The sequence below is a fragment of the Rattus norvegicus genome, chromosome 18 (assembly GCF_036323735.1).
Source record: "Rattus norvegicus strain BN/NHsdMcwi chromosome 18, GRCr8, whole genome shotgun sequence".
NCBI lineage: Eukaryota > Metazoa > Chordata > Mammalia > Rodentia > Muridae > Rattus > Rattus norvegicus.
Genome location: NC_086036.1, coordinates 26569535 through 26852589, shown reverse-complemented (window position 1 = coordinate 26852589; position 283055 = coordinate 26569535). Strand labels below are relative to the sequence as shown.

Below are 283055 nucleotides of genomic sequence, written 5' to 3'. Positions count from 1 at the left end.
CATGATAGGCAAGCATTGAGCTCCAACTTCCTCTTCCTTCTACTTTAAAAAACATTCTTGTTTTATTTTCTGTGAATGTACATGTGCCTGAGTATAAGTTTATGCATCCAAGGAGGCCAGAAGAGGGCTAAACGTCTGAACTGGATACAGATAGCTGTGAGTCACTGTGTGGGATGCTGAGAACCAAACCTAGGTTCATTGTAAGAACCTAAGTGAGTGCTCTTAGCCACCAAGCCATCTCTCCGACCCCCCCCCCGTCCTTCTTCTTTTAAAGACAGTGTCTTTTTATGTGTCACAAATTGGTCTCAAATTCTTTATCCTTCTGTCTCAGTCTCTAGACTGCTAGGATTACAAATATGTGTCACTAGGCCCTGCTCTGCTGGGAGCTTTCTTGCTAGATTAGGCCATGCCATGCCAACACAGAAAGCAGTAGGGCAAAAGAAGACATACAAGGGTAAGAGACTGGATTTACAGCCTCAAGACTTCTCGTAATTTAATGCAGTTATAAGGCTTCTGACATCAAGGCCTCATGATTTCAACATCTTGGGCTCTACCTCCCAATGCTCTTGCCTGAGGATGAAGATTCCATCACACCCTTTTCACGTGGATACATTCAAACCATAGCACCCTCTTTGCCCTTCCTTGCCGGCTTAGATTTTTCAAAACCTACTTTAATAAGGGTTCTTAAACATTCAACCTCCCTTCTAGCCCACCTACCAGAGGGGCTGGTGTGGGATGATGTCACAGGTGAGGCAGGTACAAGATAGAAGGAGGCCTGTCATTGGATGAGAAGGAAGGATGGGCGGGAGAAAAGTTTGAAGGAAGAGGAGGAGACAGGAATGGAAAAGGGAGGAAGGGAGAAGCTGTGGTGGGATAATATGGACATTAAGATTCCACGCTGGGGCTGGGGATTTAGCTCAGTGGTAGAGCGCTTGCCTAGCAAGCGCAAGGCCCTGGGTTCGGTCCCCAGCTCCGAAAAAAAGAAAAGAAAAAAAGAAAAAAAAAGAAAAGATTCCATGCTGCACCTTTACAGGTTATTACAAATGTTCTTAAGGGATGGATGTGTATTGGGCATTGTATGTTTAGGTGGGCAATTATATCTTATCAATTGGATCAAAGGTTATTGTGTTGTGTGTTCTTTCATGTGCAGATTTAAGTGTAAGGGAGTGTGGGGCAACTAGTCTGGGTCACAATGGAATTGGAATGTGTGCTTCTGGCAAGATATCTACCAGATATCTTGGGACACTACAGTTCCAGACTTAGAGTGGGATAAAAGACAGCATTTTTATTTTTTTATATTTTTACAACAACAGGCTGGTCAATAGAAAATGGGTGATATGGACCTGTTTTGAATAGTTCTTTCGGAGTGATTCCAATCTTCATTGTCCAGCCCAAACACCAAACATGAATCAGTAGCAGTGGCTCAATCTAGAAGAAACCCCAAGCCCCCACCAAATCGTCCTTAGTTCCCAGAGGCAGCAAGAAGCAACTGGAATACCATGAGGCAGGTTTCTTTCTATGAAGGCATGACAAGTAAAGGTCAGTGAGGATGGGCAAAGCATTGCAAGGCGAACCAATGCAAGAGTGTCCTCCCACTCTCTGTGGGCTCTGTGCGGTTATGTTTATAATCTTTCTAAACATCAAATGCCCTCTCAAGTGTTCACTCCAGCAGAACATCACAAGTCCTTTCACAAGACAGCTTCCAGAATAATACCATGTGCCTGTCATCAGCAAACTGTCCTCGCATAAGACAAGTTTGCAGAAAAACACGTGACATAACTGGATCTTCAAAGAAAACAAATTTCCATTTCACTTTCTATAACAAAGCAGTCTCTGCTCTTCAAGATGTATCAACTAGTGGTTCCCTGACTGGGTAGCACCTTAACAGGTGTTTTTGGACTCCTATTGTATGAGTAAGAAACTCATGGGCTGGAGAGATGGCTCAGCAGTTAAGAGCACCCGACTGCTCTTCCAGAGGTCATGAGTTCAATTCCCAGCAACCACATGGTGGCTCACAACCATCTATAAAGAGATCTGGTGTATCTGAAGACAGCTACAGTGTACTCATATAAAATAAATAAAAAATAAATATATAAAGAAAGAAAGATGTCATTCTTTAAAAAAAAAAAAAAAAGAAACTCATGCCATGTCTGTGACTAAAGGGGACACCAATTCTCTATCTTATTTTATTTTCTCCTTATTTTCAATATACATGTGGCATTCTGGACTTTCCTTTGAATCCAATGGTATTTGTAGCATTAAAGACAGGCCTTTGGGGGTTGGGGATTTAGCTCAGTGGTAGAGCGCTTGCCTAGCAAGCACAAGGCCCTGGTTACGGTCCCCAGCTCCGAAAAAAAGAAAAAAAAAAAAAAAAGACAGGCCTTTGAATTTAGGAGACAGGATGAAGAAATGCAGGTAACTCCTCTCATCCACAGAGTACATTACCTCACATGATTTTGAATATAGTATTCTGAGAGACATATTTGGAGACGGGTTTTCAGTTTTAAACCCTAGCTGTCCTGGAACTCATTCTGTAGACCAGGCATCTTGAACTCACAGAGATCTGCCTGCCTCTGCCTCCTGAGTGCCACAATTAAAGGTGTGCACCAGCACACACACTTATTTCTATCAGTTTTGTTTCCATCATAGAGATTAAACAGCTTAAAACATTAAGAATTTAGCAATAGCTCACACAGGTATAGGGAGACACACATAGGAACCTCAACTCTGACCTTCTCACCTCTCAGTCAAGGGCCTGTCCCACACACCCTCTTCTGTGGTCACTCCCAAACCAAAACTTCAGACTTCACCTGACCAAGAGCTTGTATCTGAGTAGCCTACATTCAGCTTTGTGACTTTGTAGGTAGGCAGTACCCCCAAATAACTAGCTTAGGTTTTGAAAGTGAATTTGAGAGTAGGAAAGCTGGTAGATGCCTTCAGGTATGCTAGGAGCACAGTCTCGGATTAGAGCTTTCTTGCCTGCTTTGTCACATGTCTCTCTCGGGATATCCCCAGCAGCTGTGGTAGGGTAGGGTTCAATGCCCTACCTAATGTGGTTTGACAGCAGCTAAATGGCTGGAATGGGAGGATCCTAAGGCTGAAAATCCCTCAGCGGGGATGTGGTTACCATGGGCCAGGGAATGGCCAAGTCTCAGGCCCCACAATTATCTGATACTTTGAGTGTCGGGCATAAGCCATGGTAAGAGGGATCTCTTCCTTTCCTTGCCTTCAGAAGGGGTCTGATCCTAAGTATTCCTTGGCAGACAACGAGTCTGTTTTGTTTTCCTTTTTAGATCTGCCCAATCTCTCTCCTGCAACTCCTGCAACAGCGAGCAGTTTCTTCACACTCACGCCCCTGCTGCAGTCTTGGGACTCACTTCCCTTCTCCTTTGCCCTCTGCCTAACCACTATCATTACAGAATTCCTCTGAGAGGACTTCAAGGCACCCCCTCCTTTTTTGACACGCTGGGATTTGAACCCAGGATCTCACAGCTACTAGGGAAGTACACTGTCGCTGAGCTACACACCCAGCTACTCTCCAGTGTTCACATTATAGGATCAACAATTTCTTCATTGTAATGGAAAATGTTAAATTATCTCCCTAGCTTGTGGAGCTAAAAAGTGGGTGGTTTAAGCCCATCTTCCACACAATTCCATGCAAATTGTTACCCAACCCAGCTCTACCCCAGTTGCCAAAGCCAATGATGGCACAGAGCATAGGGGACCCATAAGATTTCCTCAGGAAACCAGGCAGTGGTAGCCCACACCTTTGATCCCAACACTTGAGAGACAGAGGCAGATGGATCTCTGAGTTTGAGTCAGCCTGATCTACAGAGCAAATTCCAGGACTGCTATGACTATATACAGAGACCTTGTCTCAAAAAAGAAAAAAAAAATCCTCAGGAAAAAAAAATAGCTAATTCTTTAGCTTTTCTTTTAGACCAGGCCAGCCTGGTCTAAAAAGTAAGTTTAAGGAAGACAGCCAGAACACAGAAACCCTGCCTTGAAAAACAACAAACAAAATAAAAACAAGGAAACAAAAACATGTAAAATAGAGACTTCAAGAAAATGTACAGAGAAGTTCCTATTTCTTTATGTTTGTGAGACAGAATCTAAAACAAAAAAAAAAGTCAGGTGGTAGCCCAGCACTCGGGAGGCAGAAGCAGGTGGTAGATCTCTGTGAACCGGAGCCTGGTCTGTAGGATGAGTTCTAGGACAGCCAGTGCTACACAGAAAACCCTGTTTCAAAACAAGAAAAAAGGAAGGAAGGAAGGAAGGAAGGAAGGAAGGAAGGAAGGGAGGGAGGGAGGGAGGGAGGGAGGGAGGGAGGGAGGGAGGAAGGAAGGAAACAAGACAAGGTCTCATGTAATCCAGCTTGCTTCAAGCATAACTGCTACTGGTCATCCTGCCTTCACCCCCAGAGTGCAGGGATTACGGGCATGTACCACCACGAGTGGGGAAGTGACCCATTTCAGTGTCCCCACCCACTTACCCACCCAGCCCTCTCAAGGGAGAAGCTAATTGAGTTGTCCAGAAAGAAGTTAATGGGGTTGGCAATTAAATGCAACAGCTGCCAGAGCACTGGGCCAACTGGACAGAGGGCCACAACCCATTTACTATGGACTGCAGCCCCATTATGTATTTCATGCTTTTATTTTCATTTCCATACTGTTACATCCAGATTACTGAAGGGCAACTCTGTGTCTAAGAATCCTTCCAGTTTGCTCTGATGATGGCTTATGTATAATCCACAAAGGCATGGGAAGGTGAGAGACAGGACAGTGGGAATGGCAAGACAGTAACCATCTCAAAGTCCACCCAAGCACAAGAAAGTGTTGCTCTTTTTAAAAATCTCTGGTTGGGGCTCTGGAGAGTTGGGTTAGCACCTAAGAGGTTTTGGTGTTCAGCGGAAAACCTAGATTAGTTCCTAGCACCACATATCAGTTTATAACCATCTGTAATTCTAGTTACAGGGGGCAGCCTAATGCCTTCTTTTGGCCTCTGCGAACTTCTGCACACATGTGATACACACACACACACACACACACACACACACACACACACACACACACATTTTAAAAAGCAGTCCTGAAATCCAGCACTCAGGAGGCTGCAGCAGGAGGAACTGCAGGTTGACATAGCAGGTGTTGTGCAGCATACCTTTAACCTGTATTTGGCAAGAGGAGAGACAAAGTTCAGAAGTGTGTGTGTGTGTGTGTGTGTGTGTGTGTGTGTGTGTGTGTGTGGTAGACAAAGAACACTTGAATGAAAGAATCAGCACTGAATGAATTGAGATGTAGCTGAAGACTTGGGTATTGTTTTCCTCGCCTGCGTGACGCCCCAGTTTAATACCCAGCGCTGGAAGACAAAAATAAAAGCCTGATTGTGAAGTCTTTCTTGATAACAATTATCCATAATTGTAAAAATTTACAGCGATGTCACAAAATCCAAAGATCACTCTCAGGAAGATTGGTGTTTCATATTGGTTTAGTTTCTGAGCTAGGGTCTCTCCATGTAAACCCGGCTGGCCTGACATTCTGCCTCAGTGTCCTGACTGCTGTAACAAGAGGCACACACAACCCCCCTGATCTAGCCCCAAAACTTAGCACTCAAAGACCAGTCACTTCCTGGTCCTGTCTTTCACAGTGGTTTATTAGTTCTATACTTTGCTACCTGGACCTGTTTAAAATGAAGACAACAGAACCACTTTATATTACAGTATAGGAAAATGCTAGCACTAAATCAGCTTTGCACAATCTAGCAAATTGTAGGAATATAGTTTGGTCAAAGCATAAATTCTGAGTTAGCACAGGAGTCTGCCTTCAATTTTTCCTTCTTCCTGCAGCTCCCAGGTTTTGTTTATGATTCTCTGAGATGACAACTACAAATACTGAGAGCCACTGTGTGCTAGATTGTTCTTCCTAGTACAACCTTCAGATTCATAGAAAAAAATGCCTCCTTGCATGTATGGTTTTCCAACACGTCTAGATAATTTTCTGAATACTATGACCATTAGGGTCCTCAAAATAGCTTGTCTGATTAATACTTTTTATACTGATTTACAGCCTTTTCTAAAAAATTTATTTACTCCCTTTATAGCCCTATATCAGCCCTTCCTCTCCTCCCAGTGCTGTCTTACAAGTCTTCCCCCATTCCCCATTTCCCTTCTCTTTTGAGAAGTCCTCTTCTGTGTGTCACCCCCCCCAACACACACACACACACACACACACACACACACACACACACACACACACACACACACATCAAGTTGCTGTGGGACTAGGCAAGTCCTCTTCACTGAAACCTGACAAGGCTGTCTGTCCATTTAGGGGCACTAATCCACAGGCAGGCAAACAGGCAACAGGCTCAGGGACAGCCCCTGTGCGAAGACGGAGCTGTTCATCTGCTGCATATGTGCAAGGGGCCTAGGTCCCTCTCTTTGGTTGGTGATTCAGTCTCTAGTAGCTCACAAGAGTCCAGGTGAGTTGACTCTTTTGGTCTTCCTGTAGAGTCCTTCTTTGGATCCCTCCATCTTTATCCCAACTCTTCCATAAGACTCTGTGAGCTCCATCTAATGTTTGGGTGTAAGACTCTGAATCTCTTTTCATTGGCTGCTTAATGGAGCCTCTTCAGAGGAGTTATTTGAGGTTCCTGTCTCTGCAGGCTGTCCCAGGCAGATGGATTGCAGGCAGATCCAGCTAGGATGGGTGGTTCAGCAGGGTTACAAACTGGCTAGTTTTGGGGCCCCTGAAGGTTTCCACAGAGAGGCAGAATGCTCTAGGGGTCCTGCAAGGTTTCCTCCTGACAGAGGAGCAAGGCCAGAGCTAGACAATGGTGCTCAGGATACCCTGATCTGAGTCTAGAAAGTACCATTCATAATTTACGTTAACTTACTGATACTTAATTCTCTCTGTAAAATATGCTGGGAGACATGTTATAGAAATGGTTAAGGGTAGTCCCAAATTCTCCTGTTACCTTTAGGTCTAAACATAAGATTCCAGATCTCTTAAGAACAAGAATCAGGCAAGGCATGGTGGGGCATACTTGGGACACTCTGGGAGTTCATGGCAGCCTGGTCTACAAAGTGAGAGCATGACAACCAGGGCCTGTTACACAGAGAAACCCTGTCTCAAAACACCAAAAGGAAAACAAAAACAAAAACAAAAATCCAACAACATCAACAAAAACCAAACCAACCAAACAACAACAACAAAAACAACAACAACAACAAAAAAAAACTCAACAAAACAACCCCCCCCCAAAAAAAGAAGAATCAGGACTCAGTGTCATTGGGAAAAATGTGAGTACACTGAAGTATGTGCTAGAAAGTAGGAATATGTGAGGTATGCCCTAAACCTTTAAGTAGCATGTTGACGAGCACCCACTGTCCTGTCACTATGAAAACAGGTCATGGCCTATTCCAAGTGGTGGGGGAAGAAAGAGTTCTTTGCTTCTTTAACTCACCCCATTCCCATTAAATCTCTACCCTCAGAGCTCAGGGAGCCCCTCAGAAGAGGAGGGAGGAGTGGGGGAAGACAGAGGATGGAGGACAGCAGGAGAACAAGATCCTCTACAATAACTGAACAAAGCTCATGTGAACCCACAGAGATTGGCAGCAATCACAGGCCTATACAAGTCTGTAGCAGGTCCTGTGCACATGCACTATAGCTTTCAGTTCAGTGCTTTCATGAGACTCCTGTGTACATAAACAAGTGGGTCTCTGCCCTCTCTTGGGGTCTTTTTTCTGTTGGTTTGGCTTGCCCAGCTTCAATATGACAGTTTGTTATATCTTACGATATTTTTACATTTTATCCCTTAGAAGCCTGCTCTTTTCTTCTTTTCTTTCTTTTCTTTTTTCTTTCTTTTTTTCCTTTTTTTTTTTTTTTTTTTTTGGAGCTGGTGGGGACTGAACCCAGGGCCTTGCGGTTGCTAGGCAAGTGCTCTACCACTGAGCTAAATCCCCAACCCCAGCCTGCTCTTTTCTAATGAGATAGAGAGGGAGTGTCTCCCTGTGGGAGAGGAGGTGGGGAGGAATTAGGAATAGAAGGAGGGTAAACTTTATTCAGACTACATGAGAAAAGAATCCATCTTTAATAAAAGATGTGTGTGTTGGGTGGGCTCACTCTTATCCCTCCCAGACAGAGCCAGACCCATATCTCACAGGGATTCATAACAGTGGAACAGAAATAAAGGGCTAGAAAGGGCAGAGTGGGGATGGTGGAAAGAGACAGTCTTAAATGTAATTCTGGCTGGCCTGGGACACATTATGTAGACTAGGATGGCCTTGAAAGCAAAGAGATGATCTTGCCTCTGCCTCCTAAGTGCTGGGATAAAAGGTCCTCACCAGGGGCTGGGGATTTAGCTCAGTGGTAGAGCGCTTACCTAGGAAGCGCAAGGCCCTGGGTTCGGTCCCCAGCTCCGAAAAAAAGAAACAAAAAAAAAAAAAAAATAGTGTCAGGGACTGATGCTTGCCCATGGGATGGGTCTCAAGTGGGGCAGTTATTCATTGGTCATTCCCTTGGTCTCTGCTACACCCCCGTCCCTGCATGTCTTAAAAGGTCCTCACCACAACACCTAGCAGGCTCTACTTCTTGATCCGGGAAAATCAGGATATGATGACTTGCAAGCTCATTCCTGATAACATACCCCGTAGGTGACAGCTGACATGACTAATGTTTGCTCCTACCCAGCTCAGATCTTGACACTAGGGAGCAGAACCATTAACATTCTTTCCTCTCACTCAGACAGTTCTCTTCAACCCTTGTTAGTTTCAGTTTCTTCCCTTCTGACTTTTTCATCAAGAGCAGCAGCAGCTTTCTTGTTCCCAGAACCTTCTCTTCTCTACAAAGAATTTAAGGAGGCCTGTAGCCAAGAGAATTGCCAGACAACTTTTGATTCTCAATGAGGAGACTGCACCACCTGCTTTGCAGGGACTCCAAGCACCCTTACTACACCTCCTACAGACAGTCTTCAGGATTGAGCCAGAGCCAGGCCAGATGCCTAAGAGGAGGCCTTCTGTCTGGGCTCCAGGACAAGCTGCAATGGCTAAGACTTGTTTATGAAAGGGCTCCTGTTGAGCCCCCCGATTTACCCCTATTTCTGAGTTTAAGCTGTTTCACTAAAACAAGTCAGATGAACTATAGGGTAAAAAGGGCCAGGGAAAGAACACCCTGGCCCTGACTTGATCCCAATTTGGGGACCAGGGCCAAGAGAAAGAAACCTACCAAACCTTGATCATGAAATTCCACCAATCCCTGGGATCGCTTCAAGCTCAGGACTTGAAATCTCAACAATCGCCTGGAAATCTCCACCCTGAAAGGCATCTTCCCACAGAACCCTATATAAACCCGCCTCCTGCTCTGTTCTTTGCTGCTTCGCACTGGAGCAGTGAGTTGCCTTGAGTTCCTCCCAATGTATCTCTTGTGAGGTTGTGCAGTGTAACTTTGTGGTGTTTCCTGGCTTCCGACTGCCAGAATACTTTCCCCCTTAGTGCCGTAACATTTTCATAGCAGAAGCCTGTCCCTTCAGAGCGCTAACACAGGGACAATCACAGGCTCTGGGCCAGACAGAACAGAAGCTTATTTACTGCTCCTCCTTCATTCTGACTGTGAAAAAAGAGAGAACTCTCTGAAGTGGGAATTTCTGGTTTCACTGGAGACTCAATTGTTTCATGTGATGTTTTTCTGGAAGCTGCCTTATGAGAGAACGTTTGGCTGAAACAGACACATGAAAGGATTTTTTGCTGAGAATAAACATGTGGTGTTTTTCTGGAAGCTGCGTGGTGAAAGGGCATGTGATGTTTTGCTGGAGCAGAGGCTCGAGAGAACAAGTGATGTTTGGAAAGAGTAGAAGTATAACCCAACAGTGGCTGACAGTCTTGCATTGGTTCACCTTGTAACTCTTTGCTGGTCTTCACTGACAATACTCTTGTACTGTCTTGCCTTGCTTTCTTTACTGATCTTCACTTGTGACTCCATAGGGGAGAAAGACAGCCAGGGCCTTCTGGCTGCTCCTTGCTGCTTCCAGGGACTGTGCTGTTCCCTTGGGGGGCCTCACAGTTCCTTCTGAATGGAGATGCCACTGCTGACTCATGTTTGGTGTTTTGGTAGTGGATTGAACTGCTGACATTGAAGATTAGAATCGCCCCAAAGAACTATTTGTAAAAAAAGGTCCAAAACCCCCATTTCCTATTAACCTTTCTTTTCTTTTCCTCTGGTGGGTGGTAGGCCTGAAGAGAGGTTGAAATATTAAAGAACTATAATTGAAGTAGGTTTTTTAAAAATCAAAGCCTTAAAACTCTCCATTTCACAAATGTCCTGAAGGTTGGAAAGGGCAGAGGTTTCAGTGAGAACACCATCCAAATCTCTAGTATTTATTATGAGCTGCCATCTGTTCAACTTTGTAGCAGGTACTTAAATTTTACTAGCCCCAAATCATTTCTATAGATTTTAATAAGAGAGTTCCAATGCCTGTAATTCAGGGAGGAACGACATCAGTAGATGAAAACTCAGCTTTGGTGTATAATAGTTTCCTCCAAGGTTAAACCTTTTGGCTTGGAGGGAAACTTCTGAAGATATACAATGCAAAAAGGAAATGAAACAACAGGATATCTTAGGACTGGGTGTTCACAAGGAGTAAAAAACAGAATATTTTAAGGGGAGGTGACACACTCCATCCTGCAGGATGGAAAACTGGTAAGACAAAACAGCCTAGGAAGTTCATGAAACAGACCAGATTCGTTAGGCCTCTCTGCCCCCCTTCCAAGAGTATAAAACCAAAAAGAGACGGCTGAGAGTCACTCTCAGACAAGCTAAACTGCTTAGAAGAGTCACAGACCAAACAGCTGTAAGAAGCTCAGACCAACTGAGGTACCTGGAAAGGACAGTCTCCAACCTGCTGAGCTCCTCAGGCTGTGTGCCTGAGGTTTCCTGCTTTTGTGAGCTGTCACCTATGGGTAAGAACACTCCTTGCTCTTGCGAAAGATCTGGGTTTGATTCCCAGCACCCATAATGGTGGCTCATAGGCATCCATAACCCCAATTTCAGGGCACCCAACAGGCATTCATGTGGTGCATATACATCTGTACCGGCAATTTTATTCATACGAACAAAGCAAAATAAACAGGACATAAAAACAATATTCGAACAAAACAAAACCTCAGTGGTTAGCCAAGTTGGATTTTGGTGGTATAGTACTTTATGTTCCTTTTCTGGTATGGATAGATACTTGTTCATATCTACCCAGGAATAGAGTGCCACACAATACCCTTTCCTACCAAAGGCCACTAGATTTATGCTTGGGTACTCTCAAGTTTCCCAGGTATAAAGGAATCAGGCTAAGTCCTCCGCTGCCCAGGCCTCAGCTCTGTCATTTCTCTTCTTTCCCCTCTCTTATGGCCTACAGTCACTTCAGGAGTACACCCACTCCTCACACTTGCTTCTGTAGTAATTCCAGAGAGGCACATGAAAACAGCCTGCCGGGAATCATATGCTAGCAAAGCTCTCTGCAGATAGGATAACAGTCAAGGTAATGTGGTGCGATCAGTTTTATTCATTGCCTTGTCCCCTCTGGCCAGAGCTGGACTTTACATCACCAACAGTACCAGCCCAGGTGGGCCTAAAGGCATACAAAGAGCTGCTACTCCACCTGCTGGCTTGACAGCAGCTCTCCGTGAAAGCCTTAGTTCCTTGTAAGGTGGCCTCTGGCTCTGAACCTGGAGACCAAGATGTCCTTTGAATGATGATAAAGATATGCATATCCAGCCATTTCATCAAAAGAGATGACACATACTCTTCTCATTGTAAACCTATAGACACAGACTCAAATACAACTGTATCTCTAACAGTTCCTGGGGAATGAATCACTCAGGCAAGGACTATAATACAGACTTGCCTAAATTCCATAGGCAATAGACACAGACTCTAACCATGATAAGGATGGGGACAGTTAAGAGTGACATTTAGAATGCTGACAAAATTAGCCTTTTCTTCTTTTCATCAAGCCTTTCATCTCTGTCACTTTTATGAAAAAGCCTCCTCTGCAGGTTATTTAATTATTGCCTAGGGTCTGTGGCCCATCCAGAGTTATCATAGTTCTTAAAACTTGCCATTTATCTGCTCTGACTGAGATGGGGTCCATGTTTAAGATAAAAGACAATTAAAAACTTTCTCAAGAGAAAGGAAAACAATGCTATTGCCTTTCCTTCTTACTCAAAATTACCTGTTTCCTGCAATCCTGGATACAGTAACTACTCTGCAATGTCGAGTTTCAGCAGAGATTTCAACTTAAGAGTGTTTATATCTAAAGTGAAGCCCCAGTAAAAAGGAACTTCGCTATTGCTGTTATTGTTTAGACAGGATCGTATGTGGTCAGCCAGCCTTACTCTTTTTTTTTTTTTCTTCTTTTTTTCGGAGCTGGGGACCGAACCCAGGGCCTTGCGCTTACTAGGCAAGCGCTCTACCACTGAGCTAAATCCCCAACCCCAGCCTTACTCTTTATATGTATGCTATGTAGACAAGAGTGACCTTGAACTCCTGATCCTCTAACTCCTGAGTATAATCTACTGCCTTCTCCTGGTCTCTGCAGGCATATGCAACCCTCACTCCATATATACATAATCTTTTAAAAGAAAATATTTTTAAGAAGGATTTGAGAGGATCAATAGGAAATTAGGGGACTATAAATACATATTTTTTACATTTTATGTTCAGTTGTATGAGGGGGTGTCAGATTCCCTGGAACTAGAGTTACAGTTTTAAGTTATCATGTGGGTGCTGGGAATTGAACCCAGGTCCTCTGGAAGAGCAATCAGTACTCTTAACCACTGAGCCATCTCTTCAGCCCCAGGGGATTATAAATATTAAAAACACAACTAAATCAATGAGATGGCTCATGAACTACTCTTTTAAGAGACCCAAGTTCAGGGTTGGGGATTTGGCTCAGTGGCAGAGCGCTTGCCTAGGGAGCGCAAGGCCCTGGGTTCGGTCCCCAGCACCGAAAAAAAGAACCAAAAAAAAAGAGACCCAAGTTCAATTTCCAGCATCCACATCAGGTTGTTCATACCACCTGCAACTCTAAATTCAGCTTGAGATGACCCAACACCTCTGGTGTCTGTGAGAATTCATACACACACAGAGAGATAATCAAAAATAAATGATGGGGCTGGAGAGGTGGCTCAGTGGTTAAGGACATTGTTTTGGCAGAGGACCCAAGTTCAATTCCCAGCACCCACTTCAAGCTTACAACTGTTTGTAGCTCTAGCTCCTTGGAATGCCCTAACCTCAGGTTCATGCATCTACACAGACATACACCCACATACACCCATATGTAAATAAATAGTAAAAACACTTTTAAAAATAAAAATAAGTCCTTTTTTAAAACTCCACACAGCAACCAGGGTCAAGGACTGCAACTCAATAGTACAACACATGCTTAGCATGTGCAGAGTCTGGGCCCAATAATTCCCAGCACCTCCCTCAAGAAAACAAAATGGACACACAAGTATATCATCTCCCCACCCAATGAGGCTGGTCTCCTCTGCCCATTCCCTATCACTGAATCAATACATATGGCTGGCAGGAAAGGTTGTTATGAAGTCAGAGGAAAATTATGTAGGAGAAGTAAAGTACCCATCAAAGCTTGATAGCTAAAGCAAGGGGGTTCTTCATTCCACTTCTCAGATACTGTTGTGTGAGCTAGAGTTGGTCTGGTCAGTGTGTCTGCATGAAGACAACTTACAACCTGTAAAGCTGCTAAGAGTGAATTCCATCGTGTTCATTAACCACAGATCACTGGAAGGATAATTACTCTGAACAGGTGGCAGGGAGGCTGATTTGTTCAAGAAGGCCTAGCTTATTTTCATTTGGAACAGAGAAGCCTATTGGTGAGGCTGAACAGGGCAGCATGCATAGAAGCCAAAGGACAGTAAAGGCAGAATGAACTACCCAGAGCAGCCCTGGCCATCTACCCTGACAAATGCAGCCTGAGCACCATTACTAGGGTACATTCCAGCATTGGCAGCAGCACTAGGAGGCTGCTCCTGTTGATGCAAACCAAGGAAACACAATTATTAAAGCAGTAATGAAACCCAGCCCCTTCTCTTCATTCCTTATCCTTATTGTACATCAGGCTGGTCTTATTACTAGATCACAGAGATCCACCTGCCTCTGCCTCCCAAGAACTAGAATTAAAGGCATACACACCACCACACCTGGCTTAAATAAATCTCAACAAACAAACAAACAAACAAACAAACAAACATAGGGACTAGAGAGATGGTTCAGTGGTTAAGAGCACGTAATGCTCTTCCAGACAATCCAGCTCAAACCCCTAGCCCCACATCAGGCAGCTCACAACTGCCTAGAAGTATGTGACAGCTCTGGCTTTTCCAAGCACCTGCAAACACATTACACAGACAAGCACACACTTAAAAATATTTTCCCGAGACAGGGTTTCTCAGTGTAGTCCTTACTTTGTAGACAAGGCTGGCCAGGAACTCAAGTTGTACATCACCGCACCTGGCTAAAAATAATTTTAAAATTAAAAAAATATTTATACTAGTCAGGTGGAATTAGAGCATATAATTAGAGTTTATCTTTATTTAAGAATATAGCACTGTACAATGGTGGCACATGCTTTTAATCACAGCACTTGGAGGTAGAGGCAGGCAGATATCAGAGTTCAACGCCAACCTGTCTACAGAGCAAGTTCAAGGACAGTCAGGGCTACATAGAAAAACCTTGTCTCAAAGACATAGAGAAAAATCTCCCTCCCAGGAATATACATAAATGCGGTACTTCCTGCACACATGAATTTATGAACTGAGTCAGACCTACCATAATTGCTATAGTTCAAGTGTGAAAAAGTAAGAATTTGGATAAATGTACTGAGAAAATAAGGACAGAAATTCTAGTGATATTATGCAGACGTGAAGATCAGGGCTCCATTTTATTCAGAATCTACAGAAAGATCCCAGAATTCCCTGAGGATTCAGGAAGTTTCTTCTTGCCTGTTGCTCTCTACACAGGCATGCCTACGAGGGATTCCAGCAAATGCAGTGAGTCAGTCTTAGCATCCATACATTATGATGAAATACAACTTTAAATAGTTTTGTCCTCTCCCAAGGCTATGTGCTAGTGCTCAGGTGGGCAGGCTCATATTAATAAACGAGATTTAATGACTATGTTTTTACTTATGTCATACATATAGGGTACTAGTAATAGCAAGATTACTAAAACTGTTCCTACCCTTCAGATAGCAACCATCTATCAAGAAGGAGCATACACTAACAGATAGTTAAATCCTATGTGGTATGTCATGACAAACCTGCATAAATGCTCTGGAAATGCCAAGACTCAAGTGACAAACTTTGTCTCAGCAAGCCAGATTAGGCTTTCCAGAGAAGGTGAGATTTAAGTTTTATGAGATGAGAAGAAGGTTGACATTTGGATAAGAAAGACAGCATTCTAGAGTATGGGGAAAGAATACATAAAGAATAGAAGCACAGGGGCTAGAGAGATGGCTCAGAGGTTAAGAGCGCTGACTGCTCTTCCAGAGGTCCTGAGTTCAAATCCCAGCAACCACATGGTGACTCACAACCATCTAGAATGAGATCTGATGCCCTCTTCTGGTGTGTCTGAAGAGAGTGACAGTGTACTCATATACATAAATAGTTCTTTAAAAAAGAAAAAGAGGGGCTGGAGAGATGGCTCAGTGGTTAAGAGCACTGACTGCTCTTCCAGAGGTCCTGAGTTCAATCCCAGCAACCACATGGTGGCTCACAACCATCTGTAATGGAATCCGATGCCCTCTTCTGGTGTGTCAGAAGACAGCTACAGTGTACTCATATACAAAATAAATAAATAAATCTTAAAAAAAAGAAAAAGAATAGAAGCACAAAGAAATGATATATTTTTATTTTTTTACTTGTGTGTATGTGTGAGTATGTGCTGCGTGTGTGCTGATGCCCAAGGAGGTTATCAGATCCCTCCGAAGTCAGTATCCCTTTGGCCCAATTATCTCCATTGAGGCTTACCCCTCAACAATACTACCACACTGAGGACCAAGCTTTCAGCATGTGAGTCTTTGGAAGGAGAAATCACATCTAAATCACAGCCCAAAGCCCAAGTGAGAACTTGATTGCACTCAGTGAGAACATAAGTGGTTCTGCTGAGAACTGGCCCAGGCACAGTCACCACAGAAGGGGTACTGAGGAAGACCAAAGGGAAGGAGTCATATGTCATGAGCTCTATAGCTGTGATGGCAACCATACCTTGGAAATTTTAATTATCTGTCAAAACCGTTTTTCAGTTTTCCCTACAATTTTCACTACGACCAAGTGCTTTTTTTTTTTTTAACCAAAAACAGTAGTAGTTTTCCATCTTAACAATAATCAAGCAGCTTTCTTCATTTACCAAATGAGGAGCCTTTAGAAGATGGCAAAAAACAAAACAAAAATCACCTTAGTTCTGGGACAGTCTGGAACTTAGAGGGGTATGTCCACTTTCGACTGCGCACTTTCGACCATGCTGTCCTGGAGATGACTTCTCTTTAAGCCTGCCTCTTTCCCCGCCTCACGGGATGGAAGAGGGCTATACTTACCTAAGTACAGTCTATTTTTAATTCATGGCAACTTCATGTAAAATATAGAAGAAAGTAGCCCCCTCAACTCCAGAGAGGTTTCCCCCTCTAAAAATAAGCAAGATTTATTAAAATCTCTAAGTCTCATTAGCACATTAAATCTCTTAACATTAAGAATCTGGATTACAAATGTTTGTGATACATTTTAGATAGAATTCAGGCATCAGGGAATAAAAGTCATTGTTATTGATAGATGTTCTGACAGTGAAAGGAGAGCCTAAGGAAACTAACCTTGGCTTTCAAAGATCATTTGGTCTTAATTTTCAAACAAAAATGTCACTTGAGTTTGAAAAACAATCATAGGGACTCACATCTTTGTGTTTAACAACCACCTTGAAATTGGCCAGCTTCAGACGACAGCATGCTTCTGGGCTACCTCAGCATGAGTGATTTATGATATTCATCAACTTGGCGACCACATCAGCTTTTCTAAACCTGGCACCTAACAGTACCTGCATGGCAATTGAGGATTTATGACTTATAAAACTCATCTCATTATGCAGAGGTACACGAATTGTCTTCTATGTATAGTCTATAACTCCCAAGACAGATAAGACAGCCATGCCACAGAATTTATAGCTCCTTTCTTCTGAAGCTGAAGTTTTAGAAAAAAAAATCTAAATAACTGGCCTTTTGGAGAAAAAATGGCTTTAACCAACCACTACCTTCAAATGATGAAATAACTATAACTCACTACCATATCTTACAAACAAAGAGGCCAACAGTAAAAGTCGCTTTAATCACAACCTTGAACTGTATGATCTCAACAACGCAGTAATAGACAAACCTAAGTGACTCCTTGGAGTCAGAGTCAGAAATAACTACTCTGTCAGGATAATTTTTCCTCAGTGCAGTATGAGGCTTCTTGCTGGGATTTCTCAAGTGGCCCAGCCAGATCCACAGACATTTGACTTGAGAGAAGACAGTTCAGTACCTTGTATTCTGTGGCTTCCTGTGTATACCCTCAAAATGAAGAAACTGAAATGTTGATGTCTTCAGAAATAGTTTAGAGATACAGCAGATCTTTCCCTATACCAATGTGGAAGGGGGAGGAGGAGGAAGAGGAAGAAGAAAGAAGGAAGAAGGAGGGAGGAGGGAGGAGGGAGGAGGGAGGAGGAAGAGGAGGAAGAGGAGGAGGTAGTAATCTAGGGACTCAGTGGAATAAAAACTATCTCAAGAAATAATATAACTATACAGATAACCATTAAAAACACAAGACCAGGATGACATACAGAAAACTTTAGATAATATCAAGAAGGAGAGGAGAACACAAAAGTGACAGGAAAAAAAAAAAGAAAGAAAAGGTTTGTGGCTTAGAAATTTGACACTAAAAAGAATGAACAGAAAAAAACTGAAATGCTAAGCAATTTTTTTTCATTTTCAAAGTTCTCCATCAATCAAGAAATAGAGACATAGACATAACTGCTGATGGTTCTGAATGCAGAAGTCCCTCCCTGCACTGTAAACATCTGTAAATAGTGATCTTCCCTTTTGTTTTTTAAGAGTGTATGGGCTAAGGCTTAGTGTTCTGACACATGCCTTCAATCCTAGCACTTGAGAACAGAGACAGGTGAATCTCTGTGAGTTCCAGAATAGCCAGGGCTACGTAGACAGTGTCTCAAAAATGAAACAAACAACAAAGAATATATAGAATGGAAAGATAGCTCAGTGGTTAAGAGCACCTGTTGCTCTTGCAGAATATCTTCCTGGGTTTGATTCTAAGTATCCACATAGTAACTCACAATCATCTGCAACTCCAGCGGATCTGACCCACTCTTTTGACCTACTCAGGTACCAAGCACCTATGTGGTGCACATACATACCTGTGGGCAAAACAGACACACACACACACACACACACACACACACACACACACACACACCCCTAAGAAAAGTAAAAGAAAATAATATAGAACCACTAGCACTCAAAAGGATATAGGGGGAAAAACTGAAAATTAAAAAGTCTTCAATTATGGGTAGGAAAATTACTTGAACAAGAGGAAGGTAATGATTAGGGGTATGACTCAATTTTTTTATTGTTATTGTTGTTATTTTGTTTGTTTGCTCAACATGTATGGGTTCTTAATTTCAGTTCCTACACTATACACACATGAATATGAACATAAACATATAATCAACCTTCAAATTTAATATAAAATCTTTTAGAAAGATTGTTCCATTGGTATTTATTTTATTACATATGTATTTACATAACCATAACCAGGGCAAATCAGACTTCTTTTTTGGAATTTATGCCAAGTTGCAATACATAGGCAGTGCAAAGCCATACCCAGTCTCTGGATTACCTGTGCACTTTAGCAACTCAGTTCAATAGATGAGCTCAGTAACAAATATAGCCTAGGAAGCCATCAGACTCATTATGTAGCCAAGATAGCTACACCTTGAAAATACTGGGATTACAAGTATGAACCACAATTCCTCATTAAGAGCAAATCTCTGGGGGTTGGGGATTTAGCTCAGTGGTAGAGCGCTTGCCTAGGAAGTGCAAGGCCCTGGGTTCGGTCCCCAGCTCCGAAAAAAAGAACCAAAAAAAAAAAAAAAAAAAAAGAGCAAATCTCTGCTTTTGTCATTCCTACCCATCCTACAAATAAGTCTTCTCACAGGTCTGTCACCTTATATGCAACTGTGTTCCATGTATGAAGGAAAATCCAGAGCAAGACTGATAACGTCAACCTCTAAGTATAACATTATTCCTGAAGATGTAGATGTCATAGCTAATCAAAGTGACATCTCTGGGGAGAGGGGGGGGTTGTACTTCAAGGCAGGGTTTCTTTGTGTAGTCTTGGCTGTCCTAGAACTTGCTCCATAGACCAGGTTAGCCTCAAACTCACAGAGATCCATCTGCCTCTGCCTTCCACGTTCTAGGATTAAAGGCATTTGTCACCACCATCCATCATGGCTTCTTATTTTGATGTATTGTAGTTCTTGTTTTCCCTTATCAGAAGGCAGCCAAGTTGGTGGGTCATCATTCCTGGGCACAGAGACATCACCTGATTTAATAGTTTTTCGAGAGGGACGCTCAGTAGAAAGCAAAGCTACACAATGCCCCCTCCCCAGTGCAGTGTAGCTAATACCAAAAGAAAAGCCTGAGAACTGACTCCTGAAATCTGTTTCAGGGACACGAAAAGTTGCAAGGAGAACCAAAGTGACAAATTCCTACAGTACCCCACAGTTCTATTTCCTGAATATGGAAGGTGCCACCACATGACATTTATCTTTGAGGGGATTGAAAAGATGTGTTCCAAGTGACCAATTTAAAAAGACATTGATTTAAAAACATAAAGGTAGTCATGTGCTGGAGCCAGCTGGTCAGTCAACAAGAGAACAAGGGAGTGAGGAGGATTGTCGGAAAGGCAGGAAGAAGACGCAAGATGGGAGGGCTGCGGCCAATACCATGCCAGAGAGAAGTGTATTTTCTGTGGCTTTTAAAAGCAAGCAACACAAGCACAACCACTTCCAGGAAGTGAAACACTAATGCTTACATGGTGATTTTATAGTACACAGTATCTATGTTCCACTAAGGCCATTTTCTTCAGGCTTGAACAGTCTCTCAAGGATGTATGCATAAGTGGAGGAACTTGGCAGGGTATAACATGTCTGTCAGATTCATTCATGATTAATCACAAGCAAGAAGTCAGCCAACGTTAACTCCAGAAGTGCTCCCCCCAGTCATGGATGGTGGTGAGCATCTGTAATTCAAGTACCTGGGAGGCTGAGTCAGGAAGATTTTAAGTTTAGGGTTAGTTTGGGTCACTTGACATGGCCCTGTTTCAAATTTTTTCAAAATAATATTTAGTTCTTACAGTCTACAAGTTATAGTATAAATCCTACGGATTATATCACAGATTAAATCTTCTCTCAACCTTTTTTGTATGTTCTGCAGGGTTGGGGACTAAGTTCAGACACCTTATTTTTCTCTTGGTAGGCACTCTACTGCTGAGTTACCTACATATACCCTGAATTTCTCTGTGGTTATCCTATAATAGACATTTTTTACTATTCTTTCTTTATTCTACCACCTAAAATTACTGCTATTATCAGTGGAATAAGTCAGTATTTCACTACTCACCTATATATATGTGGACACAAAAGTAAAGACATTTGGTTATGCTGTGAAGTGCAGGTTCTGAAGTTAGACAGACTGGCTTCAAATCCTGGTTTTATCATTCACATATACACACTCCGAACAGAGTCAACTCAATACCAGATAGTATAACTTAGACCATGTCTAAAAAAATAAAAATAAAAAAGCACCATGTGTGGTGGTGCACACCTCTAATAGCCAACACAACGGAGGTGGAGCCAGGCAGACCTGTTCTTTGAGGTCTATATAGCAAACGAGAGGTCAGACAGTGACTCGCAGCGAGACTGGGTCAAATAAGAAAGGGAACAAGTGTCATCTCTGTGTGTTATGCACAGGTATTGGACTATCCCTTCTCCTGTTCAGTAGACATTGGACCTCAGGCAAATTATGCATTAGTCCTTTCCCTTTCAGTGGATAACAAATGCCAACAGAGAAAGCAAACGTAATGCTGTACAGTAAACTGTATCACTGGGCAATGGATCTCGCTATCCATTTCAGTCACTTGAACCCTCCTTAGATTCAATTTATTTCCTTCAGGCTGTAGATGCTCATTTGCAAGCAGTCAGTTCAGAAGGCTCTCCTTCACGCTGGTAAGATTAAAGTATTGTCATGTATGAGCTTTGAACATTTACCTGCCACATCCTCCCCCTTGTGGTCATAAAGAATATTTTTGAATGGCCTGACAAAACCATAAGGAAAATCAATCACGTGTGTGTGTGTGTGTGTGTGTGTGCGCGTGCGTGCGTGCGTGCGTGCGTGCGTGTGTGTATCAATCATCTGGATTAAGCTCAGTAGAGGTTTTGCATATAACCTTAGGTTCCATGCTTCAAATAAATTTAGTGAATTTGAGGCAAGTCTGGGATATTAAACTAAATAAGATATATAACACTGGATTCCAGGGCTCTCACTCTGGCTTTTAAGTATGTGGAATAAGAAGAAAAGCAAATACTTACCTTTGTTGTTGTTGTTGCTTCAGGACTTTTAGACAAAGTCTTGCTATCTTAGAGACCCATTCATTCTGGAACTCACTATATAGTCATGGCTGGCCTCAAGCTTTTGGCTATGCTAGGCCAACTTAATCTTTTTAAAATAAGATCTTGCTGTGTAGCCCAGGCTGTCCTTGAACTCCTACTTCAGTCTCAGAGACAAATGGCACACCAGTTTACATGAATACACTGGCTTCAATTATCTTCACCTGCCTTCCTTACTTCTTGTTATAGTCAATGTAAGGTGCAACGGTTTCAACTTTTGTTTTAGTGTTTAGTATCTGTCATTCCTCTTGATGTTCTTTCTTCAAGAAACTGTGGCAGAATAACTGTTTTCAGGGGGTCAACAATCTAACTTTGGCCTTGGCAATGTAGTTTCTTAGGTAATTTCTTCAAGTGCTAGATCAGTAAGGATATAATGACAAGTGTAATTTGATGAAGAGAGGCGAGAGGTTCCTTTTTGATTTGAGACTCCTATGTAGCCTGTTACTGGTAATATAGCCCAGGCTGGTCTAGAACTTAAAATGTTCCTCCTGAAAGCTGGGATGAAGTTTGTGCCACTAAACCTGATTTAAGGGATGATGAGTATGGACTCATGGCCTAGTACCTTCTAGGCTAGCACACTTAACAACTCAGATACAATTCTAGTCCTTTTACTTTTTGAGACAGTCTTACTATGTAGCTATGTTAAAATCAGACCCTCCACATGTCTGATAGAACACAAGCATTTATCACACGAGGACATTTTTTTTTTTCGGAGCTGGGAACCGAACCCAGGGCCTTTAGCTCTACCACTGAGCTAAATCCCCAACCCCACACAAGGACATTTTTAAAAATGTATGTAATTGTAATGTCTGTCCTAACTTAATTTTATTAACCCTTTTTGAAACAGGTTCACCGTCTCTTAGTGTCATCAAGCTGCTTTCCAACTAATTATATCACCAAAGGTGACCTTGTATTTCTGATTCTACTTCCTCCCAAGTGCTGGAGGCTTACAGCACCATTCCCAGCTATCTTTCCTTCCCTTCTTTTCATAATGTAAACTGTATTTTATCTCCTAATTTCACCACTTTCTTCATTACTTGTTACAGTGATGACTACTTTCACTTCTTTTTCTTTGAGATAGTCTCATGTAGCCCATTGGCCTGGAACGAGTGATGAAATCAAAGATGGCCGCTGGAATCACAGAACTGTACAACCACTTCCTACCCAACTATTTTCTATTTATATCAAACTGCTTACCTCCAAAACCAAGTTCTATTTCACTGTCTTTGAATCACTGAACTGTTTTTACCACCATCGAGAAAAACTTGACACAACATTTGTTCAGGTTTTGTCCCTGAAAGTCTCTGGACAGACACACCTCACATCTGTAATCCAGGCATTCGAAAGGGTCAGCCTTGAGTTTGAGGACAACAAAAGCTACAAAACCACCACATAGCTAAGGCTAGTAAAACACTGGGGTTGGGTGGGGTGGTGCAGCCTTTAATTCCAGCACTCCGGGGATAGACTGGCGGGGGATCAAGGCCAGCCCGGTCTATATAGCTAGTTCTGTGACAGCCAGGGCCATATAGAGAGACTCTCCCCATGCCCAGCCATTTACACCCCGTCTGAAACCTTGTCTTAAAAAAAAAAAAAAAAGTCACAGTATAACTAACACCTGGCAAGTGCAAGGTTTGAAAAAGAGTCGCCTCTGGCCCAGCAAACCTTAAGAGCTCACGTAAGAGCCCTCATCCTTCTCAAGACAGTCTTTTTTTTTTTTAAGATTTATTTATTTTGTGCATGTGAGTACACTGTAGCTGTCTTCAGACATACCAGAAGAGGACATCAGATCCCATAAGACCGCGCATATACAGGTGTGCATACTTGAAGCTATGAATAAACGGTGAGAACAAAGGTCCCCTTATCAACGCCTGAGGACAAGATGGCGCCCGCTGCAAGTAGCGGCCTCGGGAAAAACTCCCACGCGCCTACCAGTGAGCGCGCGAGCTCGCGCCCCCGGTACTCTCCAGTAAATTCGCGTGCACTGGAGTATCCAATAAACGCTACAGTTAAGTCCTAACCCGTTTCCTCCACGCCCCTTACACATGCGCTACAGGGCTTCATCCGGAGCCGACGACGCAGGCGCAGGAGGCCCCTCCTTCTGCGCAACTGACGCAAGGAGACTGTAATCGGTTCGTAATTTATCCCGTGTGACCTTGAGTCTTTCCTGCCTCAAGGACCGGGGCTGTCTGAAGTAATGCCTGTACGTCTCTCTTCTCCCGCTCCCTTCTCACTGTTCCCACAGCCCCAGAAGCCGTGATGAAAGAACGGAAATTTTCAACGATCATTCTGAGGAGCGTGCTCGCGGCGTGCGCCGATTCCGGGAGCAGCAAACAGGAAGTTTCTGGTCAGGCACTACGCTAGGTGCCTCAGCAGAACAGCGGGCTTCATTGCTGCAGCGGCCAGCCCCCGCCCCCCCACCCCACGTGGTTGGAGGGTTCCAGAAGCGTAGCCACCGCCGTGCACGCAGCTCCGGGTCTGTGGGGTGTTTGTTCTTGCCCTCGTAGCCCTCTGTCCAGCCGCCATGATAAGCGCCAGCAGAGCCGCGGCCGCGCGTCTCGTGGGCACCACAGCGTCCCGGAGTCCCGCCGCCGCCCGTCACCAGGTGAGGAGCTGCCATGCCTTCCGGTAGGGGCTCCAGGCCCCGACTCGAGTAAGGCAGGCCTTGCCCTTCGGGGTCAGACTCTAGGAGAAATCCGGAGCGTAGGAAGGTAACGGACCTTCGATAGTCTTTGTTGGCCTTCTTTGAGGGCTTTAGCCTCGAGCTATGCTGAGTCACAATCCTTGGCGTTCTGAAGTCTTTACCCCAATAATTCACGACGTAGTGGCCCTCTAACCTGTAGCACATTGGATGTGCTTGGTCTTAGACAGTAGGTATAGTTTACTGGAAACGCAGAACTATGTACGCTAGACTGTTGAGGGTTGATGGACAGTTTCTCTGCTGTAAATATTCAAGAATGTCGCTGCTGTGAAGAAGTGGGGGGTATCCACATTAGGAACTGAAAATTAAATTCCAACATTCCAACTCCATTCTTTGACTTTTCACTTTATATTTTTGAGAAAGGGTTTCTTTGTAGACCTGTCTGCCCGGGAATTAACTTTGTGGGCTTCACAGAGACACCCCCACATCCCCGCGCCTGTCTCTTCCCCACGAGGGCTGAGATTGAAGGCGAGCACACCCAGCTCCAAAGATAGAGAGGTTTTTTTCCTTCGATTTACTTGTGATTTATAATAACAAGTAGAAAAAAGATTTTGATCTGAAATAAGAAAAAGTACGTCTTTGGAGATTGAGACCTGAAACTCTCCAAAATAATTGTTTGACCAGGCCAGTGGAAATGTATCTGAGAACTTTAAATCTCTACTTGCAGTGCACACGTTATTGAAGTGAGGTGTACAGGGTTGTGAGTTTATTTTGAGACAGGGTCTCACTGTGTAGCCCTAGCTGTTCTAGACCAGGCCTGTCTCTGGCTTTGAGGTTTTAGGAATAAAGGCATTTGCCATTAGGCCAGTCAACTGAATTTTGAAATTTTTGGTGTCTCCTTAATCAGGTGTTCAGCAAAAGTGGTTCTCGCACACAGTCTCAGTGTCTCTCTCCCTCCCTCCCCCCTCCCCCTCCCCCCTCCCCTCACGGGAGTTTGTGTTCGAGCAAGGCACTTCTGCCCACTTCCAGGTTGTCCTAAATTGAGTGACAATTTATGGGGGGCTTGTTGGTAAAGGCCAGAGTTGCTTCTAAGCATCACAGTTTGTCACAGCAGATACTGGTACAAGATAAATAATGTCAAAGTTGTACATCCATTGCAATGTAATTTTTTTTTTCTTTAGTGGTGGCAATTCAAGACAATTTTATGTACGCTTAATTTTACCAGACAAGTCTGGAAAACTTGTAGATATGTGATCTGTAATCTATGTATTTTACATACTAAGGACTAAAAGTTGCATGAGTTTTTTCAGAATAATTGGAAAAAAAACAAGAGTCTTTGTAGTTGGTGGCTGATGCAATATTTTTTCTCCCCAGGATGGCTGGAATGGCCTTAGTCATGAGGCTTTTAGATTTGTTTCAAGAAGGGATTATGCGTAAGTATAACCTCACTCTCTCTGAGAAAAACACACATTGAACCTCAGCTATGATGGGTGTATTTGTTAACATGGAACTATTCCTCTTTATCGCTAACTATTCGTTTGTATTTGTAGTTGATTTAGTGTGCCACTGTTAACACCAACATAAAACAGTTCTTCCTGACATTGGAGATCATTGTTAAGATGACCATGGTGTTTCATTTCTTACAGGTCAGAAGCAATCAAGGGTGCAGTTGTTGGAATTGATTTGGGTACTACTAACTCCTGTGTGGCTGTTATGGAGGGCAAACAAGCCAAGGTGAGAATAAATTGAAGCCCGGGGTCATTTAGATATCTAGTACATAGGAATGGCATTAAGTACACAGGAATGCTAAATCGGAGCCCAGCTTGATGGTGGACACCTTTAATCCCAGCAAAGTCAGAGGGATCTGTGAGTTCAGGATAACGAGGGCCACACAGAGAAACCCTGTCTTACAAACAAGCAATGATGTGTTTAGTTTGGTGCTGGTTTTTCCTCCTGAGATACTGTATCCTGGGCCAGCTTCAAGGGTACAGTATTAAGTGCTAAGATCACAGGCATTATTAACCACTCTAGGCTTCTAATTTGCATTTAAAGCCTGCTTTTGCCCCACTGCTCCCCTCTGCCCCAAGCTGAGGACTGAACCCAGGGCCCTGTGCTCTACCACTGTGCTAATCCCCAACCGCTTTTGCTTTTTTAAGACTTAGGAATTAACCTTTGGGTGTTCATAATTAAATGGATCTAACTTCCAAGAGTACAAGTGAAACATGGACTTTGGGGAACTGGTGGTGATGTCATTAGAGGACTTGAAATGGCTTGCTGTGTTAGGAGTCCAGCAAGACTGGAGGTCGGAAGCTTCTACTCACTAGAAACAAGGAGAGCTCCACATTTGTGTTATGTAAAGGTTGTTGAAGCCTCTTCAGCAGAATACACAAACTTTCTTTTGAGTTGTCAAGGCTTAGAGCTCCTGGGAATCTATAGTTGTCCTGCTTCTTTACCCATGCCTGCACTGGGTACCGGCTGAAACCCCACATGTTTGGTACTAACATAAGCCCTTCCGTTGTCCTCATTTATGCTGTTCTCTATTTTTTTGTCTGAAATTTTAGCTTCTGTATGTAATTAACAGTAGTCATAATAAAGGTGGTATGGCTATAGTCTTCTGCGTATATTTGAAATGGTATTTTTGTAGGATTCACAACAATAAAACATGCCAGTTTAGTGCATTATCCTTTCAGCATTTTTATTTTAAATACAGTTTAAGCTGTGGTTGTATCTCAAGTCTTGGCTACCAAGAGTCCAGTGGTGACTAGTACTTTAAACAGTGTCTTTGGGAATTTTAGGTCCTGGAGAACGCCGAAGGTGCCAGAACTACCCCTTCTGTGGTTGCCTTTACACCAGATGGGGAGCGACTTGTTGGTATGCCAGCAAAACGACAAGCTGTCACCAACCCAAACAATACTTTCTATGCTACAAAGCGTCTTATTGGACGACGATATGATGACCCTGAAGTACAGAAAGACACGTGAGTACTAGGAAGCACCAGTAACCCAGACTTGCTGGGGCTTTGATCCCAGTTCTGTGGGGGCCTTGATCCACTGTCTCATTATTGTTCTTGGGGAAAAGTCACATCCCACCAGATGAGTGCAGTTTTTAGTTTTTTGAGAGATGGTTTTGTGTGTACTCTCGTGGAATTCATTCTGTAGACCAGGCTTGCCTCAAACTCAAATCCTCTTATCTCTGCCTCCCTAGCGCTCAGACCAAAGCATGCACCACCACTGCCTGACTATTTTTTCCCCCCCAGAGCTGAGGACCGAACCCAGGGCCTTGCGCTTGCTAGGCAAGTGCTCTACCTCTGAGCTAAATCCCCAACCCTTTCTATTATATTTTTGTTTTGTTTGTGAGTATGGTCATCCTCTGTCACTCATCCTCTGTCATGTGACAGGAGGCCAGCGTATACCTTGCACAAAGTCCATTTTCTTTCACCATGTAGGTCCTGGCCATTGAAGATAGGTTATTAGACTTGGCAGTAAGAACCTTTATTTGCTAAGCTATCTCCTTGGTCCAATTTTGCACCCTTTTTCCTTTAAATTGAGATTAAAAGTGAAAAATAGGGGCCAGGTAGTAGTGGTAGTACATGCTTTGATCCCACACTTGGGAGGCAGAAAGGCAGGTAGATTTTTGAATTTCAAGACAGTCAAGGCTACACAAAGACATCCTGTTTTGAAAAACCAAAAGAAAAAGAAGAAAAGCTGGGGACTGCTCAGCTGTTGAGTGCTGACTTCCAGAGGATCTGGGTTTGATTCTTAACACCTACATGGTGCCTCACAAACCATTGGTAACTCTAGTTTCTGGGAATCTGACACCACCTGGCCAGGCAGACTAAACACCAATATATACGAAATCAGTAAAATTTAGAAAAACACCCCAAGTTTACTATTATCTATATTTTCTTAGGAAACTGCCTTTTTTTTTTTTTTTTCAAAGTAAGATTTATTTTATGTATGTGAGTACACTGTCACTGTCTTCAGACACACCAGAAGAGGGCATTGGATTGGATCCCATTACAGATGGTTATGAGCCACCATGTGGTTGCTGGGAACCTCTTAACTGCTAAACCATCTCTCCAGCAGGGCCCCCCTTGTTTTTTATTAAGTAAGTTTGAGGTGTGTGTTAAACATTTGAGACTCACTTGGATGGACTAGCTGGCTGGCTCAGAGGGTAAAGGCACTTCCTGCCAAGTCTGAAAATCTGAGTTTTACCCCAGGACTAGCATGGTGGAAAGACAGAAGCAGAAAACACCTGAAAAATGTCCTTTAAGGTCTGGGGGTGGAGTATGAATTTTCCACAAATGTTGGGTAGACCTGGTTAGCTTTAAGTTAGCCTAGGTCAGTGTTCATCCATCATCTTCCTTTGCATTCATACTTCAGTTTTGTGACTGGGTAGTATTTTATTGTAACATTTTCTTAGAGACTACCTGGTCATTGTACAATTTAAAATGGATGTGATATGTGATGTCCTTGCAGTAGTAAGTTTCACAGGATAGTTTTCTTACATGATTCTTTTTATCTTTAAGTAAGAATGTTCCCTTTAAAATTGTCCGTGCCTCCAATGGTGATGCCTGGGTGGAGGCTCATGGAAAACTCTATTCTCCGAGTCAGATTGGAGCGTTTGTGTTGATGAAGATGAAAGAGACTGCAGGTGAGGGTTACTTCACATCTAGGAAACAGGACGTGCTGTTCATGTCTCTGCTGTTTGTGTCTCTGTGGTAGTACTGACTAACCTCATGTTCTGTGCATGATGGGGTCTAAGCCTTTTGCATAGAAAAATTTAGAAAAGGCAAAACTTTGAGACTCTTCATACTTAATCTGCAAATTGCGTTTAACTTTCCTAATGATACCTGCTGGGAGTTGTTTTTCCCCCAGTAGGGTTGCATGGTAGTGTTTTGTGTCAGAAGCCAGAAAGCTACACGGTAAACTTAAGTTTAAAGGTCACTGGATATTGATAAGTCGAGCCTGAAATGCTAAAGGTGATTTGGACTTTCCACCAACATCTCTGCTGTTGAGCTGGACAAAAGCACTTCCCAGACCTTCAGACATTTTGGGAAGTCGGAATCAACACAGGGTGGGAATCCCAGGCTGGCTTCAGCTTCACATTCTACAGTTGTAGCCATCTACGTACTAAGGTAGTTAGAGTGATTTGTTTTTTGAGACTAAATTTCATACTGTAGTTATATGCTGTCTTGGAACTCACTTTGTATCCAAGACTGGCCTCAATAGTGATCTTTGTCTTTAGCTTTCTGAGTGCTAAGGTTATAGGCATGAGCTACTTTGTCTGCAGGTCTTGCTTTGTAACCCAGGACAGCTTTGAACTCATGTTTCTCCTGCTGCTTCCCAGATGCTAGATTACAAGCTACTAGATAACAGTACCCACTCTTTCTTTCTCCATGGTTTTTCTCCACGTTAAGTCACAAAGGAGTCTGTTGCTCCACAAGAGGATCAGATGTGGAATATTAGGCTTCATTAATAATTTCGTTGCTTTTTTTTCTCCTAACATAGTACCACAATTGCATTTTATTCTTTGTTTCCCAGAAAATTACTTGGGCCATACAGCAAAAAATGCTGTGATCACAGTCCCTGCTTATTTCAATGACTCACAGCGACAGGTAAAATTAATTAGATCTCTTGTTTGCTGGGAGTCGGGGTAGGGTTCCTGAGCTAAAGGATGGAAAGATAGATTTATTTCTACTTTCTCTAGGCCACTAAGGATGCTGGCCAGATATCTGGGCTAAATGTGCTCCGAGTGATCAACGAGCCTACAGCTGCAGCTCTGGCTTACGGTCTGGACAAATCCGAAGACAAAGTGTGAGTTGATACAGTAAAATCCTTACCTCGTTTATGGGGTGTGTGTGTGTGTGTGTGTGTGTGTGTGTGTGTGTGTGTGTGTGTGTGTGTGTGGGTCCATGTGTTGTCCATTTGTTCCATGGCATGGATATTGAGGTCAGAAGATAAACTGTGTGAAATGGTTCTTGCCTTTCCCTAAAATAGGTTATGGGTCTGTTTGTCCCGTGTGGTGGCAAGTGCCTTTACCTGGCTGGCCTTCTCTTTTGTTAATTAAAAATTAGTTTTACTTTCCATTATAATGTGTTTGTATATAGGTATATGCATCTTATTCCTGACAGAGATGGCAGATTCCCCTGGAGCTGAAATGACAGGTGGTTGTGAGCTGCCTGATGTAGGGACTTGAAATGAAACTGGTTTGCGCTCTTCGCTGTGGAACTCCAGCCCCCACACGTAGAGTGTATTATGTGTATGGTGGGGCATGTTCACAGCACAGTGCACATGTGGAGATCAGGGGACAGTTTAGAGGAATCGATTCTCTCCTTCCGTGTAGGTTTCTGGGATTGATCAGGCTTGGAACCAGACATCTCCAGAGAAGCCATCTATTCTGACAGCCCTGTGCTTGTAATTTGTTTTGCTTTGTTTTGAAGACCATTTCTTTATGTAACTCTGGCTGTCCTGAAACTTCCTCTGTAAACCAGGCAGTCTTCGAAAAGATTTGCCTGCCTCCCCCACCTCTGGGATAAAGGCGCACACTACCGCCACCTGACTTGTGCTGTGAACTAAATTATATCAGCTATAAGATTTTTCCCGGAGCATTAACCATTCGTGTAGGGAAGCATTATGCTTAGACAAAAAAATGTACTTTATTTTCTCCAAATCTGTTTGATCATTAATTCAAGACCATTGTACTGTTCATTTTAGACCCTTGATAATTTTTTGGTGACCTGTTGACAAATACTTTGGAAACTGTAGTTTGTGTGTGTTACTAATGTCACTCGTCTGCATTGCATGCTTATGATACCATATGTTAACAGGCATGTCACTTAGGTTGTTAACTACATTTTACAGTTAATTAAATGTTTCAGGAAAATAACATGGTTAATAATTAAACTTTGGTATAGTAATTCATTCTTTTGTAGTAGGTTTTGTTTCTTGGGATTTATTTATTTGTTTATTTATTTTTTAGCATTGCTGTATATGATTTAGGTGGAGGAACCTTTGACATTTCTATCCTGGAAATTCAGAAAGGAGTGTTTGAGGTGAAATCCACCAATGGGGACACTTTCTTAGGAGGTGAAGACTTTGACCAAGCTTTGTTACGGCACATTGTCAAGGAGTTCAAGAGGGAGGTTAGTTACTGCTGTGGTTAATGTGTAGGCCTTGAGTTGTTGAGAATATTTTTGTTTACATTGGTTTTTGCTTTGTTAATAGTTTTTCTACACTAAGGTAACTAATTGCATTTTCACATTAATGGGTAAAATAAACCATTTTAGTTGATTAGATTGGGAACAAAAGACCAAGTGACCTTGGTTACAGTATTGGAGAAGGAATTTTTAGGAACTCAGAAAAACAGATTGATGGGTGGTGTTCAGTCTGCTGACATAAATCAGATAACTTATTAATACTTGGTTATTTTCTACAGATCTTTAAAGGTGACTTTTTTTTAATAAAGGGTTGGCCCCTTAATAAGCAAACAAAAAATGTGTTCTACATTGCTACTACAGTTCTGTAATAATTGTCTCACTAATCCTACTTTGTAGACAGGGGTTGATTTGACCAAAGACAACATGGCACTTCAGAGGGTTCGGGAAGCTGCTGAGAAGGCTAAATGTGAGCTCTCCTCATCTGTACAGGTGAGGGATGGAAAATGCCCAGTGCTGAGCATATTTGAATAGTGTGTGTATCTTTTGCTTGCATGTGCATCTACTGCATTTGTGCTTGGTTTCTGTGGAGGCCAGAAGAGGGCATCAGAACTGCCATGTTACTGTTGGTGTTGAGTCTGAGTCTTCTGGATGAGGGCTTAACCACTGAGTCTGTCCATCCCTGAGCTAAAAGATTTTAATGAAAGATTATAAAGATATATTAGAGCCAAATAACAATCATGCTCCTATTTGAATGACATCAGTAATTTACTTTAAAGATGTGTTTTCATTTCCCTCTTTCTTCCTTCTCCCCCCACCCACTCCCCAGTGCTGGGATTAAAGTCCTATATCACCACAAACAGCAAGATGAGAATTTTAGATCAGGAGATGATAGCTCATTGGTACAGGACCTGGCTAGCATGTATATCCCTTTTATATCCCAGTATTACAAAAAGGAAACTCTGGTGAGATAGTTAAGGCTAGAGTATTATTACCAAAGCAAGTCTGTGTGCATACTGAGTTGCAGCCAACTTGTACTATGTAGCATGACTTGTCTCTAACAAAGAAAAACAGGCTTTATTTCTTTGGGGCTCGTAATTGAACCCAGGGTCTAAACACCTACTAGTGGTCTGTACCTGTTTGCCCCTGAGGCATTGTTTTTTTTGTTTTTTTTTTTTTTTTTTTAAGTTCATGGTGCATGACTGTAATCCCAGTACATGCGAAGTTGAGGCAAAAGGGTTCCATGATTTGAACTAGCTCGAGTGCACATAGATCTCAGCATCTCTTTAAAAAAGGCAAGGCATTAGTAAAAGTAATGTGAAGAGATGGAATTACTAACCTGGAAAAAATGTTTTAAATGTAATCTACTGCTTTGTGAGTTGCTGGTTCTCTGTCATTTAATAAATTGGATCACCATTCCAGAAAATGAGCTGTAAAACAGATTTGCTCCCTCCGAGTTCTGAGATTGTTGACAGTTCTGCCAGGTGAAGCTTCGTTGTCTTAGCAACCAAGCGTAAACTCATAAAGTAGACTTCCTTGTTAGATGTAGGTTGTGTACTGGCTAGGGTGGAATTCCCATGTCCAGTGCTGGGTTCTTGTGATCGCAGAGCTGTGACTGCTTCAGGTTGTTACTTTGTTTCCCAGTAGGAGGTTAGGGGACTGTTGGTTCCTTCGTTGTTGCTAATTAACTTTTGTTGAAACCTGAATGCTATATAGGAAACCTACCTACCTCTGAGCTCCCCTAGCTTCCAAATTTTCATTGTTTGAAAGTTGAACATACTCATTATTGGTATTGACATCATGTCATTTGTCCCTGTTATATGACAGTGTTTAGGGTTGTGGCTTAAGAGTATGCTGAACTGCCAGTAGATAGCTGATAAATCTCAGAACTTGATACTTGGAGAGGAAGAAGTTGGTTATTTTTATATAGTCTGTATCTTACTGAAGGATATTATTTTTCTAGTATTTAGTAAAGTATATTAAATCCTTGTACACCTGTGATTGTAAATCTGTAAAATGAATCCTTAGAAATATCTCAGTAGATTTACTAGTTTACTATGGAAAGATGGACATTAGAATATTTAATATCAAATGAAATTTTTGTTAGTTTTGGTTTTGCTTTTTGTTTGGGTTTTTTGAGACAGCGTTTCTCTGTATAGCTTGGCTGTCCTGGGAATCTGTAGACCAGGATGATCTCATTCACAGAGATCACCTGTTTCTGCTTCCCACATAACTGGGATTAATGGTTTGTTCTTAAACACTGGTGTCTCCAGTCCACTCCTAAGATTCTTAGCTCTGATTTTGAATGAATCATTTCACTTTTTCTTTTTAACCTACAACTGAGGCCAACAAATGGTAATTTTTCTTACAGTTGTGAGGTTTACCAGATGAATATATACTAGTAAATAGTAAGGACCATGCATTAAATAATAACTTAAAGGTAAAGGTGACAAGTTAGATCTGTAATCCTAGCACTGTGAAGCTGAAGCAGGAAGATGGTGTCAGTTTTACAGGAACCTGACAGCTGGGTGTGCTGGCTGGCGCGAAGATGAGTTTAAGGTCAGCCTTGCCTGATTAGTGAGACCCTTTGTGTGTGAGGGAGAACTCTGAGACTGAAAAAACATCAACTGGGGTACACAGCATGTTAAGGACAGGATAGTTTGAGGTGGCAGGGAAGAGATGACTTGTTGAGAGATGTTGCCATTGTCCCCTCCATTTGGTTCCCAGCACCTGCTTGTAACACCAGTTCAGAGGAGCCGACACTGTCTTGTTTCTGTAGATACCTGTGTTTATGTAGTATGTACACATCTACATACGTTTAGGTAGCACTTTTTAAGAGTTTTGGAGAAAATTGAGTGTGGCAGTATGTTTAAAGCTCATGGGTAAAGACTGGAGAAGGGTTGGAAAAACTGGGTGCAGATGGAGGAGATAGTAAACCTAGACATAGGTGTGGGTTGGTGTTCATCTCAAAATCATTAAGTACAGAACCTAGAATTACTAAACATGGTCAAATTATGATTTGTGAATTAATGAGAGTAAAGTGGTAGAGTTTAAAGTGAGGAAGGCAGGCAGGACTTTGTCCTAGAATGGCTTTATCTTAAAAGTTAGTTAGTAGTCCCATGCCAGATGTAATGACACTTGAGAGGCAGAGGCAGGTGGATCTCTTGAAGTCTGAGGTCATCCTGCTATACGTAGTTCTAGGACCTCCAGAACAACATAGTGGGGCCCCGCTTTAGACTTCAGACACACACACACACACACACACACACACACACACACACACACACACACACACACACACACACACACACACAGTAGTTAGTCCTAGAAAGTACTCAGTAATTAGATATGGCTAGTGATTGCCAATTTGAATGAGACTGTTTCTGTTGACAAAATGGCCAGACAACATTGATCTTATTTTCTGATTTGTCATTATTCTTTTCGAGCAATATAGATTACTCTTATTTATATGGAGAGTGTACTGACTATGACGTATTTAACTGTCTATGTCTAAGGTCGTTTGTCCTGAAGAAAAGTACTTATCTTCTCTCAGGTTGTATATTCTATTAGCCTTTGATAAAAGTGTAAAGCACCTTAGGGGGTTGAGGGGTCTGGATGTGTCCTCACTATTAATAGCAGTCTTTGAATTTCACTAGTTTAATTTTTAAACTGTTCTTCTAGTTACATACACATGAACATGTATTTATTTGCTATGAAATAGATTGAGTGCTGAGATTAGATAATGTGCTATATACGCTTCAGTATATATTACACATAATAGAGGATAAGTTTTAAGGTATTTTCATACAAATATGTATCACCATATCAACTCTAAAAATCCTTAATTGTACATTTTATGGCCCCAAGCTATGGGGTTTAGGATTAGGTATTGGCTTTTCCTTTTTAAATACAGTAACCAGTTCTCTGTGGGTATAGTGGCAGTACGAGTCTCTTGCAGATCAGACTGACCTTGAGTTCAGTATAGCTGAAGATGAAGAGGTTGATTGAGAACAGTTTTCTTTATACATGTGTGATTTCTTTCCCTTTTTTATGATTTTATTTTTATGTATGCAGAGGGAATGGAAGAAGGCAATTGAGGATGATTACCAGTAGAAGGTGGAAGAGAAATCAGAATCCTTGGAACTTTAGGCAGTCCTTAGCTAGGTGTTAGATATTGAACTCTGGTTCTCTCCAAGAATAACAAGTCCTCCTAACTACTGAGCTCTCTTTTTAGTCCAGACATGAGATAATTTTTAAACTTAATGTGAAAGACAACCCCACAATATGGTTCTTTTTGTTTTTGTTTGTTTTCTCTGTGGGCTGGTTTTTCTCTTGGCTAGCCTCAAACTCACCGCCTGTTTCTACCTCCTTAGTGCTAGAATTAAAGGCGTGTGCCACCACTGCTCAGTCATAATATAGTTCTTAAAGATCTTTTCTGCCATTCTATATTTGTCAAATGGTAATTATTTTTTAAGCTTGTCTACTTCAGTCTTCGTTGTTACTATGTGTAGACTCCATTAAAATAGAGTCTGTAGTGTGTATTTCTACTTTGGAATCATTGTGCTTGGTAGCTACTCATTTAGTAAGGCCTACCCTATGTGCCTTTCAAGTCCAAGGTTATGGTTTTAACTTTGAATGGGGGTATCAAAGTACCAATCGGGCTGGCTACCTACTGACATGTAGTTCCCGTGCAGACTGACATCAACTTGCCATACCTTACAATGGATGCTTCTGGACCAAAGCATTTGAATATGAAGTTGACTCGAGCTCAGTTTGAAGGCATTGTCACAGATCTAATCAAGAGAACTATTGCTCCGTGTCAGAAAGCTATGCAGGATGCAGAAGTCAGCAAGAGTGACATAGGAGAAGTGATCCTGGTTGGTGGCATGACGAGGATGCCCAAGGTATGGACTCATGGTATTCCTCATAGAGGAATGAATACATAATTACATTCCTGGGACAAATGGGATATGTTGTGTGTGGACAGGAATATGATCCATTCTACTAGTGTTCTTTAAAGGGTGGTAAGACCAGACTCACCAAAAAGTGCTTTTAGTTGCCTGTGAGGGCTCATGCCTGTGTAATCTTAGCACTTGAGGATAAAGCAGGAGGATGGCCTTGCATTCTAGGTAAGATGCAACTACATACAGAATTATATCTTGCATACAAATCCCTCAAAAAAAAAAAAGCTTATATAGTTTATTTGGAATAAAGGATGCAAGAAAAGGTAGCAGGGAGGATCCTAATCCTACTCTGGTAAAGATATTGTTAAACCTTGATAGTAGCCAGTCCCTGGAGGGGTGTTTTGGACACATCTTCCCAGTAGTACTTGGTGGTTGCAGGGGGTGTGGGGCTGCTTGAATTTCAACAAAGGTTTGTGCAATGATGCATTTTATTAATCAACACATCATTCTGAAAGCAGATGTGTAGAGAAGTAATAACTGAGCACAGACTTGTTGAAGGTGCAGTTGGGGTTTGGTAGCCAGATTGAATTATCTGAGGCCCAAGTTAGTGATGCATTTATTCTGGTAGTGGTTTGTTCTTTTTCTCTGTTTGAAACACCTGGATGTTGGAAAATGAGCTCAAAATAAGCTTAGACCTAGGATTCTGGTTTATGAGATATTAACCCATTCTCCTAAGGTGATGTTCACTTTTGTTAGCTCTAATACACAGGCTCAAAAACTACTCTTTTCAGCTGCAGAATTGACATTACTACTTCAAATTGGTCAATTGTGTAGAATATGAAAACTATATTTTATAACTCCTTGTTGTCATGTGCCTTCCGCTTCAAATGATGTCCTCTGGGAAGCTAGATTACTGAAATAAACTATTCTCTAAGTGGACAGTGAATGAGATGCTCTGAAGTCACACACAAACAAGAAGTCAGCCGTCTTGAACCTGGATCTCTCTGACTTGCTGTCTGGAAGGAATATTAGTGTTCCGTTCCACTCCAGCAGTTGCCCTGTGTGTTGACTAACAGGTTCTTTCTTCCGGATGCTTAGGTTCAGCAGACTGTGCAAGATCTTTTTGGCAGAGCCCCAAGTAAAGCTGTTAATCCTGATGAGGCTGTAGCCATTGGAGCTGCCATTCAAGGAGGTGTGTTGGCTGGTGATGTTACAGATGTGCTACTCTTGGATGTCACTCCCCTCTCTCTAGGTATTGAGACACTTGGAGGTGTCTTTACCAAGCTTATTAATAGGAACACCACTATTCCAACCAAAAAGAGCCAGGTAAGAGCCATTCTTTATTCTTAACCTCTTCTGCTTCCAGTGACTGTATGAACTTTTTCTTTAAAACTTTGTTTCTAAGTCTATACTAGCAGACTGGCTGTTTGTTTGCTTTTTGCAGTTCCTGGAAAAGTTGTTAGACCTCAACTAGCAGTTGCCTTTAAAAGGCTATTATCATTTGCTACCAAAATCCTTGTAGTCTTCTGTTATCAAAGGCAAAGAAAATCCTGGCTAGGGATATGGGAGGAGGTTTGATTTCTGGGAGAATGATGGGCACTACCAAGCAGGGATTTATGGGCATGACATGGTCTTAGATGAAGAATTACTTCTTGTGGCTCTTAAATCATGCCAGCACTTGGGGCCTTGAGGAGTGAAAATTTAGAGTTTGAGAACTGCCTACTCTGAGTAGTGTGAACATGTCTCCAATATTATATTTCTAGACTAATTTAGTTGTCAGTTTTCCTTGAGAACTCTAGTTCTGGTGTTTGTGCAGTGATGTATTTGTCAACACATCATTCTGAAGGAAAGTGTGGTGACGTCTTATTACTGAGCACATTGTCTCTGATCCTCTTTTCCTGGACTGGCAAACAAGTATTTAAAACCTTGTTTTGTTGCCTTAAACTTTAAGGCTTAAAGCCTCATCTTATACAACATAACTTGCTTAAATTAGCTGAAGCAATAGCTATTGTGTGTCCTTTTAAACTAACTCTTCTTCTGCCCTTCCTTTGTCCTGAGAGTTATAGACATTAGGAATTACGCAGTATCAGAATAAATTTCTCGTTAGCCTTTTCTCTATAATAGGTATAGTTAAATCAAGATTACCAGGTTTTCTTTTTCCCTAGGTATTTTCTACTGCTGCTGATGGACAAACTCAAGTAGAGATTAAAGTGTGTCAGGGGGAAAGAGAGATGGCCGGAGACAACAAACTTCTAGGACAGTTCACTTTGGTAAGTATTTTGATCCTGAATGTCATGATTTTGGTGTGCGAAGTTAACATTTTAATCTCCAAACTGCTGACATACAGGCATATTGTGTTGTTTTTGACAAGTTTTTGTAGGTGAATTATAAAACTCATGATTTTAGTTTTTACCTAAAAGTACTTTGTGTTTTCAGAAATTTAAAAATGTTAAAAGCCTGGTAAATGTTCAGACTCAGAAGCAATGCTAACTCAGAAGTTAAATTTTATCTTGATTACTCATTTCAAAATCACTTAATGGTCAGCATTGCTACAGTAAAGAAGTTTCCTCATTTGCTGTAATCTCTAGGTACATATAGCCATCATGGTCATTAACTCCTTGAAGCCCAGTTGCTTTCAAAAAGCACTAAAACTACTACCATCACTTTAAATGTCACGTTTTTGTACACTCAGTGAAGATACCACTTATTTTAGGAAGCAAGTGTTGGTTGGCCTGTTTCGAAATGAGAGTACATGGGCCTCTCAAAAGCGCTCACTCTGGATATTTATTTTAGATTGGAATTCCCCCAGCCCCTCGTGGAGTGCCTCAGATTGAAGTTACATTTGACATTGATGCCAATGGGATTGTGCACGTTTCTGCCAAAGATAAAGGGACAGGACGTGAGCAACAGAGTAAGTATTTAGACTGTGAATGACGTGTGAGCCTAAGGAGGTCTCCCAGTATAGAGAGCGCCTTCCTAGCATATGTGAGGCCCTAGGTTTGGTTAGCATCAAAGAAAAAGGGAAGGTGGCCATTATCAGGAAACAGCCTTTCTCCCCTAGGGAGGTTGTTAATGTACGTCGCCACTTTAGACTTATTTTTACATGGTGTATGGGTGTTTGCTTGCGTGTATTTCTTGCACCTCATGCATGTCTGTTGCCTTCAGAGGTTAGAACAGGATATCAGATCCCCTGGCAATGGACAGTTGTGAATCTTAAACCCAGCTTCTCTTCAAGAACAGTTGCTTTTGGGGTTGGGGATTTAGCTCAGTGGTCGAGCGCTTAAGGCCCTGGGTTCAGTCCCCAGCTCCGAAAAAAAGGGGGGGGGGGAACAGTTGCTTTTAAACCACTGAACCATGCCTCCAGCACAAAGCTTCCTCCCCCCCCTTTTTTTAAATTTTATTTATTTATTTATTTATTTATTTATTTATTTATTTATTTTATGGTTAGCTGCCTCTTAAACTTATAAAGAGTTATGTTTCCAGACACCCGGGTGTTTTTGTTTGGCTTTGAGACAGGATCTCACTTTGTTTCCCTGGATGCCCTAGAAGTTGCTAGGTAGACAAGACTAAAACTCTTGAGATCTGCTTGCCTCTTTCTTCCAAATCGTGGGACAGATGTCTGAGCTTCTATACGTATAACATGAAAGGGGGTATAAACAGAGGCAAGCCTGACCTTGTGGATTGCTGAAGTAGCAATTTGTTGGAGGCAGATCACTGGATCATTCTATACAATTTACTTACAAGGCTATAAGTATTCCTTATTATATAAATAGTGGTGGTCTGTGGCCATGGCTGGTCTTGAACTCTGATCTTCCTGCTTCTCAATGCTGCAATCAAAGGTGTGTGTGTGTGTGTGTGTGTGTGTGTGTGTGTGTGTGTGTGTGTGTGTGTGTGTACCACCATGCCGAGTGTAGTAATTTCTTAATGCATTAAAAGAAGGGAACTAAAGAGCTGCCTTTTTTTTTTTCCCTTTAAACTACAGTTGTAATCCAGTCTTCTGGTGGATTAAGCAAAGATGATATTGAAAACATGGTTAAAAATGCAGAGAAGTACGCTGAAGAAGACCGGAGGAAGAAGGTGATTGCTTTTGTTGAGCTCAAGTTTGGGCAGGTTACAGATACCCACCTTCTCTCACTTCTCATCTCCTAATGTCTTTGTTTAACGTGAGTTACACAGTGTAGTCAGGATGTCTGAGACAACCCCCACATTTGTCAACCTCCCTGATACCTGGGATCACGGGCACATACTGGGTTGGAATGTTCTCTTTAGTCATCCAATGTTAAAATTTCCATGTCACAAAAGCCAGCTCAATTCTTTGGCTCAAAGACATGCCAAGTACTTCAGCTAATAAACTGTGGCGAGTAACTTCTCACTTATTATAGAAGCTAATGAAACTTTGGTTAATTGAAAAGTTTATTATGTTGAACTAATAATTTTTCTAAGGAACGTGTTGAAGCAGTTAATATGGCTGAAGGAATTATTCATGACACAGAAACCAAGATGGAAGAATTCAAGGACCAGTTGCCTGCTGACGAGGTAACAATTCAAAAACATTTTCACTGGCTCATTGAATCTCATTTTCCTTTGGGTTTGATAGTGATTCAGTTTCTTAAAAATATGAATAAGGGTTGTAGGTGGGGAGGCAAAAACTATTTAGAAATATGAATAGTAAATTACATGTAATGAGACAAGAGACCTAGATAGAAAAGAGGATTTGTGTGTGTGATTGTCTTTTGCATTTTCCAGTGCAACAAGCTAAAGGAAGAGATTTCCAAAATGAGAGAACTCCTTGCTCGAAAGGACAGTGAAACAGGAGAAAACATTAGGCAGGCGGCATCTTCCCTTCAGCAGGCATCATTGAAACTCTTTGAAATGGCATATAAAAAGGTACAAGGGCTGGAGGGGTAATTGGGGCCTAATGACTGGGGCTCCCTGTATAACCATTTATAGAATTGAGGATACTGTGAGTAGAATGTCACAGAATAGTAGGGAATACCATTGCTGTACAAGAGGAGGGGAGTCAGTACAAGGCGAGGTCTGTATGATGAATGAAGCCTGTTGAACAGGGAGCAGACTTGTGGCTTCTTAGTGATTCTCAAGTATTTTTCTCAACAGATGGCATCTGAACGGGAAGGTTCTGGAAGTTCTAGCACTGGGGAACAGAAGGAAGATCAGAAGGAAGAGAAACAGTAATAGTGGCAGTGCATTGTGGAGCCAGGACGACATACTATGAAGCTTGGGAGTAAAGGAACTTCCTGAGCAGAAAAGGGGCAAACTTCAGTCTTTTTACTGTATTTTTGCAGTATTCTATATATAATTTCCTTAATATATAAATCCAGTGACAATAGCTATAACTCATTTAATGGTAATAAAGTCAGCAATAGCAGGTTCACACTTCTATAACTAGCCTGCTGTTTTCAGCTGCACGTAAAGGGGTGGGATGGGGCTGCGTACCAATCATTATTAGGTAAATCTGGTTTGTGCTGAAGTAGCTATGTTTTCAAGATGGAAGCCCATTTCACATGCAGTAGAGGTAATCTGTCATGGACCTTGAATTGAGGTCATATGCAGATGCTTGTTGACCAAGAGCACTGCTATAAATGACCTGTGTGTACATTTGCTCCTTCAACTGATGCCTTGCAAGACTAAGCTCTCTGTGTCATGGTCTATAGGTACAGAAGTTAGGTCAATGGATAACAGCTGTGTTAGCCATAGCTTAAAGTGATCTATCAAGAATTATACAAGCCTCTCATGGGCCTAAGGCATACTTCTCCAGCTACCCTCTTGGGTGGCCAATGTCTGACATCTATATTCTTGATGATTGTTCCTTTTTCATCCATTCTGGATTTTTTTTTTTTTTAATAAAATTCTGAAAGCCTCTTGATCTCCTTTGTGAATGGTAGTAGCTCAAGGACTATGACTGTACCATCAGGTTTGTGAGTAGAGGTAAAAAATCAACACTGGCTAAAAGGTTGAACAAATTAAACATGGTGAGGGACTAAATAACATGTTGGCATGTATGCTGGATGTGGAAGCCCACTCAGGAAGCAGTGTGAAGCCAGGCGGGGCTACACAATGAGACACCCCGTCTTAATAAAATACTGGCATAAACGAATCCAGTTGTTGTAGTCTTCTATCTAGAAAAAACTAAGTGCTGTTTTTACCTTGAACAAATTTTGAGCAGAGTTGATAAAGAATATAGTATTATCATTCAGAAGTCCTAATGTCTAATTCCAGTGACTCAGAACAATTACCCTTTTTGTGTGTGTGTGTGTGTGTGTGTTCTCTCCACTGTCCTGGAGAGAAAGACAACTTTGTATAGTCCTTTTTTATTTATTTTTTTGTCTATGGTTATGTGCACGGATCCCTGGAGCTGTAGCTATAGGCAGCTGTGAATCTGGTGGCACTTCATGGGCCATTATGTGCTGTTGATCTTCCTACATAAATCCCTTTTTATTATTTTTTTTGAAACAGTTTCACTATGTAGAATGCTAGGTTTAAAGGAATGTACTACCAAGCCCACCTGATTTCAAACATTTCAAAGCAGGTTAGGGTTTCCAAGATAGAAAAATAGGATATACAGCTATTATAAGTAATTAGTTTGGGCTGGAGAGGCTCAGTGGTTAAGAGCACTGACTGCTCTTCCAGAGGTCCTGAGTTCAAATCCCAGCAACCACATGGTGGCTCACAACCATCTGTAATGAGATCTGATGCCCTCCTCTGGTGTGTCTGCAGACAGCTACAGTGTACTCATTTATAATAAATAAATAAATCTTTTAAAATAAGTAATTAGTTCATGTGTAAACAAATCAAGGTTCTGACAACCAATGGTGCTTTGGTCCAAATTTCAAAGACTTGAAGCAGCAAATCTCAGTTTTCATGTTCTGCTTGACCCTTGAGCTTGTTGAACTATTTGTACCCATGTTGGAAAGCAAACTGTTGTAAGGATTTTCCCCTTCTGATTTTTTAAGTACTTGGTTTAGAACCCATTGAAGTCTTCCATCTACCTTTCTTCTCTTGGTCTAATGTATGGCAAAATACACCAAAACTTAGGGTTGTTCAAACCAAACCTTTTGTTTAAAAATGTTAGCAAAAGTACAAATAGATTCATGTACTTTACGATATCACTTGGTATTGTCCTAATTTTCAATTCCAGGGGATCAGGTACCCGCTGCCTAGTTACACGGCAAATGCATGTAGTATACTTAAATATGTGGGAGGCAAACCACCAATACTTCATTATAGACATCAAGCCATCTGTGGTAGTGGGTGCAACTTACCAAACCCAGAAACTTAGCAAGTTTTTTATAGGCTTAGTTTTTGACAGGCTGGCTGGCCTCAAATTTGAACAAACCTTTAACTTGAGTGGTAGGGTTATAAGCATGTATCACTACACCTGACTGCATTTACTTTTTTATCATTGGAGATAGAACCTAGAGCTTAAGCCCCTGGGAGCAATCCCCCAGCACACAATGCTGTTTTGTTTTGTTTGTGTGTTGCTGCTAAGGATCAAACTCAGAACCTTGTTTTAAACTAGCTCCATTGACAGCCCCCATACAAAAGGCTTTTGTTGGTATTTTTGTTTTGGGAACAGCTGTGCAGTGGAGTTTAAATCACCATGCTCAGAAATACAGAAATTCTTAATCATAAAGGAAAAAATTGGTAAAGCCCAAAGTATAAGTGATGCTTCCTGGGCAGCATAATTTGGCCAGAATAAGCAGCAATCCTGTCAGCTTGGTGCTGCACTGGTATGTCTGGTGGCTTGAAAGTCTTGACAACTATTTCACAAATGTAATGGCAGAGTAGGCAAGTGGTTGAGCTTGCAGCGTCAAGCTCTTTTATTAGCATCAATCCATTCAGACGGGTACAACCCTCACATCTATAAGCAACTTCCTGTAGGCCCTACCTCAAAGATTTATTAAAGCCACAGCTTTCTTACTTTCTAGGTTTCTCTATTATGCTATTTTCATGAGTGGATTAATATTCCTTCAACTTTAAAACCTTCAAATCTAAGTCTTAGAGAAGCTGGAACACAACAAAAACCGCATTAATAGTATAGTGAACACTTTACATACAGATTGAATTAACATTTACCTTCCACATTTCATATTCATGCTTAACCATTAAAGTATTTCAGCATGCATTGTATATGATCCCCATAATTATCAAAATCAGAAGATTTAACATTGATTCATTTTCATATATAATTCATATTAAGACTTCCATCAAGTATGTGGCTCACACCTGTAATCCCAACATCTAGGAGGCTGAGGGACTCCCTAAGTTTGGAGCCAGGTTGGAGTGCAGTTAGACCCTGTCTTGAAAACAGTAAAAGCAATCCCTTTGATCAGAGCACATGAGTCCTAAAATAATGTCTTAAATTCTTAAAGCAGAAATAACCAGGCACTGAATGTAAAACCAGATACTAATACTTTTTCTGGGTGTTGAGGAATGGCTTTACACACAATTAGCATACACACGGTCACTCAACTAGGGCCCCAGCCTTTTCATTGTTTGTCATTTTTAAACATAATGGTTTTAATTTTTTTATGTGTATGTGTCCGCCTGCATGTATATATGTGCACATGTGCCCTGGAACTGGAATAAAGCCATTATTTGGATGCTGGGATCAAACCCACATTCTTCTTGAGCAGCCAATATAAATATTCTTAGCTGCTGAACCATCTGTCAGATCACCCCACCCCGACCCTCGTGTCGTCCACAACACACACACACACACACAAACACACACACACGTTTCTCTGTATAGCCCTCTGTCCTAGTATCGCTAAAGCAGGCTGTCATTGAACTCAAGAGACCTGCCTGCCTCTGCCTCCAAAGTGCTGGAATTAAAGGTGTTCAACACCACAACCAGCCCCAATACCTCCAACCCCACTCCATTTTTAAAAATTATTCATTTGAGACAGGGTCACATAGCCTAGGCTGCCCTTAAATTTATTCAGTAGCTTGGACAGCCCTTGAACTCAAGATCCTCCTGCCTCGATTTTTTAAGAATAGGGATTTTAGGCCTTCCCCTGCTACCCAGGTCCAATTTATTTGTTTGAGATGGTAGTCTATGTTTCCTGAGCTTCTCTCCAATTCCTGAACTGAACTGACCATCTCAATCTCTGTAGAGTGGGTGTAAGTAGCTACAGACTACTCTAGGTGTAGCTAGAACTACAAGCAGGCACCACAGACAGGCTTTTCACTCCCAGTGATAGTAGAAATTCAGAGCTTTGTTACTATGCCAGGCGAATGTTCTACCACTATACAAAAATCTATTGTGGGACACTGGGGCAGAAAAACAACAGCGTGGCAACAACAATGTATCACTTAAAGACAACTTAGGAAAGGGTTGCAGATACAGAGCATTTAGGTGGTACAGTGTTTTCCAGCATCCTTAATACCCAGGAAAGACACTTTCCATTCTACTGTTTACATTCAACCTCTGTGGCCAAAGGCCTAAGTTTTTTCCATATTAAGCACCAGCTGGGTGTTCAGGTCAGTTCGAACACTACCTGGGGTTAACACTAGATCCCACAAGTAGAGGGCGGTCTCTAGTCTACCCCAGCTTTGGATGCCCATTAAGAGTTCCAGGTTAAGACCTATGCACCTGACAGGTCTGGCTGGGTTTGATATCTTGCTAGAGTGGCTCACAGAATTCAAGGCAACAATTTATCCTTTCCAAAGGCTATTACAAAAGATACAGAATAACAGCTTGATGATACATGGAATAAGGTCAAGGAGGGTTCTGGGCCCTGGACCTGTGTGTCCTCTGGTTCTTCCTGCTATGATGAATCCTGCAGATGAATCCACTGCCTTTCAAATGGTAGGCTTGGCCCCAATGTCTTCTTCCCCTGCTGTTGCAGCATTCTGCCTTTTTAGTATCTCCTCAAATATGTTAGACTCCCTCTGACAAAATTACTCATTCTCCATGCCTCATTTCAGAATTAGATTTCTTGTCATACACTCTCGGAGTTCCTAAAGTACTTAAATATTTCTGCAGTTATTTTTTCATATAAAATATGAAAAAGGGGTTGGGGATTTAGCTCAGTGGTAGAGCGCTTGCCTAGCAAGCGCAAGGCCCTAGGTTCGGTCCCCAGCTCCGAAAAAAAAAAAAAAAAGAACCAAAAAAAAAATATATGAAAAAATTATCTGGGCTTAGTGGTTCACACCTGTAATCCCATCATTCAGAAGACTGGGGCATGAGTATCGTCAGAGTTTAAAGTCAACATCAAGATCCTGTCTCAAACACACTAAAGTCTACTAAAGATTACGAGCGATTATAAACTCAACTAGACTGTGAACTCCATTAGGATTTCATTACTTACTCTGTTCACTTTTATTCCTAGAAAAACGAGATCTAGTAATTGCTTCGAGGTCAAATATTTGAATGCACCCAAGTTAAGCGAAAGGAGACAATTGGAAAGCTTAACTCATAAAGTAAAAGTTCTAATTCTCCCCACCTCCACGATCAACAGTTAAGAACAAAACACGCATGCTCTCAGATATCTTGGGTCTCCAATCTCAGGCAACCCCTGACTCCTTCAAGCCCCAAAAGTCCTAAATCCAAAGTGAACCCATATTAGTTAGCACTGAAACATTTCTTCACCCCTGAGCAGTCGATCGGCTCCAGGATCGGCGAAGTTTCTGATCTCGACCTATCGCCAGGATTCTGAACTTTTGTTCGCGAAGACACGATGCACAAACAGCCCGCCGCACTCGGTCAGCAAGCGATAAAGTTGAACCTCATTGAGACGTTTCCTCCACGCTTCTTTAACGCCGTTGACCTCACGTTCGTACGTACGTGTCCGAGAAACTAGATTTGCGTCGTAGAGCTTCAGATATCCATTCGGGTCAAGGGGGAAGAACGAAAGACGACAACTGTCCCTCTCTCTCTCTCCCTTTAAGAAGCACCCCCATTCTAGCCCATAGAAGCTGGGGAAATGCTCGCGAGAGCCACGGAATTCCGCCCGCTTCCTCCTCCTTGAGAGCCGGGCCGGAAGGAAGACGAGACCTCCCGCTCCCCGGCCGATACCTCACAAGGCAGCGAGGCCGCAGAGGCAGCCAATCAGATTGCCTCTTGTAAGCAAAGACGCGGAGAGCCAATGGGAAGTCGCGGCGCGCGCAGAGCCTCTCTTCATCGCACCGGCCCCCTCCCTTCCGCCCGCCGCCTTCCACTCCGCCCCTGGCGGAGGAAGTGAGATCAGAGGCCCCATGTGAGCGGATTGCAACACATGCAGCTGCCTGGAGAGAGGGAGCCGGTGTCCTACGTCAGAGCCGCCGCCGCCGCGGAGCCGCCGCCGGGGAGGAGCAGCCGCTACCGCCCAGGACTGGGCCCTTAGGTAAAGCGGGCGTAGGAAAGGCCGGCGCCCTATGCGGCGGGCCGTCGGGGCGGGGAGAGGAGGGCAGCTCGGGGGGTGGTGAAGAAGGGGGCCGCTCTGCCCCAGCGGCGGCGCTAACTCTGTGGTCTTGGTGTCTCCGGGCCCCGCCGGGCCGCTCTAGGGAGGAGGAGGCGAGAAGATGGCGGACGACCCCAGTGCTGCCGATAGGAACGTGGAGATCTGGAAGATCAAGAAGCTCATTAAGAGCTTGGAGGCGGCCCGCGGGTGAGCGCCGCGTCCGGCACCCCCGTGCCCTCTTGGATCCCGGACCCCTCAGGATGGCCGCCCCCGCGCCGCATGGCCGGATGAGGAGAACCCGGCACTAGCCAACTCCCGCCTTCTGGACCTCTGGGTAGTAGCCTCTGACTGGAGGGCGAGGGTCGGCGCGGCTGGCCAGAAAAGAAGTCCTTACTCCTCTTGGTGGTAATGAGCCTGGCTCCCACGGCTCAGATCACTCGGCCCTCTCTCCGGATAAAGCCACTGCTACTTTTGTACTCTTCTCGGGCCTTTAAATCCAGCTCCTCACTTTTAGGGCTCCTGGTGCTGCTACCCAACTTGGGTACTTGTTGGGGGAAAGTAACTTGGCGTTCCTTCCGAACGCCCTACCCTGATTTGCTCTCTTCCTCTCCCTTCACGTTTCTCAGCCAGGCCTCATTAAAATGGCCTCCCCCACTTAGACCTAAAGTCCCGTGTGGGTGAAGTTTTGATAGGGTGTAAAAGAGAGTCGGCCAAACGAGACCTTCCTTTTCTTAGCTCCCCTTTATTTCTCTGGGTCATAGACCTCTCTGAAGATGACTTCCCCTAAGTTTTCTAGTTACCCGGAGCTTCCTGGGTTTAGCTGTTCCAAGACCCGCCTATAAACCGAAAACGCCAGCGTGTGTGGGATGGAGTGGTGGTGGTTTTTGTTAACAAATCTGTTAGGTGCATATTCAAGAGAAATCCAAGTAATAGAGTCCCTGATGGCTTTTCTGTGAAACTTCTTGGGACAGTCACTCTCCAGTTGCCTGATGGAGTAACAGTGCTTGTGGAAATTCAAAAAAGTGAGCTTAAGTTTTTATAAGTGAGTCTCTTAAGTTTTTCTAAGAATTCGTAGGTGTGTCCCTGGGTGTGTGAATAAGGTTGAAAGTAGCCATATGTTTGTTTTGTGCGAAAGTGTGCCAGAGGTGTGTTTCTACCATGTGTTGCTATGTTTTGTTACTTTGCCAGTTAAGAAACTTTTTACTACTTAGGGTATCCTCACCCTAAAAGTGGAACATTGTATAATCCTGCACTCCAGAGCATTCTTATAACTGAGTGACTTTCTTCAGATGCCATGTAGAAAGTCACTTTTAGCACACAAACGATACATTCTGGTTTTCAGCCGGAGTTTGTCACTGGTGGATAGGTTGACATTGATACCATGACCACCTTAGCGCTGCGCTCATTAACTTTTTAAGTGGATTCTGGTTGATTCCTCTATGGTTTTGCTGTAGTGCTTCATTCTTAATAAGTGAGGAACACTTATTTCTGTTAAGGATTAGACTTCTGAAAGTTTGAACATATTTAGTGTGCTCATTCCTTTGATGAATTGTAAAAACTTGAAGGTAGTTTTTTTATTATTATTTCTTAGGGTATTTTTTTAAATTTACTTGAATATAAAGACTTTCTGATAGGAACTCGTAACGTGTGGTAGAATGGAGATAAAAATCCCAATGTAAAAATACTGTATTAGGAATGTTGATAGAGATCGTGGTTTGTTGTGATGCCTAGAATTAGCCAGGTACTTTTGTTTCAATAGGCTGTCTTCTGTTGTGTTACTTGAAGCTTTCTCTTGGGTATTGACATTTATGGATTACTTCTGTTAACATTGTTACAAATTGGAATTGAACCTGTAGGTTGTCCAGGCGCTTTCTTTTAGGCAGGTTCTTGGATTCGAATTTGGATACAATGCATTCTTTGAATTCCTTACTAATTTGTTTGTTTGAGTGAAGTAACATTGAAGATAACACTGTTCACTAAGCTACATTCATTTTTCTTAGATTTATTCGTTCCTAGCCTTAGTTCCTAACTACATGAAGTTTTAAAGCTCTCTTAAAAGCCTTTGGAAACTTTATTTTCTAGTTTAGAGAAGTTCAGTGGGGTTTGAAACACACTAAAGAATATTTTAGTCAGGATTACGCTGTCTAAAATAGCTAGGAATTCTAAACAATATGGTTTATCATTTTGTCCTACTTTGCTTAATTTATCAAGGATTTGGTTGCACCTTGAGCACATAGTAAATATTAAAGTTCTGTCTATTTCTGGTGTTAAGTCAGGGACTCAAAAGTTTATTGTATATGGCTCAGAACTTTTTTTCTTAGTACAGTGGCAAGATTTAGTTTTCATTCTGAGTTGTGTTAGGCTTTAGCTTTTCATAGTGTTTTGTACCCCAAAAAATAGTGTTTTTGTTTGTTTGTTTTGTTTTGTTTTTTTTAAGCCAGCTGGCCTCCAACTCATCGTGTGACTGACTGAAGTTAGCTTGCCCTCCTGATCTACTTTTGTGCCCCAGGTGCTGGTGTTACAGGCATGTGCTGCTATGCCTGGCTAATACTAAACTATTCACTTGTGGTGAGCTTGAAAGACAAATTGCATGGCGAATGGATCTGTATGCACCAGTACTGGGGGTCTTCCAGTTGGACTTCAGTAGTAAAAACTGAAGTGTGTTGTCAGCTGCAGTTAGCACAGGACAGAAAGTAGTGATGGATGCCTAGAATTGTCTGTGAAATGAAAAGGAACTTGTGGGCTAGATTAGGATGTAGGTCTAGGATGTGCCTCCCCTGTCCCATTAACTTTTGCTCTTCTCTTTGTATGTGCGTGGTCAACTTTGAAGAGATGGCTTTCCCCTACCTTAGGTCAAGTTCTGGGGCTAGGGGTTTTTTGTTTTGTTTTGTTTTTTGAGTCAGATTCTTGCTGTAGCCTTGGCTGGCCTGGAATTCAGTATATAGCCCAGGATGGCCTCCAGCTCATACAGATTTGCATGTCTTTGTTCATACCTGCTATCTATCACTGCACCCACCCTAAACACTAATTTTACAGTTTGTCAGAATAAGTAATTTTGAAGTTTACTCAGTCAATATGTGGTTATCTTTTGGTATATAACCAAATGTACTATAGTTTAAAAAGAACTACCCACAAAATGGACTCAATAGTTAAAACACATTGACAGGATGAGGTAACCACAAAATTATTGAGCATTTTGTCATAGACACTTTGGAGTAATACATGTCATTTATTATTCACAACAATAAATGTCACCATTTGATACCCACAGTAATAAGGCTGAGGTTTTAGATAACCTACTGTTCTGAATGTCATGGTATAAACTGTTAAACAAGATGGGCATAAGCTGCAGAGACCTATTTGACCTGTGATGGGCTATTCTAAGCTTTGGTTCCCACACGTGTAATTGTGTAGTAGTCCGAATATATGCAGATTCTAACTTGTGAACTAATGTGCTGTTTTTGTGTTCTTCAAAATTTCCAAGACTGGTCTTTTAGTTGTTCTTTTGCCTTTTGAGACAGTTTCTCTGTGTAGTCCTGCCTATCCTGGAACTCACTCTGTAGATCAGGCTGGCCTCACCTACCTCCTGAGCACTGGGATTAAAGGTGTGCACTGACACCGCCAGGCTACAGGACTAGTCTTAATATTTATTCTGAGCCCAGCAGGCCGAATTGTTTGTGAAATGGCCAAAGTACTAAAGGGAGAACTCGGAGTGACCCTGTTTCATAGCATCTGGTTGAAGTTGGTTCCACTGAACCTGCTTTGTTGTCCTTTGAGTGAGGTTGAGTATGGTGTGTGTATGGGGTGTACTTGAGGATAACCAGCTGGGGGTGTGTGTGTGTAAAAGATTCCCTTCCCAACTCTGTTTATGGTTACTCTTGAGATAGTCTCCAAAGTCCGCTCTAAGGAAAAATGTGTACATGGCCGAAACGGATCTAGGACCATGTGAGTTGAGCCACAGTTGATTTCAAGTAAGGAACTTAGAGCAGATGAACATTTCTAGGCCTTTTCATTTTTCTCTTTGAGATATGGTCTCCTGCGTTCTGGGCTAGGCTTGAACTCTTGGTCTTCCTGCCTCCATTTTCCAAGAGCAGAGATTACAGGCATGAGTCACCATGACCAGCCTCACTCTAACTGCTGAGAAAGGAATGGCCCCTAGTTCAAGGTCAGTTGGCTACAGGAGGCTGTTCTATACACATTTTTCTCCTATCTTGGGGTGGGGGGGTATTTTTTAAACTGGTGTTATTTTATTTCTCAATATTTTTTAAAATTCTTTTTTAAATGGGTTTTAAAGATACTTTAGTAAGGTTTAAGCGTGAGGGTTAAGAGAGAATGTGTTACTCAGAAGGATATAAGATACACTCAGAAAGTGGTGTGGGCTTTTCAGAACAAGGTGGCTGTGACTGGGCTAGGATCTAGTTTTGTGTATGGTTTTCAGCATTTCCTCCAAAAAGAAAGTCCGCAAAGTAATGACCTTACAGTCGTTCTTTCTTGTCATTCTTCTCTCCATCCCTCCCTCCTCCCTCCTCCCTCCTTTCCTGTTTTGTATACTCTGCATTTGCAAATGTGTATTGAGGAAGGATATTAGAGATTGAACTCAGTTTGGAACAAGGACTCCTACCACTGAGTGAACATTCCAAGCCATTTTAATGATACTGGTTCTGTTGCAAAGGATTGAACTCAAGACCTGTCCATTCTAAGCAAGCACCCTGTTTCTATGCCCCAAACCTCAGCCCTCAGAGACAAGAAAGAATCTCACTCACTTTGTACTCCTGGCTTATCTCATACTTTGACAGTTCTCCTCATAGGCGATCATATAGCTACCTAGAGTATTAAAGATCCAGCTTCTGAAAAGGGGCTTTTATTCATCTCTTATCTTGTGTGCTACACTGCTATCTTATTTTAAAAATTATTAGGGGCTAGGGATTTAGCTCAGTGGTAGAGCGCTTGCCTAGGAAGCGCAAGGCCCTGGGTTCGGTCCCCAGCTCCGAAAAAAAGAACCAAAAAAAAAAAATTATTAAGAGTCAATAATTAGAATATGATTTAGGAAGAAAAGAATATAAAACTGCAGTGGTCTGTTTGGACTATTTTAAGTTTTGATTTTTATGCATAGAAATCTCGGATTGTTAGTGATGATGTAATGAGGGTTAAAATGTCTAACACTGTATTTCTCATACAGTGAGCCTTACTAAGTAGCCTCCACTGACTATTCGTTGGGATTATAAGCATGTGCCATTATTCCCAACTACAAATGTTGGTGCTTTCCTGTTACATACATTGATCCTTTAGAAATATCTTAAAGGAACTAGATCTAAAGGCACAGGATTAATTTAGCTACCTGTGAGGCTGAGGCAGGAGGTTGTTGCATGTTCAAAGTTTGCCTGAGTAACTAAATGACATCCGGACTCAAAATAAAATATAAAAAGCAATCGTGCTGTCACTCTGGTATAGTGCTTGACGATCCTGGGTACAATCCTTTACCTAGTCCTACCAAAAAATAGAAATAACCTATTAGATCATTATATTAAGAGGTGAGAACAGAGAGATGGGGTTCACAATACAAGTTAGTCATAAAGCAGTTGCCTAGCATACACAAAGGCCCAAAGTTAATTCTGAGCACTGAAGAAAAAAATATTGGGGGACTAGTAAAACAGCTCAGTTAATAAAAGTACTTACAAACTTAGGCTCTCGCTCCCACATGAGAGCTGAGTGTGCTAGTTTGCCCCTGTGATCCTAGAACTGGGGGCATAGAAACAGGAAAGTATGGGCCAGCGAATCTTGCTGATTGCAGGTTCAGCAAGAGACGGTCTCAAAAAATTATGGTGGAGAACAATTGAGAAAAGCTGTTGTTCTCTGGCATCCGTGTGCATCAGCACACAGAAAGAAAGGGGCAAAGAGGGAAGGGGTTGAGGACAGCATCCATAATAAGATGTCTTCCTCGGATACCTTCCACACTCTCCTTCAGAACAGATCTAAACAGCTGTGGGATTCTGGACACATAGATCTAATGAACAAGCAAGCACTCTGAGTTTCAAGTCTTGACAGACTTCGCATTGTGGTAGGATATAGTTACTCTTCCATGGAAGGAAAACTCTTTAGACATATTCCTCAGTCAGCAAGAGTGCATTAGAGTACATATAAAGCGGAATGAAGTAAGCAGATAAGCCAATTGGATCCTTTAACAGGATGAATATTTTTCTTTGAACTTAAGGGTTGAGGGTGTTGCTGCATGCCAGTTATGATAAGATACTTGCTTAATTGTTAACTTTATAGCAGGGTTTTTAATGGTCTAGATTCTGCTTGAAGGTTGGGAAGAAAAGTTTTGCCTGCCAGTTACCAGGTCTGTCCAGTTGATCATTTCCAGCAGCAATTTCTACTCTCCAGGAATCTCAGAATAGAATCTTCTCCTAGGATACATTCTGTAGGTGTCTTCATTCTTTAGCATCCTGCTATCTTAAGAGGGAGTAAGGGGGTTGGAAAGTTTGAAGCTCTTTTCTATCAGGTTAGAACTTATGTGTGACTTCCCACTCAGGCGCCAAGAGCTCCGTGAATCTGCCTCTAATAACAGGCTTTATCTTTGCCATATGACATACTTTGGACCCTTAGCTACTCTCTTTATTCTGTGGCTGTTCCTATTATGTTCAGTGGGCGTGGCATTTTGCGGTTCCTGACAATTCTTTCTTGCCCTGCAGATAACTTGGAGTTATCGGCCTAGGTTTGGTGTTTAGAAACAGGGTTTTGCTTTGTTGTCCACACTAGTCTTGAGCTCTCTACAATCCTTTTATACAAGCCTCCCAAGTGCTAGCATTTTTATAGGTGTCTTCCTTGGTGCTATATCTTTTTCCCCCTAGTTTTGTTTTTGTTCTGTTTTGTCTTTCTGAGACAGGGTCTGTCTATGTAACTTTAGTTTTCCCAGAACTCACTCAGTCGACCAGGCAGATCCACCTGCCTCTGCCTCCCAAGAGCTGAGAAATTAAAGAGGTGCACCCCTACACCTGACTAGAAAATTTATTTGGAAGGAGAGGGAGTTAAGACAGAGTTTCTCTGTATCCCTGGCAGTTCTAGAACTCACTTTGTAGACTAGATTACTGAGATCAGCCTGCTTCTGCCTTCCAAGTACTAGGATTAAAGACTTGTGCCACCACCACAGGGCTAAAGGGTTTGGTTTGGTTTTTTTTTTTTTCTTAATGAGAACATGGTGTGCTAACCATCCCTGGAATGGTGACACAAACCATTTTCAGTCCCAGTAAGTACTGAGTAACATAGTAGTTTGAGGGGTTAGTGCAGACAAGAATTTTTGGGACAGGGTGTCATTAGCCTAGGCTAATCTAGAGCTCATAGGCATCCTGGTGTTTTAGCCTCCCAAATTCTGTGATTTCAGGCATGAGTAACCCAAGCCCAGTTTACAGTCTTGAATGAGGTATTGGAAACTATGTAACTAAATACTTAGATAAAAGTTAGAAAGTATCTTAGCAAGTCAGGTAGTTTGTTTTTAATGTTAGTGCCAAGGAGGGGGAAGGTGGCAGAGCAGTTAAGATCCTGTTTTTTTCTAAGGATTGTTACTTTGTAAGTCAAGTGAGAAGGAAACCTAACCATACTTGTAATCTCCAGAATCGAGGACGCTGGGCAGGTGGATCACCAGTTCAAAACCAATCTGAGCAATGAGACCTTTTCTCAGAAGAGAAGATTACTTTGTGCATGTTTAGCATGTTCAAGGCACTGCAGAAAAGTCGAATTGGGCATTCGTGCTGTATTATGTGGCTGATAGGTAATCTTTGGCATGGGAGAATAAAGCTGTGACTGCAGTTTAATAGCTGTCATTGCGGTATTTCATTGTTCTGACGTAAGATCTCTGAAACTGACAGTCCTGTCTCTACTTCCCTGTGGCCGGGGTGCTTCATTCTTTCTTGTTTTATCCTTGAGATTGATTGTTAGAAAAATTTTGTGGTATTGTAAATTGAACCCAAGATCTGTAATGCTAGACAAGTGCTCTTACACCGAGCTAAAGTCTTGGGCTCCCAAAATCTTTGATTTTTGTTGCTTTGATTTATTAATATATTCTAATTGTGTGTATGTGTGTGCGTGTGCACACACAGGTGCCCAAAGAGATGAGTCAGATGAGTTACAGGGAGTTGTGAGCGGCCTGATTTGGATATTCGGCATTGAACTCAGCCTCTGGAAGAGTAGTGCTTGATCTTAATGGCTGAGCCAGCTTTTCAGTCCCTAAAATTCATTCTTGTTTAAAAGCAAAGTCGCCTCAAATTGAGTGCAAAGGCTTAGTATTAGTTAATTGTTGGTACTGACCTCAGGATGCTGAAATAGTAGTGGAGGTTGTATATATGCCTGCCTAGTAAAGTTGGCACAATAGAATTTAATTAAGAATTGAGTGGGGCTGGAAAGGCGACGCAAGGTTAAGATCAGTGATTGTTACAGGCAGTTTCCTAGTTGCTGTGCTTGGACATGGAACTGGGTCTTGGTAAAGCCAAGCACAAACGAAAAGGTTATGTCCTGGCCCTGATTTTATTTTATGAATGCATGCCCAAAGTTTATGGGTGTGTGGCACATGTGTTTAGAGCCCTCAAAAGTCAAACAAAGGTATTGGGTTCCCAAGAATTGGAGTTACTGGCGTTTGTGAGCCATTGTGAGGATGCTGAGAACCAGACCTGAGACCTCTGCCAGAGCGGTAGGCATTCTGAACCTCTGAGCGCCTTTCCAGTCCCTGATGTTTTTAAGTAATTAAAACTACTTTTTCAAGCATAAGTAACTAGCATGCCTTTTAGCTCTATAACAAACCTCTTAATGAGACAAAAAGCTACTAATGGCGTTCCACGGATAAAACTAAAGTCTGGAGAATATTTAGTTGTCTAATGCCAGGCAGGTCTAGAGGTCTTCACAGTTTCTGTCCCCATCTTCTCATTTCAAATCTATGTTCTTGTTATGCACACTACCTTGGTTTTTGCTTATTTTCAGACAGAGTCTCACTCTAGCCGGAGCTTACTGTAGACCAGGCTGGCCTCAAACTCAAGAGTTTGCCTCTGAGTGCTGGGATAGAAGGTGTGTTCTGCCGGGCCCAGCCACCATGCTTGCTCTTTTAATTTTTAGTTTTAAGTTATAGAGGTTGTATCCTATGCACCATGAGTATGCTTACAGAGACCAAAGGAAGGCATCAGACCCTCCAACTAGAATCCAGACAGCTGTGAGCCGCCATGCAGGTGCTGGGATTTGAACCCTGGTCCTCTGGAAGAGCAGCCAGTGGTCTTTTTCCAGTTTTGTTTGTTTTTAATGAACATTTGGTGGTGATAGCAATCCTGAAAGTGTGGATTAAAAAGATAACTTATGGGAGATTTGTAACTTCTGCTTTGTTTCAGAGTATTTCCACACTGGTCACAAAAGAGGGGTTTTCATTCATAGCTCCGTGGCTAGAGCCTGACAGTGAGATGCTAAGACTGGCTGTGATCGCAGTCTCCTTCTATTGCATTATTTTGAGAAAATTAGAAAAGTATTCCAGCTTCTGCTGCTTCCTGATGGAATATTCCAGTAGGTAGTGTTGGGATGTTGACTGAGGTAGGGAAACTTCCCTGTCGACAGTTCTTTAATGAGGGAAGGGAAAGCTACTAGCTGTCTAAATCTTTCCTTTCTGGGTTGTGTTTGTTCTGTGTATTTACCCCGTTTACAAGGTTTTCCTCCCTGTGTCTCCCAGAAGTTAATCCTCTGGGTAAATCATTGAAGAGAATTCTTTGATAATGGAAATTACCCTCATGAGCTTGAGGACCTTGGGCTTGGGGGCTTTCTTTGTCTTCGGCGTTGATCTGTGTCTAGCTTGTTTCTTAGGTCTGCCTTGAAGTTGTTAAGACATATATGAGTCATTGCTACACAACATGATTCACTGGTGTTCTTTAAAAATTACATTCATTTCTTTTTGTGGTAAAGAGTGGGGTTGGGGGGGTCAAAACAATCTGTTCTCTCCTGGCATGTGGCTTCCAGGGGTTGCTACCTGATGAACCATCTCACTGGCTGAGACAGGGTCTTGGTTCCAAGCTAACCTGGAACTGAATGTAAATCAGGCTGGCCTCAAACTTAGGCCATCCTCCTGGAGCTCTGTCTTCTAAAGTCTGGGGTTATAGGCATGCACTACTAGCTGGAGCATGCCGTCTAAGGACTTCTTTGTCCTTTTCCTCTGTGTGTGGGGTACACGTGTAGGTCAGAGGACAGCAGCATCAGGTGTGACAGTTCCACCTTGTTAGAGAAGGGGTTTCTTTGTTGCTTGGCTTCCTGTTTACGTAGTTTGTGAGAAACCTCCAGTCTGCTTTTCCTTTCACCAGAGGAGGGAGGGCTGTTCTTTTTACATGGGTTCTGGAAATTCAAAACTCAGGTCCTCCAGCCCATAGGGTGAGTGTTTTCATCCCTGAGCCACCCCCCCACCCACTGGCTCTAGGGCTCTCCCTATCTCTGCCCGGTCTCAGTTCTGGGGTTTCGGGCCTGCATTGCCACACGTGAGTGCTGAGGACTCAGTGCAGATCACCATGCTTGCAGAGAGTGAGCTCTTTTCTCACTGAGTTACCTCCCCAACCTTGTGCTCGCTCTTTTCCTACTACTTTTTACGTATGTACTTACGTGTGTGTGTGTGTGTGTGTGTGTGTGTGTTGTGTTGTGTGTGTGTGTTATGTGTGTGTGTGTGTGTTTGGGTTTTGAGGCACAGTCTTGCCATGTGACCCAGATTGGCTTGAGCTGTTTTGTGCTACTCTACCGAATGCTGTTTGTTCATTTAGCTCTCCTTTAATTAATGTTTATTATTTAACTTACCTTATGTGTATAGGCGTTTAAGCATCATGCAAGTGCCTGGTGACCTCAGGGTCCAGAAAAGGCATCATATCCCTTGGAACTAGGCACTGTGTGAGCCACCATGTGGATAGTTGGAATCAAACCCCAGGTCTTCTTACTCTTAACTGCCAAGGCATCTCTCCAGTCCCCTCACTGGCTCTTACTTAAGGTTTTTTGATTTTGGAATGGGGATATAATGACAGCAGAGAAGATGAACAAAAGACTATTAGAATTAGAAACAGCAAGCAGACCCAGTAGTAGTACACACTCTTAATTCCAGCAGAGCTGCGTTGCGTGTGACCTGGTCTGCATGTGAGCTCCAGGCCAGCCAGTGTGCAGACCCAGACATCTCGATGGGAAGGTGGCAACCATGAGAATACTCTCTAGTTTGGCTTTTGCGGTTAGCTTCTCCAGTGAGAACATTTTCTTTTTTCCTAGTGTCTGATGATCTTAACTCGCACATGCGTGTATACTGTCCTTGTCTTCACACACACCAGAAGAGGGCATCAGCCCCCATTACAGATGGCTGTGAGCCACCATGTGGTTGCTGGGATTTGAACTCAGGACCTCTGGAAGAGTAGTCAGTGCTCTTAACCACTGAGCCATCTCTCCAGCCCCCTCTCATTCTCGTAATAGGTGCTTGTTGTACATGAACATGAGATATTTAACTTCCTTTAGATTTTACTGTGTTTACACAGACTGGTCTGACAAGTTTGGCTGCTTGTGGATTAAATGAGTGCATCTGCTCCAAAACTTTCCTGGCAGGGCCCTTTACTCTGCCAGTGTTAAAGCCAGCATAAAAGCATGAGGTAACTTTAATAGTCTCAACTATTACTTCCTAAGCCTTTGGAGTACATCAGGCACCACCATTCCCACATAAGGCATTGTTTTTAATAATCTGTATTTCAGCTCTAGTCAAATGTGTTACAAAGGTGGGTTCAGAAACTTAAGGTTTCCCCCTACAGAGTAGAGAGAGCTATACATGGAAACTAGTGAAAGGTAGTTTTGTTCCTAAGATTTGGTGGGTCTGAGAGGGATGGACACGTGCATCTTTGGGTGAAAAGACAGGGTCACAAGTGAGACTTAGAGCTAGGGTGGCAGCTCGAAAGTCCCGGAAGGCCTGTCTACATCTCACGGCCCCAGGGTTACAGACACATGTTTTTTTTTGTTTGTTTGTTTTTTTTTTTGGTTCTTTTTTTTCGGAGCTGGGGACCGAACCCAAGGCCTTGCGCTTCCTAGGTAAGCGCTCTACCACTGAGCTAAATCCCCAGCCCCACAGACACATGTTTTATGTAGGTTCTGGGATATGAATTCATGTCCTCATGAAAACACTCTTATCCATGGAGCCAGTTTTAAACTTTCAGGTAGTATGTTTCAGAGTTAGCAATCTTGGTAGAAATATATCAACCAAAAAATTTCTGGCAAACTACATATACATCTGAACCTGTGGTTTGTTCTTGAGACGGGCCAGGCTCTTTCAGTGTAGTCTTGGCTGGCCTTGAACTCAGATCTGTCTGTCTGTCTCCTGTGTGATGGGTTAGGGAGCGTACCGCGTGCCCTGAGCCCTACTTCTGAACCTTTTAAGCAATGGACTCCAGGAATGAGGTCTCGTCCTGTCACTACGTGTTTACTTGCTTGATCTTCTCTGGGATGTTAAGTGGGTGTGCATGTAGGCTGCCCTGCAGTTCTTACAGCAAAATTGCTTAATGACTGTTTATCATCTTAAGCCATCTTCATGGAAAGTAAATAGCAGTTTATCTCAAGGTCGTTTCTCTGCACAGCATCATCTGGCTGTGAGGCATTTTGGGTTCACTCGGTTTGCTCTGACTTTCTTTTCACGTAGCTTCAGGTCCTTTGGGTTTGGGTTTCTGTGCCATCATTCTCTGTTTTCAGAGCCCTTTTCATTCTACTTCTTAACATCACCTTCTGTCAGGTCCATCTCAGTGCTGGCTCAGACCAGAACCCTTTCAAGAGAAGGCCTGTGGTCCCTAAAGATTCTGAGCTTATGCTTCTTTGAGAATTGTTTATAAGGAAAAAAACACACAAAAAATGGTTTGTATTTAAATTTTCTCATCTGGATCCAGGGAGATGGCTCAATAGTTAAGAACACTGATAATTCTCAGAGAAAGCCTAGGTTCCAGAGGGATTCAATGCCCTCTTCTAGCCTCTGAGGCACCAGGCATTCAGTCATACATAGACAGGCTTGTGTACAAGGCAAGCACCATACACTTAAAAAAATAATTTTCTCTGCCAAAGTTCTTACCAACACAGACACACATGCACACACACACACAGTCTTTAAAACAAAAAAGCCCCTACTTAAGGCTTCTGTGAAAACCTATAGGCTTTCTATAGGTAGCAGGGGGTGGTTCACGTTTTTCTGAAAGTATCTTCATTCTCAGTTTATTTGACCCCACCTATTCTTGTGATACTAATAATTGTTTGCTTCTGTAGCCTTAAAGCTAGGGTGTGTATGTCCTTGCACCCCAAGCGTGCCTAGTGGCCTTGGATGCCCTATGAATGGCATTATAGATGGTTGCCAGCCACCATTTGTGTGCTGGAAATTGAGCTTCCTCTGGAAGCTTTCAACTGCAAGGCCATGTCTCAAGCCTCTGATCTTTAAGTACACGAGAATTATATAAATATAAAATGAGTTTTATCTGTTTTCATATATGTACATAAAGCATTATTAGTATCATATTTACACCCTACGTTTTAGTTACTTTTCTATTCTGATAAAGCACCACTGAAGCAGGAGTTTCTTTTTTTAATTTGAATATTTTCTTTACTTAAATTTAAATGTTATCCCCTTTCCCGATTTCCCCTCTGGAATCCCCCTATCAAAGCAGGAGTTTCTTTGGGTTTATTTATTATGGTTCTAAAAGGTTAAGACCATCATGGAGTGGAATTAGCTGAGAGCGTACATCTCCTACCGCAAGCAAGAAGCAGAATAAGCTGGGAGCAGCACCAGTCTTTGAAGCTTCCACGTTTCCAGGGACACATTTCTCCCAAACAGTGCCACCACGTAGGGCATTCAAATGCCTGGACCTAAGCCACCATGCCCCAGCACCTTTTCTTGTTTCTCTCCCCTAGTCTGCCTCCTTTTCCCAGCTAGTCCTCTTGTACATATGTACGTATGCTGGTCTGTCCATCCATCACATTCATTAGGGTTGTATGCATGAGCACATGCAGCAAGGATGGCCTTCAACTCCTGGTGCCCCTCCTCTGTTTCCCAGTGTTTATATTAGAGGAGTGCTGGAGATTGAGTCCAGGGTTTCATGCATACACAGCAAGCAGTCTTATCAGCTAAGCTATCCCCTAGCCCTAACTGATTTTGTTTTTTGAGACAAGATTTCTCTGTGTAGCCCTGGCTGTTCTAGAAATAATTTTATAGACCAGGCTGACCTCAAACTCAGAGAGATCCCACTTGCCTCTGCCTCCTGAGTGCTGAGATTAAAAGCGTGCACCTCCACCACGCTGATTTTTTTTATTGTTATTAAATATAATTTTCGTACTATAAAACATAACACCCTTTAAAAGATTCGACTTGTTGATTTTATTTATTTATTTATTTATTTATTTATTTATTTTAAGAGTTCTGTCCTGGTCATCTGTTGCGGTCTAAAACACTGACAAAAAGCAACTTAATCGTGTAGGCACATGCGTGCCACTCCATTCATACAGAGTTAAGAGGACAAGCTAAAGGTGTTGTCTCTTGCCTTACACACGTGAGACCCAGGAATCAAACTCAGGTCATCAGACTTGGCAGCAGGCACTTTTACCCACTGACCCATCCTACCAGTGTCCATCATTCCATTTTACACCTATAACAGTATTGAGTTTTTGTTTTTCTACATCCTGTATCTCCTGTCTTTTTTTAAAGGGGAAGGGTCACTTGTATATATGGAGATCAGAGGCCAACACTGTCTTATCACTCTTAAGAGAGTGTTTACCAGCATGTCTGTTAGTGCACTATGTGCTTGTAGTACCCACTGAAGCCAAAAACGGACATCAGGGGTCTCCATTTGGTAGAGTCACAGACAGTTGTAGGCTGCAGTGTGGATGCTGAGAACTGAACATTCTGGATCCTCTGGAAGAGCAAGGGTCATCTTTCCATCTCCTGTATAACTAAACTGTATGTGAAACAGTACACAGCTTTACCTTCCAGATAGGGAGCCACAGCAGACCCAAGAACCAACTTTCCTATAATCTTTACAAAATCGTCTATTCACAAACTCTTTGCCCAGTTTTATTTTGTTTTTGTATTGGAGATTGAACCTAGGCTTTGTGCTTGGTTGGCAAACACTACCACTGACCTATGTCCTTTGCTACCTTTTGTTGGTGTCCTTTATTTGTGTAGCCTTGGGCAGGCCTGGGAATCGCTGTTAGACCGGATGGTCTCATGCTCAGATCATCTGCTTGCACATGTGCCTGTGCCTGGTCTCTGTCAGTTTTTAGTTCAGATTGTGCTTTGTCTGAATGCTGAGACTTTACATGCTCTACATAATGAAATCATACCACGTGGTTTTCAGACATTTTCCCCCCATCTTATATGTTATCTTTGTGTGTGGTACTCTGGCCAGCTATTTTTCTTTATTACTCAACACCTCAAGTTGTGAGACTGTCTCCACTTGAACCTGTGAGCTCTGGGGAATCCTATTTTACCTTCCTAGTGCTAAGGCTACAGGATGGGCCAGGTGCCTTTACCTGCTGACACTCACTTTTGTGTATAGGGCATTAAAGGTGAGTATATTCACATTGTAAACTAGTCTTCAGAACGCTTTTCAACTTACAAAAACTGGTTTATATTGCTGCTGATACGTACTCTACCCTACTCCTTAATGTTAGAGTTTGAACCTGTGGCCTCATGCTTGCTAGGCAAAAACAACTAGAAATATTGAAGCCAGGTGTTTCTTTTTTTCTTTTTCTTTTTTTTTTTTTTCGGAGCTGGGGACTGAACCCAGGGCCTCTTTTACCACCGAGCTAAATCCCCAACCAAGCTAGGTGTTTCTTAACTGCAGCCAATAATACAGATCTTGGAAGTATAGGTTAAAGAGGTGGTATTCTCTGTGGGTCATATTTCAGTCTCATCTTTTGGTTCTAGATATTTGAACTAGTGTGGACACGTAACCAGGCTTTTGAATGTATAGCTCTTTTAGAAATTTGTGTTTGCACATGAGTTGCCTGATAGATTTTCTGGTCTGTCCCCTCCTTGGAGATGATGTTACTAGGCTTGTGCAGAACACCTGACTTGTTGTGAGTGTTCTGGGATCCCAACTCCAAACCTTTATGATAGTGAAACAAGTGCTTCTAACCCCTGTGTTCCTCTTTAAAAATTTAACTAAATCAATATAATCAAAACACATTCTCGATGGCATACCCCTTTATTTCAGTACATAGACAAGAAGATCTCTGTAGTCTAGAAATTGTTTAATAACTGCAATGTTTGTGAATTGCATTATTCTCCTATCAAGAAAGCAGTAGGTATGCTGAATTTGAGGATTTTCAGAAAGGGGTAGTAGCAACTGAAATATTTGTCTGGGCTTGGGACGATTTGTTTCATTGTCCACTGAAGAGCCACCGGGATCTCAGCCTCTACTGTTGGCAGGCTTCATTTGTTGCCAAATTCCAGCTTGTTGGTCCTCCAGCAACCTTCCTTTTTCATCCTTGAGAAGGAGATATTTCCTGGCTGTCCCTTTGATGGCCTTCATTACATGGCTAATCTCAGTGTTAAGTAATTGAGCAGCTACTGTCTGCTGAACTGTCGCTGGCCCTTGGTAGCTTTCTTTGGAAATGTGCAAGCAGGAGGTAGCTGCTGCCTCTCAGTCTGTTCAGATGACGTGTCTTAGGAATGTCTTACCTTAGTTTATCAATGGTAAGCATGAATTTAAACTTGTGTGCGTTTCTTTCTCCAGCAATGGCACGAGCATGATATCACTGATCATTCCTCCCAAAGACCAGATTTCACGAGTGGCAAAAATGTTAGCAGATGAGTTTGGAACTGCGTCTAACATTAAGTCACGAGTAAACCGCCTTTCAGTCCTGGGAGCCATCACATCTGTACAACAGAGACTCAAACTTTATAACAAAGGTAAGCATCTCTCTCTCTCTTTGCCACTCTGTCCTGCCTGGCTCTCTTGCTGTGACCAGCCAGCTGCCACCACTGCCCTTCAGCTACCTAGTTACTGATTGATTTATTTACTATACACTGAGTGCTAAATACTATTTGCTATACTTAAGGAATAAATCCTACTGAAACATCTCGGAAGAAGCTTTACAATGAGGATGAGTCTTAGGATGAGTTTCTGTTTTATTTAAATTATGGCTGTAGGAATAATTAGAGAAATTATTTTTGTTCTTTGCAGTACCTCCAAATGGTCTGGTTGTTTACTGTGGAACAATTGTAACAGAAGAAGGAAAGGAAAAGAAAGTTAACATTGACTTTGAACCTTTCAAACCAATTAACACATCATTGTATTTGTGCGACAACAAGTTTCATACAGAGGTAAGCTTGAGGGCCAGGGCCTCACCAGGGCCCAGGAGCAGCTGCTCTCCTTCTTTAGCTTCCCAGCTCCAGTCCACTACTAACCTACTTTCTATTAATAGATTGGCTTGTGCGTTCATAGAACGAGTCCTACGGTCTGCCCATTTTTAAGGCTGTGGTAGCAGATATCTGTACTGTTTGACCACTTTACCATTGAATACTCGGTGATCTTTGATAATCGACATCGTTTCTGTGTTTATTGGTTGGTACCTTTGGACTATTTCTAGTTTGGCCTCAGAATAATATCACTAAACATTCATGCACAGGGATGAATATGCTTGTAACCATTTCCTTTTATTTTTATAGATTATATTTGTAGAATATTTAATCTTTTAAGAAGTCAGTTTTCTAAGCCATTGACAGTTGTAACCTTTTACATTGGTATTTTTCTCTTACCGTGTGTGTGGTGTGTGTGTGTGTGACAACAACAGGGTCCATGTTTCCGAGGAGGCTAGCTTTGAATTCTTGATCCTTCTGCCTCTACCTGGGATTATGGGCATCCTCCATCACGACTACTTGGTTTGGATTTTGGTTTTCAAGATGATTTCTCTTTGTGGCCCTAGCAGTCTTGGAACTCACTCTGAAGACCAGACTGTCCTTGAATACATATCTGCCTGTCTTCTGCCCCCCGAGTGCTAGGATTGAAGATGTGTACCACCACCGCCTGGCCATCATGACTATTTTCAAAATGATGTGCGGACATTATACTACTCTTGATGTTTGAGGAAGGTGCTAAGTTGGATTTGGATAACTTGTTAGAGGCAGGTGGTTGACTGATTTTGATTGACTGTTTCTCTATTCCCATGACACTTGTCTCTAGTCTTTTGCACCTTTAGTACTAAGCTCACAAATCATTGGGAAATAAGCAAATAGAGTGCATTTAGTGACAGGTTTTCTCTTTCCTGTTCTTATGACCCCTGAGTGACAGAGCTAACGATAATGAACATTAATAGTGGAAAAGAAACCTCATTAGACTGACCTGAATCAGTCAACAGTAAGCAATCAGGAATTCACAGCTGGCTTCCACTTTAGTCTCTTGCCTTTCATCAACCCTGAGATAGACTTCTGCAGTGGGATTAGAGCTGACATTTGTCCACAGTTTACAGTGGGTGGTTTTGCTAACTTGACAGGAAGACCAATTCCAGTTGGGTAACTGTATTTTTTTCTGAGCCTCTGGTGTCCTGGCAGAGGCCTCTTCTGACTCTTAGCAATTCTGTTCGACACATTTGCTTATGTCAACTTTGTTTTTAAAAACAAATACAGATTTTGGGTCATTCTGTTTTTAAAAAGTACCCAGTGGCTGTACTGTCTGGCTTTATAGCTCAGCTGTTAAATTAGCATAAATACCTTTCTCCCAGTAATCATTAAAATGATTAGTAGGGCTAAGGGTGTAGACTCAGCTACACCCAGCACCCAGTATCCCCCATGCCCGATTTCTCACCTGGAAGGTCCTTAGGCATAACAAGCACCTTACCTACTAAGCCACTCCTCAGCCCCTATTAGAGTTTGTTTCGTTGAGACAGGTTGTTCTCAAAAGTATATAACCAAGGATGACCTTGGACTTTTGTTCCTTTGACTCCACCTGAGTGCTTGGAATTACAAGCAAATCCCACCATGCTTGACTTTCTTTTTTTTTTTTTTTTTTTTTTTTTTTTTTTTTGATTAAGCTAGAGTCTTGTGGTCTGGCCTACATTAGCATGTGAGGCTCAGTTCTCATGCCTCTGCTTCCCAAGTGCTGATATAGGCATGTTACCACACCTGATTTAGTTTCTTGTTTCTTGGTTAAAAAGGAAAAAGGAATGAGTAATTTCTTAGATCTAAAGAGACCAGAATGTGGCAAGCAGAATATTACAGTCCTTAGGTCTCAGGCCATCACAGGAAATATGTCTGTGAGTCCCAAGGCTGCTCTATGCCTCTCAGGAGAGGCAGAGATAGGAAAATAAATCTCTTTAAAACTCGTTGAGTGATGGTGGTGTATGCCTTAATCCCAGTGCTGGGAGGCAAAGGCAAGTGGATCTGAGTTGAAGACCAGCTTAGGCTACAGAGTGAGTTCCAGGATAGCCAGGGCTACACAGAGAAGCCAAACCCCATGTTAAAACAAAAACCCTCCTTTCCAGTTGAGAGCAGTGGGTTTTTCTTTTTAAGACACAACTATTTTCCTTTCATTGTTACTATAGAATTAGCTTGCAGATTACTTTACCTTGATAGTACCATCTAGTAATGCTGAAGGCCATGATAGTAGCAGAAAGTTAGGTTGACTGCAACTTGGCTTTTGTAGGACACTGGCTAAGAGTGTGAGAGTCCTGCCAGGTTCATTTCAGAGCACTATGCTAGGAAAACAAGAACCAAGATGTTAAATTTGATCTTTAATTTAGATGTTATACTCTACATCTAAGTTAAGTGATAAAAGTGAAAAGGGGGAGACTAGTGTTTTGCTGGCATTTTGTTTGGTTGGTTTATTTGTAGGTGGTTGATTGGCTTTGGAGACAGACTCTCACTGAGCAGTGCAGGCTAGCTTTGAACTTGAGATCCTCTCTGTGTGTCTTTAAGTACTTCAAATATTATCCTCTTTCCAGGTTTCCCGTCCATAACCCCCATCCCCGATCCCCCTTCTTGAATGATGGCGTTCCCCCACCTACCCCTTCCCACCTCCCCTCCCTGACATTCCCCTACACCTGGGGGAGGGGGTGGCGTCCAGCTTTGGCAGGACCATTTATTTATTTTACGAATGTGAGTACACTGTCACTGTCTTCAGACACACCAGAAGAGGGCATCAGATCCCATTACAGATGGTTGTGAGCCACCATGTGGTTGCTGGGATTTGAATTCAGGACCTCTGGAAGAGCAGTCAGTGCTCTTAACCACTGAGCTATCTCTCCAGCCCCTGAACTTGAAATCCTCTTATGTCTGCCTCCCAGGTGCTGGAGTTCTAGAATGACACTGTTTCCACTTCAGATTTTGTGGATTGTGTGTGTATCGGGTGAGGGAGAGGGTCAAGGGGGACAGATCCTGTGGCTTGCCTGTGGAGTTGATTCTGTCCTCCCTCATTGGTTCTGGGGACCAGATGTTGTCACAAGGCACCTTTAATTGCTAAGAAATCTTGCCTACCCAAGTATAGGTTTTGGGTTATTTAGTTTCTTCCAATTTTTATTGTGGCAAAATCCAGATAAGAATTTTAACTGTGGGGCTGGGAGATGGCTTAGTGGTTAAGAGCACTGACTGCTCTTCCAGAGGTCCTGAGTTCAATTCCCAGCAACCACATGGTGACCCACAACCATCTGTAATGGGATCTGATGCCCTCTTGTTTATGAAGACAGTGCATTCATGTACATAAAATAAATGAAAGATTAAAAACAACAGAACTGTAACTGCTTTTAGGCTTTTAGTTGTGCAGCACAGTGTGAACTATCACCATCTTATCTCTAGAGCTGACTCTGACTGTAAACAGTAAATCCGTCCCTTTCTCCTTCCCTGCAGAATGGAAGCCTCCGCTCTGCATGAGCATTACGTATGACGGCCGAGGCCTGTAAAGCAGTCTCGGGGAGGGTGATCCATGTTGAGTTAACTAAGCCTTGGACTTCATTGTGTAGTGCTTGTGTTTGTGTTTTAGGCTCTTACAGCGTTACTCTCAGATGACAGCAAGTTTGGTTTTATTGTAATAGACGGCAGTGGTGCTCTTTTTGGCACGCTCCAAGGAAACACCAGAGAAGTCCTGCACAAATTCACTGTGGATCTCCCAAAGAAACACGGTACATAGAGATGCCTTTTACTTGTCTGTTAAAAGTAGTAACACAGGGTTGGGGATTTAGCTCAGTGGTAGAGGCCCTGGGTTTGGTTCCCAGCTCCGAAAAATAGAAAAGAAAAAAAAAGTAGTAATACACTGTAAATAAGCGTGTTAGTGCTGAACAGTAACAGGTAGTGATTAGCTTGACTGGTTCTTTTGGTTTTGCTTCATAAGGCATATTGTACTTTCTTAATAGTTACCTTTTTCCCACCACTTTTGTGTCAAAGGCAGAGGAGGTCAATCAGCCTTGCGTTTTGCCCGTTTAAGAATGGAAAAGCGACATAACTATGTTCGGAAAGTAGCAGAGACTGCTGTGCAGCTGTTTATTTCTGGAGACAAAGTGAATGTGGCTGGTTTGGTTTTAGCCGGATCAGCTGACTTTAAAACTGAACTAAGTCAATCTGACATGTTTGACCAGGTAAGAGAAAAGGGACTGCTGTGGCAGGGGTCTGTGTGTGAAATACATTCCTTCTCAGTGCCCTACACATGTGGTGGCCTTCCTAGCCATTAAAAACATTGGGGGGGTGGGGGGGATTTAACTCAGTGGTAGAGCGCTTGCCTAGCAAGCGCAAGGCCCTGGGTTCGGTCCCCAGCTCCTAAAAAAAGAACAAAAAAAAAAAAAAATTGGCCGGAGAGTCGACACAGTGGTTAAAAGTAAATGGAGGGGCTGAAGAGATGGCTCGGTGTTCAAGAGTGGGATTTCAGCAAAGGTGTTTGAGATCCTAATGTCTTTGTTTCTATTTGTGTCAGAGGTTGCAATCTAAAGTTTTAAAATTAGTTGATATATCCTACGGTGGTGAAAATGGATTCAACCAAGCTATTGAATTGTCTACTGAAGTTCTCTCCAACGTGAAGTTCATTCAAGAGAAGAAATTAATAGGTATAGTGAAATGCTACTATTTTATTTTGTGAAATGTAAAAGAAAGGGCCAGGTATATAATTTCATACTTGTGATCCCCACAGTATAGTGTCGAGATGCAAACAAGAGGTCAAGGTCATTTTTAGCCTCAGTAGTTAGGCCATCCTGGGGTGTATGAGACTCTTGTCCTGGACAAAACTAAAAAAAGAGTAAACGAATGGAAAATTAAACATCTTTACTGGAAAATAACTATCAGCAGGACACAAACGCATGTGCCTCTATACCCCAGGGGCTAAGGTTTGCGTTGCTACGAGTCCAGCTGGCCCGATTTTGAGGATGAGGCTCTGGATTGGGAAAGTGGCTCAATTGATGCAGTGCTCGCCTGGCATTCACAAGGCCCTAGATTCAATCCACAAGACCAGTATTGTATACCCAAAAATAAGAACTTGTGTAGAATTTTTATTTTTCTCCCACACAGGATCCAAAGAGGCATACAGTCTCCTCCCTGGGTTTTATGAAGAGTTGCTTTACCCTTCTGTGTTAGCCTCTTAAGTACAGCACCACCTTTAAGGGGCACAGGAACGCGCAACTGGGGAGAACCGAGGCAGGTCAACAAAAGATGGTCCAAGAACCTTCAGTCTCCTTGGCCTTCCTCACCCAAGGCCAGGGTCTTGAGTGCCTGTTCATGGTCCCAAGGCAGCACAGAGCTAGGCATTAGGAACAGGCTCTGGTGCTGGTAAGCCTGGGACTAGAAGTGGTGGAATCCTCTTTAATATTTAGCAGTTAGGACTGGTGGAAATGATTTCAAATCTTGTGGATACCAAAATCTAAAACTGTGACGGGCTCTAACAGAAGTGGTGTAGTGTTTGTATATAACCTATGCACACCCTCCCATGTACTTTAAATTATCTCTTAATTATTTGTAACACCTAGCATGTCATAAATGTTATATTAATAATAGTCTGCTATCGTTTGCGTTATGAAGACAGGTAAAGGTCTATGTTCCCTGCAGATGCAGCCATCACAAGCCTAGCTCCATAGTACATGTTGGCATGTTGTGCTAGTTTTTCTCAATATATTTGATCCACAGTTGGTTAAGTTCGTGGAAACCAAGAGGCACCATATATTTTATTCTTATGTCTAATTCACAGGACGATACTTTGATGAAATTAGCCAGGACACGGGCAAGTACTGTTTTGGAGTTGAAGACACACTGAAGGCTTTGGAAATGGGAGCTGTAGAGATTCTAATAGTCTATGAAAATCTGGATATAATGAGATACGTGCTTCATTGCCAAGGCACAGAAGGTAAACAGAAGAGGAACATATTGTTGCTGTCTGTTGTATTTCTCTGTTCAGAATCCCGTGGTTTCAGGCACAGTTATAAAGGAACATAGAAGTGCATGGGGTCATGGGTGATATTGCCACCCCCAATACCCCACCCACCCTAGCATTTAATGCTTGTTCACAGCTAAATTAGCCAAGAATACGGGGCTGCATCTTGGATGTCTTTGTTTCCTTATAGGAGCGAAGTACTGGGTACCAGGTACTTGGTGTGCTGAGATGTTTCTGGGAAGGTTTGGTTGAGTTAGTCCAGGAGTCCTGTTCTTATCTGATCTACAGAGTTGATGTCTGTTAGTACTTTGCAAACCGGGTTAACGGTTTTTGTTTTTGTTTTTAACTTTTAATACTACAGAGGAGAAAATTCTCTATTTAACGCCAGAACAAGAGAAGGATAAATCTCACTTCACAGACAAAGAGGTATGTAAAGTTTTCTTTAGTGATAACATACAAAAAGCTAGAGTTTTAAAGCGTTGGTAACATACAGCATCAGCTCTGGAGACAAAGCTTTATTCTAGTGGGACTGCCATGGAAGGAGAACAATGTCTCACCGCCTCGCGCCGGCCTGAATTCAAGGAGGGCAGGATCATAGTGGTTATTTTTTTATTTTTTATTTTTTTAATTTATTTAAAGTAATAAGTTAAAAAATTAGAAAAACATTGTTATCCTTGAAGTAACAGAAATTTAATTTGAATAGCATTGTCCCAGCTCTGTGTTTGAGACCTTACTGCTGTATTAGCTTGGAAGAGGGGGCAGCTTTGAGACAGTTTCTCTCTGTGGCCCTGATTGTTCTGAAACTCACTCTGCAAGCAGGCTAACTTCAAACTCAGATATATGCCTGCTTCTGCCTTCGAGTACCACTCACCGCCAACGCCTGGCTTGCTTTGTTCTTTGAGCATTTTATCAGCTCCCCTTTGTGCTTAGCTAGGCTTAAATGCATCACCATAATTTTAAATGAATGCTGCCTTCCTAAACGAGACAGGTGTAAATGGCTGCTTTATATTCTGAATGGGGCTGATGAGATAGCCAAGCCTGAGACTTAAGCAAGTTGTCTTCTGACCATTACATGATGCCTTATGGCGTGCGTACTCCATACACACAACACTGGACTCTGAAAACAAGGCTGGTGGTGGGGCTGGAGAGGCGCTCAGCAGTTAAGAGCACTAGCTGTTCCTCGGGGGTCCTGATTGTGATTCTAATTCATGAGCACCAGGCACCTGTGTGCTGTACTCATTTATTTAGGCTGTCCTGTTGTGTGTGTCTCTTCTGGGTTAAGGAATGATGAGAAACTATTAACACCCTAGTTTCTGGAATCAGTCACAGGAATCAAGGTGACACCTAAGAATGGTTGCTAAGCCCACAGCCTAAGGGAAAATACTCAGATAGTTTATCTACCTTTTCATTTGTAACCAAGAACTGGTAGATATGCTTAGTTTTGTGCATTTGTAGGAGAACGGTGAGGGGGAGGGGGATGGTGGGCAGGGCACTGGGTGTGTGCTATGTGCTAGGCTGAGTGACTAATGCCATTGTTTGTGTGCCCTGTAGACTGGACAGGAACATGAGCTGATAGAGAGCATGCCCCTCTTGGAATGGTTTGCTAACAACTATAAAAAATTTGGAGCTACACTAGAAATTGTCACAGATAAGTCACAAGAAGGATCACAGTTTGTGAAAGGATTTGGTGGAATTGGAGGTGAGTAGCAAGCTCAAACAGGGTCCGAGCTGTCCTGAAATAGTTTATTATTAAGGACACCTCTACTGGAAGAGGTGTTTGGATCAACATGTGATGCTACATTCCTTACTTTTGGACCAATTTTTGGTTATTTTTAGTGTTTTCTATTAGCATTTTATTTTCTTTCTTTTTTTTTTTTTTTTTTTTGAGACCGTGTTTCTCTGGAACCCTGGCTGTCCTGGAACTCACTTTGTAGACCAGGCTTCCCTCAAACTCACAGAGATGCCCCTGCTTCCCCCTCCCAAGTGCTGAAGACAGGTGCCACTATCCTTTTTTTTTTTTCAGGCACGCACATGATGTATTTCAGTCATATTTAATCTCTGCAGTTTGGTGGTATTATTTTGTGTCTATTTGGGTGGGCACAAGAGTGCCTTGGCATGCATGTGGAGGTCAGAAGACCATTCTTCCTCCCTATGCGTCCTGAAGAGTCAGCTAGAGCAGCAAGTGCCTTTACCTACAGAACCATCTTGCTGGGCCCATGTTTTGTTTTGGGGAATGTGGTTTTGCGCCTGCAAACCTTCAGGTGTCACGAGATAACCAGGAGACTACTCCTATTCCTATGGCTTCCAGCAATGGAGCCTGCACTGGGGTTCACTGAGTTACCTCCCCTCCCCTTTGTGAGCCTCTCTAGAGAGTAGGGGCTAGCCTGGGATTCACTGTGCCACCCAAATGGCCTCCAAAACTGGCAGTCCTTGTGCCCTGCCTCCTAAGTACTAAGGCATGGTGAGCACCACGCCTGGAACTCACTGTTGATTACACTGTAATTCTGGACTTGGGTGGGCTTCTCCTGTAAGAGCAGCCCCTCTCTGCTCTAAGGACCCAGGCTACTGACTCTGCTTTGTCTCGCCAGGTATCTTGCGGTACCGAGTAGATTTCCAGGGAATGGAATACCAAGGAGGAGATGACGAATTTTTTGACCTTGATGACTACTAGGTAGTCGACATGGGTCCGGCAAAACGTGCCTCACCCTCCAGCATTCAACCCAAGGAGCATACCCGTGGTGGAGTCCAAACAGATCCCTGCCTTACAATTGGAACATTTCCAGAACTTAATCCGTGAGCATTGGATACTGAAAAGAAAAGCGAAACAAAACCAGACCCAACCCTACACTTTGGTTTGTCGTGGTGTCAGCGCAGCAGCCTACAACCAAGTCCCTAAATGCCACTTTGGACTAATTTAAAAGAATCCCAGTTTTTACTTTTACTTGATGGTAAAATTGGTTGCTCTTGTATTTTATGAAAAAAATGATTTTTTTAACCTTCATACATAGAAGCAAAATACTTTAACTGCTGTAAACCTTCAGAAGTCAGTAGACGTGAGATCATACTGGTTGGTTTCTCCCTCTGATCGGAGAGTAACTAAATTGCTGCGTTCGCTGCCTCCGCAGTGACCCATTTACATGGCGTTCTCGGCTTAGACTGCACAAGAAGAAATATATGTGGTGAAATGTTGGAACCGTTTCTCTCTTGGTCTCTGTTTAATGTTGAAAAGGGTGAGCTAATAGGCAATTTCAGTTTCACTCCCTCACACCCCCACTCCCAGACTGTCCGTTTCAAGGGTGAGGTTGTGTTGTAAACTCAGACTGAGTGCGGAAACACGGGGCCAGTGCACTGTTGGCTTCATCAGTGTGGGGGCAACGCTTGTGCCCGGCTCTTGGGAGACGGTGCTCTACTGAGGCTCCCTATAACCTCAGCCTACTAGAAACCAGTCTGGGATGGATATATGGGGCTTCTATGCTATGGCTGGGGTTGGGAGAAATAAAACATGCAATTTAAGTGGAACCAAAAAAAAAAATGTCAAAGATGATTTTGCTTGGATCTATTCTTGGTAAAGGGAGGTGGTGGTGTTTCCTTGTGTTGGATGGCATGAGATTATGTGAATGTTTTGATTTTTTTTTTTTTTTCAAATGAACTGCAAGATTTTTCACGGGAACGACAGACAAGACACGTATGACCGTGCATGTATATCTCAAACCCCTGGTGGGGCTGGAGCATCTGTTTCAAAAAGTGGGATCTACAAGCACCTCTGAAATGAGAAAGTATGGAGGCGGGTGGGGAGGGCAGGGGCGGGTGGGGTAGGACACAGCTGCTGGCACCGTGGACTGTAAAACCATGTTAGAGCCGAAAGAGCCTGGGAACCTGAAGCTCGGGCTTCACCGCTGGGCTGTGACGGATTTAAACCCAGTTGAAGTGCAGTCATGGTGTGCTCAAGGTGGTGACAGAGAACAGAGTGGGTGTGCCCAGCCGCAGCAGTGCGGAACAGTGTGCCCAGTGAGCTTTGAAGGATCACGGGTTTTACAGTCAGCTGGTATCGCGCACACACCAGGGTGGTAGGGTGCATTGGGTTTCAAATTGGGTACTTTTAACACTTTAGTGCCTGACTGCTGCTCTTCACTGACTTGACTCAGTCACTTGTAGCTTTATTGGTCTGAACCAGTTCCTTGTTCCCAGGTTACAGACCTGCCTATCGTTCCAATAATCAATCCTGTCTCACTTGAATGAAGGGAGCATGTCTCAAATGTAAAGCTCTGGTTCTCACACTGTACTCTGAGGTCCAAATGACTGTCTGTCCTGTAACCTGATGTCTCAACCCCAGTGAGAAGAGTCAATTCTTTAGTGTTCACCAACATGGGAGGCTTCACCAGAGCAGGCTTTTGCTTTGGGCTCTGCTGTTTGTTTGCAGAACACCCAAAAGCAAGCGAACACTCTTCCCAGCAGTACCTTAGGGTTTTGCCATTGTAAATGGGTCTGATGTGACTGACAAGACCAGAGAGATCGGATGTAAACTACATTTGCATATGCTTGTTGTCTCACATGATACATTTAGGGTATGCAGCTCTTTTTCTAGTTTTTATTTTTACTATTTAAGTTTGGAAATGATGCCAAATTTTTGTATTTCTTTAATCAATGTGTTCTCCTTGGTGATATATATTGCATTATATATTGATGTGTGTATCAATATATACCGATATGTGTTACACTTACGCATACAAACACACATAAGTGAGGGGTGAAACCGTAGCCTGCACTCCCTAGCCTCTGCAGAGAGACCCTAAGAGCAGAATCTCGGTGTTGTGATGTACAGAAATGGAGAAGAGTATTAAACCATATTTAAGAATATATTTTGTGTGCTTGAGATTTTTTAGGAATATTCCTAGAAAAGTCTGGACTACAAGGGACTAAATCTTCTGTTTGTTAGATCAGTCGTCCTAATAAATGCTCAGCCTTAGTTATTCTCACTCTAAGAAGGACAGCTGAGGTTGTGGTCCTGGGATGTGCTGTAGGGATATGCCATAGGGAGCTTCCACTTTCTACAGCCAAACTGATGTATAGCTTCCTCCACTGTACTTGTAAGTCAGAAGGCAATTTACGTATGCTTGGCTTTGATTTTTTTGTTTTTGTTTTAAGGTATTTCAAACCTCCCTGTATTCCATAAAGACAGGTGAAAATTTTATCCCAGTCTCAAGTTAATTTTAGTCCTCTTGCATTTGAGTCCTGTAAAAGGGGGTCATAGTCTATTGTGGTGGTACATGCACTGGAGGCAGAAGTAGAAAGATCACGTTTGAGGCTAGTTTTGGCTACATAGCAAGATCCTGTCTAAACAAAAGAATAGCTAGTCCAGGGGTGGGGGGATAGTTGTCTGAGCAGTTAAGGGCACTGACTGCAAGCCAGGCATAGTGGTGCATGCCTTGAATCCTAGCACTTGGGAGGCAGAGATCTCTGAATTCCAGGACAGCCAGGACTACACAGAAAAACTAAAAGAAAAGGGGAAGGTAGTGCATAGGTTCACCCACATGGTGCCACCCAGCAGATTGTAACCACAGTCCTCGTGGATCTGCCTTCTGACCGTCTTCCACTGGTCCCAGGCACACAGGAGATGCACGTACATGAAAGCAGGCAAAATACTCAGTTACAGTCCAAGTGGCAGGGCAGAAATTAGGTTTGGGAGCCTACAGGTTGTTCTGACAAAGAACAAATTATAGGTGGCTCACTGTCTCCAGTTGAGAAGAAAACTTGGCCACCAGCAGCTTGCTCTGTCGGCATGCTGGCTCGTCCACTCAGAAGGTATCCAGACCAGTCTTCCTCTGGAAACAGACAAGCAGGCTGCACAGTAAAGGTAGTTCTCCTACAGCATGCCTCGGTGGTATTCTCAAAGCCAACAAGCTGTTGGGAGAGCAGATATAGGGGCTGCACCCCTTACCTGTCTGGGCCAGCAGCCCTTGCTGTCATTTCTTCTCCAGCTCCCTTTCCCATACCACAACACTCCCAGACAGGTCCAGTCAATTGAGGGCCAAGTGCCAAGGTGGAATTTGAGATCCACTCCAGCTTCTCCCTCGTAGCCAACTTGAATGAGTGCCAATTGGAATTCCCATCCGCCAAAGTCCCACCCTGATGGGACTCAAGAGATGTAGGAGCTGACTAGCCAGGGGGAGTGGAAACACGGTGTTAGAGCTGTGAGGCAGGGGCATTATCTCCTTGTAGCAGTTTGGGTGCCACAGTGTGACACGGAGCCGAATGGAGATTAGAGGCAGACGTCCGTCTCTGGGGTTTCCCTGTGTCCTGGCCCATGAACTCAGGATCTCAGAACTTGGCAAGGTCATCCTTACCTAGTCATTACCTGTAATCCCTGCTGCTTGGGAGGCATGGCAAGTCAGCCATGACAAATTAGTGACACCCTTTCTCAGAGCAAAGGGCTAGGATGTAGTTAAGTGGCAGTATTTGTCCAGTATGTATGACAGCTTTGGGTTTGGCCCCAGTTGCCATGTCTCCCCCAACCCAGTTCCCCAGCACAAGAAGTCTTAAGTCCTGGCTCTGAGCTACATGTGATGACACACCTGTGACATCAGCACTCGGAGGGCAGGAGAACATGAGTTTTCCAAGCCAGCCTTTTACCTGCCAAGACCCTGTCTCACAGATTGGCTTAAGGGTTTCATAGGGATATGTGAATTGCATAGTTCCTGGCGCTTGGCTAGACCTAAGATGAGATTTGCTATCAAAATTCCGTGGCTGCTATCAATCTCTTCTGTGGAAGTGTCCAGAGTGACTTTATGCTGATGGGCACAAGGTGGCGCTGTGCTACCAGGATACTGTGTAGGCTTCATCGGAAAAGGCAGGCTTTCCGACCAAGCATCAGCACATTTCTGGGACCGCTTGCTTTGTTCTTAAAACCTGCAGAAACTATGGCAACCAACTGTAGGAAGGAGGGTTGGCTGCATAGAAGAACCAGGAGGCTTTTCACCTCTGCTCGGCTTTTGCCCTCTGAAATCTAGGTTTCAACTACCACCTATAAGATGACAAGAGTAAATTATATAATCCTTAGGAAAAACTCAGGTGTTTTTGTCAAGGTTCCCAAGCTATTACATAACACTCTAGGGCTCTGTTTGGTTCCAGAGCCATGAATTGCAGACCCTTCATTCTTTAAGAGGAAAAAAAGCCTGCCAGCAAGGTTTAAGTGGGCGAGCCTTACTGGCTTTCCAAGGTGCCCACCAGCTTGAATTGTGTCTGGAAGACACCATTAGAATTTCTTTCCCACAAATTTTTACTGGCTGCCCAGCCTGTCCCCCACCAGTGTTGGGAATAAATAAAAGGAGATCCCATGACTTGGAGAGGGCACCTAGAATTCCTCCAGCATCTTAGGTATAACCCTTGGGAAATGGAGATAAGTTCAAGGAATTGAAGGTCACCCTCAGCTACTATAGAGTACATTTAATGCCAGCCTGAGTTACATGAAACCCTGTTTCAGGGTGGGGGCGGGGGATAGTTTATCCAATGTCTTCATCAAAGAATAGGTGGAATTTTCAGGTTTTTGTTTTTGTGTTTTTGTTTGTTTTTGTTTTTGTTTTTTCGGAGCTGGGGACCGAACCCAGGGCCTTGCACTTGCTAGGCAAGCACTCTACCACTGAGCTAAATCCCCAACCCCTAGGTGGAATTTTCAAATGGTAGTGTTTGTCCTTGTAGTTAGTTTTGCTGTATGGGGTTGAGCCAGGCCCTCTATACTCTAAACAAGCATACACTCCACTAGGACACTGGGCTGCTGCCACCCACCTACCCCACCTCCTCTGAAAAGAAGGTCTTGCAACCCTGCCTTCGTTAGCCACCAACTCTTGGTCTCAAAAAATTTTTGTTGTTTGCTCTTTTTGTTTTTTGAGACAGGATCTCTACATAGCCCTGGCTATCCTGAATCTCACTATATAGACCAGGCTATCCTCAAACTCTGAGATCTGCTGCCTCCCAAATGCTGAGGTTAAAGGCACGGAACTTCACAGCTGCTCCAGGTGGTGCTTCCTGCTCAGCCTCAGCTGGAGCAACGGGCGTGTGCATTGTGCCAAATTTGCCCCCGTTTGTTTGTGTTTAGCTATATTTTTATTGACCTTTAGAGGTACATGCAACAGTACATGAGAAATTAGAGGACAGCCTGTAGGAGGTGGTTCTTCCCCCGCTGAGCCCTCTTGCCTGACTCCTGCCCCTGCTCTTCAAATTATATTGTTGATAGGACAGATAACACTCAGGTGGACTATCGACAAAACCCACTCTGGTTAAATAATTACCGTGGTTTTGTAAGAGAGTGTTCTTAAGTACATGTTGATGTATCGAGAGGTTTAAAGCAGATGGGGCTTATAGCCAAGAGTAGTGGTGCACCCTTATCCCAACACTGAGGAGGAGAGGAGGGTGGGTCTCTGTGAGCTCAAGGACACTGAGTTTCATGACAGCCAGAGCAACATAGTGAGACCCTGTGATCCCAGCACTCAGGAGACTGAAGCAGCAGCATTACCAGGGGTCCCAGAGTAGCCTTAGCCCTGTAGCCAGTCTCAAACCAAACCACAACAGCACCATGTAATGAGTTATTTAGGGGCAGTGTGACCATCCATCGTACAGCAGGGTAATGGAGTCCCAACTAGTTCAGGAGGTTCTTAAATTGGTTTGATTCTTTGTACACATTTGTTTTGACTCAAAGTTTTGGTTTGGTTCAAGTCAGTCCCACTAAGTCAGCTAGGGTCTCCAGCCTGGGAGTTGCCTGGGAAGGAGGCAGGGCCAGGAAAAGAGCTGCTGTCCTGTGCCCTGGAAATAGTTTCAGGCTTTGAACTGGGTGGTATGAAGCAGCATAAAGAACAGGCTGGTTAGGGACTAGGACGCAAAATGTTTTGGGGCAGGAGAGAACTAAGAGCACTGGCTGCCCTTCAGAGGACCTGACTGTGGGTGCTGCACACATGCACAGACATGGGCATGGAAAACACTTGTACACTTTAAAATGTGTATAAGTGTTTTGCCTTCATGTATGTGCACCAAGATGTACATAGTACCTACAGAGGTCGGAAGAGGACATCAGATCCCATGCAACTAGATGGTTGTGAACTGCCATGTGAGTGCTGGAAACTAAACCTGGGCCGTCTACAGGCCCAACAAATGCTCTTAATGGCTGAGCCATCTCTCTAGCCCCATAATAGTTTCATTTTTGAGACAGGGCTTGCTATGTAGCCCAGGCTGGCTCCATATCCAAGTGCTTGGATTACAGTCACATGTCACCATGCCTGACCCTGTCTTCTTTGAGAATCATAATTTTAGCAGATGAAAGGGCCTTGGATCTTATCCTGTAACCCTCACTGAAAAGACAGCTCAAGTCCAGAGAGCAACATCCTAGATAGCTTGCTGAGCTCTTAACAGCAAAGTAGTTGAGTTAACATGAGTGTCCCCATTATGACTCCAATGTCCTCAGCAAATAGATGACCTTGCCCTTCACCTAAATCCTGTTTTCTCCAATGCTGTGGATGAGAGAACATGATGGGATAAGTGAGTGGCCAGAAGCCAAAGATCTGGGAGGGCAAACGTGGCCAGCATCTAAGTAGTTATTAAAATGTTCTCGAGTCCCTTCCCTGTGAGTCAGGCTGGCTTGATCATATGACTCAGTTACTTTTCCTGCCCCAGGCTCCCAGCACTCTGCCATTCTGCTGAGATACCCAACATAGCTATGCCTGTTCTGCTGGGCTCTCCAATCCCACTCAACAGGAAAGCTAGAGGGCCTATTCCTACTGAGGCCAGGAAGAAAGAACGACTTCAGAGATAGGCTCCAAACAAGAAAGAGCAAGGATCTTGTGGTATAGAGGCAAAGGAGACACTGGTCTCTGAGTAGAGGAGGGCTGGAGAGGGAAAAGAAACCAGGACTTGATGGCCAGCCATCTGCCTATCACATGGCTGTCCAACCTGAACAAGTTCCCAGTCTGAATTTTGGAGAGGGATTATGTGAATGACAAGACCACTTGGAGGGACTCCTACAGAGCAGACTCTGTCAAAAGGTAGGATGACAGCCAGGGAGGAGATAAAGCTCCAACAGTTGTACTGGCTGGGATAGGCCAGTTGGACAGAGCATTGCCTTAGGGTGAAGCCAGCGTGGGGTTGGTGTCAGCCTTGGGGCTGCACTCCCGTCCTCAGGCCTGTGGATCCTCCCACGTCTAACTCCCAAGTTTGTAGCTCTGGTAGTCCCCACTCCAGATCTGATTTGGAGAACAATCAAGATGTTAATTCTAGTCTAGGAACCTGAACAAAGGGCTTCAGAACCACGGGGCTGGGGATTTAGCTCAGTGGTAGAGCGCTTGCCTAGCAAGCACAAGGCCCTGGGTTCGGTCCCCAGCTCCAAAAAAAAAAAAAAAAAAAAAAAAAAAAAAAAAAAAAAAAAGGAAAAAGGGCTTCAGAACCTCGGACTCCTCCATCCTGGCTACATGCATGCCTCACTGCCACCCCTGTGCTTAGACATGGGCTACTCTCACCCTGTCACTCAGCCAACGTTCGCAAGCACTTCCTACACACTGAGCCCCCGGCCCACGCTGAGGGACAGTGGTGAGTAAGGCAGGGCAGAAGGCACAGTCCTTACCCTTAGTGGTCACTGTCCAGCAGCAAAAGCAGCTTAGGAGGCACTAAGGATTGGAAGGTGGGAAACAGGAATAAGAACGTGGGCTGCCCCTCCACATTTGGAGTTCTAGGTCTACATAAGCGGAGGTCAGAGGTCAGCTGCACAGGTAACCGGCGAGTTTGTGAGTCCGTCCTGATTGGATCGGGAATTTTATTCAACTTTCAGGAAATTACTCAAATTTCAGAGTCCTGATATTTATACTCTACATTTCTCATTTATTAACTTTATTAAAGGTACAATTTACACAGAGTGAGACCACTGCTAATATAAGTGACTATAAAATTCACACTAATTTTATTTTTTGAGGCAGTTGTACTGTGTATCCCTGGCTGGCCAGGAACTCAGATCTTTTTGCCTCTACAGGGACCCCATAGTGTGTACCACAATGCCTACCTACTGTTTGTTTTTTCTTTTCTTCTTTTTTCTAAGGCATGGTCTTATGCCATATCCCAGAGTAGCCTGGAACTCACAACATAGACAAGGCTGACCTGGGATCTTCCCGTCCAAGCCTTCAGAGATTAAAGGCCTGTGTAGCACCACATCTGTCAGGGCTGAACCCTTCAACTATGGGGTCTTCACTTAACTTAGGCTGTCAAAACTCAGTTAAACTGTTGGGCACCCAATTCATGTCTGAAGAGACAGAGAAATGGTTGGTGTGGGAAGAGATCCCACATACTTGGTGTCGAAGTGTTGGGACTTAAAACCACAAGTAGTACACCCCACCACTGGGGATCACAATCATTGCTTCCCTGGTGAATCTGGGTCCTTCCTAGTTTTCAGCTGTGGTAAATAATATTGCTACTTGCATTCATTATGTCTTTGAGTTACTTTTGACGGTGTGGGGAGATGGCTCAATTGATAAAAATGCTTGCTTTGCATTTCTTTGTAGGAAGATCTGTGTTTGAACCCCAGAAGTCACACAGGGAGCTGGGCGTAGCATTGTAACTTGCAACCAAATACTGGGGAAGCAGAGTAGACCCCTGTGGCCTGTGACCAGCCAGTCTAGACTACTTGGTAAGCTCCAAGCCAGGGAGAAACCTCGTTTCAAAAAACAAAGTGTAGGGCTGAGGAGATGGCTCAGGAGTTAAGAGCACAGCCGCTCTTCTAGAGGACCTGGGTTCCATTTGAAGCATCCACACGACAGCTCACAACCACAACTGTACAACTGTAACAAAGAAACAAGAAGGCACTGGACAGGCTGGCACATGCCTTTAATCCTAGGCAGGTGATCTCTTGAGCTCGAGGCCAGCCTAGACTACAGAGTGCCTTCCAGGACAGCCAGGGCTACACACTGAGACAGTCTTAAAAAGACCACAAAGTAGACTAAGGAAGAGGGTTCCCAGATAAAGTACTTGCCATGCATGGGTGAAGAACTGAATTCTAGTCCTGAGAGTCCATGTAAAAGGTGGGTGAACATGCCTGCTAGTTGGATATGAACAACACAGGGAGTGCCCCCAAGCAAGCTGGCTAGCCAAGCTAGTCAAAATGGTGAGCTCCCAGCCCAGCAAGAGACCCTGTCTCAATATACAAGGGGGAGAGCATTCCAGGAAGACACTAGCTATGACAACCCTGGGCGTCCACAGGAAAGAACAAACACGCATGCACCTGTACCCACACACATGCAAAAAGGACAGCACCTGGGTGACCTCACAGGTGTGCATGTGCATATACACACTATTTTGGCTCCTTGGTGTTTTATTTACTTTTCTGGGGCTGTGACAAAATACCATGACCAAGGAAACTTGTAGAAGTAAGAGTTTATTTGGGGCTTACAGTTCCAGAGGGATAAGAGTCCATCCATCCTGTTGGGGAACATGGCAGCAAGCAAGCTGCCGTGATGTCAGAGCTGCAGCTGAGAGCTCCACTTGGAGGGGCTCCTACAGAGCCCCTTGATCCATGAACAGGAAATAGCATTCCAGGAATGGCATGAGTCTTTTTGAATCTAAGCTCACTCCCAGTACCACACCTCCTCCAGCTAGGTGCCACACCTCCTAATCCTTCTCAAACAGTTCCCCAACTAGAGCCAGCCATTCACACACATGAGCCTGTGGGAGCCATTCTCATTCAAGCCACCACAGTCAGGTTGTCATCTCAGAATATTATCACTGGGTTTTAAATAAATACATATATCATACATCCATCCATCCATACATACATACATACATACAATTCAATGGGTTACATGGTTTCATCATGGGTTTTGTTTGTTTGTCTTATTTTATTTTGTTCTTTTTTGGTGTTCTTGATTTTGGAACCAAAGTGTCAGGCCTTGAACCAGAATATCGGTCAAGGCCCAGGCTAGTTCTGTCTCAGCCTCCTGAATGCTTGGATTACAGGCATGCACCACTGTGCTGGAATGTTTAACACCCAAATAAGCCTCCAAAAACTTTTCCTCAGTTGACTCATTCAGCTGGGTCACACATACATCTTGGGTTCCCCCCACATTTCTTTTGTGGAAATCAGAGAGAAACGATCAGTGCTCTTCCGTTATGGGAGTCCCGAGGAACAAATGGGTTATCAGGCTTGGAGGCAAACACCTTTCCTCACTGAGCTAGCTTGCGTCTCATATTTTACTTCTTTCTTTCTTTCTTTCTTTCTTTTTTGGGGGGGGGGGGCGGCTCATACATGCTTGGCAGTCTGTCATTGAGCTACATCCACAGTTGGCCAAACTTTTTGAAGACTGGGTTGTAAGCCTTAGTCTTTACCACCTGAGCTATCTCTCTATCCATCTAGAAAGCTTTTAATAGATTTGTTCTCTTAAATGTCCTATGTGTATGTGTGTGCACACCTGCGTGTGGATGCCCACAGAGGCCAGGTGCTAGACCACCTGGAACTAGAATTCCAGGCAGCTGTGAACTACCCAACACCCAACCTGGTGCTGAAACCCCCTCTCTTGGTGTTTTGAGACTATCTCTCTATGTAGCCCTCCCAGGCTGTCCTAGAACTTGCTATTTAGACTGGACTGACCTCAAACTTACAGAAATCTGCCTGCCTCTACCCCCAATTGCTGGGGTTAAAGGCACACTCCATCATGCCAGCTCTAGGATCCTCTTGAACATCAGTAAGAGCTCTTAATCACTGAGCCATCTCTCTAGCTCCTCCTCAAAGCTTTTAAATTTGGATGGAGTCTAGCTTATTTGTCTCTTGTTGCCCTCTAAGAATTCTTTCTCAAACTCCAGACATGGTAGGTGTGGTGGTGGACACCTGTAATTACAGCACGTGTGGGGATGCCCAGTCAAGAGCACCGGATGTCCTTCCAGAGGACTCAGCTCTGATTCTCAGCGCCCACATTGTATTTCCTCTAGGCTCCGCCCAACAGTTACCTAGCAACAGCTGCGAGCCAGATGCAAGCCAGGAGCCACATTCATATTCATTCTCTCTCTCTCTCTCTCTCTCTCTCTCTCTCTCTCTCTCTCTCTCTCTCTCTCTCTCTCTCTCTTTCTCTTCCTTTCTTCTCTTCCTCCTCCTCCTCTTCTCCTCCCCTCCCTCTCCTCCTCTCCCTCTCCCTCTCTTCCCTGTCTGTCTGTGAATCTCCCCCTCTCTCTCCTCTCTCTCCCCCTCTCTCTCCCACGTGTCCCCAGACAGCCTCCTCCCTTCTTCCTCTCTTCCTCTCTCCTCTCTTTCTGTCCTTCTCTGTCTCCCTTCTCTGCCTTTTTACCCCCTTCTCCAGGTCCTAAATAACCCCCTTTTATACTAAGCCTGTGGTAAGGCTGACTCCTCAAGGGGATGCTCTGCTTGAGCCCGCTAAGGGATCCCGCACCTTTTTTATAAAAAACAACAACACGCATGGCAGCTTACAACTGTCACCCCAGCCCCAGGGGATGTAATGTCTTCCTCTGGACTCCCAGAGCACCGGGAACGCAGTGGTATATGCACATATATGCCGGCAAAACACTCATACACGTAGAAATGAAAATTAAAAAATAATTCAGGGCCAACCTGGCTCCATAGGAAGCCCACGTTGCCATGTTATTTTGATTTACACAGCTTTCCAGTAGGTTTTAAATCATGAAGTATGAGGCCCCCAAATGTTTTCTGTTTATTGGGATTTTCTCCTACTTAGGGGGTCTTAGAATTGCACGAGAATTTTGAGGATAGATTTTCTGCTTGCAGAAGTGGTTCTGAATTGTAAAAGGCTGTAGGTTCTTTTAAAGCAGCACTGGAGTATTAAAAAGGCAAGTCTTGAGTCCAGGTGTGGTGGTGCACACCTGTGATACCAGCACTCGAGAGGCAGAGGCAGGTAGATCTCTATAGGTTTGAGGCTAGCCTGGACTACAGAGTGACTACCAGGCTGGCCAAGGCTACCCAGTGAGACCCTGTCTTTAAAAAACAAAGAAGGCTGGAGAGATGGCTCAGCGGTTAAGAGCACGGACTGCTTTTCCAGAGGTTCTGAGTTCAAATCCCAGCAACCACATGGTGGCTCACAACCATCTGTAATGAGATCTGATGCCCTCTTTTGGTGTGTCTGAAGACAGTAACAGCATACTTATATATAATAAATAAACCTTAAAAAAAAAAAAAAACAGTAACAATGTCTTGCTATCTAAGAACACAGAAGACTTTCTACTTATTTAGATGTTCTTTCATTCAGCGATTATTTATAATTTCCTTTGTACAAATCTTTCTATCCTGAGTTAAACTTATTCCTGGGCATTTCTTTTGTGGTTGAAAATGGAATTGCTTTCTCAATTTCTTCTTCAAATTGCTGGCACCTCTGTGGTTTTGATTTGCATTTGTCTGAGGCGGGGAGGCATCCTTTCATAGCTTTCCGAAGGCCTTTAGTGAGCTTTCTTTTTTTTTTTTTTTTTTTTTTTTTTTAGTGAGCTTTCTATCTCAAGTGCATTCCGTGATTATCAAGCAGCCCCCACCCAGGCTTCCCTCCCTGATGCCTTTCCTCCCTTCTCTCTCTGCATTTACTTTTTTGAAAACTTTACAATTTTTTCTAAATAAAATCGGGTATTTCACTTACATTATGTCTGTGTACTATTTGTGCCTCTGTTGCTACAGAAGAAAAAAAAAAGCACTGTTTGCCCTGGAATATGGGTGTGGGGAATTGAACTTGAGTTTTCTGGAAGAGTGACCAATGCTCTTAACTGCTAAGCCATCACTCCAGTTCCTCCTCTGCTGCTTTACTTTCAAAATGTACTTAACAGATGTGGGTGAACATTGGAAGCAGCAGTCAGGTCAACACTGGTGCTCCACTTAACAGCTCTGTGGCTTTGAGCGTGTTACTTAGCTTTTCTTTCAAGATTAAACTGAAGTTGTATTAAATATACCAAGTTGTGTGTCCCATACTATAGAAAAGCAAAGGGCCAGCCTCTGGAATGAACAAGAGAGGCAACCCCTATCCAACTGGCTTCCGGACTAGCGGAATAGTTCTAACTGTCTGAAGGAGGCGCCATGTGGGGCAAGCTGACCAGAGAAAAAGGAGATCCCTAATCCAGAACGACTGATTGAGGAGGCGCATAGAATCTCTTGACCAATGGGGATTGTAAAACAGGAAATTGGAGACCAGAAAATAGAGCCTGGTGTGGTACACACCTGTCATCCCAGCACTTGGGAGCTCACAAAGAGGTCAGCAGTTCAAGGCCTGCTTCCGATACAGAGCAAATTTGAGAATGGGCTGAACTATGTGAGACTGTACTTGGTGGATGGGCACAAGCTCGGGAGCAGACCCAGATGAGCGTGAAAGGCGGGGCCCACGTCACAATTTAATCTGAAGAATATGAGACCAGACCACTGAGGTACCGTAAACAGGAAGGTAGCACACTCAAACCTCTTTTTTTCAAAAAGGTCCTTATGGGCACAGTGCAGTAGGGGAGAGAGCCTGCAGGGTTATCGGGAAGCCCTGAAGCTACTTCATATCCAAGGAGAGGAAACTTGTCTGTGAGTATGATATTGGATAAGATTCGGAACACATGGAAGGACTCAAGAGTGTGTGCTGCGTGTAATTACAGAGGAACATGGTTCATTTTCCCACACCCAAGCTTACAACTGCCTGCGACTCCAGTTCCAGGGACTCTGACGCCCTCTTCTGGGAGCACCTGCATGCATGTGCGCATGCCTAGCACATACGTATACACATAATTAAGAATACATCTTTTTTGGGTTGGGGATTAGCTCAGTGGTAGAGCGCTTGCCTAGCAAGCGCAAGGACCTGGGTTCGGTCCCCAGCTCCAAAAACAAAAACAAAAAAAAAAAATCTTTTTTTAAAGATATGGGAGCGGTGTAAATAAGGCTTTGTTGCAGAATGACTGCTAGCATGGAAAGACTGTGGCTTTCATTCCCTGGGGTTGGGAGAAGGAGGAAGAGGAGGAAAAATAAAAGCACTTGGGAGGCAGGGGCATGAGATGGCTCCAAGTTTAAAGCCAGCCTGGTCTGAACTGCAGAGCTCCCACTAGCCAGAGCTCTTCTGTTTCATTTAGTCCTGCCAGGACTGAACATGGTCTAAAGCCAGACATCAGATCTTATCACAGCTCTGGGGGAAAGGAACCTAACTGCCCAAGCTGCTTCCAAACCATAAAACACCATGATGGTGATGTATGGATTAAGTGTCATTTCACAAGTAGTATTGGCAACTATGGTTTCAATGTATTCATTTGACAATGGGACCATGGCAGTCCACTTGACAGACATGCCAATAAGAACACCTGGTCTAGAAGCAAAACCCAGACAAATGACAGGCGCAGGGCACCCAGACTTTCTTCCTGAGCACCCTTTCTCCTAACCCTAGTGATTAAAACTCTAAGAACTGGAGGGAGACTTAGCATCTAAGAGCACACATTGCTCTTGCAGAGGACCCAAGTTCAGATCCCAGCCCTCACATATATCTCCAGCTCCAGGGGCTCTGACACTCTCTTCCAGATGCTGCAGGCACCTGCACTCATGTATGTCACACACACACACACACACACACACACACACACGCACACACTCACACACACATACACACGCACACACACATACACACACTCTCACACACACTCACACACACTCACACACACTCACACACACATACACACACACTCTCACACACACATACACACTTTTTAAAAATAAAACTGTTCTTTTTTTTAAAGATTTATTCATTTTTTATATATAAGTACACTGTAGCTGTCTTCAGACACACCAGAAGAGGGCATCGGATTTCTTTACAGATGGTTGTGAGCCACCATGTGGTTGCTGGGAATTGAACTCAGGAAGAGCAGTCGGTGCTCTTAACCACTGAGCCATCTCTCCAGCCCAAAATTGTTCTTTTAAAATCTGTATTGGGAGCTGGAGCAATGGCTCAGCAGTTAAAAGCACTTACTGCTCTTAATTCAGTTTCCTGTCCCCCCCCGGGGGGTGGCTTATAACTGTCCCTAACTCCAGTTCCAGGGACCCCAACTCCCGCTTCTGATCTCCAATGACACACACATGGTGCATATACATACATGCAGGCAAACTCATACACATTTAAAAGTGTATATTAAAATTTCTGAACAAGGGCTGTTGAGATGGCTAAATAGATTAAAGGGAGAGAGAGAGAGAGAGAGAGAGAGAGAGAGAGAGAGAGAGATTAATCCAGATTTTCATGAGACCTAGGACCCTTGCCAATTCGTAGGGCTTTCTGGGTCTCAAAGCTCCCTAACGGAGAAAAAGGCCTGCCCAGCAGAAACATGGGGTTCCCGCGAATTCTCTCGCATCCTAGTAGAGTTCAACACCTCCAACGCTTCCTCCCTCTACCCCGCTCAGTTATAAATAGCTCTCTGGTTTCCAGCCCGGGATCTCCCAGCTTCATAAGGAGCAATCCACGCCTCCACACCCTGAACTGCCCGGGAGGAGGCATCGGCCAGCAGAGGGCGAAAGGTATCGGGGAGCCAGTGTGGAGTCACAGGAAGCCTGGACTTCCCGGACCACTTTACCCACAAAAGTCATAGCCACGTTAAGGCAAGAGGTTCCCAGGGCAGGAATGTGAGACCTGGACCTTTTGGGCCCTGACAGCCTCCCCACGCACCCTATTCACAGGCACTCAAGATGACCTGCGATGCCCGGGCACACGCAAAACTCAACTTCTCAAAGTGGTAGGCACAGCACATGTGTGTTTGGTAGCTGGTAGAGACTGGAAACCTGTAGGTCGATTTATTCTAGAGCAAAACCGGAAAAAGGAAGAAGGAAGGCAATCTGGAAAGAGGAAGAGAAAGGCCAAAGATGAGATGGTTCTGCAGAAGGTTACTGCAGAACACAAGGAATGACCTGAGGTTGAACTCTGGGACACTCATGGTAGATGAGACTCCTACTTACGGTCCTCTGGTCTCCACATACGTGCTGTGGCACACATGTACACACACACACACACACACACACACGAATGTAAATGAAAACAAACATAACAATCCGCAAGCTGCCTGGCATTAGAAACCCCAGCTCTGGTGCCAAGACGGTTACCTGGCAACATGGAGACTTGCTTGTCTCCACCCAGCATTATGTATGGACTTCACTGACTGGTGCCCGTCCTTCTGTAACCTTTTCTTAGGGCAGGTCACCTCAGGGTACCCAGGTTTAAGTCTTGCTCTAGCAGGGCATGTAGGGGCTTGCGGGTTCTCGCTGTGAAGAATTAAAAGCTGGTAGGCAAAGCAAGAGAGGCCTCTCTGTCCGTGGGGGCACCTCGTTGGTACTGTTGCTCGTTATAGCTGTTTTTCTGGCCTAGCTTTGCTACTCCCCCACCCCACCCTTACCATCCTCCCTCACCTCCTGCACCTCCATGCCCCAGAAACCATAAGAGGAATGCAGAGGCCTGCTAACAGGGTCCTTTCCTGATTTTTTTTTTTACTCAAAAATTGTTATCATTATCTGATGTGGGAGCTAGGAATGCAACAATGTGTAAGACTAAGGCAGTCTGCAGCTCAGATAAACCAAGGTGCACAGGGCTGCTAGGTGCATGGTCTGTGGACCTATGGGATGTGGGCCAGCCAACAGGCTAAACCATCTTAGGGAAAACTAGGAGCCGCTCCACCACAGGGGTGTGAGGAAGGCATTAGAAGAAAGGCGGGAGTAGCGAGAAGCAGCCAGATGTTCCTAAAAGACCAAATCGCTAAGTGAGAGGAAGTAGGGCTCTGGAGTCGCGAGCAACTAAAGGATGTCGAGCAAGGGGGTGCTGCGTGCGCGGGAGTGGGAGAAAATGGGGCAGATGAAATGGATGGCGATGATGGGCGCCTCTGACCTTGCAGGGGTGGATGGCGGCGCGGTCTCGAGGAGCCCGGGAGAACAGCCTGTCTGGCGTTCCTCTCCTCGGCAGGGTCACGGCGCCGCAGGCTGCTCTTGGAGGCGGTGCTCCAGCCCTCGGGCAGCCTGCCAGCCTCGCCGGGAAGGAAGCGCCATGTATGGGCCAGTGACAGGGAAGGAAACTCCATGTAGGGCTCGGGAAGGAAGCACCATACATGGTGCGGGGCGGGGCGGGGGCGGGGCGGGGCGGGGCGGGGGCGGGGCGGGGAGCGCGGAACCGAGGCGCTTCCGCCGCCCGGGGCCACCGAGCCCGCGCCGCGTCCCCGAGCCTGGGACGCGGGCCCCCGTGGGAGCTGTGTGCCCACTGTCCCGGGGCGCTTGGCTCCGGGGAGCCGCACGCACCTTGCTCCGAGATGCGTGGCCTGGCGGATGCTCCAGCCGGCTGGGAATCCCAGCTTGGTCGCGCGCATTCTGCAACCCAGAGCGATCAGCGCTCTCTGATGCGGGTGAAGCACGCCTGAGCGCGGGCACAGCCCTGGGTGGCCACCCCGTCGTTGTGAGCCTGGAGTCCCCTTAACCTCCTCCAGTTAAAGGATGGAACGGGGAGCTGCTGCGGAAGACAGGCCTTGAAGAAAATAAATAGATGTCCCTAAGGTGTGGGGTTTCCCCTTCCAGGGCTCAGAGGAAGTCTAATTCCCTCTTCTCCCCTTACCAGCTGGTTAATGTTGGAAAAGACACCTTCTCAGAGGCTCAAGGAACTAATAGTTCCTGCTTTGCAGGTTTGTGGTGATCAAATGAAATAGAGAATAAGTGTGGGGTTGGGGATTTAGCTCAGTGGTAGAGCGCTTGCCTAGAAAGCGCAAGGCCAGGGTTCGGTCCCCAGCTCCGGAAAAAAAAAAAAAAAAGAACCAAAAAAAAAAAAAAAAGAGAGAGAGAGAGAGAGAATAAGTGTGCGTGTGTGTCTGTGTTAGTGGTGCTGTGGTGTCTAACATAAGGTAGTCCCTGACTTGAGGGCTTGGGCATTCTTCTGGAAGGCCTGTCTCTATGAGGAGAGGATGCCCCACTGTAGCATCCCTCACAACATCCTTCAAATACTGAGGCTGGAACTCAAAGTTTGCGCATGCTAGGCAAAGGCTCTCCAACCGACACATCACCCCAGTCCTTTTTGGTTTGTTTGTTTGTTTGCCTTTTTCGTTTTCGAGGCAGAGTTTCTCTGTGTAGCCCTGGCTGTCCTGGAACTTAGTCTGCAGACCAGGTTGGCCTCAAACTCAGAGATCTCCTTTTCCTCTGGAGTGCTGGGATTAAAGGGGTGCACCACCCGGCTCCTTTTTGTATTTTTTTTATTTTGAAACTAAATTGCACATGATGGCCATGAACTCCTGTAGTGCAGGCAGACCTTGAATTTGCCATTCTCCTACCTCAGTATCTGAGTAGCTGGGACTGCTGCCCCTCATAAACGGCCCAATTAAGATGTTATCACCTGGGGCTGGGGATTTAGCTCAGTGGTAGAGCGCTCACCTAGGAGCGAGGCCCTGGGTTCGGTCCCCAGCTCGGGGGGGGGGGGGGGGGAGATGTTATCACCTTTACCCGGGGTGTGTGTGGCCCTGACTTGCCTTTATCACTTTGGCCATTGCTTCAGTGATGACCTGACCCTGCCCACTGCCCTCTCCTACTTCCCCCAGAAGGTAAGGGTGGCAGGGCCACAAAAGAACCCAGAGGAAGTTACGTTCCCATCATGGCCAGAACCTGGTATGTAGGACACCCTCCTCCCACACCTGCTGTCAGTACCACACCCACACATTTCACCAAGAGATAGGTATCACTCTCAGACGAGCATTTCCCAATCAGCCCTTGTCGGTCCAGCCTGTCCTGGAGTCCCACTGAAATCTAACCTGAATTTCCCTGCCCCGTCCTGCTGAGCGGCAGTTAGAGCTACTGATAGATTCCAGGCAAGTCTGTGAACACACAATGGCTGCCTGTCACACAGGGCCTGGCTTCCTTTCATCCCTGTTGGGCAAGGAGGCTATGGTTGGCATGGTAACCTTCCCTGTACAAGTTGCAGCTTTCAAGGATGTCTTTCGATTCCACCAGGGACACAGCTCCTTCTGTGGGCCACAGAGTGACATGTAGCTGTGTCATCCAGGTCTCCCTGGTAGCAGGAAGGAAGAACTGGTTCCCAGGGAGCCAGAGACTCGAGGGAGATGCAGATTGGATCTCCTTCCTATGTCAGGCCTCATCCACCCAGAGAAACCAGTTCTGAAGCCTTTTCGGGATGTCACTTGTGGCTGGTAAACATCTCACCACACAGCCCGGCACCTAGCAAACTGAGCCACACTTAACATCTTCCGTCACTGTAGAATAAAAGGGATAAAAGTCACAAAGCCTCCTGAATTCAGTGGTTTTTCTCCTCAAATATCTGTGGAATAAATATGAATATTAACTCTGTCCTACATTTTGATCTCCCATACACTGTTTCAACTAATTCCCCGCTTGGTTCCATGAGATCTTTGTATACTTGTTTTAGAAAAGGGGGGAGGGGTGTTAGAATTCGGGCAAACATCTTAAAAAGTGTGACCAAAAATCATACGGTTCTAGCACCTGCTTTAGGACTTTGGCCTTCAGAGCTGCTGCAGAAAGTCTTCCCTGGGAGGTTCTTTCTCATGCTCCATTCTGTCTGCTTTCGCTCCTCTATTATTTTTAATTTGTATTTGCTTCTGTGCTTGGAGCAAGCCAACCTTCCCCCAAAGCGTTATCTCTCAAGGGATTGCTCAAGAAAGAATGGCGGGCCCCAGCATCTCTCTCTGGCCTGAATGTTCCTGTGTGGCCCTTTTTGGCTCCAAAGCAGCCCCAGCAGCCTCAAGCCAGCTGTCTCGTCATGGAGTTTTCCCAGCAGAGGGCAAGCCGAGGGAAAGTGGTTCCCAGCTGCCAGCTCCATCTAGGCAAAATCACATTAGAGCCAGCCCGGCTTCCCTCGGTCCCTCCAGAGAGCAGTCAGCTCCCCCGCAAAAGGGAGGGGAAGATAGACGCAGAGAAATGAGGAAACTTCCACTTCTCTCGCTGGCTGGGGAGAATTTGGCGTCAAGTGCTACCACTGTATGTGGGAAGATTGATGTGGATCCTCACGGGATTTCACAAGTCTCTAAAATGAACCCTGGGCAGAGCTCGGCAGCAGGTCCTGGGTGGAAGGGTGGGGAGGCTGCTCTCAGGAAGCAGCCCCCCCCCCTTCTCCTCCTCCTTCCCTCTCCTGCCCTTTTCCTGATGTCATTCAACTGTCAGTATGTCTTCCTCCAAAAGTGACAAGCCTGCTCCTGTGCCTGAGAACCCGAGTTTGATCCCCAGAACTCTCCTGACAGAACTGGTTCCCATAAGTTGATCTGCCTATGTACACTGAGGTACACCTGCCCACACTAAATAAAATAAATAAATAAATGTAACTTTTCAAACTTTTTAAGATTAGGCTCAGGGGTGGGGGTGTTGCATGGTGTAAGAGAACTTAGTTTTCTGTGCAGGTCTCAGGGAATATGCCTGCCATCAACTAATCCAGAAGTGTCAGAGTAAAGGGTTAGAATTCAGATTTGCAACTCTGTATCTGCGTGTGACCACTCTGCCTTACTACCTCCTGATCTAATAAGGCTTCCCCACCTCCCCTTGAGGCACCTGCTTGGAAAGGCTGAGACCACAACAATCTGTTTATGGTGTTTATCACATCGATACATAGCTAGCCAGCAAACACTTGGCTTCACTCAGAAGGACCACCAGAATCCTTACTGAACACGTGAGCCTGAAGGGGAAAGGGAAGACCTTGGGTCTTAAGAGGTGCCTTCAGCTGGCCTCTCTTCTGCATCTAGTCACTGATTCCTGAGGCAGGAAGGAGGGTTCCATTACCTCGGCCACCCTTGAGAGTTCCCTGAGAGACAAGATGTCTAAACTGAACAGAGGTGTTTCTTGGGGGAGGATGGAAAGCCTGGTGGGTTTAGTCAGACAGACAAGCTACCATCCCTGCTAGTTAACACACCTTTCTCTCTGCCACAGGTCTCCAGTGGATTGGCTCCCAGAACTCTTTGCAGCAGCCTGTGGGGGTGGGAAACACTTGAAACTCTGAGTCAGAGGAAAGGTTCCACTCTTCTGAAACAGAGAGCCAAGGATGCTGAGTCTGTGGAGAGCCTGGAAAGAGAGGGGAGCACAGAACTTCCTTCCTGGCTGACTCTTGTTTAGTTTTTAAACACATTTTATTGCATTGTGGGTAACGCGTGTTCACTGCAGACAATGCAGGTATCGGAAATAAGTTTCATTAATGTTTCTCTATTAAAAAAACAAACAAGCAAACAAAAACAAAACATACCAAAAACTCTCAGGGCTGGAGAGATGGCTCAGCGGTTAAGAGCACTGACTGCTCTTCCAGAGATCCTGAGTTCAAATCCCAGCAACCACATGGTGGCCCATAACCATCTGTAATGAAATACAACACCCTCATATTCATATACATTAAACACACAAACACATAATTAATAAAAATGCTTTTAAAAATTCTCTCATTTATTCACAAAAGATGTCCAGCTTAGACTCCACGCCCACTCACCCACCTGAGTCCGGCTTTTGGGACCCCAGTCCTAGGTCTTTTCTAGTGCAGAATAAGGTGTTTAAGGTGTACTTGGAAAGAATGGTTGTGGAGCCTGAGAGGTTGGAAAGAAGGAGGCTTTAGCAGAGAAACAGAAGATGCAGAAGGATGGAGAAAAGAAAGGAGGACTTGTTCTTTCCTTTCTCTTTTAAGATTTTTTTTTTTTTTGGTTCTTTTTTTCGGAGCTGGGGACCGAACCCAGGGCCTTGCGCTTCCTAGGTAAGCGCTCTACCACTGAGCTAAATCCCCAGCCCCAAGATTTTATTTTTAATTAAGTGTGTGCATGTATGTGTTTAATTAAGTGTCTGTATGTATATGTGTGTATTCAAGGCCAGATGCCCACACATGGGCAGAGATGTGAGATCCTGCTATAGCTGGAGTTACAGTGGTTGTGAGCCACCTGATGTGGGTGCTGGGAACCAAATTCAGGTTCTCTGCAAAGGAGCTGTTGAGACATCTCAAGGAGGAGGAGTTTTTTGCTTCAGGTGTTAAGCAGCTACGCTTTCATTCCCCCATACTTTTTTTTTTTTTTTTTTTGAAAACAGGTTTAGCCCAGCATGGTGACACTTGCCTGCATTTGGAGGCAGAAGCAAGCAGATCTTTGTGAATTCAAGGCCAGTCTGGTCTACAGAGCAAGTCCCAGGACAGCCAGGACTACAGAAAAATGCTGTCTCAGAAAATCAAAATCAAAACAAAACAAAAAAAAAAAAAAAAACAGGTTTATGGAGTCCACTACAGGAGATGGTAAGCTGAGGAACAACCAGAATTCTACCAACAACAGCCCATAACTTTTTATTTCCCCATGAAGAGCCTTGACCATTTAAGCACCTAAAAGTTATCGCTATTTGATAAATTAAAAAAAAAAGTCAGATATTTGTCTTCCTGAGGATCATCCGGCTTGCTTGTAATCCAAACACTTGAGATGCTGAGGCAGGAGAATCAGGAATTCAAGGCTAACTTCGGCTAAACAAGTCCAAAGCCAGCCTGGGCTATAGGATACCCTGTCCTGTCTTTAAAAGAAGTAAGATGCAGAGGACCCCGGAGGAACTCAAAGGGGGTGCACATGATCAGATTCCACCGTGTGCAATTAACCCAATTCTCAAAGAACAAATGAAAATATACTCACACGCTAAGTATAAGAGAAAGTCAGGAATGTTTCAAAAGCATTCAGTTTACCTTTTTCTCACATCTATGATTCAGTCTAGAAAAATCTCGACCAATTAATGCAAATGAAGCGGTAGAATTACAAACATCATTGCAACACCTAATGAGATCATGGTTAGACAGGAATCGTCAATAATGCGAAGGCAGCAACTGCGCCTGGGCGACTGAGGTGGAGTATCACTGCAGTCCCGATGTTTAAGACCAGACGATGCAACACAGGAAGAGCCAACCTTCAAAACAAAACAGGCGCAGGGGCGGAGGGGAGGTTCCTATAACCGGAGAGCAGAAGGGCTCCTTATATCTCTATGGTATGGTGAGGCTTGAACCCAACAACTGTAACAGCAGGCAGCCAGCAAGGGAACTGGAAGCATGTGCTCGTGAGAAAGCGTGGACACGCTGTTCACAGTGCCAGCATTATTCAAGGCAGCCCGAGGCGCAACAAGGCAAATGCCCACCAACCGGCAACCGGATAAATCCACGCCGCAGGGTCATTTACCGGAGTGTTGTTACTCACGCACGCGAAGGAACTGAAGTACAGATGGATGCTACGACGTGAGTGTGCCTTAAACATCTCACGATAAGTAAACAAAGCCAGACACAAAAGATGACATGCTAGATGATTCCTCTTGTAGGAAATCCCCCCAGAGCGAGGAAATCTAGAGAGACCGAAAGCGAGGTTAGCCGTTGGCAGGTGCTGGCAGGCGATAAGCAATGAGTGACAGCTAACTGGTACAAGGCTTCATCCGGGAATTAGATAAGAGCAATGACTTTACAACACTGGGAATGTTCTGAAAACCATTAGAGTGGTGTTCTTTATTTACACAGTTTAGGCTTTTTTTTTTTTTTTTGAGACAGTCTCTTATAGCATAGACGGGCCTTGAACTCACTATTGAATATGTCCTTGAACTTCTCAGCCCATTCTACTCCCAAGGGCCAGGTTCTGACAGGTGTGCATGGCCACACATGGTTTATGCATCACTCAGACCAACTCAGGACTTCCTGTGCTCGCAAGCAGGCGCTCTGCCAAGTCCGCTCATCAGCAGCCTCCAATAGGACAATTCAAACTGAAACGTGCCTGCAAAGTTAATAGCTCTTGTTGCTCCTGCGGACAACGTGGGTTAAGTACTCAGCACCCAAACGATGGCTTACAACAACCTGTAACCCCAGGTCCAGGAGGTCTGATACTATCTACTGACATGAGCACCAAGCACACATGGTACATAGACATACAGACATACATACAGGTAAACACTCACACAGAAAGAAAATAAATAAACTCTTTACAAAAATGTTTTATGAATTATTTTGGATTTTTTGGGGGAATCTTTTTTATTTTAATACACATGACAATATTTTACACCAATAGTCAGTTATATAGTATAAATTTACAATCAGGAGAAATGTCAAAAAATTTTATTTTGTAATATTTAGGAATTATATCTAGGAAATTAAAGAGGGCTTGGTAAGAACGGAGAAGAAATGGAAAGTGTGTACCCCTTATGCTGCTCCACAAAGCATGTAGCATCACCTAGAAATTGAGTCCGACCCAGCCTTTGGTCTTGCAGCCAGTTCGTAGGGAAGTTATGAGATTAAAAGACAGATGAGGCAAAAATTAGGAACAAAGGCAGTCTGTCAAATTCTAAAAATGGGAAATTCTTTCACCATGTGTTAAAATATCAGTACTTCAAAACGTTGACAAAGGCGTCCACTGAGGCATTTACTGATTGGAATTATGTAATGTGTAGGATTTGCTTCAGTGGGGGTCTTGTGGATGAGGAGAGGGAAGGGGTGCTAGGAAACTGAGGCTGGCTGTGAACTGGCTTAAACCGCTTGATACACAGAGATGGATTTATTATGGTGTTCCCTCCTGCTCCTGGGAATATTTGGAAATTTCCATATTAAAAAGTAGGAAGTTTGGGCTGACGTGAAGCATTTGGTGTTTCTATCCCCAGCACTAAGGAGAACTGTGTGTGTGTGTGTGTGTGTGTCTGTCTGTCTGTCTGTCTATCTGTCTGTGTATGTGTCCATGTTTCTGTGTGTGTTATGAATCTTGACCTATCCATGAAATCAGAGTGATATCATATACATAGATATTCTTCTTGTTTTTGTTTTGTTTTATTTTTGTTTTTGTTTTTTTAAATAAATTCTACTTATTCTGCCTTCTACATATGTTTTTTTAAGATTTATTTATTTATTTCAAGTATATGAGTACACTGTAGCTGTCTTCAGACACACCAGAAGAGGGCATTGGATCCCATTACAGATGGTTGTGAGCCACCATGTGGTTGCTGGGAACTGAACTCAGGACCTCTGGAAGAGCAGTCAGTGCTCTTAACCGCTGAGCCATCTTTCCAGCCCCTATTTTTGTTTTGAGACAGGGTCTATATACCCTGGCTGTCCTGGAACTCATTCTGTAGACCAGGCTGACTTCTAACTCACAGAGATCCTCCTGCCTCTGCCTCCAGAGTGCTGGGATAAAAGGCATGTGCCTGACTTGTTAGATATACAATTGTTCTAACTTAGAGAAAATTAAGTTAAAGCTGAGTAACTCCGTCAAAGTGACACTTAATTCACTGAAACTTAATATTAAAAGGGCTGAAAAAGGCAGACCTGGGGACTGTCCTGGTTCGTTTTTTATCAACTGTATACAAGGCAGACCTATTTGCAAAAAGGAACTTCAATTGGGAAAATGGCTCCATCAGATTGACCTGAAGGGAAATCTACAGAGCATTTTCTTGATGAATGATTGACGTGGGAGGTCCCAGCACAGTGTGATGGTGTCACCCCTGGGCAGAGGTTCCTGAATGCCTTAAGACAGCTGGCCGAGCAAGTCAGAAGAAGCAAGCCAGTGAACTTCCATGGCCTCTGCTTCAGTTCTTGCCTCCAAGTTCCTGTCTTTAGCTACTGCCCTGACTTCTCTGGAAATGGACTACAGGCAGTAAGATGAAATAGTCCTCCCCTGTTGCTTTCCGTCATGGTGTTTTGTCATAGCGATAGAAAGCAAACTAAGGTCTGCGCCCATACCACCCTGAACGCGCCCGATCTCGTCTGATCTCGGAAGCTAAGCAGGGTTGGGCCTGGTTAGTACTTGGATGGGAGACCGCCTGGGAATACCGGGTGCTGGGTGCTGTAGGCTTTAAAAGAAAAGAAAAGAAAAAAAAGGGGGGGGGAGGGTTGGGGATTTAGCTCAGTGGTAGAGCGCTTACCTAGCAAGCGCAAGGCCCTGGGTTCGGTCCCCAACTCCGAAAAAAAAGAAAAGAAAAAAAAAAAAGAAAGAAAGAAAGAAAGAAAGCTAAAACAGTGGCTCCCACTGAAATCCGAGCACTTGAGACACTAAGGCGGGAGGACTCTTGTGTGTTTAGGACCAGTTGGCTGGCCTGGAACTCATAACATAAAAGGCATGCATGAAACCTGAAGTGATTAGCCTAAATTATTGTCATTACTGTAATAGTCGGGCCAAGGCGGGCACTTGAGCTCTTCTGAGAAGGCCAAAAGCACGCAGCCTTTCACACCAAGTGCCTGCTCCCAGTTGGCCATTAGGCCATCGCTGAAGGCTCCTCCAAATGTGGCCCCAACCTGCTTTTCCAGCCGCATTCCCTGCCCCTCCTCTTGTTTCTTGGCCACACTGCCATTCACTTACTGGTTTCCGAACACCACAGTCTAAGGCACCTCTGCTGTGTGCTTACTGTTCCCCCGGCCTGGAACCTTCTCCTGCAACTTGCCAGGCTTCCTTCTCCACCCTGTTTCTGCATCCCTCCTGAACAGGGTTAGTCACTCCTTGTCCTGTATACACCTTCTGTGTACATACCATCTGGTAATTATTTCTTACCAAATGTCCCCCCCACCCAAGTCTGCATCTTCTTCCCAGACCACTTGTTCCGTTTCTGTTTCTGTGCTCCAGGTTGGGCATGAAACTGGTATCTGCTACATGTTTGGGAATAGACTTTGATCGAAGAGCTAAAAGAGCCAACAGATTCTAGATGGCCCGGTACTCTCAGGATTGTCACATTTGGGATCTTTCTTTAACAACCACTAAACTAGGGTGTGCTGAAGCCATCAGTCTGACCTGTGAATCACTGAGACCACCAACTCAGAAAGTACAGAGAGGGCTTCTGACCTTCTGACCTGGTGTTACACCTGACATGGCTGGAAGTGAGGATGGAAACATGATTCAGCAGCTGGCAAGGCCTCACCAGTTTTCTAAGGACTAGGTGAAGAAGGACTAGTGACATTCAACAGGCACCCTTACCCACTGAGCCACCTTGCCAGTCCCTGAACAAGATTTGTAATAACTGCCCTGTAGACAACCATAGACAATAGCAATTTATTCCACCTGTCACCTGCTGGATTTTTATGTGCATTTTCCTCCACTACAAATAATACTATGACTAACGGCATTCCGGAAGAACTGCTAAGAGAAAGGGCATGAGCTTTAAGTATCCCTTTATGTATCCCTGGCTGTCCTAGAACTCACTCTGTAGGCCAAGCTGGCCTCGAACACAGAGATATGCCTGCCTCCAAATGCTGGGATTAAAGGTGTGTGCCACCTCTGCCCAGCTAAGGTTTCTTTCTTTCTTTCTTTCTTTCTTTCTTTCTTCCTTCCTTCCTTCCTTCCTTCCTTCCCTCCTTTTTCACTTTCACGTATGTGGAAAGGGTAGGATACTGTCATAGTAACTGTTCTATTGCTGTGAAAGACATCACAATCAAGGCAATTCATAAAGGAAGCATTACATTGGGGGCTTGGGCTTATAATTTCAGAGCTTAGCCCACCATCATCATAGCAGGGAGCATGGCGGGATGCAGGTATGGCACTGGAGCAATAGCTAAGAGCTAGATCTAACTGGTAAGCATGTGACAGAAAGAGCATGAGACTGAGCCTGACGTGAGCTTTTAAAACCTCAAAGCCAATGACATTCCTCCTCAGGCAAGGCCACACTGTGTGTCTGTGTCTGTGTCTGTGTCTGTGTCTGTGTCTGTGTCTGTGTCTGTGTGTGAGAGAGAGAGACAGAGACAGAGACAGAGAGACAGAGACATGGATAGAGAGACAGAGAAAGACAGAAAGAGAGACTATGCACTATGTCACCATGTAGCTGAGCCAACCCAGACCAGAGTTTTCTCTCTCTCTCTCTCTCTCTCTCTCTCTCTCTCTCTCTCTCTCTCTCTCTCTCTCTCTCTCTCTTCCCCCACCCACTTACCTCAGTCTTCTAAGTGCTAGGCTGGGATTATAGGCATGTACCACCAACCTCAGCCCTATTATATTTTATAATACAAAAAGTAATGTCTTGTTCTTTTTTTTTTTTTTTTTTCCGGAGCTGGGGACCGAACCCAGGGCCTTGCGCTTGCTAGGCAAGCGCTCTACCGCTGAGCTAAATCCCCAATCCCGTCTTGTTCTGTTTTTGCAATATTCTCACTCTATCCTGGGTTGACTCAGAACTCATTACAGAGTCCCACATGGCCTTGATTTTGAGTGCTGAGATTACAAGTATGAGACAGCATGCCCAGATGATGCTATCTTTTTAAGAAGAAAGTTAAATTATTTAACCCATTAAAGCAAGTGGGGAAATTGAAACCTATGGATGGATGTCACAGGATTTAATGTTTTGATCCAAAAAGGCTAACCGTGGGACCTGAGGTGGTTTTGAGCAGAACTAAGATACACCTGAGAAGAAAGTTCTAGAACCTTAACTATTGATTAGCAGAAAACAAAATGTGACTCTGAAGAGAGGGAAAGATGGCTCTGAGGAAACAATTTTAAAAACCATCTCAAATCTGAGGTGACGAAGCCTCTGAAGTATGCAGTGGGACCGGAAGCAGCCACCATCACTAATTATTCTTTTTTAATTTGATGTGTGTGTGTGTGTGTGTGTGTGTGTGTGTGTGTGTGTGTGTGTGTGTGATGCCACAGTCTGCATGTAGAACTCAGATTGGTTGATTGATTTGATTTGATGTGTATGGGGATTTGTTCTGTGTACTACATGAATACCTGGGGTCCACAGAGACCAAAACAGGGTCTCTGATGCCCTGGGATGGGAGCTATGGACACTTGTGGCCCCCCATGTGGGTGCTGGGAACGAAGCCTGAGACCCCTGCTAGTGCAGCCTGTTCTCTGAACCGCCGAGCACAGGTCGGCTGGCTGGATGCAGACCTTAGGTTGTATATACTCATCCTGGAATGGCACAGAAATGTGATAACTAGCTAGTGACTGGGAAAAGAATTCTAGAAAATGCACACAGTATAGAAGTGCCTCTCAAGTCCAGGCTCCTGGGCCACTTCCTGGGTCATCGTGCTGGTCTGAATGGTGTTACTCCACAGGCTCATACTTGAGTGTTGTGTCAGCAGCTGGTGGAAATGAGCATCTCTTTGGGAAGGATCAGTAGGTGTGGCCCTAGTAGAGGTTGTGTGTCACTGGAGTGAACTTTTAAAAGCCCAACAGAAGCCCAGAAGGTCAAGAGAATGAATGGGGGGCTGGGGATTTAGCTCAGTGGTAGAGCGCTTACCTAGGAAGCACAAGGCCCTGGGTTCGGTCCCCAGCTCCGAAAAAAAGAACCAAAAAAAAAAAAAAAAGAAAAGAAAGAAAGAAGAAAGAAGAAAAGAGAATGAATGGGAATATGCAGCTATGGGGGTTGGGGGAGGAGGACCTCTAGAAAGTCCCAGAGATCTGGGATGTGAGAGGCTCCCAGGATTCAATGTGGGTGACCTTAGTTGAAATACTCAACAGTGGGGAGAAGGAACCTGAAGAGACCACCTCCAGTAGACAGACAGGGTCTCCAGGAGAAAGATGGGGTCATCAACCCACCTTAAAATTTTTTGACCCAGTATTGCTCCTGTCTAAAAAAAAATGCAGGGATGAAATGAAGCAGAGATTGAAGGAAAGGCCATCCAGTGACGGGCCCAACTTGGGATCCATTCCACAGGCAGGCACCAAACCCTGACGCTATTACTGAGGCCATGTTGTGCATGCAGACAAGAGCCTAGCATGACTGTCCTCTGAGAGGCTCTACCAGCAGCTGACTGAGACAGATACAGATACTTATAGCCAAGCACTGGACCTCCATGGAAGGGTTAGGGGAAGGATTGAAGGAGCTGAAGGGGACTGCAACCACATAGGAAGAACAACTAACCCAGACCCCTGGGAGCACAGAGAAACTAAGTCACCAACCAAAGAGCATCCATGGGCTGGTGTGGGGCCCCTGGCACATCTGTAGCAGAGGACTGCCTTGTCTGCCTCAGTGGGAGAAGATGCACTCCTGTAGAGAATTGATGTCCCAGAAAAGGGGCGTGGGGGAGTGTGAAGTGGGGGTGGGTAGGTGGGTGGGGGAGCACCCTCACAGAGGCAAAGGGGATGGGGGATGAAGAACTCTTGGAGGGGGGGAATGGGAAGAGGGCAACATTTGGAGTGTAAATAAACAAAACAATTTATAAAAGAAAATAGAGGCAAAATTAATTAATTAAAAGTCCATCAGATGTGAGCTCAGCTACTGCTCCAGCACCATGCCTGACTGCCTGCTCCATGCTCCCCATAATGATGATCGGGGACTCACCCTCTGAAACTGTAAAGCCCCCAAATAAATGCTTTCTTTAATATGCTGCCTTGGTCATGGTGTCCTATCACAGCAATAGAAAATTAAATAAGACAATCATCTAATCCTTAGCTTTTTCCTCTTTAGAAATAGGAATGTTTCATGGATCTTTGGTCCACACTCTGCCGTGTAATTTTTCCTCCATGCAGAACATTTCCAAGGACTTCTGCGTACTTGCTGAACTGGCTAGATGATGACTATAAACCTTGCTTAGCCCAGACATCTCATTACCAGGAAGATATAAACCAATGGGAGTAAGTGTGGAATTCAGCAATAAAAATGAAGAGGTTGGTGCTGTCTACTCTAGGAAAGGTCAAAAGAAAAAATACTTTAGGAGGCCAAATCCTGACCCTGTGATCATAGGAAGGGATGGAAGGGAGGAGCTTGAGAGTTTGAGGGAGATTCTGGATTAAAAGGGACGCATCTCCCCAAGCATTTGTAGTCGAATGTACACTGGTTTCCTTCACTGTGGTTCCAAAGGAGCCAATCCAAATTCATCCTTAGACAAGAGGATAAACACACCGTGGTATAGTCATGTAGAAGAATACTACGCAGCAGGGAAAAGGAAGTCAGATTGGTACCTCCGACACGAATGACTCAAAATAATGATGCAGGTTCAGAAAGCAGCTCAGAAATTGCGTCCTGCGAGCATGAGGCCTTGAGCTCCCGCCTTAGCACCACAAAGTGAAACTTAAAAATAAATTAAATGATAATGCTAATATAAGAAGCATGTACTGAATAACTCTAGAAAATACCAACTGATTGACAGCAGCAGAAAGAGAACTACAGTGGTTGCCTGAGAAGCAAAGGTAGCCAAGGGTCATGAGGAACCTTTGGAAGGGGATGAACATGCTTATCACCTTGTGGTGACAGTCTTGCCCGTGTACATATATGTTGGCACTCATTAAACGCAGCACCTTGTGCATTGTGGTCAAGCACTCTATGGCTGAGCTACATCCTCCAGCTCTAAATTATAGCATATAGCCTTCCGAACAGCCCTATGGAGGCAGGCAGAAGTGGGACACACTTTTAACCCCAGCACTCTGGAGGCAGAGGCAGGTGGATATCTGACTTAGAGGTCAGCCTGGTCTACAGAACAAGTTCCCAGGAAGGCCAGGGCTACACAGAGAGACCCCGTCTCAAACAAAACAAAACAAACAAAAAGAAATCATATGGAAACCTACTACTTCTGTAGATGCTTTCTAAGTGTGTGTAAGGAATTTAAACAGTCACCATATATAGGGGAGACTATGCCCCTATTAAACATCTTAAGCCAAAGAAAGCCAAGAATGGGTGATATCTTGTTCAGTTGTTATCTCATTGACTACCTCCCCACAAAAAAAAAAAAAAAAAACCAAAAACAAAAACAAAACAAAAAACGAAAAACCGTATACTGTTCCCAAGGCTGTTGACTACTCTTCATAGCCTGTTGACAGGGCCTATTGTTGAAGACATCACTTACTTATGTCATCAAACATGGAGAAACTTCTGGTGCCCAGTTGGAAACTTCACCCCCTACTGACTAGTAGGTGCTAGACGGCACTCTTCATACTTACTACCAGGGAAGAAAAGTAATCATAAATTAACCCAGATACAAACTCCGCAATCTGCGACAGGGACCAGCCTGACAGACACGCTGGCGCAATATTGGCACAAAGGTCATGAGAAAAACCAACCACTTCTTGATCGGATTTACATTACAGTCCACTGTGTGAGGTGGAACCCACACCCGATGCTGCAAAAGTGGTCGAGAGCCTGAGCTAGGGGGAAACTTACTACTACTGTTCTGCTAAAGAATACGCATTTGTTCCTTTGACATAGCGCTAACCTTACAGATTGGTGCGTCACTCTGCCCTCCTCAGAGATGCTCCTCCTTGCGGTAGACGGAATTGACAGAGACCCACAACTAGACAATGACAAGAGACACTGGAACAGTCAGCCCTAAACGAGATGTCAAACCCTCCCGTCAAGGCTCAGGGGTCTGTGAAGGAGAGGAGGCCGAAAGATTAAAGGAGCCAGAGGTGGTGGCTGCCTCCAAGACAGGAGCGTCTTCCAGACACAACAGGGCTGATGCCCACGTGAACATGCAGAGACCGACAGCACACACAAGACCTGCACAGGCTCAAACCAGACAAAGCTTCGGCTCTGAGAGAGGGGAGAGGTGAACACAAAGTTCCACTCGTAACCGAGGGAGAAGCTATTTGCAAGTGGCAGCTGCAGGGAAAGGAAAATCAATATTTTCCAATGGAGACTCCCTGTGTTTATCATCCACACTCCAGGGCAGGGCACTTTTCCACCCCCACACATTTTGTTTTGGTTTGGTATTTTTAATTTATTGAATTTTTTTTAAGTTTATGTGTTTTGGTTTCGTATTTTGTTGGTCGTTATTTCCCCTGGTTTTTGTTTGTTGCTCTTGTTTGCTTTCAGAGACATTAGAAAGAGATAGAAAACATGAACTTTGGTGCGTACGATATGGGGAAAATTTGTGAGGAGTTGGTGGAAAGAGGACATTATATAAAACTTTTTAATCAAACATTAAAAATATACATTTAGGGGGTTGGGGATTTAGCTCAGTGGTAGAGCGCTTACCTAGGAAGCGCAAGGCCCTGGGTTCGGTCCCCAGCTCCGAAAAAAAGAACCAAAAAAAAAAAAAAACATTTATATATATATATATATATATCACTGTATAAATACATGTGCCATTTATTATTTATCAGCTATATTTCAATAAAGTTGTCATAAGTTTGTTGTTTTTTTTTTTCTTTTTTTTCAGAGCTGGGGACTGAACTCAGGGCCTTGCGCTTGCTAGGCAAGCGCTCTACCACTGAGCTAAATCCCCAACCCCTAAGTTTGTTGGTTTTTTGAGGCAGGGTCTGGCTATTTAGCCTTTGCTGGCCTGGTCACTATATAGACTGGGCTGGCTTCAAACTCAGAGATCTGTCTGCCTTTGCCTCCTAGGTGTTGAGATCCAAGTCCATGTACCTTCAAGCCTACTTGAATGGTTTCTAAAAACTCCTTGATGGGTTGGGGATTTAGCTCAGTGGTAGAGCGCTTGCCTAGCAAGTGCAAGGCCCTGGGTTCCGTCCTCAGCTCCGGAAAAAAAAAAAAATTGAAAAAAAAAAAAAGAAAGAAAAACTCCTTGATGACAGCCAGAGCTACAAACCTCATACAAAACAGAACAGAACAAGCTTTAGTACTAGCCAGATGTGGTTGCTCACATCTGTAACCTGGACACTTGGGAAGTGGGTTAAGAGGGTTGCCCTGAATGTATGGCCAGCATGGTCTGCATAGTAAAATCCAGGCTAGGCAGACCTTGTCTCAAAATAATTAATCAATTGAAACATACATGGGAAAACTAAGGCCACTGAGATGGCTCAATGGGTAAAAGTTTGCCGTTAAGCCTGACAGCCTGAGTCAGTCCCAGAACCCACAGTAAAAGAAAAAAGCCATCCTTTAAAAGCTGGCCTCTGGGGATTAGGGATTTAGCTCAGTGGTAGAGCGCTTGCCCAGGAAGCACAAGGCCCTGGGTTCGGTCCCCAGCTCCGGAAAAAAAAAAAAGAACCAAAAAAAAAAAAAAAAAACAAGCTGGCCTCTGACCACACATGCACACTCTCACGTACTCGTACATACACAATCACTGATAACAAATAAAATGTAGAAAAATGTATAAATTAACAAAATCAGACCTCTCTAGTACTGAGGAGACCGAGTCTAGTGGAGAGAGCCCACAACCAGAAAAAAACGAGATAGCCTCATCAGGCCCGCGCCATCTTCCGCAGTCACGTGATCATCTCACCAAAACTTAATCAGAAAGGGTTCCCCTGAGTCTCCTGACTGGGAAAGGGAGACTGGGGGAAGAAACCAGCTCAAACATGGGTCTGATTTGCTGTAAGCGTGAATTGTTTTATGGATCTGTTTTGTTTGCATGTGTGTCTGAGCACCGCATGCATGCCTGGACAAAAAACCTGTGTCTGGTTCCCTGGGATTAGAGCTGTGGTTGGCTGTGGTATGCGGTGTGGATGCTGAATCGTGCCGGGGTCCTCTGTGAGAACAAGTGCTCTTAACTGCAGAACCATCTCTCTAGTCCCTGAATGCAAAAAACCTTACTAGCGTTTGCTGCATGAACTTTTCTGGCAGTGACCTGAACACGTGGCTACTCGCCCACATAGGGCGCTGGCGACAGATCAAAGTAACGGTCCCACAAAGTCCAGCTTTGTGAGCCAATGAGTTCACTGGAGTTACTTGCAGGAATATGGGTAAGGGGTTACTTACAGGAACTTGAGTGGCTCAAAGCCTACCCCTGGCGTGGGTCAGGCTTCATGAGAACTGTGTCCCTGTATCTGCCGGCACAACGTGTAGGCAGCTGGCAGGTCAGACTGTCCTCTGAACTCTAGTATGATGGGAGCTGGCCTCCTCTTCCTAGCTTTTGTTTACGCGTCTATAACCTTAGGGCGGGGCCTTGTGAGGCTTGGGAGTTTGCTTCAGCATTCTCAAACCTGGGAAGCTTGTTGACTTTCCTGAATCTAGGACCTCCTTCCTCCCTCCAGGAAGGAATGTTTCAATTGGAGGAAATCACCACACCATGGTATCCAAAGGTTTCTGGATAAAATGTTGAAATCGAATGGTTTTGACATCTGATTCTTTGAGAATCAATCTCAATCACTTTCCTTAGGACACTGCGGTCTCCATTTGCAGGAGAGGTCTTGCCCCCGCTCTCAAACGGTACTCATGTTAGCATGTTAGCACGAAGCTAGGAGAACACTCAGGGTGGGGATGGGGACCTGGCAGAAAATACCCACCCTATGCTATTCTGACCTGATTCCATTTCTTTTGTGAGTCAGGAGAGGTAGAAGGAAGCTTACAGAGAAAAACTGAACATGACAGGGAGGCCAACTTCTTTCCTTCTGAGTGGAACCTTTCCAAATGCATGGGGCTGAACATTCCTGAAATTCAAGAGGAAAAGGTCTATTGAGAACTTCAAGGGAGCCAGGCCGTGGTGGTACACACCTTTAGACCCAGCACTAGCAGAGGCGGGAGGATTTCTTTGAGTTCGAGACCAGCCTGGACAGCTAGAGAAACCCTGCCTTGAAAAGGGCCCAGAGGACCCCTGGAAGGCCAGGGTGTTTCACCTCAGATCTACATGTTTCTCTCCCTTTACTTGTTTCTTTCATGCTGTGGTCATAGTCTTTCTCACATTTCTGAGAGGCTAAACAATATCCCCAGGTAGCATTCCATTGTTCAACACTCTTTCCCAATGTCAGCTTTTACTGGGGTCACAGCTTTTATCAGCACTGTCCTGAGTCTTTGGTTGCAGATGTCCCTCCTAGGAGAAAGCGATGACATTAATACTGCCATCATTCTGGCTGCTGCTTCTGGAACCCAGGTTTTGTGCATGTTGTGGAAGAGCCCTGTGGAGGAGCCCCATCTACAGACCCTGCCCACACACCTCTGTTCTTGGTCTATAAAACAGGGCAGTTTTTTGAGTGGTGCCCTATTTCAATCATACAAAAGAACTTGAGTTTGGAGTGTTAGAATTTAACAAAACCTTGGTGCCAAGACTGGTAAAAATTGGCTAGCAACCTTGGCAGAACTTCTCAGCCAGCCATCTGCCCAGGAATGGCCTTGTTATCAAGGACAGTACCAAAAGCCACCCCGGATGCAAGACAGCAATGGGACTCTCTGGGAAAGAAGGCCAGTTACTTCATCCTAGAGCTCGCAAGCTCCACTGTACAGGGACTGTCTTTGCTTCTTCCTTCCCACACAACTGGACTTCCGATGCACTTTGTTTCTTGGGAATTGGGGTGAGGAAGGCTAAGGAATGCATAGCAGGTACAGACCTGTGTTCCTGAGCACAGAGGGAGATGGAGGAGGGTGGGCGGGGCTAGGAAGAGGTCTGCCAACACAAATGTCCTATGGGGACTTGGCAGTTTTGCCAGGAGGTTGGCAGGGATGTGCCCTTGCCTAGAAAAGGTGCCTGGTTCCCCTGCTCGGGGCTGAGGAATCTGGAGTCATGAGAAAGGGCAGGGAAGGTCTAGAATGTAAAAGAACTAAGTGGATGCCTAGAGACTCCTGGAATTTCCCAAGACAGAGGCGGCAAGGGTTGAGAACCCGAACGGCCCTCAGAGGAAAGGGAGTGGGCGGAGGCGAGCTTACCCTAAGTCCAGTTAGTTTCTGATGCCCATACTAGGTAGAAGGAATAGCCTGGTGTCTGGGGTCAAAGGGTGACTGGGGAACCAAGGCTTGAGAATTACAACACACCAAATTCACTCTACCGTCTACCCAGAGGTAATTGGTATCTGATCAATTCACAGAAGACTTAAGGCACATTATGGTGGCAGGGAAGCACTTGTACAGTACTCCATTCTAGTGATAACTCCACACTATTGGCCGCCACCTTCCCTGTCTTGGCACATCACAGTTATTGAGGTCCACTCTTACTTAGGCATCAGTTTCACTTTCTCACCTTTTGTATGTCCCCAGCTGGATTGGGTGAGTGTCTGTGTGCTTCCCAAGAGGGCCGCATGCTTGCCTTTATTGTGCAACATACCATTATGCTGAGATTTTTGGCTCAACGTCTCCATCTCTCCAAACATCTGCAATCCTGGAGCAGGAACTGTTCTTGCTCTGTCATGGCCAGGTCAAAGGTTCTGAGGAGACAGATGCTCACATATCCGCAAGGATCAAGCAGGGAGTAGGCCCTTAGGCACCGGGGTCAAGAGAGCCTCGTACTGTGCATCTCCTGCCCAGTGGGAACACACTTTGCCACCTTCCTACCCACTCTGCCCTGTCTCCCAGGAAGCTGCCAAGAATGGCCGTTCCAACTGGCAAAGGGATGCGCTCCTTCCTGAAAGGATTCTTGGCTGGACAACTAGCCCTTGTTTCTAAGTTGCTGAGCACATTCGAGGAGGGAAAAGTTGAGTCAGCCTTAGCCTTGTAACTGTTTCCCAAACCTGTGTTGTCTACCTCTTATCTCCCACAAGCAAGTCTGGCAGGGAGCAGATTTCTCCAATCCTGGGTAGAGGTAAGGGGCTGGATCGGCTACTGCCTCTGGCCACATGGCCTTTGGCTCCAGCTCATCAACAAAGCTATAGTTCACCAGCCTGAAGCAGAACAAATGCAGGCCCAGGCCCGATATGAAGGGGAAGGCGTGCTTAACATGTGCACGGCCAGTTCCCAGAACCAACACTCATAAGTAAGGACCCAGTCTGAAAAACCCTTCAGCCCCCCTTTTAGGCAGGAACGGCTACTGCATAGTCGTCCCCACGCCCCACCAGCTTAGGAGAAACAGAACCAGTTAGTTTCTTTATTTTCCTTTTAATTTTTCTGAAGGATACACACCACATATCCCATGGGCAGTAAAGCGCATTCAATGTGTTTATAAGCCAAACAAGTCACTTTGTTTAAGCAAACACAAGTACGAAGTAAAATAAAACCACAAAATAATGAACTTCATGTTCATAGCATACAAAAGTCACCGCCTACTCAGTAGGTAACCGCAGCATTCCAACTCCCGAACATGGATAAATCTACATTTTCAGTTAAAAAAATAGACTTTTGAGAGTTCAGATTTTTGTTTTAAATTTTTTCTTCTTACATTCTGGAGAACCAAAGCTCAGCTCAGCCCTCTTCCTCATCGTGCTCTAAAGCCTCCCCTGAAACATCACTCCTACCCCCTTAAGGCTAGAGGTGAGCGTGTCCCCTCACGATTGCACATGTCCAGCCATCGGCAAGGTGTGTCACACAAAGGCACCAAGACGTGAAACTTTTGAAACCAAAGGGACGGGCAAAAAAAAAATTTTTTTTTCAAAAACAACAAAAAACCCAACCAAACAAACCGTATTTTGTCACATGTGAGAGTTACAGTCGAGCAGTATTTACAAAATTAACGGAACAACACTCTGACACATGCTCCAGTTAATACCTAGGACTGCTGCTTCAAAAAAAAAAAAAAGTTTCAAACCTAATGTCACAGCAGGATCATCACAAAATAGAGGATCACCATTGGTTTGCTTGGCTTTGCTCCCCCTCCCCCAAAGTGAGAATTTAACTCCAAATAGTACAATAGAGTATGCAAATTATCTTCACATCAAGAATACCCCAAGGAAAACAAAATCCATGGCACAGATGCTGTACAAAGATACAGGGCAGGGTTCTGAGGGCCCAGACCCATTTTTTTTTTTCAGCCAACTTGATGTTCTAGTGCTGAAGGGAGCAAGGGCCAGGCATGTGGTGGAGATGATGCTGAAATGGTTTATCCAATACCATGCAAATCAAGTCCTTTGGATAGAGGTGAAGAACTTGGACGTGGCTGTTTCAGGCAGCTGAAGTCAAAAGGACCGGGACTGGGGAGGGCAGGGACGCTAAGTGAAAGGGCTGGTGGCCAACGGGCCTTCTACTGACTAGAAGGACTTGGCTCTGAGATCTTCCATCTGACCTAAGAGGCAGCCCCTCTTGCGGGCCATTTCTTCCCTCCTGTCCTTTATTGTCTCTCGCGCTCCCCTCCCTTTGCTCTCTTTCATTCCCTTTAGCAAATTTCAATTGTCCTAGGAGAAAAGGTTGCTGTCATGTCTGAAAGACCCGTTGAGGTGCTGAAGGAGTTGCTGACCCCTGCAGACTGGAAGGTGCTGACCTGGGCAGGGAAAGCAGGTGGGACGGAGGCATAGGTGGTGGCCACCGAGGGCGATGGGAAGCCACTGTGTGCAGGAGACGGGTAGGTAGAGGAGCCCGGAGAGGAGTAAGAGGTGGGCACTGGGGATGGAAATGAGGTGGTGGCGGGGGATGGGTAGGAGGTAGCCACTGGGGATGGGTAGGAAGAGAGGGAAGAGGCAGCTGAGGAGGCCACGACACTTTTGTCTGCTTTCTTGTCCTTCTGTCTTAAGTGGATTTTGGTATGCCTCTTGCGTTCATCACTCCTGGCAAACTTTCTCCCACAAATGTCACAGGCAAAAGGCTTCTCGCCTGTGTGGGTGCGGATGTGGGTGGTAAGGTGGTCACTACGACTGAAATTACGCATGCAGATTCGACACTGGAAGGGCTTCTGGCCTGTATGGATGCGGATGTGGCGTGTAAGCTCATCCGAGCGAGAAAAGCGGCGATCGCAGGACTCAACAGGGCAAGCATACGGGCGTTCATGGGGGGGTGTCTTGCTGGGCCGGTTGGGGTACTTGCGCATGCGGCTGGGTTTGATGAGTTGGGACTGGTAGGTGTTATTAAGAGCCTTTAAGTCCTGGGAGCCCGACTGAGTGGCGAAGGCTTTGATAGTGGATAGTGGAGTGAGCGAAGGCTGCTGGGTACGGTTCTCCAGACCCTGGAAGGGCTTCTGGTCTGGGGTGCCCAGGCTCAGGTCTCCCTGTTGTTGTGGAAACAGATAGTCAGGGATCATGGGAACCTGGAAACCACCCTTGGTGGCAGGGTAGGCAGGAGGCGGGTACTGCAAGGCTGTGCCTGCAGAGCCAGGAAAGGCCTGGCTTTGGGGCTCAGGAAAAATGTCAGTGTTGGGAGTAGGAAAGGTGGGTGCAGCTGAGTAAATGGGACTGCTGTCGTTGGACGGCACGGCACAGCTCAGGGGTGGGCTCTGGGAGGCAGAGGAAGACGATGAAGCAGCTGGAGAAGGCGCTGAGGATGAAGAGGTTGGAGGGTTGGTCATGCTCACAAGGCCACTGACTAGGCTGAAAAGGGGTTCAGGCCACAAAGTGTTGCCACTGTTGGGTGCAGGCTCCAGGGAGAAGCGGCCAGTATAGGTGATGGGAGGCAACCGGGTAGTTTGGCTGGGATAACTTGTCTCCACCAGCGCCTTCTCGTTATTCAGAGCGATGTCAGAAAAGGACTCTGGCAGGAAAGAGAACAGAGAGGCCTGGTTACTGGAGAGCAATCACTGGACGATGAGAGCCGAAGCGGCCAGGCAAGAGGTCGCCCGGCTACCACTGACTCTCGATGTGGTTAATAATTGATAGCAGCAGATTGCAATGTTCCTGGACCTGCTCCAGTGGCAGAGCCCATTTCGACAGCTGACGCAAACAGAGAATCCCCCCTCTACTGCAGCTCTGAGAGCGCTCCGCAGCGAGGCTGCGCGGGTGAGGGAATCCCGCCAGCACCCTAGTGGCCACAGCTAATGCGCGCCCCTACCCTGGGCGGCGGGACATCCCTGGTGACAGATTTCAGCCCTTCCTTGGGAACAAGCTGCAAACAAGGCTCGCGACAACGCGCGCGCGCGGGGGAGGGGGCAACCCTGCTCATCAAAACAAACCCTCCCCCACTCCAGCCACCCACGCAACTTGAGTTCTCCATCCAAAACAAACGGTCTGCCCTCCGCGCACCCGCAAGGATGGAGGGTTGGGGGTGTCCCCAGACATCCCTCTAACACAAGTCCCTGGAGCTGTGTGGAATAGAGGGAAATCCCAATCCCGTCCCTAAGATCTAGATGCAGGTCCGTGCTGCAAAGGACTGGACGTTAGGGTAGTCACGAAGGGGGATTCAGCCTCGGCGCAGACCACCGCTTACCTGTGGTCAGGTGCTCGTAGGGTTGTTCGCTCGGCTCCCCTTGAGGATTGAAAGCGCTGCTGCCGCTGTTGCTGCCGCCCCCACCACCGCCCCCGCTGCTGCTGCTGCTGCTGCTGCTGCTGTTATTGCCGCCGCTGCCCTCTGGGGTTCCGGCAGCACCGAGGAACTGGGGAGCCCCGTTGCTCAGCAGCATCATCTCCTCCAGTTTGGGGTAGTTGTCCATGGTGGGTGAGTGAGGAAAGGAGCCGAACGGGTCAGAGATCTGCAGCGGAGACATCAATTGCATCTCGGCCTTGGCCGCTGCCATCCCGGACGTGCGAGCTGGAGAGCTGATGTTGGGTGGTGGGCGCAGCCCGGGGCCGAAGCTACTGAGGGCACACTCGCCGGATGTTGGCCGGGTTACATGCGGGGTGCAGGGGCACACTGCGGGGAGTGTAGGTGGGCCCCCAGGCTGGCGGTGGCCGCGGCCCGTGGTGGACGCAGGGCTGCCGCGGAGGCTGGGGCAGGGGCCGATCTTGCGGCGGCGGAAGCTGGCGGCGGCGGCGAATCGCGGCGGCGGCTCCCCAAGTTCTGCGCGCTGGGATCTCTCGCGACTCCCCGAATCGGCCTCTATTTCAAGGGTCTGAAACAGCACGGGCCCGCCTCCGCCGTGACGTACATGGCCATATATGGGAAGCAGGAAGCCCTAATATGGAAGGACCGACCGGGAGGACCCGGAGTGACGTGAAGACCTCCCATCCAAGAGCGGTGGGCGCTTCCACCCTGCGACCGGCTCCGGCACCCTGAGCGCTCAGGCTCCTGGAAAGCCTAGTATTGGAACAGCGGCAGTGGCCTCCCGGGCTAGGCTCCTGGAGTTCCCAGCTTGCCCCCGCCCCAACCCCCGTTCGCCCCTCCTCCCAGAGCCGGAAGCGGCAGGGCCATATTGGGCCACTCCATATAAGGCGCTGCCCAAATAAGGTCTGTTCCGGCGGGGGATCCTTCCTGCTCCTTATATGGTGTTTCCGGGTCGGCGCACCCACCCTCCCCCTCCTTGGTTCCCAACCCGGAGCCTGAACGCGCGCGGGAGTCGGGGACGCCCGCGTAGGGAGGGCGCCAGGCGCGTAGAGCTGAGCGCTCCGCGGCTCCGACGGCCCCCGGGTGCGAGCTGGGCTGGGGAAGCCCAGGCCCGGCGCGGGGGCGAGGGCGAGTCAGGCCGGGGTTCTACAGCCGTCATCCTGGGCTCGCCCGCCCACCTCGGGGACCGTGGGAGCGAGCCTGCGGAGAGGAGGAGCGGCTGGGCGGGCTGGGGCAGAGGCCGCCCAGGAGAGGCGGGGCCCTGACCCGAGCCTCTATTAATGACAGGGTCACTTTCCAGGTGTCACCGGGAAAACTGAGGCCAAGACTTTTGGCTACTAGTTCTTGGGACACTGCCTAGCGAGCAGTCGGGCGCATACTCGGCCACCAGTCAGTAGGTTGCGGGTGTTAGAGTCTGGGGCTCCCAGTGCGCCACCCAGAATCGAAAGACTATTCCCTCCGCCCTGCGGTTGAGGAACCCACCTTTGGGGACCTGGATTGCGGAACCCTGATTGCCCTAGGACAGTCCTGAGTCCCCGCCAGGCTCTGTTGGTTCTTGTGATGGTTGGGCACTTCCTGGCTTTCATCCAGTCCAGGGACTGGTCGGGCGGACCCTGCCCTGTCCTAAAGAGGGGGACTTTGCTTTGGCCAGTCTGGTGACCCCAGGCTTGCGATGCGGAGGGCGCGCTTACAGCTCGGTGCTGCCCTCTGGAGGTCTCGGGTTGTATTCCGGGGGCCCCAGGCGCGGCGGGCTCTTCCGTCGCCTCCACGTCCCCCCTCCCTTTCTGGGCTGGGCGCGGAGCCAGGCCAGGAGAGCCTTAGACGCAGTGAGGGAGAACTGAGCAGGCGCGGCGGCCTGGGCCTTCCCCGCAGTCCCGAGGGAACCGCCACTGCCAAGGCGCCCCGAATTCAGGGTAACACTTCCTTCACAGAGCCAGGCCAAGGGCAGGGAACGGAGCTGGGGTGGGGTGGGGTGATGGCGGAGCGATCCCGCTAGTCTCCCGGGACCCTGACGCAAGCAGTGAATGAAACCCTATCTCGGAAGCAACCCAAAGGGAGAAGGGATTCCAGGAAGGGAAGGCTCTTGTTTCCAACTTTGAATCCGAGGAAGGTGCTGTTATTTTAATTTAATTTTTTATTTAAAAAGTAAGCAAATAGTGCCCTGTGGAAGGAGAGTGAGAGACAGAAAAAGGAAGATCAGGGTCGTCAGAGTTAGCGGGGGTGGGGGGGTGGGGGAGGGGGGCTGGGAGGAAGATTTCTCTTGTGCTTCCCTCCCCCCCTCCACCACCCTTTTATTTAAAAAGGAGAAAAGAAAAAAGCTTAAAGGAATCCAGAAATGAACCAGGGTTCCCTTATATTTGAGTTCAGCATTCTAAGTTCTTTGAGTGTTACTAATTTAGGAGATATTAATGTGCCTTTCCATAGCCCCCTAGCCAGGACAGGCAGGGCCAGGTGCTTCCTGTGTGAGAATGCCCATTTGCCACTCTGGTGGATTCTCTACCAAACCTTCTGTGTCTCACCTACTGTACTTGACAACTAAGGCTACTGTCACCTGTTTTAATGAGGAAGGGTCCTTAGTTCAGATGGACATTTACAAAGCCTGTTACCTGTGACTACCAAATGCAGAGTTTGTGTTGCAGTTACTAAGCACTGACTAAACAAGGTGGGGGTATCGATACTTTTGCCCACCCAACCTCCACTCAGCCTTCAAGAAAACCCAAATGGGGCTGGGAAACTCAGCTGACAGCTTTGTGAACCATCCCTGTGTTGGTAATACCAATACTTAGGAAGTTCAGGTAAGAGGTTCAAGGCCATCCTTGGCCACTTAGCACTTTTGAAGGCAGCCTGGGCTATGTGAAATACCATCCTTTTTAAAAAGAGAAAAGGAAACAACAAACTCCAAAACAACAAAAAGGTTGGGGTTGGGGATTTAGCTCAGTGGTAGAGCGCTTGCCTAGCAAGCACAGGGCCCTGGGTTCAGTCCCCAGCTCCGAAAAAAAAAGTTGTGCAGAGAGAGACAGCAACCCAGCTCTAACACAAAAGACACTGTCCCTAACAGCCCATCCGTATCCCTTTAAAAAGAAAATCATTCTTTTCTGTGTATAAGAGTTTATGTGTATGCATGTGCCCATGGAGTCTAAAAGCAGGCATCAGATCTCCTGAATCTGTGCTTACAGAAGGTTGTGAGGCTTTCTGTGGTTGCTGGGAACCAAACCAGGGTCCTCTCTGCAGGGCAGCCTGTGCTCTTAACCACTAAGCCACCTGTCTCCCCAGCCCTAATCTGTATCCTACTCCGTTGCAGTAGAACATTTTTTCTTTTGCCTAGAGCAGAACATTTTCTTTCCTTTTTAAAATTTATTTATTTTATGAATATGAGTACACTGTAGCTGTCTTCAGACACACCAGAAAAGGGCATACAGATCCCATTACAGATGGTTGTGAGCCACCATGTGGTTGCTGGGAATTGAACTCAGGACCTCTGGAAGAGCAGATGGCTCTAACTGCTGAGCCATCTCTCCAGCTTGAGTAGAGCATTTTCAGCCTCGATGCACAGCGGAATCACCTGTCGCGATCTGGCCCAGAGAACTGTTACGGAGCAATAGACTCATGGACGCAAAAAAAGCAACTCAGTCAAGGGTCCTTGTCCTAGCCCTATATGCCTTTCTTAGACTCTGAAAGACCAGCACCATGCCTCCTCATTGGGGGTTGGTCTGGTGATGCTATGTATTCAACTGCTGAATTCTGTACCCCAAGATCTGGTTGCTCAAGAGGAGCCCGACCCCAGCTTTTGTCGTGCAAATCTTGCTCCCCAATTTAAAACTATTTGACAAAGTTGCTGATGGCCTTTACTGGGTAGAGTAAAGGTAGGCTGGGCTTCAGAGGTCGGGAGGTGTGAGGGGTCTGCAGGTAGGGAACACAGGTAAGAGGAGGGAGAAGCAGGGCGTGGCCGATGATGAGGATCCAGCACAGACAGGACCACTGATAGGCAAGTGACTTGGGGAATGCAGAATAGTTTAGGGGTAATTGCCCCGTAACTGCTAAAGTGGTTCAAATAAATCCATAGGTCTCTGTCTCAATTACTGGGGGCTGGCCAGGTCCTATTAAGAACTAATAGAGTTATTAATATCATATTCATACCCCTGTGCCAGGATGAAGAAGCTGCCCCATGAATCTAAGGCATCCATGAACTCAGTGCACAAAGTCCACTTGAGGTACCTGAGGTGTCTGCGTGCGTGCATCGTCTGTGTACCCAGCACCTGTTATTTTTTAATATTCCTCAGTTAGCAATTTCTTTCGAGGCGCTACCGTCACTCCTGATGTTGTGGGGAAGATAACCCCACCCTAAAACCTAAGTGTAGATCTGTAACCCAGGCCTGGCCATCCATATAGGACCCTCTGAGCTAGGAGCATTCTGTTTCCTGTAGTGACTACTTTGGGGTGGGCACATGACCCAAACCAAGTCAATAAAGACTACTTCTGGGACTTCCTCTTGAGCTCTTGAGAAAGTTCCAAAGCCACTGGAGCGTGATCCCGGTGTCTGCTTTGCTCTCAGGATTGGCGATTGAAGCCAGTGGAAGGAAATCAGAGAAGAGAGATTTTCATACCCAGAGTTGGCTTTGGGATTCAGTCTGGGCTCCTCATTTATGCAAGTCAGTGGCTCCGCTTCTCAGCCTTCCTGTTACTGGTGACACAAGAGATTCCGATTAGCACCCCCTTCTCAACCAAGTTCCACGCTTCTGTGAGGAGCTGCTGTGGTCAGGTCTATGGTGGAGGTTCCCCACCCCCTCTAAGGAGCTCACTGTTGGGTAGAAACGAGCCTGGATTGTTTTTTATAAGCAAATTAAGAACAAGAAGAAAGCAGTCCCTTAGCTGCCTATGGCGGTGGCGGCAGCAGTGGCAGCAGGGGAGTTACCAGGCCAAAGGTACTGAGAGGAGCTTAAACATGATTCTAGCACCTGGCACAATTCAGGTTACTAGCCTGGACTACTTAAGACTGTCTCAGAAAAGCAAAACAAGACTTTAAAAGGAGAAGGAGGGTCCAAGGAGTTAGGTCGACAGACAATGGGAAGATTGGAGGAGGAAGAACATGGAGGACTGCACTTTGCAGTGAGAGTGAGGGTCTTCTGGCCTCCACTGGCAGTTGGGTGGCCTGAAGGACCCACATCTAACCTGCTGGTGAAAATGACACTGGGGAATGAGAACACGGCCCGAGGTAGAGAGGCTGGCCACCACAAATACAGAAAGGTTTATTTTACCAAATAAATGTTTTTCTTTTTTCTCTTGTTTGTTTTTGTTTGTTTGTTTTTAGGAAGGGTCTCACGTATCATCAATGCTGGCTGAAAACTTGTGATCCTCCAGTCCCACACAGCCTTCTTAGTATTAGCTGAATCTACTCTTAAAAAAAACATTTGGGTGAGTATGCTGGTTCACATGGTTAGTCCCAGCATGGAGGAGACAGGTCTCTGAGTGTGAGCCCAGCCTGGTCTGCACACTGAGCTCCAGACCAGCCAGAGCAATGGTGGGGTAGTGAGAACCAACCCCCCTCTTTCTGTCTATCCCTCTCAAAATACTAATACTAATAATAATAGTAATAATAATAGTAATAGTAGTAATTAATAAGAAGCTGGGACAGAAAGAGCACCGTGAGTTGTGGGCCAGCCTGGGCTTCAGAATTCAGACTGTTTCAAACAAACAAAAACTCATTCTGCATAGAAGGTGGCTCAGGGCAGGGGGGCAATCCTCGGGAAGAGAGACAACCTAGCAAAGAGCTCAGGAGGAACAGGGGAAGGGACATGATTGGTCCAAAACCTCAAGCTAAGATATAGGCCAAGAATGCCCAGTGCTTAACTGCGCCCAGCCATCTGTCCACTGTAGTTCTTTGCTTGGCTTCATGGGTCATAGACAAAAAGGCCTATTTTTTTTTAAAGATTTATTTATTTATTATATGTAAGTACACTGTAGCTGTCTTCAGACACACCAGAAGAGGGCATCGGATCTCTTTACAGATGGTTGTGAGCCACCATGTGGTTGCTGGGAATTGAACTCATGACCTCTGGAAGAGCAGTCGGGGGCTCTTAACCACTGAGCCATCTCTCCAGCCCCAACAAAAAGGCCTCTTGACCCTGCCCAGTCTCCTTGGTATAAGCTACCGGAAGGCAGATTCTGCCCAGCCAGGAACAGTGAAGGCCTGCCACACTCTTAGAGAGGGGTGTATTGCTGGCCCGACTTCTCAGCGGCAAGTCTTGGAGCATCTGAGCTGTCCCCACCCTTAGCAGATCTGTCCTATAGCTGATGGCACATCGTCAGGGGGACGATGATGACACTGGGGAAAATTGGTTCCTGAGGCCTACAAAAGGCAGACTTCATGGGTCTGCAGGGATGCTGGGCCCCAAGGAATCCTCACGGATGATCTGAGAGTCTAGAATCTTGTGGGCCAGGTGACAAATGCCAGAAGTAAGGAGGAGGCAGAGGAGAGGGAGAACCGCTACTGAGTCGCCACTAGAGAGCAAGGGCAATGGGCCATCTTGACTCTACTTAACCTGAGGCCAGGCGAGCTGCAGCGCCCAGAGGAAAGCAAGCCCCCTTTCCATCCATCACCACTTCCTCCTCCCAGAGCTAGGTTGCGTCAGCACCCACATGTGCTGCTCAGGCTGTGGTTTGCTGCTTCTGTGGCTAGCCTAGAGCTCAGGAAGTGACTCTCTCTTGGGTTCTGTCTGGGTTGCCCGTCACACTTTCCGATGGCTGAGGGGCCCCAACGGAAACCTAGACAACTTGGCCTGGAATGCTTCTGGGTACAACTTTGCTCCCAACCCGTGGAGGGCTCTGAGAGATGAGAAGAGGCCACACATGAGGTGGGAAAGAAGTTGGGGACAAATAGGGAGTCTTGGGAAAAGATAGGTTCCTGAGAGAGGATTATCCTAGAGTGTGGAGGTGCAAAACCACCCCCTCTTTGATAACACTGAGACCTAGGCTAGGTGGGGAGGGCCACACAGAATGGTGCTGATGCCTGAAGCAGATCGAATAGTGGTCTGAGAGGGTCTCTTATGGTCTGAGGTAGTGTAGCTCAGTGGTACTTTCCTAGTATGTTTGACACCACAGGTTAAATGCCCACCAACACACACACACACACACACACACACACACACACCTATACACACACACCCCTACACACACACCTACACACACACACCAACACACACACCTATACACACACACACCTACACACACACACCAACACACACACCTACACACACACCTACACACACACCTACACACACACACCAACACACCTACACACACACCAACACACACACACACCAACACATACACACACCTACACACACACCTACACACACACACCTACACACACACACACACACACACACACACACCATTCATCCAGGCCTTGTAGAAGAAAGGAGACCATGGGGAATTTGGCACTGGGTACAGGTTGCCTAAGGCAGTTGTGGTCTGGGTGGCTTGAATGAAAGTCCTCAGAGCCCTACAGAGAGTTGAGCCAGTCAGAGTTAGGTTAGGCTTAAAATGGAAGCAGCCCAGGCACACGGAGTTGAAGGAGGTGCTACAGTCTACCTTCGGGAGGTCTGTAAAGGGAGGAGGCAGCTGACTAGACAGACTGTCAGGCTCTTTCCTGCTGAGGGTTGCCCTGCAGAGGCTGAGAAAGAGGCTGCAGTCCTTGGACCTCCGATCTTCACTGTACAGCCCTCTCCTGGATCAGAAGCTGCGAGGACACTGGGCTCAGAGGACAACCCATCCTGTGGTGTTGTCTCTGCTCTCCCCACCCCCAGCTGTGTGTGCAGCAAAGCCCGCTGCAGAAATCTCTGGAAGCTCCCTGGGCAGGAGAGGGAGGGGAATGTTACATAAGAGCCTGAGTGATGCGCAGGAAGGGGAAAGCAGCCTTTAGATTCAAAAAGCAGTGTTTCTACCCAGCCCAGAAAGGCAGGAATAGAAACGGGTTATTTCTGGCCCCTCACCACCGCCCAGCGCCAGGCTGCTCAGCTCCTTGGTGGGTAAGCTTGCATTCTGCAGACCTGCCAGGAGGGGAAAGGAAGGAGGAGCAGGCACCTTCTGGGGTTACCTGATTCAGAAATGTCCCCGGCTACCCCACTCTAAAAAACCCGAGAATGCAAAAAAGCGGTAGTGTCAGGGTGCTGGCTTCCTCCGGCATTTCTTAATCTCTGGAAGCGTTTCTTTTCCCACGCTCACCCCCTCCCAGCACACATTTACTCGGTGACAGGTTTTGGGCTCAGTGCTTCTAAGCCTCTGCCCATCCTCACAATGCCTTATGAGGTGGGTCTTTTTCTCAGCCTCATTTCATTGATGAGGAACAATGCACAGAGAGGGCAGATAACTTGTTCAAGGTCACAGAGCTGGAGAGAAGTGGAACCAGGATTCAATTCAAAATGGTCCAGCTTTAGAACCCTTTGCCTAAACCTTGGCTTGTCTCATGATCATATTCTCTGGGATCTCTAGCTTTTTCTATGCAGTTCTTGGGTAAGTCAGAAATAGAAGACAGACAGACAAACAGATCACTTCTATTCATGTCATATTTACTGACCAAACATCTCTGCTCTATGATATAAAAAGAGCAAGGAGACTCCTCCTACCCTGCTGTTGCTGCTTCTGCACAGCCCAGAGGAGACAGATATGCAAAGAAGGAAGAGCAAGCCGGATGTGGTGGCCCAGGCCTACAATCCTAGCACTTGGGAGGTCTAGACAGGAGGGTCAGGAGCTCAAGGTCACCCTCAACTACATAGGGAATTTAAAGGTAGTCTGGAAAACTCAGAAATCAGTTTCCCTCCAATCCAGGTGCAGAAGGGCCTCACGGTAGTGCAATACACATGCCTTGACATCCACATGCCTTGGGACATCCAGCTTTCTTTTGCTGACTCAAAATTATAAAAGAATGAAAAGAGAAAAGAACCATGGAGGCACTATGACATCATCTCTCACGGGGAAACACAGCTAGTCCTTGATCGAACACCCTAGCCAGTCAGAGAGCCAGGTTGCCATTTATAAAAACCACAAGAAACAGAAGGATGTGATGACACCCATCCAAAATCCCAGTGCTAGGGGGGCAGAGGCCAGAGGGTCTGTCATTGTGTGGGTTGATGTCATTATGTGGGAAGGCAGGTACAGGACAGAGCAAGATCTGTCATTGGATGAGATGGAAGGATGGGTGGGAGAAAAGTTTTAGAAAAGAGAGAGGGGCTGGAGTGAGAGAAGGAGCTGGAAGAACATGGCGGCAGATGTTAAGATTCTTCTCTGCACATAGATATGGATTATTATGACTATTTTTAAGGGATGGGTGTGTGCAGGATTTTGTACTGTGGAGATGGGCAAATTATATCTTATCAATTGGATCAGAGGTTATTGTGTGGTGTGCCCTTTCACGTGGTGACTTAACTGAGTCCACAGGAAGAGAGCCTTGATAGGTGGTCTCTGTATGAAACTGATGTGGCAGTGACCCGCCTTGGAACTAGATGGATTGCTGCTGGGCTCAGAGAGCAGCCATCGGCAGTGTGAGATGGGATGGAGCTTCGCAGGTGAAACGCTCTGCTGACTGAGATGAAAATATCCCGCAGATGCCATGTGGCCCTACATACGATGCTGGCTCTAGCCTGGGATAAATGAAACTTTTTTTTTTTTTACCGCAACAAGGGTCAACCACAAATTGGAGAGCAGCTTGATTTACAAAGTGAGACCCTGTGCCAAAAACAAAGCAAAACATTTAAAATAAACAAAGAAAAGAAACGGCTCATAAGCACAAGGGGCTGGGTGCGAGTCCAAGGCTTGAGTCCAAGGCCTGGACTGGGCGTCTGTATGTGTGTACATCTGTACGTCTGTATGTCTGTATGAGGCTGCTGTTTCTGGGGTTCCCACAGGCAATATCCACTCCAAGGCCAAAAGACATCGCAGAAAATGGATAACCAAAGTCCTGAGAGCCAGTTTAACTCATAGGACTATCTACTCTTCTTGGCATGGTGACAATATGATGACTGGGACACTGGGTAGATGGAGCCTGCCCTTTTCCTTTCTCCAGCCATTCTCCAATCTGCTGCCTCCATATGGGAGTGCAGACTCCCTGTGTCCTCAAGATGAGCTGCACAGGGAAGTGGTGCCTCACAACAGGAGAAGAGGTGGTCACACTGACAAGCTGCTGTCCTTAGAGGAGGGAGGGCTCTGCCTTACTCTGCACAGACAGCGTTGCTGTTGCAGAGGGGGTCTCTGGAACTTAAAGGACTCAGTTTCCCTCCAATGCAGGGACAGAGGGACAGCATGGTAGCATGCATGCCTTGAAGTCGACATTGGACTCAGGGTAAAATGTTTACTTAAATAGAATACATGAGGTCCTGTAATTATTAATGCTGTCAAAAAATTGATTGTCTGGGAAGCAGAGGCAAGCAGATCTTTGTAAGTTCAAGTCCAGTCTGGTCCACATAGTGAGTTCTAGGACAGCCAGGGCTGTGTAGAGAGACCCTGTCTCAAAAAAAGCTGTGAGAAAATACTGTGTACTTAAATTTTACCATCTAAGCCTCTTTATTTATGTATAATCCAGGGAATTAATTACATTCCATATCAACTATCCACTTTCAGAATTGCTGAATCCTTCCAGACAGAAAGTCTATACCTGTTAAACAATGACTCTGTCCCCTTCTCCCACCCCTGTGGCCTCTCTCTATTAACTCCCTTTGGAGTTTCATGTAAGGCTAGCACACACCGTATAGTCTTTGGTGTCTGATTTATTTCTCTTGGCATGATGTTCTCATGAACTGGTGTTTTTCCCTTTCTTTTATGTTTTTCCAGACAGGGCTTGTGTGTGTGTGTGTGTGTGTGTGTGTGTGTGTGTGTGTGTGTGTGTGTGTGTGGCTTTGCAGTGCGTGGATTAAAGGCATGTACCACTACACCTGGCTACCACGACTCTTCCTATTGTAACATTCCCATGACTGAATTATGCACCAAGTCAAGCATATTTTGCATTTTGTGTGCGTTATCTTAACATGGGTGAAGGGTGATTTCCATTTAAATATTTGTTTATGTGCATTGGTGTTTTGTTTGCATGAATGTCTGTGTGAGGAGATCCGGTCCCCTGTTAACTGGAGTTACAGACAGCTGTGAGCTGCCGTGTGGTTGCTGGGAATTGAACCCTGTCCTCTGGAAGGGGAGTCAGTGCTCTTAACCAATGAGCCACCTCTCTAGGCCCTAAATATTATTTTATTTTATGTGTGTGAATGATTTGCCTGCATGTATGTCCTTGTACCTTGTATGTGTGTCGTACCTGTGGAGGTCAGAAGAGAACATCTCAGATGCCTGGAGGTGGAATTTCAAATAGCTCTGAAGCACCATGCGAGTGGTAAGAATTGAACTGGCAACCCCTACAAGAACAGCAGGTGCTTTTGAGCACTGAGCTCTCTCTCTAGATCCCCATTTTCTGACTACAGTGAATAAAGCTGCTGAAAAGATTGGCAAGCATTGTGGATGTAGAATTTTAATTATTTTATCCTGTGGCGGTAGCCAGTCGCACGAGCATGCACCTCCCTGGACAGCAATCGCACGAGCGTGCGTCTCCCTGGACAGGCTTTGTGATACTGAGGTTTGGTTTTCTCGACACCGTCTCACTACACAGCTCGGCCTAGACTTGCGCACATGATACTCCTGCTTCTAACGGCTGAGCACCGTCACAGGTGTGCACTGCCACACACGCTGTTCTTTCTCGAGAGCCTTTGTACAAAGCCTGCTCCCCAAGCCGTGTCCACATACAGCTGTGTGGGCTGGCGTAGGACAGGACTTGGGTCTGTCAGTGGCAGGGTGACTCTCTTTAGGAGTGAGTTGACAAGGCCCGGTGTGTCCTTCCCCTGGGCCTGGGCTCAGTATGTTTCTCACTATCTCCGAGCCCAGCCCCAGCCTGCTTTCCCTGGTAACATCCATGCTGTCTCACTTTTTCTCTCCTAGGCTAAATATGGAGTGTGAAACTGCTCTTCTTCCCAATTTAGCATCTGAATTAAAGCGAGAACTGGATGTGGCTGGTTTGCTGACTCCCATCTGTGTGTGAGAAAGGGCTCCCAGTCTGATGGGGGAGTGGACTGGGAAACAGGCACTAAGGGCATGGGCTGATGATAACAGCAGGTGTGTGGCAGGACAGGTGTGATGGGACCTGGAGAGGACACCTGGCAGCTCGTAGGTGACAATACCGCCTAAGCTGAGACGTGTGTCCCTGTAGGACTGGCCCAGTGGTGTGAGAGCCAAGACACTTGGGCAGAAGGAAGCGTCAGGCAATGATTTGAGTTCTGCTGAGTACAAAGCCAGGAGCATGGGGCATGAGTTGGTCCAAGAGCTTCCTCAGTCTCCAATTCTCCTCTCTCTTCCTCTTTTTACCCTCCATGCTGGAGAATAAAGCAGGCGAGAGTGAGCTGGGCCAGAGACGTCTGATCACATGATCACTTTTGCTGTGTTTGCCTGTGTTGTTTTGTTGTTAGTGTCCTGTGAGGCCCTGCCTGGCAAGGGACACATGTAGACTCACATCCCTACAAGAACAACATGTTCTCTTAGGCACCGAGGTCTCTCTCTAGACCCTTATGTGTCCTGGAGCTTGGAGTGACTGCGTCTAGTTCCTGAGGGCTGTCATTACAGGTGATTTCTCCCATGCCCCGCACATGACCACCTTCTGCTTAAGCCACGCAGAAAGTGGACCCGGCAGCCCCACAGTGGGCAGGAGGAGGAGCTGGAGGGCATCATGGGAAATCAGTTAGGAAGGGTCTTTGCTTTAGCCACACCGTCCTTCTCAGGAGGGGAGGAGCTAAGCCATTTTTCTCACATCTCTTCCTTGTACTGGTTGACACTGAGTCATGATTTTGGTTCAGAGTGGATCGGGTGGAAATCTTGGCCAAAGAAAACCCTTTGTTGGTAATGTGAAAAGGCTATCTGAAGGGACATGGCCCTGCCAGACACAGCTAAGGGATGCTGGTGTAAAACGCTCCATCAATATTTCAAACAACATTATTAATTGATCACTTATCTGGGACAAAAGGAGAAGGTAGCTCATCAGGGATACGGACCTGCCGGGGTGAGTTTGGGCAAGAGGTCAGAGAAAGGTAGGCCATTGAGGAAGATTCTCTACCTTGCCAGCCCCTGCAAGAATTCCTGGGGATTCGGGGGTGGGGGTTGGGGTTTTGTTCTCTCTTCCAACTCCACACTATTCTCGATGAACAGATAGGAAAAGTCTGTAAAGTTAGGGAAGCCTGGAGCAGGCCTGAGCTGCCACTGGGGCCAGGTCCAGGGGTGTATCAACTCTAGGACATCTTTCCCCACGACCCCAGTTCTGCCCCCTCATCCCATCCCCAAACCCACTTTAGTAGATGTCTCTTAGATGCTACTTTGGAAGCCCAGGTTAGGTCCCCCCTGAAGGAAGCCTGGCATTTTCCCTGCAGATTCCTTCCCAGACAAAAACAGATTCTCTGAAATCTGTGAGGTGCACACAGACTGGGCTCGAACAGAGATTACCGGAGAACCTACAGCTATCCTTTCTACCCTCAAAATGTTTTCCCCCTTTAGTCTCTCATTCCAGGGAGTATGAGGCATTCTGGTCTCCAGGCGGTGAGTGAGCCATTGGAGCGATTGTGCTCTGCTAGAGGATAGAATTCACATCGGGAGGGAGCTGCGCCACCTAGTGGGCCTTTCAACGTCTTGCAAGTAGAGCTCGCACAGCCGCCACCTCCAAGACCCAAATGGAAACCGCTGTCCAGCTCTCAGGACTGCCTCCAGATGACCTTTTCTTCCTCAAGCTAGGCATGAGAGCTCGAACCAAAAGAAATCAACTATGGCGTTTGGGACGGAAACGGTCATGCACCAGCTGAGGTTTAAGTTAGTAGGAAAGCCAGCAAGGGTTTTGGACTCGGAAACAGGTTGTTCCTGTCATCCAGAATGCTGCAGATACAGGGACCACTGTTTAGGGTCCTCCCTCCGATCTCTATTAGCTTTCCAGCAGGCTGAGCAAGGCTGAACTTAGCTCTGCTAATCACGGTAGATCTGGCACAGGCTAGAGGGAGCTGCTGGCTTTCCTCTGACGTCAGGGCCTGGAAATCCCATTTTAAGCAGGTTCTTGGGAGGTTGGAACACCCACAAAAAGGGAGGAGAAGCCAGATGAAGCAGCTTCAGGCCTGAGGCCATTATAGTCTGGAACACAGGCCTGGAGCGTTGCCTAATATACTCAGGAGAACTGGGCACGTGACATGGCACTAAACCCTCTTCCTAAAGCTAATAATACTTCTCAAAGGGCCCTGAGAACCCCTTTAGTGCCCTCCACCTAGCTCTAACAGAGGTCTTTTCCCTCTAGTCAGAGAAGATCTGAGGCAGAGGAGAGAGGTGAACCTAGGGTCTGAGTGAACAGCACCGGCCAACCTTCTAAAAGGTTTGCAGTCATTCTCTTTGTCACCCTCCTTCTCTCCTCTCCTCCCATGTACCACAGGGGGCAGACCCTGTGCCTAGAGTTCTGGAAGCCTGAATGTTTCCATGGCAACAGAACAAGGAGCTTGGAAGTCTGAACATACTCCTTTTGACACAAAAAACCCCGATGTATGTGTAGAGAATGTCCGTTCAGAATCTGGTAGTGGTCTCCTAGCCACAAGTGCAGGCGAATGTGCGTGTGTGTGTGTGTGTGTGTGTGTGTGTGTATTACATAGAACATGGAATGCCTAAGTTGTTTGACTGGCTCTATGATAAGTGCTAACATAGTACTACAGCATTTTACTTCCTGGGAATCTTAAGGAAAGAATGAGTCTCTTCCTCTCCTTTTCAATTAAAATAGCCAAATTCCTCAAGGGCTGTGCTGGCTAGACTTTATGTCCGCTTGACATAGGCTAGATTTCCTGAGAAGAGGAAATCTTCAGGAATTGTCTCCTCCAGATAGGCAAGCCTGTAGTTCCCTAATTGTTGACAGACCTGGGTGAGCTCAGCTCCTGTGGCCAGTGATGCTCTGGGAAGCACTGCAGTATCCCCTCTTAGAGGCAGAAATGGACGGAACAACCCACACGGAGCAAGCCAGCGAGCGGTGCTCCTCCATGGCCTCCGCCTCCAGACTCCTGCCTTGGGTTCTGTACCTTCCCTCAGTGATGGAGTATGACCGGAGCTGCATGATGAAACAAACCCTTTCCTCCCCCGTGTCTTTTGCTCATGGTGTTCATCTGCAAGGAATGCCTTCAGAGGGCTGCCTGACTAGAGGACTCCAGGGTGGGCAAAGGATCCTTGTATATTTTACATATTTTTATATTACAGATTTTATATATTTATTCATGTATATATCTATTTCTGAGACAGGGTTTCCCTGTGTAGCCCTGGCTGTCCTGGAACTCACTCTGTAGACCAGGCTGGCCTTAAACTCAGATCTGCCTGCCTCTGCCTTCTGTGTTGGGATTAAAGGCATTCTTTTTTTTTTTTAAGATTTATTTATTTATTTTATGTATATGAGCACATTGTAGCTGTCTTCAGACACACCAGAAGAGGGCATCGGATCCGATTACAGATGGTTGTGAGCCACCATGTGGTTGCTGGGAATTGAACTCAGGACCTCTGGAAGAGCAGTCAGTGCTCTTAACCGTTGAGCCACCTCTCCAGCCCGATTAAAGGCATTCTTGCTTCACCACCCAAAAGTGGTCTCTTCTAACCTCACATCTCAGTTCTGGAAGTTCTGATAGTTTGGCTCCAGTGTGGTAGGTATACTTGCCCTGATGCAGGGAGGGAGTCTATTGTACCTGGGAAATGCCCACCTTAGGGACTGGAGCCTAGGCTGCTGCTTCCCTCACTTCCACATTTTCCTGAGATGTTGCTGTTTCTCTGCTCCCTTTCCCCTCTCTGCTGCGCTGTCATCCGAGACTCCTCCTCCTGGGTTCCGGCCCTCCAGAGCCACCTCCCCAAAGAGCCTATATGTCTCACAGACTCCTCTTCTCCCAGCACTTCTCGGGTTCCAGAACACCTCTGGTTCTAGGCTTTGGTGTCCTGTCTCATTCAAACCTTCCTCGAGTCTTCTCTCTCCCCACCACTCCAGCAGTCCTGTTCACTAGCCTCCTACCCCACCCCACCCCCTGGGCATCTAACTGGGATCCCATCCCTAAAATTTATGTCTGACAATTTCCGTGGGCTACTAAAGGAGGTCTTGGGACATAATTCTGGGGTGTAAAACAACTTGTGGGGGTGAGGACCTTTAAACAATTCTTCCCAGATAGATCAAGTCTGGGTTCCATCTGGCTCTTTTCTGTCCTCCCCAAGGCTAGCTTTTGCTTCCCACATATTGGCTTGGTCAAGAACAACACAGAGGCCACAATAAAGGAGGTGTCAGAGCTTCGTTTATTGGCTCATCCAGTGCCAAGGTCCAGTGGGCACCATGAAATTGGGAGCCTCAGCTCCTGCATTTCTTTCCCTTCACAGGTTCCACTTGGCCCCATTGAGGCTGGCAGAACCGGGGCCAGGGGTTGGTTCTGACAGGGGTTTGCTTGGCACAGGAAGGGGACCCCGTGGCAAGGTGGGATGGGTCCCCTTTACAGGAGAGGAAAGAAGCCAGCTTGGCAGGGCCTCTGCAGTGGAGCCTAGGAGTAGAGGAGTCCAACCTGTGGGCATGAATGTGTGAAAGGGATCAAGGGTGGAAGGGTAGGGAGAGGCCCCTTGGAGCCTCTTTCTGTCAAAGGCTTGAGTCCTGAGGTTCAGAGACCAACATGGGTGGGTAAAGAGGAAGAAAGACCAGGGCTGAAGTAGGGAGGAGGCGACCCCTTACACCCAACCTTCCCAGCACGCACAGCCTCGGAATCTCACCTCTTTTGTAGAATGCACAGCCCTACCAGCTGCAGTACTGGCAAGGCCATGCTGGATATTGAAAACTCGTGTCTCCACTCAGAGCTGTGCCCTCGAAAACACCCTCCTCCCAGACCCACTCCTCCCAGACCCGCTCCGTTTCTTCCCCTTCTCAAGGCCCCCTCCCTGGTCTTTCTAAATGGTGACCACTACTCCCATTCAAAGGAGAGAGGCGGGGGACAGGTCAGGCCTCAGAGAAGGGATGGCCATGGTCAGCAAGGCACTGGATGGGCAGGGCGGGACTAGAGCAGCAAGAGCAGTGCTGGCCACAGAGCCTCCACCTCAAGGGCTTAGTCATCACGTCTGTCCTCAATCTCCTCTTTGCCAAGTCCCCTCCAGAGGAGTGTTCATGGGATGGGGGTACTGGAAACAGCCATCTAGGGGTTTGCGGGTCTGAAACACTTGGGGCTAGTGGCCCACTGTCAGAGGGGCCAGGGCTGCAGCTCTTCTCAGTGCTTGTTTTGTCCTACAGATGGAGGGGTAGGGTAAGCTGAAGTTCTCAAGCTGAGTCACCCCCTCCAGGACTCTTCTTCTTGGGCCTGGTCTTGAGCGTTTTGGAAGCCGGTGGCTATGTAGAGAGGACAACGGGGCTCAGTTTGTTCCCACTGTTATCGTCCCTGCCTCCCCAGGCCACGGCCTGTATTCTCACCTCAGCTTTGGGTACTTTCTTGATGGGTTTGGTCCTCTTGGGTGCCTTGTCTCCCAGGTCATCTTCTGAGGTCTCTGTCCGGGGATCTGCCTGGCTCGAGCTTGACCTTAGACTCAGGGCGGGCTCATCTCCTGGTGTCAGGGGAGGAAGAGAGAATAAGGGCCCAGGGGTCCCTCTAGTCTTTAACTCTGGCCTCCTCCCCAAAGCCCAGGGCCCACTATTACCTAAGTCCTCAATAGTGTCCAGGAGACCCACAGGGCCGGGTTGGAGGCGGCCATCCGGCCCCTGAAGCGGTAAGGCATCCTCGTCTCGAATGAGAGTCAGGTCCTGCATGCTGAAACTCCGGAGCTTTTCTGACAGCACCCCCTGGCCCTAGGGTCGCCACCACGCACCAAGAGAGCAGGAGGAAGGGGCGGGGTGGAGACAGAGGTTACCATGGTGTGGGGACAAGACATGAGATGAACAGGGTGGGGCCTGGGAGTTTGGGCCCATCCCCATCTCACCTTGGCAGCAGCTGTGACGGCAGCATTGGCAGCCAGGTTCAGGCCCCTCTTGCCCACCCTCATCATGGTCTCATAGCTCTTGTCTCGGGCTTGCGTGATGTATTCGTCGATTTCCTAGGGGGACAAGAGACCAAGAGGCGAGGCTGCAGGCAAGTTACCTCTGCTCACAACTGAGCAAAGACACTGCCCGCCCCAGGGGGCTAGGCTCTGCCAGGTTACTGCAGGCCACCCATAGGAAGTATTTGTGTGAGGGGCTGTGTATGCTGGGCCAGGCTGGGAAGAGTTGAAGGGGCAAACCTTTTCCTTGTTGGACAGTGTTGGATGCACGAACTTGCGGTAGAGAACGCTGGAGCCCTTGGTGTACGGGGACAGCAGCCATATCACAAAAGCAATCTTGAGCTCAAAGTAGAAGGGGAACCTGTTGGGCGGACAGAGGTAAGCGCAGAGCTTGAGAAGGAAGGATTGAGCAACATAAACCCTGGACAGCTCCCACCCCTTAGTGGTCTGGGGCCATGTGGTTTCCAGGAGGGTAGGGGGTGGGGGCTAGGAACGCTAAACTGAGACTCAGGTAGAAAGTAAGAAGCGACCCCATTTGGGGTCCATGCCTACAATCCCACTGTGGGAGCCTGATCACAGATTTGTGCCCACTCTAGGCTACCTAATACCATATCTCAAAACACCACAGAACAAGCATGGAGTGCATCTCTGAATTTCAGGTGCCCGGGAAGTAGAAGCAGGAGGATCAGGAGTTCAAAGTCATCTTCAGCTACACAAGGAGTTCAGGGCCAGCCTGGGGAGCACAAGACACTTTTAAAAAACAAAACAAAGCAGAAGGGGATCCCAGGAGGAATTCCCAAGCAAGCAGCTCCCCTTGTCCCATCAAGTCCTAGCACTTCTTCCTTCCAACTCCTCTGGGCTGAGATCCAAATCCAAGGTAACCTTCTAGGTTCCCACCCTCCTTCCATGGAAAGCACCAGGATAAAGTCTGGGTCTTGATCCTGCCGCCATAATGCCCCTCACTCAGTTCCACCCAGTATTGGCCTCAGACATGCCGGGCAGGCTTGCTCCCGTTGTTATCCCTGGTCTGTGGACATTTTATTTTTCACTGAGTTGCTTAGGCAGGTCTTGAACTTGTAATCCTCCTCCCTGGGCCAAGAGGCTGTGTTCACTACTGTGCACAACCCGTGGCATAAACTATCATGCTTGGTTTGTGTGTGTGCTTGCTTGTGCATGTGTGCGTCTGTGTACGTGTGCAGTGTGTTCGTGAGTACAGAGGCCAGAGGCCAGAGGTCAGCCCTGGGGATTCTTGTCTCTCTGCCACGGAGCTAGCAATCCCCAGTAGGTCAGCTGGCTCTGCTTGCCACCGATGGGATCACAAGTGCGCGCCATCATGTTTTCTGAACGTGGTCTCTGGGGACTGAGGTTGAGGAGGCCTCATGCTTGCACAGCCAGTGCTCTACCCGCCCAGCCATCTCTCTGGGCCTTTGATATTGTCTAGTTAAAATATTTTCTTCAAATCAGGCATGGTAGCGCATGACGTTAGTACTTCCCAGAGGCAGGTGGATCTCTGAGTTCCAGACAGCCAGGGCTACACAGAAAACCCGTCTTGAAAAACCAAATAAGATAATTTCTTTTTCCCTTCAGATGTAGTCTGTGTTGGTCACCCTAGCCTTGGCCTTCTGGAGTCAGCAGCAGGCAGGCGGCTCCTCTGACTACACCCCATTTCCCACAGGACCTCATGCTGGGGCCACAACCTTTCTCACCTTCCACATCCTCCCGAAGCCCTCATCAAAGGGCTCCTCTTCACCCTATTTTTTGTTTTGTTTTGTTTTTTAATTTATTTTATGTATGTGAGTACACTGTAGCTGTCCTCAGGCACACCAGAAGAGGGCGCCAGATCCCATTACAATCATGATGGCTGTGAGCTACCATGTGGTTGCCGGGAATTGAACTCAGGACCTCTGGAAGAGCAGTCGGTGCTCTTAACCACTGAGCCACCTGTCCAGCCTTCATCCCATCTTTTAACAAATCTCTGAATTGCTTCTCTTTTAAAAATTACAGAGCCAACACGAGGGCTTTATCTCCAAGAGAAATGATATTTTATCTCCCAATGTTTAAATTCTTGTATCTCTCATTTAAAAAAAATATCATTTGAAGTCAAGGACAATTTTATTGGAGCTTTAAAGAAAAACAAAGACAAACAATTCCCGGGGAGGCAAGCTTTAAACTCAGAGGCTTCCTGGAAGAAAAGAATGGGAGAGAGAAGGAAGAAGGCCGCCCTACCTCAACCAATATAGAGGGCAGACACATGACTCACAAGCTGTCACACAGTGGAGAAAGAGTAAGAAAACCCAAAATGTTGGGGACGCCTAAGTATTAAGGAATGTATGTTTGGAAAAGAGGTGACTCAGTGGTTAAGAGCACTGGCTGCTTTTGCAGAGGACCTGGGTTCAGTTCCCAGCACCCACATAACAGCTCACAACTCTAGCTCCAAGGGATCCGATAGCTTCTTCTGACACCAGGCACGAGGGGTGCAGACATACATGGAGGCAAAACACCCATGAACAGAAAATAAGGGTCTGGTTTGGTTTTAAAATAAATAGTTGGGTTGTGGTGTACTATACACCTGCAGGGGAGGCTGAGGCAGGAGGATGATTGCAATTTTAAAGCCAACATGGGCTATATATTGGGTTCCATGCCAACCCAGCCAGGGATATACAGTGAAACTCTAGCTGGGAAAAAAAGAAAGAAAAAAAGAAAGAAGAGAGAAGAAAAAGAAAATTATGTTTTCCTGAATTCATAAAAGGCAAGCAGACTCAGAAAGGTGCATGGCTGGCTGTGGCCAGTAAGCTACTGCCTCTTTTAAAAACCTTAATCATACATATAATGTGTGTGTGTGTGTATGTTTGTGTGTGGTATGTGGGGTGTGTGTGTATGTGTGTGTGTGGTGTGGTGTGTGTGTGTGTGGTATGTGGGGTGTGTGTGTGTGTGTGGTGTGGTGTGTGTGTTTGTGTGTGGTATGTGGGGTGTGTGTGTATGTGTGTGTGTGGTGTGGTGTGTGTGTGGTATGTGGGGTGTGTATGTGTGTGTGTGGTGTGGTGTGTGTGTTTGTGTGTGGTATGTGGGGTGTGTGTGTATGTGTGTGTGTGGTGTGGTGTGTGTGTGTGGTATGTGGGGTGTGTGTGTGTGTGGTATGTGGGGTGTGTGTGTATGTTTGTGTGTGGTGTGGTGTGTGTGTGTGTGTGTGGTGTGGTGTGTGTGTTTGTGTGTGGTATGTGGGGTGTGTATGTGTGTGTGTGGTGTGGTGTGTGTGTGGTATGTGGGGTGTGTGTGTGTGTGTGTGGTGTGGTGTGTGTGTTTGTGTGTGGTATGTGAGGTGTGTGTGTGTATGTGTGTGTGGTGTGGTGTGTGTGTGTGGTATGTGGGGTGTGTGTGTGTGTGTGGTGTGGTGTGTGTGTTTGTGTGTGGTATGTGGGGTGTGTGTGTATGTGTGTGTGGGGTGTGTGTATGTTTGTGTGTGTATGTGTGTGTGGTGTGGTGTGTGTGTGTGGTATGTGGGGTGTGTGTGGTATGTGGTGTGGTGTGTGTGTTTGTGTGTGGTATGTGGGGTGTGTGTGTGTATGTGTGTGTGGTGTGGTGTGTGTGTGTGTGGTATGTGGGGTGTGTGTGTGTGGTGTGGTGTGTGTGTGTGTGTGGTATGTGGGGTGTGTGTGTGTGTGTGTGGTGTGTGTGTGTGGTATGTGGGGTGTGTGTATGTTTGTGTGTGGTATGTGGGGTGTGTGTGTGTGGTGTGGTGTGTGTGTTTGTGTGTGGTATGTGGGGTGTGTGTGTGTGTGTGTGTGTGTGTGGTGTGGTGTGTGTGTGTGGTATGTGGGGTGTGTGTGTGTGTGTGGTGTGGTGTGTGTGTTTGTGTGTGGTATGTGGGGTGTGTGTGTGTGTGTGTGGTGTGGTGTGTGTGTGTGTGGTATGTGGGGTGTGTTGTGTGTGTGTGTGTGGTGTGGTGTGTATGTGTGTGTGTGGTATGTGGGGTGTGTGTGTGTGTGTGTGTGTGTGTGTGTTGGATGCATCTGTGGGAGGCAGAAAAGAGTATCTGGAGCTGATTCCCTCCTTCCCCTCTTACACAGCTTCCAGGGGTCAAACTCCGGTCAGCAGGCTTTGAGCTGACGCAGCAAGGGCTTTGTGACTAAACCATCTTGTTGCCCTCTGCTCTGAGATTACCTAGCCCAGGCTGGCCTCAAAACTGCAATGATACTCCTACCTTATTGTCCCTGGGCCTGGGATTACCTGTAATTCAAATCCCAATATACTTTACTCTCCGAGAGGTATTTGCTCACCCAGCCAACCTTTCTGAGCAGATTCAGACATAGTCCCCATTCCTGTAACGCTCGTATACTTTAGGCCTATCTGTGCCTGCAGTACCTCGGGAATACAAGCATTCAGTGTCAACACAACTGAACTACATGTTTGTTCCACAAACGGGGGAGAAGGTTTAGGGACTGGTGACCTGTCTACTGTCACAATAAGGACTTGAGAGCACACTCACACTCATTCACTCAGTTCCCCTGTGGCGCTGTGCCTGTCACCAGAAAGAAATGTGGCAGGCTCCATGTTGTTGGTCGTTTGAAGCAGGAGAGAGAGTTCTGAAACTCGATACACGGTACTGCCTGCGCCTGCGCTCCAGGTACTGCCTGCCCTGATTCCTATGTCTGTTCTTAGGGGCCAGCATCAGTGTGAAGAGATGAGCTGAGGGACTACTGGGAGTTGGGGTGACTCTAGCCTGGGTCCAAATCTTCTGCCTATCTGTCTGGCTCGGGAAAGGAAGCGATCTGGGCCCTGCAATGCAAGGAGGGGCCGTTGTTCCTCACCAGGACAGTATTATATCCGTAAGTGTCTCCGCTGTGGTGAAGAAGGCGAAGACTATCCAGTACATCATCCATTTTACCTGAGGGACAAACGGTGGCATTAGACAGGGCTCAGGGCTGAGGAGCCACCAACACCCAAAGTCCCCAGTCTGCCAGCCCCTCAGCAGGGCCAGTGAGGAAGACAGGACCCCGTAGCACTGTCTGCTCCATGAGAAGTCCACGTGCCAGTCATGCCAGGCCAGGCTGGGGATAGGGAACATCCCAGAAGCTCTTGCCCAGGGCATTCTGGATAGTGGCCTAAAGCCACACTCCACTCCCAGCTGGGATACATATATGTATCTCACCCCTCACATGTTTGTTACCCGGGGCGGTCATACACTCACATATTCCTTCACGTTTTTCGTCTTCACGGCCTTGTAGGAAGAATAGGCTGGGTACAGGGTGCCAAAGATGAGCCTAGGGAGGCAGGCATGGTTACTGGGCCAGTCTTCCTCCCAGTTCTGTGCCATCCCCTGGGTGCTAAGGAGCAAGGGACGGATCTCCAAAGCATCGGTTGTCTGAGGAGCTCTGGTCAAGGATTAAAGTCAAGCCTTTGGAGACACACACATGCGGGGGGCGGAGCCTCAGCCAGTCTGGGTGGGACCCTCTCTCTGTCCTTTGTTCATTCCCTTAGCCCCTGATGTAGAAGACCCAGAGGCTGGAGGATCCCAAGTGATCCCTCCAGTCAGGACCCCTGGCTATTCCACGGGCTTGTCATGAGAGTTGAGGGCTGGTCACTGACATATCTTCCTTCTTGGCCTAATGCCTATTCAACCCATCTGTTCACACTCTCCACCTGCTTGTCTCAGAGCGAGGCTGGGTAGGACCAGGAGGTCCCCAAGGGAACCTCACGTCACCGAACAGGGCACCCAACCTGGCAGTCAGAGAACTACTGTGGTCCTGGGACTAGAGGGGACAGGCATGGGAGGCTCTGGAAGACACAGAAGATTTCTAACTCCAATGTCAACATGGTCCAGGGGCAGGTGCAGAAGACCTGGGCGTAAGACCCTATCTGAACATCACTCTACAGATTACAGAAAGGATGCAGGTGAGGGAGGGTCATGTATGCTCTAGGGAGTTTGCCCAGACCAGAAAAGTAGCCACCCTTGAATGCTACATGGAGAGATAAGGCCTCTAGCGGGTGGGAAGAGGAAACCCCAGTGGGTTGAGAGGAAACCAGGACACAAGCATGAGACAACACTCAATGGAAAGACGGGTGGGGCTCCTGGGATGCCAGTCCTGACGGAGGCTGAGGGGTAGAGCCCTAAAGTAGACGAAGGGCTGGCCCTGAAGCCAGTACCTTCAAGTGTGGGTGCTGCTTTGCCAAGGAAGGGCATTCACTGCCTGTGCGGACGCTGGATAGTGGGGTTGAATCCACAAGGCCAAATCCAGGCTTGTGTGTGTTTGTGGGAGGGAGGTATTTGTTCCTGTATCTGGGGGAGATGCCAGGTCCACAGCTCCACAATGTGACTGTTACAATGTGCCTGGAATCAAGGCCACCAAATGTTCTCCCAGTGGCTTTCGAAATCCGAGGCAGCTATGCATCCATCCAGTTACCTCCCCACTTTTGTCTTCCCAGCATGTCGGCTTCTATGCCCAGCCTTCCTTCCTGGATGCCTTAGGACAGGTGTCCTTCTCCTATCACTAGTCAGAATCAGGAGGAAGGCCTGAGAGCTTTGGGGAGGCCCTAGGGAATGCATAGTGGATCTGAGCTCCGGAATGATGAGGCCCCTGTCATATTCCCCACTCTTAATTTCTTTCTGGAGGGAAAGTGCTCCTCCAGCCTAAATCTGCTCGGTGGGGGAGGGGATGTGCCCGCCTCCCCTTATAAATCAGTAGCTTCTCAGCCTCTAGGAGGGGGGAGGGCGCAGGAACAAGGCAATTAAGAATAAACGGGTTTTAAAAATAATATGGGTGAGGTTCCTGGGAAACCAGGCCTGCCATGCTCTTCTTCCATCTTCGGTCCCACATCTCTGTGTCTGGGGACACCACTTAGGGACCCTGGGTTAAACCAATCCAGGCTTGAATACCGCGCCCTCCATCACCAGCCCCCTCATCCCCCACCCGGGCGAGCCCCGCCGCAGCCTCTGCACTCACACCACCAGGCGAGAGATGATCCAGGACACCATGGCGGGGCGGGACCCAGCCCGGGTGAGGATGCAGCTGCCCGAGGCCGGCGGCTGAGGCAGCAGGAGCTGCTGTTAGCAGCGGCAGCCGCCGTGGGGTCAGCGGAGCGCGGAGTTGCCGCCGTTAAAGGGGAGGTCCCTGCCGCAGCGGCGGACCGTGGGCGGTGGCGCCTCTTAAAGGGGAGGCCGCGGTGTCGGCGCGCCCCCCCAGCACCTGCTGTGCCTGGGCATGCGCCTTCACCCTCCGTGCCCAGCCTTCCTCTAAATCGCTTGTTCACTTTCCTTGAGCTTCAAGCTGGAGGCTGGAGTCCCGGCGGGTTCCCTTTTGGTTCCATCCTTTGACATCAGCTTGGGCCCACCTCCCGCCCTGCCCACATCAGGTTGAAGGTTAAATATCCCACGAGGAGTAATGGTTGCTTTGTTGCTTAACTGTGGGCCGTGCCCCTGTGCTTAGAGCTTCGCGTGTTTCATTGAATCTTCACAACTACCCTATAAGGCAGAAGTTATAATTATCCTCATAGTGAAGACGGGGTTTATTGGTTTCACTACCATGCTGATGGCCGCAAAACCATACTTAGGCTACATCCTCCAAATACCAACTGTCAAATTCTCCTCCCCGTTATAGGCTACTTAAGGACGTCCACCTGGACGCCTGAGGCCAGGTTCGGCTGGCACCTGTCCCCTCCAGTCCTCATCAAAAACTGCTAATTCCCAGTTTAACCGGATGGTTTGATCTGACTTCCGGTGGTAAATTGTGTGTGTGTGTGTGTGTGTGTGTGTGTGTGTGTGTGTGTGTGTGTGTGTGTAGAGTTTAGGGAGATGTGAAGTTTTAATTCATATGGGGGGTTAGGAGAGAGGAGTGGGTCTCAAGTCAGTGGGTCTCAAGTCCAGAGACCTCAGTTCCACCCCATCAGCAAACACCACTGGTAGTGGATGTCCTAATTCTGAAGACATTTATATCCAGAATGTAGGCTAGGCTGCCTCCTGATTTTCAAAGCAGCCACATTGCGAAGCATCCCTCCTCCACTGTCCTCCTTCTCTGTCCCATTTTAAAGCTGCTGTATCCTGGGCCTTCGTGTCGAGATCTAATCCTTTTGGCGACCACACTGTTAACCTGTTCTACTCAGGCTGAAAGGACATGCTCTGAGTTCTGTATTTCAGAGAGTTATGATCGTATTCAAACCTAGCATCCTTGAAAAGCACCAATGGTCTGTTTCTAGCCTGGTAACTATCTTTCCAGGATCAAATGCTTTGGCAGGTGTTTTCAAACAGATTTCGGAGAAGCAGCCTCTATGACCCTCCCACTCTCCTTTACAGTCTCCTTCCCAGAAGGCCTCTTTAAACCAGAATGTAGTCTGTACTCACCCAGCAAGAACACTTTAATTTTGCTTAATAAACAAAACCCCAACTGGGTCTTTCCGCCATTTCTAAAGCAACCTAGGGCCGCACACTGTAAGGCAGGAACTGCGGTTCCCACAACCTCGCCTGGAGCTCTGCAGCCAGGCTGTACATTGAGGCGCTTTTCTCTCATCCCACACCTACCCACGAGGACTCCAGTCCCTCCATTTGTTCACTGTGGGAAAACCCCTCTATCCACTCACCAGCTCACAGGGTTCTGTCCCTACTGTCTGTCTTCCTCCCAACGGAGCACCATTCAAACAGTAATGACCGGATGCAGGGCAGTAGGAAAACCTGAGATCAACTCCTACCTCCCACCCATGTGTGGTCAGGTTGGTACAGAAAGAATTTTGTCTACTCCAAATAGATTTGTTAAATTTTTAATAAGAACATGGAAATCCCAATCAGCCCTTCAATAAAATTAAAATACAGAAAGTGAAATTAAAAGTATTCTACAATAAATGACTTTTATTTAAAAAAAGGAAAGAAAGAAACTGTGAACATATAAACAAGGCTGCAGGGTAGCACACCTGGAAAGAGACACATTTCCCAATGTACCTGTGGGCCAAGGAATTCCATCATTTCCAAGTAAATTCTTAATAAAAACTTCACTGAGTTGGAAAGTTTTGCTGAAAATATTCTAGACAAAACTCCGAAAAAAACAAAAGCAAAACTTCTTTATATTGGAAATCAAACTTCCCACCCCATTTGGACACATATCAGGAGTTCCAAGGGAACGCTGGTAGCCGGTGACTCAGCTCCCAGGGTCAGCAGTGCACGCGCAGGGAACACTCCGAAGCTCAGACATGACGCAGTTCTTTCTCAGATGACTGCCCCTCAAGATAAGACTGAGAAGGATGGGAAGAAACTAAAAGAATTCTAATAAAAAAGCCAATTCTTTTAAATTACGCTTTGGCTGATTTTGTGCTATAAGGGGCAGCTGATTTCTAAAAATCATATTTCTTTTCAAAGAGTTTTATCGAAAGGAAGACTAAATGTAATGTGCCTTTCCTCATAGTCCAGGAAAACAACTGTGTTATTTCAAAAGTTCTAAAAATATCTACTTTCATGAAATAGTAACTATTTCACTACAAACCTATTTTTCACTAAATACACATGTTTCCTAATCCTGGAGCCTCCTGGGAAAAGCAGTGGCTCTCTCTCCCTGGGTCCTGAAGACTCCAGTGTTCAGGGAGAGTACGGGAAGGGCTACACCCCCATCTCCTAGGATGGGCCAGGTCAGAGGTCATGTGTGGAGACACTGCCAGGCTTCCACCAGGCACATTAAGTCATCACCTTACTTTACCAGTTATGACTTCCTCTGCCTCCAAACACATTCTTAGTTAGCTAGGCACAAGAGGAACAGAAAAGGAAGGTGTGCCCACATTCCTGGTTTCCACGGTCTCAAACCAGGAGAATGTGCAGGAGAGCCCAGCGATGTTCAAGCAACCTGGATTCCCAAAAGGCCACCGGATGGGAATGTGGCACCCTCGGCTTCGAGTCTGAAACTGTGTGTGTGAACAGTGCGACTTTCTTGTGTCAACCTTCAGTGTTGAGGCAGCATAGAAAGAGTGGCTGGAGAGTTTGTAATACTGACCACACTGGCTGGGGGAAGGGCCTCTGCTCCTGCAGAAAGCCCCGCCGTTCCCTGGTAAGTGTTGTGAGAGGCCTGCTTGACAGGAGAGCCGGAAGTTCCCCATGCTTTAGGACCTTGCCAGTTTGGATTCGTGGGCCTTGAGAGTGCCGACAGCGTCTTTCACTGCATGGTATATGATGTTCTTCACCTGGAGAGCAATCCGCACAGTCAGCTCACAGCAGCGCACAGACGCACAGCTAAGTCCGACCACTAAAGCTTATTGAAAAGCTATGGGGGACACCGCAGCTATAGCTGTGTGCTTCCTAAGTCAAGCCCCACAATGAATTACCAGTCATGCAGGATGTGAAATCCTCCCTCATGAAGGAATGAGTTGGGAAAGAAGTCATTGGGAAGACTACACAGCCATTACCCCTGTGCTCACTGGGTGCTGGACGGTGTTACTAAGGTATTATGTGGAGTATTAGTTAATCTTTGCCATGATCATGGAGTACATTTTACCATGAGTCTTCTTTACAGACAAGACTGAGAAAATCAAGTTCCAGAGAATGGAAGCTGGGCATGGTGGCACATGTCTATAATCCCGAAGGCTGATGCCGACCTGGGATAGACCCTGGCTCAAGACCTCAGAGCAACACTCAGTGGAGTGGGTGGCTGAGAATGGGCTTTCTCACTACTGTGTGAAGGGTGATCTTCCCTTCCACCTCGTGGGTTCTAGTGACTAGATCCATCTTGCCAGCTCCTCCTCCCCCCTTTTAAAAACAGGGTCTTACTACTTAGCCAAGGCTGGCCTCTACACTCTCTACGATCCTTCTGACTTAGTTCCTCAAGTAGTGGGATTTCCAGAATGCGCCACCAGGTCCAGAGCTTATGTGCTTTTTCTAATTTATCTAAAAGAAACATAGTTTTCATGTGATGTTCTACGACATGTTGAAAGACACATCAAAACAGACAGCTAAAGACACCTGGTAGAAGGACTGACCAGAAGACCGTTTTCTAGGGAGGGACACTGGTGCTTTACTAAGCTGCTGTTGTGGACCGGATGTGCCTATGTGCACTGCATTTATACATATGACACTTACTTCACAAAACACAGGAGGCTTTGTGATGGCATCCAAGATGCCTTACACTTCTACTGGCCCCTTATTAACAAAAACACACTGGGTACCATCAGATTTGTGCTAGGGAAAGTTGTCAACGAGACAAAGCTTAATTCAGCTCACATTCTAGCAGGGGTAGCAACAAACAAGTCAAAGAATACGGCATGTCAGATGGTGAAGTTGTTACAGATAAGAACAAGTGACCAAAGGGACCTGGAGCATCAGCAGAGGTGATGTTTTTCGAGACAGGGTTTCTCTGTGTAGCCCTGGCTATCTTGAAACTTACTCTGTATGCCAGGCTGGCCTCAAACTCAGAGAGATCCCTGCCTCTGCCTCGCAGGTGCTGGGATTAAAGGTGTGCGCATGAGTTCTTAACCTCTGGGCCATCTCTGTAGCCCAGACACTATAAAAGGGAATGAAGGGGTGAAGAGCTGGCACAGTGTTAAGAGCACTGGCTACTTTTCCAAAGGACCTGGGTTCAATTCCCATCACCCACAGGACAGCTCATAACTGTCTGTAACTCCAGCTCCAGGGGATCTGGCACCCTCATACATACATACATACATACATACATACATACATACATACAAAGCAGGCAGAATGCAATACTCATGAAATACAAATTAATCCATCATTTACAAAAAGAGCAAAGAGACGGTCTGCAGTTGAGAGCTGCAGAGGCAGGGATGAAACACGTCTGCTCACACTGCTTCCGTTAATGTGATTCTACTGTGTCTATCTGCACCAATCTGCAGACTAACGAGCAACCTGTCTGAGGCCCTACAGAGGACCAAGTTCAAGTCTCATGACCACCAGAAGATCCACTTGTCAACGCATGGCTTCACCAAGTTTAGTGCAGATGGATCTGGGGAAGTGGGGTGAAAGCTGAGATGCTGCTCACCCCCAAAGGCTGTAAGGCCCCAGCTATGGTCCCTAGACAAGTGCAGGGATTGCCACCCATGGAGCCCTCCACTGTAATGAGGATGAGTACCTTATCCTATCAGTGATGCTTACTAAAACATCATATCCAATTAAAAACAAGGACTCTGACTAAGCTGTGCCTGCCAGCACAGGCAGGTTCAAGCTGCTCCTGAAGCTGACGTAGGAGGGTCACAAGTCAGCTTGAGCCACAGAACTACAAAGCCAGTCTGGATAACTTAAGAGCCTGTCTTGAACTCAGTCTGACGTAGCTCCATTGTAGAATGCCTGTCTACCATGTACACAGCTGCACGCTTGGGCCCCGCACTGCTACAGACAAGTTCAAAGGACAGGTACCTTTTCTCAACTGCAACCTTCTACAGCATTGTCCCTGACCAGGAGTAAGTCTACTCAGTTATCAACATGGAACCCAAGGAGAGAGAAACGGCATCACTACACTGGACATGGGATGGGGAGACCCCACACATAAACAACACTCAAGGAGCCCAGGTTGGCCTGCCCTGCTTCAGCTGGGCATCAACTAAGGTGAACAGAGGAGCCGGAAATAGGAGAGTCAGGGGTTCAAGGACAGACACCGAGACATTTGTTTCAAAACCAAAGTAACACACCAAACTCAAAACCCCCCACAAGTGAAATGGCTTGGTATCTCTTCCTGAAAGGAAGCCTTTAGATGGTCAGTTTCCCAGAGTCCCTTCTCTACCAGAAAACACCCTGTAAGGAGACTGTGATGTACGCTCTATGAGCATCAGACAGAGGGGACATAACGTACCTGTAGCTTATCTTCATGATTCGTGTGAGTGTTGGAGAGATGCCTGAATTCCTGAGTCAGGCGGAAACAGTGCTTCACGTGCTCTGGAGAGACAAAGTCTTCCGCTACCTTTATGCAACTATATAGATTGTGAACCTGGGATCAGAAAATGTAGATATTAGATGCAGCAACTCATAAAAATGCCCACCAGAGTAAAGCAGACACAATCTGCCTTTTTTTTTTTTTTTTTTTGGGTGAGACTTGTTATATCTCCCATAATGGCTTTTAACTCCTAGGTTTAAGCAATCCTACAGTACATGCCACTACATTATGTTAATAATAGAAAAACATTATGTGTATAAAATTAAAAATATGGGCTAGTGGGGCTGGAGAGATGGCTCAGTGGTTAAGAACACTGCTCTTCCAGAGGTCCTGACTTCCTTCCCCAGCAACCACATGGTGGCTCACAGCCATCTGTGATGAGATCTGCTGCCCCCTTCTGGCATAAGGCAGACATGCAGGCAGAACACTATATACATACTAAACCTTTAAAAAGAGGGAGGGGCTGGTAAAATGGAGTTGGCTTGGCAGGTATAAATGCGTGCCCCCAAGCCTGGTAGTCTGACTTTGATACGCACTTGATACACAGAACCCAATGGTGGAGGAGATCATCCAACTACCATAAGTTGCCATCGTACTACCATACAGACAGACAGACAGACACACACATACACATTTTAAAAGGCTGGGTGTGACACACACACCTTTACTCCCAGTATTAACAAGGCAGAAATAGGCCATCTCTATGAATTTGAGAGGCTTGCCTGGTCTCAAAAAAAAAAAATTGAGATTGGATCCTGACGTTTATAGCTGAACTAGAAAAGGGAAACATCGACGTCCACGGAGCAGAGGAGCCAGTCTTGACTGCACAGCCCACCTGGTGTGGAGCTCCAGCAGGTATGAAGACAGCATCACCCAGGAATTGCACAATGGCCCAGCCTTGCACACCATACTCTTCGAAGAGTCGCTTTCGAAGGATCTGGTCCAGATACCAACTTTGGTCATGAATGGGGTCATGATCTGGAGGATTCTCCTGACCTTGCTCTTCTCCAACCTGCAGTCATGTACAACATCCAAACACGGAAGAATTAAGAGAGCAGCCCTTCCGTACCCAGTTGCTACAGTTTCACTTACACAGGCTACTGTGCTCTAAACACACTACATAGAAAAGTCCAGAAAGGACTTTTAAAAGTGTGTGGTGCTATTACGGTAGTGTAAAAGACTCATACTGTCCAGCTCCACCTTATGCTAAGTATCATCCTGACCTAGGGCAGCTGTCCTCAGGCCCAGGCTCTTAGTCACCTAACAGCTATTCCAGTAAAGAGGGCTACCAAAGTTTCAAAGAGCATGTGTTCAAGTACCCTTTATGTCATAGTGGCTCCAGAGGACCAAGCTTGGTGGCAAACCACAAGCTTCACGAGCCAGATGACATGGGACACACTGGGCGGGCGGGATGCTGAAGAAGGTGGAGGCAGATCACAAAAGCGAGGACGACCTGCGCTCTCTGTAGCTGGGCACTTGTAGTGTAGACAACTTTAATCCCAGCACTTGTGAGGTAGAAGCAGGTGACTCTGAGTTCAAGGCCAGCCTGCTCTACAGAGTGAGTTCTAGGACAGCCAGGGCTACACAGAGAAACCCCACTTCAAAAAAACCAAAACTAAACAAAACCCCCAAAAACCTTTCTTTTTTTTGGTCTGTATGTTTGGTACATTGCAGTGCCATTGCTGTTGATCTCTTACTGTACCTTACTATGTTAAAATTGACTACCGGGCTGGAGAGATGGCTCAGCGGTTAAGAGCACTGACTGCTCTTCCTGAGGTCCTGAGTTCAAATCCCAGCAACCACATGGTGGCTCACAACCATCTGTAATGGGACCTGATGCCCTCTTCTGGTGTGTCTGAAGATAGCTACAGTGTACTTACATATAAATAAATAAACTTTTTTTTTAATTGACTACCAGTATGCGTGTATGGAAAAAATAGAGATAGGGTACCTACTAGGGGCCATAGAATATATTATCCTCTAAACACACAAAGAATATGAGTATCTTCTTTTTTTTTTTTTTTGTTCTTTTTTTTTTTCGGAGCTGGGGACCAAACCCAGGGCCTTGCGCTTCCTAGGTAAGCGCTCTACCACTGAGCTAAATCCCCAGCCCCTATGAGTATCTTCTTTATTCTGTTGAACATGTGTGAGCTCAGGACCCTTGGGCATTCTGCAAAGAGGTTTCTTGGCCAATCAGTCCTTTCTTTTTCTTTTCTCAGTGCTGAAGACTGAACCCAGAGCCATACATGCTAGATAAGCACTCGACACCTTTCACTCGTCTTACTCTTTTTTTTTTTTTCTTTTTTCTTTTTTCTGGAGCTGGGGACCGAACCCAGGGCCTTGGGCTTCCTAGGCAAGCGCTCTACCACTGAGCTAAATCCCCAACCCCATCTTACTCATTTTTTGTTTCTTTCCAAACAAATGACCGAGAACGTTCACGTGGTTGTGGGAACCAAGGCTGGGCCCCCTGCAAGAGCACGAATGCCCTGTTTCTCCATCATCATGCCCTGGCTTTTTTGGAGATGGTCGGTCTCTAACTATGATCTTCCTGACACAAGCTGCCAAGTGCTAGAATCATAGGTGTGCACGACCATGCCTTGTGCGCCTAGGTCTTTACTACTAACAGACTCGATATCAAAGACCAGCCCAGAAGGCATACCTTCCGGAGCAGCTCTCGGATCTTCTCGGCATCCTTTGCTGCATAAATGTGCCATAGAGCCCCTGGCTTCTCTTTGCCGTCATGAATCCTCTGCTTGGTCACCTCATCGGCATCTCCCTCGTCAATCGTTCTGAGAACTTCTGAAAAGAACAAAGCGTTGCTGTCTGTAACTAGTCTGCCCAGCACCTCCAGGTTGGAAACAAAAAGTCTAATTAAAACAAGTGGTCTTCATCCTTCTCTGTCTGTAGTAAGAACATAAACAATCAAGAGTCAAAACTTTCTAGGCTCGGTGGAACACACTCTGAATCCCACACCTGAGGCAGAGACAGGCAAATCTCTGTGAGGAGTTTGAGCTCAGCCTGCTCTACATATGAAGTTTTACAGAGAGACTTTTTAAATCACACCTTTTATTGGGGCTGGTGAGATGGCTCAGCAGGTAAAGGCTCTTGCTGCCATGTTTGATGACTTTAGTTCCAGGGACCCACACAGTAGAAGGAAAGAACCAATAGGGTCTTAATATGTAGCCTTGGCTGGTCAGGCTCTCTCTCAGTAGGCCAGGCTGGCCCTAAACTGTCAGAGATCCACCTGTCTGTACCTCTGCCTCCTGAGTATGAATGTTAGAACTTAAATGTGTGCAGGAACACTCCTGGCTTCTTATGGGAATCAAACTTCAGTTTTCCTGCGTGCTTAACAAATGCTTTACCAACTGAACTTTGTGTGTGGTCTCTGTGAGGACGACCTGGTTCTATCACGTGTCCCTCTATGGCTGTTACAAGGAACTAGTCCAGAAGAGTCAGTCTTTTCTTAATTTTTAAAAAATTATTTCTACTTCATTATGTGTGTGGACCTACATGAGCTCGTGTGCACCACATGCATGATAGTGCCTGGGGAGGCCAAAGGGCATCAAATTCCTTAGAGCTGAAATCATAGAAGGCTGTAAGCCTCTTTCTGTGTGTTCTGGGAACTTAACCCCAGTCATCTGCAGAGGTTGTGCCGTGGCTCAGTCCTCTCTGCCCTCTGTTTGCCAGGCTATGTACTTTGTAGAAAAGGAGAACATTTTCCCAGGCAGTGATTTGCTTAAAGATTCAAAGCAGCACTCCACTAAACGTCAGTCCCTTTGCCTAACAATCTCCTCCAGATGCCAACCACACATGAAACTGGGAAGAAGGAACTTAAGAAAAATCCACTAGTGGAATATAAAGAGTAAGAAAGAAAAAGAAGTCGTCATTGTGTCTTAGAGGCCTGGGGAGGCAGCCAGTTGCTACACTTCTTTTTTTTTTTTTTTTTTGGCTCTTTTTTTCGGAGCTGGGGACCGAGTTGCTACACTTCTTAAAGCTAGCCACACTACAGCGATTTTTCTAGCAAGCATACCTTCATCGTGAGCACCCTCCCCGATAGGGATCCCAACATACACCATCACATTGACAGCATCAGACACATCTAAATGAAGATTCGTTGTACCAACTCTTCTGTCTTCTGCTGTTATCAAACCTAAAGTTGAGAGGAAAATATGAAAGCTAAAGGCAGGTATTCCAAAGGACCCACACCAACCCTGAGAGCACTCCAGCATGCTCTGAAGTAGGTGTCACCGAGAGGGAGGGATGTGTGTTCATCAGGAAGTCAGCTCAGGGACAGAAGACTTGGTTAATATGCTCAGGCCCTGGGGCAGAGGAGGAGGCATGGCTGGGGAGGGAAAAGCTAAAGCAGTTTACAGCTATCTAATTCCTAGCCTTGTCCACATATCATCGACATTCACCAAGCCGCTCCTTGAAAAGGACCCCACTCTTCAAATTCAAAATAGACAGGCATTAGGGACAATCAGACAGAACTCAACTTCCACAGTATTTTAGGTCATTTTTTAACTTAACAGAGCATAGGCCTGAACTTGGTAAAGCTAAAGAATACATCTGCTTGAGTAGAATTTGAGAACAAACTATTTCTAATAGATACACAAGCTTATGAATGTCACACAAATCAGTCCTGACGGAGGAAAGTGAGTATGATTTTCTCCAGCACCTATCACCTGCCCCCAACCAGCTCTCCATATAAAACGAGGACACTGTCTTTTCCCTCATACCATAGGCGTTGTACATCTTGGGGCCCAGATCAGGCCTTACAAAGTAGCTGGGTAGCCGAGAAGCCAGATTGAGCCTGCCATCTCGTTTGGTGTATTCTGGCAGAGGAAGATTCTCCATCAGATCTTCAAACCTAAGAAAGGGCAAGAAAGATGACTCAGCTTACTATGGGGAGAAGAGCGAGCTAGAGTTCACTTCTCTCTGACTGTTGTGCTAGATTCACCCGGCACAAGCCTCTGAGGACAGCTCTACATGAAATCACCTTGTAGGCATCATGTCCCGAAAATCTTCCCCAGGGGGCCAGTCTTTGAGTTTGAGCACCATTGGCTGCCCATCTTCTGACCGTAGTCTCTCTAGAAGACAGACAGCATTCTCATAAACCACTTCTGCTTAATCTTCTAGGTGTCAAGTGTCAATGCAACCTCTTATTTCCTAATGGACCAGGTAAGGCGAGCCTTGTTTCTCCACCCACGGCTGTTATTGCGTTTCACAGTTCTCGCTCCTTTCCTTAGAGCACTAGACCTCATACAGCCTAAGTCCTCCATGAAGTGCAGGCTGCTCTGGGATGACAGGAGTGTCATGCAGCTTTATGCAGCTGCTGTCAAAGACAGAAGGTTCCTCCCTCCATAGGGAAATGGGTTGTTATTTCAGGGACAGGACTACACTCTGTCTCCGCTTAACCAGAGAACCAAGCTACTTACTGCATATAATCTCAAAGCCATCCCAGAAATCTCGAACTTTAACATCGGAAATTATAGCACAGTTCCTGCAGTTCACCAGGTCCACATCCTGGTCTCCAAATTCCTGGCTAAAGGCTTCTGGCTTCCAGAGTTCAGACTTGAGCTTTTTATGTACCCCTGAAACTAGCACTGGCTGTGGAAACAAAGACAACACAATCAGAACCATCTCTACAGCACTACAACCCCATGAAAACCTGCTGTCTTCTCCAGTTCATAATCTCTAGCTAGGAGAAGGGAATCTGCCTCTACTCTGCTTTTATACTGTGTTCTTACTCTGGGGACAGCCACTAAATTTCTTTTTTTTTTGTGTGTGTGTATTCTCTGTGTAACAGAGCCCTAGCTATCTTAGACTTACTTTGTAGACCTGGCTGGCCTTTAACTCCCAGAGATCTGTCTGCCTCTGCCTCCCAAGCACTGGAATGGAAAAATCTTACTTGGTATCTACAGTATTTTGAGGTGAGGAGACAGCTGGCAAATGCTGAGAATTCTTCCTCACAATACAAATGCAAACGACGAAACTCCCCTGAGCTCCTCCTTCCTCAAGCTAAAGCATAAAGCTCACAGAGCACCCTCACAGCATCACATCCACTAACACTCAGGTACTTACCTCGAACCATTATTCCAGCTCACACCTTTACCCTATCAAGCCCTACACTCAGGGATTCTCCCCCAAAGGTGTCACCAACAGCAGCTCAACCCCCAAGAACTGTGCCCTCACAAATACAAAGCCCAGCCTGGTTTTAAAGAGCAAAGTCAAGGTGAAACAACGAGGATATCTCCGAACCATTTACTATGTATGTCCCCCTAGCAAATGATCTTCCACTTGGACCTGCAATTAATTATCTTAGCCACAGTGACTTCCAGGCAAACAGTAGGCAACAAAACAAAACAAAACAAAACAAAACACCCAACCCACCTTAGTTTTGCTTACCTGGCCTTGTTTCCAACATTCTCGGAAGATCTTCCAATTGTTTTTGTTGCTGGGGTCATGGAGACACAGAAGCCTCCCATCACAGAGCCAGGAATGAGAAGTGTGGGGGTCTAGCACGTTCAACCCCATCACCATCTCCTTCACTTCCTTCTGGGTATCTGTCAAGTTGCAGGACCGCTTTGAAGAATCTGAGGTTTTCTTGTTTTCTACCACCGAGGCAATGATGTGGTCCAGAAAGTTGGGTAGGCTGGCTTTGCTCTTTGCTCCCTTCACAGACAAACCCTCAGGTAAGCTTGACTTAAGCACCACAAGAACATTACAAAAAGAACTGTCTCACAGTTATTTTCCCAAGTTCTAATCTATCTGATTAAATCTGATAAAAATTAACGTCTTCTGTAATTGCAGAAAGACAAAAAAATTATTAATTTTTAGTATAGTAAATTCCTTAACCTTTGGATTTTCTTGCCAAATGTGTACACAGGAAAACTACATCCAGTCAACATCTCGGAGATGACACCCAGGAAATAATGCTGGGCCAGTTAGATAGCTCAGCAGGTAAGAAGATACTTGCAGGGCTGGAGAGATGGCTCAGCGGTTAAGAGCACCCGACTGCTCTTCCAGAGGTCCTGAGTTCAATTCCCAGCAACCACATGGTGGCTCACAACCATCTGTAAGGAGACCCGATGCCCTCTTCTGGTGTGTCTGAAGACAGCTACAGTGTACTTATATATAATAAATGAATAAATAAATCTTTAAAAAAAAAAAAAAAAAAAGAAGATACTTGCTGCCAAGTCTGATAGCCTGCATTTGATTCCTACCTACTCCATGGAAGGAGAGAACTAATCCCCATACTGTGACACCCGCACTGCCCCCACCCCCCACGTAATAAATGGTGATCTGCACAGAGAAGGGAGACCTGAAAGACAGTGTCTTTGCATGCATGTTGTTCCTGTACCACGTGCATGCCTGACAGCCTCAAATCCCCTAAAACTGAGGTTACAGAGCTCGTGAGCTGCCATGCGGACACTAGGAAGTGACCCAGGCCCTCTGCAGGCAGTGTTCTTAACCCCTGAGCCATCTCTCTAGCCCCTCCACTCGCTGTTTCTATTCTCTTTAACTTTTTTTTTTTTCCGGAGCTGGGGACCGAACCCAGGGCCTTGCGCTCGCTAGGCAAGTACTCTAACGCTGAGCTAAATCTCCAACCCCCTCTTTAACTTTTGTACTCTGAGAATTCACACATTACATCAATGCTTACTAAAAATGACTACTGCACACTGTAACACAGAGATATGTACTGGTGAATAAGACATCTTTGGTATGGGCAAGAGAAACAGAGCAGATTACAATTAAGTGCTATGAAATCAATTCTGTGTGGAAGATGAGGGTCCCATAAACCCAGGTGTGCTGGCACAGGCATGTGCTCTCAGAATTTGGGAATCAGAGACAGGAGGATCATGAGTTCAATGTCATCCAAAGCTACACATTAAGTTGAGGCTAGTGTGGCCCACATGAGACCGTGTCTCACAGAACTGAGGTGTAACCTACGACAGAAGCCCCCTGAGTGACTTGTTCCATTTAAGAGGGGCATCAGTGATGAAGCAAGCCTGTGGACACACGGGGAGGATCTAGGAGCAAGAAACAAATATGAGACCCACAAGGGAAGCTGTATTCAAGGGCCACAAAAAGGTGTGTGTAGCTGGAATGTCTATGAGGGGAAAAGGCCAGAGAGAGGAAGGAAAGAGGGAAAGATGGACCAAGGAGGATGATGGCTGCACCTGACGATCATGAGTAGATCTGAAGATGGAACAGAAGAACTTACTGACAAGTTATATATGAAATGTAAGAGGGGAATGGCAAAGGATTCGAACTTGTGGACTGACTAGTCCTATGATACAGAACCACTGACAAAGGGAAGAACACCAAGAGAGAGCAGGTACACAGGTAGAAGACCAGAGCTGTCCTGGACGTTTTAAAGACTTGAATCCAACAAAGCACTCTATGAATGCACTGCTCAGCTTACAAAAACCTAGTGTTTGCAAGGAAATCAAATGAATCAATGTAATAACCTTTCTGCTGAAGGCCAAAAAGGAATGTTTCCATTTTTACTGACTTCCTTAAAATGTGTGTGTGTGTGTGTGTGTGTGTGTGTATGTGTGTGGAGGGAGAGGAGGAGGGAGAGGGAGGGAGGAGCGTGTGACAGGTCTGTATGAACGTGTGCTTTTCTATGGTACCACATAGAAGTGAGAGAACAACTTCAGGAGTAGGTAAGCTCACTTCTTCCACCTGGGGCCCTGAAGACTGAACTTAGGTCATCACACTGAGCCTCAATTTTTACTGACTTCAAAAATGGTACCCAAGGCTCACAACTTAAGATGACCTCAAACAATCCAAGAACCCAATGTTAAAGATTTGTTAGCTTGACCATGCAACCAGGAGTCTCTCACTCGATCATCTCTATCTGTGATGGTTTTGTCATAAAACAAAACCAAACACCAAAGGCTAGAGCTGTCGAAAGGACACTTACTGCTGAGGATGAAGAGAAAACAGGGGGGAAGGGTATGCCTGTGTCCAGAGGGGTTTGAGGAAGCTTTCCGGGCCCGGAGTGAAGGAGGTCTCGAAGACTGGAGCCTTCCGTCTTGCTGTTGGAGGCAGTGGGGCCCAGCAGCAGGCTGTTAAAAAGCTTTGGAGTCAGCGGAGAGCCCTTCGCAGTGGAGTTGAGTGAGTCCAGCCCAAAGGGCGAGTGGGACTCTTTACTGAGCACCGACCTCAGCGACCCTGCATCTGCGAGAGCACAACAGACAGCATTGGACAGGAGCAGCAGACACCAACCCTGTCAACACGGCGGGGTGGAAAGGGGAGAAAGACCTTCCACAGTGCCGGCCTCCAAACTATGTGGGATTAGTAGGTGTTCAGGCTGAGAAGCTCTGTACACAGGTTTTAGGGACACAAAGAAAATTCTCCATTTTTTACTTCTTGCCTATATTTGGATCACAAAATTTCTTTTTTCTCATCTACCTTTTATCTTCTAAGACAGTTTAAGTGGGTCTCAAGACCTCTTGGACTGGAATAATTTGTGATACTTGTTAAAAAACGGAGATCAGTCTTTATCTCAAGAAATTCTAACTAATGGTTCTCAGTGGGATTAAAGAAAAATAATTCCCATGTGGTTCTCAGGCCCATTTAAAATGGCTTCTCTTTTCAAGCCCAGATGAGACCCTCTTCAAAATAAAATTGCTATTCTAAGTCTAGCTGTCAACTCTGGCTGCAGAAACAACCCAGGAGGAAGCTCACTCAAAACTGTTTCAATTCTGACCAAGAAGCTAGGGAAGGACCCAGCAATACTCCACCTTCTTAAAAAAAAAAAAATCAACCAAATAGCCAAAACACCAAACGCCCTGGAAACAAACCCCTGATTGTACGTTATCAACCAGAGAAAGCAGGCAGCACCTCTCTGAGCGCACGGTAGTGTGTCAGCTTGAACAGCCGCTTGCAGACTTACCCAACACCCTTTCCACAGCTGGGCACAGGTCAGCTCACCTTTTGTTTCTTCTTTAGCCTTCTGAGTTGCTAAATCCGCCAGCCAATGCAGAGCGGAGGAAGGGGGGGCTGTGTCAGGGCACGGGGGCCTGATGGCTTTTAGTTCACTATTGCTATTTGACGCGGAGCCTTCTGCTTTCAGGGGCTCCTCAGCTCTGCTGTCAGCGCCAGCACCTTTGGGAGCTTGCTCCGGCTCTGGGTTTGTGGTCGCCACAGTCCCGCCTCCGCTTGAGAAGGTAGTTTCGTTTCCAGAAGAGGCACTAGGGGTTATACTGGGAAGCTAAAGCATGGAAGGTTAGGGAGTGAGGAGGACTGCAGAGGGCAAGCCTAGGCAGAGAGCACTGACCATGACTACTGTACAGGTCTAGGAAGAATAACCTGGAGCTGTTTCCATGTTATTTCATGCCTTCTGTGATCCACAGACATTTATTAAATCTACAATGTGCAAGCCATTTATGAAAATCAGGTAAACAAGACTTAGAATTTACAATTTAAAGAATGTCTTAGACTGTTCTACGACAGGAAACTAGTGATTGAAGTTAATCCACAGGGCTGGACAGTCGATTCATTGGTTAAGAGAACTGCCTGCTCTTCCTGAAATCTTGAGTTCAATTTTCAGCACCCACAACCGCCTATGATGGGACATCAGCACACCGATGCTACTGAGGACACAATCTCCAGAGCTCTCCGCACCCACACTTGGGTTTCTAGTAATCAACCCAGGCTAGTGGTGCCAGGAGGTTCAAATGGAAGCTGTGGACCGTGGGCTCTTAATGTTTCCGTTTTGCTTTTGAGATGCGGTCTTGATATGCTGCACAGAGAGGCCTCAAAACTAACAATTCTTTCACCTCGGAATCCTGAGTAGTTCAGACTAATTTTCATTTTAATTGGTACACGGGTAACAGGTCCTAATGGCATTTTTCTACATACTTAATTGTGGTTGGGATTCCCCCACCATTCCTGCACTTTTACCTTTCTACCTCAGTGTTACCCCTTCTGGGAATAATTCTCAAATAAAATAAAAATTTAAAAAGAACCCAGAATAGAAGAAGGAAGAGGAGGAAGAGGAGAAGAAAGAAAGACAGACAGAAAGAAAGACAGACAGAAAGACAGACAGACAGACAGAAAGGCAGCCTGCCTCTCTTAGTTGTGACCCACACATCTTACCTGTGATATCCCATTGGTGACAGCAGGTCTCAAAACGGATTTGCTTTGCCGACTTATACAAGGGCAGTTTGCTTTAATTCCCCACTTTCCCCGGGCAGCGTGTACCATGTCTCCGATATTATAAAGCGCTAAGGAGAGGAGACAGTAAGCACCATTGGAACATTTGTCTGTTTTGAGACCAGGACCCCTGGGCCCAGGTTGCCTTTGAAGTCCTGAGGAAGACTTGGTGCAGAAAGCTGGGATTGTGACAAACATGTGCAGCTACTCCTCCCCTCTGGTAGGCTAGTGCTGTCTTCATGGATTCAAGGGTTTGGTTATGCTGAGCTGGATATCCCCATCCCAGGAAGCTGAGAACTGAACCCAGGGCCTTGCACTGAGCTACATCTCCAACCTCTTAGCCAGATATTTTTATTATTGTTTTCATGACCTGGAATTTACTCTGAGAACCCACTGCAGCCTCCTACCTCAGGTCCCCAGCACTGGCCAGGCAGCTTTGAAACACCAATGCAGTTCTCAGTGGGGTTTTAAACATACACCTCTAACATTATTATTATTATTATGATTGAGACATGTTTCTCTGTGTAACCCTGGCTGTCCAGAACTCACTCTACAGAACGGGCTGCCTTTGAACTGAGAGATCCTCCTGCCTCTGCCTCCTGAGTGCTGGGATTGAAAGTGTGCACCACCACACCTGGCAAAACACATTTTGTTTGTTTTGATATTACTTTACTTGAATGCCCACACACACATGTGCATGGCTGCCCTTGAAGACCAAAGAAGGAATTGGATGTCCTGGAACCAGAGTTACAGGTGACTGTGATTTTCCTGTGAGTGACTGGAGCTGAACCTAGACCTTCGGAGAGAGCGGCAAGTGTTCTAGCGATATTTTATGAGCCTAAAACCAGAAGTCTTTCCTAATGTCCGGAGTGATTGGCTTATCATGGTCACCTTCCCTGAACCAAACACACACACACCATCCCCCAAACACACAGCCCCCTCTCCCCAGTAAACCAATACACTGAGGCTAGGGATGTGGTTCTGTGGTAGAAGTGTTGACCTGCTGTGTAAAAGGCTGAGAATGTAATACTCAGCACTACAAAATCAAAACAGACACACGACACTTTCTCACCCACTCTCAAAACAGGAGTTTCTTTACCTGTGCCAGGGATGATCTGTGTGGGCATGAGGTTCTCTGGTTCATGGGACTGCCCCTTTGCACACTTCAGCCAGGAGAAGACCTCCTCATCGCCCATCTCTTCTGTCTCTGAAACAGAAATTAATTTCTGATTTTATGGGGTCACCATCTTTCAGTGAGTCAAAGTTTTAGAGCCTCAAAGTCCAATTTTTTCATGGCCAAAGAAAGCAAAAGCTTACTTAAAAACTGAAACTACGATCTGTTCTACTGCTTTATATTATAAAAAACAAACCAACAATCTAAAGGAGATTCTTCATGTTTCTCCAAATCAACCATGACAAGAACAACCCTATCCCTCTGCAAACTTCAGCTCTTGGCACTTGATATCCTTCCGTCTCTCCTGGCCAGCATTGTTTTTGTTTTGTGCTGTACTGGACAGATTTTCCTTGTATGGCCAGCTGGCCTCAGACTTGCTAAGTAGCCAAAGACAGTTCTTAACTCTGGATCCTCCTGCTTTCTCCTCCTGAGGGTCCGGACTATAGGTGTTTGCTGCCAGATGTAAAGTGTGTTGGTGAATGAGTGCTGTATGTGTACGGGTGCCCGCCATGGTCAGAAGAAGGCACCGGTCTCTTGAGTCTAAAGTTAAAGGTGGCTGTGAGCGTCAGATATGGATGCTGGGAAGGAACTGCCTCTGCAGTAAGTCCTCTCCCCAGCCCCATGCTCTGACTTCTTAGGAAGTGCTCTGGGCTTAGCAGTACTAATGGTTAACTTGTCATAGTCTGTCTCCAGCCATTACATTACCCTCCATATTGGGTGTGTCACATGTCATCATCCCTGCTACTTTTAGGCATTTTCTCATTTGTCATTTTGAGTTATTGGTCAACTCTGCCTTTTTCTCTTTTCCTTTATTCTTGACTTTGTTGACTGAATGCAGAGTTCTGTCAATATATATCTGGATACTGTTTTGTTTGTTGTTTTTAAATCCTTTGAACTCTGTTAAACTAATTAGTGCAAGAGTCAGCAATCAGGGTGAGTCTTCTAAAGCTTGCTTTACAATTCTTGATAGCAGTTCTAGAGATCTGATCTTATATGCACAGGTCCTCTGCCTGTATGTGTGTATGCGGACCATCTGTGTGCCTAGTGCTAATGGAGGCCAGAGAGGGTGTGAGATCTCCTGAAACCGGAGTCACAGACAGTTCTTACGGACAGACATATGGTTACAGACACCCAGATGGGCACTGCGAATGAAACCTAGGTCACCCACTGAGCCATCTCTCCAGTCTCCAATTAAAGACTTTAACACTCAATCCCATGACACAGAAGTGATCCTTCTGGACTCTAACAAACATCTCTTTCTGTTGTTTTTATTTTTATTGAAACACTATCTTTTTATATCGTCCTAGAACTTGCTATGTAGAGGAGGCTGGCCTTTAACTCATGAAGATCCACTTGTGTTTGCTTCCTAAGTTTTGGAAGGCCAAGCATCTCTTTACAATTGTGATTCTGACACTAGGCATGCGGGTGCACACCCCCTAGTACTCAGGAGGCAGAGCAGGCAGAGTTCTGTGACTTTAAGGACAGCCTTGGTCTACAGAGTAAGGCCCGGAGCAGCCAGGGCTGACAGAGAAACCCTATCTTGTGGGGAGAGGGAGGGAAGAAAAAAAGAAAGATTTTTTTTTTCTAAAATTATGAATTCTGAAAATTACTTGCTGGGCTGGAGAGATGGCTCAGTGGTTAAGAGCACTGACTGCTCTTCCAGAGGTCCTGAGTTCACTTCCCAGCAACCACATGGTGGCTCACAACCATCTGTAATGGGATCTGATGCCCTCTTCTGGTGTCTGAAGACAGCTACAGTGTACTCATATTTATAATAAATAAATAAATCTTTTTTTTTTTTTTTTTAAAAAGGAAAATTACTTGCCAATAATCCTCTGAAGATCAGTTTTGGGCCTCAGGGAGTTTGAGCTGACGCTCATGTAGATCTGTGACACAGAAAACCTGGGACTCTGCATAGTCTCTGCTGCGCCACGTGTGCGGCCCTTCGCTTTACCCAGGCATTCTACCTGACTGTCTGTCTGTCTTAGCCCAGTGGGGCTGCCAAGCTAATTTGGTCTCCTCTGTGCCACAGTTAGAAGCACTAACAGGCCACTGTAGAAACCAGATTGTTTCTTCCCATTTCTCAGAGGTCACAGTCCTATGTTGCCTGCTGCAAAATCTGGAAAATTAGTTTTAAATGCTGTTTCTTTCTGTTTATGGCAGAAAAGCAATTTCTATAGTGCCAGGGTAAAAAGGCCCACTGTTAACTGTATGCCATGCTTAGGTGTCAGTCCTGTGTGAGCCCTTCAGATATAGTTCATCAAATTACCTGCAACAATGTTAATGCTAATAATATATTTTTCTTTTATAGAAAAAGGAACTGAGGCTTGTAGTGATTAAGTCACTGGCCTAAGATACCACTGTTGGTTTATGATGTGGGTACAGCTTTTCAAGTTCTAATTGCTTAAGCTTAGCTTATTTATACCCACACCCACCAGGCCAAGAAACAAAACAAAACCCAAACGAACAAAAAATAAAAAACATCTACGGGCCCTGCTGACACCACCATAACACCAGATCAGGTATGGTGATAGAAACCCAAGATCTCTATGTTCAGAGTGCTCAGGAGGTACAGAAAGGAAGATGGAGATTTTGACACTAGCATTGCCTATGAAGGGAGGCCATTTTAACAAAAACCAAAAGCACTACCAAACAACACAGATACCTGTTATATTGGATCTCTGAAGGATGAAAGATGAGGGGGATTCCTAACCTAAGCTAGAACCAAGGGAAGCAAATAATTTAAATATGTGTCTTTAAAAAGAGGAAAACAGACGGACAATATCCTAAAAAGATATGGCTGTAGCTGGGTTTATAACTGTAAGGCCCTTTGGAGAATACTCTGAAGTTCCTCAAAAGACCTTTATTTAGCCAGGGAAGGTGACCAAGACTGGCAAACTGACTGCGTAGCTGAGGCTAGTGCTAATCTCTGTATCCTCCTCCTCTACCTTCCAAGTGCTGGGATTACAAATGTTTATCTGCTACACCTGGCTTGACCCAGAAATTGTCCTCCTCGGTATAGAACCAAGGGAGAAGAACAAGCATCCAGCCACACAAACACTACATACAGTGGCAGTATCCATACAGCCAAAATGAATATAATCCAGATTATACAAAATATACATAAAATAGAGCATCACTAGACAGTAGGAGACATCAAAGGCTCTGCACTGTTATAGACAAACCTGAGACAACTTTTATCTGCTTGCTGTTTTGAGACAAATCTCTATAGAGCCATGGCTGTCCTAGAACTTACTATGTAGATCAGGCTGGCCTTGAACTCACAGAGACCCTTCTGCCTCTAGCCTCAAGTGCTAGGATTAAAGGCATGTGTCATCATACCCAGGCAGACTTTCTTTTGTGGCTTCTGAGAGCACTGTAGTCATTCCTCTTAGGGTTTCTCTGTGTAGCTGTGGCTGTCTTAGAACTTACTCTGTAGACCAGGTTGGCCTTGAGCTCACAGAGGGCCACTTGCCTGTGTCTCTGAGTATATGGATTGAAGGCATGTGTCACCATGCCTGACTTTGCTCACAACTATCTGTAGCTCCAGCTCCAGGGAAAGCCATACCTTCTTCTGTAAACCCTGTGCTCACCTGTGCACATATTCCCACAGACAGACACAGTAAAGTAATTAAAAATAAAAACCAATCTTTAATAAAAAAATGTTATGTGTCTATAAAAGTTATGACAAAGACAAGTGAAGCTAGCAGCTGATTCACCTGCCATGTTTAGAATTACCTGAGAGACAGGATTACTTACCACTCCTTGGACGGCTTTTCCTGAGCCGGTAACAGTCAAGGCAGACCCCAAATCCGCATTTTCGACAAACCCAATGGATGTTGAAGAGCGTCGTCTCACACACATCGCACATTTCCCGCACTCCACGCACCGCTCGCTTCCATGCCACTTTCTCTGGGGAGAGAAGAACACTCTTGGTAGTGACAACTGTGACCAACAGCATGAAACCCATTTTATTGACTGTTACTCATGCATGGCATTTGTCCATAGATAAAAATTTTAAAAATAAAACAAGTGTGTGTTTCTACAATTGTAAGAGAAACAGATGTATGGAACACTGAGTGTTCTTAGGGGGTAGAACAGTAATAAGACTCCTAGTGTCATCAAGAAATTAATGCTATATGTTATCAACTGAGAAAAAACATTTCAGTTAGGTTGTAATTCCTACATTTTGAAGATGGAGGCAGGAAAAGGTCAGTCTTAGATATATAAGGACTCTGAGACCCTAATCTCAAAAAATAACCCAGACAGTATAAAGTCTTTGACAGAAAAAAAAGAGACTTTTTCTCTTGAAATGTAAAGTATACATTCACAGTACAGTTCCCTTAGTGTGGAAACTGTATGGAGTATATCTGTATTGCCTCAGTAACAATGAGGACTCTAGGTGAGAAACTAAGTCTTAAACAGCACCATGTCTCTCAGTGAACCATAGGACACTGGCACTGCCGTGAATTTGTTCAAAGCAAACTGAGAACAGCTCAGCCCCACACGGCAGATGTGTGATGACGGACACACGGCACAATGAGGAGGAGATTCTGTTCACTACTTGTCAGATGGACAGAATGGCACGTGCTGGGACAGTGCATCGCTTACAGGATGCTACAAAGACAAATCTCAGTCCTGATTCATCCACAGCAGATGCCTTTCTTCCCAACCTTGCTTTAAGGAAAAGGAAATCAAGACTGCAAGAGAGGAGCAGCTGGGAGCAGTGAAGGGCGCCTTACGGTGTGGCTCCACCATCATCATGGCCTCTTTCTCAGACATTACAAGCTGGCAGAACTGGTCCCCAACATTGGCCAAGATGTATTTTGAGGTTTCTAGGTCTATTCCTTCTGCTAGGGAGGAAGAGGGGATCCACAAGTTCATGGCATCCGGGTCACTCTGCTGGGGGCTCAGAAATCCCTCCACACGGAGTACCCCCTTTCGAGTGAAGACCAACCTAAGACAAAAAAAGGACACAAGTCAAATACAACCATCCCTTGGGGTATGAGGGAAATGGCTAGAGGCCACACCTCCTACCCATTTCCCACATCCCTATCAAAATCTGGGGCAGATCAAGTCCCTCATAGACTATGATACTATAATTATACTACACATTTTTACATTTTTTTTTTTGGTTCTTTTTTTCGGAGCTGGGGACCGAACCCAGGGCCTCGCGCTTCCTAGGTAAGCGCTCTACCACTGAGCTAAATCCCCAGCCCCTTACATGTTCTTTTAAGTCATCAGTAGGTTACTTATAGCAGTTAATACAATGCAAACATAATATTTATATATTTCCTGTAATACTTAAACAGTCTTGACACTGTACTGACTAAGGACTTGGGAGGAAGAGGTAAAGGGATGGACCAGACAGTGCGATGGTTCAGTGGGTAAAGGGACGTCCTACTGCACGTGATAACCTGAGTTTCATTCCCAGTGAACTCCTCTAAGTTATTCTGTCTGCCAAATGCTGAGTGCACATGTGCATAGGCACATAGACCTCAGAGGTCAGGAAAGGCATCAGATCCCCTGGACTGCCATGTGTATGCTAAGAATCAAACATGGGTCCTCTATAAGAGCAGTCAGTACTTATCCATTGAGCCATCTCTCCAGCCCCCAAACCCATAAATAAATAAGTGTAAAAAACAGAAATGAGAAAAATAAACATCCAGAGACTCCATCTCAAAACCAAGCAGCAACAAATAAAACATAGACCCTTCATGAATTCTCTGCCCTTTCCCACCCTAGTCTACCAACTCTGGTTCCATCAGCAACAGTGCAACCTTGAGGATGAGCTTGTTCTTACAGATGCCTCAGTGCACACACCTTTAACACCAATACTTGGGAGGCAGAGGGAGGTGAGTTCAGAGCCAGCCAGGGATACACAGTAAGACCCTCTTCTCAACAACCCACCCACCCACCCACCCACCCACACAGAGAGCAGCAGATCCCCTGGCACTGGAGTTAGAGAGCTGTGAGGCTCCTAACAAGTGTGTTAGGAACCAAACTGGGGTTCTCTCCGAAAGAACTGCAGTCTCTCAAGAGCCACTGTTCTAGCCCCTTGACATCATTTTTTTTTTTTTAAAAAACTTCTTTCTCTTTAAACCGTGTGAGCTAAAATTTGTTTCCTTTGCTTCTGAATCCAGAGGAAGGGAGGGGGCATGTATGTGTCAGGGGAGGGGGTAGTTGACACAATTAGTGGCCTAATAAATATTTGCCAAATAAAGAAATTGAGGTCAAACCAATAAAAAAATTTGGGTTTCTTTACTTGATCTTAGTTTTAAAAGCTGAGAAGTAACTGGATTTCTTTATTCAACAAGATTCTTTTTTTTCTTCTTTACAAGTAGAGATTCTTTTTTTAAAAATTTATTTATTTTATTTATATGTTAGTACACTGTCGTTCTCTTCAGACACTTCAGAAGAGAGCATCTCATTACAGATGGTTGTGAGCCACCATGTGGTTGCTGGGAATTGAACTCATGACCTCTGGAAGAGCAGTCAGTGCTCTTAACCGCTGAGCCATCTCTCCAGCCCACAAGTAAAGATTCTTAATCAAGTGTGGTGACAAACCATGTAATCCCAGCACTTGGGAGGGCTGTGGCAGGAGTGTTTGAGTCCACTAGTTCAAGGCCACACTGGCAATACAAATCAGATGCTGCCCCCAAATCAAACCAAGAGAGAAACAAAGGAGGGAAGAGAAGGTTCGCACTCTGTCCTATTCCCACTGCCTACCCCTCAGCTTACTCTAGTACTGAGGAAATGGAGGTGGTCAGGTGATCCACAAAAGGAACTGAGTTTTCCTTATACAACTTTAAATGGAATCAGACTTGAGAATAACCCAGGGGCAGCACAGGGCTACAGGTAAAACTGTTCAACTTACATTTTCTAAAGACAAAGCCACAGGCCACTTCACAATCCAACTGACTACTCTGACAGTCTCAAAACAGACTCTAAAGAGCAAAGGTTAGGGAAAGTAAGAGAGGTGGCAGGACACATCTGTGGATCCAGAGAGCGCGTGCACTGCAGTCACTTAAAGCCAATGAGAACTGGGAGCTGGGGGACAGAGGATGCAGTACCTCCGGAAGTGGAAGAAGCGGCAGGCTACAGTGGAGTCGTCCTGCTCCTGCTCCTTGAACTTGCGGTACCTCTCCAGGCGGCACTCTCGGCACTTGTGCAGGTGAGGCGCCACGTTGATGCAGGAGCCATCCTGCAGGAAGGGCTCTCCAGACTGCTTCAGCTTCCTCACTTTACTCACGTCCTTCAGCACTGACTGGCCAACTGTGGGGAGGAAGGGAGGAGAGAGGGCCTTCACCAGAGGTATGAATCAGGTTCAGCATGACTAGACATACACCCTGACCTGAGCATTTCTCTTTGGGCTACTTGGAAAGGTACCTAGAAGAGTGCATGAGGAGAAAAGGCTTCAGATGGGGACGCAAGCCATGGAGAACTTGTATCAAGTAATCAAGTATCCTCAAGTCTATCAGAGCCTGAAGGAAAGAGCTGCTTTTATCACTAGACTCTGAGTGATGTCCTATCACAGTGCTGAGCTAGGGTATGTCTTGGGGAAGGACAAATAGAGGCTGTGAATCTCTGCTTCATCCAATCTACCAAAGGTTGCTATGGGAACAGTGACTATTTCTACCTATCTCCCTAAAGTAAATTTAAAGACGGTCTAGTCTTTAAATGAGAACGGAATGGGATTCTAAAAGAACTTAGTTCCTGATGTTTAAAGAAAAGTTAATGAGATCAAATTTTTTCTTTGTGGCCAGACAACCCTTATAGAGGCAACACAGAAGCAACACTGCCCAGAACCAGGTCCAAGGAGGGTATGGTGTCATTCTAGAGATTAAGACTTTTCCATCCCAACATTTGATGTCAGTGGTGCCCATCGACGGTCCCTGCGGGATCACCTTTCAGGGGAGCAGTCCGGGGCCGGCCCTTAGGGGCCTGCTTCCCTTTGCCCTTGCCCAGCAGCAGCTCGGCGCTGCGTCCCCCATCGGGGCCTAGCTTCCCCATCAGGTGCTCTGGAGGCCCCTTCAGGCCACTCTTGGCCTGCAGCTGCTCCTCCGAGTCGCTCAGATCTGACAGGTCACTGTTGGTGCTGGAGTCCGAATCCTGTCTGCAAGCCAAGCTGCGCTCATCCAATGAGAACCTTTTGACAGCTTCAAAAGGAGCTTTGTTCTCCTGGGCAAACTCTGCTGGGGAGGACAGAAAGCTGCCTGCGTGCCTGCCAAAGACGGTACTGAATGTTTTGAGGAGAGGATTGTCCTGCTGGCCAGGCCCCACAGTTGGCCTCTCTTCTGTGGGACTGGAGGAGAGAGTAGGCATCTCAATAGGTTGGGTGAGGCTGCTGGTGGGTGAGCTGGAGCGCCCATTCCCCATGGCAGAGAGGCTTGGGCCCCCAGTGCTGAGAGCTGAGCCCAGAACACCAGATACCAGTTTGGAGGAGTCCGTTGTAATAAAGAGGGGTTTTTTCTTTGCTAAAGATGCAGAGTCTGCAGAGGAGTGGGACTCGGGCCAGCTGGGTGTTGCCTTTGAGGTGACCGTGGTAGCAGAGGAAGAGCTACCTGATGCCTGAGACGCAAAGCTGCTGAAAGGGCTGTGTTCCACTTTCTCCACAAACGCCAGGAAAGGGTTAGAAGGTTCTTCTCGGGACAGTTTAGGGGGCTGTAAAAATAGATTTTCATGATTCTCTGGGGTGCGGGTGTTCAGGAGACTCCGCGGGAAGGCTGGAGTAAGGGTGGGCATGGACTCTGCAGGCACTTTTCGGTCCACAGAGCTGCCAGCCTTGGGACCTGGCTTAGTATCTGCTCCAAGAACAGGTCTGCCTTTACCCAGGCCTGAGCTCAGGCTTTCCAGGCTCTGTCTGAACGAGTCCCTGCTGGAGGAGTCATCGGCCACGCCCTCTGAACCCGAGGTGAAGTAGTTACTGCTGGGCAAGTTTTGGGACATGCATTGAAAAAACAAGTTCTTGGAGAGGTCTGAGTCTTTCTGAGACTCCGATGCAGAGCTGCGGCTGAGAGAGAAGCCCAGAGGCTTGTTTTCTGTGGCTAAAACTCCATTGGACTGGCTCCGTCCACTTCCAAAAGTCAATGGTTGTGACAAACTTGAGAGAGACACTCCAAATCCAGAAGAGGCCAGACTAGAACTCCTTGAACTCTGGAAGGAAGGAAGATTTTAGCTTCAGTTAGTGATGCTAGCTACAACCCAATCACCTTTCTTTATCACAGATATCACATTTCTCTAAGCCACAAATTTTCCGCTCCTATATTTCATGAACCTGCTCTTATGACTGGATTTCACCAGCTCTGGTAGGGAGACAACTAGCCACAGACTACAGAAGTCATCTTTACTTTAGAAAGGTGAGCCAGAGAGAGCAGGATGTCGTCTAATCTGCTGCTTACTTGGTTATTATCTACTTCATCGGAAGGCAGGATCGGAAGGACGCTGGGGTGTGTGGGTGTCACTACAAGTCTTGGGCACACAGCAGTTGGAAAGAGCTGCCATTAAGGAACGGGTTCTTTGTTGTGTGAACAGACCTCGGTAACAGGCATCTACTTCCTTGATGCTATTACAGAAAGGTGTTGCTTTTCCTTGAGTTTGGAGACAAGGTCTCGCATAGCCCAGGCTGGTTTCCAACTCCCTGTGTAGTCCAGAAGGACCTTGAACTTCAGCTGCTCCTGCTCTACTTCCCAGAAGCTGAGGTTACAGGACAGGCGCACGCTTACATGTCAACTTTATGAGGTAATGTGTGTTCCAGGCAAGCACTCTACCAACAAGCTACATTCTCTTTTATTTAGTTAAGCTGCTGTAAACAGCCCATGTTACAGTTACTTCACTTTCTTACAACTCCCTGTACATTAATGAAAAGAATTTTATTAATTTGAAATTTCATAACGTAGATCTTTTTTAAAAATCAGACCCCTAATGTCATGTTTATGTCAGTTAATCAGTTAATTTTGAGACAGGGTCTATGGACCCCTGGCTGGCCTTGAACTCACAGAGATCCTCTGTGTCTGCGCCCTCCTAATGCTGGGATTTACAGTCTGCCCTGCTCATGTCAACTTAAGTTGAACAGATGCTTCAACTGTGCTACTCTTCAACTAACAATGACCCTAAAGATACTAAATTACCCGAGGCTACTTAGTGAGCCCTCTTGTAATAATCAGCCTCTATTAAGGCTTCCCAAATAAAATTGTACATTGAAATATTTGCCAAACACAAATTTTTAGGACAACAAATTGGAATGAAAGAAACCTTTTGCTATTTCTTCCTTTACTTTGAAAAGGCTTAACTTCTGTATGTGAATGACTTTAGGATATTTTCATGTGCATTAGGCACCTAGACCCAATATATCTGTAAACAGATATACTCATAGGAACCCTTTTTTATTATAGGCTTAATTTTGTAATCCTAGCACCTAGCTTGCAAATCATGTATTATTAAGAAGAGGATACTATACCTCCAAAATACTGAAGAGAAAAATTATCCCATAACTGAAATCTGGTGTATTCTTTTGGTATGGGGGAAATCTCTGGAACTAATAAGAGTCCCAGCCTTATAACACTGTGAATGTACTAACCACCAGAGAACTAAACATTTTCATAGTTACAGTGGCAAATTTTAGCACAGAAATCTAAAATACAAATATGGATTGTTTCCAACTGACATTGCTTCCCAGACCACTTTCGGACATTTCAGAGTTAAAAGTTCATTTCTTCCCACTAACTCCACAGCACTGACACCCCCACCGCCCATGCATGAAAGAGAGCAGGCCTACAGCATTGGCTCTCCTGTTGTTTTACTAGTGATATCTGCACGACTGTAAGGAACTCCACCTCAGTAGCTCGTCCTTCACTACTAATGCAAATAGCACACGAGTGAGAAGTAATTTGGCTGCTCTTTTATTTCCCTTCAAGTAACTAAATTCTAAATCCTTTCTTTATAAGAAAGTGACGAAAACTGTTGCAACTCATTTGTTAGAAGTTTCTTGATGACTACTTCTCTATTTCAGATTAAGCATAATAAGGGGAACATTTATGGCTGTACTTTGTTAATTTATAACATGCTTGATAATTCCTCCAACCTATTTGACTTTTTGGAGAGGTGAAGAGATGGGTGGGGGTGATGAGGGATTGTACCTACAAGAACTGTGAACATATTAGGCAAATATTCTACCAAGAAACGATGTCCCCAGCTCTCTAACCCACATCACTCACATTTATCCAGCTTTTCTACTCCAAGAATAGAAGCTACAGACATCACTTATGCAGCACATAAAACTTGGTTTGTTTGTACGCTCATTTACACTCACACTGCTTTTGACAGTGTTAATTTTAAACAACTCAGGTACTATGAAGATGTATCTGCACTAGAAATCACTAGAGCCACCTGGTTGCTTTCCTAATATTAGCTACCTAACAGGAAAGCCATAAACTGCATTACTTTTATAGGCCTTCTCTTCTGCCTGTACATGTCATCTCCCTCCCTATTCCTGAATACTAAGGATTAATAAATTACATTTGGTAGGAAAGGAAAGAAGTCAGATAAAGTCAAGTGCTTCCCACTGAGCGTCGCTCTCAACCGATTGTCATTTTTATCTGCTATTCCTGTACTTGAAATGATTCCACTTTATTTAGTATGTGAGCTCCTCCTGCAAACAGGGTTTTGTTTTGTTTTTAAAAAGACAGGGTCTCATGTAGCCCAGGCTGGCCTCAAACTTTTTTTTAAAGAATAATTTATTTTATATATTTAAGTACATTGTAGCTATCTTCAGACACACCAGAAGATCCCATTACAGATGGTTGTGAGCCACCATGTGGTTGCTGGGAATTGAACTCAGGACCTCTGGAAGAGCAGTCAGTGCTCTAAACCACTGAGCCATCTCTCCAGCCCTCAAATTCTTTAAGTAGCTGAGAATAACCCCTCTAACCTCTCCCTCCACACTGCTGTGACTATAGGTATACACACACCTCCATGTCTGGTCCTCATATACATTACACAGTACTTTCTGTACACAAAGTTTTGTTTAGGCTTCTTTTGTTTTGTAACAAAGTCTTAAATCTGCAGGCTAAGTTGTCTCAAACTCCTGCTTCAATGAACTCTTCACTCAGTTTCTGTATCAGCTGAGACTACAAGACACCATATTCAACTTTTATATTTTTAAAAAAAGATTGATTTACTTGTATGCCCATGAGTATGAGTGTTTTGCTTGCATGCATGTCAGTGTATCACATGTTTAGGCCTGCAGAGGAAGGTGTCAGATCCCCCGAACCAGACAGAATTAAAGTCAGTTGTAAGCTCCCATGTAGGTGCTGGGGATTGGAGCCAGGGCTCTAACTGCTGAGCCGTCTCCCCAGCTCCCAGGCTTTATATGTTTATAAGGTCAAGGGTTATTTCACATTCTAACACGAGTTAACAGCCTGTTTGAAAGAAAATGTGACTTAACACTTTGGTGATCAAACTTGGTTGATTAATTTTTATATTGTCCATTTCAGCAAAAAAAAGTATGTGTATCATAAATTAAGTATACAGTAAACTTGATGCTATTACGACTAATTGTACCAAACTTTATAGTACTGCTCTTTAAAAGAACAAAATTAGCAAGAAAAAACTATAGCCATGTCAAATGATTAGAAGCAGGCTACCCACGAGGAAAACTATCACAGAAAATGAACTGAGAACAGCAATGGCAGGTGGGACACACAACCTTGCTTTGGTGTTCACTGTCATCAACACTGTAGACTCATTAACTCTGCCTCTCAGACTGCTAGCTGGAGGCTCGACTACAAACAGCTGAAAAAGAAGAGCCCCATCAGATCTTTTTCATATCTCATTAAACTGAACAGTCTACTGGTTTTTAATTAGCTAAACTGTCAGGTGACTTTTAAGAGCTGATAGTTATTAAAAAATACACATTTGCCAAAATGAGCACGAATGGCCCAGAGAGAGCACGATTTAGGTCTGTATCAGAAACCTTCCTTCCTGGGGCATTTTTCAATGATCAGCAATGAAGGAGAGTGGAAGTTAACCCAAATCTGCAGTCTGCCCTGGAGCAACTCACCTCTCCTGAGGCCTGCGACCAGCTGCCTTTCTGTTTTTCCGGCCCAGTCCCTGATGCAAGGCCAGTGTCTGAGATCCTCACCGTGGTTGGGGTGGAGCTGGTGGTAGTGACTACAGCTGCTGAAGCCACCATGCCCTGGCTAACTTGTTCCAGTGTTTTTCCTGCCTCTTTGTTTTCAGCTCCACCTACCTCTGGGGCCAAAGGTGTCTGACCTGTGGCTGAAGCATATGGAGTGAAAGGCACAGGCCTGTCCCCACCCACAGGCTCATCCTGCACCACCAGAGTTCTGCCGTTTTCTTTGGTGTATGTGGCAAAGCGAATGCTGCGGTTAATCTGGGGAGCAAATGTAGACGGCGGCTGCTTGGCTCTTTGTTCCAGCCCTGGCTCTCCACTGGCATTACCTCCTTTCCAGGGCCCTCGGCTTGCCTCACCTCCATCACTCCCATTACTGTCTACTTCACCCCTGTCTCCTTTTAATTTCTTTGTAGCAGGGTCACACCCAGAGTCCGAAGCACTTTTCCTCCTCCGGCCATCTCTCCCCTCTATGCTCTCTCTCTTCTTCTTTCCTTTGGAAGATTTTACTGCTTTTATGGTACCCCCCTACAAAACAAAATTCAAAAAAGGTTTATTGTAAGGGATCTTCCATCCTGTGAAAACATTAGCGATTAATGCTTTCCCATCCTAGAAGCATACGGAGCAGGCACAGCTCTGATGCCGCTCGCTATAAGACAGGGACAGCTCGGTCTCCCAGTGGCTTCCTTCATATACACCACATTCAAGAGCACAGTGGCTGGAGCTTCCTTGCCTTGGCAAGCCCTCACACAGAAGACGCACTACTGCACAGGACTTGATGTTGTTGTTGTTGAGTTTCAAAACTCATGGAATTTCTGCTCCAAAACAAATTGTCAGAGCTGGGTTGGGAGTGCATTTTTAATTCCATTTATGTGTCTGCCACATGAATGCAGGTACCTTCAGAGGAACAGGAGCCCTTAGTGATGGAGTTACAGACACCTGGAAATGGCCTAATATGAGTTCTAAAAGAGCATCCCTCCAAACATCTTTTCAGGGCCAGGATATTGGTGGTAATAGCTGGAGAGAAGACTCAAGGAAGAGCACTGGCTACTTTTGACTCCCAGAATCCACATGGCGGCTTCAACCATCTGTAACTCCACTTGAAGGGATCTGACACCCTCTCCTCACATCCAAGGGCACCAGGCATGTTCAAGTGTACCAGGCACGTTCAAATGCATAGACATACATGCAGACAAAACATCTATCCACAGAAAAGAAACTTTCAAAAGTTAAAATTTGTTTATTTATACTTATTCTGAGATGGGGGTCTCACTACGTCACCCCGACAGCCTACAAGTCTCTATGAAGACCTCAGGTTAACCTCAGACTCAAGTGCCTGCCTCTGCCCACCAGTGCTGGGATTACACGGGTACAACATCTTATCTGCTTTGATACAAGTTTGCATTCCAAGTTCTGAAATACGTGAGTCACTCCTAGAAATATGTGAATGGTGACCAAAGGAAATGAACCTGATTGAGTGTGAGCACCTTATAAACACTGTAAGACTCCGTTGATTTCCAGACCTTACTTCAAACCATCAGTCACAATGAGAAAAAAATAACAGATCAACACAGGCCCAAACCACAAATCTCCCTGCTGGTATTTCATACTGCCAAAGACATCTTGTGATTTTAGAAGCCAGAACTAAGAAGATAGCAGGTTTTAGGCTGATTCAGAAACACCGAAAGTATTGAGGTGGTAATAGCCTAAGTGTGTCATGATGAATATTTGCCATTTAATAAATCTACCCTCAATATTTATAGAGCCATATCTATACTGTGATCACTATATTTGGTATGTCAACTTTTTAAATATTTAAAAATTTCTTAGAGCTATGTAGAGTGGTGCATGCCTTTAATCCCAGCAGAAGCAAGAAGAATCTCTCAGTTGGAGGCCACCCTGCTCTACTGAGTGAGTTTCAGGACAGCAAGGTCTACACAGAGAAATCATCTTGAAAAATAAAACAAACAACATAAAAACAAAATAAATTTTCTTCTTGCTAATTTCTCTATTTTTTTTTTTTTTTTTGCTGACTTAATTTTTTCCTCCTTTTATTTCCTTGTAAAACTCATTTTCTAAAAAAAAAAAGATTGGTTTATTTTATACACACTGCATGTATACCCAAGTTTATGTATATACCACGTCCATGCACACGCCTGTGGAGGCCAGAAGGGGGAATCTGACCCCTGGAGCTGGAGTTAGAAGGGATCTAACTGGTGGTTAGAAGTCAGCAAGTAGGTGCTGGGAACTGAACCTAGGGCCTCACAAGACCACCGTGCTCTTGGCCAGGCACTATCGCTCCAGCTCAAGATTTACTTCTATCTCACCCACACTTCTGGTAATATTACCCAAGTTTCCCGAAACAAGTAACAGGTATAAATAAATAATAACATACTCATTATGACTAAGTAGCTATCGTATTCTGGTAATATTATCTAAAATATTATCTAAGTTTCCCAAATCTTTTATTCAAGAATTGGAAACACTTTGTTGAACATTGTTTTTATTTTATCCTCATTTAAAACTATTCTGCAAGTTTTCAGTCTAAATGCAGATGAATGTTCACTGAGATATAGTCTTTCATGTTCAATCATCCACACACTTTCTCATCCTCAGTCAGATAGGAGGGGACTGATCTTGGATGTCTAAAGGGTATTATAAAACTTGGCACAATATCAATAATAATTGTACGTTAGTCAAGACTATAGTCACACCGTGACAAAGCCAAAAAGAACCAATATATTCAGCTAAAAAACACAGATCCAGTTTCTAACACACCTGGCTCAGATCAGTTTTCTACCACTCCCTAAACAACTAATGTGTGTCCTATTATGCTGAGCTACTCAGATGTGAGCAGACAGACAGCATAGCGCAGTGAGAACTATACATGCTCTCCCGTTTTTATCTAACCAACATAGCAGTGCCAACTAAGTTCTTAAGAAAACAAATCAAATCTAGAAAGAACAAAAGGAGAGCTCAACACATTGCTAAAGCAATGGGCATCCTCAGTCATGCACAGACAGTAAGGACGTATCCTATTCACAGTAATATAACTAAAGGACTATTCAATCTAATCTGGTGCCTTCCTTTCCTTCTGACCTTGTTTCAACAAGAATGACTCCACAGCAGTGCATGGTGGCATAAACCTTTAAGCCCAACACTTGAGAGACAGAAGCAGGCAATCTCAGAGTTTGAAGCCAGTCCAATCTACATAGGGTAGGTACCAGACACACACAGATCGTGTCTCAGTAGAGACAGACAGACTGCTTACTTACCCAGCAAGATGGAGAGTGTAACATCTACAGAAGGGTTACTATTCTAAGGACTATGAATGTGTTAAGTAGACCACGCTGGCCTTGAATCCCTGACACAGCTCGGTGTCAGCGTGCTCAGACTATTTCAGTTCACTGTCGTGTCTAGCTAGCTCAGATTTTTAACACAAACTTTTTAAAAATGATTTATTTATTTTATATGAATACACTATAGCTGTTTTCAGACACACCAGAAAAGAGCATCAGATCCCATTACAGATGGTTGTGAGCCACCATGTGGTGTTGGGATTTGAACTCAGGACCTCTGGAAGAGCAGTCAGTGCTCTTAACCATCTCTCCAGCCGCAACATAAAATTTTTTTGTTTGTTACGATAATTTTGAAGGAACCAAGAGTTAGCCTGGTTCATAGTAATAAACAAACCACTGTGTATAGAGTACTGAACCGGGCATTTGTTTGATTTGATCTCACTACAAAATATAGAATTTCCAACTACCTTGGAGCTCAATGGGACCTGACTGGGGTTCAGAAAGACATAGCTTTTCCTTTATTTCCTATTATTAGCATTGTTCATTCCAGTTTTAACTATCTATTAAACTTGTCCTGGGATAATATAAGAAAGAGACTGTAGCTTTAATTAAAAGGGCTTGCTTAAACTAGGTCTCTTTCATAAGACATGTCCTCTCTCTCTCTTTTTTAAAGATTTATTTATTTATTTTATGTATATAACTGCACTGTCCTTGACACACCAGAAAAAGGCATCAGATCCAATTACAGATGGTTGTGAGCCACCATGTGGTTGCTGGGAATTGAACTCATGACCTTTGAAAGAGCAGCCAGTGCTCTCAACTACTGAGCCATCTCTCCAGCCTGACATATCCTCTCTTAACTAGACAGAATGGCAGAGCTCAACAGCTTAACGGTATCCATGGAAAACACAGATACAAGAAACCCACATAACAAAATAATAATACAAGCTCATGAATCTACGTAGACTCTATTACTATACCTCACTCTGTGGTGTCGAATTATCCATCAGCATCACATGGATGAGTCTGGGATCTACTGACTTGATCTCACCAGTCTATGTAGCAAGAAAGCAGAACACATGAAAAATAGGAAAAAAAGATTATTTAATTAATACCTTGACAACCAAAATATAATATTAGATATGTTCCTTAACAACACAGGTATTTATTTATTTTTAATTCCCTACAAGATGGAAACTTCCTAAGAAGAGTGATCTCCAATAACAGCACCGGAAACATCCAGAAGAGTGCAAACATTAGTATTTGCTAAGTTAATGAAGTAAAGAACTAACTGAGTTTAAGATCTAAGTGTATCTTTTGAGAAACATTCATTTACATTTCTATAGCTCTAAGCTAACAATCATTAAAAGAGATACTCAACTATTAAAGAAAAAATAACTTTAGGAGTGGGACAATGTGATCTAAGTACAAATTTATTGTATTTTCTTTGACCTAGCAACTTCACACTAAGGAACTGACTTACTTTTCATTATGTGCACATCTGTTTGTGTGTACATTAGTACAAATGGCCAGCAGAGAACGTGGGGTCCTTGTAACTGAGCTACAATTAGCTGTGAGCCACCTAAACAGGTGCCAGGCACCAAACTCAAGCACCGAGTGCTCTTTGCGGCTGAGGCGTCTTTCCTCCTCCCAACACCAAGGAGTTCATTCTTATAACAATCACATTCAAAAAATGTATTGTGCCTATGTACTATATCATACTAATCACTAATGTATAACTTATACAACTAATATAAATAACAATATACCATGGACATTGAAAAGGAAAACATGAGATTGATGTCCCCACTGTGGGAGTGGGTCCTTGGGGGAATGGTACACATAGGTATAATACTTGAAATTAAAAAAAAAAGTCTGTAGTGGGGACTGGAGCAAAGGAACAGCTCTGTGGGTAAGGACTGTTTCTCTTTCAGAGCAAAGGACCTGGGCTAACACTGGGTTTCCCCACTGCCCACATGGTAAATCATAACTGCCTGGAACTTCAGTTCAAGAACTCCTACTCTCTGCTGGCCTCTGTGGGCACAGCAGGCACACTGTGTCCACACATACATAATTTTTGCTCTTTTTTTCTCTTTAAGATCCAACTGCCTAAGCTTTTCGTGAACCAGTCTAACTCCATCTCAAGGATGAATGCCATTTTGTTATAAGGTCAGAAAAAGGTTATTTAGGTTTGCTGCAAAATTTCAGCTTGATTGTGTTTTAACCTGTTTCTGGAATTTGGCATGCTCCTCACCCTACAGAGTTGACTCTGATAATCTGGAACCTGCTCTGCTAAGTAATTTTGAAATCTTCAGCCAAGGTTCTACATAACCAAAACTCCTCTGGAAATTCCCGAATCCTTGGAAACCTCAAAGCCTTGCACTTTGTGGGGCTATATAAAACCCTAACTTCTCCTATGCTCAATGCTATCTGTTCAACCTCTCACTTTAGGGAGATAGCCCTGTGTGACCCAAAAAAAAAAAAAAAAAAAAAAAAAAGAAAGAAAGAAAGAAAGAAAGAAAGAAAGAAAGAAAGAAAGAAAGGAAAAAGGAAGGCTGCATAATTTTTTTTTTTCCAGAGCTGAGGACCGAACCCAGGGCTTGTGCTTGTCAAGCAAGTGCTCTACCACTGAGCTAAATCCCCAACCCCTTGACCAAAGAATTTGGGCAGTGGCCTTTAACCTCATTCGGTGGGATTAGCACTTTCAGAGCGCTGGCCCACATGTATGCACAGGCACACTCAGCTTACAAGCACTTTCAAAGACACTATCCCAAAGCTATGAAATCAATGGGGTTTTTGCATGTTTACCTCTAACTCAGCAATGAAGGAAACAGGAGGAAGTAGAATCCGGTCTTCCTGTGGGTCCTATGCTGAGGTAGTTATGTTCTCTGTCACTTTTAGTTATGCCTCTTACAGAATAAGTTATGCCTCACCTCACTTATAGACACTTCCATGAGCCGGCTGATTGAGTCCTGGCGGCTCACAACACCGCAGAGCCATGCCTCTTCTCCTTCTGGTTGGTAGACCTTGACTCTGTGGCCCTGAACACTATAGGGACCTAAAGGAGAGACCAATCAGAGCTGAATGTTTCGGGCTGAGCTCTAGTCCCTAACCCGAGATAAAAAGTTGGCATTGTCTGTGCAGAACTGAAGGGAGCAACTCTAGTTTTCCATACTTAGCATAAAAATAAAACACATTTTTTCTAATAAGTTTTATAAACTTCTATTTCTAAAGAATCTCCCAAGCCCAACTTTTTCTCAATCTTAAAAAAAAAAATTCTGAAAGGCCAGCCTAAACTTCAAAGCAAAGCAAAGCAAACCAGGCCACTAGACTGAATGTGCTATTAGGTAAAATGGCCATGGGAATGTAAGTGATCATTCATGATCTGCCACCTCCACTTGCGTATCTTTGGGGGGAAAGTTCAATTGATGCTGAAATGACTGGACCCAGGACTCTGTGCATTTTACAGACGCACCCACTTTATTACTGACGACTTCTAGCACATACCTCCCCCTTTCTTCTGCCATTAATGTACAATAGGCCTATGAACAGATTGCTTTATGAAAACACTTTGTTGGTATTAGCAAGCTTGTAGCTCTTGAAAACTTTGCATATGGTTAGTATAAATACCGCTTTCTCTAAAGGCAGTAACCTTGTAAACAGAGCTGAACATTCTGTTTAGTATGTGGTTAACTCCTTGATAAACACTTAAGAAAACACAACAAAACTTTTTGTTGTGAAATGCAGAAAGAGGAGCCGGGGTGCTGTATTTGTTGACTCTATTAACTAGTGGAAAACTGAGTAACTTCATAAGATGAATCCTCTATCCAGTGGGAGAAAGTCACATAGTAGAATTCCTAGGGTCTGAGTAAGAGCCTAATTTTTTTCAATTGGTTCTAGAACTATAGCTAACTACAGATAATCAAAAGTTTCCTCAAAAAAAAAGAAGCCCAGAGGAAATACTTAAAGTTGCACAGTGCTGTAGTCCACCAGCACTAACCACCCACCTGATCTGGAGTCCAAGGACAGAAAACCACTTGTTCTTACCTCGGCTGAAAATCTCTTGTAGTTTTTGGTCACTGACCAAAGCATTAACTGTTTCTCTTAATGCAGCATGTTCTAAAAGAATCTGGTTTTGAACATCTGTTCCCATCTGGTAGAAATAAAAGCAAACACCTGAATATTAAAACGAATGGTAATAAAACTTAACTAGATGAGAAAAATCATACACTAAAAAGCTCTTTAACACACACACGCACACATGCATACACAGGCGCGTGTGCACGCGTGCGCAGCATAGAGATAAATAACGTAAGGATTCTTCTTGATAAGAATAACAAAGAAGGGGTTGGGGATTTGGCTCAGTGGTAAGCCCTGGGTTCGGTCCCCAGCTCCAAAAAAAAGAATAACAAAGAACATAGTTTAGGAAATATTGGTCTCTCGGGGGCTGGAGAGATGGCTCAGCGGTTAAGAGCACCCGACTGCTCTTCCTGAGGTCATGAGTTCAATTCCCAGCAACCACATGATGGCTCACAACCATCTGTAAAGAGATCTGATGCCCTCTTCTGGTGTATCTGAAGACAGCTACAGTGTACTTATATATAATAAATGAATAAATAAAAAAAAAAAAAAAAAAAAAAGGAAATATTGGTCTCTCAATGCAAGAGTAAAATTGGGGGCTCAGTGGTCAAGAGCACTGACTGCTCTTCCAGAGGTCCTGAGTTCAATTCCCAGCAACCACATGGTGGCTCACAACCATCTGTAATGGGATCTGGTGCCCTCTTCTGGTGTCTGAAGACAGCAACTATGTACTTACATAAGAAAGAGTAAAATCTTTACAGTTTTAAACTTTCAGATAGCCCTTACGACAAGCATGTGCATGCAGTGCCCTCGGGGGTCAGAGGATGATATCAGATCCTCTGGAACTGGAGTCACTTCATGCTGTGAGAACTAGACGTCACTCTTTCCTACTCACCTGCCACTAAAGTGAATGGAAGCCCACTAGGGTCCAGCTATATGAGCTATATCAAAAGCCATCTTAGAGAAGCCTCTTTTCTATTGTGTATGCATATTTATTTTGTATGTTTGTACAAATGTGTGCAGGTTCCCTAGAGGCTGGCCAGAAGAGTGCACTTGTTCCCTTGTAGCTGGGGAACAGGCAGAAGCCTGAGGATGGACTTGATAGGAGCCAAAGGCAAGGTCTCCGGGAGAGCAACAAATACTCTTCAACTGCTGAAGCTCAGAAGCCATTTTTTTTTTCCTGAAGAAACCCTCAGAATCATGGTAGTTTTAAGTCCTGGGTGGCTTTAGAGTGTGTGGGGGAATATGTAGAAGAAAAAAAGAAGCTCCAGTCACTGAATGTACTTTTAAAGAAGCAGAAAACTTCAAAATGCACAAGGTGATTTATTAAACGAAGCAAAGCAATGCTAAAAGAAGAGAGTAAGCCCCATATGTGAATCAACAAGGAAGTTGCAGGAGGTAATCATGAGCCCAGGATTAGGTAGAGACAAGTACCTGGAACAAATGCAACCCATTCGCGTCTGACATGAAGCGAAGCTCTCGATCCACAAGGTATTCAACCGGCACCACAGATCCCAAACCCAGTTTATCCACTAGGGGGGTGAAAGTCTGTGAAGCACAATGACAGGACACTGATTAGAACTTGGAGATAAGTTGACAACTCAGTCTTTAGCTTCAGAGAAAGCACCCATCACTACTCTCTTCTCATCCCAATGGACAGACAAGCTCAAGAACAAGTCCTTGTGAACATTTTCAATGTAGCCTCTGCTCTCAAATGACCACAAGGAGCAAACCATAGGACAGTTTGTTCAATATTTTGGTTTGTTTGATTTTTGGGTCAGATCTCACCCTACAGATCAGGCCAGGATGGAACTGGAAGCAATCCTCCTTCCTCAGCCACCCAAATGCTGAAATCAGTGGTCTGAGCCACTACGAGTGGCCTTAGTGCTCTTGTGTCTAAAAAGGACGTGTGTAATAAATTGCCGCAAGGGACCTGACTAATCCTGCTGGGCTTGCTTCCTAAACTAAACTGTAAAAGTCTAGAGTGAGCAAGGTAGTAAAGGTGCGCTAGCCCACACCCATCCATAATCCTGGCACTTGGGAGGCAGAGGCAGGGAGATCTCTGAGTTCAAGACTAGCCTGGACTACAGAGTGAGTTCCAGGACAGCCAGGGCTACACAGAGAAACCCTGTCTAGAAAAACAAAACAAACAGCTTTTCTTCCAGAACTCAGAAAGAAAAGATCTGTTGAATTTTTGCGTTGGTAACTTTAGAAATAAAATCTGTTAAGGACACAGCCTGTAGATTTCACAATTTCTGAAGAGTAGTTATGAGTTTATATGAACACATAAGAAAAAAAGGTCAGAATCTTCCTATCCAGTAACAGTGATCCAGTCACTGCGTAGCAGGATATAGCTCCATGGTAGAGCCCTAGCCTAGTATGAAAATGGCCCCAGGAGGTCCGAGACTTGATACCCAACACCATAAAAACAAAGAAAATAGAACAACAAGAACAACAACAACAAGCCTTTTTGCAGATAAGAGACATGGCTCAATGAGAGGGTGCTTGCCTAATGTGTACAGTTGTGGGTTTAATCACCAGCACCTGTACTCCAACCCTGGAAGGCAGAAGCAGAGTAAGTTCAAGGCAAGCATGGAGTACAGAGATTTGGAAGCCAATCTGGAGAAAAGATCTCATCTACAACCCATCCAATAAAAGAGACAAGTAAAGATAAAATTAAAGCTACTTACCAGGGCTGGCCACTGTGCAACTGGGACTCGGGTGCCCTGCAGAAGGACCGGGTCCTTCCGGGGAGCCCAAACAAGTGAACCTTCCAGCAGAAGTGCAAGCACTTCTTCAGCATGAACCTTCACCCAGGCGTGCTGCTTCCAGTTACAGCCATCAAATTCTACAAAGATCTGCGGAAGTATTAAAGCCAGTTCAAATATCACATCTTATAATACATAAAAACAATTTTTCTGAGGTGCTTCGGACTAAGAAAATTTCTATAAACTTATTTCTAAGGTCATTTTTTTTATTGATATTTCTTTACTTAAATGATTAAAACAAAACAATGTATTTGGAGTATATGCCACAGGGTGCATGCATGTGGAGGTCAGAGGACAACCTGTGGAGATGCTCTCCTTCCACTGTGGGTCCCAGAGATAGAATCCAGGCTTGGAGGCCAGTGTCATTACCTGACATTTCACTGTGGCTTTTATTACACTCATTTACTTATTTTGCATGTATGTACAAGTGCCAGAATATCACATGGAGGGCAACTTGTAGAAATCACTTCTCTCCCTCCACAACGTGGATCACAGGAGACAGAGCTCAGGTCAACAGGCTTGACACAAGTGTGTTTTATCAGCTGAGCCACCTGACTGCTCCAACGTTTCCTTTTTTTAAAAAAAAAATTATTTTATGTATATGAATGAGTACACTGTAGCTATCTTCAGACACACCAGAAGAGGACACCAGATCCTATTATACATATGAGCCACCATGTGGTTGCTGGGAATTGAACTCAGGACCTCTGGAAGAGCAGTCCTGAAGTGGTCCTGAAGCTGAGCCATCCCTCCAGCCCCCAAATGTTTCCTTTTGTCAGACATGGTCTCAAATACCCCACACTGACTTCTGTTAGAATATGTGTGTTGTGGTTTGCCCTGGAGTTATCTGTATTTTGATGCTAATTCCACTCCCCCAAGTACAGCGGCCTAGTCATACTGTAGACTCAGGTGACTTCACCAGAACCTTCTCCCCATTGAATTTGTAAAGTACAGGTGAGGGCAGGTACAGGATAGGAGGCCTGTCATTGGAGGAAAAGGAAGGATGGGAGGGAGAGAAGTTTGAAGGAAGAGGAGACTGGAAGGGAAAAGAGGAGAGAGGAGGGAGTAGAGAAGGCGTGGCAGGACAATGGAGGCTGACCTAAAGATTCCGCTCTGTGTATTTACAGGTTGTCATTAATGTTAAGGGATGGATGGTACCCGGCTTGGTATGTTTAAGTGGGCAATTATATCTTATCAATTGGGTCAAAGATTATTGTCTTGTGTGTTCTTTTATGTGACGGTTTGAGTGTAGGAAAGTGTGTGGCGGCTGGAGACACCGGGCCACCTCGGAGTTGGGATATCTTGGGGCACTGTGGGCAAAGTAAGCGGGATAAAAGACACAAAACAAATACTTTTTAAAATTTTTTTATATTTTTACAACAACATATATGCACATGTTGTCCGCCACTCCTGGTTTTTTGTAGCACAGGGGTCCAACTCAGCTTTATGCATGCTAGGTGGAAAAATCATCATAAACTAACAAATGAGAGCTGGAAAGATGTTCAGTGGTTAAGAAGTCATACAGGGCTGGAGAAATTGCTCAATGGTTAGAGCACTGACTGCTCTTCCAGAGGTCCTGAGTTCAATTCCCAGCATCCACATCATAGTAGCTTACAACCATCTGTAATGGGATCCAATGCCCTCTTCTGGTGTGTCTGCAGACAGCTACAGTGTACTCATATACATACATACATACATACATACATACATACATACATACATAAAATGAAAGAAAGAAAGAAAAAAAAGAAACTCTCCCAGAGAACCTGGGTTCAGCTCCTAGTGCTGGGTTCACCTCCAGTTTCTAGGGACCTGGCACCCCCTCTCAATACACATGTGGTACATATACATACAAAAAGGTAAGCACTCATACAAATAAAAATAAAATGAACCTTAAAAAAAAATTCTGGGTATGGTGGTGCACTTAAAACCCAAAACTTTGCAGTCAGAGGTAGGTAGGTGTGAGGCCAGTTTGAAATACAAAGTGAGATCTCATCCTCCAAAACAAAAAACTCCAACCATGAAAGAAGATAAAGAATCAATGGTGGTTTACATTCGCTTCAGTAACCTTAAATCCCAATTCTAGAAATTCAAAATCAACAACAGTAAGGGATGGTGAGGGGGTCAGTGGGTAAAGGATGCTTGGTGAAGCATGTTTGACCTGCAGGGACATACTGGGTACTAGGAGAGAATCAATTCCAGCAAACTGTCCTCTGACCTCCACATAGGCATTTTGGCATACACACAAATCTTACCCCATACACAAATAAATGTCTTTAATCTTAGCACTTTGGAGACAGAAACAAGTGGATCTCCAAATTGGATTCCAGCCTGCTCTACATAGCAAGTTCCACACTAGCTAGCCAGGAATACAAACTGAGACATGTCTTAAGCCAAACAAACAATCTAAAATAAAATTTAAAAAATACTTCAATTCTGATTAACACTGGTAATAATTTGACTTCATGTCTGTCATGTAATCATCAGTTTTGATTCTGGCAGTCTCCCAGAAACTCTTTTACTATAACTGATAAGATTGTAGCCTGGAGGTGGTGACTGTTGGTGGCACACACCTCTAATCCCAGAACTCTGGAGGCAGAGACAGGAGGATCTCTGAGTTTGTGGCCAGCCTTGAGGACAGAATGAGTTCTAAGACAGCTAGGGCTACACAGAAAAACCGTGTCTTGAAATCATCAAAAACAAAACAAAAGAACAACAAACAAACAAACAAACAAAAAACACCAACAGAGAGGGGGTAGTGGGGAAGGAAAGAAAGGAGAAAATTGTGTTGTTCTTTTATTCACTAACTTGCCAGGTCCAAGAATATCAAAGTGTAAGATATCCAAGAGTGGGTGACAGGATGGTAAGCCTTAGTTCTGTAAGGGCAGCACTAGAGACCAGTGACACTGCGCTAGACGGGACAAGGCATCTGTCCAGCCTACAACAGTTTCACCCAACAACTATAGTTCAAAGACGAGGGAGGACGATGCCAACTGCTCCACAGAGACAAGCCGCATCCGTCCACTGACAAAGACTTTCTAGCTGGTAATATCACAGAGAAGCACCAAAGATCCACTGTTCTGGAGAAAGGGGGACGGCAAAAGCATGGCACAGAGGAATGAAGACAAAATGGAATCTGTCCTTAACTGACAGTTCCTTTTTTCTAAGATGTATTTCTCTCATTCTTAATTGTACTCGTGTGAGTACAGGCACACGGGAAGACAGAAGAGCTGGAGTGGTAGGCAGCTGTGGGGGACACCAAGCTTGGATCCACTCCCAGCGCAGTGCATGATTTCTACTGCTGAGCCATTTCTCTCACTATTTTTATGTGCCTACCTACCTACCTAACCTAACCTAACCTACCTACCTAACCTACCTACCTAACCTAACCTACCTACCTACCTACCCTACCTACCTAACCTATCTAACCTACCTACATAACCTACCTAACCTACGTACCTAACTAACTACCTAACCTACCTAACCTACCTACCTACCCTAACCTACCTAACCTACCCTACCTAACCTATCTACCTACCTAACCTACCTACCTACCTAACCTACCTACCTAACCTAACCTACATACCTAACCTACCTACCTAACTAACCTAACCTACCCAACTATCCTAACCTACCTAACTAACCTAGCCTATCTTTGGTTTTTTGAGATGGGGTCTCTCTATGCAGCCCTCCCTGGTTGGCCTCTGAGCGTTAGGATTAAAGGTGTGCATCCCCACCACCTCCCAGCGTGCCCCACCTCTTTTTATTTTCCATCTGTGTATCTTACCTGAATATGTCTGCACACCACGTGTATGTCTGGTACCACAGAGGCCTAAAGAGGGCAGCAGCTCCTCTGGAACTGACATCACGAATGGCTGATTCCCAACATGACTGTTGGGAATTGAATCTTGGTCCTCAGTGCTCTTAACCACTGAGCCATCTCTACAGAAAGCCCCACTCCCCTTTTATGATTTTCTTTAAATTTAATTTATTCATTTATTATATATAAGTACACTGTAGCTGTCTTCAGATACACCAGAAGAGGGCATCAGATCTCTTTACAGATGGTTGTGAGCCACCATGTGGTTGCTGGGAATTGAACTCAGGACCTCTGGAAGAGCAGTCAGCAGTCAGTGCTCCTAACTGCTGAGCCATCTCTCCAGTCCTTTTTTGTTTTTGTTTTTTTTTTTTTAAATAAGATTTTACTTTTTAAAAAAATGGGTGCCTTGGGGGTTGGGGATTTAGCTCAGTGGTAGAGCACTTGCCTAGCAAGCGCAAAGCCCTGGGTTCGGTCCCCAGCTCCGAAAAAAAGAAAAGAAAAAAAAAAGGGTGCCTTAAAAAAAAGGAAGTGTCTTAGTAGGATGTGGTGTCATCCCAGCAGTTGAAGGCAGGAGCTGGATGGTCTCTTTGAAAAGGCCAGCCTGATCAATCTACATACAGATCAGCTTCTGAGACAGCCAGGAATATTGCTCACAGAAACTGTCTGGAAAACAAAACAAAAACCAGGCAAACAAAGAGTAGGGGATGGTAGATGGGGTGTGAATGCAGCTCCCCTGGAGCTGAGCTTACTATACTCAGCTGTGAACAGCCAGTGTGGGCACCGAGAATGAACTCTGGTCCTCTGCAAGAGCAGCAAGTGCTCAACAGTGCACTGAGCAGTCAGTCTCTCCAGATCTCACTTTCTGTTTCGTTTTTTCCTTTTGGGGCTATAGAGATGGCTCAGTGGCTTTAAAACACTGTTTGCACGTCCAAAAAAACACTGGTTGCACTTCCAGAGGACCTAAGTTTAATTCCCAGCAACCACATGTCAGCTCACAATTGTTTGTAACTCCAGTACCAGAGGAATCTGACACCCTCACACATACATACAATGCAGGCAAAACACCAAAGCACATAAAATAAAAATAAAGTAAAAATCATAACGTGTGTATGTGCAAGTTCCTTGAGTGCAAGTGCGTGCCTACAGAGGATATCTAATCCCCTAGAGCAAGAGCATTTGATTGTGAGCCACCTGGTGTGGGAGCTAGGAACAGAACTCAGGTCCAAAACAAGAGGCTCTTTTTTTTTTTTTTTTTGGTTCTTTTTTTTGGAGCTGGGAACCGAACCCAGGGCCTTGCGCTTCCTAGGCAAGCGCTCTACCACTGAGCTAAATCCCCAACCCCGAACAAGAGGCTCTTAACCACTGAGCCATCTCTCCAGCCCCCTTTTTAGTTTTTTTCAGAGAGGGTTTTTCTGTGTAGCCCTGGCTATCTACTAACTGTAGACCAGGCAGGTCTTTAAGATATCTGCCGGGGTTGGGGATTTAGCTCAGTGGTAGAGCGCTTGCCTAGCAAGCGCAAGGCCCTGGGTTCGGTCCCCATCTCCGGAAAAAAAAAAAAGAACCAAAAAAAAAAAAAAAAAGATATCTGCCAGCCCCTGCCTCCGGTGTACTGAAAACTGGGCATCACCATACCCAGCTTAGCTTCCCTCATTTCTTCTAATGTACACTTGCATGTCTTTACCAAGTTATCAGTAGTTGTTATCAGCTGCTGAAAACTACTACACCCTCTCCTGTGTCATTTGCATTTGTTTTGAGACAAGGCCCCATGTGGCCTAGTTGTCTTAACCTTGGCCTTAACCTCACTACTTACTTGAGGCAGGCTTTATACATTATCTTCCTGAATCCGACCTTCTGAGTGCTGGGTTGCAGGTCTGAGTGCCAGCACATTCAGCTGTATGTTTGCTTATGTTTTATTCTTCTTTATCCATTTTTCATTTTAATATTTTATCTTTTGATGGATGCATTATTCTATTTAGTCATCCTTTTTGTTTTTACTTCCCAGCTAAGAAGTCCCTAGATGATTCTAAGGGTAGGTTGCTTGTTTTACAGAACTTCAAAGAACCATCATTCTCCTACTTTTAAAGTTAGCAAGGGAGATATCACAAAATAAATTTTGAAAAGACAATGCTACCTGGTAAAATAAATTCAGTTTACAATGAATCTTATAATTAGATGACTAAAATACAACAGATCCTGTGAAGTGTTACAGAGGAGGTATACCAGAGTTGTGGTACACTCACTTAATCCCAGCATTTGGGAGGCAGAGGCAGGTGAATTCAAGGCTAGCCTAGTCTACGAACAGCCAGACTAAACAGTGAAACCCTTTCTCAAAACAAAACAAAACAGTCACTAACTAAGTCAATCTGAGTTTTAGAAAGTGGTATCTACTTTCAGACTACTGTGAAACTCTCAAGACATGGGGATAAAAGAAAGTTGCAGATTATTTGAAGGCAGGTAGATACAAGTATGAGTGGGACAGAGTGGGTTCACATGACTTTTTTTATTTGTTCTGATATTTCATCCATGTATATAATACAGCCTAACTCCTCTCCCCAGACTTACTCTCCTAACCATCCCTATCACACCACACCACACCCCCCCCAGCAGTGTTTTCCAGATTCATGACTTTTGTGACCCTTTCATTTTAACCAGGGCCAGCCCTGTGACCTCTGGATTGGAACTATCTGGTGGAGCCTGGTGGGGTCACCAGTGGGTATACAATTGAAAGCCTAAGACTTTCAGCAGCCAACAACTAACAAAGAGTGTGTGTGGTCTATAAGCCTAAGCCCCTCATCCCTTTGCACCTGACTTCCGGTACAGACCAGAGCAAGTATCTGAGGCCTTGCCCTGGACCTTGTTACTTCACAACACTTCCCCCACTCTGTGCTTGCTTGGTTCCCCCAGTTCAGAGGGGAGTGGATAAACACATGTCTAGGGATGGACATCACCCTTATTCTCAGCACCTTGTGCAGCCATGAGTTTGTACATTCCCAGCAGTTCATTAGAGTGGTTTCTCCGACTAAGGCTGAGACAAGTAGTTATGGGTAGAAGACATAATTGTCGTCAGATTTTTTTTTCTCTTCAATGAGTGTGTTCACTTATTTACATAACCAATTTTTAAGGGAAAATTAAATTTGGCTTAGCCTTAAAAGATAAAACTTTTAAGGGAGTGAACTATAGGAAAGAAGATGAAAAAAATCAGTGAGACTATATGAATGTAAAGTATACTTGAGAATACTAGAGATAAGAATAAAAAGATAGGATGAGGGTGGGAGAAATGGCACAGTGGTTAGGAGTGTGTACTGCTCTTCCAGAGGACATGAGTTCAAATCCCAGCAAGTTGCTGGGTGGCTCACAACCATCTGTAATGAGATCTGCTGCCCTCTTCTGGTGTGTCTGAAGACAGCTACAATGTTCTTATACATAATAAATAAATCTTAAGGGAAAAAAAGAAAAACTGGGTTGATGATTTCAGAGGGTAAAGGAAATAAAACATTAATTGCTAAGATTCCTGAATTTCTCCTTCTAAATATGAATTATATACAATTTTACAAAACTGTAGGATCTGTGGACAGCTAAAGTGGGTGATGAAACAAGTCTACAGACTGCTATTTTTAAGTAAGTATTTTCTCTTTATAGTTTCTTTGAATTTTCAAGAGATATTTTTCATTCCCATCTAATACTGAGTATATTAAATGTAAGGTATTTGGGTGTAACAGGGATAATCTGAATAAAAATTCAAACATGTACAACATTCTGAGAAGCTGTGAAATCAAAGTTGGGTAAGGATCTGCACCCCAGCTCTCCCATGTCTTTACCTCAGCCTCTTTGACTCATTTCCCTTTGCCTATAAATAGAAAGAATAAGGGCCTCAAGGGATTGCCTTGGGATTAACCCTCATTCCCTAAGCAAGTTTGTATTACTTACTGGTCATGGTATAAATTGGGATTAGTTTTAAAAAAGCAAATGTTTATTTTATTTTTTGAGGCAGGGTCAAGTAGCCCTGGGTGGCCTTCAACTCCATCTGCAGCTAATAACGCCTTTAAGTGTCTGCTCCTCTAGCCTCTAGCCCCCTAGTTCTGGGAGCACTGGAGCATGCCACACCTATGTGGGGTTGAGGATGGAGCCCAGGGCTTCATGATGCCAGGCAATCACTCTATCAGTTTTAGCTACATCCCTAGTCCCAGAAAGTTCTGTTGCATGCAAGGTCAATATGTGGATAGTGAACTCACTAGCAGTGAGAGCTGACTGAACTTGAAATGACCCTTTTGGAGAAGCCAAGAGGAACAAAACAAAACTGGGCACGCCTTTAACCCCAGCACTTGGGAGGCAGAGGCAGGCGGATTTCTGAGATTTTTAAGCCAGTCTGGTATTTGGAGTTTCAGCCAGTCAAGTCTACATACAAAGACAATGTCTCAAAAGAGAGAAAAAAGAGAGAAGGGGAGGGCACATCAGAACCAGAAAGAAAAGGAAAATTTAAGCCCAGACTGGGCATACGGGTGCTTATCTGTGATCCCAATATCAGGAAGCCGGAGGGGAAGGCTGTTCAGGGGTCATCTGGGCTACATACCAAGGCTATCTCAAAAAGGAACAGGATTAAAGCACTGGGAGACAAAAGCATTAGGGAAAGAGAAAACCACAGAATGAGGGCTGCTTTCTATAAACATCTGTAAGACACACCCAGTCTTCCTGGTCTATTCTTCCCAAGGCAAAGATCCTTCTTATTGAGCAGATGAGGAGTCTCATCTCTATAGATATACCCTCTACTGTAAATTAATAACCCTGCATATGGATTTTCAAATCAGTCTCCAGAGAGTTTGGTTAGTGAGTCAGTCCCCTAGAGCCTCATTACCCATCACATCTCTAAAAATATGGAGCTTAAGGTCTTGGAAAACTCAGAGGCCACACCACGTGAGTCACAACTAACAATCAGGAAGGTTTTACCCATTTGCAGAACAAGAGTAAAGTAAAGAACACTTTAGCAGAGGGCATGATGGGCTTAGAAGGGCTTAAAAGTCACCAAAGTGTCAGAGGCAGTGGGAACTGAGGAGTGAATAACAGGTGTTAGTTAGGTGTGCTCAGACCTTAAAGCCAGTGTTAAATCACCAACAACAGAAAGAGTTTCTCATTTCCCATTCTGGGTCTATTTGTGAATGGAAAACTAAACCAGCAGAACAGCTAGAAGAATATAGAGTGCATACAAGTGGCCAGCAGACAAAGAGTTAATGACATGAATCTCTGATAAACAAAAAAACAAGAAAGATCTAGCTTGGTACCACACACCTATAACACCAGGCCAAGACCAGCCCAGGCTCTGACTGTAAAAACAAAAGCAAAACCTAGCCAGGCAGGCACAGGTCGGTTGAAGCAGGTCAGCTCCAGGCCAGCTGAGACTTGGTGAGAGAGTCTAGAAGGAGCCCACCCCACCCCACACAAGTGCACAAAGGGAGGGAAGCTGTGATGCTGTGCTAAGGGGGATGAGATGGTCGCTGCAAGGAGGGGGCAGGCTCGCTCTAAACTCTAAAAAATGGAGTGCAGAGAAGGCAGAACACACCTGGTATCTATCCCAGCACCTGGGATGCTAAGGAAAGGGCTTCTCAGATTCCAGGATACCCTGGGCAGCCTGGTAAGATCCTTGGCAGTCTTCTTTTGTGGGCCTACAGTGCACTATAGTTCTGACTGGCCTGAATTCTCCCTCCTCCGGCCTGGAGCAATTCACCACTACACCACACCAGGCAAAAGAAATGTTCTTTAAAAATGAACAAGGGTAAAAAAAATGAACAAGGGTGCTGGAGAGATGGCTCAGCATTTAAGGCCACTGACTGCTTCTGAGTTCAATTCCCAGCAACCACATGGTGGCTCACAACCTTCTGTAATGGGATTTGATGCCCTCTTCTGGTGTATCTGAAGGCAGGAACAGTGTACTCAACACATAAGGTAAATTAAAAAAAAAATTCTAAAAAGAGAAAAGGGGTCATTTAGAAGAAATATATTAAAAAAAAAACCAAGAGTGGTGGTCCCAGAACTCAAGGCAGCGGAATCTTTGAGCTCTAGCATGGTCTACACAATCAAGTTACATCCTGAATCCTTGTCCAAAAAAAGAGTAGATCTGGAGTTAACATGATAGGCATTCTTAAAGGGGACCCAACTAAACAGTCTATATTCTTATTAAATGAGAAGAACCTTGTTGCACTTAAAGCTACACTCCAAAATGTTGGGAAATAGAGGCACGAATCTCCTCACCCAGTTTATCTAAAACTCTCTAATCTAGGTGTGGTGGCCACACCTGTATTCAGAATATTTACAAGGCTAAGGCAGGAGGATCTCTAACTTCAAAACCAGCCTCATCTACATATCAAGTTCCAGACCAAGGATGAAAAACAGTAGGGGGTGGGAAAGATGAATACACTTTCAAGCCCCAAGGACGACTCGCAGATAGGAATCACAAGGAACTAGCCAGAACGAGGCTAGACTATGTATCACAAAGGGATTACTTAGAGCAATTCTTACCCTGAAACAGGAAAGATTAAAAATTAAAACATTGGGTTGGGGATTTAGCTCAGGGGTAGAGCACTTGCCTAGCAAGCCCAAGGCCCTGGGTTCGGTCCCCAGCTCCGAAAAAAAGAAAAAAGAAAAAAAAAATTAAAACATTAAGGCAGACACACTTTCCAATGCTACCTTTACAGCACCATTTAACCCCACAGTGCTGTGGCAATAAAGCTTTAGCTAATAAAAATGGTGATGCCACAACTCATTAGTAGGAAAAAAGGGTAGACTGCCTATTTTATATCCAATGAAAAAAATATCAGGTGAATGGCAGATCCAAAGATTAACAGAAGCAGGGAGTACTGGAGAATGACTTTAATACTAACTAGCACTTAAGTTCACCAGCCTGGTTTACCTAATGAGTTCCAAGCATACCACTGAAACATGGGGGGAATGTCTCAAAAAAGAAAATGAGGGGAAAAAAGATTAAAATGAAAATATTAAGAATAATTGTAAAATCTTAAGGGTTAGAAAGTTCTTTCTAAGCAAGACAGTGTGTGTGTATGTGTGTGTGTGTGTGTGTGTGTGTGTGTGTGTGAGTGTGAGAGAGAGAGAGACAGACAGACGACAGACACTGAGTGGGGGAGGGAGAGAAAAATGGAGAGAGGGAAAGAGAGGTGGGTGGGGTGGGGAGCCAGGTGGTGGTGGCACAAGCCTTTAACCCCAGTATAAACTAAGGAGGCAGAAAGAGGTAGATCTCTGTGTTCGAGGCCAGTCTGGTCTACAGAGTTCCAGAACAGCCAGGGCTACACAGAGAAACCGGTCTCAAAACAAAACAAAACAAAACAAAACAAAACAAAAAAAACCAAACAAACAAAAAAAAAAAACAAAAAAAACCCCCAACCTAACCAATATACTAGAAGGGTTAATAACAATATGAAGAGAAAAACACAGCTCATTTGTCAAGTAAGGGAAAGATGTATAAATAGGACAGAAGCAAAGAGATGAAACACATCCAGAAAGAGACCAGCAGTCATGAAAACGTTAGATACTGTTTCTCACTGCCTAGACTGGCAACAACAATAGACTGATGATGTCTTTGACAGAGAAGGAAAGTAAGACCTCCACCACTGTTGGTGACTGGAAAACATCCATGCATTACTTAATAAAAGTACACACATTGCACCTGACAATCTCACTCTTGGATGCCTATAATCACAAAAGAAACCTGGATCACAAAACTAAATCACAAGAATATACAAAAGACATGTTAGAATATTCCCTATTCCTCCAGAAAAAACAAAGACAAAAAAATTAAATAAAGTGGATTCTACCAAGAGAAATAAGAATAAATCAGTAAATAATGGCACACCCATTCTGTGAAGTATGAAGTAATTATTAAAAATGATAAAGATTTGGGAGTGTTTGCCTAGCATGTGTAAATCCCCTGGGAGGGTTGAGAATTGGGAAGAGTTTACAATATATATAGCTATTATGTCCATGATATATAATGTTCAACTAAATAAAGCAGGGCTGGAGAGGCAGCTTAGTGGCTAGGACCACTGGCTGCTCTTGCAAAGGACCCCGTTCTGTTTCCAGTACCCACATGGTGGCCCACAGCTGTCTATAATTACAGTTCCAGAAGATCGTGCACCCTCTTCTGACCTCAGGCACCAGGCCTGCACTGCTGTATATGTACATATGCAGGCAAAGACACTCATTTAAAGAAAGTAAAATAGGCTTGTTTGGTTTTAGAGCTGCTGGCAAATACTGTGTATTGAGCCAGCGTCTGTTTAAATGTGTGCAGAGAATAATTTCCCAGGTGTGCACCCACCCCAGTGTCAGTCTCTACAGCAGGACTTGTGCACAGAGACACCCCCTCCCAACTGATCCAACCCTATTTTTGTCCTCATTTTTTTTTTTGTAAGTAGAAGTTATTTTTTATAGGAAAAAAAATCATATTCTTCCTTGGTAAGTTGAAGCTGGCAGGGTGAAAATACACTGCTCTCAGGGCTACAACTGACATTCTGTAAATAGTTTTACTATCATAACCAAGAGAACAATCCATGGTATTTTTGTCTATGTGTCTATTACCCCTATATATGTAATAATCTCAAAAGACTCTGGGACTTACATGGACCAATAGTGACTTAGGAACTCAAATTGTACAACTAGATTAGAAAATAAAATAAATGCAAAAATTCAATAATCTTGCAACATAACTTAAAAAACAAAACACATATTTTGAAAGACAAAGTCAACAGTCTGAAAAAGGGGAAAATTGCATTTGTATCCGGCTAAAAATCAGTAGCTGCTTGTCAAAGGGAAGCTCACTGGAGAAGACACCCACTCTTAAGACCCTCAAGAACAAAATTTCCAAGAAATGGAGTATTGATTTTCTTTTTTTTTTCACATCACTTCTTAAAGCAGCATACGACATTAATAATGAAATTAAAAAAAAACAGGTTCATTAAATGTATAACTAGTATACTCTTAAATATTTCTGGGTCAACAAGTATTTAGAAAGAGGGTATTAATGGAGCCTAAAATTGAGCAATGTGTTTTCAATCACTTGAGAAACTCATTCATCCAACCCTCAATTACTCATCCTTAACAGGGGGCGCCCTGCTATGCATTACTCAAAACTAAGCACGCCTGAAAACCTCTTAAACATGACTGAAAGAAAATCTGCCCAATCACCGGCCAGCAGCTGGCAAACTCCACCCTTGAGTACAGGAAGAACACTTTTGATTGGAAGACAGTTGTGTTTACTACAATGTGGTGCAAATTGGAAAGGTCCACATGCCCAGAGTCCAAGGCATTCTCGTCAATGAAAACGGAAAACAGGCCGGCAAATTCAGATCCCTCGCTAGTCACTGCCATTAAAAGAACCTCAGAACAGTTCTGCAAGATGGCTTTAAAAAAACCTTAAAGGCCCAGACTTTTGTTGTGACTTTTCTTATATATGTGCCTGGATAAAAGTACAGGGCAAGAACAAATGTACCCAACCCGAAGTTACCTTTACTTCTGTACTCACATTGCATCATACAAGACCTCAATACATTTCCCAAGAACCCCTGCAAGTTTTTAAAGGGTTAGGGAAGACCCACTTCCTACTGGTCAAGAGGTAAACTTATTGAGAACTTAGCCCTAGTAGGTGTCCAACACTATGTGAACTTCAAAACCCTCTGCCCTCAGGGAGACCAACACCACCAAAGTGAATGGGTAGCCATTTCAGGTGCATAGCTCATTAGCTCAACTCATCTGATAGTGGAAACATGGAAACAACTATTCAAAGAATTGGGAAGTAACTCCCAGTCTAGAAGCTGGAATGACAAAGCCTCAGGTCAGAGTATGCTCATATGGGTGGATCTGAAGGGTTTGCTCTGGAGGGTGAATTTGTTAATCTGAAAGAAACCGCCTTGATCTGAACACAAGGGCAAAGTAATTTGGAGTCAAACTCCATTTTACTACATCCTGAACCCCTTATATCTGCGGCATCTTTTAAAAAATTCACTTCACTAAAGCTTCATAAATACCCTTAACAGGCCTTCGTCATACACCCCGGAGAATGAGCCAAGAAAGTCAATTGAAGCAGGGGAGGTAAACTTGATCCAGGGAACAAGTCGTAAAACAAACACCCCAAAGACTGCTGATCAGACAGTCCAGAGAAACCAGCAGCACGCAACTACATTAATCCTAAATCTCACAAAATACGTTTCTGTTTAGTGAATAAAATGTCTACTGAATTCAGTTCATCAAGAATATTCACTTTCTGCTTACTGATCTATAGATAATCCCAAAACACCCTTCCCGCCCTGTTTTTCATAGCTCTATTTCACCAGAGAAGCTAGAGCCGCTATCAGAATGAGGAGAACATAAGAGGCCTGGCAAAATTCAAAGGTAGCATTTTGCCGCCACATTAACAACAACAACAAAAAGCTCAGGACCTCGAATGCTAGTTAACTTCTTACCGAGCAACTTTCACCACAAAATATAACGAGGCAAGCGTCCAAACCCTAATACAAAGTTTCAAAGCAAAAGCTCTCAAGGTTAGTTAGGGGAGTAACCAAGTTAGAAGCCAAAAGCACCACTCAGCAGCCTCATTAGGCTAGCACAGACCTCAAACTTAGCAAAAAGCTAAAACTGCAGCTCCTGTTACCTCGAAGCGCCAAAGAAAAGGGCGTTCGAAATCAGACCACAGAACTGGTCTTTCTGGGGATCGTCAGGCCGAGCACTGCTCCAACAAGAAGGAAGTAAGTGCCAGATTAGAAAAAAAAGAGCCCCGAGCAGCTTTAACTGCAGCCTCAGTGCCTCCCGCAACTGCCCACATTCCGGCCGCTCTGAGAGCTCCAGGAGGAGGGGAACCCGGAGCGAGTCCCCCAAGACGGCCTGGGGATCACAGTCCGCGTCTTCTAGCCGAATTTTGAGGGACCCGGGAACCCAGGGTTCGAGAGCCTGCTCCGAGGGCGTGTAGGGGGTGGGGGGGTTCGCGGAGCAGGGTCGCCCAGGAGGCGGGGCCTGCCGGCTAGAAGCAGCAGCAGCAGCTCTTCGCACCCCGGCCGCCCCCCAGGAGAAACTGGGGCGCGCACCCCGACGCGGAAGCAACGCCGGCCAGAGCCCGAATGCCCGGGCGCCCAGGTGCCGGCGGGGGGCGCTCAGGAGAGCCGGGGGCGCGGAACTGGGTCACCCCCGCCTCACCACCCCCTCACAAAGGCCCCCGGGGAGGCCGCCCACAGGCCCCGCAGCCCCGGCCTCGCGTGCCCGCCTCGGCCGCCACTCACCGCTAGGTCCTGGGGCACCGCCCCGCTCATGGCCCGCACCGTGCCGGCCCTCCAGGCCCGAGTGCGCAGCGCAGGCCCAGGATCTCCGCTCACCGCCGCCGCCGCCGTGGGGGCCGAGGCCGAAGCTGAGGCCGTAGGGTCCGCGAACAGAAGCAACAGCCGCTTGCCCACCGGGGAGGCCGCCGCGTCCGCCATCGCCAGGGCCGGACGGACCCGCGCTCCCGCCCGCCGCCTCCCACCACCTCCGCCGCCAAGCGCCCGATCCACCCGCAAGGCCTCCCTCCGCACCACCCGCGGCCGCCGCTCCCCCCCACCCCCCCCAACAGCCACCACCAACCACCGGCGCCGCGCAGCGCCCCCCGTGGCCGGGAGCGGAGGCACAGCCAGGGCGGCGCACAGCGCCCCCAGCGCTCCGGAGCTGGGGAGCAGCTCTCAGCCCCTCGCAGCGCTCCGCCCTAACCTCCCCGGGGCCTGCAGTGCCCCCTGCGATCCGGAGGGGAATTGCAATTTCCGCTGGGGGGCGGGAAGGTGGGCGGGTTCTCATCGCCCTTCCCTCCAGTCCCACCATCCCTAGTCCCAGTCTTTCTTCAAGTGGTCCTGTGTTGAGTTTAAGCTTGCTCTCCTCAGACATCACCAAAGATTTTTAAGAAGGTGGGGAGAGGATGCAAGGTACCTAGAAGATGGATGTGTTGAGCGAAAACTACTAACCCCAATAAAAGAGTGAACTACCCTAAAACGAGTTACCCACCCTGGATATTTTAGGAAATATCCACCCCATTGTTCCATATGAGACATTATCTTCCTTCTCCTTGGCCCATCAGTAATTCAGTACTGGATAGGTTCCTTTCCCATTGACCAATGCTTAACATCCATTGGATGAGATTATGGTGATTTCCATTGGCTAAAGACCAACAATGTGCTTTTAACATCATCTTAGTGTTTCTGCCTTGAACCTTCTTCCCTTTTCTAATGGGCCATCTTTACTGGGTTTTGAAGATTTATTTTAGCTATTGTGTGGCACATGTTCTTAACCCCAGCAGAGGCAGGAAGATCTCTTCGAGTTTGAAGCCAACCTGATCTAGGAAGATTTAGGCCAACCAGGGGTGACAGAGTGACAGCCTGTCTCAAAAAACAACACACACAAACAAAAACCCCTTTTACTTACATGCTGTCTCTTAAATATTTCCCCTGCCTGGTGTGTGTGTGTGTGTGTGTGTGTGTGTGTGTGTGTGTGTGTGTGTGTGTGTGTGTGTGTGTGTGCGCGCGCGCGCGCGCGCGCGCACGCGCCCCCGACTGTGGAGGCCACTAGAGGGTGCTAGATCCCTGGAACTGGAGTTTTAAAACAGTTGTCATGTGGTGCTGAGAGCTAAACCCAGATCCTCTGCAAGAACAATCCAGCAAGTTCGCTTAACATCTGTGCCGCCTCTCTAGCACATCTTTCAATGTTATTAAGCTCAGATGTTACTCAACTTGTAGGGAAATGGGAAGGACACCTGATTTGGTAGCATTTCATTTTGCCATGGAAATTACGGCATTGCAGGCAAAGAAAGCACAGTCCATGGATTAGAATTATTTCAGGTGTGAGATACTCTTCATTCCCATTAGAAAAGGAGGGGATATAGGGGGAAGTTGCTGACTTTTGGCTATGCTAATTCACAGTATGCAGTAGAGACCTTCCAGCATTTAATGTTGGTGATGCTAGCCTACCTTCTATCTAACAGTCTCTTGAATGCACAGACTAAGGCTATACAAGCCAGAGACAAGGTCTAGTAATAAACCAGGACTGTTGCTGTAAAAGGGGCTAGTTCTTCCATGAGCCCAAAGCTTCTGTGACTACCTAGTCATCTCCTTTTCCATAACCTTGTTTGTACCTTTGACCTTCTTTTCAAGTAAACACTGGGATGGGAGACACCAACCACCAACTTTATATCTAGAGAAGTCTTCCTAACACCAGCCTTGTGGAACTCTCCAAGGAAACAAAAGCTCCATCCCTATGCTTTGCAACTGTTAAAAGGGGAGATGGGGGAGTGGGGGGGAGGTGGGAGTGTCTCAGTCTATGCCTCAGACTGGCCTGGAATTCAGTACGTAAACCAGTCTGCTTCTGGGATTAAAAGCATGCCCCAGCCCCTTATTCCTTGTAACTTCTATCTCCCACAGCAAACCTAAATCCTTAGAACTCATGGTCCATAAATTATTCATAGAAGGAAACCGGTGAATCTATGTAGGACCTATCTGCCTTGCATCTTTTCTACCAAAATTAACTACTGAAGGTTTTTCCTCCCATATGGAGCTTTAATCACCCCCCGCCCCCCAGTATCTAAGGCTGGTTTTCCACAGCACCAGTGACAATTATATTTAAACTTAGGATGGGCTGAGCAATGGAGAAATTCATCCAACAAGCAAAATACGCCAGAAAATTTCCAAAGCATTGAGGCCACAACACTGAATAAAACAATCCCTGCCCTCATAAAATTTACTTCTTTCCTATAAGAGACTTGAGCAGTGAGCAATGAAAGTGATTAACACATTTAACCTCACAGAAAATTAACAGAAAACAGAACCATAGAGCTGGGGATATAGCTAAGTGAGAGAATATGTGTATTCCCTTTCTTGTTTTTGTACACACACACACACACACACACACACACACACACACACACACACACACTCCCAAAGAAAAAAATTAAAAAACCAACTATAAAGCTAAAAGTAAAAAAGAACAGGGGCATGTCCATCTCGTTTTGTTCAGATTTTCCCCCTTGCTCAGGCGAAGATGAGATAGAACAGTCGTAAAGAATAAAAAGGCTGTAATCGATGCTTTTTTAACCCTGTAAGTTCATCTCCCAAACCCCTCCTCCTTTGTTTCCAGGGCAAGAGGCAACTCCCACTCTAGGGTATATTTTCATCCAAAGGTTCCTGCACCAGGTCGCAAGGTCAACTGTGCCCTGCACACTTCATTGGTATTGCAAGATGAGTACCGTAAATGTGAAGCAGGAAGGTAAGCTAAGCACCTTGTCTCCTCCTACAGCCTTAGTAAGAAAGGCAGAGGCCCTTGCTTGGCTGAGCTCTATTTCATCCATACACATTAGGAAACTGTTAAAATACGAAGGGTGGACTAGGAAAGGTGAGGCAAGGCTGCAGCAACTCTTTCAGGCAACAATACAAGCATGAAGAAGGGTGTCTTTTTCTAGGACCAAAGAGCTTTGCAAACAGGAGTAAGAGGGAGAAGTCACTCACCCAGGTCTTTGCAATCTGAATTCTATGACTAAATCCCCATTCTCTCCAGCATATAGCATGTGAAGAGACTTTCCCTTTCTCATCCAAAGCCTATGAATCAGCCCAGTCAGGTTTCCCACTGCTCCATGAGGCCTATCTCAGGGAATTGGAATGTATTAGTACTTGACTCTTAACTAGCTGGAAAAGGGAATGATGATGTCCAAAGAGACAATGTATGTGTGAGGAAAATAGGGACCAAGGCTTATTGACAGAATCCCAGGCAACAGGGGCTGATCAGTGACCAGTGGTCTAGTGACCAGACTACTGCCCTTTTGGAAAGGCCTGGCCTTTAAAGGGATTGGGAAGTTAAGTGACCTTCACTGTTTCTTCCTCTCCCTCTTGTGTGTGTGTTTGTATGTGTGTGAGCTTGTGCACGTACGTATGCACACATAAGGGAAAAAGACACTATAGTACACAAGGTTGCTTGGGAAAATGGATTATTCTAATAAAACTTTATTTTTTTCAAACACAGCCACAGAGGCAGAACCTCATGTTTTAACACACACAGACTTATGGATTTTTTAATATAAAACAAAGTTTACGAAAAAATTTTTCCACTTTTTGTTTCTGTAATCCCATGAGCACAGGGACTTTGGCAGCAGGTGGGAATGAAGGGCAGCGGGAGCTGCCACCGGGCACACCGGGCACAGGAGGAGAGCATCAGCCTGGGAGTGGCTTCACTCACACACGCAGTAATACTCACCTGCTGGCCAGCCACGCCACACACGCAGCACAGATGCAGACATCACAGAGCATCAGCCACAAGCCCAGGAGGTGTGCTCCACTCTGGGTGAGCCCACCATGGGAACCCAAATGATGAGACTGGCTAACGTAGAGGGAGGCTGCTTGCTTTACAAAAGAAGCAATCATAGGCTGCTTTTACATGGTCAGCAGTCCAAATGCATTAAAAAATAGCGTTTGGTTTACACAGAACTGTTGGAACAGATCTACTGTGTAAAACAAATGATTCACGTCTTGAAAAGGCTTGTTCCAGGGCCAAAGGCATTTAAACTGGGAAGCAAGATGATAGTTCTGCCGAGTTTAACATTCCAGACTTAAAGTAATGGAATTAAAATATGACAATTGTAGGCCTCCTTCCCTAAGGGTGGTGACCTAAGGGCTTTGGGAGAGCCAGGGTGGAGGCAGAATCACTGCCGTCACTTAAACTTAGGGCCTGCAGAGACCCCACTGGCACTGCCAGTGACCTACTGGAGGCTGACACTGTCATCTGCAGCAGAGAACCCAGGGATGAGGATGCCCCAGGTGGAAAGGAAGCTGGCACCAGGGAAATTATGGACCAAAGAGGGAGAACCAGGGAAAGATGAAACCTACAATAACTCCTGGGCTCAGTTTCCCTGGGTTCTCAGGAGTCTCTCTTAGGCCCTTAGAGACCGGTAGCCCAGTGGTAAGACGTGGTAACTAGCCAGGAGATAGGGAGGAGCCTTGGAAAGGTAGAACCTCTGAGGGCCACAGGTTTAAGAAGACATGGCTACCTCCCCTGAAGTGGAGGCAAAGAGTCTGAAGCCTCAACAGCATTCCTATTAACATGTGGGAGACATTACACATCAGGCTCAATTCCACAAAGAAGAAAGAACATGACCTTGGTTGTCTTCTGTAACATTAGAAACTGGGCCTTAAAACACCATTGAAATTGAACAGAAATATGCCCTTACTACAATAAATGGGAAGGGCAGGTCCAATTTCGTTATACAGGGCATTCTACACAAAGCCTCAAAGACTGCAGGAGTGGCAGCTTCTACATGCATGCCCACAGGTGCCAACCTTATGAATGTATCTGCAATCTTTAAGTCCATCACCCTAGCCACTGGGATCTGCTGCACTGGCTGAAGTTGTGGGTAAGAAACAAAAAAAGAAATTCAATCCAACAACAACAAACTCCCAGCTGCTTCCCATAGCCTTTGCTTTATACATCCCCAGCCAATCCCTCAGTGAGCCCCAGCCTCTCTGTGGTCTCTCAGGGCCAATTAGAGGCAAATAAACATTTCCTGGCAAGAGTGGAAGACAAGCAAACTATTAAATGCTGAACACCCTTCCTCTTTTTCAAGCAGATCAGAAAGAGACTGGGCCTAGATCTTGCAAGAATAAGTTTCCCCACAGCCAGATTCCAAAAGGCAGTGCCGGGGTGGCCTCTCCTGCTGCTGGTCTGCCTCAACATATTCTGGAGATCAACTTTTGTCTCTGACTTGTAAGATCAGAAAAGGAAAGGTCCACTTGGTGAAGGAAAGAGAGCTGGAGCTCCTCAGTCTGCCTCAGTTGTACATCTGTTGGCACCTTCTCAGAGAACAAGAGAGGCAGGCTGCATACAGCTTAGAAAAGCTGATGAAAACAGTAAGTGTGGTGGCTGCCTCACAAGTCCTCAATATGAGATTCATCTAGGGGAGGAGGGCGGGACTTAAGAAAAGACCATTAGCTGAAATCACAGTACTCAAAAGATTCTGCTAGCTAGACCCCAGAGCAGAGTCATGTGCAGAGCAGTGACACTATGAACTTCGAAGCCAGCCTCCAGAGCTATTAAGACCCAAAAGAAAAAAAAAAAAGCTCTCTCTTCATGACACCTTGAACAAGCCCCATGTTATAGTAAGAAAACAAGAAACCAAGATTCTTGGGGCATCCTGATGCTCTGCTGTTAAAGGAGCAACTGCCTTCCTCCCCTAAGGCTACACAAACACACCTTTCCTCAAGTACACAGCCATGCACACACACACACACTCACACAATTTCTCCAAGGAGGCTGACTGAACCCCCCACCCTGGCCAAATTCTAAGACACAAGTGCCCTTTGAAGCAAAGGGGCTAGTGAAATTCCCCGAGCTGGGGTCAGCAGACCCCTTCCTTCCCTGCCCATCGCTCTCAGTGGCAGGGATACTCACACTCAGGGCCGCCATGGGGAGGGTCTGCTCTGGGGCTGTCCCTCCCGCCACCAGCTCCGTTTATCTTGTCCCGGCCAGTCTCTTGGCATGGTCGAGTTTGCTGGAGCAGGAAGACTTGGGCTGCCCTGAGTCGGAGCCCTCCACTCATCCCCTTTCCCAGGCTGGGCCCTCAGCCTTGGGGCCTTCACATGTGTTAGTAGCCATTAGACAGTCTGCTCGGCCCAGGAAGCAGCCTCTCCCTTTTAGTTTTCTTCAATCAGATTCAGGTCCAGGTCCCCAAAGTCCTGCTGGCACACTGTCCGCTTGTCCTGCCGTCCCCACCGCACAGACCCTTCTTCCTCCTCTTCGCTTTCGCTCAGCACCTGGGATGAACCCTCAACGGGACTGCAGGAAGCAGAGAGAGGTGGGGGACTACAGGCCATGAACCACGGTGGAGAGACGCTGCTGCCTTCTCGGGCTGTTTCTTGGAGACAGAGACCTCCTGAGTATGGTTTCTGTCAACAAAGTTAAAACAAAGAGAGTAATTTCCCAAAGTAACTTAAATTTTAAAAAAACAAAAACCAACTTAGATTTTCTACTTCCTGTGTATCTGTGTTCTGCCTACATACGTGTGCTCCACACACTTGCAGCGAGCAGTGGAGGGCATGATCCTCTGGACCTGGACTTAGCCACTATGTAGGTGCTGGGAAGCAAATTCAGGTTCTCTGGAAGCGCAGCCTATGCTCTTACCACTGAGCCACCTCTCCTGGCCTTCCAAAACGTAAAGTCTCTCAGTTACACTTGAAATTCTAGGTTTTAGAGTAAGGTTCCAAATCATAAAATTTGGAACATTTAGTATACATGTACATTCTCTGGGGAAAGAACCCCAGTTCCACCTTTTTGTTTTGTTTTTAAAGATTTATTATATGTAAGTACACTGTAGCTGTCTTCAGACACACCGGAAGAGGGCATCAGATCCCATTACAGATGGTTGTGAGCCACCATGTGGTTGCTGGGATTTGAACTCAGGACCCAGGATTTGAAGAGCAGTCAGCGTTCTTAACCACTGAGCCACCTCTCCAGCCCTTACATTGTTTTTTTTTTTTGGAGCTGGGGACCGAACCCAGGGCCTTGCGCTTGCTAGGCAATCGCTCTACCACTGAGCTAAATCCCCAACCCCCTTACATCGGTTATTAAGGCAGGGTTTCTCTCTGTAGCCTCAGCTGTCCTGGGACTTGCTCTGTACGCCAGGCTGGTCTCAAACTTACAGATATCCGCCTGCCTCTGCCTCCCTGAGCAGAATTTAAAAGGCCTGTATCACCACCTCCTGGCCCAGTTTCCAGCACCTGTGAGGTAGAGGCAGGCAGATCTGCAAGTTTAAGGGCAGTCTGCCTACATAGTGCATTTTGGGTCAGCTAGGACTGTAACTATGAGACCCTGTCTCGAAAAAGCAAACCAAAGCAACAAAGTACAGTTCCAGAAACTTTACGCAGCGGAGCATGCGTAAAGACACAGGCTCACTTACAAGCGCCACAGAAAAAGAAAAGGGCTGAGAGTGACATCTCAACTGAAATATCTGAAATCTCATAGTTTAGGAGGCTGAAGCCAGCCTGGGCTAAATAGAAGGACCTTATCCAACAACACAACAAACAGCAGCAAACCCCTCCTTTATCAGCTCCAGCGTGGCAACACCACCATCGGCCACTCTGTCTGCCAGTGCCCAAGCAGACTCAGGTACATAGACTTTGCCGGGAATGATTCCTGAATGGATACTAACTGAACAAATTCCCAGAGCCCTATGACCAAGGGAGAAGTGGGCAAGTGCGTCCACAGCAACTGCTGTTCTCAGCTTCGGGCTTCAGGAAAGTGCCTGCGAACTCATTTAAGCTCCCAAAGGCTTACCTGAGGCAGGGACGCCAGGAAGGGAGCAAAACCAGCCCTGAGCACACAGGGTAGGCACTGAGGACGGGAATTCTGTGGCTTAGACTTCTTAGAGAGAAGGCAAAGAGCCTCTGGCAGGACAATTAGGGATCCCTGTGTGAAGGTTAATGCCTCAGCCTAGTTTTTTTAGAACACCAAGGACTAACCTGACAGGGCAGAGACATTAAAGGCTAAAATCCAATAGTTCAGGACGGTTTTCTTGTATAACTCTGGACAGAAGGGTTCCCAGGGAGGCCTTGCCAGAAGGTACGGAACTAGGAGATGTTTAAACCGTTTCTGGTCTACCAGTCCCACCTGATTCATCTTGTCAAAATCCAAGGAAGGCCGCAGGCGCCTAGAGTCCTCCTCATGACGCCGCTTGACACCAGTTTTGCGGGCATCCAGATCACAAGGCTGTGAGCGGCTTCGGGGAAGGTTGCGGAGACCTCGGGGTCTCCAGGGCAGCTCTGGGGAGGATGCAGGGGAGCTCCGGGCAGAGGGCAGGAAGCGGCTTGCCTGTGGGCCCAGGCTGGGTGACAGGGAGAAGCGGCGCTGGGGTGGGCAGGGTGACAGGGACTCGCCATCACTCTCCCAAGAACCACTCTGAGGGGAGGTGGCGCAGGGTTGAGAGGAATCTTGGGCCAGGGCCAGGCTGAAGAAAGGAGGGCTGTAGGGTCTGTGGGCGGGGGCACACTGAGAAGAGGCACTGGGAGCTTGTAGGAACCTGAGGCTGGAGACCCGCTTCGGAGGGCTCTGGTGAGGCACCTGCGGCCCACCCCCTCCAGCATTGCCCCGGTGCTTGATGGGAGTCCACAGCTTGGAGGGGGCGGGCCGCCACACTGGCTGCCAGCGAGACAGGTCCACAGGCACCGAGAGTGAGCGGCAGTGCCTCTTGGATGGAGGGGCAGGGGGCACAGGAAGCTTCTCTGGGTCTGGGGGTTCAGGGCTCAGTACTTGGGAGAGGGGCTGCTCCTGTGGGGAGTTTCCCCGACTGGGTGGTCTGAGGTGCAGGCTTAGGCCTGAGGGATGGTAGCTGAAGTTGAGGCTGTCCTGGAACTCAGCACAGGAACAGTGGGGCAGGCCCCTCCAGGAAGCACCTTCTGAAAGGCATTCATAATGAAAAGTGTTAACGGCTAACACGTTATAAGATCTTCTGTGCCACAGAATGTTTCACAAACGTCTCCATGAGGGACGTATTATGATTGTGCTTGTCCAAGGTTAAGAGGCACAGCTATTAAAGGAACAAAACAGGCTCTCAACTATGCTACCCTCATCCCAAGGAACCCAACTGGCACAAAGAACGTTTATACACTGTCTGTCAAAAATGCAATCAAGAAACCTGTATAATCCCAGCACTTGGGAGGCAGAGGCAGTGGAGCTCTTGAATTCTGGGCCAGCCTGGTCTACAGAGTGAGTTCCAGGACAGTTCAGATTATACTGAGAAACACTGACCCAAAACAAACCAACCAACCTGTTTGTCTGTGTCTATTCCCACTTACCCCCCTCCCTGCCCCCAATGTCCTAGTCAACCTACAACCTAACCTTCCCCCTCCCAGCCTGCATTCTGAAAAGCAGGCCCATGTTCTCCTCCTCTGGCCCTTTCCCCTCTCCTGTGTCTCTAGGGTAAGGCGGGCAGCGCTGTCTGGAGAGGTGATCGAGCGAGTAAGAAAGGCAAGGGGCTGTTTGTGGGTCTGATGGCAGAGTGTGTGCTTGAGAAACCCTGAGACTCTGGCTGTGCAGACTCGGGTTCCCATCTCCTTAGGACTTCATTATACATTTTTGAAAATTATTTTTTTGAGACTATATATTACTATATAACCCTTGTTGCCTTAAAACTTACTATTCAAACCAGGCTGGCCCTGAACTTAAGAGATCTACCTTACTTCTGCCTCCCAAGGGCTGGGATTAAAGGTGTGCACCACACTGCCTGGCTTGAGGCCTTCTTTTTTTTTTTTTGGTTCTTTTTTTCGGAGCTGGGGACCGAACCTAGGGCCTTGCGCTTCCTAGGTAAGTGCTCTACCACTGAGCTAAATCCCCAGCCCCTTGAGGCCTTCTTTTAGCCAAACTTGGAGGACAAAGCCAGGCAGGGCTGAGGCCTATGATCCAGGAATCCAGAGATGAAGGTAAAAAAATGAGTTCACAGGACTTGTAAACTACAGACTGAATTAAGGCCAACCTGGGCTACATAAATAACACGAGGCAAACTCCCTGTGCCTGCCAAAGGTAAGGAAAACAAAAGGAAAAGAAAAGGGCCTAAAGGGAGGGTTGGGCTTTACTGCACTCTGACCAGAACTGCAGCTTTTGGAGTATGTGTGAATATTTTTATTCACGTGTGTGTACATGTTCATGTGGGTATGGACAAGAGCCCACGCATGTTGAGCCAGAGGTCAACATCTGATGTCTCTCGCTCAATCACTGTCTACCTCGTTTTATTTTTCACATTACATTTATTTTTTGGTATATGCACACGTTACATGTACTAACGTCACAATAATGTATGTGAAGGTCAGACGGCAACTTGGGGAAATGCCTCCAGGTGGGTCCTATAGATGAAAGTGAGGTCACCAAGCGCTTTAGAACATCCTGCCTGCTCCTTTTTTCTTTTTGAGATAGAGACTCTCACTGGACCTGTTGCTCATCAATCTGGGTAGGCTGACTGGCCAACCTTAAGGTGCTAGAATTACAGACTCTGCCACCATATCTGGCTTTTATGTGGATGTTGGGGACCCACACAAATTCAAGTGCTTACAATACAAGCACTTTACCAACTGAGACACCTTCCCAGTCTCCCCATATGGTGACCTTCTTTGAGACAGGGTCACATACAATCCAAACCAACCTCAAATTTGCTTTATAGCCTCTACTCCCTCTACCTCTCAAGAGTGGCTTCAACCTCTTGCCTCCACATTCCCACACAAGACTGATTTAGGGAAAATAGTGAACTAGTTTCTAGGTTCTTTCAAGAATTCTCTAGAAAAAGCACAAATCAAAGTAATAAGTGAAACTTGATGGCTGAAGTACGTGGTCAACAGCTGCTCACCTTACTAACCTTCCTAAGGCAGGGATCATGGATCCTCATGACATAACACCTGGCTGTCAACAAGTGCTTCGGAGACAGAGCAACCGTGGTGGCATCTGCCCGCTCGCCTCCCTTGCCAGGTGCCCAGGAAAGGGTTGTGCAGAAGCCCCACAACAGAGGCTGAGATATGTCTTAGGTATGCTCACAACCACAGGCCTTGGATTAATTCATAATCAAGGACCTGACATTTCAGATATATTTTCACATATCAAAAATGACCCAGGGAAAGTTATTCTCTGCAGTTCTGAAGAAATGGCGAGGCAGATGACAACCCTCATGTGAAAGCATGAGGTGCAGAGTTTGGATTCACTAAAGGTCTCCGTAAAGAATAGAAAATGTGTCTGTAAGGTGGAGACAGGAGGCTCACAGCCCTGCTGACTGCTAGCCTCCCTCCAGGGTCAATCAAGACTGCCTCATAGGAATAAGGTGAGGGATGGAGCAGACCATCTGGAGTGCTGCTCTGGCTTCTGTGCTTGCTCTGTATCTATACATATACATGCATTAAGAGGGAGGTAAGTAAACAACGCAGAGCCACAGTGCACTAAACTTGAATGAAACACAGACTAGTAAAAAACTTTCTGCCAAAAAATAAATAATGAAGATAGACTCATATTCGCTTCTACTTGTATATAAATACCCAGGGGCTAGCGATGCTAAGTTTGATGACCCAAGTTCATCCCTGAGGCATACACAGTAGAAGGAAAGAACCAACCTGACCCCACAGGCCATGGTACACACATGCCTGGCCCCTCTATAACTTTAAAAACTAGAAAACTCTAAGCTAGGCCTGGTGGCATCGAGTTGTAATCCCACAGGCCAATGCAGGTGGTTACGAATTCAAAACCAGTCTGCAAAATTAAAAACAAAACCAAACCCTATTTCAAAATAAAAAAGTAAGCCAGGCACATGGGCTCACGCCTATAATCCCCGTCCTCAGGAGGCAGAGGCAGAAGATTGGGAATTCAATGCCAGCCTCAAGTACACAGCAAGTTCAAAACGAGGTAAGGCGAGCTGGAGATGCAGTCCTGTCATAGGGCCTTGCTCGGGATGTCTTAGTCCTAGGTTCAATCTCAAGTGCTACCAAAAAAGAAAAGAATTCTCCTTGGATCTGTTTAAGAGACCAGTTAACAGAGCCTAGGCAAGAAGTCTCAACAGGTAGATATCCTTGCTGTGAAGGCCAATCATTTCACTTAGATCCCCAATCCCTAGTAGCTACACAGTATTAAGAGAGAAAACCTGACTCCACAGGCTGTCCTCTCACCTCGGCATGCAGATTCCACATCTGAGCACATACACAGCTTGTCCACCCCACCCCACCAATGTAAAAATAAGAAAGAAATGTATAGGTCAACAAGATGGCCCGAGGGGAGAATTCTTCAGCCAAGTCTAATGACCTGAGTTCAATCATCCCTGGGACCCACATGGTGGGAGAGAACTGACTCCTACAAATTCTCCTCTGACCTCCACACACTGCAGCTCACCTGTGCATACGTTTTGTATAATAAATGTAAAAACAAAAAACTAGTAACAGGTGTTACCTCTCCATGCCACACACAGGTCTTAAGAGCCAAGGAAGGGCCTCATGGTGGCCAGATGTCCTTTCACCAAGCTACTGCTCTCAGAAGGCACTTTTAGGGAAGAGCTAGGAGCTAAGGGGACTGGAAACACAGGAGGGTGACCTTTGTCAACATGGTATTTTTGCTCTTTGTAAACTACATAAATGCATTACCTCCTCGAGCGAGTACATTAGGAAAGCTGAACTGTTCTGGTTCACACTGTAACCTAGCACTCAGTAGCAATACTGTCTAGAGTTCTAGGTTAGCCTGGGCTACAAGATCCTGTCTTAAATACAAAAGAACAAACTAACAAATGATTTTCCTACAGGACAATAGAAATAAATAGAACTCAGAAGTTGGCACTGACAAGAACAAAAGATTAAAAAAAAAAACAACAAAACAAAGCTGGTGGCCAGGCAGCGGTGATGTACCTTTAATCCCGGCACTTGAGAGGCAGAGCCAGCCTGCTCTACCATGCACGTTCTAAGACAGCCAAGGCTACACAGAGAAAATGCCATGAAAAACAAACAAAATAACCCAAGCTGCTGTGAAGGCTGGACACCTTCAATACTAACACACTGGAGGAGAGGCAGGGGATCTGTAGAACTCAAGGCCAACCTAGTCTACATAGTGAGAGCCTGTCTCTAAACGAAACAAAACAAAACAAAACAAAGACCACCAGAGAACTAGAGCTAGGCTCATCAGGTGTGGTCACTGAGAATCAACAGAAGACATGTGTGGACAGAAGCACAAACAAACATATAGTATATAGAAACCGCAGATTCCTTACCAGACACAAGCTGGAAAGGGTCCCCACAGTTGGGTATGTCTGCATGATCAGGCAAAGGCTGAGAGAGAGATCATCCATCATTATTTGGGTTCAAGACAAGGACATTTCTAGAGAGACCTCTTACATTCTTCCTATAAGTCATGGGCTACAAGGATTTAGACTTCTGTGTTGTTCTCTTCCTATAGTCTTCCCCAAGTTAGTGAGAAACAAGCCACACCTCAAACATCACAAAGCCCCTTTCACCCAAGTTTTAGTGTCCCTGCCCCCTTCCTTTTGGGCTGGGTTTTGAGCGGTTAGTAGGCTTTTCCACTACAAGCAGGTTTCATACAACACAGAACATGGGTAAAATTATAGCAACACACAGCCTCCAAAAAAGGGGGTTAGATGATGGAGCAGAAGAAATACTGGTCTTTACCAGACTGAGGCTGAAGCGTGTACATTTCAGCTCATCCAGCGTCTGCTTCTGTAGCTGCTCAGTGATCAGGGTTATCATGTTTCTGCCCAGGACTTGACTCGCACACTTGATGGATGTCTTCCCTGTGGTTCTTCTGGATCTCACTCATGAGCCACCTTCTGCCACTGCAGCACCATTGGGACCTCCCTCTCCAGTCATGCCTGCGGCGTCTGCCAATTACAGAGGGGTCAGCCCCCAAGTAACATTAGATGGAGAAGGCATGGCACACATACCACAGTGTTCCTATGCCAGGCCTCTGGCAGACATCGTTAATCGATCATAGTACTTTCCTGGTGAGCTTAAAGACAGCCTCAGAAACACTCTGAACTTGGCACTCTTGATATCCAGTAAAATAAACTGGAGTTGGCAAGCAAAGTGAAACCTACTTACCATTTCTAACCTGGCTTAAGTTCTGTTGTGTCTACCTAGAATATCAGCACCACCTAGAAAACGGCTCAAATGAGAGAGATGCCCAAATGGTTATTTCCACACTGAGTTAACACAATATTTTCTTTATCTTACAGCCAGAAGCCAAGAAAGAAACCCTTCTAAACCACATGGGTTTAGTACAGAGAGAGGAGCAAGGGCTGGGCTTTCAGTTTCAGATCAGGATAAAGAGGATTTTAAATGAACAGCTGATATATTGCTATTTCCCAGTAGATGCTGCTGGCTATTCTCTTATCCAATGAGAAAGAATGGTCAGGTAGTCAGATAGTTCCAATCACAATCACATTTCAACTCTACAGATATTAAAAACAACTCATGACTTCATCCAACCAAGTTTTTTTCTTTTCATGAACCCACTCGAAGACCATGGATATAATTAACAAAGATTCTTCCTTATGACTGAAGCAAACTGATTTTTTTTTTTTTGTTCTTTTTTTCAGAGCTGGGGACCGAACCCAGGGCCTTGCGCTTCCTAGGCAAACGCTCTACCACTGAGCTAAATCCCCAACCCGCAAACTGATTTTTAATCTGAGCAGCTTCTAAACCCCAATTACCTACCTAAGGGACTTTTGCTTTGTTCAAAGAGGGAAGCAGAGGGGAGGTTAACAATGTCTTTTCTACCTCTTCCCATAAATGACCAACAGGCAAGACCAGAGTATATGGAGCATTAACTGGTATAGAAAACAATCAACTAAGACAGCTAACTCTTGAGCAGACGCCTGTAATCCCAGCACCTGGGCAGTGAAAACAGGAACCTAACAGTTCTTGAAGGCCAGTCCGGAAAGAAAATGCTGCTACCTTCACCGAGTCTTAATCCACTCTGCTCAGGCAATTTTGACTAAGCACATAACGTTCCTGCTTGCCCATACATAAAATGGGTATAACGATCTTACTCTATCACAGGAATGAGGCCACATGAAATATCAAAATAGCTTACCAACTGGCCTATATAAAATAGTTCACACAGACTGTTGTTTCTTATCTCTCCCTTTGCTGTTCTTCAAAGCCTTGGTATGCCTAAAGAGGTGGTATCACTACAATGACGAAAGCTATGTGGCTCTCTCTGGCCAGATGCCAACCTCCTTCACTTGCTCACTGAGTTGGAGCCTAAGGGCTCTTCCTCCTGTGACCTTTTGGAGAAGCCCACCCCTTGCAAAAAAAAAGAAAAAAAGAAAGAAAAAGAAAAAGAAAAAGAAAAAAAAGAAAAAAGAGGGTATCAGAAGAACATGACAGAGAAGAGCTAAGTTCCTTATGATGCATATGGCGTTCTTTGGAAGAAAGGCGCAGACGTCAATCATCACTATAGTTAACTATCGTTTCCACACATAATTATTACTACCACTCCGAACAAAGTTCCAGCTTCCTGAGAACTCCCTTCAGCTGCTTCCCCTGTGCTGTGCTCTGGTGGGAGAAGCAAAGAAGCTTGAATCACTTCTACTCCTATTTTCTAACTCTGCCCTCAAAAAACCAACAAGAAGGGAACTAAGTGGAGAATTTACCCTAGAGAGACCCCAGGCTCTAAGCTGACCAGCCATGAGGAGCAGGGAGAGAAAAAACTTTCAATCTTTTCATGAGGCATTTGGACAAACAGCAAACTCCCAGCCCTCTCCAGGAGCAGCTGAAGAGGGTGATTTTCTATTTTTCTGCATTTTAATTGTTGGGATGTGGCCACACACAGCGGTAATTGGAACAATGCAACTACCACCACGCAACTGATACTCTCAGCCTGGGTTTCCTAAAACAGGCCAGGCTGAGAGGGGCAACAGAACGGAAGCCATAAGGAATCAAACCAGGACACAAAAGAAGGCAAACCAGCTCTGCAAGGGGCCTCCTCTTTCTCAAGCAGACATTTAGAAAAGTGTGAGAAACCCTCTCTGGCGGCCTTCCTTCCCCTTCCATTTTGTGTATCGGAGAGGTAGACAGCTCTCAACATTTCACTAAACAAGTTAAAACTTCTCAGCTGAATGTTACTGGCACAAGGCTCAACCCTTCACTGAGCAAGCAGGCCGCTCGGCCCTCCCAGTAACCCCACCAGGCCTAACTCTCAGCCCAGGATCTCCCTCCACCACAACCCCCTAAGATAACGACTAGACACCCCCCCCCAATCCTATTGGATGGAAGCAACCCCTGACACTTGCGTTTCAGATATTTAGGTTGTGTTGAAACCTGGACAACCTAAGATCCAGTCAGGCCAGGGGAAAAAGAAAGTCACAAATCCCCTGGGGGCATTCCCCCAGGTCTCCAGGTCCCACACCTCTGGGAGAAACTGAAGGAAAACATAAGCGAGGCAGGGAGATGCAAGAAACGGTAAGTGGGTATTAGAATGCTCTTCTTCCATATGGTTCTAGTGAAGATAGGGGTGACAAGTGGGGTGCACCCATCCCCCCACCACGACGAAAAAGCAAACGACTAGGCTCCCTCTAATCTTCAACCTCTCCCTCTGTTGCCCTGCCTGTCCCCGCGGGGTGGGGCATGGGGCATCTACTGGCCCCCGGGGGGGCACTCCAGGGTTTGCTCAGAGAGACTGTCGCTCTCCTGTATCCATTCTGGTTTCCTCATCTGACCGCGGGAAGCGAACTCAGGACGCAGGGGATGGGAAGGGTCTGGGACATGCACTCTGCCACCCCCTCCCCCACCGGGTCCCGTGCTCTCCCGCCGAGGCGGCCTGCAAGGCTCCGCCGCACTAGCGGCTGGACTGGGGGAGGGGAGAGAGGGAGGGACGGTCGCGGTGCCCGCCCCGAGGCCCCAGCACCACCTGCCCTCCGCTACCTACCGCGGCTCTTACAGCTCCCTGGGCCGCGGCCGGAGCAGCTCTGAGCGCTCCGTTCGCCCCACGGTGCCCTTAAAAGGCGCTGGCAAGAACCAACCGGTCTTTGAGGAGAGTCGAGGGGGTCGCGTCTAATCGCAGAATCCCCCGGAACCTCCCGAAGAGGCCCGAGCCCTACGTGGTGTCTCGCGCAACCTTTCTCAGTAGAGTGCTGTCGGAAAGAAGCCTAGAGCTGTGGTTTGGGAACCGGATGGTTTCCTCACTAACTATTCCCCCCCTCCAAAATATCGTAGAAAGTGGACGGGCCCAGTTGGAAGCACATCACGAAGCCCATAGGGGAAGCCATGTCGGATAAAGGTAAACAAAGCCATTGTCCACTTCTTCCATTACACCATCCTCCCAGCTGAACTGTCTGACTCAACTCAGGCCACAAAACAGTATTAGCCACAGTCTTCTCACCTGGGCTCCTGTCCCTTTCGATACAGCCACCTTTCTGTAAGCATCCCCCCACCTTCCCCCGGCAAGGACTGATCCTCGGCGTGAAGGCTGCTGGGAAATGTAGTCCAAGCGCCGGTCAGGGCCTGCTCTGAGTCCCCGAGCCCCTCTTCTAGCTGCCTGATCTGCTGGAGCTTTTATAAACCTGAGATTTATAACGGTTGCGGAGCTGTGTCCCCTTGCTCGATAATTTGTTCTCAAAACACTTTGTAAAGCTGAGGCGGGCCTGAAGCTGTTCACTCCCTCCCTTCCCTATCCTCCTTATGCCCCCCCCCCAAGCAGGATGAGGTAATGGGATTGTGATTATGACATCATAGGTGGTTCAGTTGCGGGGTGTATAGGGGGTGGAGCAGGATGATTATGGCTGGACCACTTAAAGACAGAGGGAGGGAGGAAGCTGACATATGAGGAACCGATGTCAACAGTACTGTATTTCCTCTCCAGGAACTGGAAACCACCTTTTTATTAAGTTTACACCACTATTACCACCTCCCACCTCAGCCAAAGTTTTAAGTCCTTTTTCAATAGCCTGAATGTTGATGTAAGTAGAGAAGAAAGCCCATAGAGGTTCCTGCTCTTCGGTAAATTGGAGGTCTCAGCTGAGAAAAAAAGTTTTCAATAAATGCTTTCATGCGCAGATGGAGTTTTAGATTTCTTTTTTAATCGGTTAAAGTGGTAATTAAAAAAAAAGTAATTCCAGTCATTTCATTATTATACAGTTGTAGCAGCAAATCCCTAAAAATAAAGTGTTCGCTGTGAATGCTTTGAATCCCCCCTTGTCTGGGATAGGTAAACAGCAGCAGACTTAGTGATGGAGAAGTTCATCTTTGAGCTGGGGAGGGCAGGAAGCAGGAACCTTCAAGTATGCAAACTGAAAAAGAAGAGTAAAAAAAAAATCATTAAAAAGTTGAGGTGGGAAGCCAGGGGCAGCGGTACACATCTAAAATTCCAGTACTTAAGAGGCAAAGGCAAGAAGGCTGCGTCTGCTTCCAGGCCAGCCAGTCAGCATTTCAACTGCAGAGGCCAGAAAAGGGTTACACAGTGAAACAAACAACAAACAGACATCTGTGGAGATTAATTTTGCTCTGCATATTTTCCTTTGACAAAGAGTAAAGGAGACATGGTTCCTGCAACTGCAAGGAGCTACATTCTTTGTTTGCTTATCTTTGAGACCGGATCTCATTTAACTCTGGCTGGTCTCAATCCTACTATGTAACTAGAGACGTCCCTAAACTCTGTTCTTCCTGCCTCAGCCTCCTAGGTCCTGGGATTATAGACAAGAATTACCATGTCTACTTGCACTATATGCTTTAAGTAAACATATATATTACCGTTCTCCTTTCAATTACCAGATGGAAACTGTCAATAACAAACCCTCTGAAAGGTTAAATAACTGCCCAAGTGGTAGGTAAAGATATATCAAAACTGAGGACTCTTAACCCCTTGGTTTGGTGGGGTTTTGTTTGTTTGTTTGTTTGTTATGAGACAGGCTCTCATGTGAACCCCGGCTGTCCTGAAACTTACTAACTATATAGATCAGGCTAGCTTTCTGGTCCCTGAGCTCCTGACTCTGTCTCCCCAGTGCTGAGATTATGGGCACAGGTCACATTGTTCCCTTCTTAGTACTAACCATGCTTACTAAAGTTAAATGGCTGTGTGAAAGTTAAGTTGGCATTGGCTTATTTGCCAAACACTGAAAGAAACTGAGTCAGGCTTTTTGGTTCAAAATTCTAATCCCAACACTTGAGACACTGAAGGAGGATTGCCAAGGCTCAAGGCCACCCTGGGTTGCACTGCACTCTAGGCCAGCCTGGACTACGGAGTAAGGTGCACTCTTACCCCCTCACTACCACCACCAAATAAAATAAAATAGAAAATAAATAAGGAAGGAAGGAAGGAAGGGAGGAAGGAAAGGAGGGAGACTAAAACAAGGGCAAGGATTGCTATAGCTCACTACTGCAAAAGAAAACCACTGCAAGTCATGTATGAGGACTCACTTGAAAGGCCCCAACTGTTTCCTGTGTGTACGATCTCAGACGGCCAACTGTACAGTACAACGCTGCCTGCCCATAGTTATGCCTCTCTTTATTTTCAAGGACGTTTTGGATTGCTTTGCTTTTTTTGTTGTTTGTTTGCTGGTCTTGTGTTTGTTTGGCAAACAGTTCTCATGTAGCTGAGGTTGTTGGCTTTAAACTCCTGATCCTGTTAACTTCTGTAATGAACTCTGGTTTTAATGGTTTATTAAAAATCAGCTTTAAATGACATAAATTAAACTCCTGCTCCTCTTGCTTTCACCGTCCGTCCCAGTATGGAACTTACAGGAGTGTACCACCACGCCCAGTTCCTTCATCTGTGGTGAAAAGAGATCAGACCCAGGGAGGCTATATAGCTCTGGCCCCATCTCCTTTGGACTATATCTTACTTGTGCCCTCACAGGCCAGACCCCATCTATTTTCCTGATCCAGTGGTTTTGTCAGAGGTCACTACCTGGGCCTCTTTCTCGCCTCTGTCCCAATTCTCTGAGGATTCTGGGTCCTGGGGCCAGTTATCCAGGAGATCATCTAAAGGAGCAGTATCCACTGGCCTTAGGAAGTTCCCTGCTGCCTTCCTAGAAGGGCAGCAGAAAGAGAATATACACTCATGCAGATACTGCCCCCTCCCTCCACCCAATAGTACAATCTAAATGTTTGCAGGGTGGACCACACCACTCATAGGAGCCGGATTAGTTAACACACCCTTCAGCCTGTCTGTCATGGAGAGGCTGGCTTGGGGGGTCCCAGGTATGCAGGGCTCTTCTCCACTGCCTGATCTGGGCATCCCAGGATCTGCGGCTGTACCTCCTGTTTTTGTTTGGTGTTTGAGGGTGAAAACCCGGCTGTCGCTGTGCCCTGACAAGGACAAATATAGGTCAGATTGAAGTCAAAGGAGAGGGAAGCTGCTCATTGCTTATCAGTGAGTCAGAAACCTAGACAGGATTAGCCAAGGACAGGACAACGCTTCACTCCAGCAAACACAATGAGCCAGGCCTGTTGGCACACAGCAAGGGCCCTGAGATGTTAGTCCTCAGAGAGAGAGTTTGAGGCCAGCTGAGGCTACAGGAGAGTAGGAGACATGAAGGAGAGGGTGGGCGGGGTCTTCTCCATTACACATTATCATTCACATGTAATGCCCACTTCAGCAGCAATTGTAATGACACGGAAGCTTATACTGGCCCTTGAGTAAAGATGATACCCAACTTTTGATACATTTCGTGTGTGTGTGTGTGTGTGTGTGTGTGTGTGTGTGTGTGTGTGTGTGTAGGGCATGAAAATAGAACAGGAACTACAGAGGAAGAAGGGGGGAGAGGTCTGAAGGGAGCAGAGGAGAGAATAAGAGATTATTGGAATGCATGGAAAATAGAAGAGGAGGGCTGAGATGCTCGGAGGACCTGGGTTTGATTCCCAGCACCCACACGGGAGTTCACAACTGTCTGTAGTTCCAGTTCCTGGGAATCTGACGTCCTCTTCTGGTCTCCTCAGGCACACACGTGGTGTATAGACGTACATGCCAGGGAAACCATAATGCATAAAAATGGAACATGGAGGCCAGCGAGATGGCTCAGGAGGTAAAAACATTTGCTAGGAAGACCTGACTGATGACCAAGTTTGATCCCCAGAAGAGCCTGTCCGGAAGTAAAGACCCCTTGACTTCCACGAGCATATCTGCACTCACACAACACACACACATTAAATGATTAAAAAGAGGGGCAAAGCAAAACAAAAACTTTAGGGGAAAAAAACATGGACAAGCTTTGAAAGTCTTCTGGGCTAAGACTTTCTACTTGAGAGAAATCTCAAATTTATTGGGGACCAGACTGCAGGAGAATCAGTCCCTCTGCACCCAGTTACCTTTCAGCACTTGACAATGTGCTACAGCCATTTGGTTGGCATCCTTGTTGTGACTGCCTCCAACTGCACTCACCTGGGGACCTGCTGCAGAAAGCTCTGGTACCCAGGTGTGCACTTGCCATAGTCTATCTGCTTCTGCCGCCGCCTCAGGACCACTTCATCTGTCTCAACTTCCCACCTACAGGGAGGTATACAGGGTGCCTCTCAAAGCACATGACTACGGCCGTCAAAGTGCAACGCCTCAGCTCACACTACCTCAGACCCCAGCCTTGCTTCCCAGCTTACCTGGCATGACAAGGCTCTGTGGTGACTCCCACACTTACCATCTCCATCCTAGAGGACAAAGACATTTCACACACCTTCTTTCTGGGGAAGCAGCTTCTGCAGCTAAAAGGGATATTAATAAAGCGACAGGCTGAAGATGCTAAATTTTCCAGTCATCGTAACTGCCAAAATCCTCAGAGTAGAGAAAGGTTATGGGTTTTTTTTTTCTTTATTAACTTGAGTATTTCTTATTTACATTTCGATTGTTTATTCCCTTTCCTGGTTTCCGGGCCAACATCCCCCTAATTACTTCCCCTCCCCTTCTCTATAGCTGTTCCCCTCCCCATCCACCCCCCATTACTGCCCTCCCCCTAACAATCACGTTCACTGGGGGTTCAGTCTTGGCAGGACCCAGGGCTTCCCCTTCCACTGGTGCTCTTACTAGGATATTCATTGCTACCTATGAGGTCAGAGTCCAGGGTCAGTCCATGTATAGTCTTTGGGTAGTGGCTTAGTCCTGGAAGCTCTGGTTGGTTGGCATTGTTATTCATATGGGGTCTCAAGGCCCTTCAAGCTCTTTCAGTCCTTTCTCTGATTCCTTCAATGGGGTCCTGTTCTCAGTTCAATGGTTTGCTGCTGGCATTCGCCTATGTATTTGCTATATTCTGACTGTGTCTCTCAGGAGAGATCTACATCCAGTAACTGTCGGCCTGCACTTTTTTGCTTCATCCATCTTGTCTAATTGGGTGGCTGTATATGTATGGGCCACATGTGGGGCAGGCTCTGAATGGGTGTTCCAAAATTATGGAATGCTTCACGAATTTGTGTGTCATCCTTGTGCAGGGGCCATGCTAATCTTCTCTGTATCATTCCAATTTTAGTATATGTGCTGCCGAAGTGAGCACAGGTTATGGGGTTTTGTTGGCTTTTTTTTTTTTTTTTTTGAGACAGAGTCTTCTCCATAGCCTTGATTGGTGGTTTGAAAGGAACTAGCCTCCAAATTGTAGTGATTTTACATCAGCCCCCCAAGCTCTTGGATTCCAGGAGTGAGCCAAGTCCAGGTTCTTCTCCTTTTCATATGTGTGCTGTGTAAGTCTGTTCACATGTATGGGTGCATGGGTGTGACCATGCATTAGATCAGGTGTCTTAATCTCTACCTTGTATATGGGCATAAGTTCTCTCACTTGATCCCAGAGCACAGTTAGGCTAGCCAACTTATTCCAGGTAGCCATTGTTTCTGCCTCCTGAAGGCTAAGATAACAGGCAGCCCATCATACTATCCAGCATTTATGTAGGTTCTAGGAATCCAAATCTGGTCCTTCTGCTTGCCTTTATCCACTGAGCCATTTCTCTACTCCCGAAGCCCACCTTTAAAGGTTGTATTTCTGGCTGTTTTCAAAAAGTGGTCTGCAAACTATTAGCATGAGCAGCACCTACAGCCTCAATCATTCCTGGGCCTCTATAGATCTATTAGCCGGCATTTTAAACAGTAAAGTTTTAAATTAAAACATTTCCTTTGTTTGTGAGGCAGGGTTTTGCTAGGTGGCCCAGGTGATATAGAATTTGTGATTCTCCTGCCTCAGCTGCACAAGGTTTTAGACTGCAAGCTCTCCCCACCAAGTTCCCACCACTTTCCTTGATACTGGGTCTTGCTATGTAGCTAAGACTGGTAATTATCCTTCCTTAGCCTCTGCAATGCTGAGATTATAAGTAGGCATTACCATACTCAGGTTAAACGTTTTTAGTTATGAAAAATTTCAAGGTTAGTGTGGTAACACATGCCTGCGATCCCAGATTTTAGGTGGTTAGGGCAGGAGAATCATGAGTTTGGGGCTAACCAGGGCTATATTACAAGACCCTGCCTCAACTCACCATGGAAGGAAGGAAGGAAAGAAGGAAGGATGTATGAAAGAGGGAAGGAGACTGGAGAGATGGCTGAATGGTTAAATGCACTGGTTGCTTTTCCCAAGGGCCTGGGATCAATTTCCAGCACTCACATACATAACAGCTCACAACTGCCTGTAGCTCCCACCCCCTCGCACGGACATTCATGCAGGTAAAACATGAATGCGTATGAAATACAAATAAAATATTAAAAAAGGAAAAAATTAAAATGTATTCTGAAGTAGAGTACAGGAAACTGGGTGGGTGTGGCATTACCCCTGTAATCCCAGACTTCAAGAGGCCAAGGGGGTTGGGGATTTAGCTCAGTGGTAGAGCGCTTGCCTAGGAAGCGCAAGGCCCTGGGTTCAGTCCCCAGCTTCGGGGAAGAAAGAAAAAAAAAAAAAAAAAAAAAAAGAAGAGGCCAAGGGATTTCAAGCTGAAGACAAGTTTAGGCTACATATCGAGACCATGTCTCAAAACACACAAGAAGCATATCTTTTTTTGGGGGGGGGTCTTTTTTTCGGAGCTGGGGACTGAACCCCAGGCCTTGCGCTTCCTAGGCAACGACTCTACCACTGAGCTAAATCCCCAACCAAGAAGCATATCATAATGCTTTGCTACTCATAATTACGGTCCTGGGACCAAAGACAGCATCAACGGAGAATTGCTTACAACTGTAGAATTTTAGGTCCAAACCCAGACCTACTGAATCAGAGTTCACATTTTTTTCAAGATCTCCAGCTGATTAGTATGTACATTAATTGAAAATTCGCACCCAACCACAGCCCCACACTCACAGCCAATTACTTCATCTATACTCACACCTACTCTCCAAAGTTTTGAAAAAAAATACCAACACTAAGAATTTCTTGGATTTGGGGGCTGAAAAGATTCAGTGGTTAAGAGCACAGACAGCTCTTGCAGAGAAATTGCCCATGGTGGGCAGCTCACAACTGGCAGTAACTCCAGCTCTAAGGGATTGCCTCTGGCCTTCTAACTGGCACAAATGTTCATACATCTAGACACATAATTAAAAATAAATCTTAAGGGCTGGAGAGATGGCTCAGTGGTTAAGAGATCTGACTGCTCTTCCAGAGTTCCTGAGTTCAAATCCCAGCAACCACATGGTGGCTCACAATCATCTGTAATGAGATCTGATGCCCTCTTCTAGTGTGTCTGAAGACAGCTACAGTGTGTTTATATATAATAAATAAATCTTTAAATAAACAATTCTTAAAATATTCTTGACTGGGAACTAACAGCTAAATGACAGTGCTTGTCTAGTGTGCTCTGGGTTCCATACCAATTACCACCACCACCACTACTAGTATACTCGCCGCCTTCTTCTTCAAGCAGGGTCTTACTCTAGCCCACGGCGATCTGGACTCACTGCGGGATGTCCTCAAACTCACGGCGACTCTTCGATTACAGTCTTCTAAGTGCTGGGATTATAGGCATGAAACCCTCCTGTCATAAAGAATACGTCAAAAAGGTTCCGTTCCTCTACTCTCTAAAAAGGAATTTCTATCCACTCCTCCCTCTTGGGAGGGACCAGTGACAGCTCAACATCAACGCACACCTGTCATGCCCCAACCACTGTCACACCGGTGGCAGGAGCTCCATTTCCAGCCGAAAGGTAACAAAACCCAAGAGAAAGAAGCAAGGAGAAGCGAACACTTGACTCCAAAACAGTTCCTCAAGATTGGCAATATTAAGGGGACTCAATTTAAATCTCCCGGGGTTGCTGGGGCGGAGACAATTGAGTGCAGGAAAAATGTAGTGATTGGCCAGAGGGAGAGCCAATGTGCACCGCAGGCTCTCTCCGTGGCGGAGCCAACTAGGTACAAGCCTAGCGATTGGTCAGGGGGAGGGGTCTGCTTCTGATGCGATGATTGGCTGACGCTGCTAACAGGAGGGCGATGATAGGTTATTGTGAGAGCGGAAGGTTTGAATGGTCAGGCCTATGGCTGTTGGTTTTACCTTCAGGCCATTTCCGGAGAGGAGCAGCAAAGCTGAACCTCAGGCTACGTGGATGCAGTTTTAACCCGAACAGCCGCGTCTGTTCCTCAGATTCCTTGTCATTCGGTGGAGTCTTCGCTTCCATCCAGTCCTGCAGGATTTTTTTTTTCTCACACAAAATTCAAGTCGGCCTTTAAACTTAAGGTAAAGCCGAGAGCTGTGTCAGTCCGGGAATCTCGGATACTGCAGGGTTCATTCGGGACCGGAAGTCCGAATAGCCTTGTTTTGTTAGATCCGTTTCTTCTGGTCAAGAACGTGAAGGTGGGTGGTCCGGATCAAGCCAGTCTTCTCTGCATTCCACCTTTGAAGTCCTGAGCTTGCCGGAAGTCTGTAAGTTTTCGCCCTGAGCAACTGCAATGTAATATAATATTCCAGGAGATTATACTTCATCCTACGGGGATGCTCCTCCACCCATGCTCAGCCGGGCACTGAAAAGGGTGGAGAGAGGAAGTGTTAACTATCTGGAGTGTTCTTCTCCTAGATAGCTCCACCTCGCTCGGTGAAGACGCTGAGGTCATGTCTACAGTACCTTTCCCAGCTGCAAGTGAAGAGGGGAGTTATGTCTCAGCACCCAGTTTTAGGTTCAAACAAAGGAAGATGTTACACCTACTTTTGGAGAGACACGCTTCTTTTACCGTTGGTTCAGATTTCCCCGAATCTCCGGGTGACAAACTCCATGACTCGGCAAACCTAAGCCTTCTGTCCGGGTAAATTAATTTTTAAAGAAGATTTACTGTTAATTTAGGGGTGTGTGTGTGTGTAGTCAGCATATGGGAACATGTTTGTGCTTGTAGGTGCCCTCAGAGGTCAGAGACATATCCCCGAAGTTACAGGTGGTTGTGAGTGGGGGAAGAACATCATGATCTTAATCACTGAACCATCTCTTCAGTGTGTAAATTAATTTCTATTTTTACACCTTATCTTTGATTTTATGAACAAGTTTGTTTGCTGAATTATCCTGTTTCAAGGCTCAGGGTCTGAGTCTCAACTATGATCTGGATGAACTATATGACTCTGAGTCTTGGGTTTCCTTTCTATGTAACAGACAACCAAAAAATTCTCTTTCTAAATGGGGCTTGGTTTGTGATCTCACCATTCTGCAGGCTGAGAAAGGGATAATCAGTAGGTTGGAGGCCAGCCTGGGCTACTAGTAGTGAATTCCAGGACAACTAGTGGGCTGTATATAGCGTGACACCCTATTGCAAACAAACAAATAACAAGAAGAAAAAAAATTAATTATCTTTCTTATCAGGAATAATCTTTCCCTGTAATGTGGGACTCGATGTGCTGTGTAGAAAAATTTTAAAAGCTCTATTAGTGTGTTGTAGGAGTTGTCACTTAAATTGTATCAGTGTTAGTATCATACTTTAAATTCTGGTCATGCTGTCTTTACACCTCATTAGCAAACAAGTATTTGAGTAGAAATTCCAGGGAGGAATTTGAGTTTATGTGTTCAGGGTGAACAGGCTAGACAATCGGGGGTAAGATTCTATTCGGCCAGGTAAGATGGCTGGCTCAGCATAAAGGCACCATCACCAAGCCTGATGGCCTGAGCTAGGGCCCCTGTCTATTGCAAGCAGTCTTCTAACCTTCACACACAAGTCCGTGTACATACAATAAATAAAATGTGGTAAAAATTCTTAAAAGTGATCCTTTTAGATTCTCATTAAATAAATCCTATCTCAGTATATTAGTGAAAAGGAAGCGAGGTTCACACTACTGAAATAGAGAAAAAGTGTGTGTGTGTGTTGGGGGGGGGGTTTCTTCTCAATCCAGTCTGAGCTGATCTGTTTGGATACTGTTTAATTTTTTTGTGATAGTAATTGAGAGAGATTCAGATAAAGGCATGGTCTCTCTCTCTCTCTTTTTTTTTAAAGATTTATTTATTTATTTTATATGAATACAACTGCTAGGATTACAGGTATGTGGCACCACACCAGCTAGGAATTGTATTACTTACTGAGCCCGTCTTCAGACACACCAGAAGAGGGCATCAGATCTCATCACATATGAGTTGTGAGCCACCTTGTGGTTGCTGGGATTTGAACTCAGGACCTCTGGAAGAGCAGTCAATGCTCTTAACCACTGAGCCATCTCTCCAGCTGGTTTCTACCTTTTAAGGATAGTATACCCTAATGGGAATCTTGATATATTCTTATGTCTCAACAGAGGAACCCCAAAATGTTGCCTTGACCTTTCGAGTCTTAGCAATGGAGAGGTGTCTGCTTCTCACCTTTCTACTTCTGCTGACATTGAGGAAAACGGTAGGGGTATAGTCTTTAAAAAAAAAAAAAACCTAGCTTTTAACCTAAAAGTTATATTTATTAATTTCTTCTGTGTATGAATGTTTTGCACGCACATGTGTATGTGCCCTACATGTGTGCCTGGTGCTTGCAGAGGCCAGAAGAACTAGGTCTTCTGGAACAGGAGTCACAGACTGTTGTGAGCTCCACAGGATGCCGGGAAATGAGCAGCAGGCACCGTGTGGATGCCGGGCCCTTTAAGAGCAGCAAGTGCATGCACCTAACTGGGCATCTCTTGGGCTGCAGAGATGGCTCAACCTTTAAGGCTAAAGTTACAACTTAAGGAAAAATAACTTTTCAGAGAAAGAATATGGTGCCACGCTAGAAATGGAAGATGGAGAACGTGAACAATACTATATAGTATGTTCGCTTATGTAGATCCAGCCCTTGGCAGGCTGAGGCCAGCCAGGGCCACTGTGTACTAAAACCCTGAGAGAACACTGCCTAAAACTAGGAATTTTGAGGTAAGAATTTTTTTTAGTTAAATGATGACTGGAAGGAGAAAATATCAGTAATAGAAGAAGAAGGAATATGTTTTGTTGACTGAGTAATGTTGGGAATGAAAGTAAAGTTTTTATCGTTTATCATTATCATTATTGTTGTATCCCAATTTAATTAATCTCAGTAGAAGCAAAGAAACTGGCATAAAAATACAAGGCCCTACCTTCAATCCTTAGTACCTTCCACATATAAAAGAAAAAGAAATTACTTGTGTATGTATGCACATGTGTGTGTGTGTTGTCAACACTAACTCTTGTCTTTTTTCCCCTTTGTCTAAAACAAAAGGCTTTGCTAGTAAACCATTCTACCATTTACTCTTAATTTCTGATTTCCTAGGTAACCATTTTCTTTTCTGTTTGTTTTCTTGGGGAGGGGAGAAGTTGGAGGCCTGAGACAGTGTCTTGTGTAGCTTTAAACTCACTGTGTAGCCTTTGAACTTCTGATCTACCTAATTTTACCTTGATGGGCTGGAATTTTGGGCATATTTGTGCCACCATGACTGGCTTTAAAAAAAAAATAAGACTTATTTATTCTTACATGTATAGTGACTGCATGTATGCTTAATGTATACTTGGGGCCTGAAGAAGCTAGAAGGGATCAGATTCCCTGGGACCTAGAGTTAAAAATGGTTGGGCAGCACCAGTGGGTGCTGGAAACCAAATCTGGGTCCTCTGAGTCATCTCTCTGGCTCAGTTAATGTTTTAAAAAAAAATTATTTATTAGCTGGGCGGTGGTGGTGTACGCCTTTAATCCCAGCACTCTAGATGCAGAGATAGGGAGATCTCTATGAACTCAAGGCCATCCTGGTTTACGAAGCAGGATACCCAGAGCTGCACAGAGAAACTGTGTTTTGAAAAATCAAACAAACAACAAAAATATTTATTACTAGTGTGTAGTCAGGTAACAAACTATGGGAAACCGATGTGTGCCTCCGTGTTTTTTTTACAGAGGTAAGGATTGAAGCCAGGGCTTTGTGCATGCTGGGCAAACACTACCAAGTAAGCTATGATTCTTGTATCCCCAGCCTATGAGTCTTCATATCTGATTGCAGGTTCCTTGGACTCCTCAGGACCTCAGGATATTCACTTAACTGGCAAGTAAGTTCTGCTGCTAAATGGTCTGCATGCTGTAGCCTTTCTGTATGGATCACAGGGGTGTTACCCTATGTGGGCTCTGCACACTATAAAGGACTTTGTGGGGCTGGAGAGATGGCTCACTGGTTAAGAGCACTGACTGCTCTTCTAAAGGACCTGAGTTCAATTCCCAGCAACCACATGGTGGCTCACAACCATCTGTAATAGGATCCCATGCCTTCTTTTGGTGTGTCCAAAGACAGTGACAGTGTACTCACATACATGGAATAAATAAAATCTTTAAAAAAAGAAAAAGAAAGTTTGGCGGGGGGGGGGGTTTCCCCAATATTAAAAAAAAGAACTTTGGATAATAGTGAACTTGGAGGGCTCCATTCTCACTTGACAACTTTTAAGTTTTCCAGTTCTAAATAGTATTGTGAAATCCAGGCTATTTTAAACCAGCATTCCTGGAAATACCTTGCTTTTACATGAAGGAAATGGTGCCCTGCACTCACGTTAGGGCTTCTCTTTGCACGTGAGAAGTGCTGTATTTTAGTGGCTAAGGATATGGGTAGGAAATGAGTCTGTCTGGGTTTTGGTGGCTTACTACTTTTTTTTTTTTTTTTTTTTTTTTTTTTTTTTTTTTTTTGGTTCTTTTTTTTCGGAGCTGGGGACCGAACCCAGGGCCTTGCGCTTCCTAGGTAAGCGCTCTACCACTGAGCTAAATCCCCAGCCCCTGGCTTACTACTTCTTAATGGGACCCACAGGTTTTTGTTGTTGTTGTTGTTTTGTTTTTTAAGATTTATTATTTATTTATTATAAGTACACTGTTGCTGTCTTCAGACACACCAGAAGAGGGCATTGGATCCCATTATAGATGGTTGTGAGCCACCATGTGGTTGCTGGGAATTGAACTGAGGACCTTTGGAAGAGCAGTCAGTGCTCTTAACCACTGAGCCATCTCTCCAGCTCAGACCCCCAGTTTCTTTTTTTTTTTTTTTTCTTTTTCTTTTTTTTCAGAGCTGGGGACCGAACCCAGGGCCTTGCGCTTGCTAGGCAAACGCTCTACCACTGAGCTAAATCCCCAACCCCAGACCCCCAGTTTCTTAATTCATTGGCTTGCACTTTCTTTATTCATATGAGGTGACAAAAGCACTTATTAAGGACAGCTATTGCGGGTTGGGATTTAGCTCAGTGGTAGAGCGCTTGCCTAGTAAGCGCAAGGACCTGGGTTCGGTCCCCAGCTCCGAAAAAAAGAAAAGGAAAAAAAAAAAAGAACAGCTATTGCAAAGACTAAGTAAAAATGAGAGGTGGACTACGTGGGACGTTGTCTCAAACAAAACAAAACACCACCTAAACCAGAAATAAAAACATAGCCAACAAGAACCAGGTAATATGGTTTACATCTGTAATCCCAGGACTCAGGTGGGAGAGGCATGAGAATCAGAAAGTCAAGGCCAGCCTTAGCTACATAAAAAGCCTGAGGCCAGCCTGGGCTGTGTGAGACCCTACCTTAATGCCATCTCCCACCTCCATCCCCACCCCAAAAAAAGAAGGAAATAAAACAAAACATTTATCTTGCACATACTAGACATTTTATGTTTGTTGTTAAAGCTATCGTGAAGTCTCTTCTGGAGATCTTAAAGTAGTTAGCCAGGGGGTATGCATAGAGTAAAAACTGATTTGAATCCAACTCTTTCAAAATGTGAGTAGCCTGTTTTGTACAGACTAAATAAAAATTTGGGAGGGAAGAAGAAATTAAAAAATAAAAAATGTAAGCCAAGAGTGGGAGGCGCCCTTTGGCGAATGTTCACCTAGCTTGTACAAGGCTCTAGGTTCCATCCCTAGCACTTAAACTGGAACAAAAGATGTAAGACAAACTCCCCTTTGGTGCATGTTTATCTTGTAGAGTTAGGCTGGTGAACTGAGAGCCTTTCCCCCAGGACACCACTAAGTCTTAGATATCCCAAATATTGTTGGAAGACACATAGAATCATAAAGACTAGGGCCCCTTAAACAGAAGGAACTGGGGAGCCCCCAGCCACTGAAGAACCAAGGTGTATGTGGTGATTAGCTGACTAGTGCTTGTTTTTGTTCAGGGATTTTCACCAGGACCTTATGAAAGGCATCCCAGTAAGTAGACTTCCTTCCCTCCCTCCCTTTCTTCCTTTTTGCCTTTCTTTTAAGAGAGAGCCTCACTGTGTTTGGCTAGCTGGGCTAGAACGACTGTTGAGCACTGAGACTAGAAGCATGTGTCACCAAGTCTAGATTTTCCTCTTGACTTTGGTTTGTCTCGGGTGGGAGGGAGGCAGAGCCCAGCTGGCCTTGTGGCTGTGGCTGCTGGGTGCTTCCTGTAGACAATGTCTTCTAGGCACAGCTTCTCTGTAGTACTCCAAATGCTTTGGATCATGGCCACAGAAGGAAGGATGCAAAGTGTAGCACATCTGCAAATAAAGAAAATGTGAGTATTGCTTCCTGAAATGCGAACTGTCAGTTATGTTGTTTATCGGCTTAGATCTCACTCACTTTACTGTTGTGTACATAACTGTTGGGAAGTCTTCATCGTGCTGTGCATGAGTGCAGGCTCCTGTGAGGGCTGCTGGGAACCAGTCCTCGCCTTTGCTCCTGGGTCCAGGGGTGGAATCAAGGTCATTAGGTCTCTTTCCCACCAAGCACTGTCTCCCACTGACCATCTTGCTAGCCCTAAATCACTTTGCTTTGTGAGAATATACCTAACATAATATGTTTGCAAATTCTTTGGGGGGTTTTGTGCTTTTATTGCTAAGTATTGAGTATAGTCCTCATTCAAGCAGCCCTCTGACGTCACTAAGCTGTACTCCTGCCTCTGTACTTTTTTGTTTCTTTGTCTTGTATTCCTGAGGATGGAGCACTGTATAGCCCTAGGGCATGCCAGGCAAGCACTCTGTAGCTCACTTTTTGTGCATGTTTTTAAGACAGAGTCCATGGGGCTGGAGAGGTGGCTCAGTGGTTAAGAGCATTAACTGCTCTTCTCAAAAACCTGGGTTCAATTCCCAGCACCCACATGGCAGCTCAAAACTGTCTTTAACTCACAACCTCACATAGACATACATACAGGCAAAACACCAATTTACATTAAATAACAAACAAACAGGGCCCAGTTACCCAGGCTTCCCAAGTGACTGGTGTTATAGGCCTTCACTCGCAGGCAAAGCTAAACTTTGGGATTGCATGGACAGCTTCAGCAAACACTGTCACTGGACTGGCTGTATGTCTGGCCTCCTTTCACTTTTTATTTTGAGACAGAATGTGAATTAAGTTGTGACCTGAACTTGAGGCCCTGCCTCAGCCTCTTAGGTGGGAGTACAGATATGCACTAGCAGGCCCATATTACTTTGTCTGATCTCTCCTTGGTCTAACTCTTTTGACACTAATGGTCCTTTTAATATCAGCTTTACACCATCCCTTACACCATCCCGACCGAGGTGAAAGTGCCCTTTGCTGAGCTGCCCCTCACTACGGTGATTCTTTAATTCGTCACCTAAGCTGCTTGTCTCGCCATCTTCTGTCTTCCCATCCTTCCCCTAGATTGGTGTGCGTGCTGTAGCTGCTTTCTTTTTTTCTTCCAGATTCATGTATTTTTATTTTGTATGTATGAGTGTTTTGCCTGTGTGTGTTTCTGTGCACCACATTAGTTCGGTGCCCACAGAGCTGGAAGGGGTCACTGGATTTTCTGGAACTGTTGTTGCAGGTGCTTGCTGGCCGCCATGTGGGTGCTGGAAATTGAACCTGGATCGTCTCTAAAAATAACATGTGCTCTTAACCACTGAACCATATTTAGCCCCCAATATTATTTATTTATTTATTTATTATATATAAGTACACTGTAGCTGTCTTCAGATACACCAGAAGAGGGCATCGGATCTCTTTACAGATGGTTGTGAGCCACCATGTGGTTGCTGGGAATTGAACTCATGACCTCTGAAAGAGCAGTCGGGTGCTCTTAACTGCTGAGCCATCTCTCCAGCCCCATATTCTTTTCTTATACTAGAGAAGGTATGCCTGTTTTTAGCTGTTTATAATCAACTGCCTCTTAATTTTTTTTTAACTGCATTTATTTATTGTGTGCGTCTGTCTCTGTGTCTCTGTGTATATTTGTGTGCTCATGTGCCCATAGAGGTCAAAGGACAACCGACCTCTTTGAGTCTGTTCGTTCCTTCTGTTCCTTCTACCACTTCAGTTCCAGGGATCGAATACAAACTGTCAGGCTTCGTGTCACGTGCCTTTGTCAGCTCAATCATCTTCCTATCCCTATTATTGCTGTATTAATCTCCCCGTTAGTCACTCTTTAAAATGTCACAATCCCGGGGTTCAGTGGTTAAAAGCACTTATGCTTTTCCAGAGGACTCGCATAAGTCTAGCTCCAGAGGGTCTAGTGTCCTCTGGCCTCTGCAGGGACCAGGGGCACACATGGTACATACGTATATGTGAACAAAACGCTCATATACATAAAGTAAACAAACTTTAAAAACACTCAATATCTACAGATAAGGTTGCAGACCCCTTCCCATGCACACTTTCTTCCATCCCTGTCCATTGCTTATGATGATAGAATTCGTGTCCTCCAAAGCAAATCTGCGTCAGACATCAAATCCACAGCGTTATTGATACAGATACGATTTAATGATTACGTTTATGTGTTTCATGAGAGTTACTCATGGTTTGATCAGATTGATATTTTTGGCAGACAGCATTACTGCTTCTCTTCCTCCAGCTGGTTGATGCAGGTTTTTCTTGTGCAGATAAACACCAGTTTTAAAACATTGGAATGGGAGGCACCTAGGACCCCGAGGCTTCAAAAAAAGCCTGGCGATCCTCTGGCTTCTCCTCTCTGTGAGCTGGTGAGTTACTGACTTCATCAAGTGCTGGCAGAAGTATCTTGGGTTCCTGGTTGTCGACTTTTCCTAAGCTGCCTTAGCTGAGAAGAGGGTGGGGATGGTAAACTCAAGCATAGAGGAGCTGTGTGTCTCTGACCATTTGGGGTGTTTAAACTGCGGGGGTGAGGATTTTTCTTAGCCTTTGGTTCCTTCTTTTCCTTTCCTTTCCTTTTGGGGATTTCAGGTAAGGTCTTACTCTGTAGTCCAGGTTGTCCTCAAGCCCAAGCTTTCTCAGACTAGGTGTTAGGTTAACAAGCATGCGCCAGTGTCTCTTCTCTGGCTTTGAAATGAGCTTTTAGCGTGCTGCTCGGGCCAGCCTTGAACTCCTTTACTCGGGCTCTCCTCCTCTCCCTCCTCCTCTCCCTCCTCCTCTTCTTCTCCCTTCTCTTCTTGTCACTCCTCTCCCTCCTCTTCTTTTTTTTTTTTTTTTTTTTTTTTTTTTTGGTTCTTTTTTTTCGGAGCTGGGGACCGAACCCAGGGCCTTGCGCTTCCTAGGTAAGCGCTCTACCACTGAGCTAAATCCCCAGCCCCTCCTCCTCTTCTTCTTATCTTCTTCCTCCTCATCCTTGCCCTCCTCCTCTCCCTCCTCCTCTCCCTCCTCTCCTTCCTCCTCTTCCCCTCTCCCTTCTCCTCCTCATCCTCTTCTCTTCCTCCTCATCCTCTCCCTTCTCCTCCTCTTCCTCCTCATCCTCTTCTTCCTCTGTCTCCTCCTCCTCCTCTGTCTCCTGAGTCCTGTAGGTTTCTGCCTCTGCACGCAGCTTATTCTAAGGGTTGTACAGTTTAATTCTTACATTTATATTGCTGCTATATTTTGAGTCAGTCTTTGTACATAATGTATGAGTTCTGAATAAGGTAAGGATTTCTTATTTTTTCTAATATTTTAAATTTCATTTCTTTTTTCTCTTATTGAGTCAGAATTTGAGTATGTAGCTCAGGCTTGCCTGAGACTCCAGATTCTTTTATGTCAGCCCCTGGATTAGTGGGATCGTAGACATGCTTTCATACTGGGCTTTAATCTTGTCAGTATACTTGACAGGAAAATGGAATCTTGCTGGAAAGTGAAATGAAGAATCTGGGCAGTCCCATTACTACAGTTCCAAAACTGAGTAAAAATCTCAAGCTAGAAGACCAAGAAGGGATTTCAGAAGACCCAATGGAGTGTTCCCTGGAAGACCAAGATGCCAAGGTTTAGTGTTCTGTTACTTTTCAGTTTTCAACCTTTCTTTTGCATTTACTCATGCATGTGTCTGTTTCTGTGTGTGCATGCACACGCATGGCATATATGTGGTGGTCAGAGGACAGTTAGTGAAAGTTAGTTCTCTCCTACCTTATGGTCCAAGCATCACTCGGTAATCAGGCCTCACAAGCTGAATCATCTCAGTGGCTTTTGGGTTTTTGTTATTGTTTTTGTTTTCTCTTTTCTTAAAAAATTAGGGTCTAATTGTGTAGTCCAGGCAATTGACATTGCTGTTTAGGCTTGAGTGGCTTTGAGTGGCCATCTTCTGTCTTCACCTCCTGAATACTAGGATTATAAGTGTGAAGTTCTGTACTATCATACCAACTTTAACTTTTCATTTTGTTTGTTGGCTTGAGGTTGGGTCTCACGGTGAGGCCCAGGCTGTCCTGGAGCTCACTTGTAGCCAAGGCAGTTCTGGAATTCACTGTAGTAGCCTAGGCTGCCTTGAAACTCTTGGAAACCCTCTTCCCTCCGCCTCCCAGGTGCTAGGGTTACAGGCATGACTTCTACACTTGATCTTAAGTAAACAATATTGTTTGCCTGTTGGACTAGGGCTGTGATGAAACAAAACAAACAAAAGAGCAGAGTCTTCCTGGTGATGTATACCTGTAATTCCTTTGCTTTGTAGGTGGGGGCAGAGGGCTGGGAATTAAAGGCCAACCTTGATTACATAGTACGACCTGGTCTCAGCAAGGACAGTAGGGTTGGAGAGATGACTGCAGTAGCGAGCCCTGCTCTTCCAGATGACCATGGTTTCAGTTCAAAAAAAAAATTTTTTTTTTTACTTAAAAAAAAGAAAAGAAAAATCTTTAGACTCTGAAGAGATACCTGACAGACAGTGTCTTATCACCATGGAGATCATCCTGTTACTGGGTGAGAAGTTTTGGTCAGTAATTTTAGTCACTATCAAAGCAGTTGGCTGGAATAACCTAGCAGGCTCTTGCAAGTATCTTCCGAGGCACAGGGAGACGGTCTGAAGCTGTGTGTGCCTTGTCAGTGTGTGTTGACACCAGAGGTAGTTTCTGAGGTGTTTAACACTTGTGAGTCAGCTTTGCTTGTTTGAAAACAAGGTGCACAAAGATGGCTTTAAATGCATTCATTTAAATGGAGGGAGTTGTGAAGGGCACAGAACTGACTGATGGAGGTGTGAGAATTAGAAATAAGTGATTTGCCAGCCTTGGCAGTTGGTTCATACTTAGAATGCTTGCACTTGGTCCATTAAGGAAGGAGAGTTTCCTCAAGCTTGAAGTTACTCGGGGTGACAGGAATGCCCTGGTTCAACACAAGACAGGTGTGGTCTCGTGGAGTTAGGTACTTGGGCTCCAGTTCTTGCCCACTACTAGTGGCAGACTATTTGCTAGACTACTGTAAACTTCGACTTTCCCTGTTAAATTGGACAGCAGGGCTAGGCAGAAGGCTCAACTCATAGAGTACTGGTTACTTAAGCATAAGGCCCCCACTTCAGGTCTTCAGAATCCACCTAAATGCTGGATGGGCCCACCAGTAATTCAGCTCTAGAAAGGTGAAGCCCGCAGAGGGGAGATTGGAGCACGCTGCCTAGCTAGACTTAACCTTACCAGCAAGTTCAATTGACAGGCTCTGCCTTAGTGACTAGGAAGAGGAGTGACTGACTGAACAAGACTCCTGGTGTTCACCTCGGGCCTCCACACACATTTGCAAACATACACACATGCAGATGGATTACATGAATACACGTGCAAAAAAATGAAATGGAGAACATGATAAACCTTTCATAGAATTGCGGTCCATTTGATAAAGTATTAAAAGCAGTTTGTGTAATTCCAGCACTCAGGAAGCTGAGGCAAGAGCATCCAAATTCAAGGCCAGCCTGGCTACGTAGTAGTGCCCAATTCAGTCTCTGCTTCTCCCTGAAGTAAAACAGGTTCTCCTCTCGCCTCTCTGCTGTCTGTCTGTCTGCCTGTCCATCCGTCTCTCTCTCTGTCTCTCTGTCTCTGTCTCTGTCTCTCTCTCTCTCTCTCTCGTGTGTGTGTGTGTGTGTGTGTGTGTGTGTGTGTGTGTGTGTGTGTGTGTGTGTGTAAACACAGGGAAGCAGTGTCTAATGAAGAATATCGATTTTTATTGTATATCTTGAATGTTTCCAATTTTTTTCTTTGTGAAATATAATAAAATAGTTTTTTGTTTTTGTTTTTTTTGGCTAGGAGTGATAGCACATGCTTTTAATATCAGCATTTGGGTAGTAGAGGCAGAATGAGCTGGAGACTAGCCTGGTCTACATAGTTCCAGCCCAGCCAGGGAGGGATACATAGTAAAACCTTCTCTTCTCCTCCTGACTCCCCCCCCCCCCCAAAAAAAAAGAGAAAGAAAAAGAAAAACTTAAAAACAGTTTGTAACTTTTATTTATGTGTCTGTGTAACTATCTGTGTAGGCCAGAAGATTGTGTCAGATCTGCTGGAGCTGCAGTTACAGGCTGTGGTAAGCCACCATGTGAGAGCAGCAAGTGCTTTTAGCCACTGAGCCATCTCTGCAGCCCTACTTTATTATTGTCAATAATAACCGATGAGGGACCACATTCAGAGAGCATTCTGTACTACGGTGAGCTGTTAGTACAGCGAAAACAGTCATAACTTAGAGAGGATCTCATGGGCTAGAAAGAGAGTTCCATTTGGCCTGGAGATAAGGCTCTGTGGTTAAGAGCACTGGCTGTTCTTCAGGAGGATACAGGTTTGGTTCCTAGCACCTACACTGGTGGTTCACAACTACCGGTAACTCCAGTTTCAAGGAATCTGATCATCACTTCTGGCCTCTGTGAGCAGCAGGCACAAACATGGTGCACATACTTACATTTAGGCAAAATATACATAAAACAAAAATGAAATAAATCTTTAAAAAAAAAGATAGCTCAACTGGTAAAGCACTTACTGTGTAAGCATGGGGGCCCCACCACCAGCCTCAGTACCCACATGAAAAGCCAGATGTGGTAACCCTTCCAATCCCAGTGCTGGGGATGCAGCCACGAGAGGCTGGCCACCCTTGCCTAGTCAGCAGGTCCCAGACTTCTTTGCAAAACCCAAGGAGGACGACTTCTGAGAAATGACACCAGCGTTGACCTCTGGCCTCCACCCCCAGGAGCATTCACATGTACAAAGAGAAGATCCATCTCATACAGGAGGTCCCCAGTTCAGTCCCTGTCATGGGGTGGGGAGGGAGGAAGGCACATTTCTCTCTGGACTGTCACCTGTACTGCTGTTTTTAAGGCAGAGCCTTATTATGTAACCCTGATTGGCCTTGGCATTCTAATTCTAAATGCTGGGATCACACGTGTGTACCAACATGCGGGATGTGTAAAGAATGTCTTGACACTGGTCAGTTGAACTCAGGTCCTAGCAGACGTTAGGTAACTGCTGAGCCCTTGAGCTTTACCCGGTCTACGTAGCGTTCAGACAGGACAGTTTTATACCTAGATTCGAGGACCTGCCTCGCTGCAGTTCATCATCTTACATTCCCGCCCAGGTTCTCCACATCCTAACAAAGTTATACTTATTTAAAACTTCTTTTAGATTTTTATTTTACTTATATGTATATGCATTTAGGGTGTGTGTGTGTGTGTGTGTGTAGGCATGCATGTGTATATGGAGGTCAGAGAACAGTTTTGGGGATTGGCTTTCCCTTCCACATTTATACATTTATATAGGTTCTGGGAATTGAACTCAGATCGCCAGGACCCAGCAAGTACCTTATTTACTGAGCCATCTTGCCCGTCTAGTTCTTTACATGTTTAACATGAGAACTGGGAGTAAGTGGGAGTTTTGTCTTTTCAGGGCTTAAGTCTGAAGAAGACGGTCCCTCTCTGTGGCATGGATGCCATTGAGTTGGAGGAGGAAGATTCTGACTCAGAGCATCTGACTGGTGATTTCTCAAAGGTGAGTTTGGTTGTATATCTCTGCCTCTTCCTCCCCTTTTCCCTCCTTTCCTTCCCACCTTGTGTGTGTGTGTGTGTGTGTGTGTGTGTGTGTGTATGTTGGTTAATTTAAAAAAATGGTAGAAAATGATAACATTTATCCCAAACCTTATCAACCAGAAAAATTATTTTTTGTATGTATTTTTAGACTTTTCTACACAAATACACACAAACAAGTGAGTTTTGTTTCCTCCACCCTGCAGCAGCAGCAACAAGAAATCCTCTTACCAACTGTGGGTCTGTCAAGGTTTTGTGTTTCTGTGTTCCTTTGTATGTCTCACCAGATAAGACACAGTAGTAGAATGCGTTTATTTTTTAGAGTAAGTGTGTGTGTGCGTGAGAGTGTGTGTGTGTGTGTGTGTGTGTGTGTGTGTGTGTGTGTGTGTGTGTGTGATCATATTATAATACAAAAGGAAAGCTTGTGGGAGTTGGTTTTCTCCATTCACTGTGTAGGTCCTGGGGATTGAACTCAAGTTTTCAGGCTTGGTGGCAAGCACCTCACCAAGGGGTCCTATCTCTGGTCCTGTGGTCCTGTTTTTTAAAGATAGTATTTCGTAACTCAGGATCTTTCTGCATCAACCGCCCAGCTGCCAGGATTGTGGAGGTATTCTGATGTGCTTGCACTTTTACTCTTGGTTTGGGGTATGTGGGGGGCTATGTGTGCTTCAGTGTGTAAATGCTTGTGGACACTGTAGGTCAGCCTCGGATGGAGCTCCTCAGGAGCTGTCACCTTGTACTTTGAGACAGGGTCTCACTGGGACCTAGGGCTTGAGGTAAACTAGACTGGCTGGCCAGCAACCCCAGGGATCCTCGTGCCCATGCTTCTCCAGCTCGGGGTTACTAATGTATGCCATCCTACCTAGGTTTATTTGTGCATGCTAGGATCAAACATAGGTCCTCAAACGTGCATTATATACCAACTGTTTACCCGGTTTACGCCTCACCATGTTATCGTTAACAACAATAGTAAAAAGACTTGTTTTCTCATATACACACACGCACACACAGATATATATGAGTGCACATTGGAAGAGGGAATCAGATCCCATTACAGATGGTTATGAATGAGCCATTTCTCCAGCTCTTCGAGTATATGTATGGGCAAGTGAGCCGTAATGAGGTGCTGAGACGTGAACACTGGTCCTTCAAAAGAGCAGCAAGTGCTCTTAACCACTACAGAGGTCTCTAGCCCCTCATTTCACCATTAAAGAAATAAAAAAGATGTAGCCAGACATGTTTGCCTTTAATACAAACACTTAGGAGGCAGAGGCAGGCAGATCTCGGAGTTCAAGGATAGCCTGGTCTACAGAGCTAGTCAGGAAAGCCAGGGCTACACTGAGAAATCAAATAAAAAAAAAAAAAAAAAAAAAAAAAACGAACAAGAAAAGAATCGCTTGGAAAAGGCAGTTTGGGAGTGTCTATTGTGATGCTTGGGTGGGAAGTTCCTGCAGTTATTTCAGTTCTTGCTTCTTTGTAGGCGTGTGTACTGCCAACGGTGCCAGGGAAACACCAGGATCTGAAGTATATCAGCCCAGATACAGTAAGCATACTTCTGAAGATGGTACCTGGTTAGATCATGTCATCAGCACTGGCCTGTGTCCCAACACCCACGTCAGTCTTTCACTCCGCCCACTCCGATGGGCTCTTACTCAACTGGAGCTGTATTGAAGGCTCCTTTCTATTCTTTCTTTTGTAGACAGGGTTTCTCGGTGTAGCCCTGACTGTCCTGGAACTCATTCTGTAGACCAAGCTGGCCTTGAACTCAGAGATCAGCCTGCCTTTGCCTCCCAAGTATTGGGGTTAAAGGTATGCACCACCACTGCCCAGTTCCAATTTCTATCTTTTTAAAGTTTTTAGTTAAGGGGATGGAGAGATGGCTCAGCAGTTAAAAGCACCAGATGCTTGTCTAGAGGTCCTTTAGTTCGGTTCCTAGCAACCACGTGGTGGCTCACAACCATCTGTAATGGGATCTGATGCCCTCCTCTGACATGCAGGTGTGCAGATAGAGCACTCATATATATAAAATAAGGCTTAAATTTTTCTTTCGTTAAACAGATAATGTATTATTGTAGATAAAGGAGAGAAGGGAAGGAAAATATAAAAAGAAAAAAATCACTCAGTTGGGTTCTCAGCAGTTACGAATCCTGATTTATATGTTAATTCTCTCCCTCCTTCTCTCTCTCTCTCCTTCTCTCTCTCTCCTTTCCTCCTTCCCTCCCCTCTGTCTCTCTCTCCCTCTGCTTCTGTCTTTTTTTCTCTCTCTCTCTAACACACACACACACACACACACACACACACACACACACGATGACTCTCCTCTTGAGACAGAGTGTCTGATTCTCCTTCATCCTGACTGACTGTAAATCACAGTGTATTTGAGATGACTAATGATCTCAGAGTGTGTGCCTTCTGCCTCGACTTCCTGAGTGCTGGGGTTATGAGCAGGTGGCACCGCACCTGATATAAGGAGTGCTGGGATTATGAGCAGGTGGCACCGCACCTGATATAAGGAGTGCTGGGATTATGAGCAGGTGGCATTGCACCTGATATAAGGAGGGCTGGGATTATGAGCAGGTGGCACTGCACCTGATATAAGGAGTGCTGGGATTATGAGCAGGTGGCACCTCACCTGATATAAGGAGGGCTGGGGTTATGAGCAGGTGGCACCTCACCTGATAAAAGGAGGGCTGGGGTTATGAGCAGGTGGCACCTCACCTGATATAAGGAGGGCTGGGATTATGAGCAGGTGGCATCGCACCTGATATAAGGAGGGCTAGAATTATGAGCAGGTGGCACCGCACCTGATATAAGGGCTGGCAGTGTTGCAGGGTAGGGGAATAGGCTTGGTGTGTGTACTGTACCACCTGAGGTACTCCAGCCTCCTACTCTCCTCCTTCAGACAGAATCTGGCCTGGAACTTACAGTGTAGACCAGACTGGTTGTGATTATTGAGATCCGCCCACCCAGCTTATAAAAAATGAAGTAACAATGAACTTGTAGTGTTCCGGTTAATTTGGTGAGATAATCAAAAGCACCCGAGATGAGGCCAGCCAGGGCTACATAGTGAGGTCTAGTGTCAAGGAAAAAGGTCAGGTGGTGGTGGCCCCACATACTTTTAATCCTAGCTCTTGGGAGTCAGAGGATGTCACATTCTGTGAGTTTGAGGCCAGCCTAGTCTACAGAACAGATCCAGGACAGCCAGGGCTACACGAAGAAGTCCTATCTCAAAAACAAAAATCTATGTTGTCTTAATAGCTATGAAATCTGTTATACCAGAATATGTTTAACTAAACCCTCTGAATGAATGCTTGAGTGGTTTGTAACATTTCAGTATCCTGAGACATTGCTAAGATGAGAATCAGTTTGTGTACTTTTACTTAAGGGGTTAGAAACTGGGCACGGTGGTACGTGCTCATAATCCCAGCAGTTAGGAGTTGGGGCCAGGAGGATCAAGAATGCAGAGCCATCCTCTGGTACATAGTGAGTTTGAGGACAGTCAGGCTACTTAAGACTTTATCTCACAAAACAAAGATTTTAAAATAGGAAGTATAATTCCATGTATTTTGTATGTCCTTACAAAGTTCTTTCTTTTTTTTTTTTTTTTTTTTGATTTATTTTATTATATATAAGTACACTGTAGCTGTCTTCAGATACACCAGAAGAGGGCATCGGATCTCTTTACAGATGGTTGTGAGCCACCATGTGGTTGCTGGGAATTGAACTCATGACCTCTGGAAGAACAGTCGGGTGTTCTTAACCACTGAGCCATCTCTCCAGCCCACAAAGTTCTTTCTTGAAAGGCTGGACAAGTTTATTCTTCAGGACTTGGTGACTGGGGAACTGTCCCTCACGTCCTCTTACATTGGGTTGTCTAACCACTACTACCTCTGCTACTGCTCTACTCCTTAGCTGTCACCTGAGAGGCTGGTCTTAGTCATGCTTTCTTCTAATAGACACCCTCAGTATCGGCCATTTGGGTCGTCTACACAGGCCATTTCCATGTCATACTCATGTGGGGTTAGGCTTACTCCACTTGCCCTGTTACAGCAAATACAGGCTAAGTTTGGAGGTTGTACATATAGTGCGATTCTGGGTGACTAATGGAAATATTGCTAGAAGGAGCTGTGTGGCTCCTCTCTCGGAGCAAAGGTGAACAGGATATTTAATCATTCTTTGTGTGCAGGTGGCTGCATTGCTGTCTGGGAAGTTCCAGAGTGTGATCGAGAGGTTTTATATCATTGATTGCCGTTATCCGTATGAGTACCTGGGAGGACACATTCTGGTGAGGTTACATCGTGGGCACTGGAAAAGGAGAGGCTGCAGATTCGATTTTATTGAGAAGAATGTGAGGGCAAAGGGTCCGTGAACTCTAGCACTAGGACAGAGATGATTGATACATTCAGACCCCATCAAAGGAAGCCCTTATTCCCATTGTAATCCTGTGTACCTTGAGCAATCCCTTTCCCTTCTTGACAGTCTCCCTCTTTCCTGTGAGACACTATGAAACCTAAAAACCAGGAAGTAGTTTGCAAACATTTAATGTTCATAAACAGTTCTCGTGGTTTATCCTGTACTCTGGGTGGCTCTGTTTTGTGAATATTTATTGAGCAGCTACATAGCAAACTGACAAATCCTGGCGTAGGTACAGAGGGAGGCTTAGGTTCTTTTTTTTTTTTTTTTTTTTTTTTTTTTTGGTTCTTTTTTTTTTCGGAGCTGGGGACCAAACCCAGGGCCTTGCGCTTCCTAGGCAAGCGCTCTACCTCTGAGCTAAATCCCCAACCCCGAGGCTTAGGTTCTTAACCTGGAACTCCTTGTTGCCTGTTTTTTCTGGCCTCAATGCCCCAGAAAAGTATCCCAGTCATTCCCGAGTACTGACTGTACCCAAGTCCTTGAGGAATACTTGCTAACATTCTTTTCTGCAGGGAGCCTTAAACCTGTACAGTCAGAAGGAACTATACGAGTTCTTTCTGAAGAAGCCTGTTGTCCCTGAGGACACCCAGAAGAGAGTCATCATTGTGTTCCTCTGTGAATTCTCCTCAGAGAGAGGCCCACGAATGTGAGTGTCTGCGATGGTGGGAACAGACCTTGAGTGAGATCTGGCACTTCAGTTCGGACAGAGATGAGCCTGAACGAATGCCTTCCACTGTGATTCGCAGGGTGCCAGGGTGACTGAAGGGAGGCGCTCCTATAATTCAAAAGTTGGAGCGCTAAAGCACTGGGCACTGGAGATGTGACTCAGCTGGCAGAGTGCTTGCCTAGAATAGAAACTCCTCGGGTTTGATGCCCAATGTTGCATAAAAGTGGGCATAACTATACACACCTATAATCCCAACACAGAAAAGTAAGGGAAGGGTTGGGGGTTTAGCTCAGTGGTAGAGTGCTTGCCTAGCAAGCACAAGGCCCTGGGTTTGGTCCCCAGCTCCGGAAAGAAAAAAAAAAAGAAAAGAAAAGTGAGGGAGTTCTGGTGTTTCGGGGATACACAAGTGGGAAGATGAGAAATTAAGGTCATCCTGGGTTCTAAATCAGCCTGGGCTAGAGACCCTGTCTCCAAAAAGATCCAGATGTGGTATATCATGTGTCTCTAATCCCAGCACTCAGGAAGCTGTTCTTCCCCTCCCTCCCTCCCTCCCACTGAAGGACCATAGAGTCCTGACTTTGCCTCCTTCATCCAACCCATCTTGGATTTTCCTTACAGGTGCCGTTCTCTGAGAGAAAAAGACAGGGCTCTGAACCAGTATCCAGCATTATACTACCCTGAGCTGTATATCCTCAGAGGGGGCTACAGAGATTTCTTTCCAGAATATATGGTAAAATGATGTGGGAGACATGGTGGGAGGGGTGCTCCAACTGGGCTTCAGTGTGCAATCCCCAGGGGCTGGAAAGCCGCCTAAGAGAAAATCTGTTCCTCAGCTTCAGTGAGCAGCACCTCTTCTCCTGAGTAGGCAGAGCTCCGGAGTCTGAGAAATCTTTGTCCCCTACCTTTCAGGAGCTGTGTGAACCCCAGGGCTACTGTCCTATGCTTCACCAGGACCACCAGGCCGAGCTGCTGAGCTGGCGCAGCCAGAGCAAAGCCCAGGAAGGGGAGCGGCAGCTGCGAGAACAGATTGCCCTCCTGGTGAAGAATGTGAGCCCTCAATAGTGACTATGACGGTGGCAGTGAAGACACTACAACCCTGAACAGGAGTCATCGTCCATGTTGCTAAGCCTATAATTGTATCTGCAAACACACGCATAGCCGGGCGAGCTGCAAGGGCCTTTAGTCCCAGCGCTACGGAGGCAAAGGCAGGAGAATCTTTTGAGTTTGAGGCCAGTCCGGTCTACATGCAAAACAAAGCAAACAACAAGCCCATTAAACAAAAACCTCTAGATGTCTGTGAGCCACAGCCTGTCATGCTGCTGAAGCACTCCTGAATGGGCTTGGTTCCTGTGGAGCTGCTGTGGATCCTCGATGACGAGCAGAGAGGGCTGCGTGGCTTTAGAGGTTCATAGAGTTCTCCTCCCAGTCTCCCATGTCTCGCTATAGCCAAGCAGTTCCTTTGCACAGGCCTCTGGTTTTTCGAGAACATTGCTGACCCTCTTTGTGTTTTCTTCCCTTTTCAACCTCTTTACTCAAATGGGAGAGTAAAATCAAAGTGGCTGGGAACCCAGTCTCTTCCTGGAGGATGTGCATGAGGAGAACAGTCATGAGAGGAGCCTCCTTTAAGGGCTTGTCTATTCACAAGAGCCCTGACTGAGTCAGAGCTTATACACTATAAACAGTTAGGAAATAGAGTCAGTCTGGGGAGAGGGATCATTGGGTGTGTAAAGGTTGCATGAGGGTTGGGTTCCAAACCTAGGAAGCTAATATAAAGCTGATCACTCTACTGTAATCAGTAATCCTAGTCCTTACCATGAGAAGGGAGCTGGGGACAGAACCATGGGAACTCTTAGGCCAGGTAACCTGACCTACAGAAGAGATCATGTCTTAAGTAAGGGGAAGACGAAGACCAACACCTAAGGTTATCCTGTCCTACACACACACACACACACACACACACACACACACACACACACACACACGGTCCATGTTTCCAACAGCATATATACTAAAAGTGGAACAAAAGCATGACCTCTGCAAGAATCATAATGCAGATTTGTTGTGTGTGCGCGCGTGCATGCCTGAGTGCCTCTGTGTGTGTGTGTGTGTGTGTGTGTGTGTGTGTGTTCGTTCCTGCGTGCATGTTTAATTCATGGCTCCAGATTTTAAGCTAGAACTGAGGTTCTGAGTTTTAAAACTGTCTGCCAAGTGTGGAGCAAGTGCCTATAGTGAGTACTTGGTGAGTCAGACCCTGTGGTTCAAGGTCACACTCAGCTCTCTGCCAGTGCAAAGCCAGCCTCAGCTTTGTGAGGCCCTGAATTACAAAAGAAAACCAGATCCTCCCTTTTCAGGTAATTTGATGCACCTTGGGACATAGTAACAATTGCTCTGGACCTAAGGCTAAGTCTGTGGCTGTACTGGCTGGCTTTGTGTGTCAGTTGACACAAGCTGGAGTTATCACAGAGAAAGGGGCCTCCCTTGAGGAAATGCCTCCATGAGACCCAGCTGTAAGGCATTTTCTCAACTAGTGATCAAGCGGGGAGAGCCCAGCCCATTGTAGGTGGTACTGTGCCTAGGCTGGTGGTCCTGGGTTCTATAAGAAAGCAAGCTGAGCAAGCCAGCAAGTAACATCCCTCCATGGCCTCTGCATCAGTTCCTGCTTCCTCCCCTGTCTGAGTTCCAGTCCTGACTTCCTTTGGTGATGCACAGCGATGTGGAAGTATGAGCTGAATAAACCCTTTCCTCCCCAACTTGCTTCTTGGTTGTGATGTTTGTACAGGAATAGAAACCCTGACTGAGGGGTTGGGGATTTAGCTCAGTGGTAGAGCGCTTGCCTAGCAATCGCAAGGCCCTGGGTTCGGTCCCCAGCTCCGAAAAAAAAAAAAAAAGAAAGAAAGAAAAAAAAGAAACCCTGACTGAGACAGTGGTGAACTTTTTTATTTTATTTTATTTTCGGAGCTGGGGACCGAACCCAGGGCCTTGCGCTTCCTAGGTAAGTGCTCTACCACTGAGCTAAATCCCCAGCCCCGAACTTTTTTATTTTAAATTTAAGATTATGTGTATGTTTCCCCTGTGTATATATGTGGTTGTGTACATACATGCATACATACATACATACATACATACATACATACATACCACTTCCGTGCCTGGAGAGACCATCATAGGACACTAGATCTGGAACTGGAGTTAAAGATGACTGAACTGGGGGTTGGGGATTTAGCTCAGTGGTAGAGCGCTTGCCTAGGAAGCCCAAGGCCCTGGGTTCGGTCCCCAGCTCCAAAAAAAAAAAAAAAAAAGAACCAAAAAAAAAAAGATGACTGAACTGCCATGAGAGTGCTGGGAAGGGCAAGTGCTCTTAACCACTAAGCCATCTAAGCAGCCCATGTTTCTCATTTAAATTTTGAAATGATTTCACTCTAGTTCAGGCCGGTCTGGAATGACTAAGTTGGTGAGTGCTCGCCTGGTTTGTCTCCATGCACCATAAATGGGCATGCTGGTCCATGCTTTTAGTCCCAGTAGTCTGCAGACAGAGGTAGGGAATTAAAGTCAAGATCATTCTTGGGTACATAATGTAAGCTGTATAAGACCATGGCTCTAAAATGGTAAGGGTATGGAGAGGTGGCGTGGCCGTTAAAAGTATTTGCTGTTCTTCCAGAGGACCCAAGTTCATTCTTAGCACAGTCATAGACAAGCCCACAGCCAACTGTAACTCCAGCTCCAAGGATCTAATGCCTTCTTACAGCCTCCATTGGCACTTACACATGGCAGACACTTAGAGTGTTTTTCTTTGACTTATCTTTTTTTAAAATAACTGGGGAGGTGGCTTGTGTTTAAGAACACGATGCTCTTACAGAAGGCCTCCACATGGTGGCTCACAAACCACCTTTAATTCCAGTTCCAAGGTATCTGACAGCCTCTTCTGGCCTGGGGCATCTGGCGCACATTTGATGCAAATACATACCTGTAAGCAAAACACTTAAAATTCTTTTTTTTTTTTTTTTTGGTTCTTTTTTTCAGAGCTGGGGACCAAACCCAGGGCCTTGCGCTTCCTAGGTAAGCGCTCTACCACTGAGCTAAATCCCCAGCCCCAACACTTAAAATTCTAAAGTATATAGAATGCATATATGTGCAGTTGCTCGTGTGGAGACCAGAGAATAACTTGTAGGATTCCATCTCACCACCTTACTGGGAGTTGAATCTGGGACATCAGGCTTAGAGGCAATGCCTTGACACACTGAGCCACCTCACCAGCTAATTTCTAATGTTAACTTGACATAAACTAGGGTCACATGGAAAGAAGGAATCTTAAGAAAGTTTTTCCACACAATTGGCCTATAGGTAAGTGTCAGGTATTTTCTTGATTAGTGATTGATATGGGCAGGCCCAGCTCACTCTAGGTTTTGCATGGGTTAATAACAACAGTAGTCTGAGCAAGCCAGTAAGTAGTGTTCCTCCATGGCCTCTGCATCTGTTCCTTCCTCCAGACTCTTGGGTCCTACCCTGACTTCCCTCAGTGATGCAGTGTAACCTGAGAGTTGCACAATGAAATAAACCCTTTCCAACCCAGTTGCTTTTGCTCATGGTGTTCATCACAGCAAAACCCCAGGGTGACAGCAAAACAAAACTGAACACCTAGTCTTCAGCTGGACAGTGATGGTCCACGCCTTTCATCGCAGCACACAGGACAGAGGCAGGTAGATCTCTGAGTTCAAGGCCCACCCGCCTGGTCTACAGAGCAAGTTCCAGGACAGCTACAGGTCTTCAAAAACCAAAAGGAGGGATGGGTTGGGGAGGGGGAAGAAATTAGAAGTGCAAGGAGAGATCAGTCAGTCCTAAGACTGTTCTGAGCTCCAGGGCCCTGTGAGGCTGGCAGGCTTTCATCTGTGTGGGAAGATACACAGCTCTGGTACTAGTGACGAATGACCCAAGATTAGGGAAGGAGAAAGCACTCTGAAGCATAGATAGTCAACTGGGGGAAAACAATCTTCCCAGATCTGGAATGGTCTAACATTCTTGATGTAAGTGCACAGGAAAGAAGGTTGTAGCCATGAAGTAGCCGGTGCCTGTGGCCAGACTGGTTTCTTGTTAAATGCAAGCTTCACAGCAGAGGGCACTGCTGTATTCTCAAAGACAGCTAGCAGCCTCTACTCGGAATTGCCTTCAGAATGAATGCCACCTTGCTTGCCACTAAACCTTGAGCTCGGCTTCAAAAAGTAGAGAGTGAGGGCAGAGTGGACGATGGCACTGCCCCTCAGTTATACCCACACGGGGGCTGAGACCAAGCAGAAGTACCCAGTTGGCTTGAAGAAGAAAAGGAAAATGCTAGGACTTTATCTGTGAGAAATGGTACTTGTCTAAAAGGCAGCGTTTCCCCACAGTGTCTTGTCACTTGGTGGGCAGGGTAAAATTCAGCAAAGTGCTAAGTACTGAACATTACAGGCTAAGCAGGTGTTTGACGGGTGGGCTTCAGCTGTCTCCTAGGACTTACTTTGTGTGTGTGTAAGTATCTGATATAAGTGTGTATGCCATACACGCTCCTGGTGGAAGCCCAAATGAGTTATAGCCACAGTGTGAGTCCCAGGAACTGAACCTGGGTCCTTTGCAAGAGGAATCAGTACTCAACTTCTGAGCCATCTCTCTAGCCCAAGATTTCTTATCTCCCACTGTATTGGGCCTGGATTGTTTAATTCATAGAAATAGTTAACTATGTAGCTGCTTGCTACATATTTTCTAAACTCATTTACACACACACACACACACACACACACACACACACACACAATTTCACCACAACTGCCTAGCATTCACAAGACCGTGGGTTTGAGCACAGCTGTAATTCCAGTATTATGGGTGTGGAGACAGCATTGGAAGTTCAAGATTATCCTTGGCTACTTAGTGAATTCGTAGGTAACCTGGGCTACTTGAGACATCTCAGGAGCATGCACACACACTAAACAAAAAAGATCACCCAAGTACTAAATAGTAGTTACCCTTTGTGTTTTATTTATTTGTTTTCAGGTTTTTATGCAGTATTAGAATCTAAAAATCTTGTTCGCTGACTTTCATACATACTTATTATACATTGTGATTCCTTTCCCCTTACCCACCGCTTGTATCCCTCTCCTACTTCACGGATTTTGCTGTTATGGAATCTTCATCCAACGACAATGTGGCTTTGGGAGTGGGTAATGTATCAGGCATTTTAAGTTTGTATTAGATTTATAGGTGCTTGAGAACTCATAGGGGTTTAGGGCAAGGGCAGACACAAAAGCATAAGGCTGTGTAGGGATATAGCTCTCACTGGTAGGCTTAACTACCTGATATTTGTCAGGTAGTAAAGAATGGAAATCTTTTGGCCTAAAAATGGAGTAGTTATCAGTTTCAGCTCAGTACCTGGCTAATCTTATTAGGAACATAAAGTGGGAGGCATAAGATATTTCTCATTCAGTTCAGGCAAATATTACCCAGAGTACCACGAGGTGGACAAGGTGATACGTGCCTATAATCTCAGCACTTGGGAGGTAGGTGCAAGAGAATCTTTGCAAGTTTTGGCTAGCCTGGTCTGCATAGCCAGTTTCAGGTCAGCCAATGGCTACATTGAAAGTCCCTGTCTGGGAAAAAAGAAAGCAATTGCTTCAAACATGTATATATGGAATTGATGATTATTGGTGCCCCTAGTATTTAAATTTGACAGAATCCCTGCCCTTAAGGAACTGACAAGATCAGGCAGTGGCGTGCACACCTTTAATCCCAGCAGAAGCAGAGGCAGGTTGAGTTCAAGGCCAGCCTGGTCTACAGAGTGAGTTCCAGGATAGCTAGAGTTGCACATAGAAACCTGACTCAAACAAACAAACCCCCAAATTGACAAGGGGGCTGAACAGGATGGCTCAGCAGGTGAGCATTTGCTATGGAAGCCTGACCAGGATCACTAAGGAAGGAGAGAAAGCCTGAGTGTCATTGTGGTTTAAATAAGAATGACCCCCATAGGCCCATTTGTTTGGATATTTGGTCCTCAGTTGGTAGGATTGTATGGGAAGATTAGGAGGTGTGACCTTGTTGGAGGAGGTGTGTCACTGAGGGTAGACTTTGAAGCTTCTTTTCTTTTTTAAAATAATTTTTTATTTATTATATATAAGTACATTATATACTGTCTTCAGACACACCAGAAAAGGGCATCAGATCTCATTACAGATGGTTGTGAGTCAACATGTGGTTACTGGGATTTGAACTCAGGACCTCTGGAAGAGCAGTCAGTGCTTGACCACTGAGCCATCTCTCCAGCCCGACTTTGAGGCTTCAAAAGCCCACCGCATTCCCATTTAGCTCACTGTCTCCTGGTTGTTCTCTCAGTCACTGCTGCAGCACCATGCTTGCCTGCCTGCCCGCCTGCCTTCACGCTCCTCACCATGATGGTTGTGGACTTTAGCCCTTGAAACTGTGAGCCCCACCACCTCATTTTAAGCCCTTACAGAAGAGATACCTTGGTCATGGTGTCTCCATAGCAATAAAAAGGTAACAAAGTCAGTTGTCCCTCTTCCTCCACACATGTAATATGGTACCCTCTCACCCATGTCCACACACACAATAATAATAGGTAATAGAATTTAAAAGGAAAAGGTAAAGTCAGGTATAACCTGAGCACTTGGGAGGTGGAGATAGGAGAGAACTTAGAATTCAAGATCATCCTCAATCACAAATGGAGATGAAAGCCAGCCTGAGCTACTTGGGATCCTGTCTCAAAACCAAACCTAACTTAAAAAAAAAAAATCAGCAGGTCAGGTGGTGTGAGCTATCAAAGTTCATAGGATGACTACCTTCTGGTCTCGAGAGAATACAATTTGTTCAGTGCTCACTCTGACAAGGACATTTGCTGAATTGCAGGCCTAATGTGTACTTAACTCTCAAACATTTTATAATATATTGTCTGCGATTTTACACGTGAAGAAATGGACCACGGAAAATTGACATTGTCACCCTGCAAATGCTGGCGAGACCATTGAACACGGGCGATGCTATAATGTGTGCCCCTGACCATTCTCTACACTCTCATCCCGACTTAGAATTTAAAGTTCAACAGGGAGGGTAGATGACAGAAGACACTTTGTGGGGACAGAAGAGGAGAAAATCAACACTGTAAATGGAAAGCAGTAAGACGTAGGGACTTTGGACCTCGGAAAATTGACATTGTCACCCTGCAAATGCTGGCGAGACCATTGAACACGGGCGATGCTATAATGTGTGCCCCTGACCATTCTCTACACTCTCATCCCGACTTAGAATTTAAAGTTCAACAGGGAGGGTAGATGACAGAAGACACTTTGTGGGGACAGAAGAGGAGAAAATCAACACTGTAAATGGAAAGCAGTAAGACGTAGGGACTTTGGACCTCTGGGCGCCATCAGTAGATTATAAGGCCTCCCAAGGCCTTTGTGTCTTAATCACTTTGTACTAGCCAGAGCTGTGCATGTGGTCCGATATTGCATTGAATGCTGGCTGAGTAACATCTTAGAAATGACTGGCTCATTTATCCTTATGTACAAGTTTCCCAAAGGCTAGGCCATACTCAGCAGGTGTTGGCAGTCTGAGTTGTGGGGAGAGAGTGTGCCGGAGGGCTGTCAATATTGGCCTTAAAGTCGTGTTTAATTGCTTCTTCTAGCCTTGGTTACCGATCCTCATTAAAGCCCAGTGATGGTGAGCTCAGACAGAAATAATGCCTCAGTGCCTTCTTCGTTACCATCGAAGGCTGGGCACTAACATAGACAAGGCTGGCACTAAACTCATAGAGCTTTACCTGTCCCAGCCTGCTGACTGCTTGGATTAAATGTGTGTACCACCATCACAGACGGCCCCCAGATTCTTAGTTCGGTCTATGGGAACAGTATTGGAAAGATACTTTTGGTACTCTTCTGCAATGAACTGGACATAGCTTGGTTACTGGGGAACAGGTTACCCTTGGACTATCCACATCTTGGTGAGTTCCTGGCACACTTCTAGCATCCCAACCACCTGAAAATTGTTTCCTTTTGCTTTGTAAATTCTTTTTGAAGTTCCTTCAAGATTAAGTGAAATGTTGAGCCCTCAGCTGCCCAGCTGCACGTTTCTTGATGTCAGTGGAGGGAAGAAGGAGGCTTGGGTACTTAGGGATGGGGGTGGAGCAAACCGGCCCTGTACAATAGCTGGATAGCCAGATGTTCACTTTCACAGCTCTCCTGTAAACTGGCAGGGCAGATATAGATTAAAACGCAGCACAAACTCCATTTAAAGTGCATTACAGATCAGGAGCCAGCTCCCCGCTGGGCAGGAGAAGGGAGGGAAGGGCACAGAGGCCACTTCAATCCTCTCCTTATCTAGGGCCACATGTCTCTCTTCTAGCTTTGTGAAGGGTGATTTACACCCCTGGCTGGAATGACTCTTCTTTCTGGGCTGATTACATCTGCAAATGCCCCCCAGAGGCCACAGCAGGATGGCCATATTCAGACTAAGCAGTCAATAAATCTCGGGTTTAGATTCTACTTCACCATACCCTCCCTGCTGGCCCTCTGCCAGGCTGTGGAAGGTGGGGGTGCTGGCGGTGGAGGGTTAGGGGATGGACCCTCCTCTTGCACCATCCTTTGCTCTTGTCTTTCTTTCTCCACTCTGCTAATTTTTCCAAGTCAGTTTTTACTCTGGAAGCTGGTGGGAATCAGGCCCAGGCCGGATGATTTTCCATGTCCTCACAGGTGACAGGCTGCCACCTGGACATGGCAGTTTCTAACTAGTTTAATCCTGGTACAGTAACTTGCTCACAAACTCTCCTCATCTGACAGTGGTCAGGAAAAGTGGTGTCTTAAGGCACTCTCTTCAGTGACTAGAGGTGGGAGGAGGTAGGATTCGATGGGGCGGGGTGTGTTGGGGGCAGGGTCTCTAGTCCGGACTGCTTTAGCTTTGAACTTTCAGCAGCCCTAGCTCCTCCTCTGAGTATTGTGCTGGGCACTCACTCTACAAACTGCCACATCTTAGTTTTGGTCAGTACTTACTCTGTTTAGCTGGGATTGGGGGAAGAAGTTGCTAGAGTATTCGGAATACCTTTGGACTGCTCTCATAGGTCAAAGGGGCTTAATTCCAGAGTAGCGGAGTAGCATAATTTAGCAAAACTCCCAAGATCTGCCCTGGTTATGCTCCCTCAGTCATTTCACCAGTGTGGGGACCAGTTTTCAGAATCTTGATTTTAATAATCATAAAATCTTACCCTTAGAAATACTTAAGGACAAATGAGATAATAGATGTGCAAATTCACACACATACACACACAACCACACACAGACACAACCACACACATACAACTACACACACACACACAACCAAATGACACAATCACACACATACAACCACACACACATATAAGCATACACACATAAGAGCACACACCACACACACACACACACACACACACACACACACACATAACCACACATACACACTAGAAAACAAGATACTCTGGTGATAGTTCAAGGTTTTTTGGCTTGGTTTGGCTTTGGTTTGTTCACAGGTCTAGAACTCATTACGTAAGTCAGGCTAGGATCAGCTCACAGCAGTCTTCCTGATTTCACCTCCAGAGTACTGAGATTTCAGAAGTGAGCCACTACACCTGGTTGGTTCAAGTGTTGTTACAATATTTCATTTGTAGAGCTTATTGTTCCTGGATGGGCAGACGGGGTCAGAAAGAGGAGCTTTGTTTCTGACAGACACTTAGCAGCAGTACTGCCAGGGTTAATTGGCAGCTGACAGTAGGTAGGCAGACTCTAGTGTGCACACTGTTGACCCCAAGCGGCCCTAAAGTCTCATCCCACTCTGGGTCCCGGAGTAATAGCCGCCCGATGCTGCCGCGAGCGCTTCAGAGTTGGAGGGCGGTGCCCAGGACCCTAGTAGGAGACTAGTGGCGCCGCGAGGAGGGCGGGAGGCAGCGGTGGGAGGTGTCGGCCGAGGGAGCCCAGCTCGCCCGAGTCCGGTGTACCAAGGCAGGGGGCCGCGACGCCCAGCACAGGCAGAGCGCTGCCGGGTCCGCGGCGTCCAGACCCGCCATGGGGCTCTCCCGGAGCCCGCGACCGCCGCCGCTAGTGATCCTGCTACTGGTGCTGTCGCTGTGGCTACCCCTTGGAACAGGTAAGTGTCTCCCGTGCACTCGCTCGGCCAGAAACCCCTCGGGCTGTAGGGCAGGCAGGTGGTGAACACAGGCTGCTGCTGCTGAGAAAGCTACAGCTTTTGGTCGCGTTCCTCTGTCCCTGAGTCTCGGGAACTGAAGTAGGAAGCCCAGAGTGTTAGAAAGGGTCTGTTTTCCAAGACTATACAAGAGTGTGGACTCATGTAGGTAGAAAATTCTGGCCACCCAAGCGTCTCCTCGTCCCTGCTTCTACTTCTTCCCTCTTTTGAGGTGCATCTAAAGCAGTCATGGGACAACCTGCAACCAGGACACGACCGAGTCAGTACTCCGGGGAGGTGAGGAGAATCTGATCAGAGGCAGCCTCTGGCTCTTAAGTGGCCTTCAACTCTTCTATCCCGCTTAAGGGAAGCAGAAACTAGGTAGAGGTAAAGAAAGAATTTGCCACAGAATAGGCTTGGAAATTTCCTAACTTTGCTAATCTCACCACCTGGTTTTATTGTTGAGAAGTTTACTGCCAACCTGCTCTCTTCCTACACTGGGATGTGCTTTTTTAATTAATTTATTTGGAGACGGAGTTTCATTCAGTGGACCTATCCTGGAACTAGCTGTGTCTAAGAAGATGACCTTGGACGCCTGCTTTCTGCCTCCCAAGTGCTAGAATTACTGATGTGTGACGCCACACCCTCCTGGTTTATGCTGTGTGGGAATGGAACCAAAGGTGCTGTCGGGTTAACACACAACTGAGCTACAGCCCCAGTCTCACTGAGTACAGGGGTGGTTGTTGCTTGTTTACTTGTGGGGACTTCTCTCTTCTTTTCTTTCTTCCTTTGTTTCTTTCTTTATTCTTGTTGAAATCCATTTGTTTGATAATACTTTTTTAGAATTGAAAACAGATTCTTCTGTCACAATATACAAGCTGACCACAGTTTCCTCCCCTCTCAACTTCCCCCACCTTTTCTCTCCCCTGAATACACTCCCCCTCCATTTCCTTTCAGAAGAGAGCAGGCCTCCAAGAGAAAACAACCAAACATGACAAAGTATGATGCAATAAGGCCAGGCAAAAGCCTCATATTGAGGCCGAACAAGGCAACCCAACAGAGGAAAAGAGTCCCAAGAGCAGGCAAGAGTCAGAGACAGCCACTCCCACTGTCAGGGGTCCCACAGATTCAGTGTAAGGAGCTCCCATCAGGTCATATGGCTCCCCCAGCAAGGTGCCCAGTACAGTGCCTTCCCCAGAGCGTAAGTGATATACAGTACCAGTTTTTTTTTTGGCATTAAATAGTTCAGGACCTGATGTAGAACCATGTCTACCCCAAGGAAGAGAAGCCTAAAGACCATAATAATCCATGGAAAGACTCTCAAGACTTTAGGAATGAGGAAGGGCACTCAGAGCTGCATTGTGGGTCTCCTGCCAGAGGCCTAGTGGGAAAACAAAGCAAAAACAAACACCCTAGCCTGTATGGAAGGAATCCCAAGTGAGAGAGTGAGGAGCACATGAGCCGTAACTCCAGCCCTCTCCAGGCTAGCCTGGGCTACATTCACAGCAACACCCTGTCGACAAAAAAAAAGTTCAGGGGGTAGGGAAGGGTAGCATATGTATGTGTCTGGGGAGATGGCTTCAATAGGCAGTTTTTCCTGTGCAAGCATGAAGCCCTGAGTTCTCAGCATCCAGCACCTACGTTAGAGCTTGGAGCAGCAGCTCACATGTAACACCAGCAGTGTGTGTGTGTGTGTGTGTGTGTGTGTGTGTGTGTGTGTGTGTGTAGGTGGAGACAGGGGCTTGCTGGACAGCCAGGCTAGCCAAAGGGGTGAGCTACAGGTATGGTCAGAGAACCTGTCTCAAAAACTAAAACTGGGGGGCTGGGGATTTAGCTCAGTGGTAGAGCGCTTGCCTACCAAGCTCAAGGCCCTGGATTCGGTCCTCAGCTCCGGAAAAAAAACCCCAAAAAAACAAAAAAAACCTTGAAACTGGGGAATCATAAGAGAAAGGCACCTAACATTGATTGTGGCCTCCACAGGCACTTCATGCACAAAAACATCCATGGGCACCCAGTCACACATTCATACATGCACATGTAACATGTACATACAACATTCACACGAGAACTAGATGAGAAAGGATAAAAGGGAAAGACTGGTCTGTACAGCCTGCCTCCATCAGTGAATGTGGGCAGCAAGGACTCATTAATCGGACCTGGCTGCCACCAGGAGACTCCACTACTCATAACATGTGGCTGCGTGTTGGGGTCAGAGACAAACGTTAAGTATCTTCCTCATTGACTGCTGAAGTAGACTGACTGGCAGGTTCACCCCACAGTCATGTGTAATAAGTCTTGCTCACGTGGTCTTCCCAGGGCCTGAGGATGGAGCTGAGGTGGAATTGTAATCACTTTATATCATTTATGAGGCCCTAGAGCTTAATCCCCAGCATCTCTCTCTCTCTCTCTCTCTCTCTCTTTCTCTCTTTCTCTCTCTCTCTCTCTCTCTCACACACACACACACACACACACACACACACACACACACACACACACACACGGATACAAATACACATGCCGGGCTGGAGAGATGGCTCAGTGGTTAAGAGCACTGACTGCTCTTCCAGAGGTCCTGAGTTCAATTCCCAGCAACCACATGGTGACTCACAACCATCTGTAATGGGATCTGATGCTCTCTACCTGTGTGTCTGAAGACAGCTACAGTGTACTCATATATATATAAAGTAAATTAAAACAAACAAACCAATTCACATGCCGCACGCCACACACCACTACCATCCAGTAGCTGCCAGGTGCTGTTTATGAGCGAAGACCAATAGGGAATGCAAAGTTCACCCTAAGCCAGACATAAAGGTTCTGACACTGAGCTAGGCTTGACTGGCTACATCCCTCCATGTTTGCTCCTCTTCTTGACTCATTCATCCATAAATGGGTATCCATGCAAGGAACCACACTGGAGAGGAACCAATGAGGCTCTTGTTCAAAGCAGAGGCTGACAATTAATCCCTCTTCAATGAATCCAGTTAGGACCAGTTAGAAAAGGCACAGCATGCTTAAATGGGGCTGCCATCGCTTAATTCTGGATGTGAGATTATAGGCATGGAGCCTGAGTGTACTCACTCTTTCAGGAGAAACTGGGACACTGTAGTATAGAACTATGAAGTCATCTGGCTTCTTAAAGTTTTCTTCTTGGAATAGCGTCTCACTATGTAACCATAGCTGGCCTAGAACTCTCAGAGAACACGTGCCTCTGGAGCCTGAGTCCTGAGAAAGGGTATGTACCACCATGCTATGCAGCATCATACAGTGTTGTTGTTGGAGACAGGGTTTCCATACCCAGCCCTGCTGTCCAGGAACTCACTGTGTAGACTAGGTGGCTGGCCTCGAACACAAAACTCCACCTGTCCTTGCCTCCCGAGTGCTGGGATTAAAGGCATGCACCACCATGCCTGCCCTATCTGACTTTTAAATTGCCACTAATTACATCTCTAAATGACTTTTTTTTTTTAGGTGAAAGTAGGTAAAGAGTGAGGAAATGGTGTGGTTGCACACATTGGTGATCTCAGTACTCATCAGTCTGGCTTGGCTGCCTCCGGGAGACTCCATTACTCCTAACATGAGGCTACATGTTAGGGTCAGAGATAAACATTAAACAGTACAGTGAATGACAGGTCTATTTGACAAGATCAGCCTGGTTGACAGTGAGTTCTAGAGCAGCTGGGCTATACAGTAAGTTCCAACCAGTCTTGACTACCTAAGAAGACCCTGTCTCAAAAATAAATGAATAGGTTGGGCAGTGGTGGCACACACCTTTAATCCCCACACTTGGGAGGTAGAGGCAGGCAGATCTCTGTGAGTTCAAGGCCAACCTGGTCTACAAAGTGAGTTCCAGGACAGCCAAGGCTCTACAGAGAAACCCTGTCTTGAAAAACCACAAATAAATAATATTAAAAGTAATATTTAAAAGGAAAGGAAAGAATCTGTGGTAGCACTTGCCTGGCATAGGTGAGACCCTGGGTTCAATTTCTAATCGTCAGCATAGAACAGATAAATAAGAAAGAAAAAAAGAACAAGGTTTACGGCTCAGTATTGGAGCCTGTCCTAACCTGAGAAGGCCCTAGATCCAGTTTCCCAGCACCAGCCAAGAAGAGAGAACATATGTGTCAACTAAGACAAACATCTGTGCCTTGTATACATTTATGACCTTGCCAGGAATTAAAGCCCAGGTTTCACAATCCAGGAAGCAACCTCTGCTTTTCCCCCTCGAAATGTAAAATGTCTTCCAAGTTCTTTGGGACCTGAAGCTGGTAAATCCAGGGCTCAGGAAGCGTCCTGAGGGAGCTTTTTGTTGTTGTCATTGTTCGTTTTTTGTTTTTTGGAATGGGTTAGGACTCCACATTTGGTTCTGTTAAGTGTTTATTTAGTTCCGTGATTGAAATGAGACTAAAACCTAGATTTCTTTCAATCAGTCACTAACCCATATTTATTTGTAATAAGTATCTCTTTAAACTTTCTAAAATTCTCAGCTTGCATCCCCCTTTTGGTAAAGATTTCTTTTCTTCCCTCCTCCTCCTCCTCCTCCTCCTCTTCTTTCTCCTCCTCTTCCTCCTCCTCTTCCTCTTCCTCTTCTTCTTCCTCCTCCCCCTCCTCCTCTATATCCCTGGCTGTCCTGGAACTCACTGTGTAGACCAAGCTAACCTCAAACTCACTGAGATCTCCTGTCTCTACCTCCCAAGTGCTGGGGTTAAAGGTGAACACTAATGTGTCTAGCAAGCTTTTTCATTCTTGTTCAACATCCTTGGTCATTAGGAAAGTGCACCACACATCTTTACACACACACACACACACACACACACACACACACACACACACACTGCACATATATACATAAAGACAAACATATGCACAAAATAAATAGGAAGGTAAAAGGTAAATCTGGGGGCTGGCAGGGTAGCTAAGTGGGTAAAGGCCCTTATCATCCAGCTTGAGGACTGAGATTAGTTCCTGGGACCTACATGGTAGAAAGAAAGACCCAAACCCTGTAAATTGCCCTCTGACCTTCACACATGTGCTATGGCACACATGCCCTTCATAAATATAATTAAAAAAGTCTTAAAGGAAGGTACATTTTATGTTGTATGAAATGCAGATATCTGATATGCAATAAAAGGTTTTTAATAAAAAGTTTTCTAAGGGGTTGGGGATTTGGCTCAGTGGTAGAGTGCTTGCCTAGCAAGTGCAAGGCCCTGGGTTCGATCCCCAGCTCCGAAAAAAAGGAAAAGAAAAAAAAAGTTTTCTAGTTTACCAAAGGGGTTCACTCAAAAAGATATACAGAAGGTATGAGGGAGTGGATTTGGAAGATACAGCTGGGGAAGCCTATGTGGAGACCTGGTCAAGGAAAATGACAGGGAGGTTTCAGATAGCTTGTTGAACTTATGATTCAACACTGGGTGGGAAGAAGTAACAAAGACTGCTAAAATTTTCACTTAAGTTTTCAAAAGTGTCCTGGAGTCAGGACATGTAACTTTTACATTAGTTTATGTATAGGACAGATTTGCCGCATGTGTGTCTGTGCCCCACATGCCTGTCTGGTGCTGGAGGGGGCTAGAAAGGAGTGTTGGATCCCTTAGGACTGGAGTTACACATGGCCGTAAGCCACCTTGTGGGTGCTGGGAATTGAACCCAGGTCCTCTGAAAGAGCACCCAGCACTCTAAACTACTAAGCCGTCTCTCTAGCCACAAATTGTGACTTTAAACCAGTGGTTCTCAATCTTCCTAATAAATCAACCCTTTAATGCAGTTCCTCATATTGGGGTGACCCCCAACCATAAAATTATTTCATTGCTAAGTCATGACTGTGATTTTGCTACTGTTATGAATTGTGATGTAAATATTTGATATGCAGGATCTCTGATACGCAACCCCTGTAAAAGGGTCTTTTGACTCCAAAGAGGTTTCCACCCACAGGTTGAGAACCAATGCTTTAAACAGCCATCAGGAAATGATGTGCCCTGATGCATAGTGGGTACACTAAGTCCTAGAAGCAAGAGCTTCTTCCAGGACTGGACTGCAATTGATCTTGGTATTTCTGAGCAAATCTCCCCCCACGCACATTGTTTGATCTAATCGTGGGTGTGAGGACGCAGGTTACAGCACAACCGTTGAGGGTTGGTTTTCTCTCTCCTCCATGTAGGTCCTAGGGATTGAATTTAGCTCATCAGGCTTAGTGGCTAACACCTTTACTCACTCAGCTATCTCGCCTGCCTACCTTAAGGTGTTCCAAACAGAAGACTCAAAGCCGTTGCTAACTTTCGTTCAGAACTCCCATAACACTCTCAACCCTGGCTACAACGGAAGCCCTGCCGGTGGTATGGCTCACCCCGGGACCTTCTCCCAAGCCAGGAAGGATCATTAAGTTTACTTCCAAATACCTGGCCTCCTCTGTCCTTAGAGACTGAGCAACCTCTTCCCTTCCTCATCTCTTCTTGGGCCTTGTCTGCTTCATGTATATCATGATGTCTGCAGATTGTTCAGTACACATACACACACACACACACACACACACACACACACACACACACATGCATATATATATATACACACACATATATATATATATGTATATATATGTGTGTGTATATATATAGCAACTCAGGATGTATATATATATATCATTTTTATGTATATAAATGTTTTGGTTGCATGTACATCTGTCCACTACATGTGCCCAGTACCCTTGGTAGTCAGAAGAGGGTGATGGATCCCCAGAAACTGAAGTTACGAGCCCATCGTTTAGGTGCTGGGGGTTGAACCTGGGTCTTCCGGAAGAAGCAGCCGGTGCTCTTAGCTTCAGCACCCTCCCCCTTATTCGTAAAGGGCTTTTGTGGTACCCTAAGGTTTCATCGGAAATCTCCCCTGCCCAACTTCGTGACTTAGGATTCTCAGGCAGACTTTGTGGACTCACTTGATTTCTGCCCTTGCAGGAAACTCCCTTCCCACAGAGAACAGGCTTGTGAACAGCTGTACCCAGGCCAGAAAAAAATGCGAGGCTAATCCCGCTTGCAAGGCTGCCTACCAGCACCTGGACTCCTGCACCCCCAGTCTCAGCAGTCCACTGCCCTCAGGGGAGTCTGCCACATCTGCAGCGTGCCTTGAAGCAGCACAGCAACTCAGGAACAGCTCTCTCATAGACTGCAGGTGCCACCGGCGCATGAAGCACCAAGCTACCTGTCTGGACATTTATTGGACCGTTCACCCTGTCCGAAGCCTTGGTAAGGCCACTGTTCCACAGTGAGCTAAGCAGGGAGGGTGGGTTTGGGGAAGTCATTTCTGGATGGTGTATGTAGAACAGGCCATGTGGTTAATATTTCGTGGGGATAAATGAGTTCTGCATGTGGCATCAGTGAGAGATGGAGGGAAAATTTGGCATTGTCCTCTTGCTCCTGAACACTTTGCCCTCTACTATACCTATTTCTACCCTTCTTTTACAAATATTTTCAGCTGGGCACAGTGGTACATGCCTTCAATCCTGTCAGTCGGGATGCAGAGGCAGACAAGTCTCTGAGTTCAAGGCCAGCCTGGTCCACAGTCAGGGCTATGTGGGGAAACCCTGTCTCAGAAATTTATCTATTTATTCATGTGTGCAGATGTGTTTTTATGTGCATGCCAGGGTGAGCATGTGGAGGTTGGAAGACAGTTTTGTGGAATTGGTTCTCTTCCTCTACCTTGTGGGTTCTGTGAATCAGACGCAGGCTGTCCGGCTTGCTGGTGAGTGCTCTCACCTGCTGAGCCATGATGCTGGCTCCGCTTTTCTTACCTGTGTCGTGTCTTTGTCTTCTAAACCAGGGAGAGGCCTGGCCTGAGGAGTTCCTGAATAGGATACTGAGAGAAAACGAGGAAAGAGGTTAACTCATAATAGGTTCAGAAAACCAGAATCGACTGGTTCAGAGAGAGCAGGAAGTAGTCATTACAGTCTAACAGAAAGACTATCACTAACCAGTCAGGAGACAGGCAGAGGGGAGGGAGGCACATGGAGCAAACCGAAGATTCACGTCTGTCTCCTTTCATAGGCCCCTGTCTCTACTGGTCAGCTTTGTAATTTTTTTTTTTTCCGGAGCTGGGGACCGAACCCAGGGCCTTGCGCTTCCTAGGCAAGCGCTCTACCACTGAGCTAAATCCCCAACCCCCAGCTTTGTAATTAAAAACTAATTAATTAATCAACTTTTGGTTTTTCAGGACAGGGTTCCTTTGGATAGTCCTGGCTGTCTTAGAACTCACTCTGTAGACCAGGCTGGCCTCGAACTTAGAGATCCACCTGCCTCTGCCTCCCTAGTGCTAGGATTAAAGGCAGTGCCACCACTGCTTGGTTTACTAGTCAGCTTTTAATGGACTATGTTGTGATAACAAAAAAGATTGCCATTGTCACGATTTGACTAAACACACCCCACTGATGAGCACGGATAGGCTTGTAATCCCAGCGTCAGAGACTGGGGAAGGCGGATTCCCCACACATTTGAGGATAGCCTATGCCAGTGAGACCCTGTCTCAAACAACAAAATAAAAACTCCAATCAAAAGAACTGAAAAGGGCTCAGGAAACCACAGGAACATGAAGACCTAAGTTTGGTCTCAGAGCCCACATTTAAAAAAAACAAACAAACAGGCAAATGATATTTGTAATTCAATAGACAGGCCCCTGGGGTGTGTTGGCCAGATGGCTGAAAGTGCTTGATGGGCCCCAGGCGGCTTGATGTCTTGTCTCCAAAAAAAGGGTGGGGATGCGGAGTTGGCTCAGCAGTTAAGAGCAGTGACTGCTTTTTTGGAGGACCTGGGTTCAATTCCTAGTACTCGGGAGGAAACTCAGGACTGTAACTCCAGCTCTGGGGATCCGACACCATGTCTGGCACCTGGACAATTATGTTTTTGCCCAAGGGTCAAGCTCAGACTGGTCTCAGACCTGTGGTCCTCCTGCCCTCAACCTTTGAGTGCTGAGAGCTCATGGAAATTTCTTGGCTGGGTCTGCATCGGGCTTCTCTTGATCTAGAAACCCACAAATCGAAAAGGCAAGTCACCTGCCTTCCATGCCCATGGTAAGGAACAGAATTGAGACACAAGTAACTTTTGAAGAAAGGGATAGAAGGCACCAGCACACGCGACTCACAGCCTCTTTCCTGGATGAGGAGTTGCTCCCTTCGCTCGCAGTGGAGTTGCCCGCTCCATTGTTCTCTAGGGCTCTTGGCCCAGCCCTCTGCCAGGTTCTTGCTTTTCTATTATTCTCTTTGGCCATGGTTAAAATGGACACTAGAGACTGCAGCCTCCTTGGGGACTGAGCAGTATTCTCGGCCTGCTTCCTCCCTGAAGGATGTTGGGGATTTTGTCTCACAGTCTCTTTTAATATGGGTTGGTAGCTCTTGGCTGAACAACACATAATTGCTTTTTATATTTTTGATTTCTGCCATCTCATGAGCCCAGTAGCCTTTCCCACAATTTAAAATATGTATCTCCTTCTGGACCTAAGTAAAAGTTCCTTGCCTTAGCCGTGTGGTGGTGTGATGGCATATGCCTTTAATCCTAGCGCTATGGAGACAACTGCAACTCCGTGAGTTCAAGGCCAACCTGGTCTACAGTATGAGTTCCAGGACAGCCAATGCTACACAGAGAAATACTCTCTCTCAAAAACAAGAAACAAAACAAAAACAAAAAACAAAAATGTCTCCTGCCCTTGTCAGACCTCCATGGGAGAATCATTGCTCTAAGCTCTTTATTTATTTATTTTTTGGTTATATTTGTCCAACTGGCAGGATTTACTGCTTCCCCTTCCACTTGAGATCCCAGTGAGTGGCAGGGTACCCATAAGGTTTGACTTGTTCTTCCCTGTTGGGTTATCACCAACCTTATAACTCTGAACCCTTCCCAGCCTTATATTCATCCTATGGCTGAATCGGAGAGAAACTGGCATCTCTTAATCCTGTAGGTGTGTATGTGTATGTTTGGAGGCCAGTGATCATGTGTGTGTGAGTGTGTGTGTGTATGTGTGTGTATATGGTATATGGTGTATGATGTGTATGTATGTATATGTGATGTTTATGAGTGTGTATATGCATGTGTGTATATATATATATGGTGTGTGTATGTGTATATTTGGAGGCCAGCAATCATGTGTCTGTATGTGTGATATGTATATATGATGGTATGAGTGTATGTATGAGTGTGTTTATGAATGTGTGTACATATATGGTGGGGCGCATGTTTGGAGGCCAACAGTTGTGTGCATGTGTGACTGTATGTATGTGAGTGTGAGTGTAGGTGAGTATGTGTGAGTGTATGTGTTGGTATGTGTATGTGTATGTGTGTGTGACTGTATGTATGTGAGTGTGTGTATGTATGTGTGTGTATATATGGTGTGAGTGTTTGGAGGCTAGCATTTGTGCATGTGTGTGTGAGTATATGTATGTGAGTGTGTGTGCACTGTGTGTTTGGAGGCCATTGGGCCAGTGGTGATGTCAGATTATCTTCCCCTATCTCTCTCTACTTTATGTTTTGAGAGAAGGGTCTCTTCCTAAATCTGAATGATGTGGCTAGACACACCCCACTGATCTGCCTATCTCTATACTGCAGCCCTGCCACGGCTCCCATGCCCAGCTTTTAATGTGCTGCTGGTAATCGGAGCTCAGATTCTCACGCCTGCACTGTGAGCACTTTTAATTGACCAAGGTTCGATTATTATTGTTCTTGTTATTGGAGATGAGATTGCACTATGTTGCCCAGGCCTGGGCTTAAGCAATTCTTTTGCTTTAGCCAAGTGGCTCGTTCTCTACCTTTAGACCAAACTGGACAATTCTTTTCTGAGCCTCTATTAGTCTTGTAAGACTTGCCAGTCACAGCCAATAACAACCAATACACAACAATAAACTTCTTTGTCTCAGCTTCTTCCCCAAAAGTACAAGCGCATACATAGTCTTCCTCCTGTATCATTTTCCCAGTCACTGCAGGTAACAATGTTACCAAGAGCTTTGCCTTTGTATGGGGACTGTTGTCCTTCAGCCTAAGTAACAGCCTCTTTACCTCCCACTGCCCAATCACAAAGCAAAGCCATACCCTTTTTAAATGTTACTACCTAGAAATCTCTTTCTAGATACTAAGTACATTCAATTTCATTTTCTCCCCCTAGTTGAAATTTTTCCCCCTTTTCTGGATCTAGGGATTTAACCCAGGGCCTTGCCCTTGTTATGGGAGCATTGAGACCTCAGTCCTCCCACAGCACTCCCCAGACTACCAGCTTTTGAAAAGGAAAATGTATTTCTTGCTCACCTGTCACATCTGATGCCAGCTTTCCAACCACTGACTTTGTTCTACCTTTGGTCCTCATGGAGGATCTAGACTGGTAGAGAGAAAAGAGGAGCACCAGAGACATGAAATGGTTCTTAAAACTTATGCTCCTGGGGCTGGAGAGATGGCTCAGAGGTTAAGAGCACTGTCTGCTCTTCCAGAGGTCCTGAGTTCAATTCCCAGCAACCACATGGTGGCTCACAACCATCTATAATCAGGTCTGGTGCCCTCTTCTGGCCTGCAGGCATACATGCAGGGCAGAAAGCCGTATGATGTATACATAATAAATAAATAAATAAATAAAGTTAAAAAAAAAAAAACTTATGCTCCTGTGTGATTGACATCATTCTTGCCTAAACTCCATTGGCCAAAGTAAGAGACATGGCCAAGTCTGACACCAGTGGACTGAGTATATCGTCTCACAGGTGACTTGGAAGTTGTGGTGTTTGAATGTGCTTGGCCCATGGGAAGGGCTACTATTAGGAGGTGTGGCCTCCTTGGAGGAAGTGAATCACCATGGGGGTGGGCTTTAGGGCCTACAACTTAAGCTCCGTCCAGGGTGGGAAAAGTCAGTCTTTTCAGAGCTGTAGTTGGATCAAGATGCAGAACTCTCAGCTCCGTCTCCAGCACCATGCCCGTCTGGACACTGCCATGCTCCTGCCATGATGATAATGGACTGAACTTCTGAAGCTGTAAGCCAGCCCCAACTAAATGTTGTCCCAGTATAAGAGTTGCCTTGGTCGGGGTTGGGGATTTAGCTCAGTGGTAGAGCGCTTGCCTAGCAAGCGCAAGGCCCTGGGTTCGGTCCCCAGCTCCGAAAAAAAAAAAAAAAAAAAAAAAAAAAAAGAGTTGCCTTGGTCATGGTGTCTGTTCACAGCAGTAAAACTCTAAGACAGTAGTACCATGGCAACAGGTGGGAGGTGTAATACTCCCATAGGCTTGGGTGAGAGGGCAGTCACTGGAAGTGACATCACCATCATTCCTACTTCCTGCTTTCCATTCCTCACCCCAATCACTTCTCTTTTTGATCTTTTGTTGAGACGTTTCTGGGTTCTTCAACCTCCTGCTTGCCTTTTAGGAGCTCCCAGGTCTTCCTGTCTTAAAGCCCATCCTCTTCAGTTTATGTGACATCACCCATGTTCCTCCAGTCCTCAAGATGCGCATTTACAAAGGCCTCGTGGGTGACACCCAGCAAGCCCACATCTTTTTTCCAGTCTGATTGATTTAGATTTATTATTATTTATTTGACTTATTAATTAGAATTAATGTATTAATTAGCATTTATTGAGCACTGGCCATGCTTATAACCTAATTATATCCCCGGTAGGAGCCTAGAGTCCCAAGGGGTGACTGGGAGAAATGTGTTAGCCATAAGGTCACTGTGGCTTTTCTTCCTCTGGTTTTTCTACTTTTGGTCCAACTCAGTCCCTGGCCTCACTCACTTCCATTTTTGTGCTATATCACGTGTCTCCATGGCAGTTGTTAGGTCTAGAACATAATCCGTTCTGCCTCCTCTCTAATGGTAAGAGAGAGCATCTCCTTGCCTGATTGTGTGCCCACAGGCAACGTGTATACTTAGGAGCACTCATTCTGAATGGGTGTAGATTTTTTATAGCCCACCTATAGTCCCACCCCTTTTCTTTGAGACAGAGTCTTGCTCTTAAGCTCTTGTGGGCATGCAATGTAGTATATAAACCAGGCTGGCCTCTCATTCATAGATGTGCTGATCTTGTCCCAGAGCACTATGGTGAAAGGCATGCAGTACCAAGCCTAGCCCAGTTCTCCTTGTTAAGCTGTGAATCAAAGCAAGTCACTTAACCCCCCATCCTGTTTCTTCTTACCAACTCAAAGTCTTATAGGAGAGATGAAATGACGTGCGTGTGTGCCTGTGTGCATGTGTGTGTGCATATGTGTGCAGATGTGCCTGTGTGCATGTGTGTGTGTGCCTGTGTGCATATATGTGTGTGTCTGTGTGCATGTGTGTGTGCCTGTGTGTATATATGTGTGTGTCTGTGTGCATGTGTGTGTGCCTGTGTGTGTGTGTGCCTGTGTGTATGTGTATGTATGTGCATATGTGTGTGTGCATGTGCGTGTGGACTTTAGATTCCCATCTCTACATGGTGTGCAGCTGTAGGTAAGGAGAACCTGTATCTTTTCTTTTGCTGTACAATGTGTTAAAGTCTGACTCAGCAGGTTCAGGTCCCCTGCTCCCCTTCCAAGGTCCTTGTCCTTGGCATTCACACACCCCCCTATCCTCTCTAGGTGACTACGAGTTGGACGTCTCACCCTATGAAGACACAGTGACCAGCAAACCCTGGAAAATGAATCTCAGCAAGCTGAGCATGCTCAAACCAGGTGCGGAGGACTAGCCGAGGCTGGGGGAAGGGAGGCTGGGCTGGGCTCTGAAGGAAGGGCTCTGAGGGAAGGGCGCGGGGTGGGAGCACTGCCAAGGACTAGCCTTGGCTTAGAGAAGGGGCTTCTGAGAAAGGGGGGATTTGGGAGCAGTGAAAACAAAGGACTCACAGTTGAATTGTGGGTCCAAGCTGGCAGACTAGGTTCTGCCTGAGACAGCTTTCCAGCCTGCTTTCTCTCTGTGTTCTGCTCTCTCTGGAGATCTCCAGACAGCTCTCTCACTCTATTTTCTGCTCAGGACAGTTCTGAGCAGTTCTCTCTTGCTATTCTAAACATTTCTCTGGACAGCTCATCTCTTGCAGATCATAAGCCCAGTCCTTTATTTTACATATCGATCCAGACACTGACTCCAGGTTCCCTTTGGATTATCCTGTGGATCAGCAACTCAAGGCCCAGCCCTTTGATTCTCAGTAGACAGCAAGCACATTTAAACACTGCACAGAAATTACTGTCTCTACCAAGCCTAGGTCTAACCTTGCTCTGTCCCAGGCTAACCCTGCACTCAGGAATCTGCCTGCCCTTGTAAGCAAAAGCAAAAACCTTAGCTGGGGTCTCCTGCGTGTGATCACTGGTCTCTAAATCGCCGTTGCCTTCCTTCACTTCTTTCTGACGTGTGGGCTCACAGTGCAGATTCGTGAAGCTCCTCATAGTTCACATTGTACCCTTATTTTTGCATAGTTGAGAAATTCTATACTCTTGAGCTTGTGTTTTTAGAGTTTAAGGGCTGTCTAGATGGTACCAGTGGTTACCATTTTGCTGAGACATTAGCCGCATCTTCGCCTCCCAGACTCCTGCTGTTTCTGACCATCATGGAGTTATTAACAAGGAGGACATTCCTAGGGGCTGGGGATTTAGCTCAGTGGTAGAGCGCTTGCCTAGAAAGCACAAGGCCCTGGGTTCGGTCCTCAGCTCAAAAAAAAAAAAAAAAAAAAAAAGAGGACATTCCTTAAAGAAGAAATGTAAAAATATGTATATTATTATACAAACAAGCCTTCTTCCTACAGAAACCATCATGGAGGCCCACGCCTGCTGGCCCTGTCCCAGGGGCAGAAACCCTGTCATTCTACCCCCACCAAGGCCATGTCAGACCCAACATCTCCCCCTCTTTGGAGGTGAACCCAATCTAGAGCTATTAATACCCATGATCCTGTGATGTAGGGAATCCATATCAAAGCTCAATTAGAATTGTTCCAAAGCCCCTTTAAGTGAGACTGAACTAAACCAGGCATCTCAGAGGTGTTATACTCCAAGGGGGTTACATAGACCCAGTGAGCAGAACAGTGAATGGCACTGCACTGAGAGCCTGACCTTAATGTTTTGAATTTGACTTCCCACAAATAGGACTGCTTCCTGTACAGCATTAAGCCTACCCTGGAGTCAGTCCCCTGTCAGTCGTCTCCTGGATCATGGATGCTATTGACTCAGTTTTACATAACTGATCTAAATGATGTGCAATGTGACTCTCTAACCGATGATGTAGTGAATAAAGTAAACCTATTAAGGCTGTGGTCCCCAATATCAAGGCTGCAACAAATCTTTTAGATCTCTTGAGAGCCAAGGGATCCCTATGCAAAGCCTCTATAAACAAATCTAGCTGAGAAGAGCAATCTCCCCTGAGAAAATATAGCATCATGGGTGAGACCCAGCCCAGAGTATACCAAGCTCTGGCTGTCTCTTTATGCATGCAGTGTGGGTCTCTCCTGGCCAGCGAGCTGCAGGCGATTGAGACTTTCCATCAGGACAGTTGGAGATCTCCGTCCGTCCGTCTGTCCGTATTGCTCTTGATGACTGATCGTAGCCTCCTTTCCTCAGAGCGAGAGACCTGTGGCATAGTCACTGCGTGGTGGAGAGGGGGGTGCCAATGTGCATGTGAAGCCTGTAACAGCGCGATTGGCAGTGTATCCGTGGTCTGTCATTATAGGTCTAGAAAAGAGGCTAGGGTGTTAAGGGAATCTTGGCCCTGGAAGGAATCCTTTAAGGGGAAAGTCACCTGCATTAAGGAAAGCAGAGGGAAGCTGGGATATTTATCTCACCTGCTGAAGGAAGAGGACCTAGCTGAGGAAGAAGCGACCATGTTAATTATGTATCTGGGATAAGCAGAAACAACTTGTCTGTGAAAAAGAAACTGGCTTAAGTAGATACTGTTATTTTATTAGTAACGGATTAAGTAATGGTTATTAATGTAGTCAATTTGGCCTGTGGGAGGGAGGTAGATTTGAGTGGAGTCCTTGAAGTTTATTTAAAAAAAAATTTAAGTCTAAAAAAGATAAATCCCTTTCCGTTACCATGTTTTTTTTTTCCCCTCCATGTCCAATATGATTTTCTGAAGCTCAAAAGAAATTTTAAACCAATTGAAAAAATTTTAAGCAGTTTTGGGTTAAAAGGCACAAACATTGTTTCAGGTGTTTCTGTTACCAGGGAAAAACAAGCATTTCAACAAATTTTAGACAAAAAAAAAAGTGCCACTTTTTTTTTTTTTTTTTTTTTTGGTTCTTTTTTTCGGAGCTGGGGATCGAACCCAGGGCCTTGCGCTTCCTAGGTAAGCGCTCTACCACTGAGCTAAATCCCCAGCCCCAAAAGTGCCACTTTTTAAGTTTTGGATGAGAGGTGTTGTTCCAAGTTGACATTGCTCCCCCTCTGTTCTCTGCCTTGCCTGTCCTTGCCACACAGATGTCACCTGTGTCCTCAGGGTGGGGAAGGGGCCGGCTCTGCCCTGGCTTGCTCTGGCTACTTCTCCAGCTGCTGGCACGGCTGTGCTGAGCAGGTCCTGTTTTCCCCGTGTGTCCTTTGGCTGCATGTCTCACAGCTCAGGGAGTGGCAGGTTGTGCCACCCTCTGCAAGCCCTGGGAAGTAGAGCAGGGAGGGAAGAGTCAGACTCACCCGGTGGCTCTCCTCTCCGAGGAGGGGTCGGGGACACTTAGCTCCTTCCCTAGATTTTCTTTGTTGTGGCTCAATGGGCATGAGTGTGCTGTTGCCTTTTGCCAGGGCCTCTGTGAGGATCAAAGCCCATCTTAGCATCTGCTACACTACAGGATCTGAAGGACTCAGCAGGATAGCTCGGGTTTGACTGACCCCACAGTGTGAAGGGCAGGGAGGGTAGGTAGCACATAGGGCTGGATAGTTCCTCTATTTTCTTGCTCCTCCCAAAGCAAAATGGGCTTTGGGCAGCACTGGAGGTTTGTCCACACCATTGAGTGTGGAGGGAGAAGATGTAATGGGGCCAAACTGCAGGCCAGTCTTTGCCAACTACGCAAGAGACATTGCTCTGGTATCCAAAAGGGCCTGGACAACTTGTCCATTTATTGTTGTCACCTTAAAAGGTCTGGTTTTCTTTACCTCTCCCACCGAAAACACTAGATTCCTTGAACCTGAGTTTGTGTGACTGACCCCTCTCACATACTGGCAACAACATTTGAACATCCCTCCATCCTGCATGAATCTGTAGTATTTTTTGCGGGCAACTGGAACATGATTTTTATTTCTCTTGTGTACTCAGAATCAACGACTCTTGGAATTACATGTATCCCTTGTAGGGAGATTGTGCTTCTGCCTAAAATTAGCTTTACTGTGCCTGTGGGCGATGGACCAAGTGCCCCATGTTGGCATGGTCACTGGTGGAGAATCGTGAGTTAATATGACTGAGGCCGTAGAACTGAGGTCGAATCCTGCGCTCACTGGGGTAGCCCGACATAGGGAGTCAACTGACATCCTTGGTCGACTGGAGCAAAAGGATTCATGCTGGACCCATTATTTGGGGCCTGAGACTGGACCCTCTGAAAGTTTCCCCTCTGAGGACAATTCCCTTTAATGGGAAGTGGCATGTTATTTTTGTGAAATTTAGATGTACATTCTCTCTGCCAATGGTAACGTTTCTGGCCATAACTGTAGGGGCAGCACCTGCTCGGCCCATAGCGCTCTGCACTGGTTCTTTTCTGCTTTGCCTGTGAGGTTATTAGTGGCTGATGCGCCCAGGCTGTCCACGGTTGAAACAAAGGCCAGAGCTTGGGGCTTTACTTTTAGGTCCCCTTTGAAATGGGACGCCCCTGGAAAGCTGTCACCATTGCAAGACTTCACACCAGCAAGGGTATAAAGTCAGCACAGAAGCGGACGAAACCTGTAATATTTCCAGAACACCCTGTAGGCCCAAGCAGGTCTCTGCAGGTTTCACTGGAGTTCCTGCAAGCTAATTGTCTCAACAGTACACTTGCTACCTCCTCATTAGGAGACGAGCCACAAAATCAGCATAAGACTCTTCTCTGCCAAGGTTTGTGACCCAGAAGAGGGTACCTTCCTCCAGGCAGTAATAGCAAGGGTTGAGATAACCAAATTTTCTTTTACTATTCTTAATTGTGCCTTAGGGTCCAAAAATGCCCCGGTTCCAGTCAGTACCTGATATGTCATGTCCCCATTTTCTTCTCCTGAAGAACAATTCTTTTCTGACCTCCTCCTCATACTTCATTTTCCACAACAAAAATTGTCCTGAGAGGCAAGCCACTGCTGCCTGCCGCCAGTCCTGTGGTGTCCGGTAGCGCTTATCAAGAGAGGAGGCCACTTCTTGTTATGATGGAGACCAAATCCTCTGAACCTAAAGCACTGTCGGGAAGGGGGGTGGTGGGGAGGGCTCTTCCCATTCGGTTCCACTTTCAGAAATAGGAAGATAAGCTTGTGAAGCCTCCAGCATCAAGGGGGCTGGTGGCGATCAATCGGAGCAAGCCGATTCCACCGAGGCAGGGCTGGGGTGAGGCAGATCACCAACCACCTCCGTCCCTGAGGCTCGCTCACCTGAGCTGCCCTAGGAGAGAGCATGTGGGCATTTCTTCAGGCTGTGGGTTTGTATCCACTTGTGAAGGTCTTTACCAACCTTTCACTATGTGTCAGGGATCCTTGGCTCTTCTGCAGGGAACAATGGATTAACCTTCTGTATAAACTCAGAGAAATCTTGCAAAAGCCTTGAGTGCAGCTTGACATTTTTCTTAGTAACTGCTTGTTTTAAAACCTTAACATCTATTTCTCTGCTTTTTTAATTTTGTGTTTATTTACCAAGTCTTCGTTCCTTTGCCCAACTCTATGTTACATGGCAGAGGGGTGTTACAGCACCCTAAGTGAAATCCATTCCAAACTAAACTTGCCCGATATAGTTACCTACCCTCTCCCTGTCACTGTTTGAGCCTCAGCTTGGAGAGGGGCTTCTGAGACAAGGGGGATCTGGGAGCAGTGAAAACAAAGGGCCCTAAGTCAAATGGTGGGTCCAAGCTGATGGACTATGCTCTGATGGAGACAGCTTTCTAGATTACTCTCTCTGTGTTCTGCCTTTTCTGGAGATCTCCCCTGTGGACCAACTTGTCAGAAAGATACTAAGGAGAAAAAGAGATTTCGGGATCTCAGGAGATCCCATCCAGCTAAGGTTTTTGTTTTTGCTTACAAGGGCAGGCAGATTCCTGAGTGCAGGGTTAGTCGGAGACAGAGCAAGGTTAGGCCAAGGCTTGGTTGAGATGGTAATTTCTGTGCAGTGTTTAAATGTGCTTGCTGTCTACTGAGAATCAAAGGGCTGGGCCATGGTTTGCTGATCCACAGGATAATCCAAAGGGAACCTGGAGTCAGTGTCTGGATCGATATGTAAAATAAAGGACTGGGTTATGATCTGCAAGAGATGAGCTGTCCAGAGAAATGTTTAGAATAGCAAGAGAGAACTGCTCAGAACTGTCCTGAGCAGGAGAGGGGTGGGGTTGGGGGGTCAGAGAGAGAGAGAGAGAGAGAGAGAGAGAGAGAGAGAAAGAGAGAGCTGTCTAGAGATATCCAGAGAAAGCAGATCAGAGAGAAAGCACGTTGGAAAGCTGTCTCAGGCAGAACCTAGTCTGCCAGCTTGGACTCACAATTCCATTTTGAGTCCTTTGTTCTCAATGTTCCCAGACATCCTTCTCTCAGAAGCCTCTCTCCAAGCCAAGGCTGGTCCTTGGCAGAACACAGACTGAGGGGGCTTTAAGGGAAGTTTCTGGTCTGCTGCATTAGGATGGACGTCTGAGCTCTGGTGTGTGGTCCACTTTCACAGGAGTCATCAAAAAGCAACCATCGCTAGGAGAAACCTCCAGAGCCTCTTAGGCCCTGGTCTTCAGAAAGGGTGTGTGGGAGCAGTAATGGTGAAAACACACTGAAATGGAATATTTACCACATTGGAGGTGGCCAGTAAAGTTGTTTTTCAAAAGTCCCTAAGGACTATGAAATTGCTTCTTATCAACCATTCTAATGGGGTGGGTGAAGTGTTGGGCAGAATAAAAGAAGCAAGTGCTTCATTCCCCACAGGGGTCACTCAGGGTGGGAGCCATCAGTCCAGCAAGGGGGGAGATGCATTTTCCCTAGGACAATAAGGCTGTGAACCAATTGAGAGAGAATGCATAGTGCCCAGCTGGGTGTGGTGGTCCACGTTCTTGAGAACATGAGAGTCCGAGTTCTTGAGAAGTAGAGGCAAGCTGGTCAGGAGTTTAGGGTCATCCTCAGCTACAGTGTGAATCCTGGACCAGCCTGAGCTGCCGATCTAAAAACAAAATACATACAGGCACTAGATTTTAAGATTTTTTCTGACTTTTTGTGACAGGGTCTGGATATATAGTCCAGATTGACCTGGAAGTCTTGTTCCATAGTCTTCTTCATCCAAAGGCTGGAATTATCTGAGTACATTCCTGTGCCTGGGTGAAAATGACATACCAGCATCACCAGACGCCGCTTAAGAGTATTGTCAATTATGTATATTAGAATTGGTATTTTGAAGGAAACCCCATATATTTATACATGGTGAACTGTTAGGAAGAATCGGTAAATAGCCTGTTAAAACCACAGCTACTGGAATATTCTGGGTTGGTTGATTGTTGGAATAGTCTGTTAATTGAACTATCATCAGAAGCATGGGGCTGTAGCTCAGGGGTGTGTGCACAGCATGTACAAAACATGTTTAAAACACGTAAAGACGGGGGTTGGGGATTTAGCTCAGGGGTAGAGCGCTTGCCTAGCAAGCGCAAGGCCCTGGGTTCGGTCCTCAGCTCCGAAAAAAAGAAAAGGAAAAAATAGGGGCTGGGGATTTAGCTCAGTAGTAGACCCTGGGTTCAGTCCCCAGCTCCGAAAAAAAGAACCAAAAAAAAAAAAAAAAAAAAAAAAAAAAGAAAGAAAAAAAAAAAGAAAAGGAAAAAATTAAAAAAAGAAGAAGTTCAAGGCCGGTCTGGGTTACATGAGTCCCTGTCTGCACAAATGGCAGACAAATGAGATGGCTCGGAGGGTGAGGCTCTTGCTGCCAAGCCTGACCTCCTGGGACCCAGATGCTAGAGGAAGAGAGCCAACTCGCTCAAGATATACTCCAGCCTCCACACCACTTCATAGCAAGCATCACGTGCATACACTCACACACGCCCAACACACACTCACACTTACACATACACTCACACGTTTAACACACAAACACAATTTAAAAAAAATACTCCCCTCCAAAACAAATAAACGAAACAATCAAATAAAACCCTGAACAGATTAGAAGGTAGAATTTGGTCATGTGCGTGTTTAGTAGTTGGGAAGTTCCCTGGAATATTGCAGAACTTCTGAGTTGTGATTCCCACCATCAGGTCTCACTGCATAGGCTCCCGGAACCCGTTTTGGTTTTCTGAGCTGCCAGCTGCCTGCATGCCAGATGTGTTAGATGTATGTGGATGGTGATGATGGTGGTGGTGGTGGTGATTTTACCAGACAAGATGAAGTCAGGGAAGCAGATAGAATTTCTGAGAGACGTGTTAGGTAGGAATGGCTTAATCCAGGACAATCCTTCCTCTCTGCCACCTCAACAACTTGTCACATCAGGGGCTTGCTCGGTTTCCTAGTGAGACTCTGCTTGGTGACTGGTGCTATTCTCCCCACAGACTCCGACCTCTGCCTCAAATTTGCTATGCTGTGTACTCTTAACGACAAGTGCGACCGCCTCCGAAAGGCCTACGGGGAGGCGTGCTCAGGGATCCGCTGCCAGCGCCACCTCTGCCTAGCTCAGCTGCGCTCCTTCTTCGAGAAGGCGGCAGAGTCCCACGCTCAGGGCCTGCTGCTGTGTCCCTGTGCACCCGAAGATGCGGGCTGTGGGGAGCGCCGGCGCAACACCATCGCCCCCAGTTGCGCCCTCCCGTCTGTGGCCCCCAACTGCCTAGATCTTCGGAGCTTCTGCCGTGCGGACCCTCTGTGCAGGTGCCCCGTGAGGGTGGGCGAGATGGGCAGGGATGCGGCAAACCTCTGCATCTGGGTCTGGCTGTCCTTCTGCAAAGGCTGGATCTGATTCCCCACGGAACCCTGAGCCCATTAGCTGTTTCTCCTAAGATACTTTGTGAAACTCACCCTCCTGCCCCCTCCTTCCTTCCTGCAGCACAGGGTGTCCACTATATTATGTGGCCTAAGCTTTCCCCTCAGTTTCCTGAGTGTGTATGTGTGTGTGTGTGGGGGGGGGGTATTAAGATGCCCCACCCCTTTTGGCCACGATACTATTTTATTTCACTATATTTTCTGTTTTTAGACGAGGTCTCACATAGTCCTGAACTCTTCTGATCCTCTTCCCCTACCTTCTAAATGCTTGGTCAACCTCGTGAGTTCCACACCATCCAGGACCACAACATGAGACCCTGGCAAAAACAAAGCCCTCTGCACTTATTCATTCATTTAGTGGGGTGAAGGAGGTGGGGTAGGCCCGGGCCCCCGAGAGTAAGAGTGCACCTGTGGAGGTCAAAGGTCAACTCACTTCTTCCACTGAGAAGGCTGTGGACAGAGAGGAAGAGAACTAGGTCTTCAGGGTTCTTGGTGATAGTGACCTTATCTCGATGGCTCCAGAAACTCTGTGTTCTTTCTTCCTTTCTTTTTCTTTTTGTTGTTTTTCTTTTTGTGAGACAACATAGCCCAGGCTAGCCTCACACTCAGACCTCTGCCTGTGTCTGCCTTTTGCTAGGAGACGCTGGTTTGCTTCTGTAACCCCAGTAGTCCTAGGGCTGGAGGCAAAGACAGGAGAATCCTCAAAACCTTTGGGGACAGCCAGAAGTAGGCAGCTACAGAAACAAGACTCTGTCTCAACAAGGGGGAATGTGAGACAAACTCCAGAAATCTGTGTACTCATCCCCACTGTTGTGTTTTATAAAAAAAGAAAGAAAGAAAAAGAAAAAGAGCCAAGGATATGCTTGATAGAGCCAGGTATGGTGTGGGGGACTGGGTGCCTCTGCGGGCCCACGCTGAGGCATTCCTTACCCCTGAGAGACCAGCCACAGGACAGTATAGTATAGAATAGAGTTTATTTAGGGTGTGGGGAGGGGAGTTGGAAAGGAAGTAGAGATAGAGAGAGGGAGAGAGAAAGAAGAGGAGAGAAGAAGAGAGGCTGGGGGTAAGGAGAAAGGGAGAGAGGGAGAAAAGGGGTCAGGGAGAGCGGGGCAGAGAGTAAGAGTGCAAGGGCCAAACAGCCCCTTTCAAGGTAAGCCAGGGGCTGGAGAGATGGCTCAGCGTTTAAGAGCACTGACTGGGGTTGGGGATTTAGCTCAGTGGTAGAGCGCTTGCCTAGGAAGCGCAAGGCCCTGGGTTCGGTCCCCAGCTCCAAAAAAAAAGAACCAAAAAAAAAAAAAAAAAAGAGCACTGACTGCTCTTCCAGAGGTCATGAGTTCAATTCCCAGCAACCACATAGTGGCTCACAACCATCTGTAATGGGATCTGGTGCCCTCTTCTGGCCTGCAGTCACATATGCAGGCAGAATGCTATATATAAAATAAATAAATAAATCTTTAAGGTAAGCCAGACATACCTGTTGCCAGGTAACTGTGAGGTAGAGCCTAGAAGGAATGCTAACATACACATACACATACACATGGTGACGCCCCAAACGCCCCCATTTGTGTAAATAAGGCAAAAAATTAACTAAAAATTAAAACTGAAGGCTGGGCACAGTGGCACACGCCTTTAATCCCAGCACTTGGGAGGCAGAAGCAGGCAGATCTCTGAGTTCCAGGCCAGTCAGGGCTACACAGAGAAACCCTGTCTCAAACACCAAAACAAGTAACAATGCTAAAAATTTAAAAAGAAATAAAACTCCCAGCCTGGATATCGGTGTGCATCTCAACTCTCACCGTTTGAAAGTCAAGGGGAAAAGATCGGGAATTTAAAAAGTCCTCATATATATTCTGAACTTGAGGCCAATGGGAGCTCAAAAAAAATGAAAATAAATCAGAATAAAGTTCTTTTATTTTTTTTAAAGATTTATTTATTTATTTTATATTTGTGAGTACAGAAGAGGGCACTGGATCCCATTAACAGATGGTTATGAGCCATGTGGTTGCTGGGAACCACTCTTGACCGCTAAAATCAAATTCTTAACAAGCACGGCATTCACTGAGCTCATGGTCCGTCCTCCTCACTTGGCCCTCTGAGCAATGTAACTCTGACCAGAATCCCACGGGGTCGGTTTGTCATCCTAGTTTTTGAAGAAAACTGGATAGAACTTTAGAAGCCCGAGGCAGGAGGAAATTTAGGACCGTCTTGAAAACATAGCAAGATTGCCTGAAGACAAAATTAGAGGTGTAATGGGAATGTCATTGCGAGCCCGCCTCAATGCACGATTGATATATGTAATAAAAATGCAGAAATACATATGCTAACACATCACTCAGCATTCTGTCACTGAGATCTGTGCATCACTTCCCGCTAGACAGGGTGAGATGTCTCAAAGTCAGACAGCCCTCACTTAAGTCCCAGGTTAGGTGCTGGGGAGATGTCTAGATGTAGAGAGACCTGAGGCTCTAGAGGCTGAATTCACTTCCCGTATGATGGCTCCCAATCGTCTGTAACTCCAGGTCCAGGGCATCCAACTCCAGATTCTGACCTCCACAGGCCCAGGGCACACAAGCGGTGCACATACATACAGGCAGGCAAACACCCATACACGAAGTCAGTACATCTTTGTTTTAAAGCCTGTACTGGGAGCTCTCAATAACAACACTAACATTTCCAGCCATTCCTTAAGGACTTGATGCTGTTTTAAATACCTAGCATTCACTTGTCTGTGCCTCACAGGAAACCTGTAAGACAGTTGCTTTTACTATTTTGTATCCTCTTCAGTTTACAAATGAGCAAAACAGAAGAAAGAAGTGAAACAGTGAATTCCAGGTTTTTAGGTAGAAGATCTGCTTTCTTTTTCCTATTCTTTTCTTTAATTTTTTTTTTTTTTTTTGAGATGGGACCTTTCTATGCAGGCTTGCTGACCTGGAACTTCTATGTAGACCAGTCTAGCCTCAAACTCATAGATGTGTCTGCTTCTGTGTGTCTGGCTGGAGTCAGATTTCTAAGTTGGCTTTAGGGGACAGGATCGTGGCTTAGTGGTTACCCATTCTGCCCTCCCAGTTCTAGCAGCCATTACTATCTTACACATTTTAAAACGAGTAAAACGCCAGCCCTGCCTTTAAGGTGCTCCCAGTTGAACGTGAGCAATAGAGAAGTAAACAATTAATTTAGCCCAAGACAAAATGTAATTTAAACTGGAGAAATATATACAGAAGGGCATACTCATAATTTTAGCACCTAAAGATAACTGATATGATAAGGTGGCTGTGTTTGCTTGCTTGCTTGCTTTAAGGATTTACTTATTTTGATTTTATATGTATTTCATCTGACTGCATGTATGTATGTGTACCGTGTATATGTTTGGAGCCAGAAAGGGCATTTTACCCTCTGGGACTGGGGTTACACATGGTTGTGAGCCACCATGTGGTGTTAAGAATCCCTGTCCTCTAGCAAAGCAGCTAATGCTCTTAGCTGCTGAGGCTTCTCTCCAGCCCTGGGGATTATATTTAATTACAGTAATGGGAGGACCCCCCCCCCATTGTGAGTCTTCCCTAGGCTTGGGGTCCTGGGCTGTATAAAATGAGAGTGATCCAAGTCCAAGCAAGCTTGAGTTCACCTCTCCCTCCTGTGCATGGTGAATACAGCTAACCTCTGTGAGTCACAGTTTCTGCTGCCATGGGTTAGGCTGGATTAGAACCTGGAATTGTGAGCTAAAGTAAACCCCTTCTTCCCTCAATTGCTTTGTTGGGTTATTTTCTCACAGCGACCGGAAGAGAAACCAGTTTACCTAATATAATGATGATTTATATTATCTACCTAATATAGGATGAATGTTAATGATCACAGGATCTTGCATTCACTAAACACTGAATGTGGGCCAGGTGCTGTGCTGAACGCCATATGTGCAATCTTGATGCTCTTCTTCCTGAAAGTCAGCCTGGTCCTGCTGTTCTCTGTTTCATGGTCAGGGAGACTCGGAAAAGGCTGTTTGAGATCATGTAACTAGAGATGAGGAACTCACAAACATAGGGGTGGTCTGTAGAGCGGCGGCAGCGCTAACAGAACTGTGCGGGGGTAGCTGAAGGAAGAGGAGGAGCTGGCACGAAGACAGGCGTGGCCAGCTGAAGGACTGGTGAAGTCCAGATCCTCGGTGGGGACCCTGGAAACCTCCTTTCTTCCAGATCACGCCTGATGGACTTCCAGACCCACTGCCACCCTATGGACATCCTCGGGACTTGTGCAACTGAGCAGTCCAGATGTCTGCGGGCATACCTGGGGCTAATTGGTGAGGCTGGGGAATGTGTAGAGAGTCAATAGACCAGTCAGCTGAGACAGAACCCAGGATGGTACAGTCCTGAGGTGGCGGCTGGAGTTGGACTTTGTCTAGCCCTTGACAGCCCCTCCCTTCCCCCAACAGGGACTGCCATGACCCCAAACTTCATCAGCAAGGTCAACACTACTGTTGCCTTAGGCTGTACCTGCCGAGGCAGTGGCAACCTGCAGGACGAGTGTGAACAGCTGGAAAAGTCCTTCTCCCAGAACCCCTGCCTCAGTGCGTATGCTCCCCTACACCCATTCCCTGTACCAGGTCATCTACTGTCAGAGAGAGGAGTAGCCAGCTAAGCCGTCCCCATGGGCCCCTCCATCTCCTCAGTTGTGCATCCCTCTTCTGGGCCTAGCCCTCCATCCCTGCAGCCTGAACCTTTCTCCCTTCTGCCACTTCTCCGCCTCCCAGAGTAACCTCATGCTACTTGCTCAACTTCTCTAAGCCCCAAGAACTTGAAGTAGCAGGCAGATTGAGTCAGTATCCACTCTCACTGTATCCCAGGGATCCTTGGTGTTCCCCTCCTTGCCTTGGGAGTCTGAGAAGCGCCCTGACACCTTGTTCCAATCTTCTTTTTCTCCTCTACTTAGTGGAGGCCATTGCGGCTAAAATGCGTTTCCACAGACAACTCTTCTCCCAGGACTGGGCGGACTCTACTTTTTCTGTGATGCAGCAGCAGGTAGGGCTTCCTCTGTCACCTCAAGCTTTTGCTGTTCTGCTTGGAGAATTCAAACCAAGCAAAGGGAGAGACAAGGTAGGAGGGTTGTCATATCGTGGGATCTGGAAATCTCACGTCACGGCGTGAGAAGGGGACATGCTGACCGGATGTCCTCCGAGCTGACACTATTCCACTTCTTCCACAGAACAGCAGCCCTGCTCTGAGGCCCCAGCTCAGGCTACCCGTTCTGTCTTTCTTCATCCTTACCTTGATTCTGCTGCAGACCCTCTGGTAACTGGGCTCCCTCAGGGTCCTTTGTCCTCTCCACCACACCCAGACCGACTTGCAGCCTGTGATGGGAGAGAAAATGCTGGCCTCTGGAAGAAGATGCAACCAGGCTCACTGCACATCCTGTCTGCTCCAGATGAGGTCTTGGAAGAAGCGAGGGCTGTGACCGTTCAGAATCCTGAGCGGCCAGCTTTCAAACCTCTCCTACTTACTCCTGCTTGGGCTGCTCCTCCCTAGGACCTTGTACTCCAGTTTGGCTGTATATTGTGGTGGTGATTAGCTTCCCACCTCCAGCCCTTCTTCCTGTTTCCCAGGACCACCCAGGGCTAATGACTCACTCATTCCTGGTTGCCTTCTCCAGGAAGGCAGGCTGAGGGTTCTGAGGCAGCTGAGAAAGATGGTCCCTTTGTGAGGAAGGCTGGTGGTCCAACCCCACGTCCTTCTGAATGGAAGGTGAAGACCTCCTGTCATGTCTGCCAGGCCATCCTGAACACTTGGGCAAGAAGAGCTAAAAGCCTTTGAGTCTTGCTTAACTCCTAGCACTGTCTCCATGTCCCCCAGTCCCTCAGGTCATGATTAAACATTTTGACTTAAGACTTTGGTCTTTACCCATTTCCTTAAATGGTAAGTTTTTACAGAAGTAGTGGTATGTTACAGATACAAGGGGACTAACCGGGTGAGGAAGAGACCCAGTAACCCTACTGCTAAGTGCTGTGTGACTTCAGGCAAATCTCTCGCCTCTCTTGTCAGAGCTGGAAGAATAGTAAAAATAAAAGATGGTGTTTGTCCCAGTTCTAAGTGATTCTGGGATCCCGCCTTGACTCTGTCGCTGTAGCTGGAGGAGGGAATGTGTGTTAACCCACCACAACAGTTATTGGACCCGCACGTTACTGGTCTGTTCCAGATTGTAATATGTCCAGAAGGAAGCAGAGGCTGTTCCTTGCTCTCAGGGAATTTAATCCTACTGGAGGAAAGGAATATCTACCCATGCAGAGTAGTTGAAGATATATTTATAGAGCTGTGAGTTTGCTCTTTCCTCCATTCACTCTTTCACAGGGCATCAAGTCAGCCCTGTCTCTGTAAGACACTGCGCGGGATAGAAGAGGTTCTGAGCTAGCAGGTCTCGAACTTCTCATACACAAGAGTAGAGACACAGAGAAGACAAGGAAAAACCAACAGGGTGTGGTATGATAAATACAGCAAAAAGAAATTATAACCCGCATTTATTGAGCTTATACTGATTCATTTAAACCCTCTGTTGTAGTTTAAAGTTTATGTTTGTGTATATATACCAATCCCAGGTCCTCTGCAAGAGCAACAAGTCCCCTTAACTGATGGGCCAACCTTTCAGCCCCACTGGGTTGTGGTTTAAGTATGAAGGGCTCCCCCCAAAAACACAAAAGCCATACTAGTTTGTATGTACTTAATCTCTGAAATGCCCCCCATAAATTTATATAATTTTTGTTCTGTTTTGCTGTTGTTTTTGACAGTGTTTCTCTGCATTGTCAACTGTCATAGAGCTCAATCTCTAGACCAAGTTGGCCTTGAACTCAGAGGTCCCCCTGCCTCTGCCTCCTGAGTGCTAGGACCAAAAAAGCATGTACTACCATGCCTTTGGTTTGCTTTTGAGCTGGGATCTGTGGTGGTTTAAATGAGAATGGTCCTGTAGGCTCATACATTTGAATGCTCAGTCCCCATTGGTGGAGCTGTTCAAGAAGGATTAGGATGTGTGACACTGCGGGCTGGGTTTTGAGCTTTCAGTAGCTCACACCATTCCCTTCAGTTATCTCTGCCTCCTACTTGAGATCAGATGTAAGCTCTCAGCTAGTGCTCCAGCGCCCCTGCCTGCTGCTGCCCTGCTCCGTGCCAAGATGGTTGCAGACTCACTCTCTGAAATGGTAAGCAAGCCTCCAATAAACCCTTTCTTCTGAAAGTTGCCTTAGCCCTGGAGTCTCGTCTCAGCAGTAGAAAAACATCTAAGACAGGGTCTCACATAGCCCAGGAGGCCTTAAGTTCAGAATATACCTGAGGATGACCTGGAACTCCTGATCCTCCTGCCTCCGCCTCCCAAGTGCTGGGGTTATTGTTGTGCAGAACTATGTATGTTTGTGTCTTATTTTATTTGAGACAGAACCTCACACTGTGACACAGGCTGGTTTGAAGCTCACTATGTAACCCAGACTGGCAACGAAGTCCTAACAATCCTCCTGCTTCAGCCTCCTGTGTGCTAGGATTGCAGGTGTTTTGTTGATCACTAGTGCCCTCTCTCTCTCTCTCTCTCTCTCTCTCTCTCACACACACACACACACACACACACACACACACACACACACACACACACCTTCCCCCTGTCACCAATATTCAATCATTCATCTAATCACCTTTCAAAGGCCCCACCTCTAAATACCAAAGTTGGATTGTTTCCACTTTCTTTTGGGGGGACAGGGGGCGACACAGAGTCTCAGTATGCAGACCTAGCTGTCCTGGAATCCATTATATGGACCAGGTTGATTTTGACTTTGAACTTCCAGAGATCCTCCTGCCTCTGCCTTCTGAATCCTGGGACAGGTGTGCATCACCATGCCTGGCCTCCACTTTCTGAAAACCTCACAATGAGGATTAAACTCCTATAAAACTTCCTGTGGAAATGAATCAGATTCAAGCGGGAGGAGCACTTCCCATTTATCTCTGATATAGGAGTGTGAGTGTGTGTGTGTACGTGCGCGCGCACGTGTGTGTGTGTGAGTGTGAGTGTGCGTGTGTGTGTATGCGTGAGTGTGAGTGTGTGAGTGTGTGTGTGCATGTGTGTGGACGCGTGTTTATATGAGTGTGAGTGTGTGTGTGTGAGTGTGTGTGTGTGCAATGCTGAAGATTGAGCCTAGAGACTCTTCTGTGCTGGGTAAGTAAGTACTCTAGCACTGAGGCAAATCCCAGCCGTTGTTTTTGTTGCTGTTTGTCTCTACTTAGAAGTATTTTGGGGGTTGGGGATTTAGCTCAGTGGTAGAGCGCTTGCCTAGGAAGCGCAAGGCCCTGGATTCGGTCCCCAGCTCGGAAAAAAACAAAACAAAAAAAAAAAAAGTATTTTATTTCATATGTCTGAGTGCATAGTCTACATGTGCACCACATGCCTGCCTGGTACTACTGAGGTTGAAGAGGCCAGATTCCTGGAATTAGAGTTGTAAGCAGATGTGAGCCACTATTTGGGAAACCAAACCCCAG

The 283055-nt window shown here is 45.6% G+C and overlaps 9 protein-coding genes, 1 long non-coding RNA gene and 5 other non-coding genes across 38 annotated transcripts; 8 read left to right on the top strand and 7 right to left on the bottom strand.

Annotated features, from left to right (window-relative positions):
• The first annotated feature begins 19631 nt into the window (after positions 1-19631).
• On the top strand, positions 19632-42586 carry Hspa9 (heat shock protein family A (Hsp70) member 9). Of its 2 annotated transcripts, XM_063277217.1 has the most exons (18): positions 19632-23902; positions 24016-24375; positions 25786-25844; positions 26058-26145; positions 27207-27388; positions 28940-29064; positions 29955-30028; positions 30121-30227; positions 31393-31555; positions 31967-32059; positions 36262-36471; positions 37570-37797; positions 38637-38741; positions 39265-39382; positions 40454-40548; positions 40915-41007; positions 41218-41358; positions 41587-42586. In XM_063277217.1, the coding sequence occupies exons 2-18, from the start codon at positions 24295-24297 to the stop codon at positions 41662-41664; spliced, it is 2040 nt and encodes a 679-aa protein (XP_063133287.1). In that variant the 5' UTR covers positions 19632-23902; positions 24016-24294; the 3' UTR covers positions 41665-42586. The 2 variants fall into 2 exon arrangements, with proteins under 2 accessions (XP_063133287.1, NP_001094128.2); NM_001100658.2 differs by lacking the exon at positions 19632-23902 and having other exon boundaries at positions 24192-24375; positions 41587-42355.
• LOC120098354 (small nucleolar RNA SNORD63) lies at positions 36945-37017 on the top strand. Its single transcript, XR_005496543.1, has one exon. It is a non-coding gene; the product is annotated as a small nucleolar RNA SNORD63 (small nucleolar RNA).
• LOC120098355 (small nucleolar RNA SNORD63) lies at positions 38282-38349 on the top strand. Its single transcript, XR_005496544.1, has one exon. It is a non-coding gene; the product is annotated as a small nucleolar RNA SNORD63 (small nucleolar RNA).
• Positions 42587-47732: 5146 nt separating the features above from the next.
• On the top strand, positions 47733-76072 carry Etf1 (eukaryotic translation termination factor 1). Of its 2 annotated transcripts, NM_001008344.1 has the most exons (11): positions 47733-47816; positions 47977-48080; positions 64610-64785; positions 65060-65199; positions 68849-68987; positions 69250-69440; positions 69773-69902; positions 71033-71188; positions 71577-71641; positions 72767-72914; positions 73804-74734. In NM_001008344.1, the coding sequence occupies exons 2-11, from the start codon at positions 47995-47997 to the stop codon at positions 73884-73886; spliced, it is 1314 nt and encodes a 437-aa protein (NP_001008345.1). In that variant the 5' UTR covers positions 47733-47816; positions 47977-47994; the 3' UTR covers positions 73887-74734. The 2 variants fall into 2 exon arrangements, with proteins under 2 accessions (NP_001008345.1, XP_038952795.1); XM_039096867.2 differs by lacking the exons at positions 47733-47816; positions 47977-48080 and adding an exon at positions 48187-48207 and having other exon boundaries at positions 73804-76072.
• Positions 70343-70458, bottom strand: LOC120098404 (small nucleolar RNA SNORA26). Its single transcript, XR_005496578.1, has one exon. It is a non-coding gene; the product is annotated as a small nucleolar RNA SNORA26 (small nucleolar RNA).
• A 23781-nt stretch (positions 76073-99853) lies between the features above and the next one.
• Positions 99854-99972, top strand: LOC120098340 (5S ribosomal RNA). The gene has a single exon (XR_005496532.1). It is a non-coding gene; the product is annotated as a 5S ribosomal RNA (ribosomal RNA).
• An 11740-nt stretch (positions 99973-111712) lies between these two features.
• Egr1 (early growth response 1) lies at positions 111713-115512 on the bottom strand. Its single transcript, NM_012551.3, has 2 exons — positions 114924-115512; positions 111713-114251 (listed from the first exon to the last, which is right to left on the bottom strand). Exons 1-2 carry the CDS (start codon positions 115228-115230, stop codon positions 112948-112950), a joined length of 1611 nt encoding a protein of 536 aa, NP_036683.2. The 5' UTR covers positions 115231-115512; the 3' UTR covers positions 111713-112947.
• A 15802-nt stretch (positions 115513-131314) lies between these two features.
• Reep2 (receptor accessory protein 2) lies at positions 131315-140354 on the bottom strand. 5 transcript variants are annotated; one of them, XM_039097126.2, is made up of 8 exons: positions 139985-140354; positions 138232-138304; positions 137852-137928; positions 133284-133404; positions 132987-133100; positions 132708-132849; positions 132484-132614; positions 131315-132402 (listed from the first exon to the last, which is right to left on the bottom strand). In XM_039097126.2, exons 1-8 carry the CDS (start codon positions 140014-140016, stop codon positions 132334-132336), a joined length of 759 nt encoding a protein of 252 aa, XP_038953054.1. In that variant the 5' UTR covers positions 140017-140354; the 3' UTR covers positions 131315-132333. The 5 variants fall into 5 exon arrangements, with proteins under 5 accessions (XP_038953054.1, XP_038953053.1, XP_038953052.1 ...); XM_039097125.2 differs by having other exon boundaries at positions 138232-138415; positions 139985-140326; XM_039097124.2 differs by having other exon boundaries at positions 132708-132855; positions 138232-138415; positions 139985-140323.
• Positions 140355-141775: 1421 nt separating this feature from the next.
• Kdm3b (lysine demethylase 3B) lies at positions 141776-197586 on the bottom strand. Of its 3 annotated transcripts, none has more exons than NM_001427469.1 (24): positions 196604-196903; positions 181436-181603; positions 180180-180293; positions 178713-178818; positions 177599-177723; positions 175646-175720; positions 171295-171894; positions 166142-167390; positions 165308-165509; positions 162977-163191; positions 161994-162146; positions 158160-158267; positions 157004-157131; positions 155837-156116; positions 154824-155080; positions 152300-152566; positions 151330-151501; positions 150891-150981; positions 150631-150761; positions 149925-150044; positions 148554-148693; positions 146730-146906; positions 145814-145948; positions 141776-143195 (listed from the first exon to the last, which is right to left on the bottom strand). In NM_001427469.1, exons 1-24 carry the CDS (start codon positions 196796-196798, stop codon positions 143115-143117), a joined length of 5289 nt encoding a protein of 1762 aa, NP_001414398.1. In that variant the 5' UTR covers positions 196799-196903; the 3' UTR covers positions 141776-143114. The 3 variants fall into 3 exon arrangements, with proteins under 3 accessions (NP_001414398.1, XP_038953205.1, XP_038953206.1); XM_039097277.2 differs by lacking the exon at positions 196604-196903 and adding an exon at positions 195982-196558; XM_039097278.2 differs by lacking the exon at positions 171295-171894 and having other exon boundaries at positions 196604-197586.
• Positions 197587-200295: 2709 nt separating this feature from the next.
• On the bottom strand, positions 200296-213809 carry Fam53c (family with sequence similarity 53, member C). Of its 2 annotated transcripts, NM_001427416.1 has the most exons (5): positions 213768-213809; positions 210509-210717; positions 210094-210151; positions 204984-205768; positions 200300-203263 (listed from the first exon to the last, which is right to left on the bottom strand). In NM_001427416.1, the coding sequence occupies exons 2-5, from the start codon at positions 210584-210586 to the stop codon at positions 203012-203014; spliced, it is 1173 nt and encodes a 390-aa protein (NP_001414345.1). In that variant the 5' UTR covers positions 210587-210717; positions 213768-213809; the 3' UTR covers positions 200300-203011. The 2 variants fall into 2 exon arrangements, with proteins under 2 accessions (XP_063133661.1, NP_001414345.1); XM_063277591.1 differs by lacking the exons at positions 210094-210151; positions 213768-213809 and having other exon boundaries at positions 200296-203263; positions 210509-210647.
• On the top strand, positions 210716-214893 carry LOC108348765 (uncharacterized). Of its 2 annotated transcripts, XR_001842084.3 has the most exons (3): positions 210716-213301; positions 214055-214118; positions 214701-214893. It is a non-coding gene; the product is annotated as an uncharacterized LOC108348765 (long non-coding RNA). The 2 variants fall into 2 exon arrangements; XR_010059664.1 differs by lacking the exon at positions 210716-213301 and having other exon boundaries at positions 213983-214118.
• Positions 214894-214895: 2 nt separating this feature from the next.
• On the bottom strand, positions 214896-222411 carry Slbpl (stem-loop binding protein like). Of its 7 annotated transcripts, none has more exons than XR_010059537.1 (8): positions 222272-222411; positions 221656-221758; positions 218429-218530; positions 218217-218321; positions 216992-217144; positions 216744-216864; positions 216254-216606; positions 214898-215127 (listed from the first exon to the last, which is right to left on the bottom strand). XR_010059537.1 is itself a non-coding variant. In NM_001270416.2 (7 exons), the coding sequence occupies exons 3-7, from the start codon at positions 218491-218493 to the stop codon at positions 215062-215064; spliced, it is 510 nt and encodes a 169-aa protein (NP_001257345.2). In that variant the 5' UTR covers positions 218494-218530; positions 221656-221758; positions 221871-221995; the 3' UTR covers positions 214896-215061. The 7 variants fall into 7 exon arrangements, 3 of the variants coding, with proteins under 3 accessions (NP_001257345.2, XP_063133117.1, XP_063133118.1); XR_010059538.1 differs by having other exon boundaries at positions 221682-221758; XR_010059535.1 differs by lacking the exon at positions 222272-222411 and adding an exon at positions 221871-222245.
• On the bottom strand, positions 219206-219312 carry LOC120098428 (U6 spliceosomal RNA). Its single transcript, XR_005496589.1, has one exon. It is a non-coding gene; the product is annotated as a U6 spliceosomal RNA (small nuclear RNA).
• On the top strand, positions 222298-244107 carry Cdc25c (cell division cycle 25C). Of its 8 annotated transcripts, none has more exons than NM_001401323.1 (15): positions 222298-222454; positions 222543-222640; positions 222792-223017; positions 224480-224574; positions 226166-226211; positions 228287-228320; positions 228559-228648; positions 230969-231067; positions 232140-232289; positions 236141-236242; positions 237758-237820; positions 240464-240562; positions 241203-241336; positions 241976-242087; positions 242267-242645. In NM_001401323.1, the coding sequence occupies exons 3-15, from the start codon at positions 222827-222829 to the stop codon at positions 242417-242419; spliced, it is 1368 nt and encodes a 455-aa protein (NP_001388252.1). In that variant the 5' UTR covers positions 222298-222454; positions 222543-222640; positions 222792-222826; the 3' UTR covers positions 242420-242645. The 8 variants fall into 8 exon arrangements, 7 of the variants coding, with proteins under 7 accessions (NP_001388252.1, XP_063133443.1, XP_038952800.1 ...); XM_063277373.1 differs by having other exon boundaries at positions 222313-222454; positions 222796-223017; positions 242267-244107; XM_063277372.1 differs by lacking the exon at positions 222298-222454 and having other exon boundaries at positions 222508-222640; positions 222796-223017; positions 242267-244107.
• An 8257-nt stretch (positions 244108-252364) lies between these two features.
• Gfra3 (GDNF family receptor alpha 3) lies at positions 252365-280638 on the top strand. Its single transcript, NM_053398.1, has 8 exons — positions 252365-252502; positions 259483-259770; positions 266089-266181; positions 274137-274449; positions 278748-278851; positions 278984-279118; positions 279481-279569; positions 279754-280638. The coding sequence occupies exons 1-8, from the start codon at positions 252421-252423 to the stop codon at positions 279841-279843; spliced, it is 1194 nt and encodes a 397-aa protein (NP_445850.1). The 5' UTR covers positions 252365-252420; the 3' UTR covers positions 279844-280638.
• Positions 280639-283055: the final 2417 nt, after the last annotated feature.

Coding starts and splice junctions, on each gene's coding strand:
- Etf1 (NM_001008344.1), top strand. CDS start 47,995: ATGGCGGACGACCCCAGTGCTGCCGATAGGAACGTGGAGATCTGGAAG. Junction 64,786..65,059: donor ACTCAAACTTTATAACAAAG/GTAAGCATCTCT, acceptor TGTTCTTTGCAG/TACCTCCAAATGGTCTGGTT. Junction 69,903..71,032: donor TCAAGAGAAGAAATTAATAG/GTATAGTGAAAT, acceptor TCTAATTCACAG/GACGATACTTTGATGAAATT.
- Kdm3b (NM_001427469.1), bottom strand. CDS start 196,798: ATGGCGGACGCGGCGGCCTCCCCGGTGGGCAAGCGGCTGTTGCTTCTG. Junction 181,604..196,603: donor CGGTGCCCCAGGACCTAGCG/GTGAGTGGCGGC, acceptor ATACTTCCGCAG/ATCTTTGTAGAATTTGATGG. Junction 163,192..165,307: donor CGCTTCTTCCACTTCCGGAG/GTACTGCATCCT, acceptor TTTTTGTCTTAG/GTTGGTCTTCACTCGAAAGG.
- Gfra3 (NM_053398.1), top strand. CDS start 252,421: ATGGGGCTCTCCCGGAGCCCGCGACCGCCGCCGCTAGTGATCCTGCTA. Junction 266,182..274,136: donor GCTGAGCATGCTCAAACCAG/GTGCGGAGGACT, acceptor TTCTCCCCACAG/ACTCCGACCTCTGCCTCAAA. Junction 278,852..278,983: donor GGCATACCTGGGGCTAATTG/GTGAGGCTGGGG, acceptor TTCCCCCAACAG/GGACTGCCATGACCCCAAAC.
- Egr1 (NM_012551.3), bottom strand. CDS start 115,230: ATGGCAGCGGCCAAGGCCGAGATGCAATTGATGTCTCCGCTGCAGATC. Junction 114,252..114,923: donor CTACGAGCACCTGACCACAG/GTAAGCGGTGGT, acceptor CTTTCCTGCCAG/AGTCCTTTTCTGACATCGCT.
- Hspa9 (XM_063277217.1), top strand. CDS start 24,295: ATGATAAGCGCCAGCAGAGCCGCGGCCGCGCGTCTCGTGGGCACCACA. Junction 36,472..37,569: donor GCATGACGAGGATGCCCAAG/GTATGGACTCAT, acceptor CCGGATGCTTAG/GTTCAGCAGACTGTGCAAGA. Junction 38,742..39,264: donor TTCTAGGACAGTTCACTTTG/GTAAGTATTTTG, acceptor TATTTATTTTAG/ATTGGAATTCCCCCAGCCCC.
- Reep2 (XM_039097124.2), bottom strand. CDS start 140,016: ATGGTGTCCTGGATCATCTCTCGCCTGGTGGT. Junction 138,416..139,984: donor ATCATCTCTCGCCTGGTGGT/GTGAGTGCAGAG, acceptor ATCCTTGACCAG/AGCTCCTCAGACAACCGATG. Junction 137,929..138,231: donor CGAAAAACGTGAAGGAATAT/GTGAGTGTATGA, acceptor TTTGTCCCTCAG/GTAAAATGGATGATGTACTG.
- Cdc25c (XM_063277373.1), top strand. CDS start 222,827: ATGTCTACAGTACCTTTCCCAGCTGCAAGTGAAGAGGGGAGTTATGTC. Junction 228,321..228,558: donor ACCTTATGAAAGGCATCCCA/GTAAGTAGACTT, acceptor AATGTCTTCTAG/GCACAGCTTCTCTGTAGTAC. Junction 236,243..237,757: donor TGACTGGTGATTTCTCAAAG/GTGAGTTTGGTT, acceptor GCTTCTTTGTAG/GCGTGTGTACTGCCAACGGT.
- Slbpl (XM_063277047.1), bottom strand. CDS start 218,493: ATGTCTTTGTCCTCTAGGATGGAGATGGTAAGTGTGGGAGTCACCACA. Junction 217,145..218,216: donor TTTCTGCAGCAGGTCCCCAG/GTGAGTGCAGTT, acceptor TGTCCTTGTCAG/GGCACAGCGACAGCCGGGTT. Junction 216,865..216,991: donor CATGACAGACAGGCTGAAGG/GTGTGTTAACTA, acceptor CTGCCCTTCTAG/GAAGGCAGCAGGGAACTTCC.
- Fam53c (NM_001427416.1), bottom strand. CDS start 210,586: ATGATAACCCTGATCACTGAGCAGCTACAGAAGCAGACGCTGGATGAG. Junction 210,152..210,508: donor CACGCTTCAGCCTCAGTCTG/GTAAAGACCAGT, acceptor TCTCTCTCTCAG/CCTTTGCCTGATCATGCAGA. Junction 205,769..210,093: donor CCCTTTCCAGCTTGTGTCTG/GTAAGGAATCTG, acceptor AATGCCTTTCAG/AAGGTGCTTCCTGGAGGGGC.